This window comes from Ischnura elegans, assembly GCF_921293095.1.
Source record: "Ischnura elegans chromosome 13 unlocalized genomic scaffold, ioIscEleg1.1 SUPER_13_unloc_4, whole genome shotgun sequence".
Taxonomy (NCBI): Eukaryota; Metazoa; Arthropoda; class Insecta; order Odonata; family Coenagrionidae; genus Ischnura; species Ischnura elegans.
Window position 1 is genome coordinate 7934236 of NW_025791660.1, and position 288358 is coordinate 8222593.

Consider the following 288358-nt stretch of genomic DNA (forward strand, 5'->3'; position numbering starts at 1 on the left):
AAATGAAAAATATTGCCCCAATTTACGAGCTCGCCAGGTCGCAATTATTTACTTCATCCGCTACTCACCATCATTCACGATAATACACAATCGAAGTAAAAGAGCTCCGTGCACTTCAGACTCCTTACTTTTCGCAATTGAAATCTATTGCGCTTCCATCCTGCCAATTCCATCCAAACAAAAACCCTCATCCCTGGAACCTCTCTGCAATATTTAGGCAGTAATAATTAAAAAATACATTGCCTAACTTTCACAACGTGTCAACAAATACCATTCTCTCCTCCCTCTCAATACCAAATCTACATTTACATACTACCCCGCAAGCCGCCTAAAAAGGCGCGTGGCAGGGGATGTTAGGACATCAGCCGTCTACCCATAAAAAGCGAATGTTAAAACAAGATTACGACTAGCATTCATTACAATCATTTATGGTTCAGAAGAAAAACGGTTTCCTGTATCTATCTCTCCGTTAGGCAAAGTATCTCTCTTAATTTACCGTTTCTGTCTGATCTGGTAATATTCTGGGGCTGATAAATGATGTTTTCCTTGTCACTCTTAGAGATATCTATATACAATTACTCAAGCAATCTAAGTAAGCCTAGCTCGCAGACTCAGTCTCCAGTTGCTCCCAGCCTAATTCTCATAACATCTGGGTAACGCTGTCCGTACACGCGTAGAAATTTTTGACGATTCGCACAGATTTTGTACGTATTTTATTTCATTCACGGATTCAGTTCTCGGAATTTTTCGTCTGTATTTTATTTAGTTCGCACATTAAGTCTTCCTGAACCGAATCCAATATGCTTTCGTTGAATATTCACGGTAGTGTCGGAAGAGGGCGAAATAGCTTCGAGCTTTTGATTTCTCATCTGAAAATGTTCTCATAATACGGTTGAATAACTTCTTCAGGGCTATGCCACAAATATTCCATATTTACGTTCCCCACGATAGATTCGTAGTTATCAATACTCCCAGGTACTTCCCGTTGTCTGTTGACTTTATGCGTATAGTATCCACAGCATAAACATAGATTTGGACGATTTCCGCAAGAAATGTACCGTCGTGTATTCACTCCGATTAAGTTAGAGTCCCGAGTCTTGGCTGCACACATGACCGTTGTTTAAATCCGATGATAGGTTGTCAAAACGATCATTTATTTCGCAATGCGTGACAGCGTCAGCTTAAAACAAGAGTATTTTAATGCTAAATACGGACCAGAGACAAGTGCAATCAATTTGAGTTCAAAACTGTAAATATTCTTCGTTGACATTCGAAAAACTTGTTCCAGTAAACAGATTTACCGCACGTTTTAGTATATTGGCAAATTGAAAATTTTCGCAAATATTCATTCCAAATTTTCAGACGCGACTTGGCAATATTAGGTGATTACGCTGAAGTTGTTTACAATTCTTGAATGTAACTAAATCAAACCACAAATTTTCATTTACAACTAACTTAAATAATTTTTTTTAGGATTGCACTTCCTGTGTACTTTCATTCTTATCACACTGCTATAGAGTATGGGGAAATTGATGAAATAACTATTAAACATTACTACTGCTGTGTCAAGATCATAGCAAGTTTTTATCGCCCCATAAAATGATATTTTTCGGTGTACAATAAAGTCGACGGAGTCGTATTATAACTTTTTCGTTTCTTGAACCAGCTGTCATGCTAATTTTTCGCATACTTAAACAAGCTGCTGTAATACAATTTTCTGTGAAAGTTTCCTTGATATTTGATTGATCCCGCGATAACTTTTCTTTACGAATAAATTATGGCACTTTTATGCTCACACCTCAAGGACTCAGAACTCAGACTTAAACGCAGTTGGTATGTGTTTCAGTTCAAAACTATTAGTATTGTTTGTTTATATACGAACTATTTGTTCCTTTACATTCGACATATTTACCGAACAGTTTTAGTATATTAGTAGAACGTAATCTTTGGAAAATATCCCAAATATTCTAACGTGACTAGTTGGGGTCAAACAGAATGTCATCATAAAGCAGTTAATAGAGTTTATAATTTTTTGAAGTAACTAAATGAGAACACAAATTCGCACTTGCAAATGCCTAAAATAATTATTTTGTGGACAACACTTCCCGTTGATTTAAGTTCTAGTTTATTTTAGTTCAAGACTGTAAAATATGAGTAGACTGATCACATAATTAGTAAAGAAATGCGCAGAGAGAGCTTCTATAAATCATAGATCGTTACATCCAAATATATGCTGAACGGCAAATGTGTTTGAAATTTATGGTTTGTAAATGCTAAAATATGCCGTCTTCAAAAAATGTCAAGGTGAGCTATAAATGCATACGGCTCGCGTAATTAAATCATAAATTAGCTAAAATATGTGCTAAGTCATGGTGTGATGAGAAAAAAAGGCATTCAAAATACGATAATACAATACGACTAAGAAGGAGAATAAAAAATGTGTACTATGAGTCGGGATAGTTAATTAGTATGGGGTTGATTTCTTAAGTTCCCAGTTCCAGAAATTTTTGAAATGATGTAGAAAAAATGTGGAGGAAATTATGTCATCTCAAATACGTGCGGCGTGTAAATCTATTTCCCGTTTGTCTTTGAGTTAGCCCATCTACTTTAATACATCCGCTTGCAAAGGATAATTGTCCATCATTTCCATAAAGCGGCTCCTGCACCATGTGTGTGCTTGGAGGCTTTTCCTCGTTGGTTGCAGAAGATAGATGAAGGCAGAGTCTATGAGGTGGGGAGGTAAGGTATCGCAAACGGAGATATATCCGAATTCACGACCTCAATGCCTCTCCATTTATCTTTGAACGCTGAAAATGAGTTTTGCCACGAGAGTTGGAGTACTTGCACAGCGATGAGAATTTGGAAGATTGGCTTGAATAACATACTCAATGACTTCATACCAAACAATAACTAAATCGAAACTTCGACTGATTGCTTAAGGGATACGTCATATCAGCGTCTCATATGTAATCAACATCTGCTTGCGGATAAGTCTCTATTTCATACTCTTTTAATTACGTCTCAGTTCAAGAATTCTTCCATCATTCTCGGCTTGAAAAAAAAATCGGATGATCATCTCAAGGAGTGAATAATTGCGACTCTATATGCTCGATATTTTTCGGTGTATTCCTAAAAATTGACCAAATTATATGGTAATGTTTCCTTTACTAAAACCAGATTCCATGCCAATATTCCCTATGAACGTTGGTCTACGGTTAATCCCGCGCTATTTCTTTCCGACTAGTTAATGCTTTTTATTTACGCCTATACCTCAAGGATTCAGAAAGATACCGCTGGATATTGAGCTGGTAGTGACTATTGTCACTCCCAGACTATTAACCCTTAGGTGCACGCTAAGCGGGGATTTTGCAGCATTTTTCAAAAATTCGAAATGGCGCGTTTATTGTGAATGGATCACTTGTTGCACACTTTGGTATTCTATTTCTGTACTTTCCCCTCCACGATGAACATATGTTTGCGTCAATGTGACGACCAACTATTGCGTTAGAATCTTACAAAGTGAGAACGACGACAACTTCGTGTGATTTGCCGCTAGATGGCGTTCACACAATACTAAGGAACTTCTGATAATCTGTCGCTACCGAGGAAACTTTGAAGCATAATTATTTTTTCAACAATATGCTAATATGTTGTTTCGTATTTAATATATTTTTTGTATGCAATGGCACTATTATTTTGTTATTATTATTATTTATATAATTTATTTCAACCTCAAACCTGACGTAATTCAAAAATTTAATCTTCATGCTCAAATATGAATTACATTGGTGTAAAACTCCGTTATTTACACTTTACTAGTGACCGAAAACTAAGTGATGCACGTTTATTATAATGTATCATGCATTGGAGTTTGAAGGCCAAGAGTCGGCACTTTTTGTATCTACCTACGGGAAAAGAACATAATGCTTCAAAGGCATTATATCAAGATTCAGGCATCGTAACCTCCTTATGGACGTAAATTGTATTATGATATTATCGAATTGTGAACAAATTTAGCCAGTGATGACTAACGTAGAGTATATGATATTCCAAGGCCAGTACGTACTTATCACCCTCATGAGTTCTAACGAGTGCTTCAAAAGCTTGATAATGAAGATGGGAGGGAAGGGCAGGTAAACCACGATATGGAAAATATTTTTTTGATTTCTCACATGAAAGTGAAGGGGAGGAAGAATTTTTTTAAGACGCATTACATTTCAGCGAGAGTTAGCAGTCTGATGATAATAATATTGTTAGCCGCCCACATAATTTCAACGTTTGTCTAGATCAACGAAAAACGGTGAAACTTTTTGGCTGAACTCTTAGATACAATTTGCAAACACCCAAACAAAAGCTAAGTACATTGTTCGTATTTCACCAGGGCCAACATCATTTCCTAAGAATGCCGCCACTGAACTCGAATTGTTGCCGAAAACGATTTTACTGAACGCGATTGAAAAAATTGTCGAGAATACCAACCTGTATATTGAAGGAAAACTGTTATTACATGTGTACTCGAGAATCAGAGATTGCATCATTACTTCTCGTATAAAAAATAATATCTTTATTTCGAATTAAGTACACTCTCTCTGTAAATAATAGTTGAAAGGGAGATGCTGGAAGAACTTTTAAAACAGATGGAACAGTCTGAAAAGGTATTGAAATTTGAAAGTAGACTGGACGTTTCTTTATTTTCCTGAGATAAATTGTTTAACCACATTTGTGTACAAAGTAGCAAAAATTCTAATTATAATAATGTGGACCTAGCTTCTGAGAAGGAGGAACGTGTGGCATTCCTCGGCGATGTGATAATGCCAGGATGCTCTTCATCTTTTTTGCACGTAAAAGAGGATGTCTGTTTGCTACCTGCTATGCGTTTCCATACGGCTGAACGGATTGCGGCCAAAGTTTGTACATTGGTGAATCCCTTGCTCGCTCACTCCGTAGTGCTACTTTTGGCTGCGTCCGACGTGTCATCTGAATCATTTTCTCACTACCAAACCCTGCAAGTGCGCTCAGCGCCACCTAGCATCCACCTTCTGTCCTCTGCTTACTCTCCCACCCTCCGATAACATCCCCATTTACTCTGCCAATGTTTGTACATCTTCCACCTCCATTGCTGGCTTTTCTCGCAACTTCACCGTTCTAAGGTTAATGGCCCACGATTATCCTTGCTGTCCTATTGACGGTGCATTCCGACAAATCGTGACGAATCGCTCAGCCGCGAGTGAAAACAGAGAAATAGGAATAAAATTGCATATCTTTTAACAATGAAAATAAATGACATGCTGAATTCATTAAATTAACAAACTCGGCCATAGGCCTTTTATTGTGCACTGATATCACATTATTTACAAAATGTGGACAAGAATAATTATTTATACAAAGAATATTCAAAGAAAACATGATTAATTCTAAGAAAATTCGGAACCAATTAGAAGATGCCAATTAAGACTGGACTTAAGGCCAGAAACATTGGAGTGAATACTGTGGACGTGTTAAAACAAAAATGTGTAGTCTAGGCTGCTTCATCCTAATCTTATAGCCTGGGTGTGCCCTATTCTGCAACTACTCTCTTTCAATATCCATTATGAAAATCCAGAAACACATTACTGGGCACGCATTTCATAGAAACATGTAGATGGCCCATCGACACAATATCATCATTCATTTCTCGTTGTGTAGGCGAAAATTAACCATTACACACCTCCGTGTAGCTTTGCATGAGGTTTAATTGGAACATTTGTTACATTTCTTTAAATTATCCTGTCCGCAAGAAAATGTTGCATGCGTAAACGTGACTTATCAGAGTGAAACCACGCAACATACACAACATGAATAGTCTCTCAATTTAGAGCGCGTGTGGAGGTTGGGATTAGAAATAACAGTGAGAGACTTGGTGCAAAATACGCAATAATAATAATACATCACAATTTTATGTTTACACATGTGGTGGTCAGGGCCACTGTTTGCAGTGATGGACGTGATGCGGACTATGAATAAACAAGGCTGCGCTCACACGTGTGAGCATGTATGTATATCTGTCAAGGTAACCACTCACTGCAAAACACTTACAACAAATGTTACATTGACAAGGTTTATCTACTGTGTGTATACTAATGGGTTATTAGGTTGCATCATGGAGTGACAGACTTGCTGCGGATGTTGCAGAAATAAAGCAACTCTCGCTTTATTGGTACAAATGTCTATATCAAAGAGGCTATTTGTCGAGAGGCACACTCTAATTCGCCGCACGAGTAGGGTTTCTCCTACGTGTTGTTTTGCATGTGACTCTTAAGTGAACGACTCTGAGTAAAAGATTATTTTTGTGGATTCTGCGTGAAAAAGGTCCATCTTCTGCGTGCGTTTGCATGTGTCCCACCAGATACCTTCTACAAAAAGAATTTTCGCACATTTTGCACGATTAAGGCTTCTCTCTCGAGTGTATACGAAAATGTATCACTAAGTGGTTCTTTTTCGAGAGAGACTTTTCACACTCGTGTCATGATTTAAGGCCCCTCTCCCCCTATATGCAAACGCATGTGACTCTTGAGATGACCTCTCCTAGTGAAACACTTGCCGCAAATGCTACAAGAATACGGTTTATCCCCCGTGTGAGTACGAATATGTCTAACTAAGTCGCTCTTATGCGAAAAAGACTTTTCACACTCATTGCATGAAAAAGGCTTCTCTCCCGTGTGTGTTCGCAAGTGACTCTTGAGATGACATCTCTGAGTGAAACACTTGCCGCAAATGCTACAAGAATACGGTTTATCCCCCGTATGCGTACGTACATGTCTATCTAAGGTACCCTTATCCGAGAAAGACATTTCACACACGTTGCATGAATAAGGCCTTACTCCTGTGTGTGTTCGAATGTGTAAGGTGAGATTACTTTTCCTAGCGAACGACTTTTCACACACATTGCATATAAAAGGCTTCTCTCCCGTGTGTGTTCGCAAGTGACTGTCGAGAATACTCCTCTGAGTGAAACACTGGCGGCAAATGCTACAAGAATACGGTTTATCCCCCGTATGCGTACGAACATGTCTAACTAAGTTGCTCTTATCCGAGAAAGACTTTTCACAATCGTTGCAAGAAAACATTTTCTCTCCCGTGTGCGCGCGTGCATGTCTAACTAAGAGGCTCTTAATCGAGAAAGACCTTTCACACACGTTGCATGAAAATGGACCCACGTGATTGCGTACATTTCTAATGCTAGATGAATTTGAAGATAAAATTTGTGTAGTTGATTTCTCTCCTACTGTGAAACTTCTCGTCAATCGTCTTATATTTGTCTCGTCCCCTTTTCCTCCACTGGTTTCCTTGTTGAGCACATTTTCTTTTTGCATGGGCTCTAGCATTTTCCTATCCAGCTCTTCTAAACACTTTGAGGTGGTAGGCTCGCAAGAACTGCTGTGTCCGCTTGATGGAAGTGCTTCCAGAGACACGCCTACGATTGATGATTCCGCTGCAGCATCAAAATTACGAGCAACACAATGAATTTTCATGTGTTTGATAAGCTCCTTTTTGTTGTTGAACACATCTCTGCAGTTCAAACAATTATATGAATCTTCGTTTGAACTGTAACTGTTCCCTGGATTTTCGATCAAGCAATTATGTACCTCGTTGTTGCCTCCCATGATGGTCTCACAGCCACCTCTGTCATTTCTACTTATTCTGATAAACCTAAGGCTATGCGAGGTATTTGGTGCATCACAACCACTTTTCTCCCCAACAACAGCCATTGCGGCTCCATCTCTGCTGCTTTTAAGTGATTCAATGTCTTTGGTATTACATTGTCTGTCATCAGGAATTGAGCAACTTGATATCTCATAAGTTTCAGAAGCACCACATTTTTCCAAGTCTTCATCTATCAGATTTTTCTCTATCTCTTCATGGGATGATCCAGCCTTGGAAATAACTTGTGTCGCCAAAGGTGTGGTACTAATGCATTCATCAAATGAATGAGTCCTAAGATTTCCTTTTGCAAGCAGATATGAAGTTGATGTTGTTTGCTCGGGCATTTCTTCGGCAGCCGGGACCCCTAGAAGAAAATTTCAAATAGCAACTAACACAGTCAAACATAAAATTTAAGACTACAACATCTTCTACTTAAAATCCATTTAATGGATGGAAAAATGCACAAGTCAGGTGGAACAATAGCTGCCCAACTTGGACTTGAACCTAGAGACTCGATATAAATGAATGGAGGGGAAAAGAGCACACCATAAAAATGACGAGGGCAACAGGGGTGTAGTAGAACAAAAAAGACGAAATCATGGGTTAAAATGCTACGTATACAAATAATCAAGCACAAACATACGCATCACACATATGACTTCCAATTGCAGGAAAAGAATAAAATTATACCCCTTTTAGAATTGGTCCTTTAAAAAGGAAAAAATAATTTCTTTTCAATCGAATATTTAATGATTGGTGAGTATTTTCTAAATTGAAAAGGTTCCTAACAATGGCAATCACAATAAATTTTGTGGTACTGCAGATGAGTACCTAGAAAAATTATTTTGTCTTTTTCCTGGATTAGTTTTCATAGAGGTAATTAAAAATTTAAAGATAGAAGCAATGAACCAACAGCCAAAAGAAACTCCCTTGAGTGAAATATACCCCACTGTCACGAGATAAACTATGGTTTGGAGCGGCACTGGGGGCAGATATTCCAAGTATGGCACGCAAGCCTGAGCTCTTATTTGTGTTGGGATAGTAGCATTTCCAATCTTTTTCATTATATGCAGTTTAATCATTTCCCAAGCTTTCTTCTGCAGAAAACCACTCCTAATAACTTGAGAAGATATTAAATGAACCTTTAAAATGCCAAGGGCAATGGAAGCAGAAATTTTCAATAATTAGTAAATGAATGACCGAAGGCTGCCATCTTGTATTACGTCCTGCAGTATAGTTTTTGCACAGAATTGGACGTCCACTACATCAACGTCAATTTTAGTTGTTGTAGGATGTAAGCATATCAGATTTATTTTGGCTATCCCTTTCACCATCAATGGCATAATCATGATGTATTTTAGAAAGAATAAGGACTAATTTATTATTTTGGGTCAGTATGACATTATCGTCAATTCTTCTGGGAACTAAAGAGAGATGAATTCCCTGCTCTGCTTTTGCAAGGTAAAATTTCTCTCCAAATTCATCTCTTATTTCTTTTTTTTGCACCAGCGTATAAAGACCTTTCTCTTTCAGCAATTATTTTGGCTAAGGGAAAAATAGATTTTTCCTCCCTGCTGTTCATTATATACATTGATGAACTCTGCTCCCGCATTAGCAGTATGACACGTTTTTCTGCTGACGACCCTGTCATCTATCGCGAAATTAGTGATCACTCAGACTATGAAATTCTATCATTGGACTGAAACAACGTTCATTTGTGGAGCCAAGAGAGGGGACTCAAAGTTAATCTGAGCAAATACATGACGGTACATTTCTTGCTGAATTCGTGCATTTATAACCATGTTTATGCAGTGGATGGTATTAACATAGAGGCAACATACAAAAAGAGGTACGTGGGAGAAACGATAACCTCGAACCTATTGGGGGGAACACACATAAGAAATATTTGTGGCATAGCCCTGAAGAAATTATGATTTGTCAAGCGTATTGTGGGAAGATTTTCAGATGAGAAAGTAAAAGAAATGTGCTTTTTTGCACTCATCCGACCGCACCTCGATAATGCAACGAGTGGGATCCGGCAAAGAAAGATTTAATCAGCAAACCAAAAAAAATACCAAGGAAGGCTGTGTGGTTCGTCAAAAACTGCTATCTTTGTACAGAAAGCATTACCCAGATGTTATGTAAAATGGACTGGGAGCCACTGGAGACTCGAAGGCTGCACGCTAGGCTTAGATTTCTAGAACAATTGAGTTTAGATTTCTTTAAAAGCGACACGGAGGACAAAATACTAGAGCCCCACTATATTTCCAGGTCCGATAGAAGCGATAAATTAAAAGTTGTTTTGCGGAACGGGTACATATGGGAATTCGTTTTTCCCCCGAGCCGTAAAAGATTTTAATAAACGCTAGTCCTAATTCCCATAGAGCATATCCCTTTTATGTAAGAACAGCGGAAGTCCTAACACCCCCTTCCACACGCCTTTCAGGGTATTAAACAGATTAAATGTAGAATTATTTGATTGATATCAAGAATGCGGCTGTTTCTTAGCCATTCTGATTTCATTTCTAGAGCATACCTATAAATTTAATATTGTCAACCATATTTTCTCCTCCAAGGAAGCTTCATGCCTCGTATTTAGTAAAACCTAACAAAGCACCATTGCTTATCCCAAGGACAAAAGGGTGAATACGAATGCACTCATTGAAAAGATTTTCGCTAATTTTACCACGAATTCAAATTGGTCCAAAACTAAGCCAATTTTTGCCCTCATTTGACCAAGTTCCATGCTTACATTTTCAATGAACTCTGAAATTTACTTTTCATACTCAATTCTCAAACAAAATGCTCCATTCTGGCTTTTTGGGTTTATAATTCTGAGGATTTGCACATCCCCCTTTTTCACTGGCATTTCTGGAAAAAAGGTGCGTGGCTACTACGAGTAAATTTTTTTCTTTCAATAAACTAGTCTCAAAGCTTGGTTGAAGCAAGGCAGCATTCTTTTTATTCATTTGATATGACCCTTTAACTGTCAAAAATGCCAAATAGAGAAAATAAAGAAAAAATTCTTAGCCATTGCTCATTTACATACCCAACAATTTCAGTGAAACAAAAATATTTTGTTAGGGAAGACCATTAAAAACGATTCAAATGACTACAAAAAAGAAAGTTAACATAAAACTTCTTTCCTATCCAATTACCACTTAAAATAAAGACAACAGGAAATATGGATGAATGACTAATTCAGGTTCTTCATCCTTTTGAATCAGTCAAAATAAGGCCGATTTCAGAAGAGAGGACATTTCACATTCCTTCATTCTCCGCATGGCACAAGGAAATCCAGAGTTTTCTCATCTGAAAGCGGTCTGAGTTTCATGACCAGTTGACGCTGTTGATGCTGCAGTGCCTGGTCGGATAGAAATGGGCGCAGTGGAGAACACGGCATGATTTGACCGGTATGAAGGCATCGGTAGGGACATTAGATTATATTACTGCACAGCATCGTTCCATCTGAAATTGACCTAAGCCTTACTTGTATGCAACTTTTTGAGGCACTTAAAATCACTCATCCATGACTTCCATTGTGAACTTATGGGACACTGTCAAATTTTCAATAATTGCTCTAGTCACAGTAAATGTTGGCTAAATAAAAGCATTTACTTGTATATCCTCCACATTAACATCAATCCCTCCAAGGATAGAGTTATTTGCAACCCGTAAGAGTACTCACCAAATGCAGACTCATGGGCAGTAGTTGAACTCTCAAATGGGTCCCCATCCTCACTTAAAGTAGGCTGGAAGTAATCATAAAGATATTAATCATGCACGAAAAGAGATTCAGGACTTCTTTTTGAAAGGATTGATTTAAACTTTTTTATAAACCACATTACAACAAAATATGGAATTCCTCAGATATTTTTTCTTTACAAAATAAAAATATTTGCAACACTTCAGGGAATTAAATATTATTCCATTTTTTTCAACATGTAAACGGTCTTTGATTTATGTTCCGCCTGCACTGTAATATTATCTTCATTATATAACTCTGCAATGGATGTAATTTAGTTCATGTGATACCATGAAACAATTAAGGTTTCTTTGGCAATGAGTAAACCGAAATAACCTAATGGAAACTAGGCATCTGTGTGAAAAAATGGGATAAAATCTGACACTGCTATATTGCAGAAAAAGATTTCCACACAGAAAACTAAATTCTTCAGTGAAAATCATGGAAATAATGATGAAAAGCAGGCTTTTGTACAACTTTGTAAAGTGAAAAGTAGAAACAAATTATTAAAAATGTGCTGCATGCTAATGTGGAACCTAGGACCTCCAGATAGTAGCCAAACACCATAACCACCACACTACCACTGCTACTTGAAAGGAGACCATTACTAGGGGAACATATTAGGTATATAAATGCTGAAATGCATTCCACTTTTAAAACCATTGGTTATAAAACCCAATATGGGAGGATATTTGTGGACAGCTCCCAATGAACTACAACACCACAGAGTTTGATTGAAATGTGAGACTTGATTTTCTTAATGAGCTATGAATTATCAGTCCTGGGATTTCATGTTGTAAAAAAACATCTTCATGAGGCATGATTTATTGGTCGCAGGATATTTTATAGTAAAATAAATATCGTATTGATATTTGCATTATCGGTACCAAGATTTAACATAGAAAAATACAAAGCAAGAAAAATATAAGGCGAGAAAACTACAACAATTAAATACAAAATAAAGAGGAAAAAATCACTTATTTTGAGGTAAGAATAAGTACTCTTTTGAGTTATAAGTAACTTTGAATCGAATAGGTAAGACTGCCTGTAAATACTCGTGCGTTAGCCTTACTAACAAGGGGAGACCACGAACCTTGCTACTCATTTTTCAAAGACGTATTTTTTATGGCCTTCGGAATGGTAAACACATCTCTGAACCAGTAGTGGTTCCATTGTATGGGCCTTAGTTTGGCTGCAATTAATTAATTTTCATGCGCTTCTTTTCACAAGCCGCCTATAGATCCATAATATCTCACCTCTTAGTCAGACGGGAGCAGGTAGTGGTAGCATTTAAGGCTACCACACAGGGGACCAGGGCTTCATCATGGCTATGTATTTTGTTGTCTCCATTGTGATCATACGTCGCCACCTTTTTCAATAATTTTAATAGGGGTGTTAACCTCAAACGAAATTATCCATTTAAGTAGATGCTAACGGTGAGTTTTGGCTAACAATTCATGTTGGAGAATACATTTCTGCAATGGGTGCATTAAATTTTCTTTTGTGTACAGCTACTTTGCTGACTGCCCACTTTCAGTGAACCCCATTATCCAAGCTGTGCTTGCATTTGTGGATGCCATAGTGAGAAATGCCTTCGGATTGTGGTTTAGTGAGGGCTAATTCTAATACTGTGCCCAATATGAGCTAAGTGCCCTATGCTCATTTTTCATTTTCAATGTTTTTCAATAAATAGGGGTCAAGGCAAGAAAAAATCTAAATAGGCAGAAAATAAATCTAATAATGACATTTTTAGCGCTCTGGAAATTCAACGAGTCAAGCGTGCAAAGTAAGAGTTAATGCTTATTATCTAGGATAACACTAAAATATGTTAATTGTACTTATGAGTTTATTTTGTATCAAATACTTAATTTCGTTACCACTTACTTGGCCTTGGCTGGCTTCCATTTTTAATTGAATTATACCCTAGTAAACGCTGAAATGGTTCACGAGGGATACATTTCATATTATATTAACAATCCGTGTCACACAATGCTCGTTTTTTTTTAAGTTTTAAAGGCTTTTGATAATTTCTAGCCTATAAAAAACTAAGGTGACTACAAGGAACTCATATCGTAAAATAAGCAGTTATGTTCCTCTCAGATTCGTCCGCATCGTAACATAGAATTGCAAATTGTTGTCAATATTTATTCGTATGAAGATTACTGAAAGGCCTCTTGCACACGCACCGATTTTGGATAGCCAGTAATATACCGGCCGATATTTTACTGGTGAAGCGCTGCTTGCACACACCCCGGATATTTACAGGTCAAAAGATAAGTTGCTTGGTTGTTGAGCCGGCGCCGGAGACCCGTAGTGGCAATGGTCAGTAGCTAACCAACTTTTTACTGGTGCCAGTGTGCGGTTGGTCAGTGTGCAAGCTTCCATGCCCTTCCATTGTTCACTATTGGAATGTGGACGGCCGTCCAAAATCGGCGTGCTATGGGTCTAGGGGTTGAAAACTATTTCAGCACTGCTAGAGAAGAATATGGCGATTCAGCAGTTTGTTATATCCAACTTAAAAGAGAATGATATATAAACGATATGAAAAGAAGAGTTTGTCCTCAGCACAAAACAAGAAAAAACTACAGGAAAAAAATTTTGTCATTAATTCTTCCACCATTCCCAGAAGGAAACAAAATTTACAATTTTTTTATCAAAAGGTACTAAATATTTGATGGTATAACATTTTTTATACTAAATCCATGTCAAAGCTTGTTTTATTGGATCAGAGGTATTTAGTATTTTAATTTCAAAACATTCAATTATATTCTGTACTTAGCTGTAATTGGCTTGAAAAGAAAAAGGTAGATCAAATTTATTATGCTTCGGAAAAATTATTAAATTTTTAAAGTAATTTGAAATAAGAGTAGGTTGTGTGGATAGTAGACCAAAGGTTTGTCTTACTGATTTGGAATTGGTCTTTTAATCTATCCAAGCTGTAATTTGATTTTAATTTTGATGATAGTGATGAAAATGTCTCTGATGGCAAACATAAATATTCCAAAGAGGAAATCAATGATGTATATTGGATCATTAGGTATTCCTAAGTACCTCTAGCAGTATCTTCATTATAAAGTCAATTATATTATTGTTTCCACCAACTCCAAAACTGCCAGCTGCATATGTGCTCGAGAAACAAACATTATGTTTAGCGACTGTATGGCAATCTCTGGTGTACTAAATCTAAGACTAAGTTGGGATCAATTAACTTCGGCAATCATTGAATAATAGTATAAGCATTATTCTTAATCTTTTATAAATTATTTTCCTTCATATGACTTCAATAAAAACAGTTTTCGATCAAAATCTGTTTGACTTATTTAGGAAGACCACAAGTAAAACTGTTTATCATGTTAACTGACATTATATATCTTATATGTAACTATGGAATTTGGTATACATTTAACACTAACATTAAAATGATATCCGCAGCAATAATATTATGTTTTCCACTGATTTTTGGTCATCTTGCCTTGCTGCAGTAAACCAGTTCCTTCGAATATGAGAATTTAGGGCCACAGCATCAAAAATTTTTCCAGGATTTTTCATTGTGGTCGATTTACAAAGCTATAGAAAGCAATATATATGCCCCTTCTTCCAAATTTCCTCCATTTTCACCCTCATTATTTCTTCGCTGATGCAGGATCACTGGTTTGTACAAAGGGTTAACGGATTCCGCGAGAAGTTCGCTGTGTGTGACTTCAGCATGCCTTCAGCAACTATCGTGCACTTTTGGAGCATTTGAGCTGATCCTCGTATTCTACACTTTCTGCTTAGCCTTTCAAGGGTTACATTTTTTTCATATAAAAGCGCTGAAACTGCTGCCAGTAACCCCTAGAAGTGTATTTTCATTTAAGACGGTAGAAAAAATTGGTGAACAACTCCTTTGCAACAACCATAGACATGAGACTATTTTTTATCATCATAATGGCGTTAAGGTATTTAAGCAGTGTCATTTCAAACATGGAGATACGAGGACTACACTAGCAAGGGTTGGTGTGTGCCAAAATGTTAATTTTTTCATTGATTATACTGATCAATGTCCACATAAAAAATGAAAACCACTCTTGGGAGAGCACATGCAATTACAAGCTCGCAGCGATCAACAACATGTGTTCAGACATAATTAATAAGAACACAAAACGATTATAAAATGCCATATTTTTCGAACACTTGTAATTCACTTTACTCCAATGGGAGTTTACTTACACAGTACCTATGTGCTAAAAAAGAACATTCCAAAATATAACTTCAATTTATAAATAGAGTGAAATGAAAGTTGATGACCCTGGACCGGGCGTGCTGCCATAAAATACGTCAACCCTCATTAACCAAGGATTTCAACATAGAGCGTACATTCTGGGATAGGATGGTCTCGTGTATTCCTAAAATGTACTTTGACCATCTATATTTCGAGTTTTCAAAGTTCGAAGTATTGCAGCTAATTTTTTAAGAACAGCAAGAGGAACCCATAACATGTGGCATATAAATTACACCGCGTGACCGGCCGTGTACCACCTGTGTACCTTTATATCTGTATCACCCATAATGTAAAAGATTTAACTAATTTCTAAAAATAAAGATAAATTTTAACAAAAATCGAGTGTTATCATATATCCTCATAAAATAGGCGAAGTATGCCATTCACCCGGTTGTGTAGAAATAACAGTCGTGCCCGCTAGAGGGTTAAAAGCAACAGTTACACCAAATGTGTCTTGTGCTCACCGCTTCCCAAAATCTTCCGTAGCCCTTCCATTGTAATAACACGAGGCCCACCAACAAATGTCATTTCTTAAAAAAAAGCCACTGTTATAGCCCCTACTAATCTTTTGGTACGTTTTTGAAGAGAGTAGCAAGCCGAGCCTTCACTTCTCCACGATGGAAATGACACTGCTTAAATACCTTAACGCCATTATGATGATAAAAAAAGTCTCATGTCTATGTTCGTTGCAATTAAAAATTAATGAAAAAGTTGATGCCGTATGAGAACAATGAAGAGAACAAAATATATAGCCATGACGAAGCCCCTAACCCTGGTCCCCTGAGTGGAAGGCTTTAATACTAACCACTACCCCAACTGACCTGTATACTGAATAGTGCGATATTATGGAAGTATACGTGGGTTGTGAGAAGTACTCCTTGAAAATTAATTAAGTACAGCCAATCTAATGCCCATTCAACAGAACCACTACTAGTTCAGGGATGTGTTCACCATTCCAAAGGCCATAAAAAATACAGCATTGAAAAGGCAGAGCAGGTTTCATTATCTCCCCTTGTAAGATGAATGGAATTTGTAGAGAGGGTCACTATACTTCCAATAGAGAGTACCACTGGCATTGCAGGAATACGGCTTTCTGTTATTCACCACAGGGAAAAAAGTGGAGCTTGGTCACTTGTCAAGATACAGCTTTAGGTCATTTGCATCTCACCCCCCTCCCATGCGATTACGGCAAACAAGTAGGCCACTTGCTGAGGTACCAATAAAAGTAGCATAAACGTGCCAAACACTGTTTGCTCGTGGCCACTACATTCCCACTTTCTTTTGTGTGCTATTGAATGCTAACCAGTTACTAACAAGCATCTATGAAAGGAATTTGACAGCAAAATAGTGGGTAGCTTCTGAAAAATCACAGGTATTTTATGTCATCATGTGAATAACAGCTAACACATGAAACACTATGGGCCACCAAGGAGCCCCACGTCCCCACTGGAGGGCTAATAAGGTTAAGTTTATTGGTCCCAGGATTTTATATAGTAATGTATAAGGCAAGAAATCTACTACACAAATGAACAACATAAAAAGGAAAAAACAGATTTTTTATGATGAGAAAACTTATTTCAGTAATTAGTAACTTTGAATCAAATAGATTACCTTTAAACCTGCGTAAAAATCACAATATCCTCGCAGTTTCCATGATAAAAAATTTTACCCACTACCTCCTTCAACAATTAATTAAATTCCATAACAATAATTCCATACATACCTGGGCATTCTCATCTGGAGATGGTTCCTCCTTTGCCCCGACCAGCGTCCAATCCAGGTCTGCCACCATGGCTCCCCTGCCCTGAGCTTCCACCTTTTCGCCTTGGGAAGCAGTTAAGGTATTGGGCTACAACATAAACCCCAATCATCATCATTGATGGTTGAGATACAGAAATATTAAAATAAAACTTTTAAGAATTTCTCATACGAATAAAATTAAAGTTAGTTTCAAATGGATGTATTCTTTATATTACCTGCAAGCTGCCTTAAGGTAATTAATGTCAGGAATTTATAATATTTATAATTATTTTGTTAAAACTACCACTTTACTACATTCCTATTACTTCTTATTTTCATCGCAAAATCCCTGCAAAAGCCTCAGGGCAATCGTTTCTGGAGATGCAGAAATCCAGATAAAATCTTATTCGTAACAGTAACTTATTTTATGAAAAAACTTTGCATGAGAATCCATAGCTCATAGGTAATAACATACATTTATGGAAAATAAATAGGGTCTATAATGGAGGATAAATTTAGTGTATATTTTGGTTTATAATTCAGTTTAGAGACATCAAACATTTTGACAAATAAATTAAACTTACTCAGAGATGATATAATAGAAGGCCATTCTGAGTGAACAAAAAAGATAAATCTGTAGATAAACTCCTTATAGCACAAAGCTTGCATAGCTTCAATGGGAAAATATGAAGGTTCATTTACTTTGCATGGACAACTGATGAGTGGGGATGGGAAAATTTAGCCATCATGAATTTTGCGGATTTAGACACAAAGTGTCTTGGTTGAGGTAAGACATTACATTGTACCCCAGAGTGACTAGGGATATGACTTTTGAACTCACGAAATGTTGCAAATTGTGTCCCAAAATACGAATTTTTATTTTTTTTTGGAGAAAATTTTGAAACTGTAATTTCAAGCACAGGAAAAAGCATAACATTAAACGGAATGGTTTCAATTCGATTAAAATTAACACAAGTGGGAGTATTCCTTAGGTATGTGGACAAGTTCAGTTCCTCATAGCATAACTAATGTTGCGATCCCCAACAGCACACATTTGGATATACATAATGTATTTATATTGTATTTTCATGGGTCACATACATATTTATTTTTGTTATGTATAACATGTGTAATACATATGTATTATTGGATGTATTTCCTTTGTATTCATACATATGTAAAAGTGGTACGTGTTACACGATAAATACATTTGTATTTTTGAAATTTGAATACTTATGTAAATGTGGTCAAAAATACAAATGTAAATATCGTGTAACACTTGCTACTTTTACATATGTATGAATACAGAGGAAATACATATGTAAATGTGGTCAAAAATACACAAAATATACATTATGTATATTTCCTGTAATTTTTGAGAGGTGGATTTTCGTGGCGTCTAGTGAAATGTTCAGAAACATTTCTGCAGAAATAATATGTTCACTGCAAACGCCAGATTTCCTCATTTCAATGATCATTCATCCATTCGAATTTATACCCAGGAAGCTTAAAAATAAATCATATACTGATCGATGTGAGCAAGGGTAGTATGGCGACCATATTTATGTTAATTTGTAAATGCACGCGAAATACAGACGTATTACATATGTAAACTTCAGTTTCCATCCGCGAAATATACACATGGAAAATGGTTCACAATACATGAAAAATACAAAAAATAGTTCTTGCACAGCGCAAAAGTAAAAGCGAAGTTTAATTTTTTAAACAATATTTTAAATTAACTGTTTAAACAAAAGAATTAAATTCTCAATTCTGTCGCAACAAGCTAGGGAAGTGAGTGGGAGTGATAATCTCGTTAACAGTTAGCTCGGCATTTCGTTCGAGACTACGAGAACGTCAAGAACGTGCTGTAGGAGGAACTCCGGCTACTGATGTATAGTTAATTTTATATTTGTTTGTATTATTATACGTATTGGAAGAATTGACATAGTGTTTTAATCCTCGATAACCGGTGCGTGTGGATGGTGCGCTCAAACCGAAGCTATGTTTTGCTGGAAATGTGCTTCAATCCCGCACGTTATTGCGATTCGTGCAAGCCAGCTCCAACAGTTTCCTGTCACTGGATAATTAAGGTAAGGTATGATTTATCTTTTATTATATTGTACGCATAAATAGACTACATTAATTATGTTATTTGAGTATATTTGGATACAACTACCACATTGACCACATTGCGCCAATAGAGGTAATTATTTTGTTTATGTTTGGCTATTGTTTTCCTTTTTTGTTGAGTTATGTATCGAGGAGACTGGTGTCCATTGAAGTTATATGGTAAAACATAGTAATGTCAATCTTGTACGTATAAATTAATAGATTATGCGTCGTATAGTAATTCCGTGCTTCGCGGCTGAAGTTACATTTTTTCTTCTCTTAATTAAGAGCAGAAAAAATTGTTTAAAGGAATGTTTTCGTTCACGTGTAAGTTGTTTTATCGCTGTTTATTACCACAACCTACTGTATTGTAGTTCTTGCATTCCTAGTTATCCTATGCTTTAGTCATAACATCTTTGACCTTAGACTTATCAGCGTAGCCTTGTCACTAATAGATTCCTCGAGGTTCCGAGCGGTTTTGCCCTCTACTTCTAATTATTTAACGAGCAAGAAGTATTGGTCGTGTAATATCGGTTCCCTTAAAGCAAAATGTAATATTTCTTTCATCTTGAAATGCAGTCAATCAAGGTGCATTTCGTCATTATTATTAACACAAGATAAATACGTAATTTTCATGCGAAAGTTTGTCATTATATGTAAGAAAGAGGTTCGTATGGGCCAAATTAATTAATTATAATTTAATTTCATGCTCTTTCGCGCATACCCAGGAGGCGACGATGTAAATAGCTTGGCCTGGACAAGAGGAGAATGGATTACGGAAAAGACGACGAAGCAAAGCCAGAAGACCAGGTGGAATTGTTAATACCGAGGTAAGGTTTGAGGGAAAAAAAATTTTTTATCCATGATGGAGAGGTTTCTTAAAGTTAAGCCTAAAATTATCGGTTATGTATGAAATTTATTTGTTTGAAAATTTGATATCACAAGTTTATATTTTTTCTGTGTGAATCATCCGATACTAAATCATGGTACTAATAAATTAGTATAATGTACTAAATAAGCATACCAATGGATTCACGTTTTCCCTAGTTAATTTATATTTAAAAGTAGTCATATGATCTTTTCTCATATTTCTCATTCTTCTTAAGAGAAAGGCTATTAATTTTGTAAAATGAAAGCATATCCCCAAAATATATGATTTCTCAAAGGACAATGTCAAATCTGTGCTAGCTGGGACCTCGACATAATTGGTAAATGAAAAAATTTAAAACTTATGTCTGGAACCTAGCAGAGAAGCCAAACTTTCATTTGCATTCAGAATACAGAATTAGTACTAAAATTACAGACTTCACAGAATTCAAATTGAAAGGCCTTGAGCTCCTATTCAGATCTTACAAAAAGATATATTTTTGCATGACTTTTAAACTTGACTTCTTCTTTTCTCCTTTCAGAAAGTGGTTAATTGTGCAGAGTTGGTTTCCTGAATTCAGGTTTCTTCTTGTGCAATGGGTTACAACGCTTGTTCCGTGCTAACATTTTTTTTCTATTTTCCAACTCAAACCATTGTTTGTACTTGATTTATCTTTGTGCCATTTTTTTAAACTAAGTTTCACCTACTGTTTGCTGGCCCTTAATGCTTGTTAGCAATATTCATGGCCACACTTGTTATTTGTGTGTATTATTTTATTTTTCTCTTTGAATAAATGTTTTATTATCTGTATGTTCTGGTTTCCTTATATTTACTCATCCGTTTGATCCATATTGATATTAAGTGGATGTGGGTCAGAAAATCAATATGTATAATTCGTGTACGAGGGCCTGCAGATACATATGTATATTACATGTAAGGATATTCAGGTTTCCAATTTGTAATACGCATGTATACATACATCCTGAGGGGCTTTTGAGCCACTTTTACGTGAAATATACAGACGTAATACGATTGTATTCCTTTGTATACATATGTATAATTCATGTATGGGTATTCAGATTTCCAATTTGTAATACGCACGAATACATACATCTATAGGGACTTTTGAACCACTTCTACGTGAAATATACCGATGGAATACGATCGTATTCCATCTTATACATATGTATTTGGGCACGTATTTTTTGTGTATTATTGATGTAATACAAATGCCGTGTTATCTGGGATACCATCGCGGGAGGATGGCATCGCATGTTTTCGATTTGCTGCAATATATGGCAATCTCCCATCCTTACTCTGAGGGAATAACTATCTATTTTCTCTCTGAGTTGAACAACAGAAGAGCAATGTATGCAATTTTTTCTTAACAACATCACAAATGGAATATTATATTAGTTGAGGAATCTGAAGCATGCCCCCAGAACTGTTGTAACTCCATGAGCATTAAAATCAGATTTCAGTGGTAAATTCCAAGTAGAACTGTCCGCTAGCCCGGCACTAGCCTGATGAATGCACCCATGGACTGCACGTGCCTGAATATCTGCTGTTTTGATCTCTACCTTTTAGCTATGTCTGTCAAATAACTGACTTTTCAGCGGCAATTGTCAAATATTGCTGCTGGTGTCTCAGACATTCTAGTTATTTTGACGAGTTATTGTAATGCAGAATGAAAAATTAAGCAAAAGGGACAGGGCTTTTCAGTATCAAAAGGATGGATTTTATTGTATCGATAAAATTATGGTAATGTTTCTATTCTGCAATTGTCAGGTAAAGGTCAAGAAAAGGAAAGACTCCATTGAAAAACATTGGAAATCTTCGAAGCATCTAACTGCTGCCAAATTTGGTAAGTATGGATATTCTTTAAAGTTACAAACATCAATCTCTCTCTGCATCTACTGCTGCCATGAAAAACCAAATTGCTCATCATTTTGGAAAGTGGGTAGTATGAAACTTTCTCAAAGCTGACGTTCTTCTCTACAAATTGGAAAATGAGCACATGAAGTCATTTTTGAATGACAGGAATAGAAGGATCAACAACTTTCCTATTTCCACATGGTAATTTATTGAGACCGACCATGGTTTCGTTGCAGCGTAAAATTATCAAGGTTGCTGTAACGAAACCATGGTTGGTCTCAAAGAATTACCATGTGGAAAAAGGAAAGTTGTTGATCCTTCTATTCCTGCGATTATGCATTTCCACAAAGTTACACCCGCTAGAGTTAATTACACAGGCCAACAAAAAAAAACTTTTTTTTTGGTGCCGGGAGTTTTTGAGCTGATATTAACAATATCAGTGGTGCTGAATCCAAATATGATATCCGTTTTTATGTAACAGCTCTACTTTTTTAGATACGGCGCATTTTATGATTATATTCTTTCAAATTTTTGATATATTTCAGAAAATATTTTTCAAATTTTAATCAATCTATAAATTAACTAATTCATAATCAATCTGCAGTATTTACTTTGAAAATCACCTTTATACCTTTGAGAAAGGGGTTGGGGAGGATTTGGCGTTTTTGAAGAAGGGGGAGACAGGCGTACAGAGCGGAGGCAGTGGGAAAAACTAAGGGATGTGGGAAACCCACGGTGGAAAAGGACCCTAGTCATAACTGTAGAATAATGACACGTGGGAAGAATCACAGATAAGTGGAGAAGAGTAAAAAAGGGGGGATAGGGTAAAGAGAGAGTGTGTCTTTGAAAATGGAGAGGCGGGAGTAAGTAAGCAGTAAGGGGATTTCCGAAAACAAATGGTCAAATTCTCAAAGTTTTTGTAAAGTAGCCTCTAAAAATGAGCTCAATTCGAAGAGGCTGTGTAAATCATTGTGATGTGTTTTGCTACATTTGTGGGGAATATACTTTAAAAGAAAATAGGAAAAACATTACAGACTTTGTGAAACGCGCATGCCTAGGATATTTTGGAGTTCAGCTTGGTGACCAAGGTAAAAAGTAGGCACCGCATGTTGTGTGTAAAACATGTACAGAACATCAGCGGTATTGAACTACAGGAAAAAGGAAAAGTTTAAAGTTTGGTGTGACAATGGTTTGGAGAGAACCTACAAACCATATTGACGACTGTTATTTTTGCATGGCAAATGTTTCGGGAATTATTCGAAACGATCGCCACAAATGGAAATATCCAGATTTGCCTTCAGCTAGACACCCGGTACCCCATTCAGAAGAAATCCCGATCCTAATATTTCAGACATTACGAGATGTATGTGAGGATAAATATGAGCCTGATTCTATTGACGATAGTGACAGTGACTACGAGGCAGTATCAACAAATCCTTAACATTAATCAAGATGAACTAAGCACACTTGTTAGAGAATTGAACTTGCCGAAGGAAGCATCTACTAGCTTCAAGGATGCATGAAAAGAATTTAATGGAACAAGGTGCAAAAAATTAATTTTTATCCCACAATTGAAAAGGATCTGCTACCCCTCTTTACTCAAGAAGACAATCTTACATTTTGTTTAGACGTTGGAGGTCTTCTGAAAGGAATGGGACTACAGCAATATGAAGCTAGTGATTGGCGTTTGTTCATTGATAGCTCCAAGGGTAGTTTAAAATGTGTTCTTCACAATGTTAACAAGTTTGGCTCAATACCAATCGCTCATTCAACTGAAATGAAAGAAGAATATGATACAATAGTATTGGCCTTACAGAAGATAAAATAGTAGGGGCATCGCTAGGTGATTTGTGTAGATTTAAAATTGGTGAACTTTCTTCTTGGGCAGCAATTTAGCAACACAAAATATCCTTGTTTCTGGTGCCTCTGTGCTAGCAGGGACAGACAAACCACTGGATTAAGAAGGAGTGGTCAAAGAGAGAAAACTTAATTGTTGGGTAAAAACATTATTGCTAAGTCTTTGGTGAACGGGAGAAAATCAACTTACCGCCCCTTCATGTTAAACTAGGCTTAATGAAGCAATTTGTAAAGGTTCTTGACAAGGATGGACCATGCTTCGGCTACATAAGAATAAAAATGCCGCAGATAAGTATAGAAATACTTAAAGCTGGTAGTTTTGATGGGCCACAAATCAGACACAGATGGGCCACAAAACTGCTTTTGTCAAGCCATTGAATGAGATTTTTAAAAACAGTTGGCTTTCATTTGTTGAGGTAATAAATTTTTTTCTGGGAAATCACAAGCGAGAGAAATTATCTTGAGCTGGTAAACAATATGCTCACTAACTTTAAACCATTTGGATGTAATATTAGCATAAAAGTTCACTATACACAGTCACTTAGACTGTTTTCCTGAAAATTTAGGCGACACAAGTGAAAAACAAGGCGAATTATTTCACCAGAAAATCAAAATAATGTAAGATTGCTACCAAGGAAGATAAATATATGAAGGCAGATTACTGCTGGTGCTTAAAACGAGACTGTTTTAACAATGTGCACGCAAGAAAATCGCGCAAAAGGAGCTTCCGTAGTGTTGAGTGACATTTTTACGTCTTTTTTTTTCTTTAAATTGTTTTATTTCAGTGAAAAATGTTACTATTTGTATTCAATTGTATTGTAAAACTATTGTAATTGTAGGTGATTTAAAATTCCTATAAATAAATCAAGTCTTTTTATTTTGTGGGTTTTATCATTTATGTAATATCATCATATTGAACATTTTTTTACGTAAGTAACAACATATCTGTATCTTGAAAACTAGAGCTGATAGGAAAAAACTAATATCATATTTGGATTCAGCACCCCAATTATACTTGTAATCAGCTTTAAAAGCTCCGGCACCAAAACCACTGTTGACCTGTGTTATCTAACCGCAAAAGTACACCGGAATGGGCTGCCTTCGGGGAAAAGAGTCGAGGATAATATTTGCCCAGTTTCCAAAGAAGGGGTCCGGGAACCCGCTAGGAAAGGTCATTAAGGGGAGGAAGTGACTACCTGCACAGTCCCAAGCCAAGAAAAAACTCTGTACGGGGCGAAAAAGAATTTCTCAAACCCTTCGTTGAGCCAAAAGCAACTTCCCCTGAAGGAGCTCGGCGCGAAAAGGTTTAACTCTGCATTGCTTTTTAAATGGGTAGGAGTTGTTGCTTTACTGTTCTTGTTCAAAGGTTTGTTTACACCATACTTTTACCTGTAAGGTGGGATGAATGCAACCCCTAAATAGCATATATAAACTTTAACTAGCCTAGGAAATTTTTCTAGGCTTGCTAAAATCCTGAGATTCAATGTAAAATATATGTATTATTGACCAAAAAATAAAATTATATTTACGTACCTCTCTCAGTGAAGTGGTAATTTTTATAAATCATTTCTTAAAATCTTGTCAAGGGATCGCACTTGCCCTGTGCATGGAGCAAGTGCACCCCATGGCTGATGTGTCATATATTTCCACATGAAGTGCCCTGTCGATTTCTGAAACAACAATGCCTGTTCGCTGTCCGTTTGAAGTCTGTTGATAGCCTGTTGGAGATTAATGAACAGACTATAAACAGCCAACGAACAATCTCGGGTCACTCACAAGTAGGAACAACTTACGAACAGCCTACCAACAGTTTGTACTCTGTTTGCAGCTTGTTCCTTAACAGGCAGGCAACCCAGTGAGAAATGGGTGGTGGAATCCACGTGGAGATGTAACGTGGATAACACGTGTTTTTGGTCGTGGAATCAACGTGGAACCCACGTGGAAATTTGGTGGAAAAATTAAAACAGCAGTAGGTGCTGTCCTAAAACCATTAAAACCTCAACCACTCTATATCTAAACCTTCTATATATGTGTCTACGATTTTTCATGTGCTCTCATGGCTGCCTTTCCACGAATTATATATAAATAGAATGTGCGATACATTTTCACATAACTAGCATGGTTTCAGGATGATAAATGACGCAATGTCACCAGAGAGTTAAGTTCCACAAATCAGAAATTCTGTTTAACATTTAATGCTAATCGCCAAAAATCCACTTGAAATCAACGTGGATTCCACGTGGGTCCAACCACTCAATATCCACCACCACCAAATATCCACCACTCAACGTGGATTCCATGTGGGTTCCACGTGGATTCCACCACCCATTTCTCACTGGGAACAAGCATTTCGGGAACAATAGTGAACAAGCTGTTAACAGGCAGGGGCCGGTTGGTAGTGTTTCACCGAACAGGGAATGAACAGGCAACAGTGAACAAACACTAAACACCCTATCGATTTTCGTAAAAATAATGCCTGTTCGCTGTCAGTTTGGAACCTTTTGGAGATTTTGAGAACAGATTATAAACAACGTACGAACAATTGTTTTAGGTTTCGGAATTTGGACAACAATTTGGATTAATCCAAATTTAATTGAGTACAAGGAAGTTTGATTGAATCCAAAGAAAATATCATCTACTTAAACAGTAATTATATAGGGTTGAATTCATTATCACGATTACCATCAACTACGGATGACGGTTATTGAAGTGAGCACGCAAATTATATTAGCTATCTGCTCGGCTTACGCACGTTAAATACTTTACTTCGCCAATTACAGGCAGGGGCCGTATGTTTCAGCCAAAGAGTATGTACTCTGTTGTTTCAGCGGACTGGGAACGAACAGACAATAATAGTGAACGGACAGTCAACAGGCAAGGGCCGGTTCATAGTCCGTTTCACGGTACAGGGTACGAACAGAAAACAGTGAACAGCTAGTGAACAGGTTCTCAACAAGGAAGGAAAGATAGCGTGGTGCTGCTACCTACCTATAGAAGATATAACCAATAACCGATACCGTTATCCGGACAGTTTACGAGCACATGGTCAACTGCGTTGTGGTGAAGTTGTTGGTTGCGGAGAAAACAGTTATTTATTTGATTATTATTTAACCAGTGCCCGCAGTGACGAATTAAGTAATTCGTGCATCCATTCAGTGATAGTGAAAGTCGTGAAGTGCTATTTGTTCTTGAGTGTTTATTTAATAATTTATTGTGTCTCTTAAGTTTTTGAGCAAGTACTGAGATTTGTATTGTATTTGTATTATGCGTATGTGCGTTACGTCGCCAATAAGAACCGACAAACATTGTCAGAGGACTGTCTTTCTTGTAGGTTTGTTTGTGAGAAGTGAAATCATCCTGTTCATAAATATTCTTTAAAGGCGTGTTTCTCTTTTAAAATCACACGTATTATATTGACATAGTGCAGAATCCGAGTTGTATTAATTTAAGGAAGTACATATTTCTTCGATGAAGGCATGTGAAATATTTGTTGGTGTAGTGGTTGTTCTGTTAATGATGACAAAGCTTGCTTTTCTGCAACTATTCAAGATTTTTATAACTAATGGAATATGTGGAAAAGCACAATAAAAGTTTTTCTTGCAATCATTCAAATGAATTTCAACTTTTAATTCTATTTTAACATAAATTATCTCTTGTCTATTATGTCCAACTTAGCAACAGCGAACAGTTAAGGAACAAAGTATGCGCATAGGGAGAGAACAGACAAATAACCGTCTTCCCACATTGTCACAGACAAGGAACAGACAAGGCGTTCCAATTTACATTCTACGAACAGTCGCCTGCCTGTTCTCTCTTGGTCAAGGAACAGGGAACAAACAACCTAAGAAAACAGGCAATGAACTGACAGCGCACAGTCCCCTGCCTGTTCATTGTCTGTGGTCCAACAGGTAAGGAACAGAGAATGCCGCTTTCTTAACAGGGAGGGTACAGACAAGTAACCGTTTTCTCACAGACAAGGAACAGACAAGGCGTTCCAATTTACATTCTACGAACAGTCGCCTGCCTGTTCTCTCTTGGTCAGGGAACAGGGAACGAACAGCCAACTGACAGACAATGAACAGACTTTATTGTTACAGAAATCGACAGGGTGGCACATGGGGTAAGTGTGATTTGCCCAGAAATTCAGCATTACATTGCTTTTTAAGGTACCAAATTATGTTAAACCATTCTTAAGAAATTGGCTTTTATCTAAGGTAATGGAAGTAGTTTTTTTGCATCTTCTTGTTAATTAGGTATTATACTAAGGAATTTAGTCAAATTTGTTTTGCTAACGATGGTGACAGTCTTCCAATTTCATAAATTAATTTACAAGCATATTACTAATAGCTAATGTGTATAGAAGCTGAATAAATAGTAGGAAAAATAGCATAGAATTTGTATATGACAAAATATCTGAATGCAAACTAGGTTGAAAGAAACAAAAAATTCATCCTATAATGTAGCTTGCATTATCAGTATAAAGAAACAAAATGAAGAAAAACTCATGGTCTTCCAACAATTGAGCCTTCAATATTGATTAATTTTTAACTCAGGTTTTAACCTGAGAAAGATAGGGAAAATGTTAACTTATCCTCCACAGCCAACCAAAGGATTAGGCAATATTTTTACAGCGTCTTCCCTTGGTATTTCGCTTGAATTCTTAATCTGTGGATTGGTGATACTTATTTCAGTCCCACAACATGTTCTCAGAAAGCAAACCACGGGATCACCTGATTCATTGTTCTCCAGAATTCTCCCTATATAGTGAGAAACTGACTTCTTACCACTGAATATAGCCAGAAACCAATCTCCACTACTATCCTGTATTTTATGGAGGGCACCTACTATCCCAAACGTTTTTTTCTCTGAACACTAGGGATGTGGAACGAGAATTCGAGGGAAAATACTGTTGGCTCGTGTTCCATTACAATGTGTGGAATATGTTGTACGACCACCACGTGCTTCGAGAATGGAAATACCATCTTCCGTGAGGGTGGTCACATTTACCCCACATCACCTTACTAGTTATTGTCCAATAAATTAACCCATGAAAGTACACTGGAATAAATGTACACATTAATGTAATTTACTTGTGAAAATTGTGACCCTAAATCTCTATTTTAAGTAAAAGCTTGTAATGTTAAAAGAAGGGAGTTAAGATACTTATCATGACCTTGATATTCCAGGGGTTATATGAATTTGCTGTGAATGGCATGATTTGAAGGCATTCTCATGACCCCAATGATGCTGTAATAAAGCCATAATACTATGAACTGAGTTTCTCCAAGAATCTTCTTGCCCAATTTGGTTTCTAGCGGCCATGTATTTTTTGAGTGATTTATTTACAGACACGTTTCAATTTTTATATAATGACATAGATACCATTTCTAAAATACTGTTTCATAAATATTAGCAGCAGTCCATAGTTGTTGATTTTGAAGTAGGTGAGTTGTTATATCGGCGTTACTCTGTTTGCAGAGTGTTACATGAGAGGGGGCAGTTAATGACAATTTTAAGTTTTCTCCTGATACAAAGGACTGCGTTCAAGAAGCGGTTTTAGGCACCGCACAGGTAGCATACTCAGTCCAGCCTGCTGAAATATTCATTCCTGTGCCAGATATCCAACTGCCCACAGCCAATATGTTGGTAAGTTTTATTCTCATATACAGTGAAACCTGTGTTTTAAGATTCATTATTTTAGCTTTTTTTATATTAATGCATCGTGTGTATGATGAAAATAGGTTTGCCTAGCATATGTATATGCATTTCTATTGGAGTCTTCTTTAACCCCTCAAGCGCGGCAGGCATTTAATTAAATCCCATCTCAGCAGCCGGATGAGATTTAAAAATCTTTGCCTTTTTGGTATACTATCATTCAATAATTTATATCTTTCATAATATACGATCAGTATCATTGAAATTTTTAGTAAACTTGCGTATTATAATGCGCTACTATATAATAATTTTTCGAGCTATTGGAAAAATATTTATTGTTTTATGTATCTCTTTTTATGAACTAATGAATTAATTTTCAACTTTGAAAGATTTTTATTTGGTTTCGAATGAGCTATGAGATCTCTAACATTCCATGCATTTAAAAAATACAATTACATGATGTAATGGTTGAAAATTTCATAACAGATTGGATACTTTCGATAGGATTACCCGTTTTGCCTACTTGAAAATTTACCACTCCGCCCACTTCTCTGACTTTGTTCCATTATTACCGTATCATTTCATATAAGTAATCACATGCTAATGCTTCAAACGTCAATATCCAAATATTCAAATGATTTACCTTAGAAAATCTGCTCTGACATGATTTGAAGCAATCCAAACATAATCCCACTTCACATTTTTCACAACAGTACACGCAAACTCTTCATTTCCCATGTTACGCACAAACTGCACACCTCCTTTGAGACTTTGATTTCTTCCCAGCTGCTGGAATTGTCTTTAGGAAATCAATTATTGTGAGTCTTGGTACTAAATTGTGTAATGAGTGACGGCCAAGTCCAAGCAGTTTGTATGACGTTGGATATTTCAAAAATATTATCTCGCCCAATGGCACGCGAAATAATAAGTCAAATTTTTATACGTGTTTTTCCTGTAAACAACATATGAATTTAGGACTACCTCATTCAATAGTCTCCTAAATAACTTCATACGTCACTTGTAATGGCGTTTTCTTTCCATTACGAACGAATGCAATAACAGGTCCTTGAAATTCACCCCACCAATGATTTTACTATAGCCTAACACACAAACAGACTTCCGAGTCTCTTTTATGCCTTTCAATACTATTCCCATTTCGTAGGATCCCCAATTATAAAAAAATACCACACACAGTAAGTACACCCGATGAGAATTTCAGCACACTGCCTGAACGAACACCACACAGAATGAGTGACTCTGGTGGACTGGGTGGACTGAAGCTCGTGGTTTAGAAGCTCCCTCAAGAGAAAAGAAAATATCTCGAAGGGGCCCTGGCATACGCTGACTGTTTAGATGGAATCTTATCTTCGTTGATTACTGTCCAGAAAAAAAATAAATGCAGAGCGAAGCACATGGCCCCTTTGCTTAGGATGCTTAGGACTGACGAGGCGGACCAAACACACTTGGGGCTCGAGGTGACGACAAACAAGGAGAAGACGGAGAGATGGCATTGAGCTTAGAAGATATCGTATCTCAAGCTAAAGTAGCTGACCCTTCTAGACGTCTCTCAAGCAGAACAGGCAGAAGTTTTCATGATAGAACAGCTGAAAGAAGGCGATGAGTTTTTGGACCGAAGTCGTCAAGGCACTGGTTTAAAACGGAATTTTATCGAAGCATTTTTTTTAAAACTTGAAGGCATAAAACCGCTATGAGTATTTTATTGGAAAGAAAAAACATTTCTTCAAAAGATAGAGTAATTAGCTTTAATTTAACATACAATTTCTGGTGGAGAAAAATATTATAAACAGTAGGTCAGGAAGCGTGCTGGGTACGCATGACGGCGGCATACGAAATTTAAAGGGTGCGTACTGAGTATGCATGACGGCGTTGAGGGGTTAACATTTGGATCATAAGTTGTATGATAGGAGGTAAATTGCTTATCCGTTTACTCATAATTCAATCTTAGTTGCGCAACACGGCTAATTGGATGAAATAAATGTTGCACGTCTCATGTAGTAAGTCTATAGTGAATTCTCTCAATTCTACTTACAAGCCAGTAGTCTTGGCTGTTACACAGCTATTTGTTTAAGCAATATCCCTTCATAAAGTCAGTAAGGGAACTTGCCTTAATATAAGCATGGAAGAGCAAAGGAGAATACAGTTACCGATATAAATAAATATATATACATCTCATACAAGTAATTATCTCCAAGTTTATTACAGCTAGGATCCAGTTAACTCTTGAGCGATAAAACTCATTAGAAGCCGATTTTATACGAAGTGTGTCTCGTTGGTCCTGAAATTACCGGAGGGTCATGAACGAAAACACTTGGTGGTCCTGTTTGGGACTGCAATGATGATAAGGTTAATTTATGTGCATGGCTGTGAAATAGCCCCTCTAAAGCCATCCTATGGTGCACAGAATTTAAGTTATACTGCCTGAAATGTATCTCTCACTTACCAATGCACTTTTTAGGACAATATCTGTAGTGTTCAGTGAGGGTGTCTGTTAAAGTTACAAATATTAAATGGTAAGAATTTTTTAGGCAGACCCTGATTTCCTTTTAAGAAGAAAAGTATTTCATGAGGCTGTCAACCGGTTGTGGCTTCATTGAAGTCCTTTCTCCCTCATGTTGCCATCCTTGATAAATGGTGAGGGCCTAAAATGTGATAACGTTAGCATTGGTGCAGTAGCCGTAGGAATCTGCATTGTGATCTGCACTGTTGGCTGGTTAACCATGGTCGATTTGCAGTATAAGGGATTTTTTCTTATTGCAATTCATGTGTATTCCTTTGTAATTGTAACTGAAACACGAATAGGAAACTTTTTTCAGTGAGCATGCCCTGATTTCCTCATTTGAAAGAGAAAAAATTAACGTAAGTGTACCTAAGTGTTAACTGTGCATTAAGCGTCACTGTAGAAGACAATTTCATGTTAGATTTGGTGAAATTCTGTTCATCAACAACTCAAAGTCTATGAACAGGTAATTGGAAGTTTATTCTGTGACAAATATCAGGAGGGAATGCAACTCTCTTCTCTCATTTCCATGCTGCAGAAATTTCTGTGAACCATTTATAATACATCTTATATGACAACATCAGTTAAGGTTGTACGCATTGGAATGGGGTCCCTTTTACGTTGTCACTTTGCCAATAATGCTGTATATACTCTTGTCATTGCGGGCATCCAAGCCTAATTCTAATTCTCGGAGTAAGGATATCAGTAGAAGAGGGGAAGCCGGCAACCGCTCTGGTTAACACATGTGCCATTCATATCCATCAAGTGAGTTTGCGGAATGTCCTCACCAATGAGCCCCAAAGGAATAGTACTGAAAGTATAGAAAAATAGCACCAATAGTACTGAGAATACTCTTATCTCTGCTCTCATCCATACCTCGTTCTCAATCTTAGAGAGGAGGACCGTAATAAGATTAGAATAGTGGAATCTGGCAATCACTCCCGTTAAAACATATCCCAATCATTCGCATCAAGTGAGTTACTGTGAGAGAATATTTGTTCACCAACGAGCCCTATAGGAGAAATTAAGCAACTCCCCTAAGAAATAATGTACTATAAAACTCTATTTAGTGGTTATGTATAGTTATATACTCTCTTTAGTACTATAAAACTCTATTTAGTGGTTATGTATAGTTATATACTCACTTTAATACTTGTATTCATTGCCTAATATCGTTATTTTATGGCTTGTAGAAGCATATAAAATGTAAATGTTGTGAATTACATGGCAAATGGTGTATCAAAACTGAGGGTTTGTTAAGTCCCCTAGTAATAGACCATCAAACAATTGGCAGATATGAGTGAAGGGTTAAAATTTATTTATACTCAGTGTTTTTCAACAACAAATACATCCATCCATATCTGATAATAACAATTAAAATAAGAGTGTGACTGTAGTACTGTAAAAATCGGGTTTAATGGAGAAAAATTAAGATTCATTTTTTCTAGATTATTTGTAAAGACGTGATAAATAATACATAAAATAGATGTAAGGGCTTGCTGGAAATTCGGAAATAAGGAGGGAAGGGGAATTTTTATGGGTAAGGACAGAGAACTGCATAGATTACAACCAGAGATAAGTAAAGGTTAAGATTGCAGGCTGCGAAATATTTCGTGACTTTTAATCACTTTTAGGGCTTGATAAAACAACAGTATTAGGGATACCCTGCTCTCCTTTTTCGGTCTTAAATATTCAAATTTACCTTGAATGCAGGAGGGTGTCATTTTGACACCCAGTATATTTTATGATTTCTTCGTTCGGTTTAGGTGTTTCATGGGATGCAGTTTGATTATTACTAGCCAAATCAGTATTTTAAAATAATATATTACCTTCACGATTGTTAATGTTTTACATAATTTCAATAAATAACAGCTGTTATCATTTTTTTGAAAATTTATTGGCTCGTAAGGCAAGTATATTCCGCTTCATTTGCCATGAAACATAAGTGTAGTGACGGGTGCAACAATGCACTTCACTTCTTCCGAGCCTCTGTGACCGGCTGCCTGGCGCGGAATTTGACAAACTGGCTCGCTAGCATGTCACGACCAGTCAAGATGTGCTTCTTGACTTGCATCAGCAGTTTGGTCTTGATAATGGCACTGTATAGACGTGTTACGCCACAGAAAATTATTGCAATATTGAATGATATTCTTGTCTTAGATGCCATGAATTGCATGTATGGACATCTAGCTATATTTGGAAACAGCTGTTCGTCAATGGTTGTGTGTGGTCCAGGCTATGGTAAGGGCATTTTAGTACTTCAGTTACGAAGGAAAAACATCTTAGCATGTAGGGGAGACTGGGGCACAGTGGGACACGGGGCACAGTGGGACAATTGATTTATTTTAAAAATTTACTCGGTCAAAGGGCAAATGCATTAAAATTAAGGAAGTCATATCACGAGGAATAATGCACAAAAATCTTATTTCTTAATCTTATGTAGCTCCGCGTAAATGTTATAAAATATGTTTTATGCTATAATTTTCGTAACTTTCATGTTATGAATATTTATGCAATTCTCTTAATTATAGCAAGTTTCATAAGGAATGACTTGGTGAATACATTATTTAGAGACTTTATAATATTTTTCTAAACATATTTTACGAAAGTAACATGTTTAAAATTTTTGCTGACAAATACAAGACTTCAGGACATGCGGGGCACAGTGGGACAGCTGAAATTGGGGCACAGTGGGACAACTTGGATTGGGGTACAGCGGGACAACTCGAATTGGGGCACAGTTGGATGCCGAATTACAGCTCAGGAGCTTCGAACTATCAATATCCGTTACCTAAACGCAATCAAATTTCATATCATGCTTACTTAATAATGTTTTGGCTCCATAATTGGCACATGGCTATCGGACAGAAGAAATTTATGCGTAGTCTTGAGGTTGTGTGCCGACGTGGAAGGGGTGCTCGCCAGGCTTCAAAGCGACGACACCTTCTCGTTCAAGATCCTACCTGAGAAGGAGATGGCCATTCTGTGGAACCATAGCCTGGGCCACACATAACCTTTGACGAACAGCTGTTTCCAAACAAAGCTAGATGTCCATTCACGCAATTCATGGCATCACAGCCTGATAAATATGGACAAAATACTGGTTTGTAGCGGATAAGGATAGTAATTATCTGATTAACGGATTTCATTACCTTGGCAAGGACGGCTCTCGTCAAGCTGGGAATCGCTTTACAGATCATGCTGTATTGAAACTTATGCGGCCCTACTTGACCAAAGGCAGAAATATCACTTATGGTCAATTTCTCACCACTTGGCTTGGTTTTGCTTGAAAGAAAGGGTACAAACCTTTTGGGTGCCATAAAGAAGAGAAAGAAATATATCTCTGCTGGAATAAAAGCCTTTGTATTTAAATAATAATAATAATAATATTTTCGTAAACCTTCTTATTCTGCATATACTCAAAGAATACTTCTTGAAACAGCTCATCACAATTGCCCAAGTTCATGGGAAACTAACTCGACATGGTGAGGATGTAATCATGCTCTCCAATTACTTAGTAGTGTACAACAAGGTACCCTTTCTTATGGCCACAAAAGTAAAGAACCTTTTGCCTCTGAACATCATATTTATTCCTTTGAGACATGAGTTCAAGTATAAAATGAAACTTCTTCGAGTAATTTAAGTTACTTCAGCCTTAAAGAGTTCTTCGAGTTGTATTCATATCACAGGGCTAGTAGATTGTTTCCTTATGTTGCTGCATGTATGCATTGTATTTGACTCATATTTTACTAAGTAAAATAATCGGACCTATAAATCATATCTGATAATGGTATAGATTTAAATGAAGTGTAATATTAATATAATTGATAGTAGTACTGACACTTGGTGGAAATCCTTTATTGTGGGAGTTGAAGAAATAAAATCTTGGCTTTTTCTTTTAAGTGATTTATTGTGATGATGAACTTGCAAGCATGCTCTCACAACAACTGTTACAACATAGTTGCGTGTTAGTTTGATTCAACGTAGTGAATCTATTTCCAAGTAACCCAAGAAAGTACATAGCACTTTTAGCGGAAATCACCCTAATCAAGTCAGATACACCGCATCCAGTGATAAGTGAAGTTTGTTAACTCCTGCATTTGTGCACAAATCAACACAGTTTTTTCTTCATTGGCAGGCATTACAAACAGCTAGATAGCCTAGCTATGGGGTCACCTTTGTCCCCTGTCATAGCCGAAATTTGTTTGGATAATTTTGAAAAACTTCAGTTCTCTACTATATGCCCTCCTAAAAAAAGCATAAAGTGATATCAATATGTAGACAATGTGTTTTGAGAGTCACAAGGTATCTCATTAAAGCTAATGAGATTTCTGAGAGTGCTCAATTCACAGGATAAATACATGTATAAATAAATAAATACAATTTTTAGTATGGAAGTCGAGACAGAAGGCATACAATGGAATGTAATGGGTGTAGACCACAGAGTCAATTGGATTACGTATCCACTGCTCTTTATGATTTTTTTATCGTTTTGAAAGGATGGAAATTCAGATATATTTACATTTGCTGTCATCCATTGAGAATTCATATTTTATCATAAATATTATTGATTTACTTCTTGTTCACATGGAAAATATAAGCTAATATGCGAGTTTATATGGTTTAAGAATAAGTTGTACGTAATCACCTGCTAAGTTAGTTTTAATTCCCTGACCATTCATATTTTTGCCTACTTTCAGCCTACTTCTATGGAGAATGGAGAGCTGATTCAGAATCAAACAATGGCCATGGAGTCTATGACGGAGGCAGTAGGTGAGTGCTCTTAAGTGCTTGAAAATAACTTTTCGCAGAAAAGACTTGTAACAAATTCTGACCAGGCAAATGTTCCAATACTGGATCTCAGAATTCAATCAAATTTTGTGATCCCAGAATTCAATCAAATTTTGTGATCCCAAAATTCAATCAAATTTTGTGATCCCAGAATTTGATCGAATTTTGTGATGAATTTTTCGTACTTTCATTTTACTTTTTATTTTACAGAAGCCTGTTATTCACCAATATTTCCATAAATTTGAAGAAATTTTTATTTTTATGAGTGGGTCGACACCGTGACCGCTCTGGGTGACAACTGGGCACTTTAAGCACGGGACTAATGCTAACCCTTTGCAGAGTGTCTCTTATTTATTAATATGTTTGACCCTCAAATGCTTAACTGGATTTGTAGTTTAAAATATTGGTTGCACATGTTACCCCGTATGGGGGATGATTCGAGGACAACTCACAATGGACTGCAAAAACAAAATTTGGTTAAATTCTTACATCAGCTTTTTGGACACTCCACTTGTGAAGGATGTAGCATGTGAATTTTTCACCCTGCGATACTTTCTTTAGTTTATGTTAATAGTTCTGCTGGATAATTTAATCAGGTCGGCGAATTTCTAGTAAAATTTTCTTCGTGTTTCAGTGAAATATATTAATATTTCACTGAAATATTGCTATATAGAAAAAGTCATAGCCTTCTATTTCTTGATAGTCATGGTACCGATAGACAAAGTTAACATGGAACTTGTTAAAATGAGGACAAAAGGTTTGGTTCAGTTTTGAAATAATAGAAAAAATTTAATTTGATACATAACGCTTCCAATTCACTCTGTTGTGCTCATGGAAACTGTGCTTTATTAGGTCAATTACATATTCATGGAAGAAGTGAAATATGGAAAAACACTGATTTGGCTAAAAATAGGCAAAACTCAATTTCAATGTCTTGTGTGCAGAAGTTCTGGTTCTGGAGATAAAGGACAGTAAGCGACCAGCCCATGCTTACTTATTCTTGTTAGCTAAGATTTCAAGGCTCTAGTTTATTCAAAATTTTTCATGGTTGTACAATGATGTACAGGGCATCACCCACATTGAGGGTGGATATGAGAGGTTTGAATAATTTGTATGTAGTTTTACAAATAACTGCATGGTATATTTTTTATAAGGATGCTCTACTGCCATTTTGTATGAAATGGTGCTCTGGGGGGTTTTTTGAAGTAGATATTTGAGGTTATTATGTAATGCATTACTTAATCTCTCTGAGTTGCAGTGCCACGCAAGTTTTGAAGAAATGTTTGGAAAACAGTATAAAAAATCATTTGCAACATTGGTGATGTGTATGGCATTGAACAAGAAGATCGTTTGAAGTTGCAATTTTGATATCTGACTAATGGTTGTTATACATTAGGTCAACGAATCATATATTACATGACTAACATTACTTATTTTAAATGTGAATTTCTTTTCTAGATCTCCCAGCTTCTGAAAGAGCCTCTGCTTTGTTTGCTCTCCTTGAACCAAAAATTACAGCATCAAATTCAAAGAAAGAAAGGAAGGTGATGGATAAAGACATTGAAAAATGTGGTACCCTGCTTGCTGACAAAATAACTTCATGCTCAATTCCTGGTGATGGACAGCTTCATTCGAAATCTAAGCAAGTGTCTAAAATCAGAGGAAATAGAGCAACAATGACTGTTGCTGGGGAAACAAGTAGTTGTGAGAATCCAGACAGCATAAAGTTTTTCAGGGTCACTGACAGTAGAAAGAGTTGCCATGAGGCAGTCATGCGAGAAAACAAAGAGAGGAGTACTAGCATGATAAACAATCCTGGGAAGCGTGCCAAATCAAATGACAATTCATATCCTTGCTCCGACTGTGGAGATGCATTCAATGCCAAGAATGATCTCATCAAGCACCTCAAAATTCATTTTGATTCTGGCAATTTCGATATTGATGCTAATTTGACAATTGGGAAAGATTTGACCCTCAAAACTCTTGTTTCAGGAGGGGAAACAAATAGTTCTTATCGGTCCACCTCCAAGAGTTTAAATAAGCTGATATGTAACAGACAAGGGATGAGACAAAACGTAAATGGGCTTTTTAAGGCAAACTTTGGAGGAACAAGGGAGGAGAAAAACGTGAGGGAAATGAGGAGAAGCTTCATTGTAGATGGGAAATCATGCACAGATAGTCCACATAGAGCAAAGAAACCTTATTCCTGCAATGAATGTGAGAAGTCTTTCTCTCAAAAGAGTCACCTTGTCCTTCACATTCGGACTCATACGAAGGAGAACCCTTATACCTGCTGTGAATGTGAAAAGTCTTTCTCCCAAAAGAGTGTCCTTGTCCGTCACATTCGGACTCATACGAAGGAGACACCTTATTCCTGCGATGAATGTGAAAAGTCTTTCTCTCTAAAGGGTAGCCTTGTCCTTCACATTCGGACTCATACGAAGGAGAAGCCTTATGCCTGCGGTGAATGTGAAAAGTCATTCTCCCAAAAGAGTAACCTTGTCCGTCACATTCGAACTCATACGAAGGAGACACCTTATTCCTGCGGTGAATGTGAAAAGTCTTTCTCCCAAAAGAGTGTCCTTGTCCGTCACATTCGGACTCATACGAAGGAGACACCTTATGCCTGCGGTGAATGTGAAAAGTCTTTCTCCCAAAAGAGTGACCTTGTCCGTCACATTCGGACTCATACGAAGGAGACACCTTATTCCTGCGGTGAATGTGAAAAGTCTTTCTCCCAAAAGAGTGTCCTTGTCCGTCACATTCGGACTCATACGAAGGAGACACCTTATGCCTGCGGTGAATGTGAAAAGTCTATCTCCCAAAAGAGTGACCTTGGCCGTCACATTCGGACTCATACGAAGGAGACACCTTATGCCTGCGGTGAATGTGAAAAGTCTTTCTCTCGAAAGAGAAACCTTGTCCTTCACATTCGGACTCATACGAAGGAGAAGCCTTATTCCTGCGGTGAATGTGAAAAGTCTTTCTCTGATAGGAGCAACCTTCTCCGTCACATTCGGACTCATACGAAGGAGAAATCTTATTCCTGCGGTGAATGTGAAAAGTCTTTCTCTCAAAAGATTGACCTTGGCCGTCACATTCGGACTCATACAAAGGAGAAACCTTATTCTTGCGGTGAATGTGAAAAGTCTTTCTCTCGAAAGAGTCACCTTGTCCGTCACATACTGACTCATACGAAGGAAAAGCCTTATTCCTGCGGTGAATGCGAAAAGTCTTTCTCTCAAAAGATTGACCTTGGCCGTCACATTCGGACTCATACGAAGGAGAAGCCTTATTCCTGCGGTGAATGTGAAAAGTCTTTCTCTCGAAAGAGTATCCTTGTCCATCACATTCGGACTCATGCAAAGGAGAAACCATATTAATGCAATGAATGTGAAAAGTCTTTCCCTGTAAGGAGCAACCTTGTCTGTCACATGAGGATTCATACAAAGGAGAAACCTTATTCCTGCGGTGAATGTGAAAAGTCTTTCCCTTTTAGGAGCAGCCTTGTCCGTCATTTGCAGACTCATGCGGAGGAGAAATGCTATTCATGCAATGAATGTGAAAAGTCTTATGCTACCAAACGAAACCTTGTCTTACACTTGCGTGTACATAGGAAAGAAGCCTTATTGTTGCATTGATTGTGAATAGACTTTCTCTCAATTGATTCATGTTTTCTATCATTTAAAACAGTGTTAGGTCTTAGTAGTCTAATTAATTAGTGTTCATTAGTCATCAACATAAATAATTCTCATTACTACCATATCTGTATGTTTGAAATCGAAGAATTGCCTCATATAGTTCATGTAATACAACAATATTCAATTAAGTCTGTGACCTAATTTCTTAATGTTCGAGTAAATTTACTCTACTATATTGTCAAGGATCAATAAATTATTAAATTTTCTTTAACTGCTATTTTTAATGGTAGTAAAGTGTTTAAATTTATGTGGCTTTTTTTCATTGTACCCCTCCCCTAAATATCTGGTGTCCCCGCCCCCCCCAGAAATTTCTCCGAACTTCCTCCGAACTTATCCGCAGAACTTCTCCCGCTAAGGACTTTTCGCGCTAAGGTTTTTCGCGCAAAGAATTTTCGCGCAAAGGCCCTTCGACTCAAAGGCTTGGAGACTCGAAGTATCGGAAACTCTTGTCTCCTAAAAATCCGGCCTCCGGAAAATCCTGCCTCCGGAAACCCAGCACCCGGAAAACCAGCCCCGAATCCAGCCATACGTGGAGAGAAAGACTTACATAGGACTACTGCGGAGGAATACCTACTCCTTGGCAATTAAAGGGAAATGGGTGCTGAGGCACCAATATGGAGTTTGGAGTGAGAAGTATTACCATAGTCCTATCACTACTCTCTCTCCAACACCTCACCCCACTATCTCTCTCCCCTCCATGTTTTCCAATGAATTTCCCTCTGAATCGAGTGATGTCTCCAACCCAGAAGATTGAGGAGAAAATTCCGGCATGCACGCTGTTCCCCCTTCTACTCCGGGTAGGGTGACTAATGCTTGGCGGAGCTGCTAGTCAACAGGGTCAGATACGGAGCTGACTGAACATTGCCCTTTTTACCCCTCCACTCCTTTGCAAAATCCCTCCCCTCCACCCTGACAGGTCGTGGAGTATGCAAGACCTCTCTTTTGCTCGGGCGCTTGTTGTGGATGGATGGCGTGACTGACAAGGGTGATTTTAGAAAAAATATACAGCTGGTACTTAGTTTAACAATGTTTCCTATGGGATCATTAGTTGTCATTGATGTTCTCTGTAATTATTCTGATTTTGAATACTTCTACTTTCGATAGATATTGATTGAAAATAACTCTTAAATATTTTGACAATTGTTTCGTGAGTGCTGAATTCTAGTTTGTGGAGTCTTTTCCTGAACCAGCTTGCGACCGACGACTGGAGTTCCCTATATCTGGGCTTACGTGGACAATCTCCAAGATTTAACGACGTAACGCTACATGTATATAAAAGCCATTCATTTCAACACTTTTGATAGAAGTTTGAGGCACTTAGGCTCAAGAATAATTCTCTATGTGGCATTAATTCTAATTGTATGATAAAGTAATGTTTGTTTGTCTGATAGATGTTAGTTCATGTAGTGCTTCTATGTAATATTTATGAAAATGTCAAGTTAATGATAATGTACGATTGATTAAGAGAGATCTTAAGTATAAAGTAAGTCTACTAGAGGGCTAACGTCATAGGAGGGAATCGTATTGACTGTTTTAATTCTGAAAGAGCCGATAAATGGCCTCGGAGTTGCGAGCAAGAGGCGAGAGATCCATCCTTCAAGGTCGTTCTAGTTCTTTCTCTTCTCTCCCTTCCTTCCCTGCCTCCCCTCTTCCTAACTCTTCGTCCGTCTTCATCGCCTCCGGCCGAGGAAAGACGATCTTCACCTCGGAGCGAGAGAATAGTCAAATAGTCTCTCTCCTGCCAGCATGCGGAATCGGGACCTTGCGGCAGGGTCCTATAAGGGGGTTCTTTTACGCGTGGCGAGCTGCGTCCTCCGCGAGTCCATCGATCTTCTCTTCTGCTTAGCTTTCCCCATTATCACTTAAACAGTTTCACAGCATACAGCTGTGAACAAGTGTTGAAACGGTCACTTGGACGTCAAAGATCGTAGTCTGAATACCTGTCAGAAGAGGGAGGGAATTTTCAGGGGGCCTTGGGTGCTATAAATATATATTCATAAACTATACGAATAGAATTTCAAGTTAATAGCGTTAGGAAAATATTCACTCAACCACCACGGATTATGACGAATTTGTGGAAGAGATATGCTCAAATATCGAATGGAGGTTGGTAGGGTTTTCATATGCAGCATGCGTCCAATAATTTGCGACCATAATGATTCGTTTGGCAAAGTACTGCAGCCTCCCTCAATGCGGTACTGGAAAATAGGCAAAATTGAGATTTAATATCGCCAATGGTATTTTGTCGGAAGACGTGGTACTGAGTCACATCGTAAAACTTAAAGGGGCACAATTAAAGAAAGCAATTTAATATTATCCGTGGACAGGTTTCATTGAAAAAATATTAATATTCCTGAATAGGAGAGGGCGGATAGGTCGTTATAGAGGGCGAGGTCATTAAAGGGCAGGCAAAAACGTAATAAATTTGGAAAAGAAAAATTGGGAGAGCGTGAATAGGTTAGAGAGTTAAGGTGTCCCGTTGAGGGCTTAGTGAGAGTCGGTGGTAAAGGAAGGGTCGGGAATTTACACAGGGTAACGACGCGGTAGGTGGGGCTCAACAGGGATTAGAAGGGAGAGGACCGCAAAACACGACGGGAAATCCAAATGGTGCGAGAGAGCGTCGCACAGTGGTGCGGATCCGGAAAAATGTAGATAAAATTACAATTTTTTGACTTTTTTGGAACCCTCTTTTATGATGAGAGTTATGTTGCAATATGTCTGGAGCACCACACTTCATGCTTATTTTTTATGACAGAAATTTAACTTAGATATATTGCGTCACTTTTGCGCTATTTTAACGGAAACGTGCTTATTCTGTTTTTTTTTGTTCGAAATATGTGTTTTAGATATAATTTTTTACCTTACTCTGCCATTGATTTTGGACAAAACAACTTCGTACTATACTCATATAGACAATATACTATCATAAATTCTAGTTATCAACTTTTTAGCGATGTTGATGACTGCTGCAGGAGTGAGTGAAAGGGAGTAAATTTTTTCGAAAAAAATTGCATTTCGATTTGCGCTTCGATTTGGTGACAAGAAAGTACAATATTAAAAAGACATAAGTTAAAAAAAGCAGCTGCAAGATTTTGCAAGTAACCGAATGACAGCAATTTTCGTGCGTATCCACCGTACGCACGAGCGTCAACGCGCGAGCATCAACGGAGTGTAGTTGTGCGGTCAAATGTGTCTTCCTATATTTCGTTGAAAAGGATTAAAAAAGTAAGAATTAAAATTGAAGGAGAACAAATTCCCCAAGGCCGTACTCTTTGGTGGGCATAGTGGGGAGGGGAGTGGGTTGGGAAGTGAAAAGGCTGACAGGGGGGGGTAAAACACGGATATCAAGCTAAAATACTGTGAAACTAAACAATCGCGCAGCACACACACTCACCTTGCAGTTCTCTAAGGAATAAATGACCGCGAAGGTCTCATTCACACACACATACTTCACAACCTCATACTTTGCCCACCAAAGAGTACGGCCTTGGGGAATTTTTTTCTTTTCCAACTGTTCAGCAGCCGTTTATTATCAATCAATCAATTTTATCGTTCAATCGCTTATAAAAAGAAGTTTAACATTTTATGTATTATTTTATATTTTATTACTATGCAAACTTACTAAATAAAGTGATAAAATAATTGTGTTGCTCGATATTAAGCGCATATCTGACACAGGGAGAGGAGGAGGATAATATTTTCTTTTGTCGCATGCATGTACGACTTCAATCGCGTTTAGGTAATCGTTTGATGTAAAGACGACAGGCTGATTGCACTAATATTGGGAAAACCCACCATTGTCTTTCCTTCCCTCCAATCCGAAGTGGCAGGAGACCCGTTTTTTGAACACCTGCTGCACCCAAGGGAAGTGGGAAGCGGTCAATAGACGGGACATTCTGCTTTTTCACAATGGAGCACCACCCAACTTGACTTGATTGCTACAATAGAGGCAGTTTGACTGCAAGTAAAACACACGTGTTAGCATTAGTATGACCGGGGCAAGCTGCATACCTATAATGACCGCTAGCGGTCAATTGACCATTCGCCCTTTTCTTGCGCTCTATCATTCGTTCTACCTTCAAATTTTACGTAACGAGGATAGAAATGTTCTGATTACTTTTTCATGTGTTGATTTGTTTAACGGTTACATTTATTGTTAGCAAAAATGGATCTTTACAAAAACTATCATTTGCACAGATAAAAAATATACGTTATGCATTTTTAAACTCAAGTAGGATTTATGAACACGTTATTTCCTGAATTTCTCTGGGTTAAAAACATGTATCAGAGAAAAAATTCAAAAAAAGAAAGCGTTAAAATAAAGGACTACAAATTCTGTCCCAATTCGGTTTTCCATGAAGGGGAAGTAAGGAAAGTGATGGATAATGACTTGGAAGAATATAGTATTCTTAATGCTGATAAGATAACATCTCAAGCAATCGCTGATGTAAGACATTACTATACCAAATACATTCCAGCATCAGTTGAGATAGAGGCGGATTGACAATATTGGTGAGGAATTGGGTGATGCACGTAATATCAGATATAGCCTTAAGGCCTAATTAGGTTTATCACAATCGGTGAAGATAGACGTGACACTGAGTTAGTAAGCCACATAGCAAATTATGTGACTGAATAACTGCATATTTTCTATCCCTAAAGAACTTCTTCGGAAAGAGACTTCGGAGACCATAAACACTTAGTTCCGTACAGTAGCAGTTACATTTTGGGGGCAAGGGGGCGATTGCCCCCTCTAGCGGGGCCGCCCGCATAGCCGAACATTGCATAACCACAATTGTAACTTTTTTATATCATAAGATAGCATTGTGTAGTGTAATCGTATAATGAGTTTAAATAAACTCTTAAATTTTGCGTGTAACTTGTTTTTTATTACGATAAAAGTATACAAAACTAAAAATATCATTTGCGCCCCTCTTGAGTTTGTTCTGTATCTGTTGCTATTTCCGCAATGGACAGATGTGATGACTAGCCCCGAGGGAGCTCCGGCGGAGTTAGAGAAACGGGCCCACTGGTTACCAATGATGTCGTGAAAGCCTGAAGTAGCTCCGGTGCACATTGACTGCATGCACAAAAGTTTTTACAACCTGCACGCGTCTTTTTAAGATTGTTTTTAAGGTAAGACAAATCAATATCATCCAATATGAAGATGGCTAGGCAATTGCTACGCAAAACCCATTGCAACTTTAATTGCCTCACAGACTTATTGGAAAAAATCTGCCAAATCAATTGACAACAATTTTCAACTGAATATGCCGCTATTAAAATTGGTTTTCTTGAAATGTTCAACATTGTTAGAACTGGTAAATGTTGTGGTTATGTTTATCACGACAAATATTTTACCTAAATTTGACCATTCAAGATTTTTATGACTGATAAAAGATGCGGTCGTGGCAAATTTGTTCTGATAATCATAAGTGTATAGTTTTCGACAACTAATCAAGATCGTCCGAGGTGATGAAAGAATTGGAAGTTTTATTGGCGCTGTTTCAAGAAATATATCAATTGTAATTTCTGTTTACATATGAAACTTATTCATAAATACGAATTCGAGAAATTGAGGTTTTAAGCATATCCTACGTTATACATTTACAATATTGGATGAATTTGTTTATTTGAAAATTTTTTCCCATTCCCAGGGTGCGGTCCATAGAACGCTACCAATGCTTTGGAGCACCACCAACGAGCTCCCAAGCAATCACTTATTCGCTACGAAGTGCTACAGTCCTACTTTATACTTTACTAGGGTAATGTGTTTTATTTGGAAGGAATATGCAGGGGTAGGTGTGAAAAATACAGTTTAAAGCGTCTTGCTTTACTTTGTGGAACCTAGATGTTGGAAAATAAAACTCATTCAATTGATACTCGAAAACAATCATTAATATCCAATGACTATATTTGCCTCAATTCGCATTTAAAACCATGACTTCCATCTTATAATCCCAGCTAGACCGCCTTTGTTCATTTCCGACATTTTCCGATGTCGCTCATGACCGGTCCAAGGAAAAATTCTCGCAGCGAACTTAGTGCTTATGAACCTGTGCTCCGGAGCAATTCAGTCTCTAGATAATGTAGCGTTCGTTGGACCGCACCCCAATAGCGAGGTTATCTTATTGATTCACTTACTTCCTTTAACTTGAGTACAATGATGGGTATCGTAAATCAACATAGGCTTAAACCATTATCCATCACCATGAAAAGCCGTATTCACATTTTTAACCTTAGCTACATACATACCTTCGGTCTCCTTGTTATTGTATTTCGTAGCTGCTATTCTTTACCCACCATGTCCTGCACATTATACCTGATTACAAAATATATCAATCATTAGCACTGTTTTCATCATTCTCTCCATTTAAACAATCGCTTCATACATACCTTCAGTCTCCTTGTTATTATGTATAGAAGCTACAATTCCTAACCCACCATGTCCTGCACTTCATACCTCATTACAACATATATCAATCATTAGCACTGTTTTCATCATTCCTTCTATTTTAAGCACTCGCTACATCCATACCTTCGGTCTCCTTGTTATTACATTTTGAAGCTGCATTCCTAACCCACCTTGTCCTGCACTTTATACCTCATTACAACATTTATCAATCATTAGCACTGTTTTCATCCTTCCTTCTTAATAAGAATCTCGCTACATCCATACATCCGGTCCCCTTGTTATTATATTTAGATGTTGAAATTCCTAACACTCCATGTCCCGCACTTCATATCTGATTAAAACATATATCAATCATTAGCACTGTTTTCATCCTTCCTTCTATTTAAGCACTCGCTACATCAATACCTTTGGTCTCCTAGTTATTATATTTAGAAGCAGCAATTGCTAACCCACCATGTCCTGCACTTCATAATACATTACAACATTTAACAATCATTAGGACTGTTTTCATCATTCCTTCTATTTTAATCACTCGCTAAATCCATACCTTCGGTCTCATTGTTATTACATTTTGAAGCTTCAATACCTAACCCACCATGTCCTGCACTTCATACTTCATTACAACATATATCAATATTAGATAATTTTCATCATCCCTTCAATTTTAAGCACTCGCTACATCCACACCTTTGGTCTCCTTGTTATTATATTTAAATTCTGCGAATTCCTAACCCACCATGTCCTGCACTTCATACCTCATTACAACATATATCAATCACTAGCACTGTTTACATCATTCCTTCTTTTTTAAGCCCTCGATACATCCATACCTTAGGTCTCCTTGTTATTATATTAAGAAGCTGCAATTCCTAACCCACAATGTCCTGCACTTCATACCTCATTACAACATATCTCAATCACAAGCACTGTTTTCATCATTTCTTCTATTTTCAGCACTCGCTACATCGATACCTATGGTCTCCTTGTTATTATATTTAGAAGCTGCTATTCGTAACCCACCATGTCCTGCACTTCATACCTCATTACAATATGTATCAATAATTAGCACTGTTTTCATCATACTCTCCATTTTAAGCGTTCCCTATCTCCATACTTTCGGTCTCTTTGTATTATATTTTGAGACATAAATTCCTAACCCACCATGTCCTGCACTTCATACCTCATTACAACATATATATCATTAGCACTGTTTTCATCATTCCTTCTATTTTAAGCACTCTCCTATTCATATTCAGTCCCCTTATTATTATATTTAGAAGCTGCAATTTCTAACCCACCATGTCCTGCACTGCATACCTCATTACAACATATCACAATCATTAACACTGTTTTCATCATTCCTTCTATTTTAAGCAGTCGCATATCCACATATTTGGTCCCCATGTTATTATAGTTAGAAGCTGCAATTCCTTACACACCATGTCCTGCACTTCATACCTCATTTCAACAAATCCTAAACATTAGCACTATTTTCGTCATCCCTTATATTTTAAGCACTCGCTACATCCATACATTCGGTATTCTTATTATTATAATTTAGAAGCTGCAATTCCTAACCCACCATGTTCTACACTTCATACCTCATTACAAAATATATCAATCATTAGCACTGTTTTTATCATTGCTTCTATTTTAAACACATTCTACATCCATACCTTCGGTCTCATAGTAAAATATATTTAGAAGCTGCAATTCCTAACCCACCATGTCTTGCACTTCATACCTCATCACAACATATATCAATCATTAGCACTGTTTTCATCATTCTTTCTATATTAAGCAATCGCTACATCCATACCTTTGGTCCCCTTGTCATTATATTTAGAAGCTGACTCTCCTAACCCACCATGTACAGCACTTCACACCTTATAACAACACATCTCAATCACTAGCCTGTTTTCATCATCCCGTCAAATCTAAGCACTCGCTACATCCATACCTTCGGTATCCTCGTTATTATATTTAGAAACTGCAATACATAACCCACCATATGCTGCACTTCATACCTCATTACAACATGTATCAATCATTAGCACTATTTTCATCATTCATTCTAGTTTAAGCACTCGCTACATCCATACATTCGGTCTCCTTGTTATTATATTTAGAATCTGCAATTCCTAACCCACCATGTCCTGCACTTCATACCTCCTTACAACATATATCAATCATTAGCACTGTTTTCTTCATTCCTTCTATTTAAAGCACTCGCTACAACCATACCTTCGTTCTCATTGTTATTATGTTTAGAAGCTGATTTTTCTAGCCCACCATGACCTGAACCTCATACCCTATTACAACATTTATAAATCATTAGCACTGTTTTCATCATTCCTTCCATTGTAATCACATAGTACATCCATACCTTCGGTCTACTAGTTATTATATTTAGAATCTGCAATACCTAACTCACCATGTCCTGCACTTCATACCTTATTACAATATATATCCGTCATTAGCACCGTTTTCATTATTTTTTCTATTAAAAGCACTGGCTACATCCATACTTTTGGCCTCCTTGTTTTATATTTAGAGTCTGCAATTCCTTACCCACCATGTCCTGCACTTCATATCTTATTACATCATATATCAATTATTATCACTATTTTTATCATTCCTTCTATTTTAAGCAATCAGTACATCCATACATTCGGTCTCCTTGTTGTTATTTTTAGAAGCTGAAATTCCTAACCCACCATGTCATGCACTTCATACCTCATTACAACATATCTCAATCAATAGCACTGTTTTCACGATTCCTTCTCTTTAAAGCACTCGCTACATCCATACCTTTTGTCTCCTTGTTATTATATTTTGATGCTGCATTCCTAACCCACCATTTCCTGCACTCCATACCTCAATACAACATATAAACTATAAATAAACATTAGCACTGTTTTCATCATTCCTTCTATTTAAAGCTCTCGCTAAAACCATACCTTCGGTCTCCATGTTATTATGTTTAGAAGCTGATTTTCCTAGCCCACCATGTCCTGCTCCTCATACCTCATTACAACATATCTCAATCATTAGCACTGTTTTCATCATTCCTTTTTATTTTAAGCATTCGCTTATGCATATATTCGGTCCCCGTGTTATCATATTCAGAAACTGCAATTCCTAACCCACCATGTCATGCACTTCATACTTCATTACAACATATCTCAATCATTAGCACTTTTTTCATCATTCCTTCTATTTTAAGAACATTGTACATCCATACCTTCGGTCTCCTAGTTAACTATATTTAGAAGCTGCAATTCCTAACCCACCATGTCCGGCACTTCATACCTCATCACAACATATGTCAATTACCAGCCTGTTTTCATCATCGCTTCTATTTTAAGCACTCGCTACATCCATACATTCGGTCTCCTTGTTATTATATTTAGAATCTGCAATTCCTAACCCCCCATGTCCTGCACTTCATATCTAATTACATCATATATCAATTATTAGCACTTTTTTTCATTCCTTCTATTTTAAGAACATTGTACATCCATACCTTCGGTCTCCTAGTTAAATATATTTATAAGCTGCAATTCCTAACCCACCATGTCCTGCACTTCTTACCTCATCACAACATATATCAATAACCAGCCTGTTTTCATCATTCCTTCTATTTTAAGCACTCGCTACATCCATACGTTCTGTCTCCTTGTTGTTATATTTAGAATCTGCAATTCCTAACCCACCATGTCCTGCACTTCATACCTTATTACAACATATCTCAATCATTAGCACTTTTTTCATCATTCATTCTAATTAAAGCAGTGGCTACATCCATACCTTTGGTCTCCTTGTTATTATATTTAGAGGCTGCAATTCCTAACCCACCATGTCCTGGACCTCATATTCATTACAACATATATCAATCATTAGCACTGTTTTCATCATTTCTTCTATTTTAAACACTTTTTACATCCATACCTTCGGTCTTCTTGTTATTATATTTCGAAGCTGCAATTCAAAACCCACCATGTCCTACACTTCATACATCATCTCATTACATTGCCATCTTTAGCACTGTTTTCATTATCCCTTATACTTTAAGCACTCGCTTCGTCCATATCTTTGGTCTCATTCTTATGTCCTTTAAAAGGTGCAATTCCTTACCCACCATGTCCTGCACCTCATACCTCATTACAACATATATCAATTATTAGCACTTTTTTCATCATCCCTTCTATTTTAAGCACTCGCTACATTGATACCTTCTGTCTCCTTGTTATTATATTTTGAGGCTGCAATTCCTAACCCACCATGTCCTGCACGTCGTACCTCATCTTATCATATTGCCATTCTTTTGCGCTCTTTCCATCATTCCTTATCCTTTAAACACTCACTCCGTCCCAAGGCATGTAATAGCGTATTCATTCATTCATTTACTCTTTGTTAACCAAATTCTATGAATTAATCGGGGCATAAACATATTAGTTTAAACATCCATGGAATTCAAAAAAGAAGGTACTACAAATGGTAATAACTAAGGTTCCCGTGTAGAAATAAACTAAAAATTAACTTAGATTGTCCTTATTTTCTCCATATCCTTGACAACCCGTGTCATAAATAAAATCCACCATCAATAGTAAATTTAAATCGAGAGCTATATGTTTGCAATCGGTGTGCATCCATGACATTTAATTTGCGAAACTCGCGATGATACACATGAATATCTGTGCTAAGACACGTTAAAATGAAAATAAAGTAATGAATATATGTCAAACGAACCACTAAGTTTGAAAGAAGTAAGTAAAGTAAGTCGTTCAATTAATTTTGTAGGGAAAACTCTTTTGATTCACTTTCATTCTCATTGCAATTCTATAAAATATGAGTAAATTGATAAAATGGCATTTAAATATTTCCATAGTAAAAGCGATCTACTACAAAGATTGTATCGCCGCATCCAATGAAATATTGAAAAACAAATTTTATTAAAATCTTTGAATGTTAATGCTAAAATCTCCGTCTCAAATGTTAAATGGGTTTGATTTCTTCAGTTATCAGTGCAACTATTATCTCTGAAGATAAATGAATAATCACAGGAAATAATGTTCAATTAAATGTACGCGATTTGTAAATATATTTCTCATATTACCCAAAAGTGAACCCATGTAGCTCGGTGCGTCAACTTGCGAAGGATATTTTTTTCCATCGTTTCTCTAAAGCGGCCTTTGCAATGGATAGATGTTGGGAGTCATTTCCTCCGAAGTGACAAAAACAGGTGAAGGCAGAGTCAATGTGAGGCGGAGATAAGATGTCGCAAATGGAGAGATTCACGAACTTAATGCTTCTCCATTTATCTTTGGACGCTGAGTTTAGCCACGCGAGTTGAAATAGTTGCAGTGCAATAAGAATTTTGAAGATGGGCTAGAATATCATCCTCAACGACTTCTTTTGAGCTTTTTACGGTAAGCTTTTTTTGAGATTAATTTATAGCTTTTTATCATGTCTGAACCTGAAGAATTCAGAAAGCTACCGCTATATGTTGCAACGCTGGTTATTGACCAATCGCTTCATTACCCCACAGCAGGAAAGTGTAAAAAATCGTGTCTTTCAAAGAACCAAATGAGTCTTAACGTTTTTTATAAATATAATTCGAAATAAATATACCGAAAAATACGTATTCAGACATGATATTTCATTTGAATTCATATTCATTAGTCATTTATTGAAAATTGTGCTATTAGCTACTGCTACTGCCAATGATGACAATCAAATGATATGTTGTCGGAGTTATGCGTAAAAAAATTGAATTTCCTACGAATTTCCTGATAAGGAGTTATTTGAAACGTCACAGCCGTGAGGCACAATCTTCAAATACGGTTATCAAGTAAACATTTAGCGCGTTTAATTGAAGAGTTACACAAATATTATACTAAATTATTAAATGGATTGTTACAAATACAATAATAATTGGGAGATAAATATTGATGCTTTTTGCCTTTCTGTAATCTTTGCTTTATTTAAATATTCACATCAACTCGAAGACACATTATTTTTACTCATTCAACAGTCTCATTACTCTTCTCCTATTCTCTAACCAGTTTCTGTTTTCACTGTACATTACCTCTGTATGAATTTATTTTCCCAAAAATTTCAGCCACTGCAATGCCTCGACAATTCGGCCTACTTTTCATAATTCAATCTGAATGAGAATGCAATTCAATGTCTGCAGTCAATAGCATTTCAAAGAAACGATTCAAAACCTTTTCAATGCAAATAATATGTACTGAAGATGAGCACTTCACTCCAATTTATTTAGATATTATGTCCTCCAACTCAACTGTTTTCTTCTGAGTTACCCATCCAATCTGCAAATTGGCTGTCTTATTCTCTCTGAATACAACCTTTTTTTGTTTTGTGTAGGGTATTTTGAAAGCAATTCCGTTTGCTGTTTTCATGCCGTGAAGAAATGTGAATAGGAACTCACGGAACGATTCCAACATGCATCGCCTTATACAGTTCACTATAGTATACATAAAAGTAACGGCCGTCATGATACGAGCTCGTGAGAATGTACACCAGTATATCAGTCACTTATTCGGACGGAGATAAAATAGAGATAGTTTGTCTTGTTCAAATTTTTCCCGTCGAACAATGTTTAACGACAAATAGCTATATAAAAACATATTTCCCTTGAGCGATAGTGGCAAAACAATGGGATCCTTTTTTTCCCATCCCACAACAATTAGTATTTTCATTCACAATTCTTTTTTGTTTATTTTTAAAGAATAACAGTATAATAGCCATCCCCGATAATAGTGGAAATAATTGAGTAATATCAAAGACATTAATCTCAATTGTAAATGTAATTCCAATTATTTTCACTTCCGATCCTATCTTCCTTAGTTATCCACAAGCAAAGGATATTTTTCCGCTTATTAAGATTATTTAACTTGTTTGTGTTTTTCAAAAAGAGAGACTTTTGGTGGGCGGCATGTTGAGGAACCATTTCTTTTGTTTTTATCTATGCGCTCACTCCAAGGGAGCCAGTCAGCCTCGCGCAACCGTCTCGGGTGGACGTGTGGAACAGTTCCCAATCCTTTCAAGATCCTTTTTTACTCTGTGCTCTTCTTACTAGTGTAATTTCATATAAAGATTCCTGATAACAAACCAGCATTTAAATTAATATAGTCCACTATAATTCAATACCCAAACAGAGTCACTTCAAATTCAAACAATTGATGGGTCGTTAGCGATTGATTGCTACAAAGTGAATAAATATCCCCATTAATTAGCGATTCCCATTATTCATTCGCAAAAACGGTGTTTCATCAATAACTCATGAAATAATAATGAAATTTATATTATTTTTGATTTCTCTGAGGCTCCCATATGTGGGGGGTATAGTGATGTATCCCCTTAACTATAGTTACCATCGTTACGCCACTGCCAAATAGATAGAAGTTAATTGATCGAAAATAATTGAGTGACTCGAAAGTTAAGAAGCAGCAGTGACATAAAATACTTGAAAATATTAATACCTAATTACGACGACGACGACGAGGAGACGACGGGCGTATATATACGTGTGATATTTTCCCGGCCAGGCGATCGAAAGCCGTATATATACGTTTTCTAGCTCCCCCCCTTTTAGGATGGTCGTGAGTTTACGACGTCTTTGTCTCGGGACCCAACGTTTCGGGGTTTAGGATTAACCCTCGGGATTCGGGAGCAGGTACCCGGACCCTTGGTGTTTTAGAACCCTTCTCAGCGGAACGGGACAGCGGTCATTCAATTGTTTATACAGTCAATTTTCGAAATTAATATTTGTTCATTTCTCAAGAAATATACACTAAGAATTGAATTGTTTGTCTTTTGAGCAGGGTTTACAATTTTTAAACTAAATTCTACGACAAATATTAACTTATATCTCGAGTTATGTATAAACATAAACATGGAAATTGATGCTGCGTTAAATGCGTTAATAATGGCCTTAGCACTTCGTTTAAAATTTGACAATGCTCAGATAAAAATGAGGAATTCAATTCAAAGGCTGTAATTTACGTGCAAGCAACAAGTATCCATTTGCTAAATACCTATATGCAATACATAAGTTTACCGCGAACCCATGCCGCAGGTATGGTTGTAAACCCAGAAAAAAGGGAGTACAACTACTCTCGGAGTCCAAGATAATGCGATGTCCCTGCGTGGAGGGGTCAAAAATGGTTCAGCAAGACCCTTCTTAACGAATGCCCTCCAAAAATGCTCCGTGCCACGAGAAAGAAGTCTCTTGGGGCTCAGTACAGCAGTCATGCTAAGACGAAAACTCCGCCGTCTCGAAAGGGTTAAGATGGGGCCGAAGAGTGTTTTTGAGAACATTATCAGGTGAACAGCTATTTCTGATGTCACAACTTCACCATTTAACTAGTAGTTGATGCAGTGTGCGATGTAGAAATATATTCTAATGAAGAACTCCAGAAAATATGAAAATTGGAAGGCCAGTTGAAAAATGAGGGTCTCACGTAACGGTGAAAGTGAATTTCGATGAGGATTAAAAAGCGATACTCTAACACTCGATGAGGGGGCTGCACCTCCCTTCCGCCTCCAGATTCCGATGGAAAAGGCGCACGGTTTATTTTCGTCCCCATGACAGAACACAATATATCCCGTCGTTGTTGAGATAATATTTAACGAAATAAAGAATTAACTAATATGTAGCCAATTTTGAAAATGATCTCAACATATCACGTGGACTACATTCCAAAAATTAAGTTTTCGAAGCAAAGATTTGGTTGACACCCCAAATCGGCCAGTTTCCTTCATCAGAGAAAATGACAGGCATCGATTAGGATTAGTTACCCAACATTAAGGATTCAAATTATACACATTATTTGGTTTTAGAAATCCCAGTTTAAACGAATGGTAATGGTCATTTTAACCGCATTCGAAAACGGCCAGATTGGCGCCCATTCGATAAAACCCCACTTAACGTCACAGGGACCTAGTTTCTACACGAGAAGATAGCAGTTTTACATCGTTTGAGATTCCCAATGCATGCATAAGGCACAGAGCTCAGGGAAACATCTCTTAATAATCACTCATTAAAAGTACCAATGGTAGGAAAGTTTCCTTCGTTTAATAAGGAGTTAATAATCATTATTTAAGCCAAGCGCTACCTGCTAGCATCCTGCACCGAAGCGGCGTACATATTCTCGCTCCATGGTCGCCTTCAATGGCGGTAGCAGGAACTAGAATGACGACACACGGGCTTTTCCCAGTGTTCATATTTCGCCGTCGCGTTTTCGCGCGCTTGAAATTTTTCACTTCTCATTTATACGCGAAAAATAGATATCATCTTTTAAAAATTTAAAGGCATGAAATGCATACTTCAGGTGTAATAATCTTCCCAATTAGGCAGTAAAAATGTAATAGGAAACCACCCTTTTGAAGTAGGTAACAGTCAATGGAAACCATGTATTAAGGAGAAAATTAACCCTTCAGCTGCGGTAGTTCATCATTATAGCTACCAGCCTGTGCGCAAGAGAATCAATACATATTCCTCCCTCTAGCCTGGTGTCTCCAAATCCACAGCCGAGTGCCTCGTAAGGAGTGGACTCAAATAATCTGGGGAACTCTTCTTCCTTTCTCATCAACAGATAGGCCTACATTTAGACAATTTTCCTAGGCATATTAACAGCGTAGAGCGGTAAGAAAACAATACGAAATGGACAGTAGGATAGGATATTCAAAGAGGAAAATAACGACAAAAATGACGAAATCATAGAATGTCACTTATGGCGCAAAATGAAGGAATAATTACTTAGCATGGGAAAGTATAATAGGATAGGGCCAATTACCTTACCGGAAAAATGCCATGAGTTTCCACATTCCATAGCACGTAAATATTATGTAATTTTAGTAATGCATTACTAAATTGATATTTTTCGTATTCCTTAACCACTGGCATGGAAAATAACCGAAAGACTTTCATTTTCGCACGTGTTGTAGACATATTAACGTCGCGGAGCCAGAAAGAAAAAATGTGAAATTGGCAGTGCGAAAGGAAATGCCGTGAAGCATACATTACAGAGAGGGATGGCCAAGGAAGCTTAAGCCGCATTAGCGATCCCTACAGTGAGAAAAAGTCACTTAGGCTGTACCCGCGAGGCAATAAAAACGATGGGAATATGACGTATATAGTTCACCAATGATCAAACTTCTAAAATCTTTTTCCCGCCGTCTGAGGCTTAAGCGTTGCGACAATATTTCCATGGTCTTTTGTCGATTTTTTAGGGGGGGGTAATTCAATGGCTCTTTATCGTATCTCGTCTCGTTTACCGTAAACATCGGTGTGAGTGAATGCGTCAGTCAGCCAAACGTCGGAAGTCCGTCTCAATGTGTACTGACTTTGCGACAAGGATTCTTTTCCAGGTGAACTCACCTTATATTGAATGTTCTTCTAACTATTCGATAGTCGCGTGAGCTCTGGAGACTATATTCTCATGCCAACTCATTTCATTCATTCTTAACCAGCTACAGTAATCACCTATTTTTCTTATCAAAAGAGAAACACATGTATAACTGGATGTGTCCAAGGTAGAATAAAAGTACCTGAAATAAAATGCGTTTAAAACGGAAAAGAGACATTTAATTGACGCAGAATCATTTTGAAGTTCACTTTAGACAAAAAATTAAATTTTTCCTTAATGGCATTTCATTTTGGAATCAGAAAGGGAATCTAAGTGCAAATTTAATTTCCACACGGGTGAATCGAATTCACCATGAATTTAGAACCGAGGAGTGTCGGATAGAATTCAGTAAAACCATCCGCATAAGACCAAGAGGAAAATGAAATTAAGCATTTCATGAAGCCGCAGGTCTTAGTATTGTTCAATGGAATGATAACTCGGTTGTCACTGTAAACAGCAATACAAGTTTTGCGCTTTCATTGGGCGTAGGGAAACATTTAAGTAAAAAAATTAAATACTTACCTCAACCTCGAGTTATTGGAGAGTATAGTAAATATATTGGAGGTGTGGACCTACAAGAAATGCAAATGCAAAATACCACACTAGAATCCGAGAGAAAAAAGGTCCTATGTAAATAATTTACTGTACGGCGTTTGTTCTAACGCCTGGAAACAGTACACGTTATGCAACGGAAGTAAAAGTCAGTGGTAGACTTCAATTCGTATTCAGTTCAGTGACGCATCTAAAAAGTGAAGTGAAGAAGTCAGTAGATGACGTACCCCTATGCAATTTACGTCCACAAACAGAAAGGCCATGAAATTCTTCGCGTATACGTTAAGTAAGAAAGAATGAATTTTCCCATAGAGTTGAATTGCAATGGCTTTATCTGATATGATAAAATTAATGTAAATTTAAAAATGTGAAAGGTATGGTCACCCGTGAAAATATTCGCAGTGACAAATTTCTTTCAAACCGTAAAGCATACCGGTTTTATAGAGACTTTAGGTTAAATTACGCGACATCTCATTGGAAACATGATGTCCATGAATAATAATTATCAAATATTACGATATAAGCCTATAAAAATAAAAATAGCGTAGGGTTATATCCGTAGCATATATGTAAAATAGCGCAGAATTATATCCGAAAATAAAAACGGTATATACCTACGAAAGAGCAATATATGGTAATGCGGGTGAACAAAGCCTTAACGTACTAAATACCGCTGAAGTTGCGATAACTCAGCATTTATTTTTCACCAAAAGTAAATTTATTTATTTTCAATTTAGATTATTTAGCGTATTATTAAGTAAAATAAAGAGGGAAAATTATATATTAGGTATTTATTTACTTGGCCTAATGGGTTAATAACTACTTATATTCTGTCAAAAATACCATGTATTTTTGTAATTTTAATTTTTTCAAGAGTTTAAGATTATTGAATTCTGATATTTTATTGTTTATTTTTGTTCATATTTTTTTAAAAACATACATGTATATTTTATGAAAACGTTAAATTATAATAAATTTTCTCTCCATTCTGATCCTGGGAATTCATACTTTAATTATTAAACCAAACGCAAAATAAGAATTATAGCACTAGGTAGTGTATAAACATTTTCTTTAATTTACAGCAAAACTCGCTCTCGTGTCTCTTGAACTTTGAAATTTCATAAAAAAATAAATCTGGATTCAGAATAAATATCCTTTAAAATGACACTTTATTCATTATTACGGCATGCACAAAGATCCAGATATAAATTTGCAAATTACAGCAGCACATCATTTTGGCGCCAACAGTAAGATATTTGCAAAGCGGTGAATACGGATAACCACTTGAACGTAATATAGTATCGCGCATGCAATCTTCGCTCCCAAAATATCTACGTGATAGCAATGCCCTTGCGGACTTAGAAAACGGGAGCTTCTCATTCCCTGCGATAAAAATATGTATATTGACCACATTTTTTCCGTGAAATATTTAGTGCATGATAAAATATCTCAATTCATATATCTGGCACGCAAAACCACGCGTGTTATGCGATGAATTAAGTAAAAACAGTATACACAGCAGGGAAGTTATTTGTTTCATGCCTATAAAAGGGACATAGTTACCAAGAAATTTATTGCCATTCACCTGAGAAATAAATTTCTTGATTGATCATTTAAGCCTTAACCATGGCTAGGAATGTTTTCAAGAGGACGTATTATTGTCATTTGAACAAATCATTGCATGGTGATTGTGATGCAGGCATTCAGACTACAACCCAATAATGATGTAATCATTGAAAATCCTGTGGGTTAGGCCGGCCCTTATTTTTCAGAATTGCGATAAGTTATTTTTTCCTAGTCTCAACATGATCTAAATGAGGTTCATATTCACGTGTTAAAATTTGGTTACTTTAAAATTACGGCAACCCGTGCCCCGAGGGCCCTAAATACTGAGGACCCTCAATTGAGTTTTTTGGAGCAGAAAAAGTGCTATGCCTATGTAAAACGTAAAAGGAAAGTCCTTTAGGGCCAATTTTCTGATTTTTTTAATTATCTCCAAGGGTTTAGGAGATATCGCCCATCGATATGCAAATCCCCCCCGAGGGCGCCACCCCGCACCGCGGCTGAGGTACGGCCCGCACCACTTACTAGACAGTTCCCCTCCACCCCCTCTCTTCCCTCGACAAAGACTTTCCTCCAGATTACAATATTTACATGGCAGTGGTACAGAATTGAACAAGTTATTCGTCCAGTGTCATGATTAATGCAGATAAAGCCTACAATGTCAATTTTAACCCTTCAATGCCATCATTTGCACGAGGTACCGACCCCTTAAACCTTAATTTGTTCCCACCATACGGCCGCGAACCATTCCAGCAAGGTCTAAAATGCTCTTTATGCACAAATTTTTATAAGCATGTGATACATTTGTGTCTGAGAATTAAAAAAGAAAAAAGGAGATGAGCAGGGCTTCCAGGGCTCCAACAGTGGATAGAAATATTCAAGGAAGAAGAAACGAGGCTGTCAGTTCACGGACAGTGGAGAGATAGTTCTAGTGTATCGTGTGCAAAGGATAGGAAATTAAGTTTCTTACTATGTACGGAGAAAAATGGTGAAATAACTAGTTTATCATGAATACACGTGACGTTCTTTTTAAGAATAGGCCAACATGGAAAGGCATGAAATCAAGACTAAATCCAGGAATTGAACTGGTTGGAAATGAAAGTGAAGAAAAACTTGGCTGAAAGTTACCTACGGTGAGAATGGTACTGTTTGTTTTCTCAATGACCTAATGGGTTCGTAATTTATGAGACCTAGTGCGAGAAAAACCGTAAGAAATGTTTCCGTTTCATCCATGGTACAAAACGAGAATTCCTGTTATTACGGTAAATAAAGCGATTGTAAGTTAGAAAAATTACGCAAATAATGGATGAACGTGTGACGAATTAAAGAGATAGCGCAAAATATAGTGGATATGAAAAAAATCTTTCGTAACAAAACTTGGTGATTTGTTTGACATTGCATGGAGCGATACCATTGAGTTTTTCACGCACGAGGAGGAGTGTGCAGTTAATCTCTCGGATAAATGTGCTTGGGTTGAAGAAGTAAAATACTTACGCGATCAAAGAGGAGCACAAACTGCAGCTATTAGTAGAATAAATTTCAATATATTCAAGAAGAAAGAAAAAGATGTGGCTCTCCGCTCCTTGTGGTGCATCTGCTCCCAACAGTGACCCGCAGTTCCTAAAAAGATTTGTCAGTTACGAAAGTGTTAACCTGGACATATCAAAAGCAGTACAAAAGAGGTTTTCAAAACACTTGTGGTACCTGAGTGAGGAGTTGTAGGCCTGTCATTCTTCGACGGATCCTTTTCTAGATGTGAAAAGGAAAACATGATATGTCTTATGAGGACATGCGTGGTAAAATATGATCCACCTAAGAAGGCATCATATAAACATAAAGACATGACTAGGCTATCTATTTCAAATTTCGTCACTACTAATTCGAGGAAGCTATTTAATACATTGTAAATATGCACTCCATTCTTTGATTCGCACATGCGAGGATGGGATCAACATCCAAGAACGATTTGCAGATTATTCGGGGTCCTCAAATGGTAAATGATTGTTCAGAGAGAGGGCTGAAACAAATTCAAGGTTTTAAGGGTGAGTCACGTAGAGGGAAGAGAGCTGTCAAAATTTTTTACCAAGTGTGAATTTTCATCGTAGCAGAACCCCTTACGTGCACACAGACACTACAATTGCCAAATTTGGGTGTCAGAGAAAGATTAAAAGTACTCTCAAAATTTATGATGTTTTGGTTGATATCTACTGAAATTCATGGACAGCGTGAAAATAAATTGATCAATTGGATTGGGAATATTAAATGGCGATCAAATTCTTACTAACGTAAGCACATTTTTTCAGACTAGATCTTGCCAGTGGGAGTAAATACTTTGTCGAGGAAAGTAGGAGGTGAAGGAGAAGTCTCTAGTAAGTGGTGCGGGCCGTACCTCAGCGGTGTCGCGGTGCGGGGTGGCGCCCTGCGGGTGAATTGCATAATGACGGACGATATCTCCTAAACGCTTGAAGATAATTTGAAACAAACAGAAAATCGGCCCTAAAGGGCTTTACTTTTACGTTTTACATAGGCATAGCACTTTTTCTGCTCCAAAAAACTCAATTGAGGGTCCTCAGTATTTAGGGCCCTTGGGGCACGGGTTGCCGTAATTTTAAAGTAACCAAATTTTAACAGGTAAATATAAACCTCATTTGGATAATTTTGAGACTAGGAGAACATAGCTTTTCGCAATACTGATAAATAACGGCCGGCCTAATGTGGGTACATCAACAATTAAAAAAGACGAGTTCAGTGCAGCACTCTCTTCATCAATCGTAAATTGTTATTAACTTAATATTTGCATATAAATTACATAGAAGCACTATATCCACTAACACCGATTACACAATTAAACACGGATTAATCACAAAATTGACATTGATTACATTGAAAATTAATCTTGAGACAAAGTGCCTCGAGTTTTTATCGCAAGTGTTGAAATATATGGCTTATATTTAAATGTAAATAATTTTCTACCAGTAAAAAAATAGAAGTTAAATATACAGGAATAAATTATTTAGTACTTGAAACTTTAACAGAATAAATTAAATTGAACAATTATGAAATTACGTCACAGACATATTTGACTATTTTTATCATTATCAACATTGTGGGGTATTTTTTTTAATTTCATACAAGAAGAACTCCTAATATTAAGAATTATTTACCTTGATTGCTAATGAATAACAATAAATAAGACAACTAAGACCTAGCCAAGTGTGTTTGCAAATGAAAGAAAAGGTGACTATTAAAAGAAAGTTCATTGCAAGAATAAGGATTCTTTCTGATGTACCTGCATGTGTCAGACAAGGTTACGTTTGGAAGTGTAAGACTTTTCACATTCATTGCATGAAAAAGGTTTCTCCTTCATATGAGTCGGAATGTGATGGACAAGGTAACGCTTTTGAGAGAAAGCCTTATCACATTCATTGCAAGAATAAGGTTTCTCCGTCGTATGAGTCCGAATGTGACAATTAAGGTTACTCTTTTGAGAGAAAGCCTTATCACATTCACCGCAGGAATAAGGTCTCTCCTTCGTATGAGTCCGCATGTGAGAGACAAGGTAACTCTTTTGAGAGAAAGCCTTATCACATTCATTGCAAGAATAAGGTTTTTCCTTCATATGAGTCCGAATGTGGCGGACAAGGGTGAGCTTTTGAGAGAAAGACTTATCACATTGATTGCAAGAATAAAGTTTCTCCTTCGTATGAGTCTGCATGTGAGAGACAAGGTAACTCTTTTGAGAGAAAGCCTTATCACATTCATTGCAAGAATAAGGTTTCTCCGTCGTATGAGTCCGAATGTGACGATTAAGGTTACTCTTTTGAGAGTAAGCCTTTTCACATTCACCGCAGGAATAAGGTTTCTCCTTCGTATGAGTCCGAATGTGATCGATAAGGTGACTCTTTTCAGAGAAAGACTTATTACATTGATTGCAAGAATAAGGTTTCTCCTTCGTATGAGTCCGAATGTGACGATTAAGGGTACTCTTTTGAGAGTAAGCCTTTTCACATTCACCGCAGGAATAAGGTTTCTCCTTCGTATGAGTCCGAATGTGATCGATAAGGTGACTCTTTTCAGAGAAAGACTTATTACATTGATTGCAAGAATAAGGTTTCTCCTTCGTATGAGTCCGAATGTGACGGACGAGGGTATTCTTACGAGAGAAAGACTTTTCACATTCACTGCATGAATACAGTTTCTTCTTCGTATGAGTCTGAATGTGACGCACAAGGATGCTTTTCTCAGAGAAAACCTTTTCACATTCACTACAGGAATAAGACTTCTTTGCTGTGTGTGTACTAACTGTGCATGATTTCCTATCTACAATGAAGCTTTTCCTCACTTCCCTCACATTTTTATTCTCCCTTCTTCCTCCAAAGTTATCCTTAAGAAGCCTATTTCCTTTTTGTCTCACGCCTTGCCTTTTACACATCAGCTGATTTAAACTTTTGGAGGAAAGAGGCTGACAAGAACTATTATTTTCTCTTCTAGAGACAGGGGTTTTGAGGGATGAATCTTTACCAGTTGACAACTTTGAATCAATATCCAAATTACCAGAATTGAAATGAATCTCGAGGTGCTTGATGAGATCATATTTCACATTAAAAGCATCTCTGCAGTTGAAGCAATGATAAGATTTTTTCGTTGAACTGGCACCCTTCTCAGTATTTTTGCTCATGCTAATACTTTTCACTTTGTTTTCCCGTGTGACTCCCTTGGGGTCATTCTTCCCATTATCAGTGCTCCTCAAAAACTTTGTGGTGTCTGCATTATCACAACCACTTCTCTTCCCATCAATAGTCATTGTTGCTCTATCCCCTTTGATTTTAGACGCATATCTATATTTCGAATGTAACCGTCCATCATTAGGAATTGAACACGACGTTATTTTATCAGCAGGCAAGGTATCACATTGTTTAACGTCTTTATCCATCACTTTCTTTCCTTTTCTTGAATTTGATGCTCTAATCTTTGGTTCAAGGACTGCAAACAAGGCTGAGGCTCTTTCAGGACCTGGGGACTCTAGAAAAGAATTTCACATTAAAAATAAATAGTTAGGAATGAAATCTATGATTCGCTGAACTATTTTATAAGAACCTTTAGACAGATACCAAGGTAGCTGCTTTAACCAATCCTTCGGTTAAATGCTTATCACATAACAAGGTGTCAGTTAATTTTATATGGTGTTTTCAGTACATTTCTTAACAAATTATCAAAGTCAAAGTGGCACTGCTCCTCAGAGTAATTGAGCAAAATATTGCATGCTAACCTCAAGTATCTACTCCAGAAAAGACCTCAATGCACTTTTTCATGCACAGAATTAATCATAAACTCAATTTAAAAATAACATGCACACACATTATGTTGAATTGAAACAATAATCATTATAAAAACAATTACCTTCTTACATTACAAAGCTTCAATATGCAATAAAGAAATGTAAAGGAAGTAGAGGGCCAGAAGGTAAATAAAGCTCACAAAAAATCATTGCCAGCTTAATAAATCAATAAGAGGAAGATGAAGGGGGTATAATATGGCATATTATGAAAACTTATCTTCAGGATAACATACATTAAAAAAAGAAATACCTGTAAAAACAACAACAGCAGTAAAATAAGATCACATTCTCTTCGGGGCACACCTCCTTATTTCTAACAAAACTTTCCTAACCACTATACCTTACATTATTTTTAAACTTATTTCAAGTTTAAGGAAGGGATTTCAAGTTCTCATACCTAGATTAACATTAGGCATGTCCAGATGGGATGCCCCATATCCAAATATCTGCAGTTAATGCCCTTCATCAGATATATTGGATCCCAAGGTCCAGAGGGCATCGGATCTGGATCCGAAATTTTATATTATGGCTTCAGTTAATGGACACCCCATGTGAGAAGAGTGGAAAGGGTTCTGACTCTCTCTTTGAATATGCCCTCACAGTGCCGCTATTATCTCTTTCTTCCAGCCTTAGTTTGAGAGCCTGGATGGTTCAGGATGGATTGGTTTCAAAAACCATCAGAACATACCAAGTATGCAGAATGTTAAAATAACAAACAGATTGTCTTGATTGCACAACGCATCCAAAATTTTGATAAAAGGCTTTGCATGCAAAGGCACACTGAACAGGCAGACAGTACATTTTGTAACATCAGTAGCCTACCCCCACACTACTTCCCTACTCCATCTTCGGGCCATATACAATGGTTTGATTTCAGTGGCTGACCCTGCTGAAAGTTGGCAAAGATACCTGATGTCCAGGTTATCCACATGCATCCATTATCCAATTTCCTATCTCTTCCCTTATAATTTACCTATTTTCAGCAGCAATCATCACATTAATAATTAAATTTGCAATACGTCCAGAGTGAATTTTCATAAAACTCAAAGTACTTAAAATGTGAAGCAATGCACAAAATACCACAAGAACATCCTAATAAAAGATAAAATTAACAGTTATAAGTTAAATTTACATCGAAATTATTCAAACTTCTCATATCCACCCTTAAAGATGGCGATGCCTTGTATTTCACTGTTCTACCTTTTACAATTCGGATGAAGCTATAACCATGAAATCTTAGCAAACGAGAATAAATAAGCATGGCCTGGTCATCCACTGTCATTACTCTGCAGAACTATAACTTCTGCACACAAGGTATTGATATTTAGTTTAGCTTATTTTTAGCCAAATCAGTTTTTTTCCACATCTCACTTTTTTCAATAATAACTCTTAGGCCTATTAAAGGACAGTTGCAAAGAGCACAAAACAATGAATTGGTTGGGGCGTCTATCAAAGCAAAAATGAACATCACTTTTAAAACTGAAAAAACCACTTGAGGTCATTTCAGCAGTTCCATGTTCATTTTGTGTATGGACACCACAATCGACATAGTACATAGCTGGAATATTATGCTTAGTATTCATCACAAGTGATTTATAGGGAATTTTTTTTATTACCCAGTCTTAAATACAAAAGTGTAATGTATAGTACACTGGAATTCCCATACGAAATCACATGACTGCATATATTGGTTAATGTCTCTGAAGCATGATGAAAATTTTACTAGATATTTGCCAACCTGACCACATTCTGAAGCAGAACTATAAATCATAAACTAAAGAAAGTAAAGATAGATGACAAATATAGATGCTACATCCTTCACAAGGGGAGCGTCCAAAAACAGGGTCTCAGAATTCAATAAAATTTTTTTGTGTTATATAGTCCATTGGGAGCTGTCCTTGAATTAGCCTGCATATGGGGTTATATAACCAAATAGTTTAAGCTGAAATACAGTTCAAAATTTACAGGTCAAATATATTCATGTATAAGAGCCACTTTGCAAAGAATAAGTATTAGTCCAGTGATTTAAGTGCCCAGTTGTCACGCCGAGGATCTGGAGTCAAGCCAAATAAAAAAATAATATTTTCAGTGAACTAAATAGATATGGACAAAAAATTAGCTCTAGCAATATAGAGTGTAGAAATAGAGTATGAAATAAATACAAATTCAAAATTTGATTGAATACTGAAATTAGGTGTTTTCATATTCCCATGTCAGAATTAGTTACAAGTCTTTTCTGTGAAGAGTCATTTTCAAGAACTTAAGAGCACTCACCCACTGCCTCCGTCACAGACTCCATTGCCATTGTAAGATTCTGAACCAGCTCTCCGTTCTCCGTATCAGTTAGCTGAAAGTAAGCATATTTCAGATTTACCATAAACAAGTGATATCTCTAAGATAATAAAAAATGAAACAAAAATGTTTCATTCTTGGGAATCTCTGGCATGAATACAAAAACAAATGAAGTGACAACACCAACCCTAATCCTAAAATCTCTCCAAGAATATGCTGTCCTAAATACTAAAATATACACTCCTTTCTGGGGTGAAAGGGCAGGCCAAAAAAATAAACAAAGGCAAGGTACAAATATAGCAGGGCAACAAATCTTCTTCAGAGTTAGTTCTTCTATTCTTGATTATAAAGGATATTTCTATGTGAATCTTCTTAACTGAGGGGAAGTCATGTGGGATAACAGATTTACCTATCGGCTCTCCATCATGGATGGGGATGACCTCCTTGGATGGCTCCTGCAGCACATTCATTCACCATGGGCTGAGAGAATATTTCAATCAAGGTATCGTGGGTTGACCTTATTCCTCATGGTCCGGGATATCTAACATTCCATTCTCCTATTTCCTCTTCTCTGCCAATCTTCACCTCACAGTCTAACCTCCACGATTCTCTTCTCTTTTTACCTCTCCTCCAACTGACAGGCAAGACACCATCAGCCCTTGGGCATAGCCTTTGGCTGAAACTTGAAGCCGGGGTCCATATGTCTCCTCAAGCTGCAATTTGTCTGTATTTTATTAACCAGAGAGTTTTATTTTCTTATAAGTAGGTTTTAATAGAATCCTTACTATGGTGAGGGGGGTTTGTTGAAGCATGTTCTCATTTTGTCATTTTGTAGAAGGAAGGGGTGCAGGTTCCGTCACCCTCCATTCGCTCCTCACAGGTGTTGTTTGGAGGAAGGGGACTGGGAAAATTGTGGACATTTCACTGGTCGCGTACACATAACATAAAAACCTCAACATCAGGAAAGCGGGGAATCGTGTGGGGAGGGGAAATACTCAACACTCCACTCAATCATAATTGTATACACACAGATATTTTCACACGATATTGAATCAGTTCTCCTTGCCTTGTGAACGCTTATTTTAAGTTACCCAAGAACTATGCCAAGCAGCATCGGTTACAATACATTGTGCGTATTTTTGAAAATAATGGTTAAGTTTCGTATGAAGATTTTCACAACTTCCTTTATCAATGTTGGCGGTTGTTTTCAGGAATTGCTGTGTAATAAATAATGTTTAACGCTACATGGGTATTGGCAAAGACGAAAGAATACCATCTGCATCTTATATGTGAATCAGTCGAGATAGCAAAAAGGACAATCAACTTCTATAGGGAGGATGGATATAACCTCAGCCGCATATGGAAATTCCTGGCCAAATATAATGATCAACGGCTATCGTCTTCCAGGAAAATTCAAAAGAGGATCAACATTGGGTGAATGAAACATATAAGCTCAGGACGAGAACGGTTTCCCTCCCATTCCCCTGATAACGCTCCCAGTAGGAGTGAAACATTGAGTGTGAAAATTTTACCTACGCAGGAATTGCCAAAAACAACCACCAACATAATGTTTAAGGTTCCAGAATCTGGGCTCAAAAGCCCAAGTTTACAGTACTTGAAATTGAAGATTTCTCCCAAACATCACTTTCACCCATTAATTTAATTGAATGTGAATTTCATGCATACCTCAGTGGCATCAGTCTCCTTGGGAGATAGTTCTTTCTTGGTCAAAACCAGCAGAGTGTCTAGGTCTATCACAATGGCTCTTGTGCCTTCAGCATCCACCTCTTCACCTTGGGAAGATGTTGATGCCTGTGCCTGCATAGGAGTCCAAAATTAGCATCATTAAAGACAGAGATACAGAAATATAGAAAAAGCTTTGAGAGTTCACAAAAAATAATGATTCCTATTTATAGCATTGATAAATATCTACACACCACCTCAAAACATACTCTTCTGTAATATTCACATCTTAACAGCTTGTGTTATACATTTACATGCAATAAATAGTAAAATATTCTATCATAGTACTCGAAAAAGAATGAAAAAACTCATGTTATCAAGAAAATGTAGGATTAATCAAAATTACAAGATCAATACTACTGTGAAAACAAATATTTGTCTAATGCCTTAATGTGACAGAGATTAAGGTGTAAATGGAATCACTTCAAGATATTGTTGCCCTTTTTATTGTTTACTTTGACTAATATTCTATGCAAGAAAAAAGTGTTTGTATTCGGTGGATTTTAACTACTAGATATTTTTACCACTCTCAAAATTCTTTTAAGTCTTTAAAAAATAGATTTAAGATTCAATTTTCGGAAAATCACACACAAGAGTACAGAAAAATACAAGCATGCTTGGCTGAGACATGGATGAGATGTGGTTACTCAATTGACTAAAGTGCATCATATTGTTACTTCATCCTACAGCAATGCCTGGACTTACTTCCAACCTTGGATTCCATGATAGCCATTTCAAATTCTTCTGCGTTTTGCAGGAGATAATCATAGTCCCTGCTTTTTTGACATTTACCCTACCATTCCTTCATCTACCAAGGTTCCTAGGCTGATCCAAGGAGTTGTAATTCTATATGTCGGTATAACAAAGTTTTTTATTCTGTAGTGAGCCAGGTAATAAATAGCTAAGGAGTATAAAGGAGCATTCATTGCATGCAAACAATAATTGCTAGTTTTAATTATTCCACTGCCTATCTAACCTAAATTACAGTGGATATAAAACCCCTCCTAACATACAAGAAGTAAGCCTAAAATGATCATGAACATAATATTATCATAACATTTTCATTTTTGGTGTTTTTTTGGGGGTGCATGATGGGTAGCAACTGTATTAAATGTGTATTACTTTAAGCATTGGAATATAACTTTTTAAAGCAGTAATCTTAATAATTTCACGAAATTTTAAGGTTTACTAATGCATGTGCCTCAAAATTTTATGCAACCAGCTCCACAGTAACACTTCTCAGTAAAAGTTGATGTATATCCCACAAAATCTCAGTCCTCCTTATCTGAGTGTAAAACATGATAATCAAGTCTCCTTGGAGCAACAATATTAGAAGCTCCACAGAAAAATGACATATACTTGCTTTTCGGTTCTATCAGAGAAGCTATAGTTATTGATGTCTTATTGTCAATTTATAATGGTGAATTTTTCTTGAATCTGATGTTTAGTATCCTTGTCTGTGTCCCTAGAACCATTTATAAAATAGCAGGAGCTCATAGATAAAATGTCTACTTAAACAGCATGACTAACTCTACTCCAAAATTTGACTAAACTACCTCACACTTGTGTGTTCATGTATGTTGCAAAAAAGTATATTTGTAATTAAAATGAATTACTTCATACAAACATTTTTTTTCGTTTGCACTGTTTTTGTATCTTACATGCTCATTGACATATCCTTTATTTGTCCAAACAAATCACTGGACTAACTTAAATATTATTATGATGATGATTACCTGAGCAAAGGCTTGGGGCACAAGGTCATCTGTGGCTCCATCAGTGCTATCATTGTGCACATATCCTCCTCCATCATCACTGATCTGATCTGCTTTTACACAAGGGGACCCACATGTTTCCATGCCACTCTGAGAAAAAAAGAGAATTAACACTTCCTTGACATGGGTTTTCACCAATTGGTACAAGCAAAAAGATCACAACCAAAACATCAAATGTATGCGCAAATGGATAATTCCCTGAATCGCTATTCTGACCTCAGAGAGGAAGGAAGGAGAAAGTTATTGACCAACAAAATATGGGACAAGTTACTCTGCCTTTTCAATTGGACATAGGAAAATCTTCTGAAGAAGGAAGAAATAAGTGTATAGCAGGTTAAGATGGTGAAGTGCCTCTTGAGCTATTGAAAAATTAAAAATATACACCTTACGTGTGTCAAACATTACGTGTTCCCCAAAGTTTCAGGCCTTAACCCTAGGAAAACTGAAAAAAAATTATCGCGTAGTAGCCTGACTGGGTCCAATGGACCCTTAAACATTTTTTCCACAATGTTACCAGTTTATGATGAATTTAGGCTGAGTTAAGTGATGGTTTCCATTGTATTTACTTCCTCAACATATTTCTTCACGTCTTTATTATTATAAAATTATTTTGTTGGAAGTTAATACTGCAGGGAAGCATAATATTATTCCCTCTACCAGAAATATCACCCCACCTTTCCCATTTTTATGAATGTTCATTAGCACAAATTACGAATTGGCAATCGGTATCGCCAACGACTTTGTTTATAACTCCATAAACATTGAATCTCCCAAAAATACAAGGTAAATAAGAAAATTGCTGATAAGTTGTAATGAATTACCCATAGCATTGAAAATAGTCTACTGGGTCCAAAGGACCCAGTCCGTCCACTATGTAACTTTGTAGTATACTATAAAATGTAATGAGCCCATTATCGTTATTTCCTGCTATGTTTTAGAGGACATACATTTAGGAAAAGTTACGGCGTCAAAATGAGTTTCGTGCATTTTTTGACATAATTATAAACTTTCAAAACTACCAACTGGGTCCATTGGACCCAGTCCGTCGTTCTAGGGTTAACAATGGAAATTGACCCCAAGATAATTGAAACACAAATTTTAGTTTTTTTTAACCATATCTCCAGTTTTTGTTTGCAAAACTTGAATTTTAAATGAGTTTGAAATATTCAAAATGAAATTACAAATTTTAGGAAACAATAGACACGTCACAAATATACACCTATGTTGTTACCCCTACATCAAAGTATAATCCTAAATTTTTTCAAATTTTTAAATTGGTGGAACACAGTCAAAAAAATGAATAACTGACTTGCAATTTTAGCACCTCTGTACTCCAGGAGGATATTTGATTTGATTGTTGAGAGGAATGATTGCTGATCAGTTTGTAATGTTATTTATTAAGAATAAAGATTAACATAAACAATGCCTATCAAACTTAGATTAATCGTAATTATTGGTTATAGCCATGCCGTAAAGCTTTAAGTTAGTCTTCAAATAGAAAGAAATACATTGTCTGCCAAAAATTATTTTTTCATATCTCCTGAGTCTAAATATCCATGAAGTTTTCACCAGCATTTGATCCAATTTCCTTAAAGTGCGATGATATGACAGAAGTGGTGATAATTGGTATATGGTCTTTTCGAATATGCAAGAAGATCGTTTTTCATGGGGCAAGTCATTGCTCAGGTTAGCATTGGATGCATGTGTTGAAATTGCTAGAATCCAAGCCTATTATTGTAGCAAGGTCTATTCTACCATCCCACAAAAGAGAATTCTCTCCTGAATTCTTTCGGTTCACCACTTGACACTATGCAATTTTGACTACACTCGTACATACCTACCCATACAAAAAAATCTGTGCTGTGACTTCACTAAATCTGCACTGTAACTGGACTAAACTCTGTGTTTAGCACAGTCAAAGTACACTTTTCTGTACTAGACTGTACTACGGCAGCTAGAATTAGAGAAGAACTGTACTGTAACAGCGCTGGATCACTTTGCTTGAACTGTGCTAGAGCTCAGACTGCACTGTGACTGGGCTGGGTTACATGACTGGAGCTGTACTATGGCTCAAACTGGATTGTGACAGGGCTGGACATAAACTAGTCATTGACGGGAGAAAGTATTTCCTATATTATTTAATATTACGATCAACTATCATTTCCATGAGAAAATGAATGCATAAATTATATAAAAAATTTATGTTGACAATACTGCGGCAATGCATAGCTCCATCTTGCTTATTATTTTAATAAAGTGTGTTCAAAAGAACAACATCCGCCGATTCTCAGCCATCTTTGTTAGACAGCATTGGTGTTGAACCGGTTGTAACATTACTTGTTTACGTGCTCTAATCCTCTGAACTCTACGCTGTAAAATGGATGCGTCGATGTAAGATTGACGCTAAGAACGTGAAGAAGTGAACCTTACTTCATTTACATCAAAAGTAGCTCCTTAGCTGGGAATTTTTCTTGCAGGTGAAGTGATATCATCGATTTTGCTGAAATCCGTGTGGTTCGTGATGAATCAACTTTCCACGATTGATTCCAAAGACTCGCAAATTACTCCTTGCAAAGCACGAGAGAGTTGAAAAAAAAAAACTTATCTTTATTGATACTCTGCTGCTGGGGGTAAGTCCTCAACTTCTCTAAAATTAAATTCAGACAAATTTAAACAGTCAAATGTTGACGTAACACTTTATTAGATATCAGTATATTATGCGTTTTCCTTTTAATTTCAGGAAGGAAGCCAAAGAGGCAAATGAATTGAGTGGCCATGCCTTAACTAGACTTTCATTTTTATGTTTATAATCATGAGTATATTTGTATTTAATAAATTTCTTTTATTTTCACATCTTATTGTCATTTATTGTGCTCCACGGAATTAGTACTGAAACTTCATCAACAAAAAATATCGAGGTGGGCATATTTGTGGCAACAAGACAAGTATCACTGAAGTAAATGTTGGTGGTTTTGATGTTGAGTGCCGGTTGATGTGCAGAATAGGATTTGTCAATTTTTCTCATAGAATCTAAGTGCTTCAATAGCAATATTTTTAGTACCATAAACTTTGTTCATATTAAGGAAATGGAACGTATCAAATTCAGTGAGTGTCTGTTAGGAATATGGTTTATCTATCCTTAGGCTAGTCAATATTCAAATGAGTGTAGTCGTTTTGGCCACTGTTATCTCTTTGCGGTTTTCTGATTGGATCAGGCAACCAATCTTCAAACACCTAAAAAGGGAACTATATATCTCTGCTAATTGGCCTATCTTGATTTAATTCCGCTTCTTGTTTTCAATAAGATATACAGGGAATGCAATAGCCACATCAAGACTGTCAATTATTGATTCAGGGAGAGTATTACAGTAAAAACTGTGCTATGACAACTGCAGTCTGACCGTGCTGTAACTGTACTGTGATGTTTCAATTCAAGTGCAGTCTAAGTAGAGTCGCAGTACAACCCTTTTAGCACAGTTACAGTGCAGCTTTAGTACAGCCACAGCTCAGATTTTTTTGTATGGGTAATGTTGTGCCAAGTCATTAGCCAAGACCTTGGCAATAATATCCTTAGAAATTCCTTCATAAACTAAGCTGTTTCAATAAACGTCTTGTATCTATGTATATTCTTGCTGAGATTGCCATGCCTTACACATTTTTATCCATATTCTGCCTCCTTTTAGGCATGAATGATCATTAAAACGGATATATTTGCTTTGATAATAATTGAGATATACTCTACTGAAGTTAAAAACCAAGTTTTGAAAAAATAATAGAATGGGTATGCAATTTAAAAATAAATCCATATGTTAGAGTAACTAAGTTTTATCTCAAAATAATATTTTGTTACTTTTAAAAAACAATTTTAAATAAGATTTCCATTATATGATACATTTCATAGAAAGGAGAAATTATTTAATCGAAAAAACTATAGATATAGTGTTACGAGGAAATTTTTGCTGTACTATTGTTAACATCACCATACCTAATGTCACCCATTTACTATCGGAGATCATATCTCCTCACATTCCTCAACTCGGAAATGGAATCCTAAAAAACTCAACTTTGTGGGGCAAAGGGCAGCAGCCTGGTTCCTTTGGAACACAATAATTTCACATTTCTCATGATAAAATGCCACCAATACTCCTTCCCAATGTGATGACTCTGGTACCTTTTCTGTCTCAGCGAATACCAGGTGTCAACAGATGAGATCCTACAAATGCCCCACCTATTTTCAGAGGTGGACTAACCTTGACAATGGACACGTATGTAGACTTTTATATGCAGCGGAAAATTCATTGGACATTCATGGACACCAGTCTCTCACTTAGTAGTTTATCCGAATAATTTTCCCTCTTGTAGCTGCACGTGACTTGTCTGTATTGTTTAACATTCACCGATTGAAAAATTAAGCATTAGAGAAAGCCTATTGTTGGCATCAGAAATAATGAAGTGTCATCACTTCGTCGAAAACTGGTCCCCGAATATTCAGTCATATTCTCACGCTTTCAGGAAATTGGCTTATATGATTCATGGTTATTTAAAGTCATGAATATGAAAAAATTATTTTTGGCAGACGATATATTTCTTTATACATATGACCTAAAATTTATATATAACCTAATATATTAATATATATAACCTAAAATTGTTAATTTAATTTTGAAAATTTCAAACTTATGTAAAATTATGGTTTTCCGTCAAAATTTTTTTTAAAAATTCATGATGGTATGATGTACTATTATAAACATTTTTAAACAAAAAATATTTTGCAAACAAACACTGGATATATAGTTAAAAAACTTAATATTGCGTTCCAATTTTTCCTGGGGTTATTTTCCATAGTTGAGGCATGAAACTTTGGGGACACAATTTTTGATGCATGTTAAGTATATATTTTTAATTTTTCAAAAGCTCAGGGGGCACTTTTCACCATCTTAACCTACTAGATACTTCATTAGCAATATTTTGAGACACAATGGATTCATGACATCATTCATTGGCAACCAAAACTTTTTGTCTACATGTGCAGGTGGAGAACAAAAATGTTGATTTCATCCCTTAAAGGTAATAATTACATTTTAATTCAATCAAAGTTGAATATACAACATGCTCCATCAAAATCAGCTCATAGAAAATAATTGATGCCTCTCAACAACCAACCTGGTTTGCCAACATCCAATACCCTCTCCAAAGATGGTATCACTTGCTCAGTGAGCAGAGGTTAGTGATCAGAGCAGCTGTATGCCCCCATTCTGTTCAGTGCAATGTCCCATTCATTTTGAATGAATTTGTCAAGAACGACACACCTCATTGTTAGTTAAAAAAACTTTTGGGCCTGTGGGCTAAAACTTAAGGAACCTTGATTCCCTTGATCTTCCTTGAAAGAGCAACCAAAATAGGTCAGGAAACGTACATTGTAGACAAAAACTAGCATTCCAACATTGCCAAGAAGCTTTTCTTTAACTAATATGATGAGTAACCATGAATTCTTCAATGAAGACTTAAAACACGCCTCAAGTTTACTAATTAACATTTGATAAAGGAAGGGAAAAGGTATTTTTACTATGGTAAATGATATTGGATTATTCTTTGGAGGAATAAATTTTTATGGTAAAAAAACTATGCTTTACAAGGAAAAAGTGAACTTACCAAGTCATCAGTTGCCAATGGGTCCAAATCATTACTTGACATTCCAGCTGGGTCCGGTGTGTTCATCACAGGATATTTACCTTCACTGAGAGGGTCTTCATTCTCCTCCTTCACAGTTTCCTAGAAGATAATGCTGGGTGCCAATCAATGGGGCAAAATAAAAATGTAAATAATTATAAATAATAACAATAAAATCTCCTCTTTCACCTGAGACCACTCAAGCTGGCTGAATTCGTGTTTGCACAAGATTTTAGTGACAACCTAAAATGAAATGGCTGACATGACCAGTATACTGACCACAACTTGGTGTGGAATGCTTCTCAATGTGCTAGCCAAAGAAGAAGTGGGTAAATTCGACACCTTCCAACTCAGAAGTTAAACGTTCGAATCCCAAATGGGTGGCCTTCAAGCATCCAGGCCTCGGAATATTTGCGTATCCTCAGCTTGAATGTAAAATAGGACTTCCAAGTCCTGAATTCTATCAATCAATAATGATGAAGCTATTATCATCATTTCTTCATGTTTATGTAGAATAAGGGCCATTTATTTAATCAACATTGCAGGGCTACCTGACCCTAGGAACATCATCAGCCCCAGAATAAACTGTTGTTGCCCTGCATGTGCATAATCAAGCCTAAATATGGCCAAATTTTTAACTAAACAGCTCCTAAGGCTTGCATGCCTAACACCCTAAAAAACACGGTGGCTAGTTGTCATCTACTTTTCTACGTTATTCTGCATATAGAGGGAGAAAAGCTCACATAAATAGTTTTAAAATGTACAGGAACACAGCAGAATAGTAATAATACAACCACGTCATATCCATCAAGTGAAATAAATAACAAATTGGTTGAAATAAAATAATAATACTAAGTGGCATGCATGCTCCTTGCTTATGCTAACATATAACAATATTTATATGTTTAACACTAGGTGTGCTTTTGAGAAACCAGCTGCTCCCTTACTTTAATCATAGAAAACATATTTTCACAATACCATTAGACAAGTGATTTATTGAACTACAGAAGGTAAAAGTGAAAAACCTTGAAAAATGACGAACCTTGTTTATGCAACGTAAGTTCTTACATCAATGATGATATTTGCCTTGTACCTATCACTAACATGTACAGACCAATTCTGAAGTTATTATAGACATTATGGCTCTACTTTTGGCTGTATATAAAAGTATTTGTGGCGATTAATAATGAACCGACACAACTTGGCTGACAATAACAATTGTTTATTTAACTTGAGTCACTGCCCTGACAATACACCTGAAAGTTATCAGACATCATTCCTTAGTTTTATAGTTAGGTCCCATTATGCAACCAGAGTGGAAAATCGGTGCTGCACCATCTTTTAAGTCATTTCAGAAAGCATGGCAAAGAAATCACCCCCACCAATCAAGTAGATAGGACTGATGTCTTGTTATGAAATGACGGATGTGTATGGCCAACTTACTGGTCGGTCATGTGACCGAGGAAAGCAGGCCTAAAAGACTTTTCTCATAAGGCCACATGTTGGGCAAGAGCAAAGCGTTAATAGTTCTGTTTCTACTGTTAACCAAGAAATGTTCTGACATCTTTGTATACCTTACACACAATGCAGTAACATCTAAGTCCACTTTTTTATTTGAAGGTAAATAGTTATAATGAAGAGGATAACGAAAGTGGCCAATTACATTGGTGCGTGCGTGCAGCCGGCTTGAGTGGCCTCTGATAAAAGAAAATTCTCTGAGGTACTTTCAGCAATTGCATCGGACATAGGTGTTGAGTCGCTGCTGTGGATGCTGTAGCAGGCTGTATGCATGTTACAAACATAATAATGGCTGCATGAATTCTCCAATGCAGTAGGAAGCATTCCTTTTTAAATACTGAGTCAGGTCACCTTTGAATTCGTTCATTGATTCATATATCTGTATTACTTTACTTATTACTTTATTATTTTTTCTTCTACTGCTCAGAATAACATCCACTGAGGGGCAAAGCAGACAGAAATTGAGTTGAGTCAACTACTTTTGGGATTCCCACCAGGTCATTTTATCCATGCTGGCAAACGTTTCAGGCTCCGAGTCGGGGCTTATCCACAGGGCTGCTAATATTCTTTTATCACAAACAAATAAAAAAACATTTATCCCTGAGAATGAGCCCCAAGTTATGGCTTGAAACATAGGCTAATATGGATAAATTATCCTGATCAGAGTTCTGAGAAGAGTTTGCCCACATTATCTGCTGGGAAAGCATCAAATAATATTTCCAAAAATGAAATTACTAACCTCAATTTAATCCGTGTAGTAGACAATAATTTTGGAATATGTAATGAGAAAAAAATACACATTATGTGATCAAACTGAAATTAAAGCAACACGATCTTCAACAGCAGTGAAAACTTCCAGCTCTAGACTAGAGAGATCAACTGCAGTTAACCACTGAGGAGACCTGTCAATTCAGTCTATACCGTTCGCTTCATTTACCCTGGTATGACTAAAACACTGATCAAAACAAAATCATGCAGCAAGTCTCCCGTTAATTAAAATGGAAAAAAAACACACCCTAATTTTTATATTGATTTAGCCAAGTTCAGAACCTACTCTTTACAATGATAACAACAATGACCAGCATTGGTGCATGAATCTCACGCTAAGTACCATCCAAAATTACTTAATGCTTTATTTTTCAGTAAACTGGCTTTTGGTGGAGTTAGGTGATATTGAATGTGAGACAGAGATTAAAAACTAATCAGTGAACATAAGTACCACAACAATGGTATGATGGAATGCTTAAATAATAAGAAGTTTTTATAGAATGAAATAAGCAGCAAATTAAGTCATGTTACCGATCAAAAATTATGTTATTGCCTATTTATAGGGTTTATTTCTTGCCCTACACGAATTTCAAAACGTATTTCTGCTTTTTTTCAAATAATAGATAAATTAAGGCTAAATATGTCTTTCTGGATGAAGGGGTGATGAGTGCTGAGCTAACAGTTTCTTCCCGAAATATGCAATAGTGTTTTTAGGATCACAATAATTAGCATTTAAATGGTTTCAATTGCATGGATTTTATCACCCTATATAAAATTTTAAATGAAATGTCTATTAATCGATCATTTTCCCTTGAAACTTATGTTTGTCTACCATCACTGGCCCAAGTAGCAAATTTTGTGAACCCATGTCACACCCTTTGCCTGAAGCGACCACATCTGTATTTTAACTAGGCATTCTTAAGTTTCTTGCTTCGTTAACGTGGACAGCTTTGTTTCCCCAGAAACAAAACATCATCATTGCCATCAGAAAGTGATGATTGCAATGCAATAACTAAAAATAGTAACTTCAACTTTACAAAGGCTACTGCCATGAGGGGAGTTGTAAGTACAAAGTAGGCATTGATAATGAGGACTTTGAGTGAATACCAAGGTATGTAGCTAGGAAGGTCTTCGTTAGGCACACGTAACCATTACATGTATGTAGTTAGCTGAAAAATTTATACATCAGTGAGCCTAGGAAGAAAAGTTCACCACGCATTAAAATGACATAATATGTACCAAAATATTTTAAACTTTCTTCACCTATGAGAGGTCAAGGAAAGATACTCTTGAATGATTTATGGCATGCAAATATGTACACAGTAATTAAGTGTGATCACATGCAATTCACATCACAACTACCATGTTATCATCGAGACACTAGACATATGTTGGAATCAAGGCAGTGATGTCATATGCCTTGAACTTTAATTCTTATTCTAGTAATGAGAATGCATCTTGGATGATACCAATGGATAGTGTAAACTGCAAAATAGTCAAGGGACAACATAAAAAAGACACTATTCCATCCTGTAGAAGCCTAATTTATATTTTCATTTGTAGTGCATTAATATTTGTTTCAAAAAATGACCAGAGCAAAACAATAGGTGCAGAGAGATTAGTGTTTTCCCATTATTTGCAATGGAGTTAAGTAAAATCCTCATTATCTGTGAATCCATTTTGAAATAGACAGAATTTCAAGAAGTCTTTCATGACATTATCTCCTAAAGACAGTTACGAAACAATTTCTAAATATAACTCTAATAATTTTTTTCCTTCATATGAGCAAATCAAGACATTCCATGGAAGAAAAAATTCTATTCATCAAATATTTGATTCTACTACAGGTATTCCTCACCAAAAACTACAGATATGTAACAAAAAACGTCATGTTAAGGAAATTTAGTGACAGGAAAGAAGCATATACCATTCCAGCAGTAAAAATTCCACACTCTGGATCATTGACTGATTTGTTTGTTGGCTCTTTTACATCTATGGGTATCGATGTAGTTGACATGGCACAACGACGGAAAAATCCAAATGATTCAAGAGTGCAAACTACAAAATCTTTGATAAGGCTGTTTTACACTCGGCACCGAATTGCTCAGGTTGGAGTGGCATTATCTCTAAAATGGCGAGGAACTGAACAAATGTATGAACGGCATGAGAACAAGAGCTATTTTGCCATCTCACAGCCATGCATTCGTGCATGTGTTCTAGCATTTCCACCCTATACAAGACACAATATTGACTACACCTTTTGTACACTCGTCAGATTGTGCTACAGAAAAGGCAAAGCGAGCTCTACAGCTTCAATCCTGAAACATGAAAATATTCTCTTACGGCCATAACCTAAGGATCAAGTAGCAGGTCAAAACAAATACTGTGTTGGTTTGCTGGAATGGAAGAATTCATAGTAATGACCAACACGAGCCTCTAAACCGGGAACCCATTACATGCACTCAGCTCAGAGGAAGTGTTTGCGATGGATGAAGGTGCTTTGCTAGGGTTTCTTCGATAGAGTCACATGCACTCACACAATGCAAAGGAAACTCTTTGTGAGAGTTGATGGGACAGTGCAATAGTTTCTTGGTTCAGAGACACACACACTCATGCAACATAAAGGAAATGTGCTTCCTCATGTTTAAATTACTATTAAAGACTATTTTTATGCTTTATCTACCTATCTTTTGTAGATTCAATTACTAAATGAAAAAGTTGAATTTGGGTCTTAATTACGCTTCCCTTACATATAATAAAGCTACATGAGGATTCTGGCTACTTCCAATGCTGAGGTCAAGCACGATGATTGATTGAAGAAAAAGAGAGCAATCTTGACATTCATCTACGCTGTAGCAAAAACAATAGGCTAGAAAGGAGAAATGAGACAGTCCACCATGGGACTCCTCCATGGGATGTGTGACATTTCTCTCACAAGAATGGTGGTATTAGAAAGCTATGATCCACACACATGCCTATGTAGATTAGGGCGGTTACACTTTTTGCCTCATGTTGTGCAACTGATGGTCACACACAGGGTGACCAGATTTTCCGATTAATCTGGACATGTCAATAAGAACACAATCTCAAATTTAAAAATTCTACTACGAGGACAATTTCATAACTTAACATTAATATTATTGTAAATGCCTATATATTTGGTTCATTGATGTGGAATTCTTTATACATTTTTAAATTTATTATTGAGTGGTTCATTAAAATTGTGTTTAGTCTTTTCTATGGTCTATCATCTGTGATGTTATACATAAGAATATCGTTAATGCGCTATCACGTACATAAATGAAATGAAAGAATCTACTGATGACGCCTTCATATAGGGTAACCAGACATCCGGGTTGGTCCAGACATGTCATCCTTTATAGATACGGTGCCAGGAAAGATTTTTTAAGAATGGTGAAGAGTCCTCCTCTTTTAAAAACAATTATTATAAGAATATAAATGTGTTAATAGCCACTCAGAACTCTCAGCAAAATTTCTGAATATTTCTTAAGCTTACCACAGTAAAATACAACTGCAGAAAGGGTATTTTCCCTAATTTCAACCCAGTGGACCACCGAGAGAAACAAACTAAACATTGCCTCAGGCCGTGTCCCAATCCATAGGGTGCACCCTATGTTGTTGTGCTCTAACACTCTTATCGGCTCTTTTGCTCTTTCCTGCTCTGACTGCAAGTGGTGCCACCACCACTGTACAGTGGCTATTTCAAAACTGAAAAAAGTTGACTAGTGAATTTTGGCGTTAAGAGAATGTTACTGCTGTTGTCTATTAATTATTGCAATATTTACTGCACTAAATGTAAATGTGGAAGTGATAACATATAAAATACAGCAGTGACAATAAGGAGTGGATGCAACTGTAAACATTACACTTCACAATACATTTATTAATTTTGGACACCAATTTCGTAAAGCATAAGGTTCAGAAAAATTTAAGTGGTTTTAAAACAGAAAACAATTTAATAAATGCGTACTTAAAATTTAAAATATTAATCACTGTGAATAGCTACCCATCACAACATTTCACATGCAGTAAGTTGAAAAATTTAGGGTGTCTAGCCAACCAAAACAGAAAAATTCTTTTGTTATTTGCGATTTTTCCAGGGAAACTTTTCACGTTGATGTTACGTGATTTCTGTGATAGATAAGACATTTATAAGGCAAAGGCATGGATCAGTTAACACACACTTCATAATCATATTAATTTAATCATTTCAATTTATTCAATGCAAGTCAAGAAGCTACTTCAACATCATGACTAGACGCTGATGCCACCTGTCCTATTCCACTACTTTTTGAATCTTATTTGAGACAATAGTGCTAGGAATTTCGATTCTGTAGTCTTGTCTGACATTTGATGTTTCGATGCAGCTGTAAAAATTCCACTCAGCTACTGCACTTACGATTATGACAAACACTTTTTACACCAGATAATGGGCGTTGAACTTTAAAAATTATGCCTGAAATGAATTTAACTGCCAGGCTGGAGGAAATTTTCAAGAATAATTCATGCATAATTCCAGACACTTAAAATTCAATCACAATTTCCGATTTTCCCGGCCACTTGACACAGAGATTCACATGTAATCTAGATCAACTTGGATTTAATATCCACTCTAATCATTATGAACAATTTAAAGAACCAATTCACCACCTCAAATCATATCCTATCCAAATTCACATAATGAACAGAAATTTCTACCTCTAGTGGTCATAGCCAAAGTGTTGAAGAGCAAGTAAGGGTGAATCCTTGCCCTCTCTTGTGCTCTTCGATTATGCACTCTTCAGAGCAGGACCGTTGTGGACTGGAATCTCAATAGGTGACAACATCACTTCCCAAATGTGACCATCAAAAAGTGCTGAGTAGAGTGCAAGTGCATTTACGGTGGATTGGAACATGGCCTCAGTAAAAGTTAAAAACTTAGCATTGTCAAAAACACAAAAATTGCTCGAAAAGTTAGATCCATAAACAAAAACAAAACCACAGTGCTAATTAACTTCTTTTGCTCTTAATTATGAATTTACAATTACGTTTCAAGTCCCCTGCTTATCCTCCATACATCCTTTCCTTTTAATCCTTTCTCACTCGATGTCTGGCCGAGCCAACAGGCATTTTTATTCATAAAACATCTGCCACTGGGTAGAGTTGGGATATTCGTCTGGTATCCGGGTGGATTTTTTATAAATGAGACATTTTCCTTCTTACTGAAAATCATGATTTTGTGCATAGTTAATCTGTTACCAGGTACCTAGCGAGCTGTAAAAAATGCAAATATAGCTCGAGAAAAATTTTTCCACAAAATATTACAAAATCATAGGTCTAATTAATTTATACTGTTCTAATTTGTGAAGTTGCCGTTATTTTTCAAGTTGCCTACTTTCTCCTTACCTCATTTTTAACACATTCCGTGTGGAACATGCCAATTGACGTAGTCCCTTCCAAGTCAATATATGTGGCTTGTCAATACAAGTGCTCTGCCAGTCGGGCCAGGAGGCCATTCTCCGTCTTCATAAGAAACTAATAGCCATTCCCAAGTTTTTTGATTGTGCATATAACCTCCAGCAAGGAACCCTTTTTCGAACCGTGCACGCCTTATGTTAATAGCCTTGTTTGAACTGAAGGTATGTTGTGGAAAATTCCCTCTTTTTCTTTCTTATTTTATCGACCGATTCTGACGACCTTCTTGAAAATCGCATCCGCAATGAATGTGCTAATAGCTAGCTAGCTTATACAAATACATAAATTCCTCGAGAAAAATAGATACACAGAAAAATATATAAAATCATACTGCAAATTTATTTCATTGTTACAAACTATGAAATTGTCATCATTTTTCAATTGGCCTACTTTTCCTCTTATTGCCTATTTAATTGGGAGCTGCCCTGCATTTTCACCTCATGGCATCTGGTCTCCCTATTCCCACAAGCGAAGGTGACTTCCTGTAGAAATGCATCCATATACACAGCACAAAGCCACTTATGTAAAACAACCGAGTAAATGTCAACAACTTAGGGTCATTAAACTCAGGTTTCACTGTGGATGAGAATAAAACTTACCAACATATTAGATCCGAGTTGTTGGGAGTCTTCCACAGGAATGTATATTTCAGTCCTTTGGGCTGAGCAAGTGAGATGTGAGGTGCCATCTACCTCATCTTGAATGAAGTCTTTTGTGTCAGCAGGAGTCCCCAACTTGTCATCAGCTGTCTCATCCCATTGGATACTCTGTGGAGAAAGTAACTGTGATAAACTCACCTCTTTCAATGTCAAAAAATGAAGCTTACTCGTACTATTGATAAAATAGGATTTTCAATGTGATATCCAAGCATTTTTGTAAAGCTTGACATGTTTCTCTCAATCCAAAACTCAAAAGCTTTTTTATGCTGCTGAAACGAAATTAGGCAGGAAAATACTTGGTATAATCAGTTCACATATTGGCCGTATTACAACATACATGAGGCATGGAAGAAAGAAAATACACAAATTTTTTCAACATATGTGTCTTTAAATGTGAATCTTTGATGTGGAATATGTTTTTGATTCATTTCTATTGTAATTGAACTCCTGTTTCTATGTACTCAAATACCAACCCAGGGAGAGAAGAGATGTATCTCATATTTTGGCCACTATCTTAGGCAGAAGGGTATGAAATCATCAGCCTGATATTGGATGGGAGACTTAAGAAAAGCGGTAAAGAGGAGAAAAAATTGTTCTAGGACTGAAAACATCAAATAAGAGACAGCAATTAGAGATATATGGGACCAATTTCAACGGGCAAGAGAGCAATGCCTGAACAGCCAATGCACTGAATAGTGTACGGCATAGCGAAGAAGACAAATGAGAATCTAGGGAATTCTGACAAGTCCACTTCAATCATCTGGTGGACGAAACCTTACTAATTTAGGAGATTTTTATATTTTTAAATCTCATCGCTTAGTAAGGTAAAAAGTAAATACAGCTAACATGCTTTTTCAGCTCTAGAGTTATGTGAAAAATTTCTTCGCCAAAGAAACCTGTATTGAGTTGAAATTTTATCAGAAAAAATTCTAAAACAACTAATTCATTAAACAAAATTTACTTACAAAGTGGAACACCAATCCATTCCCTGCACAGAGAATCACTAAAGAAGTTAAATTTCTAACAAAATTACTTATATGAATAAAATATTGAAGTTATAAAAAACAGACCTCAAAATTTATCATAATTATCAAAATACCCAGTGTAAATTTAGCACAAAAAATTTTTCCTCAACAACCCCAAAAATATGCAGAATATCAGATTCAGTGATCTTCTTAATTGGTATTCAAAGAAAAAACCTAGGGATTTTAAACACCAAAATTTCAAACGCATAATGCAATTTTAACTAATATATTATTTAAAGCGACTTTATTTTTACGCAAAAACGAAATTATTTGTAATAGCTGAAGTGACATAGATTGTTCTAGCAAATATAATGTTCTCATATCAACATACATTTTTGCTAAAATAATAATGTAAACATTACCCTGTAACAAAGTAACTGTCCAACAAACTAAACAAATTGCTACTCAAAAGATACATCACATCCATTTTCTCATTGTGTTTAATTTTATGTATATAGTTTAAAACGTTAGTAATGACATTTTTTGCAACTATCAAGTTCAAAGCTGAAACTTAATTTCAAATACTGGGCCACTTCTATATACATTGCACCTCTAATCTTTTCGCATAACAAGCCGTGAAAATCGAGAGAAGTTTTTGAACTGTCAGCTTGTATGTTTTATTAAAAATAAAAGAAACCTCAAGAATTCACATTTTGTGTGTGTGTAGTTGAGCCTATGATTGGACACTAATTTTCAGCTGAATTTAAGTTCACAATTACGATTAGCAGGAACCAGTAAGAGATTTTTTCGTTCGTTTTAACATGCTTCGGTTACCCAAGTGAGCACAAATATTTAAAGAGATGGTTTCATTGCGTTGCGGGTGCATAGCCTTTTATGAGTTGACGAATTTGATTGCCCCACTTTGTTAGACATAATTATTTTACGAGCACATAGCTGAATCAGACAACAAAACGTCTTTACTTATCATCACCAAAAACACCAACTTCAAGGTAAAAATCACATTGCATGGAGATTGAGAAACAAGGCTTGCGGGACACTGGGCTAGTTTCACTACTCCGTCAACCATATACGACGGCCTTGAAAGTAGTCCAGTATGATCAATTAACAAAAATAATGATCTATTTATTTTTAATCTCCACTCAAAGCACTTTTTAAAATAAAGTTGGATTTACCACCTTCAAGAAGTCATATATCATTCTATTTCCTAAGTTGTGGCATCAAGTGAATAATAAATCACAATTTTGAGTTAATCCACAACTGATGATTCAACTTGATTTCTCACTGCTCTCGACACAAAACAAAGACTCTCACTTAACATTTTCCGAAACATGCCATGCACCAGTCTTCAAAACAGAATAAACGAAAGTACTCACCCTAAAGCAATTTCTCCCAGAAAGTTTTCTCAGCTTTGCGTCCGATTGTAAACAAGTCATTTTGAAAACACTGAATTCCGTGAGCTTTTTCAAACATAGTGGACACAGGGTGGTGGGCAGGCCATCTCCCACAGCAACCTAAGATAGAAATCAACACGCTATACATTGGAGAAGTGCGAAATGATGCTGATCACATGGAATAACTAAAGCAATATGACAAAGAAAAATAAATAACTTGTAGATATCGAACCACTTACTTCTAACCCGAGTAAACCATTTATAGCATTCTTCACAGTCATTCTGCAAGCTACGTTGGAAGTGAATATGTTGTAAAAATAACCATTATTCTTCATGCATAGTCTGCACAAGGTATGCTCAGAATTCCTTTCTGATGAAGTGCTGAAAATCCCGGCGGTACGATTCATGTTTCAACCTCAATCTCTCATTCAATCTTTAAATATGTTAAATCGTCGATGAAAGTATCAACACACGACAGAATGTGATCTTCAAATTCGTCACGGGAACTACGTACAATTCGATGATAAAGCCTATATTTAGAATGCTTACGGTGAAAGACAAGTTTAAATTTTAATATTTAAATAACTCAAAATCACCTGAACGAAAAAATACACAGCAAAATTGATATTATGGTCGACCTTCTACTTCACTGCAATTATCTATGTCAATATAAGATCATGCAATAAAGATTAGTTTGCTTTCGCTGAGTGTTAGTTTTCATTTCTACCGCTAGAGACAGATATACATAGCAGGCCTCTAATCAAGGAGCATTCCGGAGGAAGTGAATATTAAGTATGAGACTGAGTATGCCAATAAATAGAATATTGTTTGCATTTTTATATTCTTGGAACTTAAAGTGTTATTCTTCCTTTCCTCTTTATAAAATATTCCACTCAAAAACGTCACTTATAAAATTCAAATGAAAAAGTTGTTTTCTAAGGCTTTCTTTCAAAGTTAATTATGTGTCATTAACGTATTATTCTGAATAAATATCAATTGAAATATAATGTATCATTTACGGAGATAGTTTTCACCTTATCTACTCTTTGAAGACTTGTTTTAATGTTGCTTCATGGAAGACTTCTTTCGTGGTTGCTTTACCCATATATTAGTACCATGGCTTTACCCATATGCCTCTAAAAATTCTACCATTGTATAGTCGTTTAATGTGTCTCATCAAACCTGTGAAACAATGCTCTGTCCCGATAGCATTAATATTGCTTGAATAGTCTTAAATGAAAAGTATCCTCCTTCTTCCATACTAATGCCGGTTAATTTCGGAACGCGCCTTGATTAGAGTCCTACTATGTATATGTGCCTCTAGCGGCTAAAATGTAAACTAAAACTCAGTGAAAGCAAACAAATCTTTGCTTGCATGATCTTATAAATTCATTGTTACAGAGAACTGCAAGGTCAACCGTGTTATCCATTTTGCTGTGGTGTATTTTTCCGTTGAGGTGCTTATGAGTTATTTAAATTTTAAAATTTAAACTTGTCTTTTACCGTGAGCATTCTAAAGATAGGTTATATCATCGAATTGTATGTAGTTCCCGTGACGAATCTGAAGATCTCATTCTGTCGTGTGTTGATACTTTCATCGACGATTTAACATATTTAAAGATTGAATGAGAGATTGAGGTTGAAACATGAATCGTACCGCCGGGATTTTCAGCACTTCATCAGAAAGGAATTCTGAGGATACCTTGTGCAGACTATGCATGAAGAATAATGATTATTTTTACAACATATTCACTTCCAACGTAGCTTGCAGAATGACTGCGAAGAATGCTATAAATGGTTTACTCGGGTTAGAAGTAAGTGGTTCGATATCTACAACTTATTAATTTTTCTTTGTCATCTTGCTTCAGTTATTCACTTTCAGTAGTTTCAGCACTTCTTCAATGTATAGCGTGTTGATTTCTATCTTAGGTTGCTGTGGGAGATGGCCTGCCCACCACCCTGTGTGCACTATGTTTGCAAAACCTCACGGAATTCAGTATTTTCAAAATGACTTGTTTACAATCGGACGCAAAGCTGAGAAAACTTTCCGGGGTGAATTGCTTTAGGGTGAGTTCTTTCGTTTATTCTCATTTGAAGACTGGTGCATGGTATGTTTTGGTAAATGTCAAGCGAGAGTCTTTCGTTTGTGTCGACAGCTGTGAGAAATCCAGTTGAATCATTATTTGTGGATTAAACTTGTTATAGCAGTTGTTTGATTGGATTTACTCAAAATTGTGATTGGTTATTCACTTGATGCCATAACTTAGGAAAAAGAATGTTGTATGACTTCTTGAAGGTGGTAAAACCAACTTTATTTTAAAAAGTGCTATGAGTAGAGAGTAAATATAAATAGAGCATTATTTTTGTTAATTGATAATATTGGATAACTTTAAAGGCAGTCGTACATGGTTGACGGAATAGTGAAACTAGCCCAGTTTCCCGCAAGCTGTGTTTCTCAATCTCCGTGTCAAGTGCTTGTTACCTTGCAGTTGATGTTTCAGTGGTGATACGCAAAGAGGTTTTGTTGTCTCATTCGAATATGTGTTTGTAAAACAATCATAGCTAACAAAGTGGGGCATTCAAGTTCGCCAACTCATAAAAGGCAATGAACCCACTACGCTATGAAACAATACCTTTTAATATATTTACTCACTTGGGTAGCCGAAGCATTTTAAAATTAACAAAAAATCTCTTACCATTTCCTGCTATTTGTAAGGGTGAACTGAAATGGATCTGTAAGTTGGTGTCCAATCACAGGCTCAACTGCACACGCACAAAATGTGAATTCTTGATTTTTTCTCTATTTTATAACAATATATACCTGCTGATGGTCAAAAACTTTTCTCAATTTTCACGGCTTATAATGCGGAAAGAGGAGAGGTACAATGAATGCATAAGTGTTTAAAATTACGTTTGAGCTTTGGATATGATTGTTGCGAAAATATCATTACAAACGTTGTAAACAATCGACGTAAAATAAAAAAACGATCAGAAGATAGATGTGACGTATCTTCTAAGTATCAATATGTTTAGTATGTTTATTAGTTACTTTGATACAATATTGTATGTACATTTTTATTTTTGCATAAATATTTTATTAATATGAGTATGTTAAGCCAGAACAATGTGTGCAATTTCAGCTATTACAACTAATATTCTTTATGAATAAAAATAAAGGTTATTTGGATAATCCATTAGTTAAAATTGTATTCTCTGTTTCAAATTTTCGTGTTATCAAATTCTTAAGTTCTATTTCTATGAATACCAACTACGACATGCACTGAATGTGATGTGCTCTATTTATTTGATTTTAAAGATGGCTTATTTGGTGAAATACCATATTTTATTAATTGATGTGGTTAACCTTTGTAACAGTCTTCCTAATCGTGGCTTGCAATATCATATCCTTCAATTTTAGGGGTTGTTCAGGAAAGTTTTTTTGTGTAAAATTGGCACTGAGTATTTTGATAATTATGATAAATTTTGCAGACAGTTTTTTTAACCCAAATATTTTTATAGATAGGTAATTTTGTTAGATGTTTACCTTTCCAGGAAAATGTTTTTGTAAGTGTTTCTTTGAACAGGTAATGGATTGTTATTCCACTTTGTAAGTAAATTTTGTTTAATGAATTATTATTATATTGTCAAAAATTAAGTCTTGAGCACAGAATGGAATGAATTTGATGTTATGTATTTTTTTCTTTTTTACTTTCAAATTTATGCAGATTACTTTGGCCAAGAACTTTTCACATATATCTAGAACTCAAATAGCATGTTAACTGTACATACTTTTATAAGGGATGTGATTTGAAAATTAAAAATCTCCTAAATTATTAAACGTTTCATCCACCAGACTATTCATGTGGAGCTCTCAGAATTTCTTAGATTCCTCTTTATGTTCTTTGATGTGCCCTACACTATTCAGTACATTGGCTGTTCAGGCATTGCTCTCTTACCCATTGAAATTGGTCCCAAGTATCTCTAGCTGCTGTCCCATCTTTGATGTTTTGTGACTTTGAACATTTTCTCCTCATCTCAAGCACTTTCCTATAACACTCCCATTCAGGATCAGGCAGATGATGATTTCATACTTTTCCGCCTCAGAAAGTGGACAGCATATCAGATGTATTTCTTCTTTCCTAGGGTTGGTATTTGAGTACATAGAAACAGGTGTTCAATTACATTTAAAATTAATCAAAAACATATACTACATGATAGATTCACGTTTTAGAACACTATCGTTGAAAACATTTTTTTTCCTCTTCCCTTGCCCCAAGGATGTTGTAATACAGCCACTATGTGAACCGAGTATACCAAGTATCTTCCTGCCTAATTTGGTTTCAGTAGCTGTTTAGCTTTTGAGTTTTGGACTAAGAGAAACATGTCAATCTTTACCCAAATGCTTGGATATCACATTGATAATCCTATTTCATCAATATTATGAGTGTGCTTCATTTTTTGACATTGAAGGAGGTGAGTTTATCACAGTTACTTTCTCCACAGAGTATCCAAGGGGATGAGGCAACTGATGACAAACTGGGGACTCCTGCTGACACAAAAGACTTCATTCAAGATGAGATACAAGGCACCTCACATCTCACTCATTCAGTCCAAAGGACTGAAATATACATTCCCCTGCCAGACTCCCGTCAATTCAGAGATAATATGTTGGTAAGTTTTATTCTCATCCAAAGTGAAACACTTGTTACACGACCTTAATTTATTGATATTAACTATGTTGCTAGACAAAATTGCTTTAGCCCAGTGTAATTGAATGCATTTCTACGGGAAGTCACACTTGCTTGTGTGACTAGGAAGACCAGATGCCATGAGGTGAAAAAAGGAGGACAGCACCCTATTAAAAAGGGATGAGAGGAAAAGTAGGCGGCTTGGAAAATAACATCAATTTTATAAGTTGGATCAATAAAATTAATTTGCTCTGTGAATTTATATATTTTTCTGTGGATCTAATTTTCTTTAGTATTTTATTTATTGGTATCATCTCGTTAGCTATTAACATGTTGCTCATTCGATGTGGATGTGATTTTCATGAAAGTGATTAGAATTGGTCAATTAAATAAGAAAGAAAATCAGAGGGAGTTTTCCATAACATACCTTCCGTTCAAACACTGCTTTTTTACAAATGGTGCACACGGTTTATAAGAGGGATTCTTGTTGAAGGTCATACACACGGTGGAAGGACTTGGATTGGATATTAATGACGTATCGAGGCGGAGAGTGGACTCCTGGCCTGACTGGCAGAGCCTGTCAATTGATGTGCTCTGCACTGAATGCTTTTAAAATAAGATAAGAAGAAATATAGTGTCAATTTCATAATTTATATAAGTAAAAATTGATTAGATCTATGATGATATATATTTCGTGGACCTAATTTTCTCAAGCAATTTTTACATTTTTTACACCTAGCATGGTAGCTGTTAACAGATTTTCAATACACGCAATCAATATTTTCAATGAAAAGTACAATTTCTTACTTCTCAAAAATGCACGTGGATATTGGACAAACATCTGCACTGTACCCGCTGGCAGGTGTTCTATGAGTAAAAATATCTGCTGCCTCCTCCCGACATCAAGGTGCGAAAGGGTTAAAAAGAAAGGATGAATGGAGGTAAAGGAGGACACTTGACACATAGTTGCAGATTCACAATATAGAATAAAGAAATTATCAGCATTGTGATTTTGTGTTTTGTTTGTGTACATTACTTTTTCAAGCAATTTTTGTATTTTTAAATGTGTTTTGTTTTTAAATTTTTACTGAGGAAATGTTTATTTTGTTTCTCTCGGTGGTCCACATGGATGAAATCTGGGAAAATACCCTTTCTGCAGCTGCATTTTTCCATGGTAGGCTGAAGAAATATTTAGAAATTTTGAAAAGTTCTAAGTTTCTATTAGCAGATTAATATACTTAATATAACATAATTTTTGAAAAGGAGGACAAGTCCCCATTCTTAAAAGATCTGCCCAGGCACTGAACGTAATCTACAAAGGATGAAATGGCTAGACCAACCCGGATGTCTGGTCACCCTATATGAAGTCGTCATCAATACATTATTTCATTTCATTTATTTACAGGATAACTCATTAACGATATTCTTATGTATAACATCAGAGATGGTAGACCATTGAAAAGAGTAAACACACATTTAATGAAACCATTTAATTAAAAATATCTATAAAGAATTGTTCATTTATGGCCAAAATATATAGGAAGATACAATATTATAAATGTTTAGTTATAAAAGTATTCTCGTGGTAGAATTTTTAACATTTAGGACACATCCAAATTGACATTGGGTCATTCCATTTTATTATTGTTTTATTGCAATATTGTTTAAACATTAGTATTAGCTCATATCTCCTCTAAATTGTGGTATTTCTATGTGCCTTGAAAAAGAGCCATTTTTTCCCGTGACCAACGATGAGTATTTTTTTTACCAAAATTAACGTCGAACTCATGATTTTTTCATCAGGATCTTTATTCATACATTAATGATTACTTAAATGAACCATGAGTCTGTATTTGCATGGCCCTTTCCTGTGGATACTGACAAAAAAAAATGGTACAAGCGAGATTTTTTTGTAAACTTTATTGTTTTGCAGCTGAATTACTTCATGTAGTGAATATTTAAGATAGTCGGGGGATCAATATGGAACATTTATCTTTAGAAAAAAATCATGGCTTTTCATCTCACAGGAATGGAGTTATGGATGAAAATAAAAATCACCATGTGTTTTACGTTGCTGCACTTTAGGGGTCATGCCCAAAGTTCAATTGCTCATATATCATTGACAATTGGAGGATAATTGTACATAATCTTTAGTTTTACCAGGATGTATTACCATGGCAAGTTTCATGAAAATCCGAGTCGGTGAGTGTCATTTGGTCAAAATATTGGTTGATTTTATATGGAATGATCGCATATCCAGATTAATCCAAACGTCTGTTCACTATATGTGTGACCGTCAGTTGCACAACATGAGGCAAAAAGTCTGACCACCCTCATCTACTTAGGTAGGTAGGTCAATATTAGCGTAATTTCACCACCATTCTTGTGAGAGAAATGTCACACATCCCATGGAGGAGTCCCATGGTGTACTGTCTCATTTCTCCTTTCTAGCCTCTTGTCTTTGCTACAGCATAGATGAATCTCAAGATTGCTCTCTTTTTCTTCAATCAATCTTCCTGCTTTATCTCAACATAGGAATTAGCCAGAACCTCATATAACATTTTTATGAGCAAGGGAGGTACAATAAAGAACCAAATCCAACTTATTCATTTAGTAATTGAAACTACAAAAGATAACAATACAAATAATGTAAACATGAAGGAAACGTGTTACCTTTATGTAGAATGAATGTCTCTCTCTCTCAACCAAAGGAAATTATTCAAGGTCCCTTCCATTCTCTCAGTTTCCTTTGCGCTGTGCTAGTGCCGAAGAAACACTAGGAAAGCACCTTCATCCATTGCAAAGGATTCGTCTGAGCTGAGAGCTTGTAATGGGTATCCGTTTGAGTTTCACTACTATGAGACCAACACAGTATTTGTTTTGTCCTGCCTCTTGATCCTTACGTTATGGCCATAGAAGACTATTTTCATGTTTCAGGATTGAAGGTGTAAGGCTCGCTTTACCGTTCTGTGGAAGAATCTGACGTGTGTGCGAAGGTGGAGTCATAAAATGCATCGTGTATAGCAGTGAAATGCTAGAACACATACAACAATTGGTGGGTGTGAGATGCCAAAATAGCCCCTGTTCTAATTTCGTTCAAGCATTTGTGCAATTCCAAGCCATTTTAGAAATAAATACTGTTCTAATCTGAGCAATTCCGTGACCCGTGTAAAATGGCTATCAAAGATTTTGGATGTTTGCAATCTTGAATCACTTGCATTTTTCTGTCTCTTTGTCATGTCAACTACATAGATGTAAAACAGCCCCAAACAAATCAGTCAATGATTCAGAATGTGGAAATTGTACTGCTGGAGTGTGATATGCTTCTTTCCTGTCACTAAATTTCCTTTACATGACGTTTTTTGTAACATATCTGTAGTTTTTGGTGAGGGATACCTGTGGTGGAATTAAATATTTGATGAAAATAATTTTTTCTTCCATGGAATGTCCTGATTTGTTCGTATGATGGAAAAATTACTAGAGTTATTGTTTAGAAGTTGTGTAATAACTGACTTAAGGAGACAATATCATCATAGACTGCTTGAAAATCGGTCTATCTCAAAATGGATTCACAGATAATGAGGGTTTTACTTCTCTCCTTTGCTAATAATGAGAAAACACTAATCCCTCTGCCCCGGTGTTGTGCCCAGGACCATATCAATACCACATATAATGCGTTATAAATGGCAATATAAATCAAGGTTCTACAGGATAGAATAATGTCTGAGTTGGAAGGGGAAGAATTTTCCCACTTATACTGTGGATAGCATATTGAGAAGCATTCCACACTAAGGTGTGCAAAGTAATCTGGTCATGTCAGCCATTTCATTTTTGGTTGCCACTAAAATCTTGTGCAAACATGAGTTCAGCCAGCTTGAACGGTCTCAGGGGAAAGAGGAGGTTTTATTGTTATCATTTATAGTTATTTACATTTTTATTTTGACCCCATTGATTGGCACCCAGCATTATCTTCTAGGAAACTGTGAAGGAAGAGAACGAAGACCCTCTCAGTGAATGTAATTATCCTGAGATGAACACTCCGGATCCAGATGGAATTTCAAGTAAAGCTTTGGACCCATTGGCAACTGAGAACTTAGTAAGTTCATGTTTGCTTTATTAAGCACATTTTTGCTACTACACAAATTCAGTCCTCCATGGAATAATGCAATATCATTTACCATAATAACTATACCTTTTCTCTTCCTTTGTCAAATATAGAATAGGAATATGATCACAGGAATATTTCCTCCACGGAATATTCCTGTACTAGTTGACAGAAAAGCCAAACCTTTACCCTAACTTTGTCTAATGTGAATGAGTAAACTTGAGTTGTGTCATAAGTCTTCATTAGAACTTTCACAGTTAGTCATGTTAGTTTAAGATACGCTTCTGGGCTATGTTACCTTGCAATTTTTTGGGTCGCCCCAACTTTCTCTGGCCGTTTCTGGTTTCTTTTTTAGGGAGATTAAGGGAATCAAAATTCCCAAAAGTTTTGGCCCATTGGCCCAAAAGTTTTTTCGACTAACACAGACATGTGTCATTCTTGAAGAAATCATTCAAAATGAATGGTTTATTCTTTTGAATACAGATGCTCTAATCACTCACCATTGCTCACTGAGCATTTAAGGACTCTGACGTCATGGCATTTCCCATTTTTCTCAGCATAGAAACACCACACTCACTTCCAATCACCATATAACAGAAGGACGGATCAACTTCATAAGTCCTAAGATATCTTTGAGGCAACTCTACTGTCCGCTAACTATTTCATTGGGACGTATTTCTTCTCTTTTATATCTTTTATAACTTTTACTATTCTTCCAGCAGTCCGTCTACAGCTGTTTTTATCAGGCTGTCATGTCTCATTATGTGGTCAACTACTGGTGAAGTCGTTTCAAATGTGAGAAACCTTTCATGGTGAATGATAAATCCTGTTGTGTTAGTTCTGGCTGGCTGTATTGCCACATAATCAGGTGATGCAGTTTCTAGCCAATCCTACCAAACATGAATTGCTCCCAAAAAACAATTTATATAAGGCATATTGTGACTGTTGCAGATGTGGATGTGGTGAGAACTATATGGAGTAAATGATAAGGGGGACTCAGCATTTGTCCTTCACCATCTTTGGAGAGGGTATTAGATGTTTGCAAACCAGGGTGGTTGTCAAGAGGCATCAATTTCTTTCCATGAGGTGATTTTAATTGAACTTGTTATGTGTTCATCTTTGATTGAAATAAAATATAATGATCACCTTTAATGGATGAAATCGGTTGCCAATGAATATGTCATGAGACCATGATTTCACAAATTATTGCTGATAAATTTTTTGTTCCTTTTTAGGAAGGGTTTCCTATGGCTAATTGAAAAGGCAGAGTATCTTAATGGGCCATATTTTTTTAGTCGATGAATTTCTCCCGCCTTCCTCTCTGAGGTCAGAATAGCTTTTCAGGAAAATTTTCAATTATGTATACACCCTATATTTGTTGTTTTGGTTGTGATTTTTTTGCTTCTAATACCAATTGGTGCAAACATGTATCAATGAAGTGTTAATTCTCATTTTTTCTCAGAGTGGCATGGCAACATGTGGGTCCCCTTGTGTAAAAGCAGATCATTTCAGTGATGATGGAGGTGGATATGCGCACAGTAATAGCACTGATGGGGCCACAAATGACCTTGTTTCCCAAGCCTCTGATCAGGTAATCATAATAATATTAATAACAATAATAGTAATAACAATACTTTAATTGGTCCAGTGATTTGTTTGGACAAACATAAGACATGTCAAGGAGTATATAAGATACAAAAACAGTACTAATGAAGAAAGAAAAAATTTTTATATGCATAAATCGTCATAATTATGAATATAGTTTTTTGCGCAAACAGTCGCAGTATACATGAACACAAAGGGGTGATGTAGAAAAGTTAATTTTTAAGTGGAGGGTGGCATGCTGTGTAAGGAGACATTTTACCTAAGAGCTGCAGTATCCTTTTTTTGAATTTTGAACGTTATTTTAGAATTGGGTCTAGGGCCCCAGGTGAGGATACTAAACATCACATTCAGGTAGAATTCACCATAGTAAATTGACAATAATACTAATACATCAATGTCTATACAGTTTATCTGATAGAATCAGAACACAAGTAGAGATCATATTTCTGCAGAGCTTTTGAATATGTTCCTCCAAGGAGACTTGATTATCAAGTTTTACACCCAGATTAGGACAACTAAGATTTTGTGGAATATACATAAATTTTTACAGCGATCAGTTAGTGTGGAGCTGGTTGCATACACTTTTGAGTCACATGCATTGGTAAAGCTTAATATTTTTAAATTACATAATTATATAAGTACCTTTAAAAGTTGTATTCGTTTGCTTAAACTAATACACATTTAATACAGTTACTACCTGTGAAGCACTCTTAAAAAAGCACCAAATATCAAAATGTTATGAATATAGTATGTTTATGATCGTTTTAGGCTTACTTTTTGTATGTTAAGTGGGAGGTATGATACCTGCTCTACTTAAGGTTGGATTTGCAGTGGAATGAGTAAAACTTGCCGTTATTGTTTGCAAGCTATGAATTGCTCCTTTATACTCCAAAGCTATTTATTGCCTGGCTCACTACAGAATACCAAACTATTTTATCCTGACATGTAGAGTTACAACTCCTTGGATCATCATAATAACCTTGATAGATGAAATAATGCTAGGGAAATAGTCATATAAAGCAGGGACTATGATTATCATCCACAAAACGCAGAAGAATTTTAAAAGGCTACCATGGGAATTCAAGGTTGGTAATAAGTCTAGGCATTGCAGTAGTATGAGCTAATAGTATGATGGACTCTTTGCATGTGAGTGAACACATCTCATCCTGCTCTCAGCATAGCATGCTTTCTATTTTTTTCTGTACTCTTTTGAGCGATTTGCCCATAGTTGAATTTTATGTGATTCTATATTTAATAAGACTATTAAGAATTTTCATCATGATGTAAAACATCTAGCAGATACAATCCACAGAATACAAATGCATTTTGCATGTGTATAAGATAACTCAAAGTGAAGAATGATGAGGGCAACAATATTTTGAAGCATTTAAAATTAAACCAAAGTCTTAGTCACGCATTCTAGCCTTAGAAAAATTGTTATTCACACATGAGTTGCATTTTTTTACGGGATACTAATCCTGCATTTTCTTGAAAAGATGAGTTATTTCCTTTTTTGAGCATTGTGGTACATTATAATTATAGTGCAATTTAGTGCACATAAATGTAACATACAAGGTGTACATGTGAATATTAACAGGTGAATTTTTTGAGGTGGTGTGTAGATTGTTATCAATGCTATATATGGGAGTCATTATTTTTTGATGAACTAATGACGCTATTTCTAGATGTATATCTGTATCTCTGTCGTTAATGATGCTGATTTTGGACTCATGTGCAGGTACAGGCCTCAATGTCTTCCCAAGGCGAGGAGGTGGATGCTGAAGGCACTGGAGCCATCGAGATAGACCTTGACTCTGTGCTGGTTTTGGCCAAAGACGAACTATCTCCCAAGGAGACTGATGCCACTGAGGTATGCATGAAATTCACATTCAATTCAGCAATTGTTCCCCAGACTGCATGTAGGGATTTTAACTTGGGTTATTGTGTATTTTACGGTTTATTTTATCCTAAATAAGATTAATTTTCAGTAAAAATGATTATATTCATCATAATATATGATTTGCATTATGTTGCATTTACACAATGTTGGAAAAACTCCGGAAAATAAAAACAAAAAAGAACTTTTCAAAATTTAGGTTGTATATTTTAATTTTCACAGTCTTTCCTGATTAAATATTCAATAACATCCTCCTAGAAGGTTACTAGAGGCTCCACCTTCCATCACAATCCTGCTTTGACTAATACCGTGCTCACCCTCTCATTCTACTGTCTCTGAAACTGAATGCATCTGAAGCTGAATTTAACATTTACAAAGAAATACTTCCACTTAATGACATGAGAATGACATTGCTCTGTATCGGTTTCATGTGTGCGCCGAACAGTTTGACTCTATGAAGTACCTGACGGTTTGATGTAAAGTTGGTACAGATGGCTATCTTGGAATAGGAAATGCTATTCTCGCTTTACGTTATAAACTTACAACCTGTGAGTGCTTAAAATGCAGCTTAACTGCCTCCGAGAGACTACATTGTTGATTAAAAGCCATACTGATAAGTTTTGTTATGCTTTGAGTACAGCCCTCTGATCTACCAGAGAATTCCCATTGTTGTGTAATCGCAACACTTTACAACAACCATATTTATACCAGGAATGGCGAATGTTCGTGACAAAAATAAACATGATGAGTAAAGAAACAGAACTTAGAGAAAAAATTACCTCTCGTAGGATTACTCAATAAATATTAGTAAAATATCATTTACAATTTGAAGTATTTCAAAGCTTCGAAGTGGGCAAATTTTGAAGTAAGATGAAAATTGTTATTTGAGTGAAAATGTTTACAAAAATAGCTGAAAGATATATCAGAAATTCAGAAAACCTGAGAAAAAATTATCCTGCATAAATGATTTTTCTAATAATTACCATTCAATAATGTTTTGTTTATGCAATGCTTGGGATGAATGCGTTAAACTAATGGATGAAAGTGATGTTTGGGGAAATCCTGAATTCATAGTACTGTTAACACGGGCACTTGAGCCCAAATTGTGAGAACTTCATCATTATTTTCAAAATTGGTCAAAATGTATTGTAACCGTTACCACTTGGCATTTTTCATGAGTAACTTTAAATCCACATTCACAAGATTAGGAGATCTGATTCAATATCGTGTGTGATTATGTGGTTGTGGGTATACAGCAAAGATTGAATGGAATGCTGAGTGTTTCCCCCTCCCCCCACGATTCCCCGCTTTCCCAATTTGGTGGTTTTTCCATGATGTGCACGCGACCAGTGAAAGGTCTACAATTTTCCCAATCCCCTTCCTCCAAGCAACACCCGTGTGCAGCAAATGGAGGGTGACAGAACCTGCACTCCTTCCTTCTACAAAATAAGAACATGCTTTGGCAATCCTCCTGCCCCGTGGTGAGTATTCTATGAAAACCCACTTCTTCCTAAGTTTCCTCCAGGTGCCCCAACCTCAGGAAACTAACACTCTCTGTTTAGTAAAATACGGACGAATTTCAGCTGGAAGAGACACATCAAACACGGCTACATGTTGCAGCCGAAGGCTATTCCCGACAGCTGATGGTGTGTTGCCTGTCAGGTGGAGGAGAGGTAGAAAGAGAAGAGAATCGTGGAGGTTAGACTGTGAGTTGAAGAGTGGTGAAGAAGAGAAAATAGGAGAACTGAACAGTAGATTTGCCATGCCAAGAGAAATAAGGTCAACCCACGACGCCTTGAATGAAATATTCTCTCAGCCCATGGTAAATTCCCCCTGCAGGAGACAGTTGAAAAGGTCATCCCCATGCATGACGGAGAGCTGATAAGTAAAACTGTTATCCCATATGACTTCTCACTCCTCTAGTTCAGAAGACTCATTTAGAAATCCCGTATATAATAAAGAATAGAAGAACTAACTCTGAAGAAGACCGTTGCCCCACAGTATTTTTACCTTGCATTTTGCTTATTCTTTTGGCCTACACCTTTTCCCCAGAAAGGAGTTTATATTTTAGTATTTAGGACAGCATATTGTTGGAGAGTGTTTAGGGTTAGTGTTGGTGTTGTCACTTTATTTGTTTTTGTATTTAGCATGAGATTCACAAGAAATGAAGATTCTTATTTCATTTTTTTTAGAAATTTATTTTGTAAATCTGATATTTGCTTACTTTCAGCCTACTGTTATGGAGAATGGGGAGCTGATTCAAAATCGTACAATGGCCATGGAGTCTATGATAGAGGCAGAGGGTGAGTGCTCTGAAAGTGACTCTTCAGAGAAATGATATTTAACTAATTCTGACTAGGCGATGTCCAAAAACTAGATCTCTTGTTCAAAAATATTTTGATTTTGATTTCTTTCGTACTTTCTTTCTACACTCTTATTTTACAAGAGCTAGTTTTTTTGTCATCTTTCCATGAAGTTCATGGAAAATTTTAATATTGCATGTGGCTCGACCCCAGGTCCTCGGCATGACAACTGGGCACTTAAACCACTGGACTAATGCTCACCATTTGCAGAGTGGTTATTTTACAGGAATATATTTCACCTGTAAATGTTTAAATGCATTTCAGTTTTAACTATTTGGTTATATAACCCCATATGGGGGCTGTTTCATACATATATATATTTCACCTGTAAATGTTTAAATGCATTTCAGTTTAAACTATTTGGTTATACAGTTATTTGGTTATATATATTTGTATAACCCCATATGGGGGCTGTTTCAGGGACAGCTCCCAATGGACTATGTATAACACAAGAAAATTTCATGGAAATCTGAGACCCGGTTTTTGGACACTCCCAATGTGAAGGATGTAGCACTTGTATTTTTTGAGTGTACATCCTTTAGTTTATCCATCGGTACATTCTTTAGTTTATGATTTATAGTTCTGCTTGACAATGTAATCAGATTGGAAAGTGTCTAGTAAAATTTTCATCATGCATCAGTGACATTCAGCAATATATGCAGTCATGTGTATTCATATGGGAATTCCAGTGTACTTCACCAAACAATTTTGTCATTAAGACTGGGAAATAGAAAAAATCCCAATAAATCACTTGAGAAGAATAATGGGCACAAGAATCCATTTATGTGCCATGTCAGTTGTGCAGTCCATAGATAAAATGAACATTGAACTTGTTGAAATGACATCAAGTGGTTTTTAATCGGTTTTGAAATGATGGTAAAATTTTGCTTTGTTACAACCCCAACCAATTCACTGTTTTGTGCTCTAGACAACTGTGCTTTAATAGGCTTAAAAGTTATTCATGGAAAAAGTGAGATAAGGAAAAAAACTGATTTGGCCGAAAATAGGCTATACTTCATTTCAGTGCCTTGTGTGCAGCAGATGTAGTTCTGCAGAGTAATGACCAGGCCCTGCTTACTTATTGTCGTTAGCTAAGATTTCAAGATTATAGCGCCATCCAAATTGTTAAAGGTTGTACAGCAAAGTACAAGGTATCATCCTCTTTGAGGATGAATATGAGAAGTTTGAATAATTGGATGTTGCTTATAACTTTTAACTGCTAAGTTTATTTTTTATTAGGATGCTCTAGTGGTATTTTGTACATCACTTCATATTTTAAGTACTTTGAGTTTTATGAAAATTCAATCTGGATGCATTCAAAATTAAAATATTATTGCGATGATTGCTTCTGAAAATAGATAAATTATAAGGGAAGAGTTAGGGAATTAGAAAATGGATGCATGTGGACAACCTGGAAATCAGGTATCTTTTGCCAATTTTCAGCTTTTCATATTGTGACGTTACACGCCCACCTACCGTGCATCGTCGAACGGAGATTACGATCTAAGTTCTGAAGTTTTCGTGGGTTCTGCAGCTCGCGGTCAAGATGGGAACTCAGAGCTTTGAAGGCAATGGCGCAGCAAGGAGATGAATGACCTCGTACACAGCGTTTGAATATCATACGCAATTTATTAAACGAAAAGAAAACGAACACTTTTATCCTTAAACACTAATGAGGGATGGGGGTGATGCTGACTTAGGCGAGACATAAATGATACACTTGCGAAAAACGAAACAAATATGCCAGAAAAAAGAAAGAAATCTTACATTAATAGATGAGGGATGAGATGACTACTGGGATAAATGCACAGAAATGGACAAAAATAACACTGAATATCTCAAGAATTGACATTACACGGGCACTCGTTATCTTGCTCAAGTTGCGACAAAAACCACTGCACTTCATTTTAAGACAATTATGGGTAATGTTCGTTGCTTTACTTGAAAATATTACAGGCTCCACGTTCTGTTATATCAAAATGAAGCTGTCGTCAATCCAAATGGAATGACGTGAACGGGAGAAACGTGATACAATTAAGACGGTCTTTAGACCGAGAAAGACTGACGTGAGTTTATTTATGAGACCACTTGGTTATTAGGATGACACACGTGCACACTGGGGACTTTCTTCGAGGGCGTATGGGCTGGCTGGAGCGGGGGGAGGATCGGGATATTTCCCTGTCCCGGGAGAGGGTTTTAGAGTACTTAAGTGTCAAACGGCGGGTCGCCAAATCACGATGCGTCAACCGCGGGGATCCACATCCCGCAGATCCTCGGACGTTGTCGTGATGTCTTGACGAAGGCGAGGATACTTTTCTCGTTCCTCGACTGCACTCCACGCTCTTCTCTCCGGCACGCCTTCCCCTTTGTCGCGTTTTCCGAACTCCAAGACGCCCTAGCCCGCGTCTGCAGCGGCCTCGTCTTACTGCCCCACCTCGGCACGGTCACCTCTGGTCTCCCTCCTCTTTAGCGGATTCATCCACCGCTTTCTCCGGAATCGAACCTACCAACCCCAGTTCACATAATACCGGGCCTCATATACCCAATTGAACAACAAAAGACATGCTAAAATGATAGCAGACGACAAAAAGAAAAAAAGAAAGGTCGCTCATCGCTTGCTACGGCCGCGCGCCAACTTGAATGGGGAAAAGGGCAGGACGCGAACGCAGAATGAGCCGTGACGAGGATTTTCGTCACAATATGAAGTATATAAATCATCAAAGTGAGGAAATGAAATAGATATTCTTACAGACTTACTCATGAATCAAGCTTTGTGATGACTCTTTGCTAGACTTAATCTATGGTGAATTCCACCTTGAATACAGAGTCAGCCACTGAAATCAGACGATTGTAGATGGCCCTGCGACGGAGTTGGGAAGTAGAGTGGGGGTAGGCTACTGATACGTTTCAAAATTTACTTTATGCCGTTTCAGTCCATCTTTGCATGCAAATCCTTTTATCAAAATGTTGGATCCATTGTGCAAATATGACAAGCTCTTTGTCATTTCAACATTCTGCGTAACTGGTCTGTTATCATGGTTTTTTATACCAATCCATCCTGAACAATCCAGGCTCTCAAACTAAGACTGGCAGAAAGAGATATCAACGGACCTGTGAGGGCACATTCAAAGAGAGGGTTAGAACCCTTTCCTTTCTTCTCATTTGGGGTGTGTATAAACTGAATCCATAATATAAAACTTCGGATCCTAATGCGATGCTTTCCCCACTTTGGATCCGATTTATCCAATGAAGGGCAATGACCGCGGATGTATGGACATGAGGCACCCCATCTGACCATCCTTTTATAATATATAATGACATAAGGTATGTGATCATTAATACCCCATGCCTTTATACTTGAAATAATTGTATAAATAATGCAGGGTGTAGTGGTTACGAAAGTCTCTTTAGAATAGAGGAGTGCCCCTCAGAAAATATGATATTCTATTACTTCTTCTTGTTTATGCAAGATTTCTGAAGATTTTTCTGTAAGATTTCTTGAGGAATCTTACTGTCGCTAATGTTTTAAATTAGTTTTAAGTTTCATTATTCATCATGTTTATCGTTGCCATTCACTTTCATTGTTACCGGAATAAATCTGGTTGTTGTAAATAATGTTGCGTTTACGCAACGATGGGAATTCTCTGGTAGACCGCGAGGCTTTTCTATAAGCAAAAGCAGCTCGTCAATATGGCTTTTGAATTGGACAACTTAGTCTTGTGATGGCATTTTAGCGGCATTTTGTTGCTCTCAGGTTGTGGGTGAACAATGTTATGAGTTAATTGCTTATGGATTCCAATGATGGTCATCTTTACGAGTTGTTACTTCGTAGATTCGAACCGTTGCGCGCCCATGTGGAATAGATACAGGGCCAGGCCAGTCATTCCCAAGCCGTTGAATGGCAGTCTTACTTTGTAGAAATTACATTCAGCTTACGATGCATTAAATGTTGATGACGATAGAATGAGTGTTTGAGAAAAGCATTGGTCGAAACAGGTTTATTGCAGAAGGTGGAGTGTTCCTCTAATCGCTCCTTGGAGTTCCCCCTGAGCAATCGTACTAAGTACATGCTATCTTTTGTTTTAGCGCTTAGGTGGTGTAAAGCTAGGAAATTAGCTTAAAATGGGTTGATATCAGTGAAATAGTCCCACAAAATTCCTTTTTTATCTCACTTTTAGTAATTATATTAATAATACTGCAATATTATTTTCTCGGCTTGTAAGAAACGTCATCCAGGGATTTCATCCTACTGAAAAAGTGAGGAAAATTTTATGCCTTATTTCTACGCCTCAGAAGTTTACTTTGGCAGAAGGGAAGTGAATAATAATTTACAGGAGAGGTCGTTTATAATGTTTTCTAGATTTGGGAAATGCAATGAAAATTACATTATCTCAGTATTTCAGATATGTGTGTTTTCAGGAGGGGCACCACGGGCGATAAAGTACTGGATGCAGTGGAATAACTTAGCGAAGAAAGCGATGAGGTCGATGCGTTGATACTCTCCGGGGAATATAGAAGTTAGTGACCTCACCGTCAAAGAAACACCGATGATGGGGAGATAGTTATAAATGACGGCAGTATTCCGCTACCTTCAGGCATTTCTAGGACTTGCTTGAAATACAGTCAAACGCGCTGAGATTGAGATCTTTCGCTTATTTCTTAGTAAAGGATTACTTGAATTATTTTCGAACTATTCAAATAAGTACGCTGGGGAGGAAAATAAACATGTTTACTCCAAGTATGGCAGATCTAATAAATCTCATTGGGATCCTAATATTATCGGGGTACAATGCATTACCACGCACTAATATGTTCTGGAAAAACAAAGAGGATATGTCTGTTCCAGTTCTGAGACTTTTTATGACGTAGAATAGTTTTGATAAAATTATAAAATTTGTACGCCTCTCCGATGTTTGACAACATTTTCAAAATTCAGGCCTTTTCTCAAAAGTCTAAATTAAAACTTCATTCACTTTGGGTTTATTTTAAGTAAATTGTGCGTTGATGATTAAATGGTTCTATATTTCGGGCGACACTCAGCTAAAATATTCATCCTTGGTTATAAATTGTAGTGTCTAGCCTCATCTACGGACTATCACTATCAGTTTTTGCCATATGTAGGTGCTGAGCCAGGAAGAGATAGTTCATTACCACTTGGAGAAAGGATTGCTCTATATCTGTTGAATTTTTATAAATGTCCGAAACGCGATTCTGTGTGTTGGAACCGGACACTCCACACTCAAGTCTCCGAGGGATTTGACAAAAAACCTAGAGGATTTTGACTATTTCTTTGACAAGTCAAAAAATATTCTATTAGCGCGATGGTATGATAATTCTGTAGACACCTCTGCTTCAACACACGAGAATATTGAACCCATAGTAAGGACGAATGGGCACAAACGGAGGCTGAATAAGAGTGATCTGATTCCGCAATCAAATGTCTTCAACGATTACATTTAGGGAATGGTAGGGGTACACAATAACTCTGTAGCATGTTATCTTATCCAGATTAGGGGCAATGGCTGTGGATTCTATTCATGAATGCCAGCATGTTCGTCAAGGCAGAATAAAGCATTTTACCAAAGGAATACTGATTATTCGGGGCGAAGGTGTTGAGTATGCAAATCACGATAAAAAATAAAAGGTGAAACTTAAGTTATAAAAACTTGTATTTTAATTTTTTGCCGGAGTTTTCCCAGCGTTGCGGAAACGCAACATTTTGAACATCATATATTAAGTTGAAAATAATTTTTTTAATGAAAATATATCTTAATCAGGTCAAAATAAACTGGAATATACGAAAAAACCAAATTTAAAACCATTACATACAGTCTGAGGAATAATGGGTTAATAATGATGAAAAATTTTTCAGTTCAACATTATGTGTGTACATGGCATTTGTAAATTCAGTGTATGATTACTTCTGTGCACGAAAAAGTGCATTGATATGTATTCTGGAGTAGACACTTGAGGTAAGTATGCAATATTTTGCTCAATTTCCCTTAGGAGCAGTGCCATTAAATTTGTAAATAAATATATGGTAACAACCGTAAAAAATTAACTGACACCTTGTTATGTGGATAGCGTCTAACCGAAGAATCGGTTTACGTAGCTACCTTGATATCTGTCAATTTGCTGTTATAAATAAGTTCACCGAGTCGTAGATTTCATGCCTGTCTTCACTTATTTTTAATGGTATATTTTTTCTAGAGTCCCCAGCTTCTAAACGAGCCTCAGCCTTGTTTGCAGTCCTTGAACCAAAGACTAGAGCATCACATTCAAGGAAAGGCAGGAAGGTGTTTGATAAAGACTTTAAAAAATATGATATATTGATTGCTGATAAAATAACGTTGTGCTCAAATCCTAATGATGGACGGTTTCATTCGAAATCTAGCTATGCAAGTAGCCTTGTCCATCACACTCGGACTCATACGAAGATAAAACTATATTCTTGCAATGAATGTGATAAGTCTTTCCCTTGTAAGAGTCATCTTGTCTATCACATGCGGACTCATACCAAGGAGAAACCTTATTCTTGCAATGAATGTGAAAAGTCTTTCTCTCGAAACAGTCACCTTGTCCGTCACTATCGGACTCATACGAAGGAGAAACCTTATTCTTGCAATGTATGTGATAAGTCTTTCTCTGATAAGACTACCCTTCTCCGTCACTATCGGACTCATACGAAGGAGAAACCTTATACCTGCGATGAATGTGAAAAGTCTTTCTCTCGAAAGAGTAACCTCATCTGTCACATTCGGACTCATACGAAGGAGAAACCTTATTCTTGCAATGAATGTGATAAGTCTTTCTCTGAAAACAGCCACCTTAACCGTCATATTCGGACTCATACAAAGGAGAAACCTTATTCGTGCTATGAATGTGATAAGTCTTTCTCTGAAAAGTGTAACCTTGTCCGTCACATTCGGACTCATACGAAGGATAAACCTTATTCTTGCAATCAATGTGATAAGTCTTTCTCTCAAAAGAGTCACCTTGTCTGTCACATGCGGACTCATATGAAGGAGAAACCTTATTCTTGCAATGAATGCGATAAGTTTTTTTCTCAAGAGATCACCCTTGTCAATCACATGCGGACTCATACGAAGGAGAAACCTAATTCGTGCAATGAATGTGATAAGTCTTTCTCTGAAAACAGCCACCTTGTCCGTCACATTCGGACTCATACGAAGGATAAACCTTATTCTTGCAATCAATGTGATAAGTCTTTCTCTCAAAAGAGTCACCTTGTCTGTCACATGCGGACTCATCTGAAGGAGAAACCTTATTCTTGCCATGAATGCGATAAGTTTTTCTCTCAAAAGATCAACCTTGTCAATCACATGCGGACTCATACGAAGGAGAAACCTTATACCTGCGATGAATGTGAAAAGTCTTTCTCTCAAAAGAGTCACCTTCTCCGTCACATGCGGACTCATACGAAGGAGAAACCTTATTCTTGCAATGAATGTGAAAAGTCTTTCTCTCGAACGAGTCACCTTGACATTCACATTCGGACTCATACGAAGGAGAAACCTTATTCGTGCAATGAATGTGATAAGTCTTTCTCTGAAAAGTGTAACCTTGTCCGTCACATTCGGACTCATACGAAGGAGAAACCTTATTCCTGCGATGAATGTGAAAAGTCTTTCTCTCTAAATAGTAACCTTGTCCGTCACATTCGGACTCATACGAAGGATAAACCTTATTCTTGCAATCAATGTGATAAGTCTTTCTCTCAAAAGAGTCACCTTGTCTGTCACATGCGGACTCATATGAAGGAGAAACCTTATTCTTGCAATGAATGCGATAAGTTTTTTTCTCAAGAGATCACCCTTGTCAATCACATGCGGACTCATACGAAGGAGAGACCTTATTCCTGCAATATATGTGATAAGTCTTTCTCACGAAGAAGCCACCTTGTCTGTCACATTTCTATTCATATGAAGAAGAAATCATATTCGTGCAGTGAATGTGAAAAGTCCTACACTACCAAAGAAAACCTTGTCCTACTCAATGAATGCAATGAATGTGGAAAGACTTTCTCTTAATAGATGCAACTTTTCTTTCATTTGCAAACACACAGGGTTAAGTTTTTAGTTGACTAGTTATTGGTAATTGTTAGCAATCAAGGTCAACAATTCTTATTATAACAAGAACTGCTTGTATGAAATAAAAAAATGTCCCATAATGTTGAAAATGATATAATAATATTTATTTAGATCTGTGACCTTATTAAATAAATTTTCAAGTAATGTTACTGGGCTATATTTTCGTAGACTAATTAATTTATTCGTTTATGTGTAACTGCTATTTTTTAATGAGAGAAAATTATTTACATTTGAAAGTAAGGCATGCATTGCAACACTTTCGATAAGAACTGCAGGCACTTTGCCTCAAGAAAATTTTTCAATGTTATGTCAATGTCAATTGTGTGATTGATCAATGTTTTATTGTCTGATCCATGTTAGTTGATGTTGTGCTTCTATGTAATTTATATGCAAATATCAAGTTAATAATAATATACGATTGATGGAGAGAGTACTCAGCTTAGTGACTAGTCTGTTTATATTGTTGATTTACTCGCATGTCTTTCGATGATTACATCAGTGTTGTGTTGTAGTTTGAGTGCCTGCACCACAATCACTGTGCAATTCTTTATACAAATGACAATAATATTTCCTCTTGAAAACATTGCTAGCTATGGTTAAGCCTTAAACGATCAATCAAGGAATTTCTTCCCCAGGTGAATGGCCGTATATTTCCTGGTAACTGTGTCCTGTTGATTGGCACGAAACAACTTCCCTTCTGTGTATAAATAGTTTAAAAAAATGAAATTGGTCGTATTAGACACGTGGTTTTGCGTGTGGAGATATATCCATTGAGATTATTTTATCATGGAAAAATTATTTCACGTAAAAATAGTGGTGAATACGCATATTTTTACTGCAGGGAATGAAAAGCCCCGGTTTTTGTAAGTCCGCAAAGGCATTGCTATCACAGATATTTTGGGAGCGAAGTAATAAAATTTAATCATACAACATGTCTGACTGACATTCTGGTGATACCCTTTCAAAAATTTATGTCAACGTCATCAGTAAAAAGATTGAAGTTGAAGGAATTTCTTCGGCAATTTAAAAATCTAGAGCTCTCTTCACATTACTAATTTTAGTAACTGCAGTTAATATCTCATATTTTCCATCATACGCAAGTTTTTTAGTATTTATAAATTTTTTGAGTGAATTATTTAGATAAATTTTTAATGCATAATTCTATGCACTTAAAGGGCATTTAGTATATGTCCATTAGGGTTATAACTTTTTTGTAACCCCATGTTCCTGTGCTATAAATTGATGACCTTTTGCACAAAACTAAAGAAGAAGACATTATATATATTTTCTTTTTAAAAAAGCTCACCCCCAACCCAAAAAACTTATTTTACCATATTAACTTATAAGATGAAAAACACATTTTGTAGAAGTTTTTTATTTAGACTACAAATTAATTTATTATGATGCAATTTTATAGCACTTATGTATTAACACACACCTGTGCAATGGTGTAGCGAGGTGGGACGTCCGGGGGGGGGGGGGGACGGGACTAACCCACACCACCGAAATATAAAACACAACTACTTATCTTCATAAAAGGTAGAAATTGAGGCAGTTAGTAACAAAATATTGATAAATCCTGAATTTACAAAAGAGTTCTTTGAAAAATGAAATTATTTTGGTTATAAAAAGTGCTAAAAGTAGTTTAAAACCCTCTGCTTAGAACCCCGTTTTTCGCAAATTTTTCTTCTTTTCTTCTGGTAAAAGAATAAATGACAAAAGAGCTCGGAAATTCCACCTGACATTACTTAAATTAGGTATTTTCTGAAAACTTACCTTTGGAAATCTTCCGTTTTCTTAAAAAAACTGGAAACCTTGAGTAAAATGAAATAGAAATTTCGCATCATCACGTCATTCTGCTGATTTTGTAATCTCTTTTTTACTATTGTTGGATTTCATTTTATGCTGTTCATAATTTTATACAAGTTCCAGAATAGATGGAGATTCAATGATGAGAATGTCTCTTTTTCTTAAATTTCATTCTCCATTAGTAAGCGAAGATCTCCATCAAGAACTTGGTACTGACAGACAATGAATTGTGGCTTTTCTAGTTTCTTTCCATCAAACTCTCAATGACTATCCTGGTGAAAATGGCCACAGACGGCCGCAGGAAAATTTTGTGGCCATCTTGTGGCCGTCTGTGGCCATCTTGTGGTCGTCTGTGACCATTGTGAGACTGTCTGTGGCCATCCTGTGGGCTCTGTGTCCAGACTATTATCTCTGTGGCCATGGACATGAGTAACCTGTAACCATAGGAAGAACCAGTGGCCATGGCCGCAGAACTTTTAGCCACTTAAGATTAATACTACTAGGCAAAATTATCTGTAACTGATGCATTCACCTTATTTTTAATGGTACATAATGTAGATTTTCGTAATTTTGGGAAGATATTTTTCCTTTTTTCGAATGATAACTTAAATCCAAAATCAAATTCTGTCCTACTTGTTTAAAACTCACAATTTCTTAATGAAGAGTTCCAAATAGCAATGAAAAACGAAGGCTACGGCACTTAAACCCTTGAGGTTGGTTTGATTATTGAGAATAGTTTGACATTCATCCCTCATAACGTGTTATATTAGGATTGGGGCAGCTCTTCTATTCCCTCTGACACCCATGTGCCAGAAAGATTTAGGGCCAAGAATGTCATTCACTCAAGCTTTATTTCGGAAAATCAAGCCTTCAGGTCTTAGCAACAGTATACGTATGGAGCAACCACAATTTCCAATTATTGATATGATAAATTTATGAAAGCACTGCGGATTACCTAGAACAGGGTCATTAATGAAATCTAAGGAAGGAAAAGTCAAGGTTTAACAGGAGTTTTTTTTATTTTCAAGAAATGAGGATCATTTCAAAATTCTTGTTCGAGGATGAAAACTTCTCGGGTTTCCAACCGGGTCAGGGTCTGCGTGGTTTAGGCCGACGTTTCGTTGGGAGAATTTCCCAACATCCTCAGGGCTGGTGATGCCGATGTCGCGGTGTTTCGATATATATATACCCTCCTCCTTTACCTAGGTGGTCTCTGATTGGTCCGGGATTTTTCCTCCTTCCTCGTCCTATTTAATGCCAGGTTCCAAGCGCTACTTAGCTGCAGTCCTCGATCTCTATTGATGTTGTTGGGGTGAAGACGGATCTCGACGGCTTCTTTAGTTATCCGGTCCCAATAGCCTCTTGTTCTTCCAATTCGGGCAGTTTCTTCCCAGTGGATATTGTGATTTTCCTGGACACAGTGTTCAGCAATGGCCGATTTTTCCAATTGTCCGAGTCGGAGGTGGCGTCGATGCTCCTTCACCCTCGTCTCAATGGTCCTCTCCGTCTCTCCAATATACACTTTACCACATTCGCGTGGAATGCGGTAAATGCCGGCTGTCTTGAGACCAATAGGGTCCTTGGCTCGGACCAACTGATCCCGGAGTTTGCCAGGAGGAAGGCGAATGCTACGAATATTGTGTTTAGCAAGGATCCCTGTTATCTTCCCCGAGACCGTGGAGACGTAAGGCAGGATGGCTTTTGATGCTGGAGGCCGTTCTTCGTTTTGTTTGTCTCCTTTGTCATGTCTAAAGGCCCTTTTAAGGGCCCTATGGACTTGCAATTGGCTGTATCCGTTGTTTATGAATGTCTTCTTCAGATGTTTCAATTCCCCTCGTAAATTATCCTCGTCCGAGATATTTTACCTCTATCTACCGAAGGCACCAGCCCCACCAAGGATATATGGGTTACCGAAGATCCACAAGATTGGAATGCCGCTAAGGCTCATTGTTTCTGCTATTGAATCCCCAACCTACAACCTGGCTAAATACTTAAGTGGAGTACTTGCACCATTTGTAGGACGGTGTGAACACCATGTGAAGAACTCCATGGAATTCGTCAAAACCCTACAAGACATCCACGTACCGTCGACGGATATCATGGTGAGCCTAGACGTGGTGTCATTATTTACAAAAGTGCCAATTATTGGCACCCTGGCTTTGCTGGGAAGAATATTGGACCGCAGAACGGTGGAACTTTTCCGCCACGTCGTAACTTCCAGCTACTTCCTATACAACGGAGACTTCTACGAGCAAACAGATGGAGTGGCTATGGGTTCGCCTCTACCGCCTGTCATTGCTAATTTCTTTATGAAAGACTTCGAAGAACACGACCTCAACTCGGCTCCACTGCGCCCTAAGTGCTTCTTTAGATATGTCGACGATACTTTCGTGATTTGGCCCCACGGAATGGATACCCTACACTCATTCGTCGACCAAATGAATAGCCGCCACCCAAACATACGGTTCACCATGGAGACTGAAACGAACGGAGAGTTACCCTTTCTGGACATCCTCATCCGCCGCAGGGGAGATGGTACCCTGGGGCACAAGGTATATCGGAAGCCAACTCATATCGATCTATACCTAAATGGGAAAATGACCATCATCCATCGCAGAAGAACGCTGTCTTATCCTCATTAATTCATAGGGCCAAAAATATCTCCGACGAGGATAATTTACGAGGGGAATTGAAACATCTGAAGAAGACATTCATAAACAACGGATACAGCCAATTGCAAGTCCATAGGGCCCTTAAAAGGGCCTTTAGACATGACAAAGGAGACAAACAAAACGAAGAACGGCCTCCAGCATCAAAAGCCATCCTGCCTTACGTCTCCACGGTCTCGGGGAAGATAACAGGGATCCTTGCTAAACACAATATTCGTAGCATTCGCCTTCCTCCTGGCAAACTCCGGGATCAGTTGGTCCGAGCCAAGGACCCTATTGGTCTCAAGACAGCCGGCATTTACCGCATTCCACGCGAATGTGGTAAAGTGTATATTGGAGAGACGGAGAGGACCATTGAGACGAGGGTGAAGGAGCATCGACGCCACCTCCGACTCGGACAATTGGAAAAATCGGCCATTGCTGAACACTGTGTCCAGGAAAATCACAATATCCACTGGGAAGAAACTGCCCAAATCGGAAGAACAAGAGGCTATTGGGACCGGATAACTAAAGAAGCCGTCGAGATCCGTCTTCACCCCAACAATATCAATAGAGATCGAGGACTGCAGCTAAGTAGCGCTTGGAATTTGGCATTAAATAGGACGGGGAAGGAGGAAAAATCCCGGACCAATCAGAGACCACCTAGGTAAAGGAGGAGGGTATATATATCGAAACACCGCGACATCGGCATCATCAGCCCTGAGGATGTTGGGAAAGTCTCCCAAGGAAACGTCGGCCTACACCATGCAGACCCTGACCCGGTTGGAAACCCGAGAAGCTTTCATCCACGCTATTTACCGGGAAAAGCTCAGATTCTTCATTCTTGTTCGAGTTAGCTTTTTTCAAATTTGTTCGAACATTCAGAAATATAAATTTTGCTGTCTACTGCCATGAGGAAACATTTCTTTTTAATGTGGGAAAAGGGAAAGGCTTTCACCTGACCATAAGGATCTATTGCACACTGCTTAAGATGCAGAGGCATGTTATTATCACTATTGATGGCGATGTTCAACACAGTGCCAAGACACCATATAACTGGTTCTACTTGAAGTGAGCACACAGAAATTATCTAGTCAACCATTAAAAATTCTCCAGTCACTAAACGTATGCAACTGTCATTTGAGACTTTCTGTCTACTTAAATTCCTACTGGAATACAATATACCATGCATAGCCACTCTATTATACACTTAAGCCACATCGGCACTGGTGATTTTTGGCCTTGCAACGGAATCAGCACAACAACAAGTTAAAAAAACTCTGCTCTCAACAATAGTTCCATCTGGTTTCCTCCATATTATCCCATTCTCACCTAGCGCCTTCATCTCATCCACCAATGGTTTCAAAAACATTTGGAGGCCTGGTTCACCTTTCTTAGAAAACCATAGGCCAGCCAGCATAATGTTCTCTACATCAAATATCTCATCAGGAACAATTTCATTTAAGTGGAAGTGTATAGGCCAAATACAATTAGGCCCATTCTGATACACTGGAGAACCATCAGTACTAATTGTGATAGACAATGAGTTGGGATCATGAAGGACACGGTTAGCAGTTAAAAGATTTTTATAAATTTGCCCATCAAAAACATCACATATAACTTGATCATGCCTTTTCTCCCTTGAAACCATCTTGATATGTTGTTTGTCCAATAACATTTGAAGTTGTTCCCTAATGCTCAGAGTCACAAAGTAATTCCCTGCATTTAAATTGCTTACAGACTGTGACCAATTACAATGGTCACATTTGACATCATTTTCAAATGATGCCTTACACCCAAGGTAGATGTTGCAAGAAGGACAGAAGAAGTGTACGGTTGGGTCAGATCCAAACATAAATAGTTTTTGAAATAAATACTTTGAGCTGGGAATAGCTTCAGGTATACCGACCAATTCATTTACGAAACTAATCAGATCTACCACAAAAATATCGGTCATGCTGTGTCTCATAGCTAAATGAAAAATCATGAGTAAAACCTCAAACTTTGTCACATTTATACCAGCCGTTAATGGTTGGTTAAGAATTTCAACACCAATCCTTTTTGATTGCAAAATGGATGAAACCTTAGTACTATCAGCACAAACATCTCTATCATTAAATCCAGAGAAAAAACCATCAGGCTCCACTTCAAGGTCACTACAGCTGTTTTCTGATGTGTTCTCACCACCCTCCTTAACACTGTGGGCTGGAGATCCTTCACCGGAGACGCTCCTACGGTTTAGGCACGATTTCTTTGGCCTTCTTTTCCTCCCTGGAAATCATTGTGAAAGGATAAAAAATAAGGATTGGCTCGAAATCAAATAATTAATTTTGAAGTATGGCACTCTGTATTAGAGAAGGGTAAAACTTACATCATATTTACTTTAACAATGTTATATACTTATACTATGCTTTTCTCATAGAGTTTAGATTTTTCAGCTGATTTATATTGACTAATTTCTGATGAGAATTATAAATTGTAGACAGGGCAATTATAAGTTTGGATATGAAATAAATTGACCCCTTTCAGAGATAAAGCTGGGGTGCTGACAAAGAAATCCGGTCGATACATTATTTACAATCGAGAAAGGATACTGCTACACATTATAATTTAATCAAAGATCTTGATAGCAATCTAAGTCAACTTGTGTAACAGTGAAAACTCACCAGGATTTATTCCACGTTGCAGTAGCCTTTCCTCGGTGATTTTTCCTTGAATCAACCAACGACGCCTGGTAGAACGAGGAATAGAGCAAGATTGAATATTGTCCCTCAAATACGAACAATACACCTTGCTTCTCCTTCGCAGTGCCATGATCACACTCCCGACTTTCCTTTGTTGTCTTTGTTTGGACAATGACAATCCATACAATACAATAATCACATTTATAAACTTGCAGCTGGAGTAATGTGCCTAATCGTAGATCTATGAAGTAATTTATCGAAATCCTAACTTAAAACTTGTCGAACGAGTACTTCACAATTGGTATTAATTTTCTTATCACTGCAATGGATACCACTGATGTATAACATGCGCTTTGAACTACTGCTTTCATTACATAGATAAATTCGGCATCAACAAAATACAGTGCATTAACATGTAATAAATACAAAATTAAAAGTCTTTATAAGTTAATCAAAATAGCTGTACAGTACATAAATTGCACTAAAAATTAAATACTCGTGTGATATGAAGAATGGATTCTACATTGACTCCATGCCTCGGAAAATTTTAAATCTTTCTCTGGAAATACAGCAAAGGTTTATAAATATAAAATTTGGGGTGAATAAAATAATAAAACGAATGGGAGCTTTTGCTCTTTCAATGTACCTGAGCCTAATTAGGAAATATGCTTTATTTTTAATTTTACTGACAACGGAATACATACGGAAAACGCTACGCTACTGTCTTCCGGTATTAATTTGTCTGTAGTTTCGGACGCCGATGAAGAAAGCACATGTGGGTTCAGTTATCTGGGCGACATATTGAATTTACAGTTCCGTTTCAAAGATTAAGTGGTAAAGTCGCAGTTCAGTGGTGTAGTTGCTTCAAGTGTGTGGAAAGTCTCCAAGCCTTGTTGTTACTGTGACACTGGTGTGGCTTGTTTCCTAAGGAAATCTGTTTGCTTTAAATCTTGGAAGCATTTACCATGGCTAAGTGCAATGGCAAGAGGAACTTAAAGATTTGTTTTGAGGAGGAGCATCACGCATTAGTAAAGTATTTGGATAGGGAGGGCAACAAAGAAATTGTACCGGTGTGTAATATACCGGAATTGAAAGCGCCAGATTTTGCTTTCGACAAGAAAGCCGTGTACGATGCATTTTGGGCGCCTAGTAAAAAAAGCAAGGCGGAAACTCTGACGGACTACCGCCGACTTGTCTCGGAGATACCCAGGTTTCCTGCTGGTTCAGGAAACGACTGCGGTCCTGGTTTCTACCCAGCAACCGTGCTAATCGTCTGTGGTATGTATCTATTGATTGTGGTCATTTGGAAGTGGCTGTATTGTAGACTCTGTAATAATATATTTACTTCCATTCCTCAGGCAACAAGAAAGACCTTCTTATGAAGATGGAGGTTGAGCGGCTTAAAGAGCCTTCAAGAAAAATATTAGATTTCATGTGCTCGGTAAGTACCTCTTTTTAACTTGTCATTACATATATCTGCTACAAACAGTTACTGATGAACTACTAATGCAGATTGTATAGTAACTCATTATTTTTCATTTCATTTAGAATGGAGAAAGGAACAGAGAAGATGGGGAGCAAAGTTCGAAGGGTAAGGGTACTGGTGGCAGGAGAACAGAGAAGGTACCTTCTCGACGGATATCATGGTGAGCCTAGACGTGGTGTCATTATTTACAAAAGTGCCAATTATTGACACCATGGCTTTGCTGGGAAGAATATTGGACCGCAGAACGGTGGAACTTTTCCGCCACGTCCTAACTTCCAGCTACTTCCTATACAACGGAGACTTCTACGAGCAAACAGATGGAGTGGCTATGGGTTCGCCTCTACCGCCTGTCATTGCTAATTTCTTTATGAAAGACTTCGAAGAACACGCCCTCAACTCGGCTCCACTGCGCCCTAAGTGCTTCTTTAGATATGTCGACGATACTTTCGTGATTTGGCCCCACGGAATGGATACCCTACACTCATTCGTCGACCACATGAATAGCCGCCACCCCAACATACGGTTCACCATGGAGACTGAAACGAACGGAGAGTTACCCTTTCTGGACATCCTCATCCGCCGCAGGGGAGATGGTACCCTGGGGCACAAGGTATATCGGAAGCCAACTCATATCGATCTATACCTAAATGGGCAAAGTCACCATCATCCATCGCAGAGAAACGCTGTCTTATCCTCATTAATTCATAGGGCCAAAAATATCTCCGACGAGGATAATTTACGAGGGGAATTGAAACATCTGAAGAAGACATTCATAAACAACGAATACAGCCAATTGCAAGTCCATAGGGCCCTTGAAAGGGCCTTTAGACATGACAAAGGAGACAAACAAAACGAAGAACGGCCTCCAGCATCAAAAGCCATCCTGCCTTACGTCTCCACGGTCTCGGGGAAGATAACAGGGATCCTTGCTAAACACAATATTCGTAGCATTCGCCTTCCTCCTGGCAAACTCCGGGATCAGTTGGTCCGAGCCAAGGACCCTATTGGTCTCAAGACAGCCGGCATTTACCGCATTCCATTCGAATGTGGTAAAGTGTATATTGGAGAGACGGAGAGGACCATTGAGACGAGGGTGAAGGAGCATCGACGCCACCTCCGACTCGGACAATTGGAAAAATCGGCCATTGCTGAACACTGTGTCCAGGAAAATCACAACATCCACTGGGAAGAAACTGCCCAAATTGGAAGAACAAGAGGCTATTGGGACCGGATAACTAAAGAAGCCGTCGAGATCCGTCTTCACCCCAACAATATCAATAGAGATCGAGGACTGCAGCTAAGTAGCGCTTGGAACCTGGCATTAAATAGGACGAGGAAGGAGGAAAAATCCCGGACCAATCAGAGACCACCTAGGTAAAGGAGGAGGGTATATAAATCGAAACACCGCGACATCGGCATCACCAGCCCTGAGGATGTTGGGAAATTCTCCCAACGAAACGTCGGCCTAAACCACGCAGACCCTGACCCGGTTGGAAACCCGAGAAGCTTTCATCCTCGAACAAGAATTTTGAAATGATCTTCATTTCTTGAAAATAAAAAAAACTCCTGTTAAACCTTGACTTTTCCTTCCTTAGATTTCATTAATGACCCTGTTCTAGGTAATCAGCAGTGCTTTCATAAATTTATCATATCAATAATTGGAAATTGTGGTTGCTCCATACGTATACTGTTGCTAAAACCTGAAGGCTTGATTTTCCGAAATTAAAGCTTGAGTGAATGACATTCTTGGCCCTAAATCTTTCTGGCACATGGGTGTCAGAGGGAATAGAAGAGCTGCCCCAATCCTAATATAACACGTTATGAGGGATGAATGTCAAACTATTCTCAATAATCAAACCAACCTCAAGGGTTTAAGTGCCGTAGCCTTCGTTTTTCATTGCTATTTGGAACTCTTCATTAAGAAATTGTGAGTTTTAAACAAGTAGGACAGAATTTGATTTTGGATTTAAGTTATCATTCGAAAAAAGGAAAAATATCTTCCCAAACTTACGAAAATCTACATTATGTACCATTAAAAATAAGGTGAATGCATCAGTTACAGATAATTTTGCCTAGTAGTATTAATCTTAAGTGGCTAAAAGTTCTGCGGCCATGGCCACTGGTTCTTCCTATGGTTACAGGTTACTCATGTCCATGGCCACAGAGATAATAGTCTGGACACAGAGCCCACAGGATGGCCACAGACAGTCTCACAATGGTCACAGACGACCACAAGATGGCCACAGACGGCCACAAGATGGCCACAAAATTTTCCTGCGGCCGTCTGTGGCCATTTTCACCAGGATAGTCATTGAGAGTTTGATGGAAAGAAACTAGAAAAGCCACAATTCATTGTCTGTCAGTACCAAGTTCTTGATGGAGATCTTCGCTTACTAATGGAGAATGAAATTTAAGAAAAAGAGACATTCTCATCATTGAATCTCCATCTATTCTGGAACTTGTATAAAATTATGAACAGCATAAAATGAAATCCAACAATAGTAAAAAAGAGATTACAAAATCAGCAGAATGACGTGATGATGCGAAATTTCTATTTCATTTTACTCAAGGTTTCCAGTTTTTTTTAAGAAAACGGAAGATTTCCAAAGGTAAGTTTTCAGAAAATACCTAATTTAAGTAATGTCAGGTGGAATTTCCGAGCTCTTTTGTCATTTATTCTTTTACCAGAAGAAAAGAAGAAAAATTTGCGAAAAACGGGGTTCTAAGCAGAGGGTTTTAAACTACTTTTAGCACTTTTTATAACCAAAATAATTTCATTTTTCAAAGAACTCTTTTGTAAATTCAGGATTTATCAATATTTTGTTACTAACTGCCTCAATTTCTACCTTTTATGAAGATAAGTAGTTGTGTTTTATATTTCGGTGGTGTGGGTTAGTCCCGTCCCCCCCCCCCCGGACGTCCCACCTCGCTACACCATTGCACAGGTGTGTGTTAATACATAAGTGCTATAAAATTGCATCATAATAAATTAATTTGTAGTCTAAATAAAAAACTTCTACAAAATGTGTTTTTCATCTTATAAGTTAATATGGTAAAATAAGTTTTTTGGGTTGGGGGTGAGCTTTTTTAAAAAGAAAATATATATAATGTCTTCTTCTTTAGTTTTGTGCAAAAGGTCATCAATTTATAGCACAGGAACATGGGGTTACAAAAAAGTTATAACCCTAATGGACATATACTAAATGCCCTTTAAGTGCATAGAATTATGCATTAAAAATTTATCTAAATAATTCACTCAAAAAATTTATAAATACTAAAAAACTTGCGTATGATGGAAAATATGAGATATTAACTGCAGTTACTAAAATTAGTAATGTGAAGAGAGCTCTAGATTTTTAAATTGCCGAAGAAATTCCTTCAACTTCAATCTTTTTACTGATGACATTGACATAAATTTTTGAAAGGGTATCACCAGAATGTCAGTCAGACATGTTGTATGATTAAATTTTATTACTTCGCTCCCAAAATATCTGTGATAGCAATGCCTTTGCGGACTTACAAAAACCGGGGCTTTTCATTCCCTGCAGTAAAAATATGCGTATTCACCACTATTTTTACGTGAAATAATTTTTCCATGATAAAATAATCTCAATGGATATATCTCCACACGCAAAACCACGTGTCTAATACGACCAATTTCATTTTTTTAAACTATTTATACACAGAAGGGAAGTTGTTTCGTGCCAATCAACAGGACACAGTTACCAGGAAATATACGGCCATTCACCTGGGGAAGAAATTCCTTGATTGATCGTTTAAGGCTTAACCATAGCTAGCAATGTTTTCAAGAGGAAATATTATTGTCATTTGTATAAAGAATTGCACAGTGATTGTGGTGCAGGCACTCAAACTACAACACAATACTGATGTAATCATCGAAAGACATGCGAGTAAATCAACAATATAAACAGACTAGTCACTAAGCTGAGTACTCTCTCCATCAATCGTATATTATTATTAACTTGATATTTGCATATAAATTACATAGAAGCACAACATCAACTAACATGGATCAGACAATAAAACATTGATCAATCACACAATTGACATTGACATAACATTGAAAAATTTTCTTGAGGCAAAGTGCCTGCAGTTCTTATCGAAAGTGTTGCAATGCATGCCTTACTTTCAAATGCAAATAATTTCCTACCATTAAAAAATAGCAGTTACACAAAAACGAATAAATTAATTAGTCTACGAAAATATAGCCCAGTAACATTACTTGAAAATTTATTTAATAAGGTCACAGATCTAAATAAATATTATTATATCATTTTCAACATTATGGACATTTTTTTATTTCATACAAGCAGTTCTTGTTATAATAAGAATTGTTGACCTTGATTGCTAACAATTACCAATAACTAGTCAACTAAAAACTTAACCCTGTGTGTTTGCAAATGAAAGAAAAGTTGCATCTATTAAGAGAAAGTCTTTCCACATTCATTGCATTCATTGAGTAGGACAAGGTTTTCTTTGGTAGTGTAAGACTTTTCACATTCACTGCACGAATATGATTTCTTCTTCATATGAATAGAAATGTGACAGACAAGGTGGCTTCTTCGTGAGAAAGACTTATCACATATATTGCAGGAATAAGGTCTCTCCTTCGTATGAGTCCGCATGTGATTGACAAGGGTGATCTCTTGAGAAAAAAACTTATCGCATTCATTGCAAGAATAAGGTTTCTCCTTCATATGAGTCCGCATGTGACAGACAAGGTGACTCTTTTGAGAGAAAGACTTATCACATTGATTGCAAGAATAAGGTTTATCCTTCGTATGAGTCCGAATGTGACGGACAAGGTTACTATTTAGAGAGAAAGACTTTTCACATTCATCGCAGGAATAAGGTTTCTCCTTCGTATGAGTCCGAATGTGACGGACAAGGTTACACTTTTCAGAGAAAGGCTTATCACATTCATTGCACGAATAAGGTTTCTCCTTCGTATGAGTCCGAATGTGAATGTCAAGGTGACTCGTTCGAGAGAAAGACTTTTCACATTCATTGCAAGAATAAGGTTTCTCCTTCGTATGAGTCCGAATGTGACGGACAAGGTGACTCTTTTGAGAGAAAGACTTTTCACATTCATCGCAGGTATAAGGTTTCTCCTTCGTATGAGTCCGCATGTGATTGACAAGGTTGATCTTTTGAGAGAAAAACTTATCGCATTCATGGCAAGAATAAGGTTTCTCCTTCAGATGAGTCCGCATGTGACAGACAAGGTGACTCTTTTGAGAGAAAGACTTATCACATTGATTGCAAGAATAAGGTTTATCCTTCGTATGAGTCCGAATGTGACGGACAAGGTGGCTGTTTTCAGAGAAAGACTTATCACATTCATTGCACGAATAAGGTTTCTCCTTCGTATGAGTCCGCATGTGATTGACAAGGGTGATCTCTTGAGAAAAAAACTTATCGCATTCATTGCAAGAATAAGGTTTCTCCTTCATATGAGTCCGCATGTGACAGACAAGGTGACTCTTTTGAGAAAAAGACTTATCACATTGATTGCAAGAATAAGGTTTATCCTTCGTATGAGTCCGAATGTGACGGACAAGGTTACACTTTTCAGAGAAAGACTTATCACATTCATAGCACGAATAAGGTTTCTCCTTTGTATGAGTCCGAATATGACGGTTAAGGTGGCTGTTTTCAGAGAAAGACTTATCACATTCATTGCAAGAATAAGGTTTCTCCTTCGTATGAGTCCGAATGTGACAGATGAGGTTACTCTTTCGAGAGAAAGACTTTTCACATTCATCGCAGGTATAAGGTTTCTCCTTCGTATGAGTCCGAATGTGACGGAGAAGGGTACTCTTATCAGAGAAAGACTTATCACATACATTGCAAGAATAAGGTTTCTCCTTCGTATGAGTCCGAGAGTGACGGACAAGGTGACTGTTTCGAGAGAAAGACTTTTCACATTCATTGCAAGAATAAGGTTTCTCCTTGGTATGACTCCGCATGTGATAGACAAGATGACTCTTACAAGGGAAAGACTTATCACATTCATTGCAAGAATATAGTTTTATCTTCGTATGAGTCCGAGTGTGATGGACAAGGCTACTTGCATAGCTAGATTTCGAATGAAACCGTCCATCATTAGGATTTGAGCACAACGTTATTTTATCAGCAATCAATATATCATATTTTTTAAAGTCTTTATCAAACACCTTCCTGCCTTTCCTTGAATGTGATGCTCTAGTCTTTGGTTCAAGGACTGCAAACAAGGCTGAGGCTCGTTTAGAAGCTGGGGACTCTAGAAAAAATATACCATTAAAAATAAGTGAAGACAGGCATGAAATCTACGACTCGGTGAACTTATTTATAACAGCAAATTGACAGATATCAAGGTAGCTACGTAAACCGATTCTTCGGTTAGACGCTATCCACATAACAAGGTGTCAGTTAATTTTTTACGGTTGTTACCATATATTTATTTACAAATTTAATGGCACTGCTCCTAAGGGAAATTGAGCAAAATATTGCATACTTACCTCAAGTGTCTACTCCAGAATACATATCAATGCACTTTTTCGTGCACAGAAGTAATCATACACTGAATTTACAAATGCCATGTACACACATAATGTTGAACTGAAAAATTTTTCATCATTATTAACCCATTATTCCTCAGACTGTATGTAATGGTTTTAAATTTGGTTTTTTCGTATATTCCAGTTTATTTTGACCTGATTAAGATATATTTTCATTAAAAAAATTATTTTCAACTTAATATATGATGTTCAAAATGTTGCGTTTCCGCAACGCTGGGAAAACTCCGGCAAAAAATTAAAATACAAGTTTTTATAACTTAAGTTTCACCTTTTATTTTTTATCGTGATTTGCATACTCAACACCTTCGCCCCGAATAATCAGTATTCCTTTGGTAAAATGCTTTATTCTGCCTTGACGAACATGCTGGCATTCATGAATAGAATCCACAGCCATTGCCCCTAATCTGGATAAGATAACATGCTACAGAGTTATTGTGTACCCCTACCATTCCCTAAATGTAATCGTTGAAGACATTTGATTGCGGAATCAGATCACTCTTATTCAGCCTCCGTTTGTGCCCATTCGTCCTTACTATGGGTTCAATATTCTCGTGTGTTGAAGCAGAGGTGTCTACAGAATTATCATACCATCGCGCTAATAGAATATTTTTTGACTTGTCAAAGAAATAGTCAAAATCCTCTAGGTTTTTTGTCAAATCCCTCGGAGACTTGAGTGTGGAGTGTCCGGTTCCAACACACAGAATCGCGTTTCGGACATTTATAAAAATTCAACAGATATAGAGCAATCCTTTCTCCAAGTGGTAATGAACTATCTCTTCCTGGCTCAGCACCTACATATGGCAAAAACTGATAGTGATAGTCCGTAGATGAGGCTAGACACTACAATTTATAACCAAGGATGAATATTTTAGCTGAGTGTCGCCCGAAATATAGAACCATTTAATCATCAACGCACAATTTACTTAAAATAAACCCAAAGTGAATGAAGTTTTAATTTAGACTTTTGAGAAAAGGCCTGAATTTTGAAAATGTTGTCAAACATCGGAGAGGCGTACAAATTTTATAATTTTATCAAAACTATTCTACGTCATAAAAAGTCTCAGAACTGGAACAGACATATCCTCTTTGTTTTTCCAGAACATATTAGTGCGTGGTAATGCATTGTACCCCGATAATATTAGGATCCCAATGAGATTTATTAGATCTGCCATACTTGGAGTAAACATGTTTATTTTCCTCCCCAGCGTACTTATTTGAATAGTTCGAAAATAATTCAAGTAATCCTTTACTAAGAAATAAGCGAAAGATCTCAATCTCAGCGCGTTTGACTGTATTTCAAGCAAGTCCTAGAAATGCCTGAAGGTAGCGGAATACTGCCGTCATTTATAACTATCTCCCCATCATCGGTGTTTCTTTGACGGTGAGGTCACTAACTTCTATATTCCCCGGAGAGTATCAACGCATCGACCTCATCGCTTTCTTCGCTAAGTTATTCCACTGCATCCAGTACTTTATCGCCCGTGGTGCCCCTCCTGAAAACACACATATCTGAAATACTGAGATAATGTAATTTTCATTGCATTTCCCAAATCTAAAAAACATTATAAACGACCTCTCCTGTAAATTATTATTCACTTCCCTTCTGCCAAAGTAAACTTCTGAGGCGTAGAAATAAGGCATAAAATATTCCTCACTTTTTCAGTTGGATGAAATCCCTGGATGACGTTTCTTACAAGCCGAGAAAATAATATTGCAGTATTATTAATATAATTACTAAAAGTGAGATAAAAAAGGAATTTTTTGGGACTATTTCACTGATATCAACCCATTTTAAGCTAATTTCCTAGCTTTACACCACCTAAGCGCTAAAACAAAAGATAGCATGTACTTAGTACGATTGCTCAGGGGGAACTCCAAGGAGCGATTAGAGGAACACTCCACCTTCTGCAATAAACCTGTTTCGACCAATGCTTTTCTCAAACACTCATTCTATCGTCATCAACATTTAATGCATCGTAAGCTGAATGTAATTTCTACAAAGTAAGACTGCCATTCAACGGCTTGGGAATGATTGGCCTGGCCCTGTATCTATTCCACATGGGCGCGCAACGGTTCGAATCTACGAAGTAACAACTCGTAAAGATGACCATCATTGGAATCCATAAGCAATTAACTCATAACATTGTTCACCCACAACCTGAGAGCAACAAAATGCCGCTAAAATGCCATCACAAGACTACGTTGTCCAATTCAAAAGCCATATTGACGAGCTGCTTTTGCTTATAGAAAAGCCTCGCGGTCTACCAGAGAATTCCCATCGTTGCGTAAACGCAACATTATTTACAACAACCAGATTTATTCCGGTAACAATGAAAGTGAATGGCAACGATAAACATGATGAATAATGAAACTTAAAACTAATTTAAAACATTAGCGACAGTAAGATTCCTCAAGAAATCTTACAGAAAAATCTTCAGAAATCTTGCATAAACAAGACTAACAGCAGTAATAGAATATCATATTGTCTGAGGGGCACTCCTCTATTCTAAAGAGACTTTCGTAACCACTACACCCTGCATTATTTATACAATTATTTCAAGTATAAAGACATGGGGTATTAATGATCACATACCTTATGTCATTATATATTATAAAAGGATGGTCAGATGGGGTGCCTCATGTCCATATATCCGCGGTCACTGCCCTTCATTGGATAAATCGGATCCAAAGTGGGGAAAGCATCGCATTAGGATCCGAAGTTTTATATTATGGATTCAGTTTATACACACCCCAAATGAGAAGAAAGGAAAGGGTTCTAACCCTCTCTTTGAATGTGCCCTCACAGGTCCGTTGATATCTCTTTCTGCCAGTCTTAGTTTGAGAGCCTGGATTGTTCAGGATGGATTGGTATAAAAAACCATGATAACAGACCAGTTACGCAGAATGTTGAAATGACAAAGAGCTTGTCATATTTGCACAATGGATCCAACATTTTGATAAAAGGATTTGCATGCAAAGATGGACTGAAACGGCATAAAGTAAATTTTGAAACGTATCAGTAGCCTACCCCCACACTACTTCCCAACTCCGTCGCAGGGCCATCTACAATCGTCTGATTTCAGTGGCTGACTCTGTATTCAAGGTGGAATTCACCATAGATTAAGTCTAGCAAAGAGTCATCACAAAGCTTGATTCATGAGTAAGTCTGTAAGAATATCTATTTCATTTCCTCACTTTGATGATTTATATACTTCATATTGTGACGAAAAGCCTTGTCACGGCTCATTCTGCGTTCGCGTCCTGCCCTTTTCCCCATTCAAGTTGGCGCGCGGCCGTAGCAAGCGATGAGCGACCTTTCTTTTTTTCTTTTTGTCGTCTGCTATCATTTTAGCATGTCTTTTGTTGTTCAATTGGGTATATGAGGCCCGGTATTATGTGAACTGGGGTTGGTAGGTTCGATTCCGGAGAAAGCGGTGGATGAATCCGCTAAAGAGGAGGGAGACCAGAGGTGACCGTGCCGAGGTGGGGCAGTAAGACGAGGCCGCTGCAGACGCGGGCTAGGGCGTCTTGGAGTTCGGAAAACGCGACAAAGGGGAAGGCGTGCCGGAGAGAAGAGCGTGGAGTGCAGTCGAGGAACGAGAAAAGTATCCTCGCCTTCGTCAAGACATCACGACAACGTCCGAGGATCTGCGGGATGTGGATCCCCGCGGTTGACGCATCGTGATTTGGCGACCCGCCGTTTGACACTTAAGTACTCTAAAACCCTCTCCCGGGACGGGGAAATATCCCGATCCTCCCCCCGCTCCAGCCAGCCCATACGCCCTCGAAGAAAGTCCCCAGTGTGCACGTGTGTCATCCTAATAACCAAGTGGTCTCATACATAAACTCACGTCAGTCTTTCTCGGTCTAAAGACCGTCTTAATTGTATCACGTTTCTCCCGTTCACGTCATTCCATTTGGATTGACGACAGCTTCATTTTGATATAACAGAACGTGGAGCCTGTAATATTTTCAAGTAAAGCAACGAACATTACCCATAATTGTCTTAAAATGAAGTGCAGTGGTTTTTGTCGCAACTTGAGCAAGATAACGAGTGCCCGTGTAATGTCAATTCTTGAGATATTCAGTGTTATTTTTGTCCATTTCTGTGCATTTATCCCAGTAGTCATCTCATCCCTCATCTATTAATGTAAGATTTCTTTCTTTTTTCTGGCATATTTGTTTCGTTTTTCGCAAGTGTATCATTTATGTCTCGCCTAAGTCAGCATCACCCCCATCCCTCATTAGTGTTTAAGGATAAAAGTGTTCGTTTTCTTTTCGTTTAATAAATTGCGTATGATATTCAAACGCTGTGTACGAGGTCATTCATCTCCTTGCTGCGCCATTGCCTTCAAAGCTCTGAGTTCCCATCTTGACCGCGAGCTGCAGAACCCACGAAAACTTCAGAACTTAGATCGTAATCTCCGTTCGACGATGCACGGTAGGTGGGCGTGTAACGTCACAATATGAAAAGCTGAAAATTGGCAAAAGATACCTGATTTCCAGGTTGTCCACATGCATCCATTTTCTAATTCCCTAACTCTTCCCTTATAATTTATCTATTTTCAGAAGCAATCATCGCAATTATATTTTAATTTTGAATGCATCCAGATTGAATTTTCATAAAACTCAAAGTACTTAAAATATGAAGTGATTTACAAAATACCACTAGAGCATCCTAATAAAAAATAAACTTAGCAGTTAAAAGTTATAAGCAACATCCAATTATTCAAACTTCTCATATTCATCCTCAAAGAGGATGATACCTTGTACTTTGCTGTACAACCTTTAACAATTTGGATGGCGCTATAATCTTGAAATCTTAGCTAACGACAATAAGTAAGCAGGGCCTGGTCATTACTCTGCAGAACTACATCTGCTGCACACAAGGCACTGAAATGAAGTATAGCCTATTTTCGGCCAAATCAGTTTTTTTCCTTATCTCACTTTTTCCATGAATAACTTTTAAGCCTATTAAAGCACAGTTGTCTAGAGCACAAAACAGTGAATTGGTTGGGGTTGTAACAAAGCAAAATTTTACCATCATTTCAAAACCGATTAAAAACCACTTGATGTCATTTCAACAAGTTCAATGTTCATTTTATCTATGGACTGCACAACTGACATGGCACATAAATGGATTCTTGTGCCCATTATTCTTCTCAAGTGATTTATTGGGATTTTTTTCTATTACCCAGTCTTAATGACAAAATTGTTAGGTGAAGTACACTGGAATTCCCATATGAATACACATGACTGCATATATTGCTGAATGTCACTGATGCATGATGAAAATTTTACTAGACACTTTCCAATCTGATTACATTGTCAAGCAGAACTATAAATCATAAACTAAAGAATGTACTGATGGATAAACTAAAGGATGTACACTCAAAAAATACAAGTGCTACATCCTTCACATTGGGAGTGTCCAAAAACCGGGTCTCAGATTTCCATGAAATTTTCTTGTGTTATACATAGTCCATTGGGAGCTGTCCCTGAAACAGCCCCCATATGGGGTTATACAAATATATATAACCAAATAACTGTATAACCAAATAGTTTAAACTGAAATGCATTTAAACATTTACAGGTGAAATATATATATGTATGAAACAGCCCCCATATGGGGTTATATAACCAAATAGTTAAAACTGAAATGCATTTAAACATTTACAGGTGAAATATATTCCTGTAAAATAACCACTCTGCAAATGGTGAGCATTAGTCCAGTGGTTTAAGTGCCCAGTTGTCATGCCGAGGACCTGGGGTCGAGCCACATGCAATATTAAAATTTTCCATGAACTTCATGGAAAGATGACAAAAAAACTAGCTCTTGTAAAATAAGAGTGTAGAAAGAAAGTACGAAAGAAATCAAAATCAAAATATTTTTGAACAAGAGATCTAGTTTTTGGACATCGCCTAGTCAGAATTAGTTAAATATCATTTCTCTGAAGAGTCACTTTCAGAGCACTCACCCTCTGCCTCTATCATAGACTCCATGGCCATTGTACGATTTTGAATCAGCTCCCCATTCTCCATAACAGTAGGCTGAAAGTAAGCAAATATCAGATTTACAAAATAAATTTCTAAAAAAAATGAAATAAGAATCTTCATTTCTTGTGAATCTCATGCTAAATACAAAAACAAATAAAGTGACAACACCAACACTAACCCTAAACACTCTCCAACAATATGCTGTCCTAAATACTAAAATATAAACTCCTTTCTGGGGAAAAGGTGTAGGCCAAAAGAATAAGCAAAATGCAAGGTAAAAATACTGTGGGGCAACGGTCTTCTTCAGAGTTAGTTCTTCTATTCTTTATTATATACGGGATTTCTAAATGAGTCTTCTGAACTAGAGGAGTGAGAAGTCATATGGGATAACAGTTTTACTTATCAGCTCTCCGTCATGCATGGGGATGACCTTTTCAACTGTCTCCTGCAGGGGGAATTTACCATGGGCTGAGAGAATATTTCATTCAAGGCGTCGTGGGTTGACCTTATTTCTCTTGGCATGGCAAATCTACTGTTCAGTTCTCCTATTTTCTCTTCTTCACCACTCTTCAACTCACAGTCTAACCTCCACGATTCTCTTCTCTTTCTACCTCTCCTCCACCTGACAGGCAACACACCATCAGCTGTCGGGAATAGCCTTCGGCTGCAACATGTAGCCGTGTTTGATGTGTCTCTTCCAGCTGAAATTCGTCCGTATTTTACTAAACAGAGAGTGTTAGTTTCCTGAGGTTGGGGCACCTGGAGGAAACTTAGGAAGAAGTGGGTTTTCATAGAATACTCACCACGGGGCAGGAGGATTGCCAAAGCATGTTCTTATTTTGTAGAAGGAAGGAGTGCAGGTTCTGTCACCCTCCATTTGCTGCACACGGGTGTTGCTTGGAGGAAGGGGATTGGGAAAATTGTAGACCTTTCACTGGTCGCGTGCACATCATGGAAAAACCACCAAATTGGGAAAGCGGGGAATCGTGGGGGGAGGGGGAAACACTCAGCATTCCATTCAATCTTTGCTGTATACCCACAACCACATAATCACACACGATATTGAAGCAGTTCTCCTAATCTTGTGAATGTGGATTTAAAGTTACTCATGAAAAATGCCAAGTGGTAACGGTTACAATACATTTTGACCAATTTTGAAAATAATGATGAAGTTCTCACAATTTGGGCTCAAGTGCCTGTGTTTACAGTACTATGAATTCAGGATTTCCCCAAACATCACTTTAATCCATTAATTTAACCCATTAATCCCAAGCATTGCATAAACAAAACATTATTGAATGGTAATTATTAGAAAAATCATTTATGCAGGATAATTTTTTCTCAGGTTTTCTGAATTTCTGATATATCTTTTAGCTATTTTCGTAAACATTTTCACTCAAATAACAATTTTCATCTTACTTCAAAATTTGCCCATTTCGAAGCTTTGAAATACTACAAATTGTAAATGATATTTTACTAATATTTATCGAGTAATCCTACTAGAGGTAATTTTTTCTCTAAGTTCTGTTTCTTTACTCATCATGTTTATTTTTGTCACGAACATTCGCCATTCCTGGTATAAATATGGTTGTTGTAAAGTGTTGCGATTACACAACAATGGGAATTCTCTGGTAGATCAGAGGGCTGTTCTCAAAGCATAACAAAACTTATCAGTATGGCTTTTAATCAACAATGTAGTCTCTCGGAGGCAGTTAAGCTGCATTTTAAGCACTCACAGGTTGTAAGTTTATAACGTAAAGCGAGAATAGCATTTCCTATTCCAAGATGGCCATCTGTACCAACTTTACATCAAACCGTCAGGTACTTCATAGAGTCAAACTGTTTGGCGCACACATGGAACCGATACAGGGCAATGTCATTAAGTCGAAGTATTTCTTTGTAAATGTTAAATTCAGCTTCAGATGCATTCAGTTTCAGAGACGGTAGAATGAGAGGGTGAGCACCGTATTAGTCAAAGCAGGATTGTGATGGAAGGTGGAGCCTCTAGTAACCTTCTAGGAGGATGCTATTGAATATTTAATCAGAAAAGACTGTGAAAATTAAAATATACAACCTAAATTTTGAAAAGTTCTTTTTTGTTTTTATTTTCCGGAGTTTTTCCAACATTGTGTAAACGCAACATAATGCAAATCATATATTATGATGAATATAATCATTTTTACTGAAAATTAATCTTGATTAGGATAAAATAAACCGTAAAATACACAATAACCCAAGTTAAAATCCCTACAGCAGTCTGGGGAACAATGGCTGAATTGAATGTGAATTTCATGCATACCTCAGTGGCATCAGTCTCCTTGGGAGATAGTTCGTCTTTGGCCAAAACCAGCACAGAGTCAAGGTCTATCTCGATGGCTCCAGTGCCATCCACCTCCTCGCCTTGGGAAGACATTGAGGCCTGTGCCTGCACATGAGTCCAAAATCAGCATCATTAACGACAGAGATACAGATATACATATAGAAATAGCTTCATTAGTTCGTCAAAAAAAAAAATGACTCCCAAATATAGCATTGATAACAATCAACACACCACCTCAAAAAATTCACCTGTTAATATTCACATGCACACCTTGTATGTTACATTTATGTGCACTAAATTGTACTATAATTATAATGTACCACAATGCTCAAAAAAGGAAATAACTCATCTTCTCAAGAAAATGCAGGATTAGTATCCCGTAAAAAAATGCAACTCATGTGTGAATAACAATTTTTCTAAGGCTAGAATGTGTGACTAAGACTTTGGTTTAATTTTAAATGCTTCAAAATATTGTTGCCCTCATTCATCTTCACTTTGAGTTACCTTATACACATGCAAAATGCATTTGTATTCTGTGGATTGTATCTGCTAGATGTTTTACATCATGATGAAAATTCTTAATAGTCTTATTAAATATAGAATCACATAAAATTCAACTATGGGCAAATCGCTAAAGAGTACAGAAAAAAAATAGAAAGCATGCTATGCTGAGAGCAGGATGAGATGTGTTCACTCACATGCAAAGAGTCCATCATACTATTAGCTGATACTACTGCAATGCCTGGACTTATTACCAACCTTGAATTCCCATGGTAGCCTTTTAAAATTCTTCTGCGTTTTGCGGATGAAAATAGCCCCTGCTTTTTTGACATTTCATGTACCATTCTTTAATCTAACAACAATTCCATATGTTGGTCCAGCACAGTTATTTTATTCTGTCGTGAGCCAGGCAATAAATAGCTTCGGAGCATAAAGGAGCAATTCATAGCTTGCAAACAATAACTGCTAGTTTTACTCATACCACTGCCTTTCTAACCTTAAGTACAGTGGGTATCATACCTCCCTCTTAACATACAAAAAGTAAGCCTAAAACGATCATAAACATGCTATATTCATAACATTTTGATATTTGGTGTTTTTTAAGGGTGCTTCACAGGTAGTAACTGTATTAAATGTGCATTACTTTTAGCAATCGAATATAACTTTTTAAGGTACTTATATTATTATGTAATTTAAAAATATTAAGCTTTACCAATGCATGTGACTCAAAAGTGTATGCAACCAGCTCTACACTAACTGATCTCTGTAAAAATTTATGTGTATTCCACAAAGTTTTAGTTCTCCATACCTGGGTGTAAAACTTGATAATCAAGTCTCCTTGGAGGAACATATTCAAAAGCTCTGCAGAAATATGATCTCTACTTGTGTTCTGATTCTATCAGATAAACTGTATAGACATTGATGTATTAGTATTATTGTCAATTTACTATGGTGAATTCTACCTGAATGTGATGTTTAGTATCCTCATCTGGGGCCCTAGACCCAATTCTAAAATAACGTGCAAAATTCAAAAAAGGATACTGCAGCTCTTAGGTAAAATGTCTCCTTACACAGCATGCCACCCTCCACTTAAAAAATTAACTTTTCTACATCACCCCTTTGTGTTCATGTATACTGCGACTGTTTGCGGAAAAAACTATATTCATAAATATGACGATTTATGCATATAAAAATTTTTTCTTTCTTCATTAGTACTGTTTTTGTATCTTATATACTCCTTGACATGTCTTATGTTTGTCCAAACAAATCACTGGACCAATTAAAGTATTGTTATTACTATTATTGTTATTAATATTATTATGATTACCTGATCAGAGGCTTGGGAAACAAGGTCATTTGTGGCCCCATCAGTGCTATTACTGTGCGCATATCCACCTCCATCATCACTGAAATGATCTGCTTTTACACAAGGGGACCCACATGTTGCCATGCCACTCTGAGAAAAAATGAGAATTAACACTTCATTGATACATGTTTGCACCAATTGGTATTAGAAGCAAAAAGATCACAACCAAAACAACAAATATAGAGTGTATACATAATTGAAAATTTCCCTGAAAAGCTATTCTGACCTCAGATAGGAAGACGGGAGAAATTCATCGACTAACAAAATATGGCCCATTAAGTTACTCTGCCTTTTCAATTAGCCATAGGAAACCCTTCCTAAAAAGGAACAAAAAATTTATAAGCAATAATTTGTGAAATCATGGTCTCATGACATATTCATTGGCAACCGATTTCATCCATTAAAGGTGATCATTATATTTTATTTCAATCAAAGATGAACACATAACAAGTTCAATTAAAATCACCTCATGGAAAGAAATTGATGCCTCTTAACAACCACCCTGGTTTGCAAACATCTAATACCCTCTCCAAAGATGGTGAAGGACAAATGCTGAGTCCCCCTTATCATTTACTCCATATAGTTCTCACCACATCCACATCTGCAACAGTCACAATATGCCTTATATAAATTGTTTTTTGGGAGCAATTCATGTTTGGTAGGATTGTCTAGAAACTGCATCACCTGATTATGTGGCAATACAGCCAGCCAGAACTAACACAACAGGATTTATCATTCACCATGAAAGGTTTCTCACATTTGAAACGACTTCACCAGTAGTTGACCACATAATGAGGCATGACAGCCTGATAAAAACAGCTGTAGACGGACTGCTGGAAGAATAGTAAAAGTTATAAAAGATATAAAAGAGAAGAAATACATCCCAATGAAATAGTTAGCGGACAGTAGAGTTGCCTCAAAGATATCTTAGGACTTATGAAGTTGATCCGTCCTTCTGTTATATGGTGATTGGAAGTGAGTGTGGTGTTTTTATGCTGAGAAAAATGGGAAATGCCATGACGTCAGAGTCCTTAAATGCTCAGTGAGCAATGGTGTGTGATTAGAGCATCTGTATTCAAAAGAATAAACCATTCATTTTGAATGATTTCTTCAAGAATGACACATGTCAGTGTTAGTCGAAAAAACTTTTGGGCCAATGGGCCAAAACTTTTGGGAATTTTGATTCCCTTAATCTCCCTAAAAAAGAAACCAGAAACGGCCAGAGAAAGTTGGGGCGACCCAAAAAATTGCAAGGTAACATAGCCCAGAAGCGTATCTTAAACTAACATGACTAACTGTGAAAGTTCTAATGAAGACTTATGACACAACTCAAGTTTACTCAATCACATTAGACAAAGTTAGGGTAAAGGTTTGGCTTTTCTGTCAACTAGTACAGGAATATTCCGTGGAGGAAATATTCCTGTGATCATATTCCTATTCTATATTTGACAAAGGAAGGGAAAAGGTATAGTTATTATGGTAAATGATATTGCATTATTCCATGGAGGACTGAATTTGTGTAGTAGCAAAAATGTGCTTAACAAAGCAAACATGAACTTACCAAGTTCTCAGTTGCCAATGGGTCCAAAGCTTTACTTGAAATTCCATCTGGATCCGGTGTGTTCATCTCAGGATAATTACATTCACTGAGAGGGTCTTCGTTCTCTTCCTTCACTGTTTCCTAGAAGATAATGCTGGGTGCCAATCAATGGGGTCAAAATAAAAATGTAAATAACTTTAAATGATAACAATAAAAAACCTCTTTCCCCTGAGACCATTCAAGCTGGCTGAAATCATGTTTGCACAAGATTTTAGTGGCAACCAAAAATGAAATGGCTGACATGACCAGATTACTTTGCACACCTTAGTGTGGAATGCTTCTCAATATGCTATCCACAGTATAAGTGGGAAAATTCTTCCCCTTCCAACTCAGACATTATTCTATCCTGTAGAACCTTGATTTATATTGCCATTTATAACGCATTATATGTGGTATTGATATGATCCTGGGCACAACACGGGGGCAGAGGGATTAGTGTTTTCTCATTATTAGCAAAGGAGAGAAGTAAAACCCTCATTATCTGTGAATCCATTTTGAGATAGACCGATTTTCAAGCAGTCTATGATGATATTGTCTCCTTAAGTCAGTTATTACACAACTTCTAAACAATAACTCTAGTAATTTTTCCGTCATACGAACAAATCAGGACATTCCATGGAAGAAAAAATTATTTTCATCAAATATTTAATTCCACCACAGGTATCCCTCACCAAAATCTACAGATATGTTACAAAAAACGTCATGTAAAGGAGATTTAGTGACAGGAAAGAAGCATATCACACTCCAGCAGTACAATTTCCACATTCTGAATCATTGACTGATTTGTTTGGGGCTGTTTTACATCTATGTAGTTGACATGACAAAGAGACAGAAAAATGCAAGTGATTCAAGATTGCAAACATCCAAAATCTTTGATAGCCATTTTACACGGGTCACGGAATTGCTCAGATTAGAACAGTATTTATTTCTAAAATGGCTTGGAATTGCACAAATGCTTGAACGAAATTAGAACAGGGGCTATTTTGGCATCTCACACCCACCGATTGTTGTATGTGTTCTAGCATTTCACTGCTATACACGATGCATTTTATGACTCCACCTTCGCACACACGTCAGATTCTTCCACAGAACGGTAAAGCGAGCCTTACACCTTCAATCCTGAAACATGAAAATAGTCTCCTATGGCCATAACGTAAGGATCAAGAGGCAGGACAAAACAAATATGTACTGTGTTGGTCTCATAGTAGTGAAACTCAAACGGATACCCATTACAAGCTCTCAGCTCAGACGAATCCTTTGCAATGGATGAAGGTGCTTTCCTAGTGTTTCTTCGGCACTAGCACAGCGCAAAGGAAACTGAGAGAATGGAAGGGACCTTGAATAATTTCCTTTGGTTGAGAGAGAGAGACATTCATTCTACATAAAGGTAACACGTTTCCTTCATGTTTACATTATTTGTATTGTTATCTTTTGTAGTTTCAATTACTAAATGAATAAGTTGGATTTGTTTCTTTATTGTACCTCCCTTGCTCATAAAAATGTTATATGAGGTTCTGGCTAATTCCTATGTTGAGATAAAGCAGGAAGATTGATTGAAGAAAAAGAGAGCAATCTTGAGATTCATCTATGCTGTAGCAAAGACAAGAGGCTAGAAAGGAGAAATGAGACAGTACACCATGGGACTCCTCCATGGGATGTGTGACATTTCTCTCACAAGAATGGTGGTGAAATTACGCTAATATTGACCTACCTACCTAAGTAGATGAGGGCGGTCACACTTTATGCCTCATGTTGTGCAACTGATGGTCACACACAGGGTGACCAAACGCTTGGATTAATCTGGACATGGGATCATTCCATATCAAATCAACCAATATTTTGTCCAAATGACACTCACCAACTCGGATTTTCATGAAACTTGCCATGGTAATACATCCTGGTAAAACTAAAGATTATGTACAATTATCCTCCAATTGTCAATTGTTAATGATATATGAGCAATTGAACTTTGGGCATGACCCCTAAAGTGCAGCAACGTAAAACACATGGTGATTTTTATTTTCAACCATAACTCCATTCCTGTGAGATGAAAAGCCATGATTTATTTCTAAAGCTAAGTGTTCCATATTGATCCCCCGACTATCTTAAATATTCACTACATGAAGTAATTCAGCTGCAAAACAATAAAGTTTACAAAAAAATCTCGCTTGTACCATTTTTTTTTGTCAGTATCCACAGGAAAGGGCCATGCAAATACAGACTCATGGTTCATTTAAGTAATCATTAATGTATGAATAAAGATCCTGATGAAAAAATCATGAGTTCGACGTTAATTTTGGCAAAAAAAATACTCATCCTTGGTCACGGGAAAAAATGGCTCTTTTTCAAGGCACATAGAAATAACACAATTTAGAGGAGATATGAGCTAATACTAATGTTTAAACAATATTGCAATAAAACAATAATAAAATGGAATGATCCAATGTTAATTTGGATGTGTCCTAAATGTTAAAAATTCTACCACGAGAATACTTTTATAACTAAACATTTATAATATTGTATCTTCCTATATATTTTGGTCATAAATGAACAATTCTTTATAGATATTTTTAATTAGATGGTTTCATTAAATGTGTGTTTACTCTTTTCAATGGTCTACCATCTCTGATCTTATATATAAGAATATCGTTAATGAGTTATCCTGTAAATAAATGAAATGAAATAATGTATTGATGACGACTTCATATAGGGTGACCAGACATCCGGGTTGGTCTAGCCATTTCATCCTTTGTAGATTACGTTCAGTGCCTGGGCAGATCTTTTAAGAATGGGGACTTGTCCTCCTTTTCCAAAATTATGTTATATTAAGTATATTAATCTGCTAATAGAAACTTAGAACTTTTCAAAATTTCTAAATATTTCTTCAGCCTACCATGGAAAAATACAACTGCAGAAAGGGTATTTTCCCAGATTTCATCCATGTGGACCACCGAGAGAAACAAAATAAACATTTCCTCAGTAAAAATTTAAAAACAAAACACATTTAAAAATACAAAAATTGCTTGAAAAAGTAATGTACACAAACAAAACACATAATCACAATGCTGATAATTTCTTTATTCTATATTGTGAATCTGCAACTATGTGTCAAGTGTCCTGCTTTACCTCCATTCATACTTTCTTTTTAACCCTTTCGCACCTTGATGTCGGGAGGAGGCAGCAGATATTTTTACTCATAGAACACCTGCCAGCGGGTACAGTGCAGATGTTTGTCCAATATCCATGTGCATTTTTGAGAAGAAATTGTACTTTGCATTGAAAATATTGATTGCGTGTATTGAAAATCTGTTAACAGCTACCATGCTAGGTGTAAAAAATGTAAAAATTGCTTGAGAAAATTAAGTCCACGACATATATATCATCATAGATCTAATCAATTTTTACTTATATAAATTATGAAATTGACGCTATATTTCTTCTTATCTTATTTTAAAAGCATTCAGTGCAGAGCAAGTCAATTGACAGGCTCTGCCAGTCAGGCCAGGAGTCCACTCTCCGCCTCGATACGTCATTAATATCCAATCCAAGTCCTTCCACCGTGTGTATGACCTTCAACAAGAATCCCTCTTATAAACCGTGTGCACCATTTGTAAAAAGCAGTGTTTGAACGGAAGGTATGTTATGGAAAACTCCCTCTGATTTTCTTTCTTATTTAATTGACCAATTCTAATGACTTTCATGAAAATCACATCCACATCGAATGAGCAACATGTTAATAGCTAACGAGATGATACAAATAAATAAAATACTAAAGAAAATTAGATCCACAGAAAAATATATAAATTCACAGAGCAAATTAATTTTATTGATCCAACTTATAAAATTGACGTTATTTTCCAAGCGGCCTAATTTTCCTCTCATCCCTTTTTAATACGGTGCTGTCCTCCTTTTTTCACCTCGTAGCATCTGGTCTTCCTAGTCACACAAGCAAGGGTGACTACCCGTAGAAATGCATTCAATTACACTGGGCTAAAGCAATTTTGTCTAGCAACATAGTAAATATCAATAAATTAAGGTCGTGTAACAAGTGTTTCACTTTGGATGAGAATAAAACTTACCAACATATTATCTCTGAATTGACGGGAGTCTGGCAGGGGAATGTATATTTCAGTCCTTTGGACTGAATGAGTGAGATGTGAGGTGCCTTGTATCTCATTTTGAATGAAGTCTTTTGTGTCAGCAGGAGTCCCCAGTTTGTCATCAGTTGCCTCATCCCCTTGGATACTCTGTGGAGAAAGTAACTGTGATAAACTCACCTCCTTCAATGTCAAAAAATGAAGCACACTCATAATATTGATGAAATAGGATTATCAATGTGATATCCAAGCATTTGGGTAAAGATTGACATTTTTCTCTTAGTCCAAAACTCAAAAGCTAAAAAGCTGCTGAAACCAAATTAGGCAGGAAGATACTTGGTATACTCGGTTCACATAGTGGCTGTATTACAACATCCTTGGGGCAAGGGAAGAGGAAAAAAAATGTTTTCAACGATAGTGTTCTAAAACGTGAATCTATCATGTAGTATATGTTTTTGATTAATTTTAAATGTAATTGAACACCTGTTTCTATGTACTCAAATACCAACCCTAGGAAAGAAGAAATACATCTGATATGCTGTCCACTTTCTGAGGCCGAAAAGTATGAAATCATCATCTGTCTGATCCTGAATGGGAGTGTTATAGGAAAGTGCTTGAGATGAGGAGAAAATGTTCAAAGTCACAAAACATCAAAGATGGGACAGCAGCTAGAGATACTTGGGACGAATTTCAATGGGTAAGAGAGCAATGCCTGAACAGCCAATGTACTGAATAGTGTAGGGCACATCAAAGAACATGAACAGGAATCTAAGAAATTCTTACAGCTCCACATGAATAGTCTGGTGGATGAAACGTTTAATAATTTAGGAGATTTTTAATTTTCAAATCACATCCCTTATAAAAGTATGTACAGTTAACCCTAGAACGACGGACTGGGTCCGTTGGACCCAGTTGGTAGTTTTGAAAGTTTATAATTATGTCAAAAATGCACGAAACTGATTTTGACGCCGCGACTTTTCCTAAATGCATGTCCTCTATAAAATAGCAAGTAATAACGAGAATAGGCTCATTACATCTTACGGTATACTACAAAGCTACATAGTGGACGGACTGGGTCCATTGGACCCAGTTGACTATTTTCAATGCTATGGGTAATTCATTTCAACTTTTCAGCAATTTTCTTATTTACTTTGTATTTCTGGGAGATTCAATGCTTGCGGAGTTATAAACAAAGCCGTAGGCGATACTTATTACCAATTAGTGGGCGATTTTTATGGATGGGCTGGAAGCCTTTCATATTCTCTTACAACGTCACATTTAGAGTGATACGGTCAGAAACATGTATCCACACCGTTTCGTAATGGGTAGTTTTTGCCACTTTCTCTGGTTTGACGCACACACAGTGTGAATTATCTACATTCAGTCCAATAATCTATTAGTTTTGTATGTGAGACCGTTCATCTAACGTCTGCAGTGCTTTCATGGTGGTCAGTCAGAAGTTACGTTCGCAAACTGGAGTATTCTTGCTGCCTGCCGACATTTGTTTTTATTCCAACTATCTAACTGAAGACATTGAAGAATTTGAATTCCATCATTACATTTTGATACCGTACATGGTAAGTACAAACCTTTATGGATTATATAAAAGATTATAGTCTTTCATTCTAATGTACTACTTCAGCATTTACTTCATTTACCAAATCGTTATTCCTCCGATGGATTAGTTAGATGAAGTGGTGTATTGATTTCCATCTACTATGATATACAGCAATTTTATTATTCCTAACTTTACAGGATGCTTAGTGGTACCAAATTTTTTGTTGTGAGGTATTGATGTGACTGAATTCATAGAGTGACTATTGATATACTGTGTAGTTGAGGAGCTAAGAAATCGGCGTCGCCCATTGGATATTACAGTCAAAATAACTATCAAGATATTTTTTAGGTAATAATAAAAAAGCATTGTTTGTAGTTCTTGTAAACATTGGTTGTTCTACTATGACTATTGAGCTATTTGAATTGCTTGATGATATCAGAAACATAATATGAGACAGTGCTTTGCTAATTTTTACCTCAATTCACAACAAAGGATTAGCACGAACAATGGTATCTTCCATTTATATCTAAGTAAAGTTTGGAATGAAAAATTGATAAATTTCATTGTCACTTTATTCACAGGCTTGCTAATAGTGACACATTTAGAGTGGATTCATCTAAAGATTGCAGAAGGACGTGTTCAGCATCTAAACATATAGCGCTGACAGGAGGAGGGTAGTCGTGACTCCAGTGGTGATGGAGCCTAAAGTGTTGAATAAGGATGGAGTATAACTAAACCTAGGGCGATTTTTTTCTTCATCTTGCTGAGAAAATGATAGAAATACGAAAATGGGGAATTCTTATAGAGAGAAAATTTTCATTTCACGAAATCTGAAAGAGTGGTAAACAAAACCTCATGCCACTAAAAAGGGTAGAACGCAAAGGCGTAATATTTTGCGTCATATCCTGTACGCCGTGCGGAATTTTTATTCTGTCTTCTGCTCTTTTGCTAATTTTGCGTCCTAAGATTTTTGATTTTGTTAGAAAATGGACCATTGCTTCAAGCTTTGTAGAATGAAGAAAATGACTGGAATAAATAAGGTTCTGGGAATACTAGTATTTATTATTTTTACAAGTCAAATACGAAAATGTTTCACAGCTTTGGAGTAAACTAGACGGGCGACCAATATTCAACAGTATTATGGAGACAAAATAATACTGCATGTTATTCGCTTTGATAATGCCACAGAAATGAGGAAAAGCAGAGGCGAAGATAAGTTGCAAACTATTGGAGAGATATTTGATGGGCGGAATGAATATTTGAAATATGCATTCGTGCCAGGACCCTGCATGACAGTTGACATCAGTTATTGATGTTCCGTCGGCACTCTACCATTAGAGAGTTTGTTTCATCAAAACCAGGAAAGTATGGTATTACAACTTTGAATAAAATTGAAATTTTGGCTGCAAGTGGTAGTAGTGATTCATACAAATGGAATACCCAAATATACACAGGTAGAGATTATAATATGTAGATGCCAAGAGGTCAATCAAGGAAAAAGATTTGTTACAGATATGGTTGAGGGACTAATCAGCCAGAAACATAATATGTGAAAGTAGACCGCTGACTACTTTCCAGAGGGGGTCATTCCATGTCAGTTCACCCAGGCATGGCACCCACCGACTCGGATTTTAATGAAATTTTTATCACTAGCTACTATCACCTATCTAATGACCCATGTAAAATATTTCCTCTCTCACTCTCATAGTTTGCAAGATATGAGGAGTCAAAGTTTGAGATGTTTGCTCAGAAGTGGCATTAGTGGGAGTCAAATTCCAGAGTGCAGGGCACATCGTAAAAATTCATAACTCAGAAACCACATAATATATTTGAATGAAATTTTGACCCCTTGTCTATCCAAGTGCATAGCTTCCATAGTAATGACTTTTATTCCCCTTGCATTGTTATGTTAGCCAAAATGATGTCAACAGTTGTTAATTAACCGATTTTTTTAGCTCAAAAACATTACTTCATATTTTCAGAACTATCACCTAAAGGCAGAGCAGTTAACTCATCCAATTTTTTTTTAATTGAAGGTTAATATGTGCTCCAATATACTGTGAAATAAAAATGGTGGTGTTTTGACTGCCACTATGAGTATTTCAGGTTTTACTTTTTTTTCTGCCCCCGTGAGAGGGATTTTGGACACTTACTGTAAGACAATAAATATAAGTGTATCCATAACTTCATGAGGATATATTTGAAATATTGGTCAGTAAATCTAAGACAAACATGTAGTCTAGTGAATGTGGCTCTTGTTCATACATTTTTTAATAACAATACTTGGCTTGCGGCAGCTGAGGGGAAAAGAGTCCAAATGGCTCACAAATGTGAAATGATGCTTTTTCCTGGAATTTACCCATTTTTTCAAGTGTTTAGCATAGGGACAAATTGGTATCAACATACATTAGACTCTTACTGTGCATTAAGAGGATAAATGGAAATACTAATTTAAATAAAAATATGTAAATAATACACTTCAATGTGTTTAAGGCATCTCCCGAACATCTCTGGAGGCTCTCTCGGGCAACTAAACGCTTTACAATACCACCAATTCCATCACATGGGGATTTTCCATATGGGTGCATAAATTTCACTTTCACATTATGTTCTTCCTCGTGTTTAGAAATCACTAATCCAAAAAACCAGTGGTCATCATAAGCACGTGCAATGTTCAAGTTTGTTAAGATCTGTGAAAAAGTGATTAAATGAGTCCCACTGAACTGGAGTTGTACAAAGTTAGCCTCACTTTCACAGAAGAAGTACGGTCTTCCAAACCCTTGGTGATGGAAGAGCTGGCAGAGCAATTGTATTACTTATAGATATGCAGCAGGTTGTCACCAATATCCACATTCCTTGATGGCAAATGGAGTATTAAATTTCTATTTCACTGGGAGAGATAATGCTGACATCATGTGCCACATTGTTTTCTCCCCTGCCTCACATATGAATGACATATGATTAAATGACAAACTTGAGAAGGTAATACAATCCCACCTATTCAGCCTCACTTTTCAGTGTTATTCCATCTCCCTAAGGAATAAGAGAATTAAGTGCAACCTCTACATTTGGAAGAATATAATGTTACAATGTATCACAGTGAGGGCATGATAAATCAAAATAGATTCTAGGGTAACACTTTTCTTCTGCCAAATCTTCTTGTGTGAAGATGCTCCATGGGTGTCCAAGTTTACTCTGTGTGTACGATCCGTGTATTTTTACCTGTACTTTAATTGTGTGTGCAATGAGTTAGGCGAAGCTGCTCATTGTGAACTTCAACATTAAAAAAGGTTGGTGTCTCCACTATGCTTCAAAATGAGCAACTTTTTTAACTGTGCAGCATCGAAAAGTAACTGCATCTGATTGCCTAAAAAAACCTACACACCAGTGGTGCAACTGATCAAAATTGAGATCATGAGTATACTTGAAAAACAGCTGTTATCTCTCAGAAGTGGTGTACCTGGGGAAGTCCTATCCAATGTCTGCGAACATCACAGAATATACTATTTGAAAAAGTATGAAACCTACCAAATATATTGTCTTGATCCTTTTAAGAGCCACAAGAAGAAAATATCAAAATCACTAAGAAATGTAAGTCTTGAATTTGCAGAAAAGGCCTGTAAAATCCCAACTCTTCGGAAATTAGTGCCAGGAATGAAAATATGCCAGCCATGTAGGGAGGAAGAACAGAAACACTCCAGGTTTGGAAATGAGCTTTCTGATGTTGAAGAAGTAGATAGTGACAGCAATGATAGTATTTTGAATTTTGAAACAACAGTATCCCAAGAAAAATCAAATGAGCTACTTAACAGAATGCAGCAAGATAGAGAGGAGTCACCTTTAAAATTTCATGGCATATCATCTCACAGAAGGTCAACCTACGCTAAAAGGAAAGTAGAGTCAGCATGCAGTAATTTTAAAAGGAAAGTTAAAAGAGTTCTTGATAAAGAATTATCTCCAGAAAAGAATGACCCAAAACTGCCAAAAGAACTACTTCAGAAAGTTCATGATATGGATGTGCTCATAGACTTAATCAAACAAAAAGTTGACTCATCAAGCACTCATCAAGGAAAGGTACATCTGTTATCATTGGTACCAACTTCATGGAGCAGGAAGAAAGTAATGGAAGAGTTTCATGTGAGTGAGTACACTGCCCGCCAAGCAAGAGAACTTTTCAGAGACGATGGAAAATTGGCTGCACCTGAATTGAGAAAAGGGAATGCAAATATAAAACATTACAATTAGTTAGGACTTTCTATAAAATTGATGAGTACTCCAGAATGATGCCTGGAAAAAAAGATTCCATTAGTATATCCAAAAATGTACATGTTCAGAAGAGATTATTACTTGCCAACTTGAAGGAATTGTATTCCACTTTTAAATTTGACTTTCCCAGAATTAAAATTGGCTTTTCTAAATTCTGCAACATAGGTCCAAAATGGTTTGTGGTAGCAGGATCTCCTGGAACGCATTCAGTGTGTGTTTGCACAATTCATTAAAATGTCAACTTACTGCTTAATGCCTGTAATATAGAGGAAACAAGCCAGGACCTAATTGGTTATTTAGTGTGCTCTAGAAAAAATAGGGACTGTATACTGCGACATTGCTCTCAGTGTCCTTCACGTGAAAAGTTGAAAAGCTTACTGCTGAAAAAGTTTGAAGAATGTGACCCCGCAGATGAAGTTTCATTCAGTCAGTGGGATTCCCGTGACAGATCTCAACTGGTGAACTTCACTGTGACATTTGATGAGTACCGATTAACTTTAATGGAAAGAGTGGAAAAACTGGTGCCCCATTCATTTATTACGAAGGTACAGGCAAACTACCTTAAGCAAATGAAATAAAATCTTGGACCCCATGAAGCAGTTGTTCTCCTTGACTTCAATGAGAACTACTCATATGTTATCAAAGATGAGGCACGAGGGTATCACTGGACAAGTGATAGTTGCACGGTACACCCTGTTGTGATTTATACTCGAGATCACCTGACTAAACAGCTTATTATTTCCAGTTTATGCATCTTGTCAGATGATTTGGAGCATGATGTAGCTTTTGTTTATGAAACCAAAAGAATAATATTTTGCTTTGTGAAGAAAAATTTTACTTTAGTCAAAAAATTGAGTTACTTTAGTGATGGTTGTGCAGAACGGTACAAGAACTGCACACATTTCTCAATCTTTGCAAACATTACCAGGATTTCTCTTTAAATGCATCATGGACATTCTTTGCTACAAGCCATGTAAAATCCCCATGTGATGGAATTGGTGGTATTGCAAAGCGTTTAGTTGCCCGAGAGAGCCTCCAGAGATGTTCGGGAGATGCCTTAAACACATTGGTGTGTATTATTTACATATTTTTATTTAAATTAGTATTTCCATTTATCCTCTTAATGCACAGTAATAGTCTAATGTATGTTGATACCAATTTGTCCCTACGCTAAACACTTGAGAAAAATGGGTAAATTCCAGGAAAAAGCATCATTTCACATTTGTGAGCCATTTGGACTCTTTTCCCCTCAGCTGCTGCAAGCCAAGTATTGTTATTTAAAAAAATGTATGAACAAGAGCCACATTCACTAGACTACATGTTTGGTCTTAGATTTACTGACCAATATTTCAAATATATCCTCATTAAGGTATGGATACACTTATATTTATTGTCTTACAGTAAGTGTCCAAAATCCCTCTCACGGGGGCAGAAAAAAAAGTAAAACCTGAAATACTCATAGTGGCAGTCAAAACACCACCATTTTTATTTCACAGTATATTGGAGCACATATTACCTTCAATTAAAAAAAAATTGGATGAGTTAACTGCTCTGCCTTTTGGTGATAGTTCTGAAAATATGAAGTAATGTTTTTGAGCTAAAAAAATCGGTTAATTAACAACTGTTGACATCATTTTGGCTAACATAACAATGCAAGGACAATAAAAGACATTACCATGGAAGCCATGTACTTGGATAGACAAGGGGTCAAAATTTCATTCAAATATATTACAGATGTGGTTTCTGAGTTATGAATTTTTACGATGTGCCCTGCACTCTGGAATTTGACTCCCACTAATGCCACTTCTGAGCAAACATCTCAAACTTTGACTCCTCATATCTTGCAAACTATGAGAGTGAGAGAGGAAATATTTTACATGGGTCATTAGATAGGTGATAGTAGCTAGTGACAAAAATTTCATAAAAATCCGAGTCGGTGGGTGTCATTTTGAAAATTTCTGGGTGATTTGATGTGGAATGACCCGAGGTTTAGCGATTTTAGAGATCATGAGGTAAAATAAACGAGGGATTCCACCCGAGCTCACGTCTGTAAATTCCATGCAGCCAACAGGGTTTCCTAACAAAGTGGTATCTCATGAATCTCATGGAATCCAAGAGAAAATCAACTATCGGAAGAACTTACATCGTGAAAAAGAAAATTATGACAATCTCCTCCCCAACCTTAGCAACCTAGGAAAATAAGTGTCGTAAGTAAAACTACAAAAAGGATAGAAAGACACAAACATCATCTTCACGATGTGCGCAAAATATATTCCAAGAGCATTCAGAAATTTTATGCAATCAGTGATTGCAGTAGCATAACGGTTTATAATCTTTGTAAATGCATCATAGTTTTGTTTCATTAAATTTGTTACATATCTTATTTAACATGGACAAATAATCCATTTTGTAATTTGTGTTCATGTAATTGTGCTAATGAACATACATAAAAATGGGAAAGGTGGAGTGATATTTCTGGTAGAGAGAATAAATTATGCATCGCTGCAGTAATAGCTTCCAACAAAATAATTTAATAATAATAATAAATACGAGAAGAAATATGTTAAAGAAATAAATAAGGTGGAAACCATCTCTTAACTCTGCCTAAATTTATCATAAAGTGGTTATATTGTGGAAAAAATGTTTCAGGGTCCATTGGACCCAGTCAGGCTACTACGCGATAATTTTTTTTCAGTCTTCCTAGGGTTAACATGCTATTTGAGTTCTAGATATATGTGAAAAGTTCTTGGCCAAAGTAATCTGCATAAATTTGAAAGTAAAAAAGAAAAAAAATTTATAACATCAAATTCATTCCATTCTGTGCTCAAGACTTAATATTTGACAATATAATAATAATTCATTTAACAAAATTTACTTACAAAGTGGAAAAACAATCCATTCCCTGTTCAAAGAAACGCTTACAAAAACATTTTTCTGGAAAGGTAAACATCTAACAAAATTACCTATCTATAAAAATATTTGGGTTAAAAAAAACTGTCTGCAAAATTTATCATAATTATCAAAATACTCAGTGCCAATTTTACACAAAAACTTTCCTGAACAACCCCTAAAATTGAAGGATATGATATTGCAAGCCACAATTGGGAAGACTGTTACAAAGGTTAACCACATCAATTATTAAAATATGGTATTTCACCAAATAAGCCATCTTTAGAATCAAATAAATAGAGCACATCACATTCAGTGCATGTCATAGTTGGTATTCATAGAAATAGAACTTAAGAATTTGATAACATGAAAATTTGAAACAGAGAATACAATTTTAACTAATGGATTATCCAAATAACCTTTATTTTTATTCATAAAGAATATTAGTTGTAATAGCTGAAATTACACACATTGTTCTAGCTCAACATACTCATATTAATAAAATATTTATGCAAAAATAAAAATGTACATACAATATTGTATCAAAGTAACTAATAAACATACTAAACATATTGATACTTAAAAGATACGTCACATCTATCTTCTGATCGTTTTTTTATTTTACGTCGATTGTTTACAACGTTTGTAATGATATTCTCGCAACAATCATCTCCAAAGCTCAAACGTAATTTTAAAAACTTATGCATTCATTGTACCTCTCCTCTTTCCGCATTATAAGCCGTGAAAATTGAGAAAAGTTTTTGACCATCAGCAGGTATATATTGTTATATAATAGAGAAAACATCAAGAATTCACATTTTGTGCATGTGCAGTTAAGCCTGCGATTGGACACCAACTTACAGATCCATTTCAGTTCACCCTTACAAATAGCAGGAAATGGTAAGAGATTTTTTGTTAATTTTAAAATGCTTCGGCTACCCAAGTGAGTAAATATATTAAAAGGTATTGTTTCATAGCGTAGTGGGTTCATTGCCTTTTATGAGTTGGCGAACTTGAATGCCCCACTTTGTTAGCTATGATTGTTTTACAAACACATATTCGAATGAGACAACAAAACCTCTTTGCGTATCACCACTGAAACATCAACTTCAAGGTAACAAGCACTTGACACGGAGATTGAGAAACACAGCTTGCGGGAAACTGGGCTAGTTTCACTATTCCGTCAACCATGTACGACTGCCTTTAAAGTTATCCAATATTATCAATTAACAAAAATAATGCTCTATTTATATTTACTCTCTACTCATAGCACGTTTTAAAATAAAGTTGGTTTTACCACCTTTAAGAAGTCATACAACATTCTTTTTCCTAAGTTATGGCATCAAGTGAATAATCAATCACAATTTTGAGTAAATCCAATCAAACAACTGCTATAACAAGTTTAATCCACAAATAATGATTCAACTGGATTTCTCACAGCTGTCGACACAAAACAAAGACTCTCACTTAGCATTTTCCGAAACATGCCATGCACCAGTCTTCAAAACAGAATAAACGAAAGTACTCACCCTAAAGCAATTTCTCCCAGAAAGTTTTCTCAGCTTTGCGTCCGATTGTAAACAAGTCATTTTGAAAACACTGAATTCCGTGAGCTTTTTCAAACATAGTGGACACAGGGTGGTGGGCAGGCCATCTCCCACAGCAACCTAAGATAGAAATCAACACGCTATACATTGGAGAAGTGCGAAATGATGCTGATCACATGGAATAACTGAAGCAATAAGACAAAGAAAAATAAATAAGTTGTAGATATCGAACCACTTACTTCTAACCCGAGTAAACCATTTATAGCATTCTTCACAGTCATTCTGCGAGCTACGTTGGAAGTGAATATGTTGTAAAAATAACCATTATTCTTCATGCATAGTCTGCACAAGGTATCCTCAGAATTCCTTTCTGATGAAGTGCTGAAAATCCCGGCGGTACGATTCATGTTTCAACCTCAATCTCTCATTCGATCTTTAAATATGTTAAATCGTCGATGAAAGTGTCATCACACGACAGAATGAGATCTTCAGATTCGTCACGGGAACTACATACAATTCGATGATATAACCTATATTTAGAATGCTCACGGTAAAAGACAAGTTTAAATTTTAAAATTTAAATAACTCATAAGCACCTCAACGGAAAAATACACAACAGCAAAATGGATAAGACGGTTGACCTTGCAGTTCTCTGTAACAATTAATTTATAAGATCATGCAAGCAAAGATTTGTTTGCTTTCACTGAGTTTTAGTTTATATTTTAGCCGCTAGAGGCACATATACATAGCAGGACTCTAATCAAGGCGCGTTCCGAAATTAACCGGCATTAGTATGGAAGAAGGAGGATACTTTTCATTTTAGACTATGCAAGCAATATTAATGCTATTGGGACAGAGCATTGTTTCACGGTTTTGATGATCTACATTAAACGACTATACAATGGTAGAATTTTTAGAGGCATATGGGTAAAGCAACCACGAAAGAAGTCTTCCATGAAGCAACATTAAAACAAGTCTTCAAAGAGTAGATAAGGTGAAAACTATCTCTGTAAATGATACATTATATTTCAATTGATATTTATTCAGAATAATACGTTCATTACACATAATTAACTTTGAAAGAAAGCCTTAGAAAACAACTTTTTCATTTGAATTTTATAAGTGACGTTTTTGAGTGGAATATTTTATAAAGAGGAAAGGAAGAATAACACTTTAAGTTCCAAGAATATAAAAATACAAACAATATTCTATTTATTGGCATACTCAGTCTCATACTTAATATTCACTTCTGCCGGAACGCTCCTTGATTAGAGGCCTGCTATGTATATCTGTCTCTAGCGGTAGAAATGAAAACTAACACTCAGCGAAAGCAAACTAATCTTTATTGCATGATCTTATATTGACATAGATAATTGCAGTGAAGTAGAAGGTCGACCATAATATCAATTTTGCTGTGTATTTTTTCGATCAGGTGATTTTGAGTTATTTAAATATTAAAATTTAAACTTGTCTTTCACCGTAAGCATTCTAAATATAGGCTTTATCAACGAATTGTACGTAGTTCCCGTGACGAATTTGAAGATCACATTCTGTCGTGTGTTGATACTTTCATCGACGATTTAACATATTTAAAGATTGAATGAGAGATTGAGGTTGAAACATGAATCGTACCGCCGGGATTTTCAGCACTTCATCAGAAAGGAATTCTGAGGATACCTTGTGCAGACTATGCATGAAGAATAATGGTTATTTTTACAACATATTCACTTCCAACGTTGCTTGCAGAATGACTGTGAAGAATGCTATAAATGGTTTACTCGGGTTAGAAGTAAGTGGTTCGATATCTACAACTTATTTATTTTTCTTTGTCATATTTCTTTAGTTATTCCATGTGATCAGCATCATTTCGCGCTTCTCCAATGTATAGCGTGTTGATTTCTATCTTAGGTTGCTGTGGGAGATGGCCTGCCCACCACCCTGTGTCCACTATGTTTGAAAAAGCTCACGGAATTCAGTGTTTTCAAAATGGCTTGTTTACAATCGGACGCAAAGCTGAGAAAACTTTCTGGGAGAAATTGCTTTAGGGTGAGTACTTTCGTTTATTCTGTTTTGAAGACTGGTGCATGGCATGTTTCGGAAAATGTTAAGTGAGAGTCTTTGTTTTGTGTAGACAGCAGTGAGAAATCAAGTTGAATCATTAGTTGTGGTTTAACTCAAAATTGTGATTTATTATTCACTTGATGCCACAACTTAGGAATTAGAATGATGTATGACTTTTTGAAGGTGGTAAATCCAACTTTATTTTAAAAAGTGCTTTGAGTAGAGATTAAAAATAAATAGATCATTATTTTTGTTAATTGTTCTTACTGGACTACTTTCAAGGCCGTCGTATATGGTTGATGGAGTAGTGAAACTAGCCCAGTGTCCCGCAAGCTTTGTTTCTCAATCTTCATGCAATGTGATTTTTACCTTGCAGTTGGTGTTTTGGTGATGATAAGTAAAGACGTTTTGTTGTCTGATTCAGCTATGTGCTCGTAAAATAATTATGGCTAACAAAGTGGGGCAATCAAATTCGTCAACTCATAAAAGGCTATGCACCCACAACGCAATGAAACCATCTCTTTAAATATTTGTGCTCACTTGGGTAACCGAAGCATGTTAAAACGAACGAAAAAATCTCTTACTGGTTCATGCTTATCGTAATTGTGAACTTACATTCAGCTGAAAATTAGTGTCCTATCATAGGCTCAACTACACACACACAAAATGTGAATTCTTGAGGTTTCCTTTATTTTTAATAAAACATACAAGCTGACAGTTCAAAAACTTCTCTCGATTTTCACGGCTTGTTATGCGAAAAGATTAGAGCTGCAATGTTTATAGAAGTGGCCCAGTATTTGAAATTAAGTTTCAGCTTTGAACTTGATAGTTGCAAAAAATGTCATTACTAACGTTTTAAACTATATACATCAAATTAAACACAATGAGAAAATGGATGTGATGTATCTTTTGAGTAGCAATTTGTTTAGTTTGTTGGACAGTTACTTTGTTACAGGGTAATGTTTACATTTTTATTTTAGCAAAACTGTATGTTGATATGAGAACATTATATTTGCTAGAACAATCTATGTCACTTCAGCTATTACAAATAATTTCGTTTTTGCGTAAAATTATGTCGCTTTAAATAATATATTAGTTAAAATTGCATTATGCTTTTGAAATTTTGGTGTTTAAAATCCCTAGGTTTTTTCTTTGAATACCAATTAAGAAGATCACTGAATCTGATATTCTGCATATTTTTGGGATTGTTGAGGAAAAATTTTTTGTGCTGAATTTACACTGGGTATTTTGATAATAGGGTTGTTCAAGCCTATCAGAACGGTCTAAAAAAACGAATGTATATCACTTCTGATGTAATTTCATTTCGATTGGGATGAATGACAGATGCGTTGAAAAAGTAATGATGGAATTATTAGCAATCAAAATACGAACAATTTTAAACGCCGCCAAAAACGGTCGGCCATCTTGAAATAGAGGTGATGACGACACAAGCCTGTACGGCTGGCCTGTACCCTCGATTGCTCGATGCCAAGCTGAGTACTCTGCATGCCGACTGGACATTTGCCAAGGTTATTCCTTATTTTGAGATGGCCTATGTTGTGCATGAAGCTTCCGGATGGATCAAGGCGACATGAAATCCATTCTTCAAGTTAGGCAGGCAACGTATGTAGCGTTGACAGGAATTGAAAGTTTTGTATAGCTGCATATGCTAGGTAACTACGTGCAGTGAACTTTCATTGTGCCTCTAGTGCAAGTGAACACAATTTGTGCCCTTGATGTACCCCTAAGAGAATGATTGCATATAGACGATGAAGTAAAGAGTGAAGTGAGTTGTGAATGTAACTGCTTTGACGAAATTATTTATTTCTTCCATGCTAGTTCAATCAACCCTATACATTTCGATCTAAGGTATCTAACTATTGCCTAGGGGATATGTTTCATATTTGAGCTAGTTGTGATTTAGGGATACATCGAACGCATATTAATTTTCAATCGTTTATTCGCTTCTAAGTTCCGTTTGATGTTATTACCTATTCATTTTGAGCATTCACGAGTGTTTACATTTCACGAATTTCGTTGCGCTGTTGTTTGTTTTTGTTTTGGTCATATTTTGGTTACGGTAAGAGTACGGGTAAGAGTAATAGTGAAATTCGAAGTTTTTTGATGTTACAATAACCGGTTTAGCAATTTGTTTCAGCCTATTCATTTCATTGTCCTCGAAATGTCAATGTGAAATAACGTAAACTGATTCTAAGTCGTTAGTGATGAGTGAGAAGTGAGGTGTGGAGAATCTTTCGAACCTCAAGGAGTGCAAATTCTTTTAGCGTGTGCAGAGTGATTGGAAAACCGATTATCATGTTTTATTAGTGTTTTATATATATTGTGAGTCAAGTTTTTCATTGAATCAGTTGATTCGGAATATACTGATTATATGTATCAAAAAGACAACTCGTGAAATGTGTACGTTGTAGTGCTATTTATGATATGATGAGCAATAAACATGTACAAGTAAGGGTAATTTTGCTTATTATTACTCTTACAAAAGGATAAATTTGGATTTTCTTTAAACACTGATCTGGCGGCAGACGCTGGAGATCTTGAAAAAAAGTGGAATAACCCTGCTGAGCCACTTACAACAACACTGCAGTAGGGCATCTACAGGCTTGTGACGTCACACACCAATTCAAGATGGAAGTAGGGCTTTTTGGCGTAACGTAAAATTTTTCACTGTTTAAAGCCTTCTCTAAACATGTACAATGAAGAAAATAGCGTAATATTATTGTCATTGCTCCTTCTGAAGCACGATCTTTCGATTTCTTAAATAAAAAAAATATGGTGAACAACCCTATTATGATAAATTTTGAGGTCTGTTTTTTAAAACTTCAATATTTTATTCATATGAGTAATTTTGTTAGAAATTTAACTTCTTTAGTGATTCTCTGTGCAGGGAATGGATTGGTGTTCCACTTTGTAAGTAAATTTTGTTTAATGAATCAGTTGTTTTAGAATTTTTTCTGATAAAATTTCAACTCAATACAGGTTTCTTTGGCGAAGAAATTTTTCACATAAATCTAGAGCTGAAAAGGCATGTTAGCTGTATTTACTTTTTACCTTACTAAGCGATGAGATTTAAAAATATAAAAATCTCCTAAATTAGTAAGGTTTCGTCCACCAGATGATTGAAGTGGACTTGTCAGAATTCCCTAGATTCTCATTTGTCTTCTTTGCTATGCCGTACACTACTCAGTGCATTGGCTGTTCAGGCATTGCTCTCTTGACCGTTGAAATTGGTCCCATATATCTCTAATTGCTGTCTCTTCTATAATGTTTTGAGTCCTAGAACAATTTTTTCTCCTCTTTACCGCTTTTATTAAGTCTCCCATCCAATATCAGGCTGATGATTTCATACCCTTCTGCCTAAGATAGTGGCCAAAAAATGAGATATATCTCTTCTCTCCCTGGGTTGGTATTTGAGTACATAGAAACAGGAGTTCAATTACAATAGAAATGAATCAAAAACATATTCCACTTCAAAGATTCACATTTAAAGCCACATATGTTGAAAAAATTTGTGTATTTTCTTTCTTCCATGCCTCATGTATGTTGTAATACGGCCACTATGTGAACTGATTATACCAAGTATTTTCCTGCCTAATTTGGTTTCAGCAGCATAAAAAAGCTTTTGAGTTTTGGATTGAGAGAAACATGTCAAGCTTTACAAAAATGCTTGGATATCACATTGAAAATCCTATTTTATCAATAGTACGAGTAAGCTTCATTTGTTGACATTGAAAGAGGTGAGTTTATCGCAGTTACTTTCTCCACAGAGTATCCAATGGGATGAGACAGCTGATGAGAATTTGGGGACTCCTGCTGACACAAAAGACTTCATTCAAGATGAGATAGATGGCACCTCACATCTCACTTGCTCAGCCCAAAGGACTGAAATATACATTCCTGTGGAAGACTCCCAACAACTCGGATCTAATATGTTGGTAAGTTTTATTCTCATCCACAGTGAAACCTGAGTTTAATGACCCTAAGTTGTTGACATTTACTCGGTTGTTTTACATAAGTGGCTTTGTGCTGTGTACATGCATGCATTTCTACAAGAAGTCACCTTCGCTTGTGGGAATAGGGAGACCAGATGCCATGAGGTGAAAATGCAGGGCAGCTCCCTATTAAATAGGCAAGAAGAGGAAAAGTAGGCCAATTGAAAAATAATGACAATTTTATAGTTTGGAACATTGAAATAAATTTGCAGTATGATTTTATATATTTTTCTGTGTATCTATTTTTCTCGAGGAATTTATGTATTTGTATAAGCTAGCTGGCTATTAACACATTCATTGTGGATGTGATTTTCTAGAAAGTCATCAGAATCGGTCGAAAAAATAAGAAAGACAAAGAGGGAGTTTTCCACAACATACCTTCAGTTCAAACAAGGCTATTTACATAAGGCGTGTACGGTTCGGAAAAGGGTTCCTTGCTGGAGGTCATTTGCACAATCAAAAAACTTGGGATGTGATATTAGTTACTTGCAGAGGTGGAGAATGGCCTCCTGGCCCGACTGGCATAGCACTTGTATTGACTAGCTAAATGCATTGACTTGGACGGGACTGCGTCAATTGACATGTTTCACACGGAATGTGTTAAAAATGAGATAAGGAGAAAGTTAAAAAATATCGGCAATTTCACAAATTAGAACAGTATAAATTAATTAGACCTATGATTTTGTAATATTTTGTGGACAAAATTTCTCAAGCTATATTTGCATTTTTTACAGCTTGCTAGGTACCTGGTAACAGATTAACTATGCAAAAAATCATGATTTTCAATAAGAAGGAAAATGTCTCATTCATAAAAAAATCCACCCCGATACCAGACGAATATCCCAACTCTACCCAGTGGCAGATGTTTTATGAATAAAAATGCCTGTTGGCTCGGCCAGACAGCTAGTGAGAAAGGAATTAAAGGAAAGGATGAATGGAGGATAAGCAGGACACTTGAAACGTAATTGCAAATTCATATTTAGAGCAAAAGAAGTTAATTAGCACTGTGGTTTGTTTTTGTTTGTGGATCTAAATTTTCAAGCAATTTTTGCAGTTTTGACGGTGCTAAGTTTTAACTTTTACTGAGGCCATGTTCCAATCCACCGTAAATGCACTTGTGCTCTACTAAGCACTTTTTGATGGTCACATTTGGGAATTGACGTCACCTATTGAGATTCCAGTCCACTACGGTCCTGCTCTGAAGAGTGCATAATTGAAGAGCACGAGAGAGGGCAAGGATTCACCCTTACTTGCTCTTCAACACTTTAGCTACGACCACTAGAGGTAGAAATTTCTGTTCATTATGTGAATTTGGAAAGGATATGATTTGAGGTGGTGAATTGGTTCTTTAAATTGATCATAATAAATAGAGTGGATATCAAATCAAGTTAATCTAGATTACATGTGAATCTCTGTGTCCAGTGACCGGGAAAATGAGGAATTGTGATTGAATTTTAAGTGTCTGGAATTATGCATGAATTATTCTTGAAAATTTTCTCCAGCCTGACAGTTAAAATTGCTTTCAGGCATAATTTTTTAAGTTCAATGCCCATTTTCTGGTGTAAAAAGTGTTTGTCATAATCATGAGTGCAGTAGCTGAGTTGAATTTTTACTGCTGCATCAAAGCATCGAATGTCAGACAAGACTACAGCATCGAAATTCCTAACACTCTTGTCTCAACTAAGATTCCAAAAAGTGGTGGAATAGGACAGGTGACATCAGTTAGGTTTGATGTTGATGTACCTTCTTGACTCGCATTGAATAAATTTAAATTATTAAATCAAATTTGATTATGAAGTGTGTTTTAAGTAATTAATTCCTTTGCCTTATAAATTTCTTATCTATCACAGAAATCACGTAACATCAAGGTGAAAAGTTTCCCTGGAAAAATCACAAATAACGGAAGAATTTTTCTGCTTTGGCTGTCTAGACACCCTAAATTTTTCAACTAACTGCATGTAAAATGTTATGATAGCAACTATTCACAGTTATTAATATTTTAAATTTTAAGGACACATTTATAAAATTGTTTTCTTATTCAAAACCACTTTAATTTGTCTGAACATTATGCTTTACGAAATTTGTTGTCCAAAATTTATAAATTTATTGTGAAGTGTAATGGTTACAATTGCATCCAGTCCTTATTGCCACTGCTGTATTTTATGTGTTACCACTTCCACCTTTGCATTTAATGCAGTAAAATATTGCAATAATTAATGGACAACAGCAGTAACATTCTCTTGATGCCAAAATTCACTAGTAAACTTTTTTCAGTTTTGAAATCGCCACTGTACAGTGGTGGCACCACTTGCAGTCAGAGCAGGAAAGAGCAAAAGAGCCGATAAGAGTGTTAGAGCACATCAACTTAGGGTGCACCCTATGGATTGGAACACGGCCTGAGGCAATGTTTAGTTTGTTTCTCTCGGTGGTCCACTGGGTTGAAATTAGGGAAAATAACCTTTATGCAGTTGTATTTTACTGTGGTAAGCTTAAGAAAGATTCAGAAATTTTGTTGATAGTTCTGAGTGGCTAATAACACATTTATACACTTATATTAATGGTTTTCAAAAAGGAGGACTCTTCACCATTCTTAAAAAATCTGCCCAGGCACCGTATCTATAAAGAATGACATGTATGGACCAACCCGGATGTCTGGTTACCTCATATGAAGGCGTCATCAGTACATTATTTCATTTCATTTATGTACGGGATAACCCATTAAATGTATTCTTATGCATAACATCGCAGATGATAGACCACAGAAAAGACTAAACACAAATTTAATGAAACCACTCAATAATAAATTTAAAAATCTATGAAGAATTCCACATCAATGAACCAAATATATTGGTAATTGCAATAATATTGATGTTAAGTTATGAAAATGTTCTCGCAGTAGAATTTTTTAAACTGAGGTCATGTCCTAATTGACATGTCCAGATTAATCAGAAAATCTGGTCACACTGTGTGTGACCATCAGTTGCACAACATGAGGCAAAAAGTGTAACCGCCCTAATCAACATAGGCATGTGTGTGGATTTTAGCTTTCTTATACCACCATTCTTGTGAGAGAAATGTCACACATCCCATGGAGGAGTGATATGGTGGACTACCTCAATTCTCCTTTCTAGCCTATTGCTTTTGCTACAGCATAGCTGACTCTCAAGCTTACTCTCTTTTTCTTCAATCAATCTTCCTGCTTTATCTCAGCATAGGAAGTAGCCAGAACCCTCATGTAGCTTTATTTTAAGTAAGGGAAGCGTAAATACGATCCAAATTCAACTTATCCAGTTAGTAATTGAATCTACAAAAGATAGATAGGGCATAAAAATGGTCTTAAATAGTAATTTAAACATGAGGAAGCACGTTTCCTTTATGTTGCGTAAGTGTGTGTGTCTGTGAACCAAAGAAACTGTTGCACCATCCCATCAACTCTCACAAAGAGTTTCCTTATCATTGTGTGGGTGCATGTGACTCTACCGAAGAAACCCTAGCAAAGCACCTTCATCCATCGCAAACACTTCCTCTGAGCTAAGTGCATGTAATGAGTTTCCGGTTTAGACTCGTGTTGGTCACTACTATGAATTCTTCCGTTCCAGCAAACCAACACAGTACCGTATATCTCCGAATATAGTCCCACCCCCCCGAATATAGTCCCCCCCCCCAATTTTGAGACCTCAGTTTTGGGAAAAAATTTAAAATGTAAAGGAAGGCAATTTTTCTGTGGTTTGCAAGTTAAGATTCTAGATTCGATAAAAACTATTATTTTCTGTGAAGATTAAGAACAAATCTGTTCACATATTTTCCATCACAACAAAATAACTATACCTAAAACATGTTGTGATCCATTGCATGTATCAGTAATTTATAGTTCCTTAACCAGATGTAATGAAGAAATGAGATTTTTTTAAGTATCCAAGGCTATTGTATTTTTTAAACCTTCACAAATTATTAATATTTTTGATTTCCAAATGACTACAGACAATGTCAATATATAAGCTTTAACTTAAAGCCCATAAACAGTATTGCATTTGGCCCTGAAACTTCCTTAGATCCAGTGTAACACACCCATCAAGTCATCACAAATCCAAGTGACCTGAAGAATTTAGGAAATCTAAATAAAATTGTGTTAAATAAATTATAAATATTGTAAAAATATTGCTATCAAATGCCTGCTAAGCAAAACAATTAAACTACAGGACTTACAAATATCAAAGTAATAAAATTAAGAAATAAACTTTTTCCAACAAACATTAAAACTGAAAAAAATATATCAATTTTCAATGCCTCGTCGCGAATCATTGCATAAGTTACACAAAGAGCTTCTGCTCTGCATTTGCGCACAAATTCGACGATATTTTCCTCTAATTCTTTGAATCTGCCGCATCGAGACCCCCGAAATGACTTCCGCGATGTATTAGCGCTTTGCTAGCGCTGTAAATACTATGATTTACGGCGTATTCTGCAACGGCTATTTTTAAATTGGCATCGAAACTCCGTCTTTGAAGGCCTCTAATCTGCGGTAGGATTGATCCTCATCTTTCTACTTGATCCATCACCTCACTGTTGAACGTAAAATTATTTTTAATAAAGAAAATATCGCGGAAATAATTGCGAAACGTTATGCGACGTAATTTATCGATCCTATTTACCCTGACGAATTGAAGATATTCCTCAATAAATTGATTACACTTTCGATGCTGAGTCGCTGTATTTCGATCAAATGCAGTAATGCCGGCGCTTCTGGTTTAAAGTCGTCGATCATTGCGCCTTTTCAGAAACAAATGCATCACCTATTGCGCATTCTTGTTCTGTGAAGGCGGTAAAGGCAGTGGTTGTAAACACGAACCGCACGGACGTATAGTAGCTACGGACGCAATGAAATGCTAAATCGTCACGAAAGGTTCACTTTATCTGTTTATTTTTCGCAATTATTTAAATCGTGTAGTTATTAAATGAGCGACGGGTACATATACTATTGATTCAATTCTAGTGTTCGATTAATGTAATGATAGTGTGTGTTTAGTTTTCATTTTAATTATTTACTGTTTTGCGTCATTAAGTGATCAGTGTCGATTGAATTATTCTAACAATACTTTTCCAAGAAAAATTAGCGGCTACCCGATGGATTCCGTGAAAACGCATATTCGATATGCTATTTGAATCGGAATAATCGTATCTGTACAACATTTGTGGTAAAAATTGTCTTAATTTCCGGTAAAACGTGGCAGTATTTACTAATATCTCCGATTATAATCCTCATAAATATACTCTAATAGAAAGACTACGAGAACATTAGCCATTATGCCGTTATTTATTACTTTATGGTCACCTTTAGTATGCTAAATTGGATTACACTCGATTATAGTCCCCCCCCTTACTTTTCCACGGCCATTTTTGGAAAAAAGGGGGGACTATATTCGGAGATATACGGTATTTGTTTTGACCTGCTACTTGATCCTTAGGTTATGGCCATAAGACACTATTTTCATGTTTCAGGATTGAAGCTTTAGAGCTCGCTTTACCTTTCCTGTAGCACAATCTGACGAGTGTACGAAAGGTGCAGTCAAAATTGTGTCTTGTATAGGATGGAAATGCAAGAACACATGTGCAAATGCATTGCTGTAAGATGGATAAATAGCCCTTGTTCTCATGCCGTTCATACATTTGTTCAGTTCCTCGCTATTTTAGAGATAAATGCCATTCCAACCTGAGCAATTCCGTGCCGAGTGTAAAACAGCCTTATCAAAGATTTTGTAGTTTGCAATCTTGAATCTCTTGGATTTTTCCGTCATTGTGCCATGTCAACTACATCGATACCCATAGATGTAAAACAGCCATCAAAAAAATCAGTCAATGGTCCAGAATGTGGAATCTTTCACTGCTGGAATGGTATATGCTTCTTTCCTATCACTAAATATCCTTAACATGACGTTTTTTGTAACATATATGTAGTTCTTGGTGAGGGATACCAGTAGTAGAATCAAATATTTGATGAATAGAATTTTTCTTTGATGGAATGTCTTGATTTGATCATATGAAGCAAAAAATTACTAGAATTATGTTTAGAAATTGTTTCGTAACTGTCTTAAGGAGATAATGTCATGGAAGACTTCTTGAAATCCAGTCTATCTCGAAATAGATTCACAGATAATAGGATTTTACTTAACTCCATTGCAAATAATGGGAAAACACTAATCTCTCTGCATCTATTGTTTTACTCTGGTCATTTTTTGAAACAAATAATAATGCACTACAAATGAAAATATAAATTAGGCTTCCACAGGATGGAATTGTATCTCCTTTATGTGGTCCCTTTGACTATTTTGCAGTTTACACTCTCCATTGGTAGCATTCAAAATGCATTCTCATTACTAGAGTAAGAATTAAATTTCAAGGCATATGACATCACTTCCTTGATTCCAACATACGTCTAGTGTCTCGATGATAACATGGTACTTGTGATGTGAATGGCATGTGATCAGACTTAATTACTGTGTACATATTTGCGTGCCATAAATCATTCAAGAGTATCTCTTTCCTTCATCTCTCATAGGTGAAGAAAATTTAAAATATTTTGATAAATTTTATGTCATTTTAAAGTGTGGTGAACTTTTCTTCATAGGCTCACTGATAGTTTAATTTTCCACCTAACTACCTACATTTAATGTTTATGTGTGCCTAACGTAGACCTTCCTAGCTACCTACCTTGGTATTTACTCAAAGTCCTCATTATCGATGCCTACTTTGTACTTAAAACTCCCCTCATGGCAGTAGCCTTTGGTATGTCGAAGTTACTATTTTTAGTAATTGCATTGCAATCATCACTTTCTGATGGCAATGATGATGTTTTGTTTCTGGGAAAAAAGCTGTCCACATTAACGAAGCAAGAAACTTAGGAATGCCTAGTTAAAATACAGATGTTGTCGCTTCAGGCAAAGGGTGTGACATGGGTTCACTAAATTTGCTACTGAGGCCAGTGATGGTAGACAAATATAAGTTTCAAGGGAAAATGATCGATTAATGGACATTTCATCTAAAACGTTATATAGGGTGTTAAAATCCATGCAATTGAAACCATGTAAATGCTAATTAGTGATCCTAAAAACCCTATTGCATATTTCGGGAAGAAACTGATAGCTCAGCACTCATCACCCCTTCATCCAGAAAGACATATTTAGCCTTAATTAATCTATTATTTGAAAAAAAGCTGAAATACGTTTTGAAAATAGTGTAGCGCAAGAAATAAACCCTATAAATAGGCAATAACATAGTTTTTGGTCTGTAACATGACTTAATTTGCTGCTTATTTCATTCTATAAAAACTTCTTATTACTTATGCATTCCATCATACTATTGTTGTAGTACTTATGTTCACTGATTAGTTTTTAATCTCTGTCTAACATTCAATATCACCTAACTCCAACAAAAGCCAGTTTACTGAAAAATAAAGCATTAAGTAATTTCGGATGGTACTTAGCGTGAGATTCATGCACCAATGCTTGTCATTGTTGTTATCATTGTAAAGAGTAGGTTCTGAACATGGCTATATCAATATAAAAATTAGGGTGTGTTTGTTTTCCATTTTAATTAACGGGAGACTTGCTGCATGATTTTTTTTTATCAGTGTTTTAGTCATACCAGGGTAAATGAAGCGAACGGTATAGACTGAATTGACAGGTCTCCTCAGTGGTTAACTGCAGTTGATCTCTCTAGTCTAGAACTGGAAGTTTTCACTGCTGTTGAAGATCATGTTGCTTAAATTTCCATTTGATCACATAATGTGTATTTTTCTCATTACATATTCCAAAATTATTGTCTATCACACGGATTAAATTGAGGTTAGTAATTTCATTTTTGGAAATATTATTTGATGCTTTCCCAGCAAATAATGTGGGCAAACTCTTCTCAGGACTCCAATCAGGATAACTTACCCATATTAGTCTATGTTTCAAACTACAACTTGGTGCTCATTCTCAGGGATAAATGTTTTTTATTTGTTTGTGATAAAAGAATATTCAGCAGCCCTGAGGATAAGCCCCGACTCGGAGCCTGAAACGTTGGCCAGCATGGATAAAATGACCTGGTGGGAATCCCAAAAGTAGTTGACTCAACTCAATTTCTGTCTGCTTTGCCCCTCAGTTGATGTTATTCTGAGCAGTAGAAGAACAAATAATAAAGTAATAAGTAAAGCAATACAGGTATATGAATCAATGAACGAATTCAAAGGTGACCTGACTCAGTATTTAAAAAGGAATGCTTCCTACTGCATTGGAGAATCCATGCAGCCATTACTATGTTTGTAACATGCATACAGCCTGCTACAGCATCCACAGCAGCGACTCAACACCTATGACCGATGCAATTGCTGAAAGTACCTAAGAGAATTTTCTTTTATCAGAGGCCGCTCAAGCCGGCTGCACTCATGCACCAATGTAATTGGCCACTTACGTTATCCTCTTCATTATAACTATTTACCTTCAAATAAAAAAGTGGACTTAGATGTGACTGCATTACAACTAAGGTATACAAGGATGTCAGAACATTCCTTGGTTAACAGTAGAAACAGAACTATTAACGCTTTGCTCTGGCACAACATGTGGCATTATGAGAAAACTCTTTTAGGCCTGCTTTCCTCGGTCACATGACCAAGCAGTAAGTTGACCATACACATCTGTAATTTCATAACTAGGCCTCAGTTTTACCTACTTGATCGGTGGGGTGATTCCTTTGCCATGCTTTCTGAAATGGCTTAAATGATGGTGCAGCGTGGATTTTCCGCTCTGGTTGCATAATGGGACCTAACTATAAAACTAAGGAATGATGTCTGATAACTTTCAGGTGTATTGTCAGGGCAGTGACTCAAGTTAAATAAACAATTGTTATCGTCAGCCAAGTTGTGTTGGTTCATTATTAATCGCCACAAATACTTTTATATACATCCAAAAGTAGAGCCATCATGTCTATAATAACTTCAGAATTGGTCTGTACATGTATAGGTACAAGGCAAGGTGAGATAGGTACAAGGCAAATATCATCATTGATGTAAGAACTTACGTTGCCTAAACAAGGTTCGTCATTTTTCAAGGTTTTTCACTTTTACCTTCTGTAGTTCAATAAATTAATTGCCTAATAGTATTGTGAAAATATGTTTTCTATGATTTAAAGTAAAGGAAATACTGGTTTCTCAAAAGCACACCTAGTGCTAAACATATAAATATTGCTATATATTAGCATAAGCAAGGAGCATGCATGCCACTTAGTATTATTATTTTATTTCAACCAATTTGTTATTTATTTCACTTGATGGATATGATGTGGTTGTATTATTACTATTCTGCTGTGTTCCTGTACATTTTAAAACTATTTATGTGAGCTTTTCTCCCTCTATATGCAGAATAACGTAGAAAAGTAGATGACAACTAGCCACCGTGTTTTTTAGGGTGTAAGGCATGCAAGCCTTGGGAGCTGTTTAGTTAAAAATTTGGCCATATTTAGGCTTGATTATGTACATGCAGGGCAACAACAGTTTATTCTGGGGCTGATGATGTTCCAATGGTCAGGTAGCCCTGCAATGTTGATGAAATAAATGGCCCTTATTCTACAAAATATGACGAAATGATGATAATAGCGTCATCTTTATTGATTGATAGAATTCAGGACTTGGAAGTCCTATTTTACATTCAAGCTGAGGATACGCAAATATTCCGAGGCCTGGATGCTTGAAGGCCACCCATTTGGGATTCGAACGTTTAACTTCTGAGTTGGAAGGTGTCGAATTTACCCACTTCTTCTTTGGCTAGCACATTGAGAAGCATGCCACACCAAGTTGTGGTCAGTATACAGGTCATGTCAGCCATTTCATTTTAGGTTGTCACTAAAATCTTGTGCAAACACGAAATCAGCCAGCTTGAGTGGTCTCGGGTGAAAGAGGAGGTTTTATTGTTATTATTTATAATTATTTACATTTTTATTTTGCCCCATTGATTGGCACCCAGCATTATCTTCTAGGAAACTGTGAAGGAGGAGAATGAAGACCCTCTCAGTGAAGGTAAATATCCGGTGATGAACACACCGGACCCAGCTGGAATGTCAAGTAATGCTTTGGACCCATTGGCAACGGATGACTTGGTAAGTTCACTTTTGCCTTGTAAAGAATAGTTTTTTTACCACAAAAATTTATTCCTCCAAGGAATAATCCAATATCATTTACCATAGTAAAAATACCTTTTCCCTTCCTTTATCAAATGTTAATTAGTAAACTTGAGGCGTGTTTTAAGTCTTCATTGAAGAATTCATGGTTACTCATCATATTAGTTAAAGAAAAGCTTCTTCGCAATGTTGGAATGCTAGTTTATGTCTACAATGTACGTTTCCTGCCCTATTTTGGTTGCTCTTTCAAGGAAGATCAAGGGAATCAAGGTTCCTTAAGTTTTAGCCCACAGGCCCAAAAGTTTTTTTAACTAACGATGAGGTGTGTCGTTCTTGACAAATTCATTCAAAATAAATGGGACATTGCACTGAACAGAATGGGGGCATACAGCTGCTCTGATCACTAACCTCTGCTCACTGAGCAAGTGATACCATCTTTGGAGAGGGTATTGGATGTTGGCAAACCAGGTTGGTTGTTGAGAAGCATCAATTATTTTCTATGAGCTGATTTTGATGGAGCATGTTGTATATTCAACTTTGATTGAATTAAAATGTAATTATTACCTTTAAGGGATGAAATAAACATTTTTGTTCTCCACCTGCACATGTAGACAAAAACTTTTGGTTGCCAATGAATGATGTCATGAGTCCATTGTGTCTCAAAATATTGCTAATGAAGTATCTAGTAGGTTAAGATGGTGAAAAGTGCCCCCTGAGCTTTTGAAAAATTAAAAATATATACTTAACATGCATCAAAAATTGTTTCCCCAAAGTTTCATGCCTCAACTATGGAAAATAACCCCAGGAAAAATTGGAATGCAATATTTAGTTTTTTAACTATATATCCAGTGTTTGTTTGCAAAATATTTTTTGTTTAAAAATGTTTATAATAGTACATCATACCATCATTAATTTTTTTAAAAAATTTTGACGGAAAACCATAATTTTACATAAGTTTGAAATTTTCAAAATTAAATTAACAATTTTAGGTTATATATATTAATATATTAGGTTATATATAAATTTTAGGTCATATGTATAAAGAAATATATCGTCTGCCAAAAATAATTTTTTCATATTCATGACTTTAAATAACCATGAATCATATAAGCCAATTTCCTGAAAGCGTGAGAATATGACTGAATATTCCGGGACCAGTTTTCGACGAAGTGATGACACTTCATTATTTCTGATGCCAACAATAGGCTTTCTCTAATGCTTAATTTCTCAATCGGTGAATGTTAAACAATACAGACAAGTCATGTGCAACTACAAGAGGGAAAATTATTCGGATAAACTACTAAGTGAGAGACTGGTGTTCATGAATGTCCAATGAATTTTCCGCTGCATATAAAAGTCTACATGCGTGTCCATTTTCAAGGTTAGTCCACCTCTGAAAATAGGTGGGGCATTTGTAGGATCTCATCTGTTGACACCTGGTATTCGCTGAGACAGAAAAGGTACCAGAGTCATCACATTGGGAAGGAGTATTGGTGGCATTTTATCATGAGAAATGTGAAATTATTGTGCTCCAAAGGAACCAGGCTGCTGCTCTTTGCCCCACAAAGTTGAGTTTTTTAGGATTCCATTTCCGAGTTGAGGAATGCGAGGAGATATGATCTCCGATAGTAAATGGGTGACATTAGATATGGTGATGTTAACAATAGTACAGCAAAAATTTCCTCGTAACACTATATCTATAGTTTTTTCGATTAAATAATTTCTCCTTTCTATGAAATGTATCATATAATGGAAATCTTATTTAAAATTGTTTTTTAAAAGTAACATGAAAAATTATTTTGCGATAAAACTTAGTTACTCTAACATATGGATTTATTTTTAAATTGCATACCCATTCTATTATTTTTTTCAAAACTTGGTTTTTAACTTCAGTAGAGTATTACTCAATTATTATCAAAGCAAATATATCTGTTTTAATGGTCATTCATGCCTAAAAGGAGGCAGAATATGGATAAAAATGTGTAAGGCATGGCAATCTCAGCAAGAATATACATAGATACAAGACGTTTATTGAAACAGCTTAGTTTATGAAGGAATTTGTAAGGATATTATTGCCAAGGTCTTGGCTAATGACTTGGCACAACATTACCCTTACAAAAAAATCTGAGCTGTGGCTGTACTAAAGCTGCACTGTAACTGTGCTAAAAGGGTTGTACTGCGACTCTACTTAGACTGCACTTGAATTGAAACATCACAGTACAGTTGCAGCGCGGTCAGACTGCAGTTGTCATAGCACAGTTTTTACTGTAATACTCTCCCTGAATCAATAATTGACAGTCTTGATGTGGCTATTGCATTCCCTGTATATCTTATTGAAAACAAGAAGCGGAATTAAATCAAGATAGGCCAATTAACAGAGATATATAGTTCCCTTTTTAGGTGTTTGAAGATTGGTTGCCTGATCCAATCAGAAAACCGCAAAGAGATAACAGTGGCCAAAACGACTACACTCATTTGAATATTGACTAGCCTAAGGATAGATAAACCATATTCCTAACAGACACTCACTGAATTTGATACGTTCCATTTCCTTAATATGAACAAAGTTTATGGTACTAAAAATATTGCTATTGAAGCACTTAGTTTCTATGAGAAAAATTGACAAATCCTATTCTGCACATCAACCGGCACTCAACATCAAAACCACCAACATTTACTTCAGTGATACTTGTCTTGTTGCCACAAATATGCCCACCTCGATATTTTTTGTTGATGAAGTTTCAGTACTAATACCGTGGAGCACAATAAATGACAATAAGATGTGAAAATAAAAGAAATTTATTAAATACAAATATACTCATGATTATAAACATAAAAATGAAAGTCTTGTTAAGGCATGGCCGCTCAATTCATTTGCCTCTTTGGCTTCCTTCCTGAAATTAAAAGGAAAACACATAATATACTGATATCTAATAAAGTGTTACGTCAACATTTGACTGTTTAAGTTTGTCTGAATTTAATTTTAGAGAAGTTGAGAACTTACCCCAGCAGCAGAGTATAAATAAAGATATGTCTTTTTCAACTCTCTCGTGCTTTGCAAGGAGTAGATTGCGAGTCGTCGGAATCAATCGTGGAAAGTTGATTCATCACGAACCACATGGATTTCAGCAAAATCGATGATATCACTTCACCTGCAAGAAAAATTCCCAGCTAAGGAGCTACTTTTGATGTAAATGAAGTAAGGTTCACTTCTTCACGTTCTTAGCGTCGATCTTACATCGATGCATCCATCGTACAGCGTAGAGTTCAGAGGATTAGAGCACGTAAACAAGTAATGTTACAACCGGTTCAACACCAATGCTGTCTAACAAAGATGGCTGAGAATCGGCGGAAGTTGTTCTTTTGAACATACTTTATTGAAATAATATGCAAGCTGGAGCTATGCATTGCCGCGGTATTGTCAACATAAATTTTTTATATAATTTATGCATTCATTTTCTCATGGAAATGATAGTTGATCGTAATATGAAATAATATAGGAAATACTTTCTCCCGTCAATGACTAGTTTATGTCCAGCCCTGTCACAGTCCAGTTTGAGCCATAGTACAGCTCCAGTCATGTTACCCAGCCCAGTCACAGTGCAGTCTGAGCTCTAGCACAGTTCAAGCAAAGTGATCCAGCGCTGTTACAGTACAGTTCTTCTCAAATTCTAGCTGCCGTAGTATAGTCTAGTACAGAAATGTGTACTGTGACTGTGCTAAACACAGAGTTTAGTCCAGTTACAGTGCAGATTTAGTGAAGTCACAGCACACATTTTTTTGCATGGGTAGGTATGTACGAGTGTAGTCAAAATTGCATAGTGTCAAGTGGTGAACCGAAAGAATTCAGGAGAGAATTCTCTTTTGTGGGATGTTAGAATAGACCTTGCTACAATAATAGGCTTGGATTCTAGCAATTACAACAAATGCATCCAATGCTAACCTGAGCAATGACTTGCCCCATGAAAAACGATCTTCATGCATATTCGAAAAGACCATGTACCAATTATCACCACTTCTGTCATATCATCGCACTTTAAGGAAATTGGATCAAATGCTGGTGAAAACTTCATGGATATATAGACTCAGGAGATATGAAAAAATAATTTTTGGCAGACAATGTATTTCTTTCTATTTGAAGACTAACTTAAAGCTTTACGGCATGGCTATAACCAATAATTACGATTAATCTAAGTTTGATAGGCATTGTTTATGTTAATCTTTATTCTTAATAAATAACATTACAAACATATCAGCAATCGTTCCTCTCAACAATCAAATCAAATATCCTCCTGGAGTACAGAGGTGCTAAATTTGCAAGTCAGTTATTCATTTTTTTGCCTGTGTTCCACCAATTAAAAATTTGAAAAAATTTAGGATTATACTTTGATGTAGGGGTAATAACTTAGGTGTATATTTGTGACGTGTCTATTGTTTCCTAAAATTTGTAATTTCATTTTGAATATTTCAAACTCATTTAAAATTCAAGTTTTGCAAACAAAAACTGGAGATATGGTTAAAAAAAACTAAAATTCGTGTTTCAATTATCTTTGGGTCAATTTCCATTGTTAAGGCCTGAAACTTTGGGGAACACATAATGTTTTGCACACGTAAGGTGTATATTTTTAATTTTTCAATAGCTCAAGAGGCACTTCACCATCTTAACCTGCTATACACTTATTTCTTCCTTCTTTGGAAGATTTTCCTATGTCTAATTGAAAAGGCAGAGTAACTTGTTGTTCCCTATTTTGTTGGTGAATAAATTTCTCCTGCCTTCCTCTCTGAGGTCAGAATAGCGATTCAGGGAATTATTCATTTGCGCATACATTTGCTGTTTTGGTTGTGATCTTTTTGCTTGTACCAATTGGTGAAAACCCATGTCAAGGAAGTGTTAATTCTCTTTTTTTCTCAGAGTGGCATGGAAACATGTGGGTCCCCTTGTGTAAAAGCAGATCAGATCAGTGATGATGGAGGATATGTGCACAACGATAGCACTGATGGAGCCACAAATGGTCTTGTGCCCCAAGCCTCTGTTCAGGTAGTCATCATATTAATAATATTTAAGTTAGTCCAGTGATTTGTTTGGACAAATATAGGATATGTCAATGAGCATGTAAGATACAAAAACAGTGCAAACGAAAAAAAATGTTTGTATGAAGTAATTCATTTTAATTACAAATATACTTTTTTGCAACATACATGAACACACAAGTGTGAGGTAGTATAGTCAAATTTGGAGTAGTGTGAGTCATGCTGTTTAAGTAGGTATTTTATCTATGAGCTCCTGCTATTTTATAATTGGTTCTAGGGACACAGACAAGGATACTAGACATCAGATTCAAGTAGAATTCAACATTATCAATTGAAAATAAGACATCAATAACTATAGCTTCTCTGATAGAATCGAAAAGCAAATATATGTCATTTTTCTTTGGATCTTCTAATTTTGTTGCTCCAAAGAGACTTGATTATCATGTTTTAGACTCAGATAAGGAGGACTGAGATTTTGTGGGAAATACATCAAATTTTACTGAGAATATTTAGTGTGGAGCTGGTTGCATAACATTTTGAGGTACATGCATTAGTAAACCTTAAAATTTCTTAAAATTTACAAGATTACTGCTTTAAAAAGTTATATTCCAATGCTTAAAGTAATACACATTTAATACAGTTGCCACCCATGATGCACCCCTAAAACAGCACCAAATATCAAAATGTTATGATAATAGTATGTTCATGATCGTTTTAGGCTTACTTCTTGTATGTTAGGAGGGGTTTTATATCTTCTGTACTTTAGGTTAGATAGGCAGTGGAATAATTAAAACTAGCAATTATTGTTTGCATGCAATGAATGCTCCTTTATACTCCTTAGCTATTTATTACCTGGCTCACTACAGAATAGAAAACTTTGTTATACCAACATATAGAATTACAACTCCTTGGATCACCATAGTAACCTTGGTATATGAAGGAATGGTAGGGTAAATGTCAAGAAGGCAGGGACTATGATTATCTCCTGCAAAATGCAGAAGAATTTGAAACGGCTACCATGGAATCCAAGGTTGGAAGTAAGTCCAGGCATTGCTGTAGGATGAAGTAACGATATGATGCACTTTAGTCAATTGAGTAACCACATCTCATCCATGTCTCAGCCAAGCATGCTTTTATTTTATGTACTCTTGTGTATGATTTTCTCAAAATTAAATCTTAAATCTATTTTTTAAAGACTTATAAGAATTTTGAGAGTGGTAAAAATATCTAGTAGTTAAAATCCACCAAATACAAACACTTTTTCCTTGCATAGAATAATAGTCAAAGTAAACAATAATAAGGGCAACAATATCTTGAAGTGATTCCATTTACACCTTAATCTCTGTCAAATTGAGGCATTAGACAAATATTTGTTCAGGCAGTAGTATTGATCTCTTAATTGTGACTAATCCTACATTTTCTTGATAACATGAGAGTTGTTTTCTTTTTCGAGTACTATGATAGAATCTTGTACAGTTCATTGCATGTAAATGTGTTACACAAGATGTTAAGATGTGAATATTACAGAAGAGTATGTTTTGAGGTGGTTTGTAGATATTTATCAATGCTATAAATAGGAATCATTATTTTTTGTGAACTCTCAAAGCTTTTTCTATATTTCTGTATCCCTGTCTTTAATGATGCTGATTGTGGACTCATATGCAGGCACAGGCCTCAACATCTTCCCAAGGTGAAGAGGTGGATGCTGAAGGCACAACAGCCATTGTGATAGATCTTGACACTCTGCTGGTTTTGGCCAAGAACGAACTCTCTCCCAAGGAGACTGATGCCACTGAGGTATGCATGCAATTCACATTCAATAAAATTAATGGATGAAAGTGATGTTTGGGAGAAATCCTCAATTTCAAGTACTGTAAACTCGGGCTTTTGAGCCCAGATTATGAAACCTCAAACATTATGTGGGTGGTTGTTTTTGGCAATTGCTGCATAGGTAACATTTTCACACTTAACGTTTCACTCCTACTGGGAATGTTAACTTGAGATTGGGAGGGAAACCGTTCTCGTCCTGTGCTTATGTATATTTTGTTCACCCATTGTTGACCCGATTTTGAATTTTCCCAGAAGACGATAGCCGTTGAATATTATATTTGGCCAGGAACCCTTTCCATATGTGGCTGAGGTTATATTCATCCTCCCTATTGAAGTTGATTGTCCTTTTCGCTATCTCGACTGATTCATGTATAAGATGCAGATGGTATTCTTTCGTCTTCGCCAATACCCATGTAGCGTTAAACATTATTTATTACACAGCAATTCCCAAAAACAACCACCAACATTGATAAAGGAAGCTGTGAAAATATTCATTCGAAACGTAACCATTATTTTCAAAAATAGGCCGATGCTGCTTGGCATAGTTCTTGGGTAACATAAAATAAGCGTTCACAAGGCAAGGAGAACTGATTCAATATCGTGTGAATATATCTGTGTGTATACAATTATGATTGAGTGGAGTGTTGAGTGTTTCACCCTCCCCCCACGATTCCCCGCTTTCCTAATTTTGAGGTTTTTATGTTGTGTGTATGCGATCAGTGAAATGTCCACAATTTTCCCAATCCCCTTCCTCCAAACAACACCTGTGAGGAGCGAATGGAGGGTGATGGAACCTGCACCCCATCCTTCTACAAAATGAGAACCTGTTTCATCATACCCCCTTCACCGTAGTAAGGATTCTATGAAAACCTGCTTATAAGAAGATACAGTAGACTCTCGTTATTACGAAGTTCACGGGACCGAAAAATCGGAGGCTCGTAATAACGAAGTTCGTAAGAACGATTCTTTTAGGAATCGTCGTAAGGAATAGTGTATTATAAACGCGATTAAATTACGCAGAAATATATGTAAACAGGATAATTCGTTTCAGTTTTTCAACAGAAGACTGCGCTATGACGCAATCGAGGGTTGATATCTTCCCGAATACATGAACTCCGATATTCAAACTAGATGCGTCCCAAGACCTTGTTCCTAGGTTGATAAAATTACAGTCCGGCCACCGAGAGTTGTCCAAAAACAGACAAAATGGTTTGGTTAGGGTGTGAGGGGGCCAGGTAAGAAAGGGAAACGCTGACAAAGTGTTCCATGAAGAAAAGAACCGGAAGGGACGACGAGCGTGAAGGACATAGAGGAAAAACTTGAGGAATTACTTGTTCTTGTGATTCGAAGAATGGGCTTATTTTGGTGGATCAGGCTTATTTCAGTGTTCGTTTATACATTTGACAACGTTTAATGACTAGGCGAGTGTGAGGTGCGTTTGGGGGTGAGCGATTGGCTTTAAACCGTGCTGGCGCAGGATTATCCGCCCATCCTATTGTGCCGTAATCGGACAACCCTCGCCAGCCGGACTGTATGTAATTTATCGGAGTACGGTTATCCTGCGGGATGCAACACTGCATTACACGTATGCGCTTACTCACGCTTGTGGCGAACTGATCTATCGGGGCCTGCGATGCATTCGGAGCCGAAAAAATAGCTCCCCGCGGTGACGAAGAACGGGCGAAACTTTGAACAGTTCCTAAATTCACACCATTTTCATTGATACCTTATTCAGATCATGATCACAATGAGAGTTTCCCAGCGCCACACCGCGTAGTATCGGCCAAATCGACAGGCGCCAAATTTGAAATTTGAAAATTTTGAATGCTCGTATCTCTGAAAATTCGTAAATCGAATGTGTATAGGAAGAGGACTGACTTTACATCCTATTTACGAACGGTTATGAGTAGGGCACCCTGACTACACAGGAATGAAGCTAGTTATATGATGTTGCGTGTAAATTGAATAAAGAACCATATTTGACGCTCTTAGGCACAGTAAACGAGAATAACTTAAACGTGGCGCAATTATTGAAACTTAAGTGTAGTGAATATCCACCTAAATGCCGTGACTTGTGCGTGCAACTTCGTAATAAAGTTCATATTGTAACCGCCGGGACCGGAACTTAGGTTCGTAATTTCGTAAAAACGAAAATTTCGTAATAACGTTTCTTTTACTATAGCTTGGATAGGCCTTTTCGACGGGACCAACGGTTTGCTTCGTAATAACGAGAACTTCGTAACAACGTTGTTCGTATTAACGAGAGTACTGTAAAACTCTCTTGTTAATAAAATACAGATAAATTGCAGCTTGAGGACACAAATCGACCCCGGCTTCAAGTTGCAGCCAAAGGCTATGCCCAAGAGCTGATGGTGTCTTGCCTGTCAGTCGGAGGAGAAGTAGAAAGAGAAGAGAATCGTGGAGGTTAGACTGTGAGGTGAAGATTGGCAAAGAAGAGGAAATAGGAGAATGGAATGTTAGATATCCTGAACCATGAGGAATAAGGTCAACCCACGACGCCTTGATTGAAATATTCTCTCAGCGCATGGTGAATGAATGTGCTGCAGGAGCCATCCAAGGAGGTCATCCCCATCTATGATGGAGAGCCGATAGGTAAAACTGTTATCCCACATGACTTCCCCTCAGTTAAGAAGATTCACATAGAAATATCCTTTATAATCAAGAATAGAAGAACTAACTCTGAAGAAGACTTGTTGCCCTGCTATATTTGTACCTTGCCTTTGTTTATTCTTTTGGCCTGCCCTTTTACCCCAGAAAGGAGTGTATATTTTAGTATTTAGGACAGCATATTGTTGGAGAGATTTTAGGATTAGTGTTGGTGTTGTCACTTCATTTTTTTTTGTATTCACACCAGAGATTAACAAGAATTTAAGATTTGAGTTTCATTTTTTTGTATTATTTTAGACATGTCATTTGTGTTTGGTAAATCTGAAATATGCTTACTTTCAGCCTACTGTTGTGGAGAACGGAGAGCTGGTTCAGAATCTTACAATGGCAATGGAGTCTATGATGGATGCAGTGGGTGAGTGTTCTTCAGTGCTTGAAAATGACTCTTCACCGAAAAGACTTGTAACTAATTCTGACGAGGGAAGATTCCAAAACGGGATCACAGAATTCAATCAAATTTTGAATTTGTATTTTTTTCATACTCTATTTCTACACTCTATATTGTTAGAGCTAATGTTTTGTCCATATCTATTTAATGCAATGGTGGTTGGCGTGACATGGTGAAACTCCTTCATGGTGCACAAAGGTAAAGAAAACACTTCGCTGTTCCACAAAATAAAGTATATTTGCGACCGGTTTCGATACAGCGTATCATCATCTGCCAGCTATCATCATCTGCCAGATGATGATACGCTGTATCGAAACCGGTCACAAATATACTTTATTTTGTGGAACAGCGAAGTGTTTTCTTTACCTTTGTGCATCATATCTATTTAGTTCACTGAAAATTTTTATTTTTTAATTTTGCTCGACCCCAGGTCCTCGGCGTGACAACTGGGCATTTAAACCACTGGACTAATACTCATTCTTTGCAAAGTGGCTCTTACACATGAATATATTTGACCTGTAAATTTTTGAACTGTATTTCAGTTTAAACTGTTTGGTTATATAACCCCATATGCGGGCTAATTCAAGGACAGCTCCTAATGGACTATATATAACACAAGAAAATTTTATTGAATTCTGAGACCCTGTTTTTGGACGCTCCCCTTGTGAAGGATGTAGCATCTATGTTTGTCATCCATCTATATTTTCTTTAGTTTATCATTTATAGTTCTGCTTCAGAATGTGGTCAGGTTGGCAAATATCTAGTTAAGTTTTCATCATGTTTCAGAGACATTAACGAATACATGCAGTCATGTGATTTCATATGGTAATTCCAGTGTGCTTTACATTACACTTTTGGATTTAAGACTGGGTAATAAAAAAATTCCCATTAAATCACTTGTGAAGAATACTAAGCATTATATTCCAGCTATGTACTATGTCAATTGTGGCGTCCATACACAAACTGAACTTAGAACTGTTGAAATGACCTCAAGTGGTTTTTTCAGTTTTAAAAGTGATGTGTAAGGGTGTCGCTCACCGTCTTGTGCCAGCTCGGTTCCGCTCTCGGTGTAATGGAAGAATCGGAGAGTCGCGTTCGAGTGATGGGTTCAGTATCTGAAACTCATAACACGTTGCAACCTCTCGCGTCGGATCCATCCTCGTGCATGACTCTGACACCCTAATCCCATTAACAACTTGCAACTGGCTCTCGCGTGGAAATTGGTCTCCGCATATTCCTCCAAAACTTTATGCCGTAACACGTTGCAGCATCTTGGCGTGGGAAGGCGTATGATGTGCATGATCATGCAGCCTTTTTCTGGCCAATAGGAGGACGCTGAGAGGGTCACAAGATGGACGCGACACGGGAGGAAGTCTCTTGGAGGGAATAGACTGGGGAGTCTGACACTGTATCTCAGAGGGGAAGTTTGTACCTGTCCTAGTAGCAATAAAATGTGTGGAACCAGACGTCATCTCATTCTGCCTGCTATGAACCTGGCCCTTCCCATAAGCTTAGTGCTTACAGATGTCAATTTTTGCTTTCATAGACACCCAAACCCATTCATTGGTTTGTGCTCTATGCAAATGTCCTTTAATAGGCCTAAGAGTTATTATTGGAAAAAGTGAGATATGGAAAAAACTGATTTCACTAAAAATAGGCTAAACTAAATTTCAATACCTTGTGTGCAGAAGTTATAGTTCTGCAGAGTAATGACAGTGGGTGACCAGGCCATGCTTATTTATTCTCGTTTGTTAAGATTTCATGGTTATAGCCTCATCCAAATTGTAAAAGGTAGAACAGTGAAATACAAAGCATCACCGTCTTTAAGTGTGGATATGAGAAGTTTGAATAATTTGGATGTTAATTTAACTTATAACTGTTAATCTTTTATTAGGATGTTCTTGTGGTATTTTGTACATTGCTTCACATTTTAAGTACCTTGAGTTTTATGAAAATTCACTCTGGGCGTCTTGCAAATTTAATTATTAATGTGATGATTGCTTCTGAAAATAGGTAAATTATAAGGGAAGAGATAGGAAATTGGAAAATGGATGCATGTGGATAACCTGGACATCAGGTATCTTTGCCAACTTTCAGCAGGGTCAGCCACTGAAATCAAACCATTGTATATGGCCCTAAGACAGAGTAGGGAAGTAATGATTGGGTAGGCTACTGATGTTACAAAATGCACTGTCTGACGGTTCAGTGTGCCTTTGCATGCAAAGCCTTTTATGAAAATTTTGGATGCATTGTGCAAACAAGACAATCTCTTTGTCATTTTAACATTCTGCATACTTGGTATTTTCTGATGGTTTTTGAAACCAATCCATCCTGAACCATCCAGGCTCTCAAACTAAGGCTGGGAGAAAGAGATAATAGCTGCACTGTGAGGGCATATTCAAAGAGAGAGTCAGAATCCTTTCCACTCTTCTCACATGGGGTGTCCATTAACTGAAGACATAATATAAAATTTCAGATCCAGATCCGATGCCCTCTGGAACTTGGGATCCGATATATCTGATGAAGGGCATTACCCGTAGATATTTAGATATGGGGCATCCCATCTGGACATGCCTAATGTTAATCTAGGTATGAGAACTTGAAATCCCATCCTTGAACTTGAATTAATTTTAAAAAGATTGCAAGGTATAGTGGTTAGGAAAGTTCATTTAGAAATAGAGAGGTGTGCCCCAAAGAGAATGTGATCTTATTTTACTGCTGTTGTTGTTTTTACAGGTATTTCTTTTTTTAATGTATATTCTCCTCAAGATAAGTTTTCATAATATGCCATATTATACCCCCTTCATCTTCCTCTAATTGATTTATTAAGCTGGCAATGATTTTTTGTGAGCTTTATTTACCTTCTGGCCCTCTACTTCCTTTACATTTCTTTATTGCATATTGAAGCTTTGTTATGTAAGAAAGTATTTGTTTTTATAATAATGATTATTGTTTTGATTCAACATAATGTGTGTGCATGTTATTTTTAAATTGAGTTTATGATTACTTCTGTGCATGAAAAAGTGCATTGAGGTGTATTCTGGAGTAGATACTTGAGATTAGAATGCAATATTTTCTCATTTTTTCTGAGCAGTGCCACTCAATTTGTGAAGAAATGTATGGAAAACACCATATAAAATTAAGTGACACCTTGTTATGTGATTAGCATTTAACCAAAGGATCGGTTAAAGCTGCTACCTTGGTACCTGTCTAAGGTTCTTATAAAATAGTTCAACGAATCATAGATTTCATCCCTGACTATTTATTTTTAATGTGAAATTCTTTTCTAGAGTCCCCAGGTCCTGAAACAGCCTCAGCCTTGTTTGCAGTCCTTGAACCTAAGACTAGAGCATCAAATTCAAGGAGAGGAAAGAAGGTGATGGATAAAGACAATGATGTATGTTGTTCCCTGCTTGCTGATAAAATAACTTTGTGCTCAATTCCTGATGATGGACAGTTTCATTCAAAATCTAGGCGTGTGTCTAAAATCAGAGGAGATAGAGCAGCAACAACTATTGTGGGGGAAATAAATGGTTGTGATAATCCTGACATCACAAAGGATTTTAGGGTCACTGACAGTGGAAAGAGTGGCCCCAAGGCAGTCGTGCGAGAAAACAAAGAGATAAGGAATAGCAGGATCAAAAATCCTGGGAAGCTTGCCAGTTCAACGAAAAAATCTTATCATTGCTTCAATTGCAGAGATGCTTTTAATGTGAAATATGATCTCATCAAGCACCTCGAGATTCATTTCAGTTCTGGTAATTTGGATATTGATTCAAATTTGTCAATTGGTAAAGATTCATCCCTCAAAACCTTTGTCTCTAGAAGAGAAGATAATAGTTCTTGTCAGCCTCTTTCCTCCAAAAGTTTAAATCAGCTGATGCGTAAAAGGCAGGGCGTGAGACAAAAAGGAAATAGGCTTCTTAAGGATAACTTTGGAGGAAGAAGGGAGAATAAAAATGTTAGGGAAATGAGGAAGAGCTTCATTGTAGATAGGAAATCATGCACAGTTAGTACACCCACAGCAAAGAAGTCTTATTCCTGTAGTGAATGTGAAAAGGTTTTCTCTGAGAAAAGCATCCTTGTCCGTCACATTCGGACTCATACGAAGAAGAAACTGTATTCATGCAGTGAATGTGAAAAGTCTTTCTCTCAAAAAAGTTACCTCGTCCGTCACATTCGGACTCATACAAAGGAGAAACGTTATTCTTGCAATGAATGTGATAAGGCTTTCTCTCATAAGAATACCCTTGTCGGTCACATTCGGACTCATACCAAGGAGAAACCTTTTTCCTGCGGTGAATGTGATAAGTCTTTCTCTATAAAGAGCAACCTTATCTGTCATATGCGGACTCATACGAAGGAGAAACCTTATGCCTGCGGTGAATGCGATAAGGCTTTCTCTCAAAAGAGTAACCTTGTTCGTCACATGCGGACTCATACGAAGGAGAAACCTTATTCTTGCGGTGAATGTGAAAAGTCTTTCTCTCGAAAGAGTCACCTTGTCCATCACGTTCGCACTCATACGAAGGAGAAACCTTATTCCTGCTGTGAATGTGATAAGGCTTTCTCTCAAAAGAATACCCTTGTCTGTCACATTCGGACTCATACCAAGGAGAAACCTTTTTCCTGCGGTGAATGTGATAAGTCTTTCTCTATAAAGAGCAACCTTATCTGTCATATGCGGACTCATACGAAGGAGAAACCTTATCCATGTAACGAATGTGAAAAATCTTTCTCTGTAAGGAGCAACCTTGTCTGTCACATGAGGATTCATACGAAGGAGAAACCTTATTCCTGCGGTGAATGTGATAAGGCTTTCTCTCATGAGAACACCCTTGTTAGTCACATTCGGACTCATACCAAGAAGAAACCTTATTCCTGCGGTGAATGTGATAAGGCTTTCTCTCAAAAGAGTCACCTTGATTGTCACATGCGGACTCATACGAAGGAGAAACCTTATTCTTGCAATGAATGTGATAAGGCTTTCTCTCAAAAGAGTCACCTTGTCCGTCACATGTCGACGCATATGAAGGAGTAACCTTTTTCGTGCAATGAATGTTAAAAAGTCTTAGACCTCCAAAGAAAACCTTGTCTTACACATGCAGGTACATCGGAAAGAATCCTTATTCTTGCAATGAACTTTCTTTTAATAGCCACCTTTTCTTTCATTTGAAAACACCCTGGGCTAGGTCTTAGTTGTCTTATTTATTGGTATTCATTAGCAATCAAGGTAAATAATTCTTAACCCTTTCGCGCCGAATCCCGCACCTGTGCGGCGAGGATTTTTTTCCTCAACTACGAATGCCACACCAGTGCGTCCTGAATGTTCTTACCCTAACCAACGAATGCCGCGCCTGTGCGGTACAGGTCGAAAAAAGTGACCGTGTAAGACACAATAGACCCACGGACGCGGTCGCCCCTCACGATCCGCATTAGGGGGAGCACAGCCCCTTCTTCGGCCACTCAGGTCGAGCCTTTCCTATCCTCTCCACGCGGTCAACAACTGTTATTTGCAGTGTGTTTTCAAAAAAATATTTGTTGCTTACTTTTGAAATCCTATGCTAGAAATGAATTTATCTTTTTTTGCTGACCACATGGAAATTTCAAACGAAATTCTAACGTTAATATCAACAGACTTATAGAATAACTAGTAAATATACTAAATCCGTCTATATAAACGTTAGAACTTCGTTTAAAATTTCTGCACGCTCAGAATAAAACACGAAATTCATTTTGAATTTAAAAAAATCGATACGAACAACAAGTATTTGCATATATTCTGCGTTAATATTTTAGCTAGTTGACCGCGGACTCGTGCTAGGAAGGGGCTTTTAATCCCTCTAGGGTCTGGGACAGAGGCCGAGGAAAAGGATCGGCGCCCCACCGAGTTGGGTCCAAAAATGTTTCGGGAGGGACCCACTGCCTTTAGTCGACGCGGAAAGGCTTCGTACAGAGGAGTAAAGAAAACTTTCAAGAGACTCGTATTCAGGAAGAATTTCCTTCAACGAAGGTCCGGCGCGGAAGGGTTAATATTAGGAGTTCTTCTTGTATGAAATTAAAAAAAAATATCCCATAATGTTGATAATGATAAAAATAGTCAAATAGGTCTGTGACGTAATTTCATAAATGTTCAATTAAATTTATTCTGTTAAAGTTTCAAGTACTAAATAATTTATTCCTGTATATTTAACTTCTACTTTTTTACTGGTAGAAAATTATTTACATTTAAATATAAGCCATATATTTCAACACTTTCGATAAAAACTCGAGGAACTTTGTCTCAAGATTAATTTTCAATATAATCAATGTCAATTTTGTGATTAATCAGTGTTTAATTGTGTAATCGGTGTTAGTGGATATAGTGCTTCTATGTAATTTATATGCAAATATTAAGTTATTAACAATTTACGATTGATGAAGAGAGTGCTGCACTGAACTCGTCTTTTTTAATTGTTGATGTACCCACATTAGGCCGGCCGTTATTTATCAGTATTGCGAAAAGCTATGTTCTCCTAGTCTCAAAATTATCCAAATGAGGTTTATATTTACCTGTTAAAATTTGGTTACTTTAAAATTACGGCAACCCGTGCCCCAAGGGCCCTAAATACTGAGGACCCTCAATTGAGTTTTTTGGAGCAGAAAAAGTGCTATGCCTATGTAAAACGTAAAAGTAAAGCCCTTTAGGGCCGATTTTCTGTTTGTTTAGAATTAACTTCATGCGTTTAGGAGATATCGTCCGTCGTTATGCAATTCACCCGCAGGGTGCCACCCCGCACCGCGACACCGCTGAGGTATGGCCCGCACCACTTACTAGAGACTTCCCCTTCACCCCCTCCCCTCCCTCGACAAAGTATTTGCTCCCACTGGCAAGATCTAGTCTGAATAAATGTGCTTACGTTAGAAAGAATTTAATTGCCGTTGTAATATTCCCAATCCAATTGATCAATTTATTTTCACGCTGTCCATGAATTTCAGTGGATATCAACCAAAACAATACACATTTTCAGAGTACTTTAAATCTTTCACTGATACCCAAATTTGGCAATTGTAGTGTCTGTGTGCACGTTAGGGGTTCTGCTACTATGAAAATTCACACTTAGTAATAAATGTTGACAGCTCTCTTCCTTCTACGTGACTCACCCTTAAAACCTCGAATTTGTTTGAGCCCTCTCTCTGAACAATCATTTACCATTTGAGGACCCCGAATAATCTGCAAATCGTTCTTGGATGTTGATACCATCCTCGCATGTGCGAATCAAAGAATGGAGTGCATATTTACAATGTATTAAATAGCTTCCTCGAATTAGTAGTGACGAAATTTGAAATAGATAGCCTAGTCATGTCTTTATGTTTATATGATGCCTTCTTAGGTGGATCATATTTTACCACGCATGTCCTCATAAGACATATCATGTTTTCCTTTTCACATCTAGAAAATGATCCGTCGAAGAATGACAGGCCTACAACTCCTCACTCAGGTACCACAAGTGTTTTGAAAACCTCTTTTGTACTGCTTTTGCTATGTCCAGGTTAACACTTTCGTAACTAACAAATCTTTTTAGGAACTGCGGGTCACTGTTGGGAGCAGATGCACCACAAGGAGCGGAGAGCCACATCTTTTTCTTTCTTTTTGAATATATTGAAATTTTTTCTACTAATAGCTGCAATTTGTGCTCCTCTTTGATCGCGTAAGTATTTTACTTCTTCAACCCAAGCACATTTATCCGAGAGATTAACTGCACACTCCTCCTCGTGCGTGAAAAACTCAATGGTATCGCTCCTTGCAATGTCAAACAAATCACCAAGTTTTGTTACGAAAGATTTTCTTCATGTCCACTATATTTTGCGCTATCTCTTTAATTCGTCGCACGTTCATCCATTATTTGCGTAATTTTTCTAACTTACAATCGCTTTATTTGCCGTAATAACAGGAATTCTCGTTTTGTACCATGGATGAAACGGAAACATTTCTTACGGTTTTTCTCGCACTAGGTCTCATAAATTACGAACCCATTAGGTCATTGAGAAAACAAACAGTACTATTCTCACCGTAGGTAATTTTCAGCCAAGTTTTTCTTCACATTCATTTCCAACCAGTTCAATTCCTGGATTTAGTCTTGATTTCATGCCTTTCCATGTTGGCCTATTCTTAAAAGGAACGTCACGTGTATTCATGATAAACTAGTTATTTCACCAATTTCCTCCTTACATAGTAAAAAACTTAAATTCCTATCCTTTGCACACAATACACTAGAACTATCTCTCCACTGTCCGTGAACTGACAGCCTCGTTTCTTCTTCCTTGAATATTTCTATCCTCTGTTGGAGCCCTGGAAGCCCTGCTCATCTCCTTTTTTCTTTTTTAATTCTCAGACACAAATGTATCACATGCTTATAAAAATTTGTGCATAAAGAGCATTTTAGACCTTGCTGGAATGGTTCGCGGCCGTATGGTGGGAACAAATTAAGGTTTAAGGGGTCGGTACCTCGTGCAAATGATGGCATTGTAGGGTTAAAATTGACATTGTAGGCTTTATCTGCATTAATCATGACACTGGACGAATAACTTGTTCAGTTCTGTACCACTACCATGTAAATATTGTAATCTGGAGGAAAGTCTTTGTCGAGGGAAGAGAGGGGGTGGAGGGGAACTGTCTAGTAAGTGGTGCGGGCCGTACCTCAGCGGCGCCGCGGTGCGGGGTGGCGCCCTCGGGGGTGATTTGCATATCGATGGGCGATATCTCCTAAACGCTTGGAGATAATTAAAAAAAACAAAATAGGCCCTAAAAAGCTTTACTTTTAAGTTTTACATAGAGAAAGGACTTACTCTGATCCAAAAAACACAATTGAGGGTCCTCAATATTTAGGGCCCTCGGGGCACGGGTTGCCGTAATTTTAAAGTAACCAAATTTTAGCACGTGAATATAAACCTCATTTAGATCATTTTGAGACTAGGAAAAAATAACTTTTCGCAATTCTGAAAAATAAGGGCCGGCCTAACCCACAGGATTTTCAATGATTACATCATTATTGGGTTGTAGTTTGAATGCCTGCATCACAATCACCATGCAATGATTTGTTCAAATGACAATAATACGTCCTCTTGAAAACATTCCTAGCCATGGTTAAGGCTTAAATGATCAAGTAAGGAATTTATTTCTCAGGTGAATGGCCATAAATTTCCTGGTAACTTTGTCCCTTTTATAGGCATGAAACAAATAACTACCCTGCTGTGTTTAAAATATTTTTTACTTAATTCATCTCATTACACGCGTGGTTTTGCGTGCCAGATATATCAATTGAGATAATTTTATCATGCACTAAATATTTCACGGAAAAAATGTGGTCAATATACATATTTTTATCGCAGGGAATGAAAAGCCACGGTTTGCTAAGTCCGCAAGGGCATTGCTATCACGTAGATATTTTGGGAGCGAAGATTGCATGCGCGATACTATATTACGTTCAAGCGGTTATCCGTATTCACCGCTTTGCAAATATCTTACTGTCGGCGTCAAAATGATGTGCTGCTGTAATTTGCAAATTTATATCTGGATCTTTGTGCATGCCGTAATAATGAATAAAGTATCATTTTAAAGGATATTTATTCTGAATCCAGATTTATTTTTTAATGGAAATTTCAAAGTTCAAGAGACGCGAGAGCGAGTTTTGCTGTAAATTAAAGAAAATGTTTATACACTACCTAGTGCTATATATCTTATTTTGCGTTTGGTTTAGTAATTAAAGTATGAGTTCCCAGGATCAGAATGGAGAGAAAATTTATTATAACTTAACGTTTTCATAAAATATACATGTATGTTTTTAAAAAAAATGTGAACAAAAATAAACAATAAAATATCAGAATTCAATAATCATAAACTCTTGAAAAAATTAAAATTACAAAAATACATGGTATTTTTGACAGAATATAAGTAGTTATTAACCCATTAGGCCAAGTAAATAAATACCTAATATATAATTATCCCTCTTTATTTTACTTAATAATACGCTAAATAATCTAAATTGAAAATAAATAAATTTACTTTTGGTGAAAAATAAATGCTGAGTTATCGCAACTTCAGCGGTATTTAGTACGTTAAGGCATTGTTCACCCGCATTACCATATATTGCTCTTTCGTAGGTATATACCGTTTTTATTTTCGGATATAATTCTGCGCTATTTTACATATATGCTACAGATATAACCCTACGCTATTTATATTTTTATAGGCTTATATCGTAATATTTGATAATTATTATTCATAGACATCATGTTTCCAATGAGATGTCGCGTAATTTAACCTAAAGTCTCTATAAAACCGGTATGCTTTACGGTTTGAAAGAAATTTGTCACTGCGAATATTTTCACGGGTGACCATACCTTTCACATTTTTAAATTTACATTAATTTTATCATATCAGATAAAGCCATTGCAATTCAACTCTATTGGAAAATTCATTCTTTCTTACTTAACGTATCCGCGAAGAATTTCATGGCCTTTCTGTTTGTGGACGTAAATTGCATAGGGGTACGTCATCTACTGACTTCTTCACTTCACTTTTTAGATGCGTCACTGAACTGAATACGAATTGAAGTCTACCACTGACTTTTACTTCCGTTGCATAACGTGTACTGTTTCCAGGCGTTAGAACAAACGCCGTACAGTAAATTATTTACATAGGACCTTTTTTCTCTCGGATTCTAGTGTGGTATTTTGCATTTGCATTTCTTGTAGGTCCACACCTCCAATATATTTACTATACTCTCCAATAACTCGAGGCTGAGGTAAGTATTTAATTTTTTTACTTAAATGTTTCCCTACGCCCAATGAAAGCGCAAAACTTGTATTGCTGTTTACAGTGACAACCGAGTTATCATTCCATTAAACAATACTAAGACCTGCGGCTTCATGAAATGCTTAATTTCATTTTCCTCTCGGTCTTATGCGGATGGTTTTACTGAATTCTATCCGACACTCCTCGGTTCTAAATTCATGGTGAATTCGATGGACCCGTGTGGAAATTAAATTTGCACTTAGATTCCCTTTCTGATTCCAAAATGAAATGCCATTAAGGAAAAATTGAATTGTCTGTCTAAAGTGAACTTCAAAATGATTCCGCGTCAATTAAATGTCTCTTTTCCGTTTTAAACGCATCGTATTTCAGGTACTTTTATTCTACCTTGGACACATCCAGTTTTACATGTGTTTCTCTTTTGATCAGGAAAATAGGTGATTACTGTAGCTGGTTTAGAATGAATGAAATGAGTTGGCATGAGAATATAGTCTCCAGAGCTCACGCGACCATCGAATAGTTAGAAGAACATGCAATATAAGGTGAGTTCACCTGGAAAAGAATCCTTGTCGCAAAGTCAGTACACATTGAGACGGACTTCTGACGTTTGGCTGACTGATGCATTCACTCACACCGATGTTTACGGTAAACGAGACAAGATACGATAAAGAGCCATTGAATTACCCCCCCCCCCTAAAAAATCGACAAAAGACCATGGAAATATTGTCGCAACGCTTAAGCCTCAGACTGCGGGAAAAAGATTTTAGAAGTTTGATCATTGGTGAACTATATACGTCATATTCCCATAGTTTTTATTGCCTCGCGGGTACAGCCTAAGTGACTTTTCCTCACTGTACGGATCGCTAATGCGGCTTAAGCTTCCTTGGCCATCCCTCTCTGTAATGGATGCTTTACGGCATTTCCTTTCGCACTGCCAATTTCACATTTTTTCTTTCTGGCTCCGCGACGTTAATATGTCTACAACACGTGCGAAAATGAAAGTCTTTCGGTTATTTTCCATGCCAGTGGTTAAGGAATACGAAAAATATCAATTTAATAATGCATTACTAAAATTACATAATATTTACGTGCTATGGAATGTGGAAACTCATGGCATTTTTCCTGTAAGGTAATTGGCCCTATCCCATTATACTTTCCAATGCTAAGTAATTATTCCCTCATTTTGCGCCATTAGTGACATTCTACGATTTCGTTATTTTTGGCGTTATTTTCCTCTTTGAATATCCTATCCTACTGTCCATTTCGTATTGTTTTCTTACCGCTCTACGCTGTTAATATTGTGGTGTTCTGACTTTCACGCGTTTGCAAGGCCCCTCTCCCGGTCAATATTAGGTGGCCTTCACCTTTCCTTCTTAAAATTCTTTTACCTTTTTCGCGACCTATGACCTATCTCTCTTTGGCTTTCAATACAAGTTCTCACGATTCCATATTAGGCTTACCAACCCTTCTTGGCCAGGTTCTCACGAAGGAGAGCCCTCAAGAGGTCAAAGGCTATTTCCAAACTTTTCGCCTCGCGTATTTTCTTGAGACATACGCTCATTAATTTTCGCCATCCCTTTGAAATTACCGCTCCTATCGCGGTGACCGCAACCGGCTGACATCCGGGAAAACACTCAACTCTCGCTTCTGACGTAAGATTAACCCCTACCACCTTGGGTAATAAATTTATATAGAATACGTGTGACTTTTCCAAAAGGTCGTGAGAAACTACGCATTTCTTCTCTTACACGTGTCGGATGAGTAAACCATGGAATATTCCAGAGAGGGCGTCCATATAAATAGGAAATCTCAGAGACGCCAAGCGTCAGTCTTGTAAATCGGTTAGCCGAATCCACGCTCGACGCTGTTACCTGCACTTGCGTCTGCTTGCCGCCAGCTGCCGTCAGCCTTGTCTCCAGACACTCCGATCTTCGTCTACTTCATCTCCAGCATGGCCTCTTTTTTCGACGAGTAAGTTAAGCCAGTCTCACCTATGTACTGAGTGTTATTAAATGGACTTTACTTAGAACTGGGTGTGTATTCATTTATAATGACTGCCTCTGTTAATTAAGATTCCTCTCTACCTCTAGCTACGAACTCCCCAAATAGTATCGTGCTCTCTTGAGGTCACGACAATATGCCTAGGAAAATTGTCTAAATGTAGGCCTATCTGTTGATGAGAAAGGAAGAAGAGTTCCCCGGATTATTTGAGTCCACTCCTTACGAGGCACTCGGCTGTGGATTTGGAGACACCAGGCTAGAGGGAGGAATATGTATTGATTCTTTTGCGCACAGGCTGGTAGCTAAATTGATGAACTACCGCAGCTGAAGGGTTAATTTTCTCCTTAATACATGGTTTCCATTGACTGTTACCTACTGCAAAAGGGTGGTTTCCTATTACATTTTTACTACCTAATTGGGAAGATTATTAAACCTGAAGTATGCATTTCATGCCTTTAAATTTTTAAAAGATGATATCTATTTTTCCCGTATAATTGAGAAGTGAAAAATTTCAAGCGCGCGAAAACGCGACGGCGAAATATGAACACTGGGAAAATCCCGTGTGTCGTCATTCTAGTTCCCGCTATCGCCATTTAAGGCGACCATGGAGCGAGAATATGTACGCCGCTTCGATGCAGGATGCTAGCAGGTAGCGCTTGGCTTAAATAAGGATTATTAACTCCTTATCAAACGAAGGAAACTTTCCTACCATTAGTACTTTTAATAAGTGATTATTAAGAGATGTTTCCCTGAGCTCTGTGCCTTATGCATGCATTGGAAATCTCAAACTATGTAAAACTGCTATCTTCTCGTATAGAAACTAGGTCCCTGTGACGTTACGTGGAGTTTAATCGAATGGGCGCCAATCTGGCCGTTTTCAAATGCGGTTAAAATGACCATTACCATTCGTTTAAACTGGGATTTCTAAAACCAAATAATGTGTATAATTTGAATCCCTAATGTTGGGTAACTAATCGTAATCGATGCCTGTCATTTTCTCTGATGAAGGAAACTGGCCGATTTGGGGTGTCAACAAAATCTTTGCTTCGAAAACTTAATTTTTGGAATGTAGTCCACGTGATTTGTTGAGATCATTTTCAAAAATGGCTACATATTAGTTAATTCTTTATTTCGTTAAATATTATCTCAACAACGACAGGATATATTGTGTTCTGTCATGGGGACGAAAATAAACCATGCGCCTTTTCCATAGGAATTTGGAGGCGGAAGAAAGGTGCAGCCCCCTCATCGAGTGTTAGAGAATCGCTTTTTAATCCTCATCGATATTCACTTTCACCGTTACGTGAGACCCTCATTTCTCAACTGGCCTTCCAATTTTCATATATTCTGGAGTTCTTCATTAGAATATATTTCTACATCGCACACTGCATCAACTACTAGTTAAGTGGTGAAGTTGTGACATCAGAAATAGCTGTTCACCTGTTAATGTTCTCAAAAACACTCTTCGGCCCCATCTTAACCCTTTCGAGACGGCGGAGTTTTCGTCTTAGCATGACTGCTGTACTGAGCCCCAAGAGACTTCTTTCTCGTGGTACGGAGCATTTTTGGAGGGCATTCGTTAAGAAGGGTCTCGCTGAACCATTTTCGACCCCTCCACGCAGGGACTGCGCATTATCTCGGACTCCGAGAGTAGTTGCGCTCCCTCCTTTCTGGGTTTACGACCATACCTGCGGCATGGGTTCGCGGTAAACTTATGTATTGCGTATATGAATTTAGCAAATGGATACTTGTTGCTTGCACGTAAATTACAGCCTTTGAATTGAATTCCTCATTTTTATCTGAGCATTGTCAAATTTTAAACGAAGTGCTTAGGCCATTATTAACGCATTTAACGCAGTATCAATTTCCATGTTGATGTTTATACATAACTCGAGATATAAGTTAATATTTGTCGTAGAATTTAGTTTAAAATTGTAAGCGCTGCGCAAAAGACAAATAATTCAATTCTTAGTGTATATTTCTTGAGAAATATGAACAAATATTAATTTCGAAAATTGACTGTATAAACAATTGAATTACCGCTGTCCCGTACCGCTGAGAAGGGTCCTAAAAGACCAAGGGTCCGGGTACCTGCTCCCGGATTCGGAGGGTTAATCCTAAACCCCGAAGCGTTGGGTCCCGAGACAAGGACGTCGTAAACCCACGACCATCCTAAAAGGGGGGGAGCTAGAAAACGCATACATACGGCTTTCGATCGCCTGGCGGGGTAAATCTCACACGTATATATACGCCCGTCGTCTCCCAGGTCAGGAAACGTCCACACGTACAGTAGGGAATAGGTTAAAGCATATAATGGAAATAAAGTGGCATTTCCTATTTCAATAAAGCTCAATCACCGACAAAGTTTTTTAGTATTATGATTGCCTGAAACCTTATCATTTAAGAATCATTAATTAGGTATTTATAATTCTCAAGTATTTTATGTCACTGCTGCTTCTTAACTTTCGAGTCACTCAATTATTTTCGATCAATTAACTTCTATCTATTTGGCAGTGGCGTAACGATGGTAACTATAGTTAAGGGGATACATCCCTATTCCTCCCCATATATGGGAGCCTCAGAGAAATCAAAAATAATATAAATTTCATTATTATTTCAAGAGTTATTGATTAAACACTGTTTTTGCGCAATGAATAATGGGAATCACTTATTGATGGGGATTTTCATTCACTTTGTAGCAATCAATCGATAACGACCCATCATTTGTTTGAATTTGAAGTGACTCTGTTTGGGTATTGAATTACAGTGGACTATATTAATTTAAATGCTGGTTTGTTATCAGGAATCTTTATATGAAATTACACTAGTAAGAAGAGCACAAAGTAAAAAAGGATCTTGAAAGGATTGGGAACTGTTCCACACGTCCACCCGAGACGGTTGCGCGAGGCTGACTGGCTCCCTTGGAGTGAGCGCATGGATAAAAACAAAAGAAATGGTTCCTAAACATGCCGCCTATTGAAAGAGGGTCTCTCTTTTTGGAAAACACAAACAAGTTAAAATAATCTTTACGTGGCACAAACCTTAGAGAGCGGACATAGTTTTTGAACTGATCGTTTCAATAGACCGGTTGATGTTTTTAGAGTCACAACTCGAACAAGTCCATCACTTCCTGGGTAAGTCTCCTTGATAACTCCGGTCTTCCAGTGAAGACATGAGGCGTTATCTTCTTTGATGAGGACCAAATCTCCCGGCTGCAAATTCTTAGATGTTTCCGTCCACGTCTGACGTTGCTGTAATGTATGTAGATACTTTCTGGATCAGCATCTTCATAGCCTCTGGACTATCTGCTGCACCCGCTGCATCTGGTAAGCCTGTGGAGAACTACATCACAAAGATCAGGTTCGGATAGTGAGGTCAAGGTACCTCCTGTAAGGAAATGTCCAGGAGTAAGGAAGGAAAGACCAGATGGGTAATCTGATAGTGGGCATAGTGGACGTGAATTCAAACAAGCTTCTACCTTAGTTAAAACCGTAAGCATTTCTTCAAAGGTTAAAGATGCTACGCCAACTACTCGTCTCATTTAGTTGATTTTACCCCGGCTTCCCATAATCCTCCTTGTTGTGGTGAATTTGGAGAATTTAAATGCTATTGACATCCTTCTTGGCTTAAGAAATCAGTAAATCCTCTTCGTCGCTCTTTGTCGGTAAATAGTTTCTTAAGCTCTCGCTCAGCACCAACAAAATTTGACCCGTTGTCGCTGTAGATGTGGTTGCATTTTCCTCTTCTGGCTATAAATCTCCTTAATGCAGCGATAAATGCTTCTGTGGTCATGTCACTGACTAATTCAATATGAATAGCCTTGGTAGCAAGACAGATGAATATAGCAATGTATGCCTTCGTCTGCACCTTGCTTCTCGAATTGCCTAGCTTGACATAGATTGGTCCAGCATAATCAACTCCAGAGCTGGAAAATGGTCGACTTGGTTGAATTCTAGATGTTGGTAAGCTGCCCATAAGCTGATGAGCTGTGGTTGACTTCAACTTAAAGCATAAAATACAGGAGTGTATCACTGCCTTGACTGCTGGCCTAATCCTTTGTATCCAAAAGCTTTCTCTAAGTGAAGCTATCATCAGCTGAGGTCGTGCGTGTGGTAGTCTCTGGTGCTCATGTTCAATTAGCAATTTTGTGATATGACGCTTTGGTGTATCATTGAATGTTTAGATTTGCATGGTAATGCTACAGCATGCAATCTCCCTCCTTCTCTCAATATGTCTTTACCATCTAGAAAAGGATGTAGTTACTTGAGTTAACTCTTACCATTTACGATGCTGTTTTCCCTCAATGAAGTCATATTAGATGAATATGAATCAACTTGTGCAATTCTAACAACTTTTCTTGTTGCTACATTCAACTCATGAAGGGTCTGTGATGCAGAGGAATGCTGTTTTTCCGTTGACTATTGGAAGAAATCGTTGCATGAAAGCTGTTACCCTCGGTAATTTGGTAAAGGTTGAATACTTATGAATGAATAGCCTTTCAACCTTGCATGCATTTAAACTAATGATAGCATTTCTCTAAACGGAAATATCATCAGGGCACTCTTCCTGATGTCCTTGCGGCCAATTACTTAGAATTTGTTTCAGCGAATCTGGACCCGCCCACCTTAAGGGATAGTCACGTAGCATTTCGGCTACCCTTGACTTTGAGCACAACAAATGTACTGTATGTTCATTGTTTTGATTGGTAGATCGGATGTAAATACATGCCCCATAGTCTCTCTCAGATGCATCTGAGAATGCAAGTAGTTCCAACGATCTTATTTGACTTCGTTTTAGCACTAAACGATTAATCACAATTTCATTAATTGTTGGAATCTGTTTGCATAGAGAAAACCAGTCTTGTAATAGTTGACACGGTAATCTTTCACCCCAATTATATTTGCACTGTCACAGTTTCTATATATAGTAAGTCGTCTTACAAGTAGTTATATTTTTCTCGGTTTCTTTATTTCCACCTTTTGAAATATGCTAATGGGTGCAGAATGGATATCCTATAAATTTGAGCTAATTTTTTTGCATTAAGAGGTCGCTCAAAGAGCATATATGCAAAAACATCAATTTTCACGATTAAAAAATATCCTTATATCCAGGGGTAACGCACAGTTTTTCTGTTCTTTGGTACCAAAATTCGCCCCACTTTTTTGTCCACTCAACAATATTCCAGGAATACAATGCTTTTCCGCGAGCTACTGCCGCGCGTCACACCCCTGACGGTAAGCTGGGGATTAAATCTGTAAATTGATAGTGCCTTTCTCCGGCGAAATGGTTTTCTACCGTAGATTTCTCCCAACTGCAGTCTGTAACTTGGCGAAGAAAAGAAAAGTTCCTGGCCGCTACCCGAGAAAGCTAATTCTCGGTATCGGATAGGAACGGCAGATTGGTATGATAATTATTGAATCCGAGGCCGGTGATTGCATAACTTATTTTGAGGAACCAATAAAAATCATCATATCTAATAACATACGAGCGGGAAAGCAAAATATTCCTACTTGTAATAAGTTAGTTCGTGGCTAATCATCCATTATTAGATAGTGAAACTATCAAATGAAAGAAATTATTGCAACAATTAATTGCGACGAGCACAGGCACGAGAAAATTTTTTATCATCATAGTTACGCGTAGGTATTTAAGCAGTATCATTTCGAGCGCGGAGATACGAAGACTACGCTTGCTATCATCCTTAAAACATGCCAAAAGATTAACGGGGAGTAATAGCAGTGGTTTTTTTGAAGAAATGACATTTGCAGGTGATCCTCTTCTTATTATGCTGAAAAGGCTAAAGAAGATTTTGGGAAGCTTCATGTGCCAACCTTCCCAGCTTTCACGGAACCAGCCTACTGACAATGAGTTAAGTGGGACTCGTGGGTGTCTACATATTACTGGAAACTTAAGGTAATATCATTGAAAACCATAGTGCATTCTCTTTTGTCGGATTCTTCATCACTCTGAATTTGTGTAAATTTGAAATAATATTGAATGCAAGGAGGGTTTTTTCATTGAAAGTATGAAATTGCGCAGTTATGGTGAAAATAATGTTTTCAGATATGTTTGTTATATGTTATAGTGATAGATACATAACTAAAGTTCATCTTCAAATAAATGTACTAAACCATTTTGCCAGTGGTAATATGTTGTCAATTTATTTCTGTATTTACCAACTACGAAAAATTCGTTTGGCGTGGTAGCTATTTTAATGAAACGAGTACTTTTTAATGCATTCTTTCAAATTTTCCAGTACTGCATCTCAAGCTGTTTAAGCACGAGTTATGATTATAAAATAGTAAATAGAAGACAAAATTGGGTATAGATCTACATGGTATAAAATAGCAATTTTGAGGTATTAACTCACATTTGACCTTGTATATTAGCTTCATTAAGGCTGAGTTAATTACATACCACGTAAACAGTTTGAACTCAGCCAAATGAAACATTGTATTAAACTTTATAGAGGCTTAATGAAAATAACATAAATTGGCAATCAGATTGTGTAAACTGTGTACATCTTATAGTAAGTTGTATAAAGTCACAGCTCAATACAATTTGAAGAATATACATGTCTGCATACAACGTATCATTATTTTATACAATTGAATAGGAATGCATACATATTTTATTCAGATATAATGCCATTTAGTCCTTATTAAATTAATGCCAATGCCATTTAATCCTTATTTAATCAAAGTGTAACCATTATTCTATACGTGTGAGTAATAGGGTAAACCCAATCAGTTTACAGAACACTGGAATGCTTGATAATAATCTGGTAAATATAAACGGAATTTTCCTCTTCGGGATGGCCCCATCGTATCCTCCAAAGTATATGCAGCCATATTCATCGCTGAAAGGAGAACAAATTAACTAAATGGATGTCACCTTTGAAGGAAATTAGGAATGTTAACCGAAAATACAACTTAAATATCAATATTTGGTCCATAAACTACCACTGCCAAAATTACGCCAACAGTTTTCAACTTTCTTAAAACAAACTCTGCTCTGATAGAAATCCATGTTTTGGTGAGTCAGATTAGTTGTAGCTTTCCTGGATTTAAAATTTAACATTCTTTTGGCATCAATTAATATATTATTGCTTTAACAAAAGTTATGCATCGGAAATAATTTCGGGATTCGGAATATGGTGTTTTTGAATCTGTTCGTAAGAATCATTGCTTTGAAATGAAGGAAAACTTACAAGGGGAGACCATGTACTATGGGGGAAAAAAGTATCCCGACAAAGTTTGTGCCGCCACCATCGCTTCACAGGAGAATGGATTCCCTTTCTAACGGTATGTAATCCTTGGAATGAGACGAGGGAAATTCAAATACGGTTTTATTTGAGCCACCAAGGTCGTGACGGTGAATTTGCCTGCCTCGAACCGAGGCTCAAATGCATTTCGTACTCCTCTCTAGAACGTTGGCGCATGCGATATCCTTAGGAATTGTGCCTTTCTTTTACCCGCTATCTCCCTCAAACCCTCCTTTCCGTTCCTTCTTCGCTCCTACTGCGGCACTCGTAATACAATTCACTGAAAGCCGATCTCCAGTTTTCTCTCGAAAATTTACGGGATAAATATTCGCTAGACGTAATCTGCAAGGCAGCATTAGCGATGAGAGATTTTGAGCATCATGAATAACTCTGAATACACTGGTCAACAAAAAACTTCTTTCTATCCTAGAGATGTTGTTGGGGTAATCCTTTTCGTCCTGATTCCAAATCTGGGCTCAGATATTTTTTTAACAAGTCTACTTTCTTTAGGACGACTGTACTAAATTAGTGTTCAAGGATATTTAAGCAAATAAATCGTGATTTTAAAAAATGTGAAAAAAGTACTTTGATAGGATTTTATCGTATATTTAGCATCTGGTAAGTCCCTATTCAGTGTAAATCAGTAATTTGCTAACATGTTGCTGAAATTTCCTTGGTGCTATTTTTCCATATGTAAAATATGTTGGTCGAAACGCTCACTGTGTTCATCTCTAACAGCGCAGAGGTTTTGTGGAAAAAGACAGGGTTTGAGTCAAAATAATAAATTTTAAAATTCATATTGCAGCCCATATTTTGGTACGATTTAATTATATTAATCTAGCCACCAGATCATGGTAATTTTCAGCCATGATATTTCATAAAACATGTTCAGATACATTTCTAAATGCGTTCCACGCGTTTTTCTCCGTTGATCTAATTCACTGTTGAAATTCCGAGTCCTTCAATTCCTAATCTGCATATTCCTTAATTGATCTTAGCCTCACTTAATCAAAGGCCTTTTGTTTCAAATTAGTTAAACCGGCACCATTATTGCACATGGCTTCATCAAAATTATAAAAAGTCCTTATTTAATATGCAGAGGTGGAAAAAGAATATTTTTTGGGTCGACCAAAGGCTCACAAAGGACGTTTTTGGATCCAAGGACGAGTTCTTTATGTTCCGAACAATTATTTTCTGTCTCTGATATCCCATTCGCAGGTGAAGCAACAACATTTCGTATAGACAAGCTGTAATCCAAGTAACATAGAGATTACTTTAAGTGGCCACAAAGTTTCCATTTATATTTTTGGTAGTGATATTTTCTAAAAGTAGCCGCATATTCTCGTAAGATTCTTTCATTACAGTTTCACGAGATAACAGTATTGATGGGAGCTCATTTCCATTCTTTATGAGATTAGCCTTTAACATAACCTAGGAGGAATGGATGAACAAACGCTAATTATCTTTGTTTAATTCAAAATGAAGAGTATCCATAACACAGAGAACATCATTGCAAATAGCAAATCGTTTTTTGGAGAATAAACAAAATTAAATTCGTCATGGCGAGAGCGGGTCATCTAAAGTTTCGTATTTGGATGCAACAATTTTCAACCCTTTAATCGTGATCCTAAGATTTCACCCTGCTTTTTGGATAACATATAAATCGTGCACTAAATAATTTAAATCCTCTTACGCTATGAAATGAGGTCCAGCAGATTTACTCGGTCCAAAATTTGGGTCCTTCGAGTCTCCGAATCCTTCATTATCACGTTCTTGATTACTTTCTGAATCTTTGCTAAGATTAACATACTCCATTGGTTACGGCACTTTTAAATATTCGGAGTGAGGGAACGGTAGTATCGCTGATTCAAAGTTGTCTGGATATTTTACTGAGTGTTTTGGCTTTGTTGGAATTCCTTTCATTTTTGAAATTGCAATATCATCTGCCAAATCATGGGGACGGCAAACTCCTTGTGACATTTTTTTGTCCAACCACTAAGAAGCCCTACACTGGTGCCACACAACACATGGGGAGCCCATGCTCTACCTTGGCTACCCTACAGGCAGTCAAAATAAAGCTTATAACAATGTCTGGAAAAGGGAATAATTTTCCACCTTTGAGCCTTAAAAGTAATTTCACCGTATACATAACGAAAGTCATCAGGATGGTTCACGCACTATCTAAATACCCTGGCCTGATTAAAACTGGCCACTTATCAGCGATTAAATTGTAATAACCTGTAATTTCCTGCGATCATCGAAATTCTCCATCTTCTACTATCTTCAGAGAAAGCAAACGTCTTCACGCTTCTACAACTGGTCAAATGATGATGTGAAGTGGCAGCTGAGGCAGTATTGCTTTGAACAAAACGGTAGGATAGTACGATTTTAAACATATTTTGACAGAATAGGAAGGCATAACATCGTAGGACAATATGTTTTTTCAGGAATGTTTTATTTTCACTTTCTCATGCTATCACGATACATAAATGAATTAATTTACTACTTTCGTAAAAGAAATAAACAAATACTAAGCTGTCCTAAAGAAACTAGATGCGATAAAAAGAATCTATCCCGGATTCGGAATAAGCGCGAAAAATACGTCTAAGATCACTCAACATCGTCTCTAGAAAAAAATCTATGTTGACCGGTCATGCCTAAACAATTATCACTTTAAAAAGTTTTAGTGCGTCAATTGCGACTGAAAATTTCTTCAATGATATGCACATGATTGCTACAAATTTAATTGACAACTCATATTTTTTCGAGGTAAATTACATAAATCGTAAAACAAAACTAACATTTTATTTTTTCCTATCCAGAGACAAAAAAATTATTTTCTGCAGTTTGATGCCTCACTTTTTTCAGTGTATTTGAAAACAAATTTTTAAAATTAAAACAATGCATGAAATTCTGCTGCCAAATTACCTACTTTTGAAAATATTTAAGAGTTAAATAAAATATCTAAATTAATGTAGCAAAAATGAAAGACAAAAAAATATACTCCAATGAATTCTCACTTCACTTGGGACAATATCTCTCCTTTTATTAGATTCTAAATCTCAGCAGCACCTTGATGTATTATAATATGTCAGCGTCAACATATCCGGTTGTTCATCTACGTCCTAATCGGTTACATCTCAGGTGGAGGTCTTCTCCGATTGTTCAATGCCTCATTACCCACCCTGTTGTGTTTCTTCGAGTAGCATACGGTACTTCAATTTTTATTCTCCCTTTGCTATGTTTCCGCTACTGTTAAGCCTGCCCTCAACAAGCTGACTACTTTTCCCTCTTTCGCCTGCCGACAAAGGTATCTTCAATTAAGATAGGAAAATATCCTTCGAAATAAAGGAAAACGCGTTCTGGCAATGTGCACGGCAGTCCTTCCAGAAAAGCTAAAACTTTTCAAAACAAATGCATTCAAATGCGTGGCCCGCCGAATATTCTCGTTGACTGTCTTGTTTACGTTAAGAGAAAGCTTGATATGGCCCTAGTGATTTAAGTCGTTTCGTTGAGATAGGCGAAGGAAAATTCAGAGGAGCGTTCCCAATGTGCGCTTATAATGCCGTCGAATGCGTCTCTATTCTACGGATTTCATCGCCAGTCATGCTTTGGGTTGCGGGAGACTCAGGTCGCGTACTTGGACGGAGAAGGCAGGAAATGGTTTGCCTTGTTTGAATTTCCCTCACTGACCAAAGAATAGCAACCCACTGGAAAGGAAACCCACTAACCCGCGGAGCGATAGTGGCGGCGCTAACTTTGTCGGGATACTTTTTTCCCCCATAGTACCTTACTCCGGCTTTTTCAATGCCATATTTTTTATGGCCTTCGGAATGATGAACACATCTCTAAACTACAAGTAGTTCCGTTGAATGGGCCTTAGTTTGGCTGTAATTAATTAATTTTCATGCGGTATTTTCACAAGCCGTATATAATTTCAAAATTTCGCTCCACTCACAAGATGGGTCAGGTAGGGAAGCGGTAGCGCACGAATTCTCACCCAGGGGTCGGGGGTTAGGGCTTCTTCTTGGTAGTTTAATTTGTTGTCTTCATTGTGATCATACGGCGTCAAGTTTTTCATTTATTTTAATTGCAGCAGGCATAGACAGGCAATTTTTTATCATCATAATGGCGTTTAGGTATTTCATCAGTGTCATTTCAAACGCTGAGATACGACGACTACACTAGCCAGGGTTGGTGTGCACTAAATATTCACTTTTTCTTTTCTTATGCTGATCAACTTCCACATTAAAAATGAAAACCACTCTTGCGACAGCAAATATCATTAAATGCTTGCGGTGAGCAGCAATATGGGTACAGAAATAATTAATAAGAACACAAAACTAATATAAAATGCCATATTTCTCGAGAACTTGTTATTCGTATTTCAAGAGTTCGAGATCAAGTGATCACTTTACTTCCAAAATACCTATGTGCTTCAACAACCATTCCGAAATATAATTTCAATTAACAAATAGGATGAAATAAAATTTGGTTACCCTGGGCCAGGCACGCTGGCGTATGAAATACGTCAATCTTCGAAAACCAAGGATTTCATCATTGAACGTACATTATAGGCTTGAATTATTTGGTGTATTCCTACAATGTACTTTGAATGTTTATATTGCAAGTGTTCAAAGTTGGAGGTATTGTAGCTAATTTTTTTAGATCAGCAAGAGGAACCCATTACACGTGGCGCATAAAATACGCCGCGCGACCGGCCGTGTACCACCGGTACCTTTATATTTTTATTAGCTATAAATGTAAAAGATTGACCTAATTTCTACAAATAAAGATTAATTTAAAAAATGGAGTGTTATCATATATGCACATACCATGAGCAAAGTACGCCATTCGCCCGGTTGCGTAAAAATAACAGTCGAGCCCGCTAGAGGGCTGTAAGCAATAATTACGCCAAATGCGTCTTGTGCTCGCAGCTTCCCAAAATATTCCGTAACCCTTCCATGGGGTCCACCAACTAATGTTATTTCTTCGAAAAAACGCCACTTTTATAGCCCCCTTGATCTTTCGGTATGTTTTGAGGAGAGTAGCAAGTGTAGCCTTCATTATCCGCGGTTGAAATGGCATGTTTAAATATCTAAACGCCATTATGATGATAAGAAATTGTGCCATGCCTTACCTTGCCGCAATTAGAATTAATGAAAAACTTGACGCCGTATAATCACAATGAAGACAACAATTTAATCACCAAGAAGAAGCCCCGAACCCTGACCTCCTAGGTGGGAATGGCGTACGCTACCACAACCCCACCTGACCCATCTTCTAAGTGGAGCGAAATTTAATTATATACGGCTTGTGAATATATCGCATGAAAAATAATTAATTACAGCCAAACTAAGGCCCATTAAATGGAACCACTAATTCCCAAGGCCATTAAAAATACGGCATTGAAAAAGCGGCGCAAGGTACATGGTCTCCCCTTGTAAAACGCTTCTCTACTCTTCAATGGCAATTCTTATATAAAACAAATAAGAACATTGTTTCTTTCTAACAAATATCACTTCATTACTGCCAAACATATCTCTAAGAGTGGGAAGATAAATTATGACTAAATCTTGCTGATATTCAAAATAGTTTACACTTAAAATTTATAAAATGATTTAATGGCCAACGGACGAGTGCTTTGGGTAACGAATTGAATATTTTAATTGAAACTATGATAGGCTCTGAAAAACGCTCCCATCATTTTTTTAAATTAAGAATAACTTGATCTCTCCTACGCAATGCCACAGAGAAAAAAACACTGGAATGTATTTTAGTGCAGATATGGACAGTGTTCATAGTTAATTAGGTAAAAAATGGAAGCTTAAAAATAGGACACGAATACATGATAATATGCGACGATAGAATAGGGGAATAATTTCTCTGAGGAATAAAGGAGGACTCACCGTCGCCTTGGCTATCAGTGTTGGCACCACGTGGTTACAGTACAAAGAGTGAAGGAGAGGGACATGCTGATGAAGAAGAGCTCTTCCTAATGTGGATCCATAATAAGTGATAATTCCAGGCACTGCCGCTGCCAGGTAACACACCTTACCCGCATGTGTCCTCCGATCCAATGCATATCTCATACCCCAATGGAACGCCCCGCCCCTCTTACTCCTCCCCACCTCCTGTAGAGCCCGCATCCACTCACATTCACATTCTGCATCGCTCTGTCCATATGGCAACGCCTCATTTCCAAAGACTAACTTGAGAGATAATTGCGAGAGGGCCCAAGCTAAATAAGTACATACACTTTTATCATTACTACCCGAGCAAACCTTCGCGCCGAAATACACAGTCTCAGTCTCCAAATCACAAAATGAACGCCATACAGTCCCATACCATTGAGTCCCGCCCAAGTCCGCAAACTTATACTTCATCCTTCCAATGTCATTAGACTCGCAGTCCACCACTATTTTCACCCGATCATGACCACTCAGATACTTCATTATACACTTAGTGATTTCATCTTCATCATACAGTCTCTCATAATACGTACGCATGGTGTCTACCCCATCTCCATATACAATAGTAGTCCTACACAACATGGCGTTCACGCACTCCTGCCTAGCTTTTGCCGCATCAGAGGGAAGCGCAATCACGGCAGTATCCTCTCCCAGGCCAAACTTAATGGACGTGACATGCTCTGCAGTTGAGGTAATTGCCTCTTCCAAGCACCGCAAGAGTTCGTCACGTCCACACACCTGTGCTTTGAGTCCCTTCAAGGAGAAGGTCAACTGACGCAGTAGAAATTTCATTTCATTCCTCAATGCATCCACGGAGGACTTCAAAGATGCAATGTCTGTATCTGGTGTGGCCACGGGTGTTGGGTAGGTAGCGCTCGTACTGAATGACGACTGAAGGTGACGCCTTATCACCTGGTCCCTGCGGTGTACCAAGGACACCAACTTTAGTACTTCTGAGCGCTCCATGTCTTCAGAGAAGCAACGAGCCATCTCCTCAGCTAAAGACAATGCGTCCACTTGATTGTTATCAGTCAATTCTGGTTTGGCTCCTCTCGCCAGTAGTTCCTCCACGAAATCGGCCTTCCCAAGACTCACTCCAACATGCAAGAGGGTTTTTTGCCGCACGCCCCTTGCATCCACATCTTCCAGCATGTCCAGCAGCACTTTATGCTGGAGAAACGAACCAGTCACCAATCCAGCAAAGAGCCTTTCCTCAACAAACTCCTTAGCGACTCTATCAGCACCGTTGACTGACATTATTACGAAAGTGTTTCTTGGGTTAAGCTGACAGTAATATGCCAATTGAAACAAGAAGTGGTTCCAAGGGTCGCCGAAGGGAAATGCAGAATATCAGCGTTTACACAAAATAATGAAATTTATCTGCAAATAAACAAAATTAAAATCAAATTATTACCTTAAAAATAGTCAAAGACGGTGCCAAAAAAGCATACTGGCGCATTTGAGATTTAATAAAATATGTTTTTTGCATAATACGCAACGATAAATAAAATAAAAATTGCCCAAGAGTGAAATTTATGTAATGCCTTCACAGCCAACATCCTTAGTACGATGGAATGAATAAAAAATCTACAGAAGAGGGAATCATTCTCGCAGGCAAACTATTTCAGGGAAAATTTTGAACGTGAAAGAAATAGCGAATGTGTCATTCGCTCTGTGACCCAGAATAAAATGGAATGCTCAGGTTTGAAAGTCTTGAAGCTGTATAGGAAATTAAAAGAAAATAAAACAAATCCAAGAGGTGCCCGAGTGTGAGCGTGGTTTTCCTAATTCTATAATTTTGTCTGTTTCTTACTGTTGTAAGCGGAAGCTTCGCAAACCTGAATGTGTATGTGATTGAGACCCTTGCGGAAATGTGTTCTTTAGAGCCAATCTGCAAGGTGAGTGACTGAGTTATTTTGTTTCATAGTGTTTTAGCTTGATTTCCGTGTATTACCCCCCTGACAGCCTTGTAACTTCCCACCCCCTCACCTTGCCCACCAAAGAGTACGGCCTTGGGGAATTTATTTTCTTTCAACTGTTCAACTGCCGCAGATCGTTCAATAACTTGTACCGTATACAAAAATTTATGCTCAGACATGATAAGATGATACAATTGGCAGCGAAAATAATAGGATAACAAAAGTAAATGGTAAAAAGAAATTAGTGCGATACAAATCTTCCTGAGTGACATATAAATAGCAAAGAGAGATAGTGGCAGAAATTTGTCAGAAAACTCTTGATCTCTTCTACACTACTTTCTAGAGGACACAAACAGTAATACAACCCAACCGTCGGATTGAACGTGAAGTCTTACTTCCCTTGTTGCAGTCCGTTGAAGCCGGGCTGACACTGGTTTTCCCTCCACGCATCCTATTTTCTCTTGGAAATACAAGTTACTTAACCTCTCAATGATCTATTCAAAATGCCATGCCATCGGACTAAAACCCAAAAACCATGGAATATTTTGACGATGGAGGAGACCTCCACTCACAAGATATCATGCTTCATGGATGCGCCGTCACTCCAATGATCTCCCTCCAGTTTGTCTCTTATCTCCCTTTTATCAACTTTCCGACTATCTCTTATCTCTCCGATATCCACTTTTGATCTTGCTTGGGAAATACGCCCTCACAAGAATGAATTCTGTGCGCGTGACCATCTACATCTGTGTCCCACTCTACTTGCAGTAATACAGAAATTGACCAACATTTTCACTACGGATGACGCCAAAATATACGCTCAGTGTAGGAAATTTCTTTTAATTAAAATTAAAAACTCCAAAGAAGAATATCAAAAGAGATCTAATGATTGTGACCTAAGATAATGTCACTTCTCGTTGTTGAATATAGAAATTTTCTCATTCAGCCATGGTGAAAAACACTCATCAAAAGTATTCAAGTCTTTGATATATGTCCGCGTTGCCACCAAAACTATCAGATTCACATGCAGTCCACTCAACAGGTGAATGTTTTCTTTGCTTGATCAACAACTATTATTTAATTATAAATGCAGATTAATGCTTGCAAATGCCACGAAAATAGTAGAATAAAACAAGTATAACACCATTGAAGATTGGTGGAATCACAAGAACTAAAAAATGCTGAGATTATAGTTTGATGATCGTAAAGGAATGTAAACAGAAGCGCTGAAATGCATACCTCTTTACATATATTTAACGTGTAATATTCACCAAAATCAAAACTCGTGCGACCGTACACAACGAAATTGAAAAATATTGTGGATGCTTACCTGAGTTGAATAGGGATTTAAGTTTTGAAACGTGAATAGTACGTCAATTGGACAAAGTGCGTTTGTTAGTTATTAACTGATACAAAATGTATTTGAAAGAAAGAAATCAAATGCTGTCTGACCTAAGGAAAAATGCATTCTTCATAATTATACACTGTCAAACCTAGTATTAAACCATGATATTTGGAGCATTTGTCTACTGTACACATATCACATAATACACGTTGAAATTGTTTTACTTAGTTCCATAAATATCAAATTGAGAAAAAAATTAAATCTGTCACTAATTAGGGGTAAAATCCATGTATGCACAACACTCAGACCACATGAGTGGGTATCGAATTCGATATGACCGATAATTCGGTAGAAATAAATTTTTATCGTCCAAAGAAATTTGAAAATTCAGAAAGAATCTTTTTCATGACCTTTGATGAGATTTAGCTTTTATGCAACGAGTTTTTCTCCGCTTTGAGCGCGATTTTTTGTTGCACAACTAAATCTCCCAACAGATTCTTACAGTGCAACAATTATCGCAAAAACGTCAAACATTTGCAAATGCCATGGAACCCCGACTGAGAAATCTTTATTTCAAACCGCTGAAAAGGATGTCACGCATGTCTTAAGTTTTATCGTAAACGTCAAATGAATAGAGGGTTAGTCCACACTTAAAGAGACTCATGACTACTGAAGATATTCCACTCCTTACTGGCTTTACTTTCCTTTATAAAAGGGTGCATCAAAAAAGTAATGATGTAATTTCTATATTCGGAAAAAAGAAACCTCTTCCCTTAAAAAAATGCCTTATTGACAGTAATTGTACAAATCGACACAGGAAATGGAGGTAAATAAATTAAATGATATAATATATTTTCCAAAAAATGAAAAGTAGATAAGATTTTTTAAGCCTTAAACAAGACCAAGGATGAATAATAGCCTCTAATTAAACTTATTTTCGTCCCCATCCTGAATAAGCAAACACCAGCTTACGTATTTTGGAACTCCACAAATATCTATTCTATTCATTAGGCTTGCGAATGGCCATCGATTCGTTTTTCTTTTGTTTGTATATTCGTGACGTTCGTGACCAAACTGCTCTAAGAAATCTACTCCTCCCTTTGTTTCATTGTGGATCGAGATCATTTTGGATATCCCATTCTGACTTACCTCCCAAGAATAGTGCTTCGCGGGAAGAAGTACTATACTCTAATTTATTTCGGAAAAAACGAAATTAAAATAGCGTTCTTCCTAAAACCAAAGAGTACTGAACCTTCTAGTTTTCACATACTTTGAAGAAAAGCATACGATAGAAATTACTTATATTCTTTATAACTGTCCCGACTGTAGAAACCCCATTTGGTAGGCGTATCTTTGCCGGTTCAAGGCCTGTTAAATAGTTTATACAAGTAATATTATGATTACTTCCTTTGAAACTTATGTCAGTGTTAGTACTACGCCTGTGGCTAAATGGGGATCATAGGTGTTCGTGCCTTCCTTGCACTCAGCTTGTTCTGATACATCACTCTTATGGTCGCTTTTGGAATCTGAAGATTCGTTGGATGTGCTTTCGATTTCTTCCGCTAAAAAATGTTGTATTATCTTTCTTATTTTTTGCCAATGCACGACATCCTGCCAATAAAAAACGGTTAAATATTTTATTAATGGACAAGCCTGCGATCTCATGAACTAAAAATGAAGATCTAGCTTCCTATAACGAAAATGCCACATCGAACAACGGTACTTTGGAACGCAGTGAGCTCAAGCTCCAGCAGTACCTGAAAAAGCGGAACCTACTACAGTAACCTTCTTGCTTCATGAACGTAAGGACACTAGAAAATATAGTGAAGTACATACGAACTCAAAAGTGAAACATAAAACCACTAGGAAGAAATGAGGTAATCCCCTAAATATCGCACCATACCACATCAAAAGCAGTCTTAAAATTTTAACAGGAGTGATTCCTTCAAGCAACGATCACATTCCGGGAAGGTTATGCGACATACACAGAGCACGTTACAAAATGACTAGAAGATGTAACGTGGGTTTACTCTTTTGTAGATGGTGAAAGAGGATGAAGAAATGAGAGGCTGGGAAAATTTCTTTCTAAAGGAATTCAATAGTAAAATGGAGAGTCGGAGGTACATCTCATCTAATTTACGTGGTAAACTTTGCAGTTAAATGATACATAAACTGTCTATCAAGAAATGATTGAGAGTTTCTGTCCAAAATGTCCCAACTTTGACAAAAGTGGAAGACCTTTTTAAAAGGTTTCTATAAAATTAAAAATTTAGCTTCCGTCGATAGTAATTGGAAAGAATGCCATAGAGGATATATACTATAGATCAAAAACATCTTAAACACCCACAAGTAATTGCGTGGGCCAAATATGCGACCGGCGCAATGCCACGGGATCGCACGCTGGTAGAGCGGTGAATTCGCTTACAAGATACCTGTAGCGTTCGGAGCTTCATATTTCATCCATATGCGGACACAATTTTTATGTTTCTCGTTGTAAAGGAATATTTTTCTATTATAATTCAGTCATGTACGGGACCTCCTAGCATGCGTATTTGCATGCGCCGCCACTGCTCGGTATACGGCGGCATTTGCATTAAATAAATTCCTCCACTCGACGGACATGCTTATTTAAAACATGGCTATCACACAGTAATTGATAAGTGAAATACAAGCATAGATTAAACGCGTGCATAACTACTTACCTAATTGGTTAGGCAATCTGGTTTGAATAGGTACTCGCTTCTTCTCGGACTTTCCTATTCCCAAAACAGAAAGGGCTATACTGAAATGCAAAATAAATTACTTCTTTTAGTTCCTTGGAATATTATCTATACTCATAGGAGGCAAATCATCTTCCTTAATGGTCCCATTTAACTCTCAGCAACTTGAGCCCGAAATGATGGAGTAATACCTCTTAATTAACAAGGCTTGAAGAAAAAAGTGGAGGATCAATTCCTCAGATGCATCTCCCACGAAGTATATGCATCCTTTGCCTTAGAGTGAGGCCTTTATACACACACAGCGGGCTTATCTTATCACATATGCGATATAAAATGACGGTTGTCTAGATATTGCCATGTAACGATTCTGCCAGTCAACGCTTGAGCAAAGATAATTGCGACACTCATTCGAACATAATTGATAAGAAGGATTAACATCATGTTTTACTGTTATTCATTGAATTACAGTCAGGCCGCCGAAAGTTTCCCGGTGACATTTCGAAGGGTGTAGTTGGGGGTAGGGGGCAAGGTTGCCAGGTAAGAAAGGGAAACGCCCACATCACACATAAACGAAAGGGTTCCTGGAAGAAAGCAGCCGGAAGGGACGATTATCTTGAAGGACCAAAATGAAGAATCCCCTTCTCTTCAACTTAAGGCTGGACGGCGATGTTTGGCGGAACTTGGTGACAGGAAAGATAATGAAGATACACTGTTGTATGTTCCACAGAAGTTTTAATAACAGACCCAAGTTTTGACATAACACTGTTATTTTCAAGTTGAAATAGGTGTCATTTTCAACCTTAAAAATGATAGTGTATCGTCAAAACCTGCATCGGTTATTAAAACTTCTATGGAACATACAAAAGTGTATCTTTATTATGTTTCCAATCCCCTGCTTTGGTGATTCAAAGAAAGGGCTTGTTTTGGTGGCTAAAGGTTGTTTCAGTACTTCATATGAAAGTGACAACGCTGTATGACTGGGCGAGGGTGTGAGGTGCGTTTGGAGTTAAGTGATTGGGTGCTACCTGTGCTGTCGCAGGGTCCTCCGCCCCTTCTTTTGAACTTCCATCGGATAATTCTCGCGGCTGGACAGAAATTGCAATATTTTATCAGCTGATGGGGATATGGGGTCAACAGATGAAGGTAACAGATTTTGAGTCGACCTCACACAGGCTGACGGTGCCTCTACATTACTTCACGGAATGCGCGGATGAGGCAAATACAATTATAGGTAATAGGAGACTAATAAAACATACGGCGATTTTATCGTGCAGGCGATCAGCGTTTGCAGCACCTTGCGGAAAAAAAACTCGTTTAATTTCGCCGCTCGACGCGTGTGACGAAAAGCCTTTTCTCTCATTTATGGACGTTGATGCGGCTCTTCTACAGAATTCAAATTAATTTGTCTGCATTTCTTCGAAGATTTGATTGACTTTTTTCATGAAAAATCAATAAATTCAAATGACTACTAAATATTATTTTATTCGTGATTTTTTGAAATAATTGTTATAAAATTTTGCTATGAAAAACCATATTAATTAATAGTAAAACGCGTTTTCAATGAAACGAATTCACAATTCATACGACGAAACTGAATATTGGCCGAAAATGAGGCGCATTATTTTTATTAAAATAAGTTGTAGGGGTCGAATCACCCCTAGCCGTCCTAGGTAGCGCGAAACTCCCGTCCTCCTAGTGTGAATTTACATGGTAAATTCGAAAAATATTTTATCAGACGACGAGAATCATGTACTTCGTTCACCGTCGTACTATGGTAGACGTGATTATGAGAAGAAAATAAAAGAAATACACTGCAAAATAGGGATATTTAAAATGACATTCTTCCCTCTTACTATTAAGGATAACAACGGTGTCTCAATTGATAGGATTAATGGCGTCAGTCGCTTGGATGACTCATTGCATGTTTTTGCATTGTTCTAAACTTACATGTATTTGCTTTAAGAATTATTGACCTTTGGTAATTTTTTATTAATATGCATGTATATTTTGCTGGTATGTGTAATATATCTATGCCGGTGCGGTGTGCATGTGGCGGTCCTATTTCATGTTGGTGATTTGTCACCCCCTGCCAAAGACCCTAGAGGAGGCTCGCTGGGTCTTGTGTAGTTGTATGAGATTCTGAGCAAAGCTCAGAGGGCTAAGACACGGCAGGTTGACAAAAGGCGTTCGATTGCCCCAGGAGAAGGCGTGATGCCCACAACAAGGGTCTGGCCAATAAAACAACGTCATTCATCGAGCAATTTGGATAGAGGGTGATTAATCTCCCACCTTCCTGTCCAGATATCACTCTCGGTAAATATCATCTCTTTAAAAAAATTGGAAAGGCAACGATACGCGAACTACTACGAAGTTAAAGAAGCGGTTCTTGCCTACCTACGGGAAACTGGTTCGAAGAGGTAGTAAAAAAGTTTGTCTCGCGGAATCGGAAACTTGTCGTGCGCAAGGGGGACTCGTTAAAAAAAAACAGCTGAATTATCAAGGCTTCTAACCATGTAATATGCACTAGCAAAAATGCTAGGAGGAAACATAACGATTTGGAGGGTGTACTTCTCATACGCCCCTCGTAATATAAGAGACTTAAACGAGGACAAGTCACTGCGTAGATGAGCTGTCATTTACAATGAAAGCTATATTCTTATATTGATTGTTCCTTTCTTTAGTAAATTTTAATGCACCCCGCCATAGTTCCAGAAATCAATCCCATTTGATGTTAATAATCACAGAACAAATTATGCCTTTGACTCCCGCCATCAAGAATGATGAGGAGTTTCAATGATCTAGGACAAATTTATGATTTCTCTGTCTCTATCTAGATTTAAGTCTCTTGTGGTAAAGGTAAACTCAATTTAAAAATTTTAATGTTTATACGATAAATTTCATATTATTGTATCTGCCAACATATTTTATTAATTGATGTGCAGTTATGTAAAGAATTTTTAAATTATTTATTATTTAATGGTTTTATTTTACAAGTGTTCATTATTTTTTGTCTATCATCTGTGAAATTTTATGTAAGAATATGGTTAATGGGTTGTATCCCGTAAATAAATGAAATGAAAATAGTTTCCAGAATTCCGTGATCTGATAGCAATGTTTTGGGTTACTATGAAAGGAAAAGAAGAAGATTATGGAAGCATTTACCTCCCCTCCAACGACTTTATCACATCCTACATTTAAATTTCAGGAGTTTACGCGGTATATCATGGAAGCTTCTCTTGCCTCCAGTTCATTATTAGGTCATATGGTGAGGCCAGGTACGTTATCCTCCAGAGATACGTAGTTTTCTGCATTGGAATAACTAAAGGGTGATGGCAGGGATTGATTGTTCACCAACACACATGAGAATAGTGTTTACTAATCGGCAGAGTACAAAAGGAAATATTGTGGAATTCCCGCCAAGCACGAATCGCACCATGCAACGCACAAGACAACTGAAGTGCTGTCACCCGCTGCGCATCCAAATGAGTTTACAAATGTCGCCACTTGTGATGCTGATGGATAAATTGACAATGAATTTAATGCGGTTGAAGGAGAAGATGGACGAGAGGGTATTAATAACCCCGCGCGATGCACATTAAATCTAAGCCAGAAGAAACCAAATAAAAATTGACATCAGGAAGAGTCTAAACGGACAATTAACAGTTACAAAAAGACATTTTTCTAGATTCTTTTTGCTTATTTATCTATATTTAGGCTTTAAATTATTCGTTTGTGTTCACCACTAAAATGTTTAGTTTACATTTTTATTGAGCGATATCTTTCCATTGTATTCCTATAGGAAACTCCCTTTTTTTAAGTTTTATCGAATGTTTTTCCTTGAAGTATATTTTAAACATTTTGCTAACTGTAATAAAAGGCGAGATACATTCCTATATCTGTAAAGTATACCTTTTTAGGGAAGAAACATGGCATTATGTGGATGCGCGTGCCATTCATAAGACGGATTTAAGGAAACAAAATCACGGTGTGGGCAGTGATAACCTGATAAGTCAAATTGCCAAAGATTTTACGCGTTTGACCCATTTCGGTATCATAGCATGTTCAGTTGGACACAGTCGTAGGTGGAGTGGCGCCGACTCCATGGTGTATTAGGGGGCCCGAGCCCCCCAAAAATTCGTTACATATGCGAGGAAAAAATTGGCTTGTCGATTTTCCCCGGGGTGTCCAGATATCGAGATTCGAGTGATCAGGGTTCTAATGTTGATCATATGACTTCTAAATTGCTTAAAAAACTTCAAATTCACTACTAAAAAAGTCAAAGTTTTAAAGCACGATTCTGCATAATCAATTGCAATGCTATCAAGCTGATGATTATGAGCGCTCAGTTCTTTAATGTCAAAAATGGAAAATGTCCACTTCCAAATATATGTTTATCAGGCCATCGTTACACTATGGCGCCGTCTCCATTGGGCCAATGGGGTCCGAGACCCCTCTAAAGTTCGTTATGGGTGTGAGGAAAAAATGTTACAGGCTTGTCGATTTTCCCCGCAATGTCCATGTATCGAGATTCGAGTTATCATGGTTCTAATTTTGATCATATGAATCCTCTAAAATGCATAAAAACTTAAAACTCACCACTCATAAAAGTTCCTAAGGCAATGTCCCCGGTTGCGGCCCCCCAATATTTTTTATAAGTCGGCACCCCTGCGTAGGCGGTCACATACACAAGATTCTATCCGGCAACAGAGTACGGAGGCAACAGAAATTTCCAGGAAAGATTATGAGGGGGTGATTGGGAGAAGGGAAGGAAGAGAATGCGAAGGAGATAACAGATATACAATACGGAGATAAGTAGAATGGCGACACGTCCACGAAAGATAAAATCTTCTCAAAAGGGAATCTTCACCATTGTCAACATATTCAGAGGTAAAGTTTTCGAGTCGGAAGTCTGACTCTGTGGCATTTGAAGAAGTCGACCAAGAGAGTACAGTTAATTTGCATTCCTAAGAGAAAAGGAGAGAAGGGAGAGTGGATGGAAACCCGGCGTAGTCTATGGCTCCATTCATACGAAGTCTTGAAGTTCCATCTGGATTGTTGTGCTTCAATTCTCCCTAGGAAGAAACCAAGCGGAGACCGGGAGTTTCCCGATAAACTTCCGCTATCGCCGGCATTTGGTATTGATATAGTATCCAATGAGACTACTTATTTTTGATATTTATTTTTACCCAAGTAATTCTTCAGTTTTTTTTGGTAATTACATTGCCTACATTATTGCGTCTGAGTATTGGTTTTCATGCACATCTCCAAGAGTTTTATATTCGTCTGCCCTGGTGAAGATGGAAACGTAAACAAAACGGATAACGGTGCGGACGGGACGGTGATGATACGGAAACCAAGCGGAGCGTAAAAGAGGGGTCAGAGGAAACAAAAGAAAAACGTGAATTGAGACAAGGAAGCGTAAGACTGGAGTCGTAACGAGGCGGAAATGAAAGCGAAACATGGAAGCAAAAAATAAACCGTATGAAAACGAAACATGAACGACATGGAAATTACTTCCTGCAAGAAAAATAAATTTTTCAGTGAAAGTTAGAACGCCAACGATTCGCGAACTACGACGAAGTTCAAGAAGCGGTTCTTGCCTACCTAAGAGAAACTGGTTGGAGGAGGTAGTACAAAAGTTTGTCTCGCGGATGCGGAAAGTTGTCGGTGCGCATGGGCGACTAGTTAGAAAAACAGCTGAATTATCAAGGCTTCTAACCATGTAATATGCACAGGCAAAAATGTCAGGAAGAAACACAACGATTTGGAGGGTGTAATTTTAATATTCCCCTCGTAATATAAGTGTCTTAAACGAGGACAAGTCACGGGGAAGATGAGCTCTCATTTACAATGAAAGCTAAATACTTAAATTGATTTTCTAAATGACTACATCGAATACATAGGAATGTTTGAAAATAATTTCACCACAAATAAAATTAATTTCCGTAATATCTTAAGAGAAGTTCTGATTCTAATTTTACAAGGATGGTTATGATGACTTTGTCTTATTGATTTAACGGCATAAGAAAATGAATAGGAAATGAAGATTGGTTAGTGCTGACAAAATGGTATCAGTTATCGGGAGGCAGCCATGACATCTTGATCGAAATAGCTTGGAAGCTTCAAAGTTGAGTACCTTTCCAATGAGTTCATACCAGGAAAATTGTCTAACTTTTTGGCCGAATTTTCAAAATTTGAATGATTATAATATCTGTATTAAAATACAATGAAGAGCAGGAGCAGAACGGAGGGAGAGGAAAAAGAGACTAACGCATACTCTCGCTTCATTTACGTGTCAGGACGGAGTAAGGAAGGGTTCTTCAAGGGAGGATCTGGTTCCTGGAGCTTGTTTACGATTCGTTTCGCTCCTTATATGCTCGGTACGTTTCGCGAAGATGGCGTGGATAGGCTTACCAACTGATGGTAAATTTTAATTTTCACTGTGGGCGTATTTGTCTTTAAATCATTCAATGAATGGAGCGATACTTGCTAGGTGATAGCTCACATCCGCTGATGGAATATTTGCCTTTTTTATCAATAAACATATTTTATTGCGATATAGTGTCCCTATAGTGTAACCAGGGATGTCAACTTACAAAAAATATTGGGGGGGCCAAAACCGGGGAACTTGCCCCGGGAAATTTTATGAGTAGTGAGTTTTAAGTTTTTTAAACATTTCAGAAGAGTCATATGATCAACATTAGAACCCTGATAACTCGAATCTCGATATATGGATATGACGGGGAAAATCGAAAGGCGTGACACATTTTTTCCTCACACCATAACGAATTTTAGAGGGTGCATGGGCCCCTATTAAGTCCCACGGAGTCGACGCCACTATGAGTGTAACGGTGGCTTGAAAAACATATTTGGAAGTGGAAAGTTCGCATATTTTTTTATTATTCACATTGAAGAAGTAAGCGTTCATAATATTCAGCTTGATAGCAGTGCAATTGATCATGCATAATCGTGCTTTAATATTTTGACTCCTTATTTATAGTTGACCATCGTCAACTTTACAGGGGTGTCCTTGGTTACACTATTGTGTTCCCTTGAGAGAAATTGAGGATATCAGTTATATAAACTTCACTTGGTGATAAATTACATATATAGTTACAGTAAGTGTCTTTAAATTTAATTTGCGGACGATGAAAGAGACAGAAGCATGCGAAATATTAAGTCCAGTAGCCAGGAGCCCATGACAACGTTCTTGGAAAACTTTATTGCGGAAGTTGACTTGTGCGCAAATACAAGCTTTCATTTTGGCCCATTATTAATTAACAGGAAGGAAAGCATGAAAACTGGACCATGTTGAAGGTGGAGTGGGTAATGTTCGCCAAAATAGAGAATTTAACTTAATGGGAATCCTGAGAGAAGTTTAATCACATTATTCAGTGAGAAAGCATATTTAATTTTTCGTTTTTTTTTTGGGATTAAAAAGGGCTACATTCCGAAATGAAGCTAACTTCATTTTCATGAGAAAAATATCCCAAATCAATGAGAAACAGGAACTTGCACATACTTCAGATATAATCAAGAGCTCCAAAGTTATAAAAAAAATGTTTGCATACCAGGGTGAAAGTTTTTTCTTATTTGGGGACGTGGTTTGCGATATTTGATTCATTAAAGTTGACGAGAATTTTCGAATACAATGGAGAATCTAAAACGCCCGATGATTGACTGGTAGAAAAGTGACGTCATTATTCAGTACGAAGAGGCACGGGCATGGTAGAGGTTGCATGACGGCGTGGTTATGATTCATTTATTGAAGTGAAGACGTATCGGAGTTAATTGTGACTGCAGGGCTATTATTTGATCTATTTCTCCTTCATTGAAAGCGATAGATTGCGTAAAGATGAAGGAATATGGTTATTTCTAGGCTGATCCTAGCAAGCTTCCTGTTACTGATCCCATCATGATATCAGGGTATTTTAGTGAAACTGTAGACTTCGTTGGCGCCGAAAGTCGATGCCTAGGAATGGAAAGGTAGCTGATGTGCATCTGAAATGTTTTTTAGTTCACACAAGGTCCTGTCTGAAAGATAATAAATTAGAATTTTCTGCATAAGTTGTAATAAATGAAAAAAAAACCGCTCTCACATCTGTTAAATCTACCTTTTTAAGTCAGAAAGAGGATCTTTCGAGGATAAGTGTGTCATTCCTGCCACGGATTTTAGGTAAGAAAACTAAAATTTAAGCCGTTTTGACCAGATAACTCAAATTGCCAATGATATAATGCGTTGGATCCATTTCGGCATCATTACAAGTGAGGTTGGACACAGTCCTAGGTGGTCACGTACACAAGACTCAATATGGAGGAGGCGACAGAGAATTTCCAAGAAAGACGAGAAGAGGATCAAACGAAGAAGTTAACAGGTATAAACTTCGCATATAAGTGGAGCGTTAGGAAATTATTTGTCCTTTTATCTTTGGATTCATAAAGCAATACATGTTTGGTAGGAGATAACTCCAGCGGTGCGAATATTTATGCATTTTCGTCAAAAGTTATGTGTCGATGGCTAAGTTCTAACAACACGTATCTCAAATTCGGCCAATTTGATACTGGTATCTTAAAAAAAGTGTAATAACATTTAAAAAAATAAAATACAAGCAAAAAACAATTTTTTGCTAGCAAGTAATTGCTCCCTCTTCAGTTTTATGACCTTTTGGTTTTTAATTTCATTGTTCAAGTTAAAAAAGAAATCGTATTTTTGCTCCCCTGAAAAGTTGCTATTTTTTAGGTACGTGTTCTTAGAACTTAGGCACCTATATACTTCCAAGCCAGATGGTGCACATGTTGGGTTAACGTGGAACAAAATAATTATTTTTTCAAAGTTCCAACTTCGAATGAGTTTTATATTTTATTTGCGTCAGAAAAACTCTTAAATCGATCACACAATATTTTAACTATCCGATTCGCATTTAAAAGTTCAGTTTTTCAGCTTCATCTGTTCACAAGGGCGACCCTGTTTGAAATTAGGCGTTGCTAAGGCAAACATTGTGGACATTGGTTTCAAAAAACACTTTTAATGACAAATTATATTGCCCAAGACTTCATCTTAAATTTGAATGTCTTAACATTTGCTCAAGTAAAACTCACATCTCCTTGACTACATAGTTCTCACAGTTAATATAAAATAACAATAAATACGATACGTTAAAATAGAATACCAACACAAAGATGTTTAACTGTTGTTTATTAGTAAGAAAATTCCACAGAGAAAAACCTTTCGTCAAGAACGGTGTTAGAACCCAAGTCTCCCGCTTGAGCCAGTTTCACCAGCAGAGAAATAAATCATCGATTTTTTTCTCTGCGTAATTCCCGCGTAATTTTTACACTGCGGGTGACTTTCAAAATTTCTCCATGGCTAGTACCGGTCTACTTAAATTAGTCAAGAGCTATAACCTCTTAGTCTTCTTAGTTCGGGCTTTGCCCTCCGGCTGTGGCACAGTTACAAGGATAGGGTAGTTTTCTTCAACAAAGGAAACGAAAGGCATTGATTGCGACTCGTTACCCACCATTAGTATATTCATAATGTACAAATTATTTGGTTTTAGGAATACTTGTTTAGACAAATGGCATTGATCGATTTTATCCTCATTTGAAAAAGGCCAGATTGGCGCCCATGCGATGCCACTCCAAGTGACGTCACAGGGACCTAGTTTCTATACCAGTAGATAGGAGTTTTTCATCGTCTGAGGTTACCGATGCCTGCATGAGGCACAGAGCTCAGGGAAAAATGTCCTAATAATCACCTATTAAAAATGGCTAAGGTCGGAAAGTTTTCCTCGTTTGATAAGGTATTAAAAATCCTTATTTAAGCCAAGCGCTAACAGCTAACATAGTTCTCCGCTACCTGCTAGCATCCAGCGTCGTATCAGCACTCAGTGCCTCGCCCCAAAGTCACATCACTAGCGGCAGCGGGAGCCAGAACGACGTCACACGGAGTTTTCCCAGCATTCATACTTAGCCGTCGCGTTTTTGCGAGATTGAAAATTTTCCCTTTCCATTTAATCGCGAAAAAAAGATATCGTCATTTAAAAATCTAAAAGCGTGAAAAACTTACTCCAGGAGTAATAATCATTCGATTGAGGCAACAAAAAAATAATAGGAAACCACCCTGGATTGGATTGCTAGTCGCATTTTAAGCTCAATTCTCCAGACCATTTTCTACGGTATAGTCCACGAATTTCTATGATAGGTGGAGACAATTCGGTAGTACTCGACCGTAATTCGGGAAATCTGGGTTCAACTCCCGGCCACGGCGAATGGTTTCTTTCTCTGTTAAATACGCGCACAATTTGCGCATTGTGGTTAACTCTGTGAAGCTTTCTTCGCGGCTAGTCCCGGTACATTTCAGATTTAGTAAACTTTATCACAAAACCACTGATTTTATCTAACATATGGTTTGGTCGCTTCTGAATTACCGCTAAAATTTACGATCACGCTGAGTTGCAATAATTTATTCCATGCAATGTTTATACGTGGAGTTTTTTAAATGTAACTGTGAATCAATGGCAAATAATTCAATAAATAGTTCTAATAACTTCAGGCTTTACTTTGAGAAACTTCTCCATATTGGAATTAAGGAAATAAAACTTTGTAAGGTTCACTGATTGTTTAATTAAGGGCACGACCCGGGTTTCGTAACTTAGTTACATCGTCATACATTTATACACAAGGTACACAAGTGACTGTGAGGGCATCTGTCGGAAAGGAAAAGGACTAGTTGGGAGGTTACTAGTTTAATGCCTTGTTTCCACTACGAAGGGTCTACAGCGGTTAGGGGATGATGGGTAACCTGACCAGCGTTCCAACGGGAAGTTTGTCCGAATACCTGCCGGGAACAGAAGTTTGGGGGAGGTAAATAGTTGAGTTACGAAAAAGCTTTGATGAAAACGGAGGTTCAAGTAGCTATAGATTGTTGCCTTTGATCAATATTTATTTAATGCTCTGGCGAAATTGGATTCGCCTCCGGAACAAATGGAAGAAGAAATGCGACGGAGGAGGAACCTGAGGGCCTATATTATAAATAGGTTACGAAGAAAACCCCGGCATGACATAAGAAGAAGTTGACGGTTTGTTAGCAGTCAGGGGATTTGGGATAGAGATGTTCCCAAATGACCCGATGCTTTTCAAAAAACATATCGTATCCAGCGGGATACATTTCAAACGCGGCGATGGAATAGGGACTAGCATCGTTAAAATAAGTACGCGCACTCGAGAAGCTATTCTCGTCCCTAAAGGATAGCGATTGCACTGTACTACCTCAAGTTTGGGTAAGATCTTGCAGTGGTGGAGGTATTCTGCGATGTTCAAGTTCAAAAATTGTTTATTTCACGAGCATAGCAGATACATAAAATATGTCAACATAGGCCGCTTTTATACCCGAGCAGCTAAGTTTGCCCACACCTGTTTGTGGCCTTTAAATGTACCCCGAAACGCCCGTTGGATATTTTCCTCTTCATAAATCGAGAGCAAGATCTCCGTCTCGTCGTCTAAAAAATTCTTTCTCTCAGGATTGGCCATCCCCGCTCTTATTTTAAAAAATAACTACTCGCAACGTTTTTCCTGCCTTCAATAATTGCCTGATCTCGTGGTTGTTAGACGAAATACGTTCGTCAATTGCTCACTAGATCAGGAAACTAGCGTTCCCACTACGATTTCTAACCCGCGTTACCTGCTAACCCGCGTCAGCCAACCCGGGTTACAATTCTGACCGGGGTTGGCGCTAACTGCCGTTTCCACAACGATATGTAACCCGGGTCAGCGCTAACCCGCGTTAGAAGGGCGTAGTGGAAACAAGGCATAACCCTCATCCCCACCTCCCAACTAGTCCTTTTCCTTTCCGACAGATGCCCTCACAGTCACTTGTGTACTTTGTGTATAAATGTATGATGCATGCAGGTTTAGTCACCTGAAGATGTAACTAAGTTACGAAACCCGGGTCGTGCCCTTAATTAAACAATCAGTGAACCTTACAAAGTTTTATTTCCTTAATTCCAATAAATAGTTGATTAACGTGCATTTAAAAAGAGGCTGATCTTATTGGAATTTGGAAGGGAATCCAGGTGGCAGCGCTAAATTAGGTGTCAGGGGCGAGTAGAGGTGACCTTATACTTAAATTTTTATTGTATATTCGACCATCATCTCTCCGTCAATGTGTTTGGATTTTCGCATTCTTAAATTGGACATTGAGGGCATTGCTTTCAAGAGCTAATTTTAACGACAAATTTTATCACCGAAGAGTCTACCTCGTATTTATATGCGTTTAAATTTGTATGAAGCTATATTCCTGTCTGACTACACCCAGTTAGTTTTCTGTCGATATCTATGGACTAGAAATACTTCTTTTTAACTAAATTATGACGCCAAAACGCATGGCTCGTAACTATGCCAGATAAATCCGCTTCTCGTTACAAAGAAAATTCTCTGTAAATTTCTTTTTAAGGGATATATATAGAGATACGTGAAAATCGCACTTTCAGTAACATTTTATCAAATTTTGTAGTGTCTATTTTTTATTTTCATAATGAGGTAGATGACGATAAAAAGTAGTGAAACGGGAATAGGATCAAGGGGGGCTCCTCAGTTCGGCGTTACGTCGACGCCACGGCTCGCGATCCAATCAGAATCCGTCTTTGAAAATTGATGACGCCATATTGCCAGCTCGCTGCGTTGTCACAGAAGAATCTGTATCTGAAAAAATAGCATCATTAGTGTTGGCTTTAATAAAACGTAACACACACGTATCTGCATACTACACATTTCATAAAAGGGGATCTTTTATGGATGGGCACGTGATTTAGTCCACGGATATGAGGACATTAAACCACGGTTTAAGCCGTTATTACCAGATAACTAAAGTTGGAAATGACGTCATGCTTCGGCTGTGGCTGGACTCGTCATTTATAGTAAGGCATCAAATTGTAACTGTGTAATGAGATATACGTAAGAGAAATAAGTAATAGTGTATCAAATAGCTTTGCCATGCAATCTCTGTTAGCTGAAATTGATAAAAAAGGAATGTTTTCTCTTGTACTTATTAAAACTACTTTTTCTAAGTGATTCAAAACTAAATATTTCATGAATGTGCACGTGACTGAAGATACGATCGTAAAGAAATTAAATATAGTTTTTTCCCGTTATCACCAGTTGGCTCAATTTGCCATCAATGTTATCTCTGTCATCCATTTCAATTTCTTTACACGTTTGTAGGGGCACAGAGGTAAGTTGTCACGTACCCAGAATTCCATCAAGAGAAGACATTCGCGATTTTTCGAGAATGATCAAAAGTGGTTAGAGGGGGATATAAGAGGTGGACAGTACGAGAATACAAATAAGATAAGAGATAAACACGATGGAGATAAGCAGAGCGACGGCGCATTCTTGAAAATTGAGTTTTGTGAAAGGGGGCCTCCACCACTTCAAGGCAGTGGTCAAGCGATGGGGAGGTCGGGGGTCGGGAACCCCCCTAAATATGAGAACAAAATCACTCTCCTTCATAAAAGGAAAAATATTAGGTGGTGATGTATGAGGTGCGTGGGCAGTGCAGAGAAGGCGTGTGGGTGGACGGATGATGCTGCAGTACCTGGATGGGATGTAGGGAGGGGAAGCAGTGGGAAAATGGGTCAAGGAATTTCGAGACCTTTCCATGACTGGAGCGTTTGAAAGAAAGAGAACTTTCGACATGAGATTTTTGTTTGACACAGGCTTAATTTGATCCCAAAATTCTTGATATACACAGAAACACATAGGATTCACACTTCTAATGTCAGCGTAAATGAATTAACGAAACTTATCAGAATAATGTGAATAATAGGGTACAAACGAAAAAAAATTGAAATATTTTCTTTCCTATAAGTTCGTAATTGAACTTCATACAAGCTTTCCATACTCTCGTAAATCTCCATTGAATAAGTACTTATTTATTAAACATTGCATGACGTTGACGGTAGGAATATTAAATGAATTACAAAAAAGTATTCTCCCTTTTCTTAAAATACCAAGAAAAATCTTACACACGCTTGCAATCACACATAACACAAAGAAGGAAAAGGGCAATGAAGCGACGAAATATAAACGGAAAGAACTTTGAAGAATTATGGCGAGTTTTACGGCTTCCTGAGGGATATTTGATTAATCCTAACACTATTCAATAGGTAATACTGATTCAAAAAAGGTAAGTGGATTAAACTTAAAAATTTCTCTGAGCTGCTGAGTTTTTATCTCCCAAAAAACCCCCTCGCTGCGCCACTGATTGCCCCAGTGGTATCATTTGCTCTATTATTTATTTAGTGTTCATTTGAGTTTGTCTCCACTTGAATTATCATAAAATATTTAAATAAAAGCCTTGGGTGTCAGTGGTTTATATTATCTTACTTAGAAAAGAAATGAATCTGAGACACTGATTGAATGGAAAACTTTCTCCTACAGGGTAAATACAATCCCGAATAAGTCATTTTTCAAGTTGGCAACTTCAAAAATCAAGGAGGAACCATCTTCTGTGGATAATGATTTCATACTTGAAGCGATCATCCTCTGCACACTCTGGAGGTAGTGGATGGAGCTGTAAATACTCGGACAAGAGGCCAGGGGGCACAGCCTGAACGCCAGGAAAGCGTTAACCCTTCATCAACCAATGGGTGAGTCTGGTTATTTAAAATCCCGCTTTTGTAAATAAAAATAACCCCGAAATAATATTAAAGAAGTTGTAGGAATTCTCTCGTTCAGCAGTATGTAGTCGTGAGCTCGAAGACCTGGAAGAAGTGGTTCCAATGCTTCCAGGCCCTAATCCAGAAGAGCAGGAGCCGCAGAGCCAAGACTGATGCACCCCCTCAAGTGCTGATGCCTCAGAGGCAAACAGCCAGGATGACTGGTACGCAGTAATATGGCGTTGCGTTGTCAAATATTGGCAATTCACAACGTGAGCCCTGACACATGGAACTCCTTCCGTCTTTCCCGACTAGATGAGGGAAAAAAATACAAAATTAGAATAAATACCACCACGAGAAACAATTGTATCAAAAAAATTACATCTTATGTTAATTATCAACTATTCTATGAAAGTAAAAATATTTAACGTAACAAGTATTTCGAATGTAACCATCAACAGCTAATAATCTCAAAAGCGAACTTCAATCAACACAAAAACTAAGTACGAAAGGCGTGTCTGTCTGCACCAAGAGTAAGTTGAGAATCGCCGTTAGAGGTCGAGCGATGTTTCTGCGTCTAAGGCCGATATCTATATCTACATAATGCCCCGAAAGCCACCTAAAAGGCGTGTGGCAGGGGATGTTAGGACACCAGCTGTATATACCTAAAAAATGAAGTGCTCTAACTATGTTGGGACTAGCGTTTATTAAAGTCCTGTGTGGTTTGGGGAAAAAACGAATTCCCATATCTATCCGTTCGGCAAAATATCTCTATTAATTTATCGCTTCTATAGGATTTGGAAATATAGAGTGGCTCTTATATTATGTTCCCTGTGTCGCTCTTAAAGATATTCATTCTCAATTGTTCAAGCAATCTAAGCTCTAAGCCTAACGCGCAGCCTCCGAGTCTCAAGCGGCTCCCAGCCTAATTCACTCAGCATCAGAGTAACGCTGTCCGTACGCCCGTAACGGTTTTTGACAATTTGCGCAGCCTTCCTTTGTATTTTATTCAGTTCTGGTATTAAGTCTTTCTGCACATTATCCCATACGCTCGTTACATATTGAAGGTGCGGTCGGACGAGTGCGAGATAGACCTTTCTTTTACTTTCACATCCGAAAATATTCCCACAATGCGCTTGACAAATCCTAACTTCTTCAGGGGTATTCCGAAAATATTCCTTACATGTGTTCCCCACGAGAGGTTCGAGATTATCGTAACTCCCGATATGCGAGAGTGAGTTTGGAACGAGACACAATGCGAGAGTAGATGGGAAAGTAGACCGAAGGAGGGAGACTTTTTCGAGGCTGAAGGAAACCCCCATAAATCCCGGTCGGCCCTGGCAGTCCAATTTTCCCTGGAAGCGCCCGTGTTGACAGGAAAACTCTGGAACAGTTCTCGTCGTCCAAGCAGAGCGTAGCGCCGGGTTTCCTCTCCTCTATCTTCTGGATGGAGACAAAGCCAAGTGGTGTGATCAACAGGTCAGGCCAGCCAATGTAGTCAAGGAGTGGAAAGACATGGTAGGATGAGGTATTGGAGGAAGAGAGAGTTTTGATAGGTGAAAAGTGGAGGACTTCTCACTCCAGGCTGCAATTTATGCCTCAGCTCCAACTTCCCCTGGATATCCAGAGGTAGATAGCAGGTATTCATCTGCCATAGTTACTAAATAAGTCTTGATCTCCTGGTATGGCTAGTTCGGATTGCAGGTTCGGAGAGCGGAGTTCGCAAACAGAGTTCAAAGACTGAGAGCCTCCGAGTCTTTGAGTCGAAGGTCTTTGTGCGAAAACCCATTGTAAACCCATTGGGCGAAAACCGTTCGAAAAAAAATTTTGCACGTAAGTTCGGCAGATGTTTGGAGGATTTCGGAGGAATTTTAGTTCCAAAAATTTCGGGGGTGGTAAACTGAAAAATGTCACGTCCTCCTTCACCGAATATCCCTCATTTTCTTAACTTGAGGTTTGCGGTGTTAAAATTACTCCATTACTTAATTCATGAGGCGGCTGAACAACATGGTGTTCACTACAAGAAATCTGTAAAATCCACAATAATGGAAAACAATTTATAACTAATAAAGTTAAAAAATATTATTTAAATAAATTAAAATAAGGATAAAATGATCCTTGCCCTCTTTCTGAATTCTAAGCGATTCATTACCGTCAAAATATTATATAAAGCTGTTGCAGAGAATTTAAAATCATTTGAAATCATTAAAAAAAAGCAAAGCAAGTAATGATCTGAAAATAAATTACAAATAAAATCCTCCTCTAACTGACACGGCCACCGATTTACCTGCACATTTGCTCCACTAGGCCACCTCAACTTCTTCCATGATTGGGTTATTAAGTCGTAAAGTTCAAACCAACATTGATAACTGGGGCAAGTGCGCAGTAAAGACACACGAAATAATCATTACATCCTACATAAATCGAAACAAAATGATAAATTTGCAACTAAATTCTCCTTCTGTATACACAAATCTTCACGCGCAAATGAAGTTATTGTGGATCGAAGCCATTATCAACCAAAGTGGTAAGGGAAACTAAATTGCCTCGAGAAGCAGAAGTGGTGTCACAAAGTTTGTCGTAAAACTTTTGAAAGAGACTTTACATGCGCCCTAAACTTTGGGTTGTACGGCACAACTCGGAGTTTCATTTCAGATCAATCAACTAATGTGAAAATAAAAAAAATTAACACGGATGGGTTGCCATTGTGATACTTAACATAATAAAAATAAAGATTGGCAACAACTGAACTTGTACGGCACGAACGGAACGCACGAGGCAAAAGTCGCAGAAGGAGCGCCCCAAACCACTCGGCCATGCCCCTGTCTGTGATCAGGCGAAGACTCAAGAGAATTCAGGGCACGTGATATATTTAAGTGCGAATATCTCTCGGACCCGGGCCTGTGTGGAATATAGCAGCGAAGATTTGACCTCATTGCCTGTATAGTTTCTGAAAATAACATCGTCATTCATGTCCGGAACATCTTTCTCGCAATGTCTCCTTGATAGTTTTCTTTGCCTCATTTTCGATTTTGTATAATTATAGCACATTTATAGAATTTTCTCACAGATAGGACCAGCATTTCTTGCTTCACTTGAGCTTGCATGTCTCTTTGTCTCTTCGGATCTTTGCGGAAGATACCATTGTACCATTTCGTATCGGCATTCAAACACTTAAACTTACTTGGTGTCGTATTATTCACGGCCTCTTGCATGGTGTTAACTCATTTGTTTCACGCGTCCAGCCCCAAGGTTAAGAGGGGTGTCTTTGAAATTAGTGGTGGTAGTATGGTAAGTGGAGGAGGTGACCGACAGCTGAGGTCATTTGCGCATTGAGGGAGGGGTATGGATGGATGGGTGGAGAGAAACCCGGCGTTGGCATTCAGGGGCGCAGTTTGGAATTAAGGCTGGGGGGGTGGTTTAGGTGCAACTAATACCGGGGTGTGTGAGGGTATGGAATACCCACTAGGATAAGCGGCAGGTGCGAGATTAATAACACTGGACGGCATGAAAATCGGCCCTGACACAATTCCTGCTGATTCAACATGCTAAAATGGCCTCCTAAATCCGAATATGAAATCCGTTTTTCTCCATCGCCCTCCATTTTCGGGGGAGCTCCCCCCTCCAATTTTTACCTCTTTTCGGTCATTTGGAGGAATATAAAGGATTATTTTCGCATTAAAATTTTTCCAGGGGTTTTGAGGGGTCAAAAATCATAAAACAGTAATATATTTGGTAAATATGTAGATTTGGGGTGAATTAGTATCCGAAAGTTGTGTTAAAACGCATTAAAAAATTATCAATATTGCCATTTTTCGCAAATTTTCACGTTGTTTTTTTTAATTTTACTTTAATTCGCATTTTTTTTAATGTCCAGCTTCCATTTCACATCATCCCCCCGAATGATAAAAAACATGTAACAACAAGAGACAGCAGTAACAATTAAAATATTTTGCCGCATAGCATTGCAACAGTAAATTAAATGTAGCAATAGCTCGGAAGATTCACTTCACTACGCTGGCCTTCGCAGTACCTCTCTCGCTCAGGCTTGGACGGCAATTCTCTTGCTCTCGAAGCTAAGAAAATGGAAAAGTAATATTTTCTAATTCCACGAAAAATATAAATTTGAGATTTTATCTTCTCAAACGAGTTAAAACGTATTGTTTCTCCTCAATCATGGAATTCCACTAAGAATCAGCGTCTCAAATCAACTATGCATATTGAAGTTGTCGTAATCTTCGGTATACCTCTAGCGATCGCAGAGTCAACTATTTCGGTGTTCTGGACATGGATCCTTATTACGAAGTAGTTTAAATTGTACAAAACGGTAATAGTTGTTTTACTCCGGCCTTTTCAAGTGAATGTCAGTATGTGGGCTTGAGTTGTGATCATTACCGTGATTTAATGTGTAATTATGTTGCGCGTTTGTAAAAATCATCCCCATCGCTTTTACTAAGTTTGCGGTGAATTGATTTAAACATCCCCACATTAAACTCTTTCTTCAATTCTTAAAACTGCTTATAAATTTTACTCTGGCTGCAAAATTGGCGGTCGGGGCTAGGATTAAGCTCCAAGTATTTGTTGCACCACTTGTTACGGTAACTTGACCAATCTCTTAGAAAAGGGCATAAAAATCTTTTCCCGTGGGACAAGACAGTCAACGCTGAAATTACTTTTTACGCAAGATGAAGGCTTGGTTGTTTACTTTAATTAAATGCATTGTTGTTAGAAATGATCCTATGTGACCAGAAAATGAAGACTGTTTATCAATTCGTCAAGGACAAGGTTGAAAGTGGTCCTATTGGTCAATGGGAATGAGCGATCTTCTGCCCAACCTGCATACTCTGCTGATATGAAGGATACGTGCGGAAATATCAGCTGAATCCCTGAAAATACTATTTATCGTGATTATAATTGGTAAGTTTGCGCTGATCTGAACGTTTTCGCTCTACCCAAGGGACGGCATTCAAGATAAACAAAATACTGCTGCTTCCTTTGTGAATACAACAGCCGCGCCCGAGAAAACATTATATCTTACGGAAATTTTATTTTTCTCTTTGTGGATGCGTGTGTGGTATTAAGAGAACCAGCGTAGACGCATACCTTCTGAACTGTTGGCACACATTTCCATTATTTTTTCCATGACTTTTTATTAAGTATTTTTACTATTGCTGATATAAGCTGTTGATATATTTTTCATCATTTTGGGATATTTTGGATAGGGGAAGATGAAATGGGAGCTGAAATATGAAGAAAATATGTGATGAAATAGCGAAAAAAGGGAAAGGTTGTTAATTTTTATTGTTTTTTTTAATCATTAACGGAAACTAATCTCCCCAAATCTACATCCTTACCACTAATTATTATTTCTTATAACTTTTCACCTCTCAAAAGCCAAATATGAAGTATAAATGCTAATAAAATCCTTTTCCTCCAAAATATTGCAAAAGTGATGAAAATTAGCGGGGGGCTTCCCCCCAAAAATGGTGGGTGATGGAGGGAAAAGATGTCATATTTGGATTCAGGAGGTCATTTTACATATGAATCAGCAGGAATGGTGTCAGTGCTCCAGATAAAAATAATTTTTTTGCCGTCCAGTGTGACTAGCGGAATTTTAAGATAAACGGTTCAAAATGGTGAGTTTTACGGCTTTGTGGGGGATATTTTACTAAGCCTTACACTATTCTATTAGTAATATCAATCCAAGTAAGTAAAATGGATTAAACTTAAAAATTTCTCTGAGCACTGGGGGGGGGGGGGGGGTTTATCCCCCAAAACCCCCCCTCGCTGCGCCACTGGCCTCAACCTCAGTATTTAGCAATTTATTTGGTAGTTTTTCTTTTAATGGGAGGATGTCGGGCAAGTAAAATTTATAATTGATAGATAATGGGATCAATATCATTCGGGACAGAGTTTATCAGGACGGTAATCCGGTGGAAAATAGAACATTTAATTATTAGTAGTATGGGCATGGTTTTGTACTGAGATGTAGACTTTTCTAAATACTAGGTTTTCAAAGTCAAATGTAAAAAAATTCTGAGAAAACATGGCACACTGAGAAATAATAATCACAAAGATTGTTGGATAAATTTACAGGTGACGGCCGCGTTGATTCCTTTTAGCGGACAAAATGAACCAAGTGGCCTTAACCCGGAAAAAAATTATCCATTGCATCGCCGTGGAAGACTCCGTGCCAATAAAGATATTTAACGGAATGAGAGTCTGTCTTTTACTATAATTTAGAATACAAACTTATTCTTCAATATTATTCCGGGGCAATTTTTATTTATAAAAGCGGGATTTTAAACAACCAGACTCACCCATTGGTTGCTGAAGTGTAAACGCTTTCCTGGCGTTCAGGCTGTGCCCCCTGTCCTCTTGTCAGTGTATTTACAGCTGCATCCACTACCTCCGGAGTGTGCAGAGGATGTTCGCTTCAACTATGAAATCATTATCCACAGAAAATGATTCCTGCTTGATTTTTTAAGTTGCCAACTTGAAAAATTACTTATTCGGGATCGTATTTACTCTGTGGGAGAAAGTGTTCCATTCAATCAGTGTCTCAGATTCATTTATTTTCTAAATAAGATAATATGAATCACTGACGCCCAAGGCTTTTAGTTCAATATTTGGTGATAATTCAAGTGGAGACAAACTCCAACGAAAACTAAATGAATAATAGATAAAATAACCACACTGTGGCAATAACGAAAAATGAGTGGAACTTTCAACATAATATTTACAAATCTCAAGCTCTTTTCTTTAATAATCCACTACACTTCTTTCATGAACTGAGAGAGGCTAGTTTCCTATACTAAAAAGTGTGATAGAAACTAATCAGTTTACCAAAGGTTGATGAAAGTTGAAAGCTCTGCTTGTAAGAATGTTATTCTCCAAGTATGAAATATTATATAGAATGAAATAAAATTTTCGGACCGTGCTGAGAAGTAGCTATTGGTCAAAATATGTAATAATATGCCCGGGCCTGCTCTCCGGCTGCGCGCACGATTTGGACTGTTTGTGGCATCATATGCTCTGCAGTCCAGCAACACCTTGTCGGGTGTATCCGCTGGGGACATTGACGCCTCGGTAGCTTAACTGGCTGAAGCACTCGACCGGAAATCGGGGGATACGGGTTCGAATCCCGGTCAAGGCGAATGATTTTTTCCATTGTGGATCTTTCGCAGCTTATATCGGATTCCTACTCGAGATAAGCATCTACAATGTACCCTATTAGCTTCGGCCACACCTATCCCACGAACAGTATTTCTATTGGCTACGCTGCGTGACTTGTGTACCACATGATTGTCTCGTGACCAATGATAAGGGAATCAGAACACGCAATTATCTTGTGGAATAAGTAGCCAAATGTTTACCATAATGGTGGAACAAGTCAATAATTTTGATACGGTTGATTAACTAAATCTTGGGCAGTATCAATAGAGAATCTCCATGTATATTTCACAACGAAACAAAGTATATCATTCCCCTGAAAGTTGAGGAATAAGTATACAAGGAAGGGTATAATTAGTAGCAGTGGCGCAGCGAGGGGGGGATAAAACCCCCCCAGAGCTCAGAGAACTTTTTAAGTTAAGTCCCTTTTACTTAGTTGGATTGATATTACCTATAGAACAGTGTAAGGATTAATAAAATATCCCCCAGAAAGCCAATTCATACATAAAAATCACCATTTTGACCCATTCATCTTAAAATTCCGCATTTATTAATCTCGCACATACCGCTTATCCTGGTGGGTATACTATACCCCCACACACACCCCGGTATTTAGTTGCTCCTAAACCCCACCCCCCATCTGAATTCCTAGATGCGCCCCGGATTATTAGCACCGTGAAAACATTGCTATGGTGGTTGAATAATACTAATAATATAAGCACAGTACGTCCACTTGCAGCCATTGCTGAGAAAGTTGAGGGAAAAGTCGTGGAATAAGCCACAGCTCATAGAGGAGAGAAAGTTGGCTGCTTGACGCAGATGTAGTCAGGTGTATGTCTGCGTCTAACAGGTTGGGAGCGGAGCTCGGGGTATGTATATCGACAGAAATAAACGCCAAAAGAAAACTATACACCTGCGAATGGATTGAATGTATAGCTAGCGCTGGTTAGCGAACACTTCACGAACATGTTGAAATTCATGCGTACTGCTTTGCGGGAATATTCCTCGTTTTTCCTCATTTATATATCCTATTTAATCGATATAGCTATAATATTACGCTCAGATCACGACAGATCATGATTTACTAATGCCTAGAGATGCGTGAATATCGCAACTGCGATATAGATGCGATGTGCGCAAATTAATGCGACATAGATGGGATGACTGGGCTTTTATGATATTTTTACCCAAATTTGCTTTTTTACGGCAAAATTCGTACATTTTGTGCCGAGCGCAGTTTAAATGCTCCACCGACACTCACCGCTTAAAGCATGTGAGCGACTGGCCAGCTGCTAGTAGTTGGCTGGGACTACGTGGCCGCGAACTACAATTGGGCGCGGGCAAGCTCCGCCACTATATGTCTCATTCCTTAATTAATTATTGTTCTAGAACATAATTATTAAAAATATTCTGTGTTTTTGTCATATAACCGTTTCAAAAAATTTAATCGTCATCTACCACTTTATGAAAATAAAAATAGACGCTATAAAATGCGATAAACTGTTATTGAAAGTGCAATAAAAAAAAAATGAAAGTGCGATTTTTCACGTATCTCTACCAATGCCCGATTTCTCCTCGTAAAATAGTTCAGTCTTCGTCCATGCAAACAACTTTGTAAAACGCAGAGTCCATCTTTCAATGTTACCGAGGGAACTTTTCTATTCTCTTAAATAATGGCACATACATGTACTCAAATGCAGGAACATTAAAATATCAAAAAAATCGCTTAGTATCGGAATTATACTCACAGTAACATCGGACCTCGCAAATGGAAAGGCAGGCTTATTCAGGAGTTGTCTTTCAGTTTGGTCTATTCAAGGAGTGTCTTAACGGCGTCTTCTGCGCCCTGAAAGTAAGCGCAGGATTATATCACACTCTTTTCTGATACTTCGTATTATCTGCTATTCATCTATATGTACTGCGAGTAAGGGCGATCGCAGATAGATGGCATGACATTCACACAATATCAGTGTGGCACCAAACGAGAAATTCGTTATTGGCGTCTTTTGTGGCGGTGGGACTAAGATTTCCGAATATAAGGAAGACTTCTTGGAAGAGATGTGGACTCAGCAAACACAGATAATTGGCGTCTCCTTTCGGGAGGTTTTATAGAATCAAAAAATAATGAGTGAAGTTATGAAAATATATTTGATGAAATGCAAGTTTGAGATGTCTTTGAGACTGTCTAGTGATTTGATCGTTGGATTATTCTTCTTCGTAGAATAATCCTCCAAGGACGCTAGAACATTAATTGCTTATGCTTGGTTTCGCTTAAAGTAGGGTCCGCCCGCCTTTGTGACGGTGCGGGATTCCTCGTCCCTTCCCTTCCTTCCCCTGGAGGTGTCGTCGGGCTCTCATCGCGGCGATGCCTCCCATCCTTATCCTTCCTATGTTCTTCCCCTCTCGAGGTGGCTTGGGCGGATAAGTCTCGGACTTGGTTCCCGGCCTTGGAGAGCGTATGCTATGCGGGGCCCGTCCTGGGTTCCCACTGACTATGAGACTTCCTACGGTTGGAACTCTAAAAATGAACTGCTGTGAGTGAGAAAGGATGGTTTGGAACAAAATTATTGGAGATATATCTTGATAAAGATCAATTTTCAGCACGAAGTGAATCTATCGAAATTAGGAATGGGCAATAGAGACACTATATTCGAGGACAAGATTTTTTTCTGCCAGGAAGGCCAATGCAATCGAACAAGAAAAGATTCAAGATGCGATATTTGAGGGATTTATTGATAACAGCATGTATAAAGCGAAAGACATGTGGTCAAAGAATAGCCAGGACATGTGTCCATAGAGCCCAATTCCTCCCTGGAAAACTCGTGGAATCTATGTCCATGCCAACACCTTTGTGAAAAGTGGAGATTCATCTTTTTCCGATTTTCTAAAACATTGTGAAATCACTATTCTGGCCTCTTAATCAGAGACATGGGAAGTAACTCAAAGGCGGGAAAATGAACATATTAATACGTTCACTTACGTTTACATTTAGGCCTAGAAAATATACTCACACATAAAGTGGACCTCACAAACTCAAGGGCAGTCTTATTGAGAAGTTATCTTCGTACAGCGTCTGAACACAGTCGGCTTTGATGTGATACGAACGCACAGCTTTATCTCCCGCCCATTTCGATAACTCCGTCTTATCTGCTATTTATCTATAGGTACCGCAAATACGGCGACAAAAGATAGCATGTTATTCACTCGTTATCTGCCTGGCTATCCCCCACGAAGAAGGCCACGACTCTCTTGAAAATTTCCTTTCGCGCAAACCTACGCCACATTCCCCATCCACCAGCTTCATAACCCGACTGACCGAGCTCGTCTTAACCAAGAATGCCTTTCAGTTCGAAAACAGTACCTATTTGCAATGCAGAGGGATGCCGATGGGCACAAAAATGGCCCCACCATATGCCTATTTATTCATGGGTTACCTTGAAACAACTTTCCTTAATGCCTAATCACTGAAATCCATTCTCTGGGTGCAATTCATTGATTATATATTTCTACTTTGGAGCCATGGGCACGATACTCTTAATTCCTTCATTCGCCGCCATTCACTCTTCTTTCTCAGCCTCCTTTACATCTTTCATATCAGCCTCCTCACTCACCTTCCTTGGCATAAACATACTTTTAGACAACAAAATATTCAACAGTTATATCCACAAAAAGGCCTGCGCTATGCTGAGTACGGTAACCTTTGCGGCTACAGCCGCGATGTTCAGCCCTTGCTGGTATTCGAAGTGTGGCTTGTAATTTCTGTGTGGCGTTATTTTTCTACGTGGCTGTGTTCATTGATTAATATATGTTGGTGGAGTTATTGCGGTTTTTGATCTGGTGTATGTAAAGAGTGGATTGTCGCCGTGATTCCAGAGTGATTGCAGTAGTGTTGTGCGTTTTTAAATGAGTTTTTGAGTGATTAAGCTATGTCAGTTAGGCATTGTGTTAGTGTTTTGATTTTAAGGTTTTCGTGTATGTACGTGTTGCGGACGAACCAGGAGGCGCCCTTGATTGTCCATAGTGTCTCGTTCTGTATTGCGATGAGTTTATTTATATTGTGTGTGTGTGTTAACTATAGATCCCCAGGCTGGGTAAACATATGCCGGATCATGGCTGTGTGGAGTATCTTTTTAGCATGTAGTCCTAGAACTTTAGAGGAGTGGGAAAATGGATGCAGACGCACTTTTTTTGTTGTCGCTCCAGGTGAGCTTCTCGTTCAAGGTATGCCCAGGAACTTGGCTGTTTTGCTGCGTGGTATTCGATAATTGCTGTAATATAAGCCTACCAATCACGAGCACTATACATCCATTTCAGGAGCTGTCATCCGACAAACACCAAATACTCTATTCCCTACTACATCTTCATTCGCGCTCGACACATTCGCAATAATTCACCCTCCGTACACCAAGCCACACAACACCTTAACCAAGCCCTCGTTCAGCGGGACACCAAAACATATCAATCCAGCCGACTGAACGTCACCGCCACTTTCTTTCCTGGTACCCAAAAAATGAAAAAATATCCTGGGAGACCTTATCTACCTTATCATTCGCGCAAAAAACAGTACCTTCAGTCTCCTCTCTTCCTGCCACTCCAATCACATACAGAAATGCACCCAACTTGCGCAATATATTCCGAACCACCCGCTCCACAGTGAGCTGAAATAAAAAAAAGGTGGCCGAAAATCATATATTCCATTTTTATAAGTAACTTGATGAAATCTTTCCGACTATTTTTATTTTGCCTACATGACATGAAGATAAAGACATTTTGCCAAAAAAATTTACCCGGGCTTTTTTTTAACAAATTTGTGGAGACTGAAAAAAAAATTCGAAAATCGACTATTCGGACCGCTTCAAAAGTAAAGGAATTTTTCATGGAAAAATATAGCTGGCACATAAAAAAGTAAGTGATTTAACATTAAATGTAATTATTTAAATAAAAAATTTCACATTGAATTCATAAAATCATTTTTAAGACATTATTAATAATATTTTCAGTAACAGTTTAACTTTGTGTCAACCTTTTTCTGAGCGAAACAGAATAAATTAGCTAGGAAACAACATACACATGAAAAAAATAAATAAAAATCACACAAAATAAATATCAACCATAATAAATTAACAAAAATACATAGAACATAAAGAAACAAAGAAAAAATTTACAAGCCCACTACCAGTTGTCATTGGATTTGCAGCCGTCACTCACCTCATAAGAATCATTACACGGAAGTTGGGTTTACGGGCACAATATGGATTACCGCGGTCGAAAAGGTAGTGCCCGCCGCCGCCAAGGCGGCGCTCCACTACGCGTGTTGCTCTTCACTGTTTGAGTAGATGGGAGCTATAAAATGCATGGGAGAGTGCGGGTGGCAGAATATGTGCGTGCATAGTGGTTAGAATTGAGTTTTCCATGAATAAGAATATATTTCTTTTCAGCCGCCCGCTTCTCGAGATAAGCTTCTGACTTGACAGCGCAATCGTTGAGTCCATTATATATGTCTTGAGTAGGAAATCGTAATGTGCCCATTGAAAAATTGGAACAATAAGACGAATGTGGAATTTCAAATGTTTTCAAATGTATAAAACTGCAATATCGTCTCACTATTAGAGAATTATCGTCGACTAATCCAAGGTCTGAGTAAATGTTGGAGTCTGACCAACGCTTCGTGAATTTGGACATTCACGCACATAACTTTATAGGAAAGGTGGCATATTAGGGCAGGGTTTTTCATTTGAGAATTAAAGTTTATACTTTGTTTAATAGTGTGGTACAAAACACTTTGTGAAGCAAAGTGGAAAACGTAAAGTTTTCCTTTACACTACGTTCAAAACATGTGAGAAACTGGAAATTTCAATTGTGTAAATAAAAGAAATAAAAATTATCGTTAGAATTAAAACTTTCAATGAAACAAATTCAAATTTTTTCATTTTAATTTATAAAATGATTAAAATTTAAGCATTTTCAATCATTACGCAACAGTATCAAAAAACTTCCATCATTTTTTTTCAAAAAAAGGGAAACTTTTTTGAGATCATTTTACATTAAATTGATGGACGTCTTCTGCTTAAAAAACAATTACTTAAAAATAAGTAATTTCAGAATTGAGGTCACTGATTATTCTATAATTTACAAATATAATAGTTTTTTTCCAACTTTAAAAGTGAAAAAAATAATTTTTGGTCAGTTTTAATGGATTTCAGCCCAATTTTCACCCCTTTCCCCCCCACTCTGTACACCAACTATCCTGCCATTTCTATTTCTATACCTAATACATTGGCGAATGCATCAAGCCAGTCTCTATGCGAATGAACAACCATGGCCACTCCACCAAATCCCATTCAATCGTTGAGTCTGTTCCCCAACACACCGCCTCTTACAACAGTTCCTTCCACAAGTGCTTTTCTCTCTCTCTCTCTCTTTAGAAATGAAACTCTTACGACAACCGAATTTTTCATTCAGGAAAAGTAAAATATCCAAACATTTTGAGCGTATGCTTCTTCAGCTAGAGGCATCGTTGTGAACGGCTTTCGGGAGCAGCTGCGCGTTGCGCTTTTTCGTGCGAGCATTCGCGTCCATTCGCGTCAGGCGATGAATGCAATTCGCCCTTCTCCCCCACTACTCCGGAGGTTGGACGAGTGTACTTATTGACCTTTCTCCGATTTTGTATTCATCGCCTGATAATGAGCCCTGCATTGGACGCGAATGCTCGCGCGACAGAGCGCAACACGCAGCTGCTCCCGAAAGCCGTTAAAAACGATCCAAGCATTTGTATTGAAGAAATGTTTTTCAGAAGGATCTTGATTCAAAGGATAGTTATACACATTTTTAAACCTAAAAAATTTGCAAATTCACAGAAACTTACCTCTAAGAAAGAGTGATGATTCCCCAGATGAAAGAATCTATAAAGTCTTGTCACAAGAATTCCCTCTGTGGTATTTTGTTTGAATAATAATAATATAAAATATTCGAGTTATTTATGATTAAAACTTCAATATAATATTGAATAATGAAACTAATGGCAATCATCTCTCCCAATGCAGCTATTCCTGCATTTCTGCCTCCAACACACCTAAGCTTCCCATAAACGACATCCAATGCGCAATCGCCTGCGCACTGCTGCCTAAAAGCAGACAAATTCCTACGCGAATACATTTTTCTGTGACAGCACAGCGTGCTGACGAAATTACGTCATCAATTTTCAAAGACGGATATCAATTTTTCGCAAGAGTGAAGAGAATCGCAATTATTTGCCCGAGCGTTGATTAGCAGTATCGAAAATTGGCAATCCCTTTACCTCTATTTTTATTTAGCACAAAAGATTAAATAAGCCCGCTCGCTCTCTTTGGGTGTAAAGGCGTCTTCCTGAGCCAAAGGACGAGCAGATCTCTTTTGAGTTGCATCTGAGGAACTGATCCGCCATCTTGTCGTTCAAATCCTTTTGTCTGAGAAGAATGACTCCATCATTTTGGATCGAGATTTATGTAAGTTTAGAAAGGCATTGAAAGAAGAGGTTTGATTCGTGAGAGTGAAATAATTTTCCCATGTCAGTAAGAGAAGTAATTTATTTTACGTTTCAGGATTGCCTTCTCCGCATTGGGAATAGGAGAGCTGAGGAAGGAGCGACTACAATTTTCAACAAGATTGCCTAAACTATTGGGTTAGTAGTTGCAAACGCATTTCATCTAAGTTTTCTTTGAATTATGCATAACAGCGTTATTGTCTTACTTAAAAGAAGCATGCCTTTCTAGTGCAAGATTTAATCTAATACAATCGATCAACAGAGTTTGAACGCTATGTATGGTAAGATTGCAGACAAAATATTTCTTGTATTATATCCATAGAAAGTTTTTCGCCACCGTCTATTACATAATTGTTCGAAAGTTTACAGACTTAATACGATATTTCGAAACTCTATTCAAACAAAATTTTCAGTTTTCCATTCATGGGAAATAGTCTTATCGTAAATAATTCGCGTAAAAATAGCTTTGAGATATCTGGACCGTATTAATCAGAGACAATCGTTAGTATGTTCTTATGAACTGATTATTATGATTACTGATGGCTTTTAAATTCAGATAGATTTTTATCCATACAGGCGTTCGCCATTTTGGCATACGATCTGAGAGACAGATGCTTTTTTTCAATTCTTAATATTTTTACAATGACTGTTTTTAAGTGTCAATAATCATCGCAATCTTCATTTTTTTAGTAATAAGGGCATTAAAGTCATAAAAGTTTACCTTTAATATTATTTACTAGAGGACCCGGTTAGATTCGCATCACCTTCATTTATGAAGTTATGCTTACAAAAATGAACTTTCCTTCGTTCGTCTCGCTAAAATCCGAAAACAGCTAAACCATGTAACGGATTAACTTCTCATTATGTTAAATACAATTATATGAACAAACAGGTACCTGCTAACTATTTTTTTGTAAGCACAGTTCATGTGTTATCACTTAAATCGAAACTTGAAGTTTGTTGCGATTATTACTATTAAATGCGGTTGTTTAATAAAATTTGCTTACTTGCTTAAAAAAATTACGTTTGGATTTAAATCGTTGTTCTGATGAAAAAGGTTTTGCAGTTCTCTGGCAATAGTTCACTTCAGTGATGAATTGTGAGCACAGCGCCTATCAGCTTTGGTATCTGCATTGTCCGTGGGGATAGAGGCTAACCAGTGTGTTCAGCAAAAAATCCATTACCTTCATCTTCATCTCGTGATCCCATATCTCAATAATTTCGCAAAAACTCTCAACCAATCCGAAGAAAATCCGTTAAGAGTGATATTTGTCATTCTTATCCATTATTTTCAGTAAAGAGAGTCGCAACTATTTTTGCCCGAGCGATGACTGGTAGTATCGTGAATTGGCAATCCCTACACTTCAATTCTTTATGCGTCACAAAAGATTAGATACGACCGCTCTCTGTGGGTGTACAGGCCTCACCCTATGCCACAGCATGAGCAGATCTATTTCAAGTAGAGTCTGACGAATTGATCCGCCATTTTTTTTTCTTCAACTCCTGTTATCTGAGCTTTAAAAGGCATTAAAGAAGGGTTTGCTTCATACGAGCATAATAATTTTCCCAAGTCGGTAACAGAAGTATTTTTTTCGTTTCAGGATTGTCTTCTCTGCAATGGGAATAGAATAGCTAAGAGAGGAGCGAAAAGTGATTACAAGCAGACTGACTAACCTATTGGGTAAGTAATTGCAAACTCATTTATTCTACGCCTTTCTTGGAATTGTCCAATACTATCGGCGATATCCAATATCAGCTATTGAGGAATTGGTCGTGTCTGTGGTCGGGCTTTACAAAACCTTCTTCATAGGATGTTGCCGCGAATTATTTCCAGTGAACTTCGCCTTTGTCCTAAAGCTCATAGTCGTGTAAAAAACCTTTCCTCCTGGCCACGTCTTCATTTCTACTTGAAGAGGGAAGTCACACTGCGCTAGATCGGAATAACACCGCGGTTGATCAAGAATGTTCCGTTGAAGTAGCTCGAGGAGCAGTTGCGCTGCATCAGCTATGTGGTGAATATCATTGTCATGGATCAGAACACTTCCTCAAGTCTGGCAGTACCTTCGTTTGTTTTGGATGGGAATGGAATAGATGTACTGGTTCATACTGTTTCATACTCAAGCCACAAGACATTAAAAATATTTTGTCGGAATAAATTTCAAGACTTCTCAATGCAAAAGCCATTCGGCGAGTTCTCTGGATTTATCTCCACAGCACGCACTTGGCGGGGGAATTAATTGAGGCTATGCAATTCATGAGAATGTACCCATTACCTTTAAACTAATAACCTATGGTCAGTAATGAATAGCACGTGAGGTGCTGAGGACACGCTCTTTCCATGTCTGCGCTGTACCTGCCTCTCACTTGTAAGGTGTTTTTTCTGAGCGATGAGAGGTTGACAATAAACTGCCCTCGAATAATAGTTTATTTACGTATCAATATAGTGAATAGTTCTTTTACGAGGGTGTTTTGAATAGCTCTCGGAATTACCAAGATTGATCAGCGCTAGTGCAACGATCTTTTCACGTGATATTCATAAGACTTTTCGCTGTAAACTCCTACCACATTGATGCCCGTGGAATATAACTGAGACGGTGACGTGGCTTTTTTGCTGTTCCCGCATAGTGATTTTCGAAGATGGAAAAAATCGAGATTCGTGCAGTTATTTAGAACTTCGTAAAAATAGGTATGAAAGCAAAAGAACACTCATGCCGATTTCCAGAATACACTTGGGGACTCTGATCCTTCATAGTCAAGTGTTGCCAAGAGGAAAAATGGATTTAAATTTGGTCGGGACAGCTTAGATGATGGTCCGCGCAAAGGTCGGCCTAGAATTGTCACTACTCCAGAATTCATTATAAAAGTGCACAAAATGGTAATGGAGGATCACTGATTGAAAGTGGGTGAAATTGCTCTTGCTTGCTAGATGCCATATAAAAGGGTATATTATATTGTAACTGAAAAATTCGAAATGAAAAAATTACCTGCTAGATGAGTGCCGCGACTCTTGACCCTGGATCAAAAACGCATGAGAATGAACATATCGAAAGATTTTTAAACCCGTTTTAGGGAAAACGAACAAGTTTTTTTGGACCAGTTTGTGACAAAAATGAAACATGGGTCCATTACTATTACCCAGAGACAAAAACAGTAAAAGCTGCGGAAACATGACGATTATCCACCACCAAAGAAGCAAAGACAATTCTTTCGACTCGAAAGGTGATGGCATCGGTGTGTTTAGGGGATTCTGCGTATAGATTGTCTCTTCACTAGAAAAACAGTTACTAGAGGATACTATGCAAACCTGTTGGACTAATTGCAACAAAATATACGCGAAAAAGGCCAGGTTTAGCAAGGAAGAAAGTTATCTTCCATCAATACAATGCGCGCCTGCACACATGTGCTGTCGCCATGGCAAAATAACACCAACTATGGTATTAAATGTTGTCACTTCCGCTCAATTCACATGATGTGCATCCATCAGACTTGCATCCCTTACCAAAACTGAACATTTTCATGGTGGACTTGGTGGATAAAATTATCCACTTCAAATGAAGAACTGATAGCCGGAATTGAATACTATTTTGTAGGCCTAGAGAAATATCATTTTCTAGATGAGATCAAGGCACTAGAATATCGTTGGACCAAATGTATCAATCTACAAGGAGTCTATATTGAAAAATAAAATAAGTTTCAGTGATGTAAGAACATTTTTTCTATTCCATTTAAAGAACTTTTTAAACCACCCTCGTATCAATATAGTGAAGCAGCCCAGTGAAATTTGCAATGAAATCCAAATTAACTATTTCGAATGACTCTTTCGAAAAACTTTTAGGTTCTCTTCTGTCATCTGACACCTTCATTTGATTTAATTTTTATATGGTCATTTGACAGTATTGTTAAATGAAATAGGTAATGAAAAGTAGAATTTCTTATACCAAAAAGGACTCAGGTTCATGGTAATCGGAGTTTTATTTTAATAGACCTTTCACATACGCTTTACAATAGACGCAAGTGTTGCTTGGGCCCTTAGCGATTGCCGACCTGGCCAAACTCCCTTTGAAGATAAGAGAAAAATGTAAGGGGTATAATCAGAGCAGCTTGTATGCATTACACATTTTATATTCGCTTCATGATAAACGCGAGTTTTGTAGGGGCCCTCGACAATTGCTCACCTGGCCAGAATACCCCGAAGATAAGAGAAAAATATGGGCGAGATATGCAGAGCAGCGTGTATACATGACTGAGGGAATATTTTAAACGGAGCTATTCTCCATTGTCAAATTATTTCAAGGTTTTGCAGTCGAGTCTGTAGTCTGATGGTTAAGTGCAGTAATGTTATATAGTTGATGGTATAGATGGGAGGACGACCAAGAGCAAAGGTAACTTGAATTTCTAAGAGGAGAGTAGGAAGCGAGGAAGATCAGTGGAGCAGTGAGGGGGTTTTGGGGGATAAAACCCTCCCAGAGCCCGCATAAATTTTTAAGTTAAATCTATTTTACTTAGTTGGATTAATATTGCTTACAGAACGGAGTGAGGATTAATAAAATATCCCCCAGAAGGCCGTAAAAATCACCATTTTGAACCATTTATCTTAATTTATTTTCAGGCGGAAGGCCTCCGCACCTCCTGCCTACCCTGGCGGGTATGCAACATCTCAAGCACCGCAGTATTAGTTGCGCCTGAAACCCCCCCTAGCCTTAATTCCTAGCTGCACCCCTGAGGTAGATAACCTTGCGTAAGCATACTTTCAATGAATGGCACCAACATGGACGCATCTAGGAATTAAGGCTGGGGGGAGTTTCAAATTAAGTTGATACTCAGGAACATGAATTATTGTTTTAATTTCTGTTTTTTCCTTTTCCTCATCTAATTTCCCATCTTATAATATCAGATCATAGATTTTCATGAGTATCTTCCCTATTTTCATACAAACCTGGCTTCCCTTGTAATTATAGGTTCCATAGTATACGATCGGTACACCCGCTTGGTTTCACGTAGAAAATTGTCCCAAATACCTTTTAGCGTCGCTATATCTATTTTTGTCTCTAGTGGAATTGTTTATTCCATGAAGGAACGATGTTTTTGAGTGATTGCATTTGATGAATGCCATTCTGGAGCATTTTCCTTTTTACTCTTGGTTGCATAGTAAGCGATATATTTTTTCTCAAATCACGCTTATGCTTTAGTTGTTATGTTCCAACTCTGCTATTGACAACTTTTAAGGTAATAATTCCCTATTCATTCCGTTTCTTTGCAGTCAATACTTCATCCTTTCGTATCAACGCTGATATCGTGTGTTACTCCTTGCTGACCAAAACCATCACGCCTGGTTCCCAACTCCCTGTGTTCTGAATCCAACATTTTCTTAAGTAATTACTTCATTCTTTCGAAATAATGGCAAGCAACATTTCTACCAGCGGCGCAGAGCAATTTGTTGTGGAGAGGCTCTTCTCTGGATTGCTGAATGGCTCATTTATCCAGCATAAGGAGCTATTGGACATGTTGGAAGATGTGGATGTACGGCACGTGCAGCAAAGAACACTCATGCACATTGGGGTGGGACTTGGTAAGGCCGATTGGGTCGAGGAATTACTTGCGAGAGGGGCTGATACAGACATTACAGATGACAGTCAACGGAATGCATTTTCTTCGGCTGAGGCGATGGTGCGGCAGTTCCCTGATGATGTGGACCGTGCAAAAGTGCTGAATTTGGTGACGTTGGTTCACAGGAGAGACCAAGTTATTATGCGTCGTCTCGAAGCATCTTCGAGTAGGAGCACTGATCATGTTACACCCGTGGCTAACCCAGAATGTGATATTGCATCTCTCAAGTCCTCCGTGGACTCATTGAGGCGAGAGATGAAATCTCTTGTAAATCAGTTGAGCCCATCGCTGGAGGAACTCAAGGCGGAATTTGTAAACTTGACTCAGGGTTGCGTTGCTTGGAAGAGGCCGTGAAGTCGACAGTGGAGGATGTGACCTCAGTCAAGTTTGGTCTAGGAGGGGAGTCTGCCGTGAGAACTCCTCCACCTGATCCAGCCACAGCTAGGTTGGAGTGCGTGGACGCCATGTTGCGTAGGACGACGATATTTTATGGAAATGGAATGGAAGTGATGCGTAGATTGTATGAGAGACTGCATGATGGAGATGAATGTACTGCGTGTAGTATTAAGTTTTTGAGTGGGGATGATCGGGTGAAGGTGATCGTGGATTCAGAATCTGAGTACATTGAAAGGATGAAGGAGAAGGTTGTGGATTTGGATGGGAGTCGGGTGAATGGGAGCGGATGGTGTTCATTTTGCGATTTTGAGGGTATGACCATATATTTGGGTGCAGATATTTCTTCTGTTAATAGTGAGAAATTCGTATGCACTGAGTTAGCTTGGGCCCTCTCACAATTATCTCTTAAGTTAGTTTATGATAATGAGTGGAGGCCTTATAGCTCCTCCTTTTGTGGATCCATAATAAGTGATAATAAGAGGGACAGCTGCCGCAAGCCAACATACCTTTGCCTTCAGTGTCTTCCCATTCAATACATAATTGATACCCCCACTTAATCCCACTTCCCTCCTCCTCTCCTCCACCTCATCTAAAGCCCTCATCCACTCACACTCTTGTTCCACATCTCCCTTGCTATAAGGCCTCCCCTCATTATCAAAAACTAATTTCAGAGATAATTGTGAGAGGGCCCGAGCTATATTAGCACATACGGCTTTCTCCCAATTACCAGAACAATCTTTTGCACCCATATACACAGCCTCACTCTCAAAATCACAAAACGAACACCATCCACTCCTATTCACCCGACTCCTATCCAAATCGACAACCTTCTCCTTCATCCTTTCAATGTTCTCAGATTCCAAATCCACGATCACCTTCACCCTTATAGCAGCGGAGATGTCGGATGCGAGTGTGAGTGGATGAGGGCTATAGAGGAGGCGGAGGAAGAGGGGAGGGGATTTGATATATATGTCGATTATGCATTGGATCGGAGGATACAGAAACCTCGCCGCTGTTGTCGCTCGTGTTTTCACTTACAGTAAATCCATTGAAGCAAGAGCTTACCTGCAGCACAGTGTCCCTCTCCTCCTCTCCTTTTACACAAAAAACGTGATTCCTGCACTGCTAGCCAAGGCGAGGGTGAGTTCTGTCTCTATTCCTCACACTTATACTTCCCCTCTCTCAATATTCCCACTGCATCGATTATTTCCTGTCCTTTTCGTTGGCCTCCCTTTCTAATACAAACAATATCAAGAGATGGATTACATTCATTTTAGTCTTGGCAATACAGTCTGGAGTCTTTTTTTCACTGCTTTTTGATTTTGGAGGTTAAAATAATCTTTCCGAATATATAATGGTTGTTCTTAGGTGGAATTTTTACGTATGTCATGGTCTTAATCAAAATATTAAAAATCATTATAAAAAGCTTTATTAGAATATATTTATTCGCAAATTTAAATATCAACGTAGTTTTGAATAATTGAAAGATTCGTTCGTAATTTAATTTTCCAAGATTTGCCAAAATATTGCCATTCATTGGAGATATTTTTATAAGTGATGGTGAGGTGGAACTTCTCGCACATATTAAATATTTGTTCCTTGTTGTCTATGCGAAGTTTTATTTTATGCTAGAAAAGTGTAGCTGTTTCACCATATTTAATGGCAATAAAGTTTCGTTTAACATTCTTAAAATTCTTCATATTCCGAGTTGCAGTTATTTTTAAAAAATGACGAGTGTTTTTGTTATAACATGCTCATTGATATCGTAATTTTAAGATGTTAACTGTTAAAAATATTAAACTCCACCTATCTGAGGGATACATAATAAATTTTAAGGTAATATAATACAAGGAAGTAAAAGATCGTCAATATTCAAATCCATGAGACATCGTTCTAGTGATTTAAAATTCCACACAGTTGTTAGTCTTGCCATTTTTTGACTCGTAAAATAAATGATTATTTTAGAACGGAGGTTAGTTTGAGAATATTTTACAACTTTTGGTTTAATTATTGCCATCATCGTTTTTTTAAAGGGGTAATATCGCATCTCTATGATTTTGGACCCATTGTTTACATTGAATTTTGGTTGTGATTGCATACGTTTTCCACGGTTGCATAAATTCATTTCTAATGTTTTCTTTCAGAGATGAATTTGGTCTTACATACTTTGGAGGACGTGATGAAGCCAGTCCTAAAAAGAAAATTATGTTTACATTTATTAGATTTTCATCTAGCCTCTCAGTTTTTGTACAGTTGGGTTAACTTAATTAATCTTTTGTGTCATGAAATTGTTACAGCTATTATATGTTAACACTTCCGCGTCTTTTAGTAATTTCATGTTTGTTACATGAAATTCACAGCTTTCATTAGGTTGGTAGGTATTCACATTTTGAATTTTTTTAATTTTTCATATGTTGCACAATTTTATGTATTTCTTTATTTTCGGTCTAATTATATGTTATTCATTCACGCCTTTCAAAAATTTTACTTTTGTTAACATCTATATATTGCAATGGTCCCAATTCACTCTCCTCCCTTTTCAGGCTAGACCTTAAAGCCTTCCCCACAGGATTTGACCGGGGATGATGAGTCGGTGTTCCGCTAAATAAAGGTGGTGCTGTTCGGCCGTGACGGACGATGACACCGCACGGTCGAAGAGCAATCGATGCCCCTCCACAACCAGACTTTTGTCGCGTAAATGAAATGAGGGCACAGATTTGGTTGCCCGGGTTCCGCGTACGCCGCGTTACTACTCAGAGAGGCGATCGAATGAAGGATGTTTCGACGACTTTGGAAAGATAAATAAAATATGCCCTTTTCACAGCGTATTTAATGAAAAAATTAGATACAGAAAAGAAATAACCCTCTTCAACATACACGGCGTCTCCTTCAATAAACAAAGAGAATAATGAACCCTTCAAAACACACGGCGTCTCCTTTAAATATAAAATATTAGAAATGGGATACCTGATTGGGGGCAAAGGCGCAGGACAACGCCTCAATTGATGCCCGTAATGGACACCCTTTCGGAAATAGAAAATTTCACTTAAAGTTCACTGTCTATGGTCTTCTATTTCTGAGGATTGAATGACCAAGGGAGGACAACACACTGAGTTAAGTTTCGAGAGTTCAAAACCCATAAATACATGCAGGGAGTCAATGATAACTGAAAATGTGGGAACCATGGGCCCATGTGGCGACGAGAATTCTCACGTTTTTTTAGTTGAGCGAGGATGGATCCTGCATGAACCTTGGGTGTTGATAGGCGTGTCAATGAGGCAATGATGCCTACCCTCGAATACTGCCCGGTACACCACCTTTTGCGGAATTCTCTTCGCTCTTCTCTTGGCCGCGTTCTCGTGCCTTGGCTAGATGTTGTTGGTTCCACTACGACGGCGGACTCCTGGCTGTGAACCACTCCTCCACAACTGTGGGCACCCATCTCACTCTCTCTCTCAATCCGAGAAATAAACCCTTCTTGCCAAAATCGCAAAAACCTCCAACGATCCGCTCTCTACATTAGGAATTTTACTTTTTAAATATGCGATGGCCTCAGACAATCACAATATACTATGGATCGATGGACTGTTCCTTCCGATATTTGTTGCCCTATCTCTGTAGATGAATGACTGCATCGAATGTAGCTCATTCAATGAAATAGCATCTCATTGAATGTGATATCATCAAACTTGGAATTTATTAATGCGTGCAGCTAAATGTTGTGAATCTTTTTCCAACATAGCAAATGATGTACCATTCTGATAAAATAAAATTTTTCTAGCTCAAAGTGTCAATAATTTCTTTAAGATTAGAAATTAGTATCATGTTTGGTATATTGGCTTCCACTAAAAAATTCTATAAGAGACAATATTTTTCTATTTTATAGACATAAGATATGTATTAACATTGAAAATGAAAATAGTTGGGCTTAGCACTTAAAAAGGATTAGTGAAAATATGATGTCCTCATAATCCAAGGAGGATTAAACTCATTTTAATGGCTGGAGGTGGCATAATTTAATTAGTTTTAATCGGTGGTACATACATACATACTACCGTGTTGTGATGGTGCCTGTAAGTTTAATATGGGGAGATAATTGGCCTTATGTATTTATTTTTAAATGTTATTGCATACTATGACGAATTACTAAAATTGAAGATCCTCCGTCAAAACAATTTTTCTGGTATTTATTACCTGGAGGAACACTCCCCCTCTTAAGCCATCATTTCTCACTATGTGTCATTTAGTGGCATCAATAATATTTCATTGATATTGAAGGCCAAATATTGGTTTCCACTCATGATAAGTTAATAAAACCATTCACAGAAATATCGAAAATTTAAAAAGCCTTGATTTCTTTAAAAAAAATGAATACGGCTTTTCATGCTGACGGACAATGGTTTGAAGCTGTGTTGATTCACGATATTTACCATTGTGCTCAAGTTTAAAGGAAGTAAGTGAATCAATCAGATAACCTCGCTATTGGGGTGCGGCCCAACGAACGCTACATTATATAGAGACGGAAGTGCTCCGGAGCACAGGTCCATAAGCACTAAGTTCGCTGCGAGAATTTTTCCTTGGTCCGGTCATGAGCGAAGTCAAAATGTCGGAAATGAACGAGGGCGGGCCAGCTGGGTTAATTAGATCGAAGTCGTGGTTTTAATTGCGAATTCAGGCAATTATAGTCATTGGATATTAATGATTGTGTTGGAGTATCGATGAAATGAGTTTTATTTTCCAGTATCGAGGTTCCACAAAGTAAAACAAGACGCTTTGAACTCTATTTTTCACACCTACCCCTGCATATTCCTTCTAAATAAAACTCATTACCCTGGTAAAGTAAAAAGTAGGGCTGTAGCACTTCGTAGCGAATAACGGAATGCTTGGGAGCTCGTAGGTGGCGCTCCAAAGCATTGGTAGCGTTCTATGGACCGCACCCTGGGAATGGGAAAAAAATTTCAAATAAACAAATTCATCCAATATTGTAAATTTATAACGTAGGATATGCTTAAAATTTCAATTTCTCGAATCCATATTTATAAATAAGCTTTATATGTAAATAGAAATTACAATTGAAATATTTCTTGGAACAGCGCCATAAAAACTTCCAATTCTTGCATCACCCCGGACAATCTTGATTAGTTCTCGAAACCTATACACTTATGATTATCAGAACAAATTTACCACAGCCGCATCTTTTATCAGTCATAACAATCTTGAATGGTCAACTTAGGGTAAAATATGTGTCGTGATTAACATAACCACAACCTTCACTAGTTCTAACAATGTTGAACATTTAAAGAAAAGCAATTTTAATAGCGGCATATTTAGATGAAATTGTCAATTGAATTGGCAGATTGTTTCCAATAAGTCTGTGAGGCAATTAAAGTTGCAGTCGGTATTGCGTAGCAATTGCTTATTCTTCATATCGGATGCTTTTGATTTGTCTTACCTTAAAGACAACCTTAAAATGACGCGTGCAGGGTGTATAAACTTTTGTGCATGCAGTCAATGTGCACCAGAGCTACTTCAGGCTTTCACGACATCATTGGTAACCAGCGGACACGTTTCTCCAGCTCCGCCGGAGCTACCTCGGGGCTAATCACCACACCTGTCCATTGCGGAGATAGTAACAGATACAGAAAAAATTCAAGAGGGGCGCAAATGATATTTTGAGTTATGTATACTTTTATCGTAATAAAAAACAAGTTACACGCAAAATTTAAGAGTTTTATTTAAACTCATTATACGAATATACTAAGCAATGCTATCTTATGAGTTACAAGTGCGGTTATGCAATATAAAAGAGTTACAAGTGTGGTTATGCAATGGCCGGCAATGAGGGCGGCCCCGCTATAGAGGGCAATCGCCCCCTTACCCCCCAAATGTAACTGCCACTGTACGGAACTAAGTTTTTATGGTCTCTGAAGTCTATATGGAATTTAGGGATAGAAATTATGGAGTTCTTGAGTCACATAATTTGCTATGTGGCTTAATAACTCAGTGTCACGTCTATCTTCACCGATTGTGATAAACCTAATTAGGCCTTAAGGCTATATCTGATATTACGTGCATCACCCAAGTCCTCACCAATATAGTCAATCCGCCTCTATCTCAACTGATGCTGAAATGTATTTCGTATATTAATTTCTTACATCAGCGATTGATTGAGATTTTATCTTATCCGCATTAACAGTACTATATTCTTCCAAGTCATTGTCCATCACTTTCCTTACATCCCCTGCATGGAAAACTGAATTGGGACAGAATTTGTAGTGCTTCATTTTAACGCTGTCTTTTTTTGAATTTTTTCTCTGATACATGTTTTTAGCGCACAGAAATTCAGCAAATAACGTGTTCTGATATCCAACTTGAGTTTTAAAATGCATTACGCATTACTTTTATCTGTGCAAGTGATAGTTTTTGTAAAGATCAATTTTTGCTAACAATAAATCTAACCCTTAAACTAATCAACACATGAAAAAGTAATCAGAACACTTCCATCCTCGTTACGTAAAAATATAAAGGGAAAACGAATGAGAGAGCGCAAGAAAACGGCGAATGGTCAATTGACCACTGGCGGTCATTATAGGTATGCAGCTTGCCCCGGTCATTCTAATGCTAACACGTGTGTTTCACTGGCAGTAAAACTGCCTCTAGTGAAGCAATCAAGTCAATTTGGGTGGTGCTCCATTGTGAAATAGCAGAATGTCCCGACGAAGGACCGCTTCTCACTTCCCTTGGGTGCAGCAGGTGTGCAAGTAACGGGTCTCCTGCAACTTCGGATTGGAAGGAAGGAAAGTCAATGGTGGGTTTTCCCGATAGTAGTGCAAGCAGCCAGTCGTATTTACATAAAAAAATAACCAAAACGCCATTGAAATCGTGCATGCATGCGATGAAATAAAATATTTTCCTCCTCCTCTCCCTGCGTCAAAAATGCGCTTAACATCGAGAAACGAAATTCTTTTATCGTCACATTTAGTAAGTTTGGATAGTAATAAAATATAAAACAATAATAAAATGTTTAACTTCTTTTTTGAGCGATTGAATGATCTACGGCTGTTGAACAGTTGAAAGAGAAAAAAATCCCCAAGGCCGTACTCTTTGGCGGGCAAAGTGGGCGGTGGGAAGTGTGTGTGTGTGAATGAGACCTTCGCGGAAATTTGTTGCTTAGAGAAAATCTGCAAGGTGAGTGTGTGAGTTGCGCGATTGTTAGGTTTCAGAGTGTTTTAGCTTTATTTCCGTGTTTTACCCCCTGTCAGCCTGTTAACTTCCCACCCCCATCCCCACTATGCCCACAAAAGAGTACGGCCTTGGGGAATTTATTCTCTTTCAATTTAACTTCTTACTTTTTTAATCCTTTTCAATGAAATATAGGAAGACATTTAGCCACGTGCCCACATTGCGCCGATTCTCGCGTGTTTACTCTCAAGCGTACGGCGAATACGCACAAAAATCGCTGTTATTCGGTTACTTTCAAATACTTACAGCTGTTTTTTTAAATTATGTCTTCATAATACTCTACCTTCTTGTCACCAACTTAGGTTTCCGCGTAAATCCACGTCACTCTTTTGTAACTCAACATTAACGCAATTTTTTCGAAGAATTCCTCTTCACTCCCTCCTGCAGCAATCATCAACATCCCTAAAAGGTTGATATCTAGATCTTAAGATTGTTTAATCTCTATATTCATATAGTACAAAGTTCTTTTGTCCAAAATAATTAGCGCAGTAAAGTAAAAAACATTATCTAAAATACGTCATTTTCGAAAAACAGAAAAAAAACGTTTCCGTTAGAAAAAGCGCAACATTGACGCAAAATATCTAAGTTAACATTTTTTTCATAAAAAGTACGCATGAGGTGGGGTACCCCATATTGCAACATAACTTTTATAGTAGAAGAGGATTTCTAAGAAGTCCAAAAACTTATTTTTGCCTAAAATTTCTGGACCCGCACCACTGCGCGGCGTTCTCTCGCACCATTTGGATTTCGCGTTGTGTTTTGCATTCCTCTCCCTTCTACTCCCTGTTGAGTCCCACCTATCGCGTCGTTACTCTGTAAATTCCCGACCCTTCCTTTACCACCGACACTCGCTAATCCCTCAATGGGACACCGAAACTCTCCAACCCATTCACGCTCTCTCCCATTTTTTCTTTTCCAAATTCATTAGGTTTTTGACTGCCCTTTCTCAACCTCGCCCTCCCCTATTCAGGAATATTAATATTTTGTTCAGAGACCTAAACACTAGGGCGGATCGCAAAAATCGATTTTCACATCTATCTGGCCCTATGAAAATAAGTTTTGGGACCGATCAAAAATAAGGCCCGAAAAATTTGAGACCTCTACGTGAACCCCTGACCCTCGCTCAAATGCAATTTAGGTGGAGAGGGTCAAAATTCGAAAATTATGGTCATTCCCCATAGATTTCGCCGAGTTACTGACCTTTTAGGAAAAATATTTCGTGCATTTTTACGTATCTGCTACCGTTTAGCCAAAACATGCTTAATTTGAGTCCGCGCCCGCGAAGAAAACATTCCAAGGCCCATGCAGCGTCGCGGATACAAGAGCAGCAAGCCAATTCCGTTCCCTCCCCGCTCACTTCTCTCCCTCCAACGCCTCGAATGCAGCAAAAGTTATCCCGCGTGTGCTGCTAGGAGGGCGTTCATCTTTGATAATATGAATAATAAGATAGTAGAAGGTAAAAATCGATGCGTAGTGAGACTTATCCCTTATTTGGCGCCTCGTCGGCGTTCAACAACTCGATGTTACCAACTTTTGGAGAAGTCATGAAATATTTTTAGATCCGAGAACGTAGGAAAGGAGCCTGCTGTCTATGAAGAGGCCTCTCGAGTGGCTATAAATGTGTGCGAACTATTGTGATGCGCTTCTCTTCCATTATGAATGTGACTAAATGGATTTAGTGGTTTTATAGGAAGTACTGTAACTTGCGGAAAATTAGAATAGGCCAAATGTAGGGTTTTATCGAAGTATAGAACTCAAACCAATTTAAAGGAACATTTTAAATTATGCGATACTTTTGCGTGTAAGTGTAAGTAGGAGCATAAGTTTCCCCGAATGAAGAAGTATTGAATATATATTGACTGAAGAAAAAAGAAAAGGGGACTTATCAATACAAGTTTCGAGGGGAATGTGTGGTGTAAGTTGAAGAAATAGGGTCCCACTTTTGGAGGTTTGCCTCCCCGTCGGAGGATTAGCAAAAGTTATAAAATCTGCGATTATCGATTCCTTTCCGAGTGAAAAGTAGATATAAAAAATTAAAAAGCATTTGACTATGATGGTACCAAGCGAATATCGCCCCAAAATGAGGCATCATCCCTTTGCTATAAGCATTATTTCAAAATCCCTCGCAGTGTGGGTAAACTCTTCTCGGGATTCCCACCGGGTTAATTTTTCCATAATAGCCAACGTTTCAAGCTCCGACTCGGGGCTCATCCTAAGGGATAAATTTTGTTGAACCCCGAAAAGAGTTTACTCACATCAATGTTTTCTTCGCGGGCGCGGACTCAAATGAAGCATTTTGTGGCTAAAAGGTGGTAGATACGTCAAAATGCACGAAATTTTTGTTCTAAAAGGGCAGTAACTCGGCAAACTCTATAGGAAATGAATAAAAATATTATATTTTTCGAATTTTGACCCTATCTCCTAAATTGCATTTGAGCGAGGGTCAGGGGTTCACGTAGAGATCTCAAAAATTTCAAGTCTTATATTCGATCAGTCCCACAACTTTTTTTCTTTGGGCCAGATGGATTTGAAAAAATCGATTTTTGCGATCCGCCCTGCTGTACACGGATAATATTTCATTCCCTTATTTAATGGTGCTCATTAAGTTTCACAATGTAGCTCAGTATAAAGTATTCCGAGAAAATACCATTGGCGTTATTAAATCTCAATTTTCCCTGTTCCAGTGCCGCTCTGCGAAAAGCTGCTGTTCTTCGTCAAAGGAATCATTTTTTCGCATAGTATTACCATGCTGAATATAAAAACCACTCCAAACTCCATTCGATATTCGAGCATATCTCCTATCACAATTTCGTCATAATCCATGGTGGTCAAGTAAATATTTTCGTGACGCTAGTAACTTGATAGCCTATTCGTTTCGTTTAAGAATATATATTTATAGCGCCCAAGGTCCCCTGAAAATTCCTTCCCTCTTCTGCCTGGCTTTCAGACTTCGATCTTTGAAGTACACTAGACCGTTTCAACACTTGTGCACAGCTGCATGCTGTAAAACTGTTTAAGTGATAATGGGAAAATCCAAGCAGAAGAGAAGGTCGATGGATTCGTGGAGGACGCAGCTCGCCAAGCGTGAAATAACCCCTCTTATAGGACCCTGCCGCAACGTCTCGATTCCGCATGCTGATAGGAGAGAGACTATTACACTATTCTCTCGGTCCGAGGCGAAGATCGTCTTCTCTCAGCCGGAGGCGATGAAGACGGACGAAGTGTTAGGAAGGGGGAAGGGAGTGAAGGAAGGGAAAGAAGAGAGGGAACGAGAACAATCTTGCCTCTTGCTCGCAACTCCGGAGCAATCTATCGGCTTCTTGAAAATTAAAAGTCAATACTATTCCCTCCTATGCCGTAAGCCCTCTAGAATATACTTACTCTATAGTTTAGAACTCTCATAATCAGTCGTACATTATCAATTTGATATTTTCATAAATATTACATAGAAGCACTACATGAACTAACATCGATCAGACAAACTAACATTAATTAACCATACAATTAGAAAAGGGTGGTTTCCTATTATTTTTTATTGCCTAAATCGAAAGATTATTACTCCTGGGGTACGTATTTCACACTTTTAGATTTTTTAATGACGATATCTATTTTTCGCGATTAAATGAAAAGTGAAAATTTTCAAGCGCGCGAAAACGCGACGCGTAAGTATGAATGCCGGGAAATCTCTCCGTGTGACGTATTTCTGGTTCCCGCTGCCGCCCTGTGAGGTAACCTTGAGGCGAGGCTTAGCGCTGATACGACGCAGGCTGCTAGCGGGTAGCTGAGTACCCTGCTGGCTGGTAGCGCTTGGCTTAAATAAGGATTATTAATACCTTATCAAATGAAGAAAACTTTCCGACCTTAGCCAATTTTATTAAGTGATTATTAAGACATGTTTCCCTGAGCTCTGCGCCTCATGCATGCATTGGTAACCTCAGACAATGTATAACTCCTATCTTCTCGTATAGAAACTAGGTCCCTGTGACGTCACGTGGAGTGGCATCGCATGGGCGCCAATCTGGCCCTTTTCAAATGAGGATAAAAATGGACCATTGCCATTCGTCTAAACCGGTATTTCTAAAACGAAATAATTTGTATATTATGAATACAGTAATGGATGGTAACGAATCACAATCAATGCCTTTCGTTTTCTTTGATGAAGGAAACTACCCTATTGATACCACATAAAAAAATATTCTTGAGACTAAATGCCTAAAACTTTTGTCATAAGTGTTGAGATGCATGGCTTCCATTTAAATTCGAACACTTTTCTGCCATTCACTCCATCTACCATTAAAATAGCAGTTAAAGATAAAAGAATGATTTATTCGACCCTTGAAAATAAAATAGAGTAAAGTTACTTGAACATTGAGAAATTAGGTCACAGACCTAAATCAATATTATTGTATTATTTTCACATTATGAGGCAATTCTTTCATTTCAAGCATGCAGCTATCGTAGTAATAATAATTATTAACCTTATTAGCTAATGAACACTAATTAATTATTATCCTTAGACTGTTTCTTAAATGACAGAAAACGTGAATTTATTGAGACACACAATTTTCACAATCAATGCAAGAATAAGGCTTCTTTCCTATGTACACGCATGTGTAAGACAAGGTTTTGTTTGGTAGTATAAGACTTTTCACATTCACGGCAGGAATAAGGTTTCTCCTTCATATGAGTCCGAATGTGATAGTTTAGGTGACTCTTTACAGAGAAAGACTTTTCACATTCACCGCAGCAATAAGGTTTCTCCTTTGTATGAATCCTCATGTGACAGACAAGGTTGCTCCTGACAGAGAAAGACTTTTCACATTCGTTACATGAAAAAGGTTTCTCCTTCGTATGAGTCCGAATGTGACTTACAAGGGTACCATGTTGAGAGAAACGCTTTTGACATTCATTGCAAGAATAAGGTTTCTCCTTCGTATGAGTCCGAATGTGACGGACAAGGTTACTCTGAAGAGAAAAAGACATATCGCATTCATTGCAGGAATAAGGTTTCTCCTTCGTATGAGTCCGAATGTGATGGACAAGGTGACTCTTTCGAAGGAAAGACTTTTCACATTCACCGCAAGAATAAGGTGTCTTTGTGTGCGGACTGTCAGCGCATGAATTCCCATCAACAAAGAAGCTTTTCCTCACTTCCCTCACATTTTTTTTCTCCCTTGTTTCTCCAAAGTTTTCCTTAAGAGGCCCATTTCCTTTTTGTCTCGACCCTTGTCTTTTACATAGTGGCTTATTCAAACACTTGGAGGAGGTGGGCTGATAACAACTATCAGTTTCTCCTCCTGAGATAAGGGTTTTCAGGGCCAATTGTTTTCCGATGCACAAATTTGCATATATATCCAAGCTGCCAGAACCACAATGAATCTTGAGGTGTTCGATGAAATCATATTTGGCATTGAATGCATCCCCACAGTTGAAGCAATGGTAACAATTGTCCTTTGATCTGGCACGCTTCCTAGGATTTTTGATCATACTAGTACTTATCTCTTTGTTTTCTTGCATAACTGCTTTGGGGTCATTCTTTCCACTGTAAGCAACCCTGAAAACCTTTGTGGAGTCTGGATTATCACAACCACTTGTTCTCCCCGCAACAGTTGTTGTTGCTCTATCTCCTCTGATTTTAGACACATGCCTAGATTTCGAATGAAACTGTCCATCACCAGGAATTGAGCACACGGTTATTTTATCAGCAAGCAGGGAACCACATACTTCAATGCCTTTATCCATCACCTTCCATGCTTTCCTTGAATGTGACGCTCTAGTTTTTGGTTCAAGGAGAGCAAAAAAACCTGAGGCTCTTTCAGGAGCTGGGAGATCTAGAAAAGAAATCCGCATTTAAAATAAGTAAAGTGAAGCATGTAATCTACGATTTGTTGGCTTTATTTATAATAGCCATTAGAAAAATATCAAAGTAGCCACCTCAACCAATGTTACAGTTAGATGCTATGCCCATAAAAAAGGTGTAAGTTAATTTTCTAAGGTGGTTTCCAAACGTTTTTCCACAAATTGATTGGCGCTGCTGCTGAGAGAAATTCAGCAAGTTATTATATGCTAACCTGAAATATCTACTTCAGAAAACCCCCCAGTGCACCATATTAAGCATCAAAGTAACCGTTAAGTCAATTTACAAATGGCATGACACACACAATATGTTAAAATGGAAACAATTACCATTATTATTAAACAAAAATATGTATTTCCTAGCAGTACAAGACTTAAAATATACAGAATAAAAACGGACAGGAACTGCTGGTGCCAGAAGGTAATTTAAGCCCACAAACAAATGACTGCAAGCTTAAGAAATTATTGAGGGGAAGATAGATGGACAAATAAGCGGTATATTATACGATTTTACCTTCAAGGATAACACAAATTCAAAAAACGAAATATTTGAGATGCATAACCAAGGAAAACAATGGCAACAATTGAAGATCAATTTCTCCGCAGGGCAGTCCCTTCAATTTCTAAAGAAACTTAAGTAGACATTGTACCTTGCAATATTGATAAAGTTCTTTCAAGTGTAAAGGCCTAGGGTATTATTGATCTCATACCTAGGTTAACATTAAGGATGGTCAGATGGGATGCCTCATATCCAAATATTCATTGATATCGCCATTCATTAGATACATCAGATCCGAATTTGCAGATGGCATCGGATCAGGATCCAAAGTTTTAATTTATAGCTTCAGTGAATGCACGCCCCATCACAGTAGAGCGGAATGAGTTCTGATTCTCTCTTTGAATGTGCCCTCACAGTGCCGCCCCTATCTCTTTCTGCAAGTCTTTGTTTGAAAGCATGAATGAGTCAGGATGGATTGGTTTCCGTCAGAACAGACCAGTTATGTATAATCTTAAAATGACAAAAAGCTTGCAGTGTTTGAAAAATGCTTCTACCATTTTGATAAAAGGCTTTGCATGCAAACAGGAATTTAATCGGCAAACTGTACAATTCGTAACGCATTCAAACCACATTACTTCCCAGCTCCATCCTAGGGCGACCTAAAATCGGTCGTTTTCACTGGCAGGGTTGAATTCACCACAAATTAGGTATAACGAGCAATCACCCTAAATGCCGGATTCATGAGTAAGTCTGTAGGAATATCTTTTGCATTTCCTCACTGTCCATTTATAAAATTAATTTGAAAAAGATAAAAATATCAATGATTCCTGATTACCAGGTGGTCGACAAGTATCCAATTTCTAAATCCCTAGCTCTTCCCTTATAGTAAATAAATTAGCTGCAGAAAGGACCACAATTCAAGATATTATTTTAATTTTGAATATGACCTGAATCAATTTTCAGTAAAGCCAAGGTTTTTAAAAAGTAAAGCAATGTACAAAATGGAAGTATAGCATCCTAATGAAAAAATATACCTAGCAGTTATAAGTTAAATTACATCCGAATCATTCAAACTTCTCATATCCACCGTCAATGAGGGTGATGCCTTGTACTTCATTACACCACCTTCAAAAATTTGGATGAAACTATAGCCTTGAAATCTTAGCTACAAAGAATAAGAGAGCACGGGCTGGTTGTTTACGGTCATTACTCTGCAGAACTATAACTTCTGGACACAAGGCATTAAAATTAAGTTTATCTCATTTTTAGCCAAATCAGTTTTTTCCCATGTTCACTTCTTCCATGAATAGTTGTTTGGCCTAATAAAGAACAGTTGCCATGAGCACAAAAAAGTGAATTGGATGGGGTGTGTATCAAAGCCGAATTTTACCATTATTTCAAAACTGAAACAAACCACTTGTGCTTCTTTCAACAAGTTCCATGTCAACTTTGTCTATGGACGCCACAATTGACATGGGAGCTGGAATCTCATGCGTAGTATTCTTTACAAGTGATTTTTTAGTACTAATTTTCTATTGACAAATATTAAAGGTAAAAATAATAGGTAAAGTACGGGGGAGTTCCCCTATGAATGCATATGACTGCAAATATTGCTTTCTATCACTGAAACATGAAGAAAGTTCTAATAGACAATTGCTGATCTGATTAAATTTACCCGCAGAACTATTAACATAAACTAAAGAAAGTATAGAAGGATGGCAAATTCAGATGCTACATCCTTCACAAGTGGAGTGTCTGAAAACCCAGAGTCAGAATTCAACCAAATTTTGTTGTTATAGTCCATTGCGAGTTGTCCTCAAATCAGTCCCCATATGAGGTTACATGTACAACCAATATTTCAAACTACAAATCCAGTTAAACATTTGCAGGCCAAATGTATTAATGTAAAAGAGCCACTCTGCAAAGGGTGAGCATTAGTCTAGTGCTTAAGCTGTTCAGTTGTCATCTAGAGCACCTGGTGTCAAGCCACGCATAAAAATAAAATTTTCAGCTATATTTATAGAAATATTGACGAATAACATGCTTCTGTGGAATGAAACGTAGAATCAAAGTTCAAAAAATTTCATGCCAGGATCGCAAAATTTGATTGAATTCTGAAATCCGGTTTTGGGACATTTGCCTCATCAGAATTAGTTACAAGTTTTTTCTGTGAAGTCATTTTAAAGCACTTAAGAGCACTTACCCAATGCCTCTGTCACAGACTCCATGGTCATTGTCTGTTTTCGAATCAGCTCTCCATTCTCCATAGAAGTAAACTGAAAGTAAGCATCAAAATATGAATGGACAGGGAATTGGAACTATCTTAGCAGGTGATTAAATACAACTAATTCTTAAGCCACATAAACTCACATATCAGCTTATATTTTCCATTTGACCAAGAAATAACTCAAAAATATTCATTATAAAACATAAATTCTCTATGGAAGACAGTAAATTTTAATAAAACTGATTTTCCATCCTTTCAAAACGATAAAAAAATCATAAACAGCAGTGGATATGTAATCCAAATGACTCTGTGGTCTACACCCATTACATTCCATTGTATGCCCTCTGTCTTGACTTCCATACTAAAAATTGTTTTTATTCATTTATACATGTATTTATCCTTTGAATTGAGAAGTCTCAGAAATCGCATTAATAGTAATAACATACGTTGTGACTCTAAAAACACATTTTTTGCATATCGATATCATTTTATGCTTTTTTTAGGAGGACAAATAATAGGGAACTGAAGTTTTTCAAAATTATCCATACAAATTTCGGTGACCCCATAGCTACGCTATCTAATTATATGTAATGCCTGCCAATGAAGAAAAAACTGTTTTGATTTTTGCACAACTTCAGGAGTTCACAAAGTTCACTCGTCACTGGATATGGTGTATCTGACTCGATGAGGGTGATATCCACTAAATGCACTACTTCCTTTCTTGGGATATTCGGCAACAGATTCACTATGTCAAATGAAACTAATACGCAACTATGTTGTAACAGTTATTGTGAGAGCAGGCTTGCAAGTTCATTGTCACAATAAATCACTATAGAGAAATAGCCAAGTTTTTATTTCTTCAACTCCCACAATAAAGGATTTCCACCAAGTTCCAGTGCTAATATCAATTATGTTAATATTACACTTGATTCAATACTATTACAGATGTGACTGCGTAGATTTCCGCGGTGTTCAGGTTCCAGTTTCTCCATATTTCCGGTGCAACCGCGTCGGTTTGTTGGTGATGACAACAGTTTCGCTGGCACTGCTGCCAGCGTCTTCAGGTCGAAGATGATGCCGGTCCACGATTTTCGTCCTCCTTATATAGGGGGTCAGTCCCGCCAGTTGTGGCTGCCGCTCTCTTATTGGTCCGCCTAATGAGCCTCCTCCAATGGGCATCCAGATGGTAGCCGTCGTCTCTGTTAAAATTGTCCGTCCGGGCTATCTCAATGGATTCGCGGATGAGTCTGGGAAAATATCTGCCTTCTTTCACTATTACCTTGGCGTCGTCAAACTTAATGTCATGTCCCGGGATCCAGGCGTGCTCCGATATGGCAGACAGCTGGAATTGCCTGTTTTTCGTTGCCCTTCGGTGCTCTTGCATCCGTATCTTGAGTGAACGGCAAGTCTCACCGATGTATGCTTTTCCACACGAGCAAGGGACCTTGTAAACACCTTCATGAAGGTCGTGCTGCAGTCTGTCTTTGGCTGTGGGCATCAAGTCACCAATTTTGTCGCACAGTTAAACCTGGTGGTGATGCCGTGCTTTTTAAGGGCCCTGGCAATCCTTTCGGTGGTCCCTGCGACGTAGGGGATGACGGCCCAAGCTCTTTCGTCTTCCGTATTTTCACTTGAAAGTGGTTTTCTTTTAATGGTCCTTTTCAGGGCCGAATCCGGGTAGCCATTCTTTTTCAATGCTGCAATTAGATGTTTCTCTTCTTCTGCCAGCGACTCAGCATCCGAAACGCGGTGGGCCCGATGAAAAAGTGTATTTATCAAGGATGCCTTTTGCACAGGATGGTGGTGCGAGGCATAGTCTAGATACCGGTCCGTATGCGTGGCTTTCCGATATACAGAGTGCCCGAGGTGACCGTCACTCCTTTTCTTTACCAAGACGTCCAAAAAAGGTAGCTGGCCGTCTTTCTCTAACTCCATGGTGAATTGTATATCCTTGTGTTGGGAATTCAGGTGCAGTAGGAATTCCTGTAGATTTTCCTTGCCGTGGGGCCAGATGATAAAGGTATCATCCACATATCGAATCCAAAGGGATGGTTTGTGCTTCGCAGAGGCCAGTGCCTTTCTCTCAAATTGCTCCATATACAGGTTCGCTATCACTGGTGACAAAGGCGAACCCATTGCTGCGCCTTTTATCTGCTCGTAGTAATTATTGTTCCACAGAAAATACGAATTCTCAAGACAATATTGCACATTGAGAATTCGTATTTTCTGTGGAACAATAATTACTACGAGCAGATAAAAGGTGCAGCAATGGGTTCGCCTTTGTCACCAGTGATAGCGAACCTGTATATGGAGCAATTTGAGAGAAAGGCACTGGCCTCTGCGAAGCACAAACCATCCCTTTGGATTCGATATGTGGATGATACCTTTATCATCTGGCCCCACGGCAAGGAAAATCTACAGGAATTCCTACTGCACCTGAATTCCCAACACAAGGATATACAATTCACCATGGAGTTAGAGAAAGACGGCCAGCTACCTTTTTTGGACGTCTTGGTAAAGAAAAGGAGTGACGGTCACCTCGGGCACTCTGTATATCGGAAAGCCACGCATACGGACCGGTATCTAGACTATGCCTCGCACCACCATCCTGTGCAAAAGGCATCCTTGATAAATACACTTTTTCATCGGGCCCACCGCGTTTCGGATGCTGAGTCGCTGGCAGAAGAAGAGAAACATCTAATTGCAGCATTGAAAAAGAATGGCTACCCGGATTCGGCCCTGAAAAGGACCATTAAAAGAAAACCACTTTCAAGTGAAAATACGGAAGACGAAAGAGCTTGGGCCGTCATCCCCTACGTCGCAGGGACCACCGAAAGGATTGCCAGGGCCCTGAAAAAGCACGGCATCACCACCAGGTTTAACTGTGCGACAAAATTGGTGACTTGATGCCCACAGCCAAAGACAGACTGCAGCACGACCTTCATGAAGGTGTTTACAAGGTCCCTTGCTCGTGTGGAAAAGCATACATCGGTGAGACTTGCCGTTCACTCAAGATACGGATGCAAGAGCACCGAAGGGCAACGAAAAACAGGCAATTCCAGCTGTCTGCCATATCGGAGCACGCCTGGATCCCGGGACATGACATTAAGTTTGACGACGCCAAGGTAATAGTGAAAGAAGGCAGATATTTTCCCAGACTCATCCGCGAATCCATTGAGATAGCCCGGACGGACAATTTTAACAGAGACGACGGCTACCATCTGGATGCCCATTGGAGGAGGCTCATTAGGCGGACCAATAAGAGAGCGGCAGCCACAACTGGCGGGACTGACCCCCTATATAAGGAGGACGAAAATCGTGGACCGGCATCATCTTCGACCTGAAGACGCTGGCAGCAGTGCCAGCGAAACTGTTGTCATCACCAACAAACCGACGCGGTTGCACCGGAAATATGGAGAAACTGGAACTATTACAGATGTCATTTATAGGTCCCACTATTTCACTTAGTAAAACATAAGTCAATTATAATGCATGCATGCAACAATAAAAACGATCAACTTGTCTTGTGATGTGAATGCACCTCCAACAACTCATTTAGGCTGAAGTAACTTAAACCACTCAGAGAAGTGTCATTTTATACTTGAACTAACGTCTCAGAGAAGTGTAAATGATGCTCTGAGGCGAAAGATTCTTTACTTTGGTGGCCACATGAAAGGGTCTCTTGCTGTACGCTGCTGTGAAATTGCGGACCATGAATACATCCTCACCATGTTGAGCTAGTTTCCCAGGCACTTGGGCAAAGGAGATGAGCTGTTACAAGAAGTATTCTTTGAGTATAAGAAGAAGAAGAAGATGTATGAAAATAGATACAAAGCATAAGAAGTTTAATAGTATGGATAGGACAATGTTGGCAAGTATGAATCGATTAAGCTTCTTAAAAACCTGTGTTGGAAGTATGTATGTATCAAGTTCAATAATTAACAATACTTGAAATTCAGGATGTCTCCCAAACATCAAAATCATCAATAAATTAAATAGAACAATGTAAATTTCATCCATATCTCTGCAGCATTATTCTCCTCCCAGTATCCTGTTATGTACAGAGCATAAGAAGTTTAATAGTATGCTTAGGATAATGTTGCCAAGTTTGAATCAATTGGGTTACTTCAAAACCTGTGTAGAAAGTATATAACAAGTTCAGTCATTTACACACGGGCTACTTGAGTCCTGTGGGCTAACTTGAGCCCAAAAACTGAAAATGATGTATGGTTCTCTGCGAGCTCTCAATTCCAACAAAGCGATGTAGTTCAGTGCTTTGCTGGTAGGTATAGGCAGAAGGTAGACAGTAGATCGTGTCTAGCAGGTTTGGAAAGTCACCATCAAAAGCAGTACTGGTTAATTAACTGACACGCGACTTTCTTTTTTATGCAACTCGGTAAACTTTCATCAGTAAAAACATCAGGAATAGCGCAAAACTGGATATGATTACATATATTTCATATAGGGTCCATTGCCGAAGGAAATTGAGGCCTTTTTGTGACCTAAGTAACTCATTTTTTGTACAGTATGTTGTTATGCACCATTTGTACACATTATCCAAAAACTTAGGTGACTTGAGCACGTGGGCATATAGAAGGGATGTATCTACTCAGAGCCGTGGCCTCCAGTAATCTATTACCTCTTTTAATGTTCTTTAGTGTATGAGGGGTTTCCACTCAAGTTCCCCACAAAAATTTTGTCACATTTTAAATTTTTAAGGACTGGGAAACCAATTACCCACTTATAGTTCTTAAGAAACAATATGGGAAGAAGGTGGTCATTGGAGACAATCTGACTTCACACCTCGTAATCAATGTAATTCAATTCTGTGATAAACCCTTCGTTTTTCTTCCCCCTAATTCATCCCACCTCACTACAGCACTGGATGTGATGTACTTTTGGTACTCAAATGGAGCAGAAGGGCATTATTCACCCTTGGAAATATTTACTTCTGGTAAAATGATCGGTTCTCCCATAGAATGAGTCCTCAATGCTGTTGCGAGCAGTTTTTGACGAAATTGGAAAGCAACCTATAGGCAGGCTGAAAGAAAGTTGGAGTAGTGCTTATAGAAGACAATCAGATTACAAGCCGTTTGCCAAATCAAGAAAAATCCAAAGCCAATGGAGACTTGTCTATGATTAGGAATGCATTTCTTCAAGGACTGCAAGATAAGAGATGAGAGTTTGTGACACTACCCACTACGTGGAAGAAATACTCATATGTCACCTAGATAGAGTATAAGAGATAAGATTACCTGCATGGAGCCCATGAACAATGTTTGGAGGTGGACCAAAGTCAATGATATCTTGCCATAAGTGCCCCCAGATATTTTGAAAATTTGCAGGCTCGGATTCTTGTAATTTCAACAAATGCTCTTAATAACAACCTGCTCAATGATTTTCCCCAAGCCTTTGAGCATATTCGAAAGGAATATATACTAATTATCACCGCTTCTGTCATATTCATGCAGTACTTCAAAAATTAAAGCTTAACAGCATTGCCATGAACAATGATTCAGATTAATCTAAATGTGATAGGCAATGTTAATTTTTATTCTTAATCAATAACATTAGAAACTGATCAAAAATAGTTGCTCTCAACAATCAAATCAAATATACTCCTGAAATACATAGATGCAAATGGCGCGAAGCAGTTATTTGTGTGTTTGACCGTGTTCCACCAATTTTAAGAATCTGGAAAAAAAATTCGGAACATATTTTACATTTGGGGTAACAACATATATATTTTCGGCATGTCTATTGTTTCCTCAATTTTTAAATTTAATTTTGAAAAATTCAAACTTACACAAAAGTTAAGATTTCGGTGAAAAAAATTTGGAAAAAAATCAGGATTGTAGAACGTAATTGTATTTACATTTTAAAATAAAGACAATGGTTTTACAAAAATAAAAACTAGAGCTATGGTTTAGAAACCAAAAATATTGTTTCAATTTTTGGGGTTATTATCCATTTTTAAGGCCTGAAACTTTGGGAAAACACGTAATTTTGGATTCATTGTAAGTGCATATTTTTTAATTTTTCGAAATATCAGGGTGCAGTTTTCACCACCTTAACCGGCTAGACCCTTTCAGGAAATAGTAGTAGAGCCCCTAAAGAAATAAAAAGAAGTATATTTTCTTTCGCTGGACTCTAAACATTGCCATACACAAATCTTATTTTGTTTGTACAATATGTTTACAGGCTTGCTGGAAGTAATGTTTCAAGTGCTTTTCAGAAATTATGTTTTTACAATAACTTGTCCGTGGGATTTATGTTTTGAAACCTACAGGATGATAAAAAATTATTCATTGCAATATCAGTCACCCTACTTGAACCCAAACTCCCCTCAAATGGTAGTTATTACAGGTATTACAGTTTGGGATCGAGTAATCCAATATTAAGGTTAACTCAATCCCAAATAAAATAAAACTTTCAAGTACAGGCGGTCCCCGACTTTCGTACACAATGCGTTCCCGAAAACTTGAACGAAAGTCGAACCATTGACTTCCATACTAATTAGGGGTTACGTTCCAAAAGAGCGGAATATATGTACAAAAACCTTTTTTTTCGCGGAATTCATTTCAATTGACTTAATTTTAATAATATGTTAATAAAACTCCTCAAATCATCGAATTTCTTTCGAAAATACGCATAAAATGCAAATAAAAGTTAAAAAAAAAAACAAGAACTCCGTTGGCTATCGAGTGAAACTTCCTCTTGGCGTTTAAGTTGAAATTCCACTTATTACGTCCACTATATATAAAAGGACATATCAAGAAGCATAACAAAATGTATTTGTTGAACCCGCACTCTAGATACCTTTTAATTTTTACACCAAAATTCGATATTTGGCAGGTGACATTCGTGATCGCGTATATTCCGCATGTTATTCAAAAAAGACAAAAGACAAATGGAATTCAGGTGATATTTCGTGCAATATCATTGCTGAAGGTTTACATGAATTAGACAGCACACAAACGAAAAAACACAATTAGTTCTATTGAAAGCTATTCGATGATGTCTAGTCAACTTCTTTTGAAAAATATCTTCAATGAAGGCTTTCTTCTTCTCTTGATAAAGGAGCCTATAGCAGGCAGTCTCTCTCCAAAATAAATCACCTAGATTAAGAGTCAATTACCAACAATTCCCTTCATTATATACGTTCGTATTGTTCGCATATACTGCCATTTGAAACAATTGAAGGTTGGGATGCGCAATAAACATCGCGGGAATTTGTAAAAAATTACAGACCAACGTCCGAAAGTCCGAATTTAGCGTACTAAAGTCGAGTAAAAGGTGTCAATTATGAACGTACGAAAGTGCGAATTGTACGAATGTCGAATGTACGAAAGTCGAGGACCGCCCGTATTTACTTTGTAAAAATTATATCTTCAAGCTTAATTTAAATATATAAAATGAGTATTTCAAAGACAGCAATGCCACAACACTACAAATCACATGAGGACGTGACGTGGGGGGAAGAAAGGGGAGTGGGAGGATTCGTTTGGAGGGATGTGGTCCTGTACCGTGGGTTGGGGAAGAGGGGGAGGGGAAGAAAAGGGGGGTAAGGGGAGGGTCCCGTTGTGGGAGGGCTCTTTGCTGATGGCTTGCTGGTGTGCAAGAAAGAACGAGAGCTTACTATAAACATAGATTTTAAATTCAACAAAAAATTAATGCATTAAAAAATAAACGAGGAAAAATACACAAAAAGACATGAAATTATTGCCCAATTATCTTTACTGCAGGCACACTACTTGCAATTGAAAAGAAACCAAAATCAATCAAATTTACCCATAACAAATGACAACTAAAATAATTTTAAAAAATGAAACAAGAATCTTCACTTCCAATGAATCTCTGGTGTGAATACAAGTACAAATGAAGTGCCTAAAACCAACATCAACCCAAAAACTATCCAATAACACATTCTATCCGCAATACTAAAATATACACTCAGTCACGTGGAAAACAGGAGGGCCAAAAGAATAAAACAATACAAAGGAAAATTTTTGTAGGGCAATGGGAACTCTTCACTGTTAGTTCTTGTATTCTTGATTGGGGAATTCTTCGTGAATGTTTTTAATGTGGGATAACAGTTTTACTTATTGACTCTCGGTCACAGATGGGTATGACATTCTTGGCTGGTTCCTGTCAGGGTGCTGCATCTTCATTCCCGTGGGTTGAGAGAAATGTAATTATGGCCATTGCGAGTTGACTTTATTCCTCTTGGTGCACGAAAATCTACCCTTGTATTCTCCTGTTTCCTCTTCTTCACCACACTTCTTGATCTATCTTCCACCATTCTCTTCTCCCTCTACTTCACCTCTACATGACAGGCAAGACGCCTTCAGCTCTCCAGCATAGCCTTCGGCCGCATTATGAAGTCGAGGTCAATGTGTCTTCTTGAGATTCACATCCTAGTTTTACATCCTAGAGATGGTTATTATTCCGGGGTTGGAGCAGGTGGGGGAAACACAGGTAGAAGTGCGTTTTCTTAGAATCCTCAACATGGGGGTTGGCAAAACATGTGCTCATTTTGTAGAGGGAAGGGGTGCAGATTCTGGCATTCCCCATTCGCTGCTCACAGGTGTTGTTTGGAGGGTGGGGATGGGGGAAAATGTGGACCTTTCACTGGTCACGTACAAAACACCAAAGTTGGGAAGGAGCAGAACCGTGGGGGGAAGGGGAAAACACTTTACACTCCATTCAGGCTCCATTGCACACACACACACACATGATATTGTATCAGCTCCCCTTCCCTCTTGCGCACCAACTTAAAATTACCCATGAACAGTGCCAAGTGGCATTGGTTTAAATACATTTGGCCATTTTTGATAATAATGATAAACGTTTCAATATCTGGACTCAAGAAGCCCATGTTTACAGTATTTAAAATTGAGGATTTCTCCCAAACATCCTGTTATTCCAATATTAAAATTAAATTTGACTTTCATACATACCTCAGTGGCATCAGTCTCCTTGGCAGATTCTTTCTCAGCCAAAACCGGCATAGAGTCCAGGTCTATCACAATGGCTCCTGTGCCTTCAGCATCCACCTCTTCACCTTGGGAAGATGTTGACGCCTGTGCCTGCATATGATCACAAACAGCATCCTTAAACACAGAGATACAGAAATATAGAAATAGCTTTGTGGGTTCACCAAAAAAATAATGACTCCTATTTATATCATGGATATATATCTACACACCACCCTAATACATTCACTTGTGTAACATTCACAGCTTGTGTGTCACATTCATACATACTTAATTGCAAAAAAGTCTGTCAAAGTGCTAGAATAAAAAAACACTCATTTTATCAAGAAAATGTAGGATTAGTATCAAGTAAAAATTCAATACTAATGTGTGAATGAATATTTGTCTAATGCTTGAATTTGTGACTGAGACTTAGGTGTAATTTAAATTGCTTCAAGATACTGTTGCCATTATTATTCTTAACTTTGTCTTTACCTTCTATGCATGCAAAAAGTGTTTATATTCTACAAATTACATCTGCTAGGTGTTTAATTCATGAAAAAGATTCAATTTTGGGAAAATCACTGACAGGAGTACAGAAAAATTACAAAGCATTCTTTGCTGAGAGATGGATTAGATGTGATTACTCATATCACAGGAGTGCATCATACCGTTTGCTCATCCTACTGTAATGCCTGGACTTTTTACCAACCTTGGATTCCTATGGTAGCCTTTTCAAAACCTCCTGGGTCATTCCATGTCAGTTCATCATGGCATCACACCCACCAACTTGAATTTTGATGAAACTTGGCAATTTTCATCCTTCCATGTAGGAATACAACAGAGTAAAATATTTCTTGGCTATCTCTCATAGTTATTTCACAACCATTTGAAGATTGGGTGAAACTGCAGTTTTTCAATGAATGCAGTCTCCAGAAGTATTGTACCTTGAGAGGGAAATAATTTGTCTCAGCCATAGTTTTTATCCGATTCTCATGAAAATTTGCAGGTTTACTAAAGAAGTCGTGAGGATTCCAAAAACTAATTGAAAACTATCCTATGGGGAATTGGATATTCTCTAAAATCAGGCACCACACCACGTAGTCGCCTATCGTACTAGTTTCCTTGTTTGCAATTGCTGTGGGACTTGTATCCATGATCACAGAGCACGGTCACGCACTGCCAGGTTTGGAAAACGGGAACATGTTACTCCCGTGAATGCAGCTAGCTCGCTATTTCTGCTATTTTAAAGGAGATTCCAACAGAAATAATAATCTTAGTATATCCTAGCATTAAGGAAGTTATTCCAATGATTACGCACCCATTTTGTTAAGGTTGCGGAAAATATTAAGCAAGAGTGAAAATCATGCATGGATAATCCGCAACATGGATTAACCGCAGCCGGATAACCGGGAGTCTGCTGTATTTACAACCTCCTTGCATGCATTCCTTTCTCTGTCACTCCGCATGTCCCTTTTCCATCGCTGTAATCATCTACGATACTGTCTTTCTGCCAAACAAAAAGCATGGATGCTAACAGCAATTTTAATGACAAGCTTTTAATTAGCACGGTTCCCCCTCTAACTAAATAATAAAATTCATGCTTTTTCCCAGTTTTCGCGATCTGAATGTCGTCAAATTCACAGCCTCTTGATATGCCATGTTGGGTGAAAATATTGCTCACGTAACAACCATCGGTCCTATATTGACTACAATTTTAATAAAACCAATGGATGCCATGAGTGCAAACGCAGCAATAAACGTGCTATCTCTCCTGACATCACCTATCGTTAGTAAAATGCAGGTCCTGGTTGTGAGCGGAAAAATGGAAGTAGTAGGGTGGTAGAGAAGTGAAGAAGTGTCTGATTTTTCACTAGGTTTAATGATCACTCTACCGGTTACCAGTCTTCCAAACACAGGTTTATGTGTAGTCATGACACATGGACCAATAACTGCTCCGCGAATACACGTGTGTAATGCATGGACAGTGTCTGCACGTGACTCGGCCTTGAAACATGATCGAAATATCGATTTTTCTTTTCATCTGTCAATTGTAGTTCTACAACAAATTTGGAGAGACTTTTAACGTTTTATGATGATATTCATGGCTGTCTCCAAGTTTTTTTTCAAGTTAGACTAAATTCACAGCTTACTCACAGTTTCAAGGTTTTCACGGTTGAGTGGGAACCCTGATTAGGGATGCTTTTAATTGAGGATGGACGGATCCAGCATTTTTTTGGACCCGGATTCTGATTGGATCCTTGATTTTTGGAGCCGAATCTTTCAGATCAGATATTTTCGGCTCAAAATGCATTTTACTTTATTAAATATTGAGTGAGAGTGAAAATCGTGCATGGATATCATGCGGCCGGATAACCGTGAGTCTACTGCACTGAAGTCTACCATAAAAACTGTGTCGATCAGCGAGTATCCCAAACTCACCACCTTGGTACCGGCATCACTGTTTATGCCTGCATCCCCTTCATCTGAATCGCTCTCCAGCAGCAGACAGAAGCTCTCCTCCTCATCGTCTTCATGAGATTGCTGCTTCTCCGGAAGATCGCCTTCAGGTCCATCTGCCTCCGCACAACCTTTGAGGGCCTGTCAATGCACAAGGTATTCAGTGTTTATTAAACTTCAACAAGTTCAAAAATCCCACACTAAAAGTTTATGGGATCACCTCACGGGTGAACCGGAGGTGGAACCCCTTATTTACCCATTGGCGGATTGGCAGCATTTTCTACAACCATTTTCTGCATAGGTTTCTTCTCTATAATTGACTAATTTCAAAGCTTCATATCCTGCGCATTATGTTTACCTCATTTTTTCAACAAATCCTGGATTTACTATTGAAGTGACCCATTCATAAAACGTTCGAGCAATTTCGAAAGAATATGTGGATTATAAGTAGAATGAGGATGAATATTTTTTTTGAAAGAGGTGAAATATCATAGCAGATATTTTGCATTGCTGCCTGTATACAGTCAATTAATGTGTTACAGTGGTGTATGAGAGAAGGTTTCATCATCCAAAATCGAAGCCAAATTCATTGTTTTTTTTCTGTAAAATTATTTCCTATTATTTATTTTTGGTGTCAGTACAAATAAAATTATACATCTAAATTGCATTTTGGCAATAATTTTACATATTTTTCAAACAACTTATTGTGCGTCGACCAGAGGGTCCAACTACCGTTGTGCCTGCCTCAAAAAAGAAGCTATAGAAATAAAGCTGGAGGGAAATACCTTCAAATTATAATCTTAATACTCGATCAGCAATATCTGATATTATCATCCTACCTGCCTTACATTAAAAATACTTTCTTCTGTAACCTGCCATCTCAGTACATTAGATTTTTTTGGAAAATACATATTCATTCAACCTTCAACTCTTTCCAGATGGTGGAGTTTTCACCTTAGGATTACTGCAACACTGAGCCCAAAGAAGCACTTCAGTCCCCCTTTTACAGAACTTTTTCGCAGAACATTCGTTAAGAAGGGTCATTTGAGTGGAGTCGCAGAGCAGTGAAACCGGATTAGTGGAATTTAAATTATTATTGCGTCATTCCATGTCAGTTCATCGAGGCATGGACCCCACCAACTCTGATTTTGGCAATTTTCATCCTTCCATGTACGAATATAACAATGTAAAATACCCTTAGCTATCTCTAATAATTCTTTTGCAACTATTTGAAGTTTGCGTGAAACCACAGTTTATCAATGAATGCGTTCTCCAGAGGCAATTGTACCTCCAGAGGGAAATAATTTGTCTCAGACATATTTTTCATCCGATTCACTATAAAAATTTACAGGTTTACTCTAGAAGCCATGAGATTTCCAAAAACTAATTGCAAATATCCTAAGGGATAAAGGAAATTCTCTGAACTCATGTTTCATAAGATTTTAGAAAACTTGCCTAAAAAATATGGTTCTATAAAACATCACATTTTGACCGAAGGCAATAATTGAATATAGCTATAATATTTTTTCTAATATTCCTTGAGGTAATACCCACCACCTTTAAAAATAAAATTCATGGCTATTTGTTAGCTTTGTTATTTTAAAAATTATTTAAAATAAATCCATTTTCACAACTCTGCCAGTCACTGTTGGTCCTCCTTAAAGTGTGACGAAATGCTTGTGTTAACTGCTTTCTTTATCTCAGTAAATATTTATGACATGAATCTTGTACATAACAAGTCCCATAATTAAAACATTTTGTATGTGCAGGTTGCTTTTCTCCAGATAAGAAAAATGTACTTTTGAAATGGAATATTTTAAGGAATTCATTGAACTAATCCATAGTTCCTAGGGATAACTTGATCATTGCTTTATAGACCACATCAAAATACTGGATACATGTCAATACAAGTTAACTTTCTCCATTTTGAATAGACAAGAACTTAAATTAATTAAACAAAAAGATTAATTTTTAGCACAGTTTACCATGTGGTACACTGTGTGGTACATTGGGGTTTTGCCGCGGATAATCCGCTAAGCTAAGATAATTCATTTCAAATAAAAAACAGAAACCTGATATCACCATGAAGTATCTCTTGGACCCAGTGTTTGCGACAGGAACTATCACAACTTTTTCCTTCCACAAGTCATTCAACAGTAACACTCAGAACTGCCCACGAAGACAGCCATCAAAATAAAAATGCGAAATATAAAGCAAAATATACTGGAAAAAAATTATTTCCCATTCAAGCTTTTCACTCTATTCCCTACTCCCAACAATTTTCCCATGTATTCCAAATTAATTAGACAAAATTGATCTGTAAAATAAAACACATACCATTCTCTATGTAACAAAGCTATTTACAAAAAACTTATTCATATAAATAATAAGCATTTTCAAAATAGATTGAAAATTTCAAAATGAAATTAAAAATTTTGGAAACAATAGACCTGCCGAAAAAATACATGTTTTTACTCCTACCATAAAGTATAACCATAATTTTTTCAGATTTTTAAAATTGGTGGAACACTGCCAAAAACATGAACAACAGCTTTCCGCCATTTGGATGTATGCGTTCCAAAAGGATATTTAATTTAATTATTGATAGCAACTATTGTCGATCAGTTTGTAATATTATTGATTAATAATAAGCATTAACATTAAAAATGCCTATCGCAATTAAATTAATCATAATAATTTTTTATAAACACACTTTTAAGCTCTAATTTTCTATTTAATGCACAAAAATAGCAGAAGCGGTCATAATTAAATCGTCTTTTCGAATATACATAAGGGCCGTTATACATGAGGTAAATCATTCCTCAGGGTACCATTGAAAACATTTGTTGCAACCGCAAGAATCTGAGCCTGAAATTAGAGCCGGGGCCGTTTTACAATCTCACAACAGTGTACTCTCTCGTGCATTCAAGAAATTCACCAATTTACAAGATGCAATTTTGACTGCACCAGTGTACACACATAAGATTGCGCAATGATGTGCCCCGATGTAATTAAAATTACTGCGCAAGTATGATAGAAAGGGTGATAATTGGTGTATCGTGTTTTGAATTTGCATAAAGGCCATTTTACATGGGGCAAATCATTGCGCAGGTTAGTATTAAAAACATTTTTTGAAATTGCGAGAATCTGAGCCCGCAATTACTGCAGGGGCTAATTTGCCATCTCACAGCAGGGTGCCTCTCATGACTTGTAGCAATAAACCACTTTACACGATTGCTATTTTGACTACACCTTTGTACTAACATAAGATTGGGCAATAATGGGCCTAGAGTAAAATGGCCTAGGTTACATTAGAACAGCAATTACGGCAAAAAATATCATTGAATATGACCACATCAATAATTTCCTTGAAAATTCATTTATAAACTAAGCTGTAACAAGAAACTTTTTGTGTCCGACTATTTCCTCGCAGTAAATGCTATGCCTTGCAAATTTTCATCAATATTTTATCTCCTTGAAGACATGATTTTCCATTAAAGCAGATATATTTGCTTTGATGTAACACTCTCCTGATGAAATTAAAAACTGTCCATACTTGAAAAACCAAGAAATAAAATGGGTATGCTGTTTAAAAATGTATCCATATGTTACAGCAGCTAAGTTTTATCACAAAATAATATTAAACAATATATTCATATTATTATTAATAGAAAAGATCAATTTTCAATTGAAAAAACTCTCTAGACATATTGTTACGATAAAATTTTCACTATCTCATCGTTAACAGCACAATCTGTAACCCTGTCAGTTATTTACAATAAGAAATCATATCTCTTCACGTTCCTCAACTTGAAAATGGAACCCTCTATAACTCAACTTTGTGTGGCATAGGGCAGCAGCCTGGTCCCTTTGGAATATAATAATTGCACATTTCTCAATCTCAAATACCACAAATGCTCCTTCACAATGTGGTGCCTGTGGTTCCTTTTCTGTCTCAGCAAATACTATGCATCAACGGGCAAGATCCTTCAACTCCCCACTGATTTCCACTGAATTGGACAAACACTCACAATTTAAATGCATGCAGACTTTACGTGCAGCAGAACATTCATGGGGACCAGCGTCTTATTTAGCAATTCATCTGACTGATTTTCTCTCTCGGTGCTGCATGTGACTCGTCTGTATTGTTTAACATTCACTGATTGAGAGATTAAGCATCAGAGAATACCTATTGCTGCCATCAACAATGATGAAGTGCCATCGCTTCGTCAAAAACTAGTCCCTGAAAATTCAGCCTTATTCTCGCAATATTAGGGCATTGGCTCAAATTCTGGAGATAACTTCATGGTTAAGTATAGTCAAGAGATACGAAAAAAATCATTTTCGGCAGACTTTGTATTTCTCCAAGCTTGTAGACTAACTTAATCTTTCGTCAGGCGCAATATTGGAATTGCTATGTTCATGTGCAATGTGCCTAACAAGAGATGTGAAATAACATAATTTACTCTTAGCATGGCTCCATGGTACATGTTCTAACACTAAAGAATCTTTATTAGTATAGTCTAATACATAAATGATATCTTATTTGCTATGTTTTTACCCCTATACACACTGTCATCCTGCCCCGGACCGATGCAGCAAGGTGGGATTTAATATCCTCTTTAGGCAATAAAATATTATAATATGCATGTGAATTCTATATGATAAGGGTTTTTTAATTTGCTATATTATATCAAATAATTCTTTTATTTGGTGTTATTTTACCATTATTTTGCTTAATTATGCTACTGACATGCGGGCACAATGTGCAAAGTGAAAGGCTACATAAAGCGTGCCAAAACAAACAGCTACTATGAGTACAAAGGGTCTTTGCCACCTATAGGCACGTAGAAGTGAAAAAAAAACATTTGCGCTGAGCCTGTCAGATCCATTGCATCCGACGGAACGTTAAGAGGTTAACAGTATGGTTTTAAACAATAATTATGATTCATCTAAGTGTGATAGGCATTGTTTATGTTAATGTTAATTCTGAATCAATTATATTAGAAACTGATAATCAATCGTTGCTCTCAATAATCAAATCAAATATCCTCATGGAATACATATATGAAAATGGTAAAAACCTGTTATTCATTTTTTTGATCGTGTTCCACCAATTTTAAAAATATGAAAAAATAGGATTATACTCTAAGGTTAGGGTAACAATATATATTTATTTTAGCGTGTCTATTGTTCCCTAAAATTTCTAATTTAATTTTGAAATTTGCAAACTTATGGAAAGTTTAGTTCTTGGTTCAAAAGCTTTGAAAAAAACAGGATGATAGTATTAGTATATGCAATTTAAAATCAAGAAAGAGACTTTACAAAAATAAAAACTGGAGAGATGGTTAAAAAAACTAAAAATCGCGTTTATATTTTTTTGGGTGTTTCCCATTGCTGAGACCTGAAACCTTGGGGAAACACATAATTTTGGATGCACTTTAAGTGTATATTTTTTATTTGTCGAAATAAAAAATACACTTGAACTTCTTTTTCTCCATCACTTTCCACCATCTTAACCTGCTGGACCTTTTAATGTACTATTAACTTTTGATCTCTAATTAAAGTGCTTTCTAGTAAATTTTTCATTCAATACGTTGATGCAGTCACTCAGCATTTAACATAGCCCGTCGTGGCAAATGACTCATCAAATAGGTATATGATTAAGTAAACCTTTCAAGTTATTGCTGTAAACTGTTGAAACCACATATACAAACATTTGGCTAAATTTTACATTAAAGTCGACATGAAATTGAAACTATTAAAGCCGGGATACACGGTACATTAACACGAACAAGTTCATATCTGCTAGCGAGAATGATTACACATTATTTGGAAGTTACACGAAGCTTCCAATAAGAAAATGATAACAACTCACCCTTACGTAATTTCCAGACGAAAATTTTCTCAGTTCTGCGTCCGATTTATGACAAATATTTCTGAAATCATTGATGTCGATGAGCTTTTTCAAGCACAGGGAACATATAATGGCAGGCAGGCCATCTCCAACAGCAACCTAAGAAAGGAATGAAACCATATGCAAGACATTTTAGACTTGTCGTGGAAAATATGTTCCTAGAATGGAATACAACAAGAACTAAGGATAAAATGTAATCCATCACCTACCTTTAAGTCGACTAAATGATATAAGGCATCCTCTACAGTTATCTGGCTTGTTACAATTGAAGTGAATATGTTGTGAAAATAATCATTTTTCTTCATGCAAAGTCTGCACGGGGTACCATCGGAATTCCTTTCTGAAGACTCCGAGAAATCCTCAATGGTAATACTCATGCCTTCACTGCAATACATCATTCAATCTCTAAACCAGTTCACTCCTGAAGCAAATCATCCACACAGCACTCAGTGATTTCCAAAGCCCCAATATGTTACGAATATTTCCATGACGTACACCAATGCAATAACATAGGCCTAATCAAGGGAAAGGATGTAATAAGCTCACATTAAAATAATACCTCAAAAAGAAATCACGTTGGAGCAGAGTAAACAGCAAATATTTCACAAAAATTTCTGCGCCCTTTTTAGTAACTGACAGGGGCGGAATTCTGTACACCGTACCGACGATTGTCGGTGTCGGTAAGCCGGTCCTACCGATAAGTCTCGGTGCGAGCGATTCAGGAGACACGTTTTACCGACGATTGTCGTTATCCCACCGATAGTTGTCGGTAAACCCGTCGGTACATACCGACGATTTCAAAACGCTCGGTAGGACCTACCGACAAATTTTTAGCAACATGGCGGACTTTTGTTTACACTATTCGGCCTAAGCTGACGATTTTAAATCATAATCTACGACGCTAGTTCCGTGGAAGTGCTCTAATTGTATGTTATTTATAATAAAAATGATTGATTAAACACTTGAAACGTAAAATTTACATAGTGGGAGCAGTATTTAACTTAACCAATGTTACACGTATATTACATTATGCGTTCCAATAGCGTAAGGTATTTTACATTATAAATATTCCGTAATTTTAAGTATGTAACGTATTGCTTTGCTTTTAAATTACTCACAACAAGACACGATAGGTATCTATTGTTGATTCGTAAAGTTTGGATCCGAAATTAATTTATATTTTCAATAAAAACGAATGCCTATTGATGCACTTTCAATGAAATATATACGTGGACATTTCGTTCACTTTCATATCAACCTCAATACCCTATGTGAGTGTCTGAGAATGGGGTTTATAATGAAAATAACTCTCCTACCTTCGTAAGTACTCTTGAGATCATCAGACAGCAACGACGAAATAGAAAAAGCATATTGCTACTATATTTTAGAAGAATATAAATGGCATCACTTAACTCCTCTCACTCTTTGACATCGTTACCGGTGCACAAAACTTCCCGTAAAATTAATGCTGAATTTACTTCACCATACTAACCAAACACCGTACGGGACTTCAAGATAGATTTTCGTTATTACTATAAGAGCACTGAGTAGGTATACGTACCGTGTATTCCATCGGTAGAAAGGGGCAAATAAAAAGAATGATTGCACGAAACAAGGAAACATTTAATGGATTATTCATCATAAAACTACAAAAATTTAATTTCAACACGAGAAAACTTTCATACTCCCAACGGTATATCACAAATTAACACTGATCAAGCATATTTAGTCAAAGTCATATCAACGCAAAGTTTGAAATAACACACAAATGGTATCAAAATGCAAAAGTTAACACTTCCAAATAGATAGCGTAAAGTATGTCACTCAAGTTCACAATCACAACACTTGACGCGATGATACTGATGATACCTTCCGTGACATCCGCGGAATCTCGGTGTTTTTCTCAACGAATGTATTTTAAATAGCCCAAAATGTGAATTGAAGCGACAAAAATGTTTTCTAATTAAATAATTACCCTTGTGGAAGTATCGGACTTACGGCGAACAATGAGGCAAACGATGTAAACAAGCCGTGGCTCAAGATGAAGGTACATTGTTACAATACTAATAAAAATAATTTCGTCACTGCTAATCCCAAGAATACAATTATAATAAGCGTAGGTGAACAATTATGTAGCAGACAAAGTCCTCTTCAAGACAATTATACTTGAAAATTCCAATACATTGAGCACCAAATGTTGCCGGTGTTCTTCTATCAACGACCGTTGAATCCTTGAATATAAAGGCTTTTTTACTTGGGCTAGAAAAATCCGATGGTAAATACAGCAAAATCTCGGAATACAAGCCACATCGCACCAACGGGAGTAAGAAATTGTGTTCGCAGAGTGATTAAACATCGTAAATATCTCACAAAGCAGTGATCGACTCTTTTTAACTTCTTCGCGGGCTGACGAATAACAGATGGCGTTTTCGGAGCCTCATTTGTTTAATGCAGACAAAGGAGAAATATGATTGGTCGAGGCGCCTAGCCTCGCGTGCGGGTGCCACTTTCGTACCGACAAAAGCATTACGTCACGAATTTGTCGGTTGCACCGACAATCTGTCGGTAGCGGCGTTTTGTGAATCACATTTCTACCGGTGCTACCGACGATCGTCGGTATCCGAGTACAGAATTCCGCCCCAGGCAAGCGAGGTTCAGTTCAGATACAGAACTTTAGTTGCGTCTTCCACCGCTAGAGACAACGTATGCAGTAGGCCTACAATCGAAAAATAAGGTATTATCAACAATTAGTGACATAATATTGATATTTATTGAGGAATACTATTCAAGGACAAGGTTTAAACGATTAATGCTGCATAACAGGAAGTTTAGAATCACTTTTTAGATTTAAATTGCGTAAATGGAATATGACCGTGTGCAAGCCGAAGTTTGGCTTTTATTCCGTTTCTGCCCTAAAGATTGAGAAATTATTAACCAAAAATAGTTTCTTTACAATAAATTTTTTTAAATGATTTTTAATTTAGCGTTCATTAATTTTATCAAATGGAAATAAAATTGTCTTCAAACAAACTTCTTGATGTGTGGCCTGTTGTAAAATGGTAACTACCCAACATCCTCGGTACAGACTCGATGTTTTGTAGTTACTATTTTATCCGCCAACAGCACACCTATAGAACAGGCCACACATCCGCGTTTGAAGACAATTTTATTTCCATTTGATAAAATAAATCAACGCTAATTTAAAAATCATTTTTTAAAAATTTATTGTAAAGAAACTATTTTTGGTTAATAATTTCTCAATCTTTAGGGCAGAAACGGAATAAAAGCCAAACTTCGGCTTGCACACGGTCATATTCCATTTACGCAATTTAAATCTAAAAAGTGATTCTAAACTTCCTGTTATGCAGCATTAATCGTTTAAACCTTGTCCTTGAATAGTATTCCTCAATAAATATCAATATTATGTCACTAATTGTTGATAATACCTTATTTTTCGATTGTAGGCCTACTGCATACGTTGTCTCTAGCGGTGGAAGACGCAACTAAAGTTCTGTATCTGAACTGAACCTCGCTTGCCTGGTCAGTTACTAAAAAGGGCGCAGAAATTTTTGTGAAATATTTGCTGTTTACTCTGCTCCAACGTGATTTCTTTTTGAGGTATTATTTTAATGTGAGCTTATTACATCCTTTCCCTTGATTAGGCCTATGTTATTGCATTGGTGTACGTCATGGAAATATTCGTAACATATTGGGGCTTTGGAAATCACTGAGTGCTGTGTGGATGATTTGCTTCAGGAGTGAACTGGTTTAGAGATTGAATGATGTATTGCAGTGAAGGCATGAGTATTACCATTGAGGATTTCTCGGAGTCTTCAGAAAGGAATTCCGATGGTACCCCGTGCAGACTTTGCATGAAGAAAAATGATTATTTTCACAACATATTCACTTCAATTGTAACAAGCCAGATAACTGTAGAGGATGCCTTATATCATTTAGTCGACTTAAAGGTAGGTGATGGATTACATTTTATCCTTAGTTCTTGTTGTATTCCATTCTAGGAACATATTTTCCACGACAAGTCTAAAATGTCTTGCATATGGTTTCATTCCTTTCTTAGGTTGCTGTTGGAGATGGCCTGCCTGCCATTATATGTTCCCTGTGCTTGAAAAAGCTCATCGACATCAATGATTTCAGAAATATTTGTCATAAATCGGACGCAGAACTGAGAAAATTTTCGTCTGGAAATTACGTAAGGGTGAGTTGTTATCATTTTCTTATTGGAAGCTTCGTGTAACTTCCAAATAATGTGTAATCATTCTCGCTAGCAGATATGAACTTGTTCGTGTTAATGTACCGTGTATCCCGGCTTTAATAGTTTCAATTTCATGTCGACTTTAATGTAAAATTTAGCCAAATGTTTGTATATGTGGTTTCAACAGTTTACAGCAATAACTTGAAAGGTTTACTTAATCATATACCTATTTGATGAGTCATTTGCCACGACGGGCTATGTTAAATGCTGAGTGACTGCATCAACGTATTGAATGAAAAATTTACTAGAAAGCACTTTAATTAGAGATCAAAAGTTAATAGTGCATTAAAAGGTCCAGCAGGTTAAGATGGTGGAAAGTGATGGAGAAAAAGAAGTTCAAGTGTATTTTTTATTTCGACAAATAAAAAATATACACTTAAAGTGCATCCAAAATTATGTGTTTCCCCAAGGTTTCAGGTCTCAGCAATGGGAAACACCCAAAAAAATATAAACGCGATTTTTAGTTTTTTTAACCATCTCTCCAGTTTTTATTTTTGTAAAGTCTCTTTCTTGATTTTAAATTGCATATACTTATACTATCATCCTGTTTTTTTTTTCAAATTTTTGAACCAAGAACTAAACTTTCCATAAGTTTGCAAATTTCAAAATTAAATTAGAAATTTTAGGGAACAATAGACACGCCAAAATAAATATATATTGTTACCCTTACCTTAGAGTGTAATCCTATTTTTTCATATTTTTAAAATTGGTGGAACACGATCAAAAAAATGAATAACAGGTTTTTTCCATTTGCATATATGTATTCCATGAGGATATTTGATTTGATTATTGAGAGCAACGATTGATTATCAGTTTCTAATATAATTGATTCAGAATTAACATTAACATAAACAATGCCTATCACACTTAGATGAATCATAATTATTGTTTAAAACCATACTGTTAACCTCTTAACGTTCCGTCGGATGCAATGGATCTGACAGGCTCAGCGCAAATGTTTTTTTTTCACTTCTACGTGCCTATAGGTGGCAAAGACCCTTTGTACCCATAGTAGCTGTTTGTTTTGGCACGCTTTATGTAGCCTTTCACTTTGCACATTGTGCCCGCATGTCAGTAGCATAATTAAGCAAAATAATGGTAAAGTAACGCCAAAAAAAGCATTATTTGATACAATATAGCAAATTAAAAAACCCTAATCATATAGAATATTTACATGCATATAATAATATTTTATTGCCTAAAGATCATATTAAGCACATTGCCGGCCTCGGTGGCGGCAGGGTAAAGTCCTCGACTGCCAAACCTTAGGTCCTGGGTTCAAGTCCCGACTTGGTAAGTTACCCTTTCCCAGGGCATGGATATTTGTGATTATTAAATGTTATCAACCCCGATGTAAAGGCCGAACTGTGCTGTATTTGGTGGTGTGTGAAATAAATAAATTAAATCCCACCTTGCTACATCGGTCCGGGGCAGGATGACAGTGTGTATAGCGGTAAAAACATAGCAAATAAGTTATCATTTATGTGTTAGACTATAGTAATAAAGATTCTTTAGTGTTGGAACATGTACCATGGGGCAATGCTTAGAGTAAATTATGTTATTTCACATCTGTTTTTAGGTACATTGCACATGAACACAGCAATTCCAATATTGCGCCTGACGAAAGATTAGGTTAGTCTACAAGCTTGGAGAAATACAAAGTCTGCCGAAAATGATTTTTTTCGAATCTCCTGACTCTACTTAACCATGAATTTATCTCCGGAATTTGAGCCAACACCCTAATATTGCGAGTTTCTTGTTACAGCTTAGTTTATAAATGAATTTTCAAGGAAATTATTGATGTGGTCATATTCAATGATATTTTTTTGCCGTAATTGCTGTTCTAATGTAACCTAGGCCATTTTACTCTAGGCCCATTATTGCCCAATCTTATGTTAGTACAAAGGTGTAGTCAAAATAGTAATCCTGTAAAGTGGTTTATTGCTACAAGTCATGAGAGGGTGCACTGTTGTGAGATGGCAAATTAGCCCCTGCAGTAATTGCAGGCTCGGATTCTCACAATTTCAAAAAATATTTTGAATACTAACCTGCGAAATGATTTGCCCCATGTAAAATGGCCTTTATGCATATTCAAAAGACGATACTCCAATTATCACCCTTTTATTTCATATTTGCGCAGTAATTTTAATTACATCGGGGCACATCATTGCGCAATCTTATGTGTGTACACTGGTGCAGTCAAAATTGCATCTTGTAAATTGGTGAATTTCTTGAATGCACGAGAGAGTACTCTGTTGTGAGATTGTAAAATGGCCCCGGCTCTAATTTCAGGCTCAGATTCTTGCGGTTGCAACAAATGTTTTCAATGGTACCCTGAGGAATGATTTACCTCATGTATAACGGCCCTTATGTATATTCGATAAGATGATTCAATTATGACCGCTTCTGCTATTTTTGTGCATTAAATAGAAAATTAGAGCTTAAAAGTGTGTTTATAAAAAATTATTATGATTAATTTAATTGCGATAGGCATTTTTAATGTTAATGCTTATTATTAATCAATAATATTACAAACTGATCAACAACAGTTGCTCTCAATAATTAAATTAAATATCCTTTTGGAACGCATACATCCAAATGGCGGAAAGCAGTTGTTCATGTTTTTGACAGTGTTCCACCAATTTTAAAAATCTGAAAAAATTATGGTTATACTTTATGGTAGGAGTAAAAACATGTATTTTTTCGGCAGGTCTATTGTTTCCAAAATTTTTAATTTCATTTTGAAATTTTCAATCTATTTTGAAAATGCTTATTATTTATATGAATAAGTTTTTTTGTGAATAGCTTTGTGACATAGAGAATGGTATGTGTTTTATTTTACAGATCAATTTTGTCTAATTAATTTGGAATACATGGGAAAATTGTTGGTAGTAGGGAATAGAGTGAAAAGCTTGAATGGGAAATAATTCTTTTCCAGCATATTTTGCTTTATATTTTGCATTTTTATTTTGATGGCTGTCTTCATGGGCAGTTCTGTTACTGTTGAATGACTTTGTGGAAGGAACAAGTTGTGATAGTTCCTGTAGCAAACACTGGGTCCAAGAGATACTTCTTGTTGATATCAGGTTTCTGTTTTTTAATTGAAATTAATTATCTTAGCTTTTCGGATTATCCGTGATAAAACCCCAATGTACCACACAGTGTACCACATGGTGCATTATGTTAAAAATTAATCTTTTTGTTTAATAATTTTAAGTTTTTGTCTGTGCAAAATGGAGAAAGTTAACTTGTATTGACATGTATCCAGTATTTTGATGTGGTCTATAAAGCAACGATCAAGTTATCCCTAGGAACTATGCGTTAGTTTAATGAATTCCTTAAAACATTCCATTTCAAAAGTACATTTTTCTTACCTGGAGAAAAGCAACCTGCACACAGAAAATGTTTTAATTATGGGACTTGTTATGTACAAGATTCATGTCATAAATATTTACTGAGATAAAGAAAGCAGTTAACACATGCATTTTGTCACACTTGAAGGAGGACCAACAGTGACTGCCAGAGTTGTGAAAATGGATTTTTTTAAAATAATTTTTAAAATAACAAAGCTAACAAATAGCCATGAATTTTATTTTTATAGGTGGTGGGTCATACCTCAAGGAATATTAGAAAAAATATTATAGCTATATTCAAATTTTGCCTTAGGTCAAAATATGATGTTTTATAGAACCATATTTTTTAGGCAAGTTTTCTAAAATCTTGTGAAACATGAGGTTAGAGAATTTCCTTTATTCCTTACGATATTTGTAATTAGTTTTTGGAAACCTCATGACTTCTATAGTATACCTGTAAATTATCATTGTGAATTGGATGAAAAATATGGCTGAGACAAATTATTTCCCTCTGGAGGTACAGTTGCCTCTGGAGAACGCATTCATTGATAAACTGTGGTTTCACGCAAACTTCAAATAGTCGCAAAAGAATTATTAGAGATAGCCAAGGGATATTTTACATTGTTTTATTCGTACATGGAAGGATGAAATTTGCCAAAATCAGAGTTGGTGGGGGTCATGCCTCGATGAACTGACATGGAATGATGCAATAATAATTTAAATTCCACTAATCCTGTTTCACTGCTCTGCGACTCCACTCAAACGACCCTTCTTAACGAATGTCCTGCAAAAAAGTTTTGTACAAGGGGGACTGAAGAGCTTCTTTGGGCTCAGTATTGCAGTAATCCTAAGGTGAAAACTCCACCATCTGGAAAGAGTTGAAGGTTGAATGAATATGTATTTTCCAAAAAAATCTAATGTACTGAGATGGCAGGTTACAGAAGAAAGTATTTTTAATGTAAGGCAGGTAAGATGATAATATCAGATATTGCTGATCGAGTATTAAGATTATAATTTGAAGGTATTTCCCTCCAGCTTTATTTCTATAGCTTCTTTTTTGAGGCAGGCACAACGGTAGTTGGACCCTCTGGTCGACGCACAATAAGTTGTTTGAAAAATATGTAAAATTATTGCCAAAATGCAATTTAGATGTATAATTTTATTTGTACTGACACCAAAAATAAATAATAGGAAATAATTTTACAGAAAAAAAACAATGAATTTGGCTTCGATTTTGGATGATGAAACCTTCTCTCATACACCACTGTAACACATTAATTGACTGTATACAGGCAGCAATGCAAAATATCTGCTATAATATTTCACCTCTTTCAAAAAAACATTCATCTACATTCTACTTATAATCCACATATTCTTTCGAAATTGCTCGAACGTTTTATAAATGGGTCACTTCGATAGTAAATCCAGGATTTGTTGAAAAAAATGAGGTAAACGTAATGCGCAGGATATGAAGCTTTGAAATTAGTCAATCATAGAGAAGAAACCTATCCAGAAAATGGTTCTAGAAAATGCTGCCAATCCGCCAGTGGGTGAATAAGGGGTTCCACCTCCGGTTCACCCGTGAGGTGATCCCATAAACTTTTAGTGTGGGATTTTTGAACTTGTTGAAGTTTAATAAACACTGAATACCTTGTGCATTGACAGGCCCTCAAAGGTTGTGTGGAGGCAGATGGACCTGAAGGCGATCTTCAGGAGAAGCAGCAATCTCATGAAGACGATGAGGAGGAGAGCTTCTGTCTGCTGCTGGAGAGCGATTCAGATGAAGGGGATGAATACAGAAACAGTGATGCCGGTACCAAGGTGGTGAGTTAGGGATACTCGCTGATCGACACAGTTTTTATCGTAGACTTCAGTACAGCAGACTCACGGTTATCCGGCCGCACGATATCCATGCACGATTTTCACTCTCACTCAATATTTAATAAAATAAAATGCATTTGGAGCCAAAAATATCTGATCCGATAGATTCGGCTCCAAAAATCAAGGATCCAATCAGAATCCGGGTCCAGAAAAAATGCTGGATCCGTCCATCCTCAATTAAAAGCATCCCTTATCAAGGTTCCCACTCAACCGTGAAAACCTTGAAACTGTGAGTAAGCTGTGAATTTAGTCTAACATGAAAAAAACCTGGAAACAGCCATGAATATCATCATAAAACGTTAAAAATCTCTCCAAATTTGATGTAGAAGTACGATTGACGGATGAAAAGAATAATCGATAATTCGGTCATGTTTCAAGGCCGAGTCACGTGCAGACACTGTGTACGCATTTATCTACTCACGTGTATTCACAGAGCGGTTATTGGTCCATGTGCCATGACGACACATTGGCCTGTGCTTGGAAGACTGGTAACCCGTAAAGTGATCCATTAAGCAATATTCCTATGACCTCTCAGCAGAAACAAATTGCATGTTGCCTTGCCTGTTCAATCATGAACAACTACAGAAAAGCTTTCATGTTCGAATCATTTAAATTAAATATAATGAACAGATTTGCTGT

The 288358-nt window shown here is 37.3% G+C and overlaps 6 protein-coding genes and 2 long non-coding RNA genes across 10 annotated transcripts in view; 3 read left to right on the plus strand and 5 right to left on the minus strand.

The window, feature by feature from the left end:
* Positions 1 to 62516: 62516 nt before the first annotated feature.
* On the minus strand, positions 62517 to 87403 carry LOC124173227 (zinc finger protein 37-like). Its single transcript, XM_046552756.1, has 7 exons — positions 87370 to 87403; positions 84951 to 85118; positions 76573 to 76692; positions 70882 to 71010; positions 69089 to 69220; positions 67385 to 67457; positions 62517 to 64794 (listed from the first exon to the last, which is right to left on the minus strand). The coding sequence occupies exons 2-7, from the start codon at positions 84954 to 84956 to the stop codon at positions 63071 to 63073; spliced, it is 2184 nt and encodes a 727-aa protein (XP_046408712.1). The 5' UTR covers positions 84957 to 85118; positions 87370 to 87403; the 3' UTR covers positions 62517 to 63070.
* Positions 87404 to 88686: 1283 nt separating this feature from the next.
* LOC124173211 (zinc finger protein 182-like) lies at positions 88687 to 182978 on the plus strand. Of its 2 annotated transcripts, none has more exons than XM_046552747.1 (8): positions 88687 to 89201; positions 89317 to 89454; positions 157355 to 157522; positions 167591 to 167710; positions 172644 to 172769; positions 174428 to 174559; positions 177563 to 177635; positions 180959 to 182978. In XM_046552747.1, the coding sequence occupies exons 1-8, from the start codon at positions 89034 to 89036 to the stop codon at positions 182707 to 182709; spliced, it is 2676 nt and encodes an 891-aa protein (XP_046408703.1). In that variant the 5' UTR covers positions 88687 to 89033; the 3' UTR covers positions 182710 to 182978. The 2 variants fall into 2 exon arrangements, with proteins under 2 accessions (XP_046408703.1, XP_046408702.1); XM_046552746.1 differs by lacking the exons at positions 88687 to 89201; positions 89317 to 89454 and adding exons at positions 152688 to 153294; positions 153414 to 153551.
* On the plus strand, positions 97648 to 110356 carry LOC124173213 (zinc finger protein 883-like). The gene is made up of 4 exons (XM_046552751.1): positions 97648 to 97771; positions 99524 to 99655; positions 101913 to 101985; positions 108256 to 110356. Exons 1-4 carry the CDS (start codon positions 97649 to 97651, stop codon positions 110094 to 110096), a joined length of 2169 nt encoding a protein of 722 aa, XP_046408707.1. The 5' UTR covers position 97648; the 3' UTR covers positions 110097 to 110356.
* Positions 123097 to 151745, minus strand: LOC124173212 (zinc finger protein 271-like). 2 transcript variants are annotated; one of them, XM_046552748.1, is made up of 7 exons: positions 151488 to 151740; positions 141228 to 141395; positions 137110 to 137229; positions 135510 to 135638; positions 133661 to 133786; positions 131343 to 131415; positions 123097 to 125066 (listed from the first exon to the last, which is right to left on the minus strand). In XM_046552748.1, the coding sequence occupies exons 1-7, from the start codon at positions 151545 to 151547 to the stop codon at positions 123226 to 123228; spliced, it is 2517 nt and encodes an 838-aa protein (XP_046408704.1). In that variant the 5' UTR covers positions 151548 to 151740; the 3' UTR covers positions 123097 to 123225. The 2 variants fall into 2 exon arrangements, with proteins under 2 accessions (XP_046408704.1, XP_046408706.1); XM_046552750.1 differs by lacking the exon at positions 133661 to 133786 and having other exon boundaries at positions 151488 to 151745.
* Positions 182979 to 196624: 13646 nt separating the features above from the next.
* Positions 196625 to 210333, minus strand: LOC124173217. The gene is made up of 4 exons (XM_046552754.1): positions 209876 to 210333; positions 209667 to 209746; positions 203638 to 205080; positions 196625 to 197323 (listed from the first exon to the last, which is right to left on the minus strand). The coding sequence occupies exons 3-4, from the start codon at positions 204955 to 204957 to the stop codon at positions 197318 to 197320; spliced, it is 1326 nt and encodes a 441-aa protein (XP_046408710.1). The 5' UTR covers positions 204958 to 205080; positions 209667 to 209746; positions 209876 to 210333; the 3' UTR covers positions 196625 to 197317.
* A 13059-nt stretch (positions 210334 to 223392) lies between these two features.
* Positions 223393 to 230722, minus strand: LOC124173224. The gene is made up of 2 exons (XR_006868460.1): positions 230659 to 230722; positions 223393 to 224649 (listed from the first exon to the last, which is right to left on the minus strand). It is a non-coding gene; the product is annotated as an uncharacterized LOC124173224 (long non-coding RNA).
* A 2602-nt stretch (positions 230723 to 233324) lies between these two features.
* LOC124173223 lies at positions 233325 to 235112 on the minus strand. Its single transcript, XR_006868459.1, has 2 exons — positions 234523 to 235112; positions 233325 to 233357 (listed from the first exon to the last, which is right to left on the minus strand). It is a non-coding gene; the product is annotated as an uncharacterized LOC124173223 (long non-coding RNA).
* Positions 235113 to 282335: 47223 nt separating this feature from the next.
* The window catches only part of LOC124173214 (oocyte zinc finger protein XlCOF6-like), a 23954-nt gene continuing 17931 nt past the window's right edge, over positions 282336 to 288358 (plus strand). The window contains exons 1-2 of the mRNA XM_046552752.1: positions 282336 to 282428; positions 287504 to 287662. The gene's annotated coding sequence lies outside the window, so the exon portion shown is untranslated. The remainder of the gene's footprint in view (positions 282429 to 287503; positions 287663 to 288358) is intronic.

What these genes read in the sequence shown, in the direction of transcription:
- LOC124173213 (XM_046552751.1), top strand. Translation starts at nt 97,649, where the DNA reads ATGGCAACATGTGGGTCCCCTTGTGTAAAAGCAGATCATTTCAGTGAT. An exon ending in TTTCCCAAGCCTCTGATCAG is followed by an intron (nt 97,772 to 99,523) that starts GTAATCATAATA and finishes ACTCATGTGCAG; the next exon opens with GTACAGGCCTCAATGTCTTC. An exon ending in AGGAGACTGATGCCACTGAG is followed by an intron (nt 99,656 to 101,912) that starts GTATGCATGAAA and finishes GCTTACTTTCAG; the next exon opens with CCTACTGTTATGGAGAATGG.
- LOC124173211 (XM_046552747.1), top strand. Translation starts at nt 89,034, where the DNA reads ATGAATCGTACCGCCGGGATTTTCAGCACTTCATCAGAAAGGAATTCT. An exon ending in CCGGGGTGAATTGCTTTAGG is followed by an intron (nt 89,455 to 157,354) that starts GTGAGTTCTTTC and finishes CTTTCTCCACAG; the next exon opens with AGTATCCAATGGGATGAGAC. An exon ending in AGGAGACTGATGCCACTGAG is followed by an intron (nt 174,560 to 177,562) that starts GTATGCATGCAA and finishes GCTTACTTTCAG; the next exon opens with CCTACTGTTGTGGAGAACGG.
- LOC124173227 (XM_046552756.1), bottom strand. An exon ending in AGGAGACTGATGCCACTGAG is followed by an intron (nt 67,458 to 69,088) that starts GTATGCATGAAA and finishes GCTTACTTTCAG; the next exon opens with CTAACTGATACGGAGAACGG. An exon ending in GTCTGTGACGGAGGCAGTGG is followed by an intron (nt 64,795 to 67,384) that starts GTGAGTGCTCTT and finishes ATTCTTTTCTAG; the next exon opens with AGTCCCCAGGTCCTGAAAGA.
- LOC124173217 (XM_046552754.1), bottom strand. Translation starts at nt 204,957, where the DNA reads ATGTCAGTCAACGGTGCTGATAGAGTCGCTAAGGAGTTTGTTGAGGAA.
- LOC124173212 (XM_046552748.1), bottom strand. Translation starts at nt 151,547, where the DNA reads ATGACTTGTTTACAATCGGACGCAAAGCTGAGAAAACTTTCTGGGAGA. An exon ending in CATTGGCAACTGAGAACTTG is followed by an intron (nt 135,639 to 137,109) that starts GTAAGTTCATGT and finishes ATTTTTTCTCAG; the next exon opens with AGTGGCATGGCAACATGTGG. An exon ending in TTTCCCAAGCCTCTGATCAG is followed by an intron (nt 133,787 to 135,509) that starts GTAATCATAATA and finishes ACTCATGTGCAG; the next exon opens with GCACAGGCCTCAATGTCTTC.